This window comes from Opisthocomus hoazin, chromosome 3 (genome assembly GCF_030867145.1).
Source record: "Opisthocomus hoazin isolate bOpiHoa1 chromosome 3, bOpiHoa1.hap1, whole genome shotgun sequence".
Classification (NCBI taxonomy): domain Eukaryota; kingdom Metazoa; phylum Chordata; class Aves; order Opisthocomiformes; family Opisthocomidae; genus Opisthocomus; species Opisthocomus hoazin.
Genome location: NC_134416.1, coordinates 50007128 through 50295485, shown reverse-complemented (window position 1 = coordinate 50295485; position 288358 = coordinate 50007128). Strand labels below are relative to the sequence as shown.

General features: G+C 41.2%; 2 protein-coding genes across 8 annotated transcripts in view; one reads left to right on the top strand and one right to left on the bottom strand.

Annotated features, from left to right (window-relative positions):
• The window catches only part of ASXL3 (ASXL transcriptional regulator 3), a 126866-nt gene extending 90806 nt beyond the window's left edge, over positions 1-36060 (top strand). For 4 of the 5 annotated variants that reach the window (XM_075416231.1, XM_009934244.2, XM_075416228.1 and 1 more), the window contains 4 exons: positions 16952-17048; positions 17522-17627; positions 22689-24642; positions 27347-36060. In XM_075416231.1, coding sequence (XP_075272346.1) covers positions 16952-17048; positions 17522-17627; positions 22689-24642; positions 27347-31015 — 5826 coding nt within the window. In that variant the 3' untranslated portion in view covers positions 31016-36060. Of the gene's footprint in view, positions 1-16951; positions 17049-17507; positions 17628-22688; positions 24643-27346 lie in introns of those variants that run through there. The other variant, XM_075416230.1, reaches the window with a different exon arrangement.
• Positions 36061-81248: 45188 nt separating this feature from the next.
• NOL4 (nucleolar protein 4) lies at positions 81249-280165 on the bottom strand. Of its 3 annotated transcripts, XM_075416225.1 has the most exons (12): positions 278322-280165; positions 244486-244635; positions 232396-232507; positions 231773-231885; positions 227887-228019; positions 163829-164112; positions 129073-129252; positions 128137-128328; positions 115936-116049; positions 93007-93187; positions 89358-89438; positions 81249-83159 (listed from the first exon to the last, which is right to left on the bottom strand). In XM_075416225.1, exons 1-12 carry the CDS (start codon positions 278586-278588, stop codon positions 82966-82968), a joined length of 2001 nt encoding a protein of 666 aa, XP_075272340.1. In that variant the 5' UTR covers positions 278589-280165; the 3' UTR covers positions 81249-82965. The 3 variants fall into 3 exon arrangements, with proteins under 3 accessions (XP_075272340.1, XP_075272341.1, XP_075272342.1); XM_075416226.1 differs by lacking the exon at positions 128137-128328; XM_075416227.1 differs by lacking the exons at positions 227887-228019; positions 231773-231885; positions 232396-232507; positions 244486-244635; positions 278322-280165 and adding an exon at positions 183455-183551.
• Between the last annotated feature and the right edge of the window lie 8193 nt (positions 280166-288358).

Genomic DNA, 288358 nt, shown 5'->3' with positions numbered 1-288358 from the left:
ACCGTTACGAACAGGTTTTGCAGAGGTGTTAGCAGAATTATTGCAATTGCTTTTGTCTGTAGCAAGGTTCAACTCAGAACATCTGGTAGGACACAGCCGTGGTGCTGTGCCCGCTGAAAGCTGAAAATACAAGAGCCACAACTGTCTCTGCAGCGTCTTTTTCCAAAAGTTCTTCTGGTCTGTGAGGGCTCCCGTGCTCATGGTTGTTCTCCTGGTGCAAGCTAATGAAGCTTTTGTTCCCATCTCCTGCCCTCAAACAAATTTTATGAAGTACAGTTCCCAGCTGTTAGTACTTAAAAAAAACCAGGACCTTGTATGCAATACCAGTTCTGTCTACATTTGACAGAATTATTAGTACTTTAAAAACAGAAAAGAATTTATAAAACACCTCCTTTGCAGTGGGAAAGTACTTGCACAAGTGCCTTTTTATAAGAGTTTGTGCTAGGAGCTGTGTTATGAGAGTATAACACATATGTGGACATAAATGGTAACATATACGGACACAAGGGACTGGCATGCTTCAAACTATGTGGTTATTAAGGGTGCATTTCCACTGCTGCAGTGTGTAGTGTTTCAACTGTCCTTCTTGCAAAGTGCTAACAATGAAGTGATATGAGGTGGTCTGCAGTGCATCCAGTGTTGCCATTGTAGGGCTGCACTGGAATTAAAAGAACAGAACATCTTTACAGTTCTGAATCTGAAGAAAGCCAAGGACTTGAAAGAGGATGTTGGCTTCAGGTGCAGTGAAAAGAAGGGCAAGCAGAAGTGATCCATCCATGCTTCTGATGCAATCTCTCTCCCTCTCTTCATCCTTTCTTTCTCTCACTCTTCCTCTCTCTCTCCCCCGTCTCCTCTCTTTCTTCTCCCTTTCTCCCCCTCTCTCACCCCACCTTCTTTTCAGTATATTTGTTTTGGTTAAATAAACAAGGGAAAAAGAAGTTGAGGGGAGTTTTCCCTCATTATTTCAGAACATTGCTATTCTTTGTCTTTGAATTATTTAAACTCAAATTTCCTTTAGCTTGTTCCCTCTTGTGCTAAGGACATACAGCCATATTTTTGCATAGGAAGGCAATGTTTTCTATTGCCTAGAGAAAAGGCATTAGATGCAAGGTTTTCATTTATGACACTCGTCAAAAATAGCTGACTAATTTTATATGTTTATGTGTAACATCCCATCACCTTCTGCTTATCGGAGTCAAAGGCATGTGTCTTTTATTTTTACCCAAAGCTAGATGAATAGACCCTGGCTGTTTGCAGCTCTTTTTCTGCGCATTCCACAACATATGAGCATTGTTGGATAATTTAATAATGTTCTACTTTCTCAGAGTCTCCAAGCATCTTTTTTTAAACAAGTTTCGTACATGCTTGCCTTGATCACAATCTATGTATGTTTTTCTAGTTTACCTTTTTTTTTCCAGGCTTATGTGCCTCTTCTAGTACCTTTATAAATACTTGACGTTAGTTGCATGTTCTGACATGCTTGGGATTGGTACTTGTATGATGGATGTAATCAAAAAACAGGTTTTAATTGTAATTTCTATACTTTGAATGCAGTTAAAAGGTACTGTTTGCTGCATATTCTGGTTTTCATTATATTTTACTTGTTTTTTGCTTCATTTTAAAATATGCTTTATCTTTTCATTTTGCCAGATTTATTATTCTTCTTAAATTCTTCATTTAATTTCTTGCATCTGAGCTCAACCGGATTGGATTCTATTGTCTTTTTTGACACTACAGTGTATTGGAAGGAATATAGCTATCCCACTTGTCTTCTTGATTTAGACAAGGTCTAAATTAACAAGTCACATTTCATTTTGAAAACATATGTTTGCAATTCTTCAGTCTTACTCGGCATATTTCCCACTTCAGTGAAGATGGAAAAGGTCTTTGTTTCTTTCTTTAAAAAACTCTTCTTCCTTTTCTCCTCTTGTCTTAAGCAATTATTCCTATAGTAGTAGATACTTTCTTTTTCATCCTTTGATATTTTACTTCTAAGTTTAGGCTGGTTATTTTTTAAAGGACTGAAGTAATAGTTAGAATTACTTTCACCATCTGTCTTCAGAATCTGTCACTTCATTTTGTATTTGAGGACAAACTGTTTATGTTATATCGATGATCAATTGAGAATGACAACAGTTTTCCTTATAAGGACTGATAACTTCATAATCAGGACTAAATAAAATTTAGCTGTATTCTGGGTCAGGTTATACTCTGCTTTAAGGTGAGACCCATGGAAGAGAAATTATACAGAGTGAACGTTAGCACTCAAGTTGTATTACATCAGCATTGCTGCGAGAGACATAGCATAAGCTGGTATCTTTCCGTGTCACCTACCTAAAACATGAAGTTGGGGTGGCAGAGTTTGTTGTTCTGGGAGCAGCTCTTAAGTCAGATCCATGTATTGCTGTCTGCTGTATTCCGCTGTGTTGAATGTATCTGCCTTATCATTCATGTACTTCTCAGCTTTACTATAACTGTTTTGTGGTCACAACAGTAAAAAGGTAGTGATAGTTGCATCTTGTCAGAAACAATTTTCTTATACTCCTGTTTTAAACTCAGAACCTTTTCCATTGTTGGCTTTAAATACATAGAAACTGTTTTCTGTATAAATGTGTGCATGTATTTTTGTGTTTGACATGAGCCTCTAAGTGTTATCGTTATCTTCAGGCAAAGAAACAGTTGCTATCCTTTTGTCTCTGTGTTTTTTTGGCAAGCCTTCTCTGTTTTTTTAAATGTTCTGTAGCTTCCAACTGCATTACTTCTTCCACATTCCTACCATCTGTGTCCTTAAGACCTGAAATCATCAATGTTTTGTATTAAACTTGGTAATTACCAACTCCTTTACTATTCATTCCCCTCCCATTTTTTGCTCCTCTCAGATATTATACTGTGCCTTTCTCTGCATGTTTCTCTTTCCATTTTTTCTGTATATTAAAACGATTAATGAAAATTTGCTTCTCTTGAGAAAAGACAGGCAGAGAAGACAAGGGGAGTGGTGGCCCTCAAGGGGAGCAGCATATGTGTATGGAGTTCTATAGGGTGGGTTACAGTCTGGTTCAGATCTTGGGGATCAGGGTCAGAAGAGTGGCATGGGCGTCACTGGGATGGGAGTTTAATAGACGACCTGATCTAACTCCACACTGGTAAGGCCACACCTAGAGTGTTTTGTCCAGTTTGGGCTCCTCAGGAGAGAGAGATGGAGCTACTGGAGACTACAGTCAAGGGCCACTGAGAGGATTAAGAGACTGGAGCTTCTTTCATATGAGGAAAGGCCTTTGAGAGCTGGGATTTAGCCTAGAGAAGAGAAGGATCAGGGGGAGTCTTACCAATGTGTATAAATACCTGACAGGTGTGACAGGACCAGAGGCAGTGGGCACAAACCAAAAGACAGGAGTTCCACATGAATGTAAGGTGAAACTACTTTTGGTGAGGGCACAGGTTGCCTATGGAGGTTGTGGATTCTCCATCCTTGGAGATATTCAAAAGCCATCTGGACATGGTCTTGGGCATCTGGCTCTGTGTGACTGCTTGAGCAGGGGGCTTGGACAAGATGACCATCTCCAGCGGTCCCTTCTAACCACAACTGTTTTTTGATAGAGTGAGGAAGTGGGTAAACTCTTCTTTAAATAACTTGAGGAAGTCTGTGTAACAGACCTGGTTCCTGTGGGGACTTCAGCCTCCCTGTTCGCAAGAAGGGCAACACAATGTAATGCAGACGGGAGATTCTGGAGAGTGCCAGGGATACTTCTTGACTCTGGTGATAGAGTGGGCAACTGGGGGTGATGCACAGGTGGATCTGATGTTCAATAGCATAGAATAGCTGGTTGGGGGTGTAATAATAGTAATAATAAATGGCCACGCTAGCCATAGCAGTAGTGACTGTGAGGTGGAGTTCAAAATCCTGAGGGGAGCAAAGAGTAAGTCGTAGTAGAGTGAACAAAGAAAATTTGGGACTGTTGCGCGATGGGGTGTGTGATTTAAAGACTGTGAACACATATACAGCTGACATAATGCCTTCTTTGCCTCCATTTTCACCAGCAAGATCACTCAGGCCTCTGAGCTTTGTAAAAGCGTTCAAAGAGGAGAACTGCCAGATGTAGGTAAGGACCAAGTCAAGATTCATTGCAAGGACTTGACCCATAAAAATCCATAGGACACAACAGACTGCGTCCAAGGGTGCTGAAAGAGCTGGGTAAAGTCTTTGCAAGGACACCCTCTATCATCTTTGAAAGGTGCTGGACATCAGGGAAGGTCCCCAATGACTCAAAAAAGTAAATATTGCACCCATCTTCAAAAAAGGCCAAAAGAACCCTGGATCTTTGTATGCACAAAGTTAAGAAAGAGCCAGCATTGCACCCTGGCAGTAAAGGAGGCTGGCAGTATGCTGGGCTGAATGAGCAGAGCACAGCCAGTAGGTCAAGAGAAGTGATCACTGATAACCTTTCTTTCAAGAAAGACAGTGACATACTGAAGCAAGTCCAGTGGAGGGCTACCAAGATGGTTAAGGGGCTTTAGCACAGGAGAGGTGAATTTGTTCACACAGGAGAAGAGGAGGCTGCGAGGGGATCTCATGGCACTTCACAGCTAGCTAATGGGAGGTTGTAGAGAAGACAGAGCCCTGCTTGGAGGCACACAGTGGTAGTATTAGAGGCAATGGAAACAAGGTGAAACCTGGGAAATTCTAATTTGATTATCAGGAAAAATATTTTCACAGCAAGAGTGATTCAGCACTGGAAGAGGTTGTCCAGAGAGGCTGTGGAAGGTCTCTTCTTGGAGATACTCTGAACTCAAGTGTGCAAGGCCCTAAATAAGCGGCTTTAAGTGGAATGGCTTTGAAAACTGCATGACCTCTGGAGGTCATGGACAACCCACATGATTCTATGTATGATTCTGTAGGGGATGTCTACTGCTTTTTCCTCAGACCTATCAGTGAAAGCATTTAGATTCATGATACGATTTTTTCTTGAGAGCTCCATACTGGTTGGTGCTCGTTTCTTTGTTATCTTCTGGGTTCTTTGCTACATTATTTTCCATTTTTTTTCCAGGATTTGATATCTACTTTCTGTATGTGTGAAAACTTGGAGAAGTACAAACACAGCAAGTTAGCTGTTCAGTAATGGGCCAGCTCTTTAATGTGATTTAAGATTATTTGTTAGTGTTGTTTTCCTTTGTTAGTGTGTCTTGGTTTTTTGCCTGGCCTCTGATTTTTATCCGCAGCTGAAGTGTATTATCATAGTTTAATAACACAGCCAGCTTAGTACTTTCAGTACGGTTCTTTCTCGTCTTGGAGATTAATGAAAAGCTTGTTCTTCAAGCTGATAGGTTTCCGTCTCTCTCTTTTTTTTTTTCCCTACGCTGATGTAATTTGCACAGGTGTACTCTGCCGTAGCATCATTTGTGTAAAGAATTTACAGAATTCTTAATTTCTTGAATCAACCTTGTGCAGCTACTAATCTAATAATTTGTTGAAGTCCAGTGCTTTTATTTTGCTCTTCCTTGTGTGGCAGCTTACGTTCAAGATGGTTTTGTTTTTCTGTTCTCAACTTTCCTGTGGGGGCCCCTCACACAACTTTTTTCAGGGCCTGGTGGTGCCACTGGTTTACCCCCATATAGTTCTTTTTTCTGGATCTCCAAATTCTGCTTCCCTGCCAATTCTGAGGGAAAGAAGGATTATCTGTCGTACCTACGGGTACTTCCTGTGGACTTCTGAGCTCTGCGTTTTTGTGGCCATTTCCCTTATCGTGAGGTTTACCCAAAAGTTCAGAGGTAATCCAGTGCTGAGGAATTATATAGTAAGGCAGTCTAAGCCAGACATTGAAGCTTAATGGTGGCAGTGGGACTTCAGTGTAGGAAAGCGTACACCGTTTTGCACTGGGAGTAATGATGTGGGTTATTCCATTGCTAGTTTCTAAATCAGATTTGAGAAGAAGATATGGTCATGATTATGGACAGCTCAGCAGAAACATCTGTTCAGTCAACCTTTAAGCAACAACAGGGAGGCTGCACTAAAGATAACACCCTTTCATTAAATAAATAGTATTAAGTCATCATCTTGAATATTAAGCGTGACCAGTTCGCTTCAAAAGCTGTTGATAGAACCCAGAGAAGGGCACCAAAATTTACATAAGCCATAATAAAAAAAATGCAAAGAAAAATTACTGGATATGATGGGCTTTTTAATCTACCAGAACCAAAACATGAAGAATGACAGCTTTAATAACAATCAAGTGCTGTATTTCATACAATAAACAACTAACCTGTGGAAGTATTTTGCATACTAAAAGTTAGCATTGATTGCTGGCAGAGTTTGACTGATATAAATAGAAGACGGTAGATGCATATATATGAGTAGTAGCCACAGTTATATCAAATGGACTGAAATATTTATGGAAAATAAAAATCTCCTTTTTCAGTCTTATGACAGCAAAGCTAAATAGAAATAGAAATCTTGTGTTTGACAGCTTTCATAGTAATTGCCTAGTACATGATCTTTCACAAGCTTTATCTACATGATCCGTTTCTTGCAATTATCAATCACCTGTGATTTTATCTGATATTGTTACCATATGGTGCCACTCACATATTACTGACTGCTGAAAAATGTATCTTTGCTTAACATTGGGTTAACAGAAACACTATCCTCTGAAATGGAGCTATTTTTTAACAGAACTTACAGATTTTTTTGTACCAACTACAGCTGCTTTTCCTTTTCTCGCCCAAGTGCATTCACACTCATTCTCTGTTACAGACTTGCCAACTGTTAGAGCATCCTTTTAGTTTGGTCCCATTTATCACAGTCTCTTTGGATAGTAGTTGTGTAAGTGGAAAAATGACTTTTAGTTAGGTAATGGCATACTTGAACAGTCAGCAGTATTCTGTAGGAAATGGAGAAACTTCCTCAATGATTTTCATACTAGAAATACATTCAAGTTCACTTAAAAGTATTTTTCAGATGGCTAAAAGTTAAGTTTTATAATTGCCAACTATTACTTGACAAGGAGGGCTCTAGCTGTGGAGAACTCCTTAACATAACTAGTTCCTGGATCATTAGCCAAAGTAATGAACAGGATAATCATTGGTTTGCGTTGTTATATAGAATTTAGGCTTCTATAAGTGCAAGCAGATCTTGTTAGAGTTTCTGCAGAATGTGTCAGTCAGAAATTAAACAGTTCAGAGACTGACAAGAGCACATATAATAAAGTCTGTTCCCCTTTTTAGTGCCTTGTCCATTTTGCGATGGTAACATTTTTTTCTAGAAAACATTGGTATGGACAGAGCATATGGCTTTATAATGCTACTCTCTGCAGCCATTCTGTGTTTCCCAATGACAATTTTTGGATCTTGGGCTTAATGAGAAGTCTGTTCTACAGGGATGCCACACAGCCTCAGAAAGAATCGAACTTAGGAGTTCTTGATGAGTGAGTAGGGCTCCTTCCAGCCATCGTGAAGCATAACTGTGGTGGCTGATACGATGGGTTTGTGTTTGAGAGAGATGGCTCCAAACACAAGGAGTGTGTCCTCAATACAAGCAGAGCCAGAATACAGTGTGCAAGGACTGGCTTAAGCACCTTTCTTTCAAAAAAGGAGGTTAGCAGTTGGTCAGAGAAATGCGTTCCAGAGGGCTTTTAGTTTCCTTTTCAATGATGAAGTAGTAGAGGACAATTTGATATACCGTCCTTTAGCTTTGTAAACTGTGAAAAACTCTGTTACTAATTTATTTTTAAACTTCTTCAGCATCTTTTATATCTTGACACAGAAAATATGCAGAGAGGACAGTTTATCTCGTCTTCTCTACACTAATGCAGAATCAAAAATGTCTGTTTTTCTTGATAGTTATTGTCTAAAAGGATTTTTTTGCCTGTTCTGTGATGGAGAATTCACAGCCTCTCTGAATATGTCTGAGTAAGTCTAGTGCTTCATTGTTTTCAGTGTTAGAAAGTTTCCTCCTCAGTGTCTACTCTAAGTCTCTCTCGCTTCAATTCTATTATTCTTTGTTCAGTTTGGCATCTGTGTGGAGACCATGGAGTTTACTATGTTCATTTTGCAATAGCCATCAAACATGAAGGCAGTAACCCATTCCCCACCTCCAGCTCAAGTGATAAGTAACACCAAGGAGAGTAGAACTGATTTCTGTGTTTTTACACAGTACTGCAATTTATAACTTCCAGCGTTGTGCTCACCGTCTTTGCAATTTTATAGCAGGGTTGATTTATACTCAGTTTGTGATCAGCCCATGTGCTTATAAGCTGCAAATACTTTTCTACAGAAACATTGCCTAGCCACTTAGTTTCTTCATTTTGTATTTCTCTAGTTACGTTTGCTACCAGAGTCTGAAACTTTGCTTTTGCCACTATTGCAATGCCCTACTTATCCCTATTGTTTCCAAAAGAATTCTCAAATCCATCAAGAGAATTCTGAATTCCAGTTGTAGATTTCAGTGTACTCAGTCCCTCTCTCTCCTTTCTTTTTTTATCATATCCCTGAAATACAGCCTCCCAGATGGTAATAAATAAACAATAGTTCCCGAAGTAGAATTTTGAGTAGTTCTGTGGCCACCTAATTACAATTTATATATCCTAGCTTTGCTTAAGAAAATGTCATGTGACACAGCATTGTTAAAATCAATGTATAAAAGCTGTGCTGTTTCTCTTCTAGCACAAGGCCTTTTATGCTGTCAGAAAGAAAGTAGACTGACTTGACGTGACCTATTCTTGACAAATCTGTGTTGGCTGTTGCTCAACTCCTTGTTAACTTCCAGGCAGTTATGTATAGTGTGATATCTTGTGCTTTAATCATTGCACGTATTCTCCACAGCTTGAAGACAGGGGGAGTAAGATATTAAACGTAGGATTCTTGTGTCAACTGAGATGTGCTGCGGTATGTAGTCTAGTACCCAGCTTCTCCTTCAGAAGGTTATGGGTTCCCTACGGGTTCTGGGCTGTGTCTGCCCAGGATGTGTCCATATGAATATCTTCGGACGCCCTAGGGCATCTCAAAAAAGAATCAGTTGTCTGTGAGTAGGCCACAGAGTTCTTCCAAAGCTGCCTTGGTCTAGAAGTCCTTAGCTGTGCTTATCCCCTTTTTTAGATACAGGTGATACATATGTGCTGTATATGTATAGCTGGCATGTATAATTTTTCCTCTTCACTGCTCTGAAATCTGTCTTTTAACAGTCCTGAAATAGATTCATAGCCCAGATGACACGAATGCATTTAAATAATATTTATTCAGCTCCATGCTTATTCAAGGATGAGATCTTACATTTTTGCCTTTTGTTGCTGGTATTAATTGTATTAAACACCTCAATGCAGTAGACTTGTGGTGAAGATGGATGCAAAAAAGGCAATAGGAACATTAGCTTTGTCTCCATATCCCTCTAGTTTTTCCCATGTTGCACAGTGGACTAACTTCTTCTTTCATCATATTCTTGCTCCTAATGTACTTACAGAATTATTTCTTCCGGAGTTTGATGTGTCCCTTACCAACTGTGTCTAATTTTGGCCCATTATACCATGTTCTGCTGTGGTATTCTTGCTTAGTAAGTTGACCTCGTTTCCGTTCCCTGCATGCTGTGAGATCAGCAGTGAGGTCCTAACTAAGACAATGTGGTCTCATTGTACAGTCCCCATTATTCCTTTGCAGGAGGCTTTGCACTCCGTGTGGTCAGTGTTTATTTAAAGATCTGTGAGGTTTCTTTAACTCCTTTTTCACTAGCATCATGTTCTTGTGGATTCTCCCAAAAAATTCTGCGTTTATGAAAGTAAGCCTACTTGAAACACGTTTTTTTTATTCTGTTGTCTTTTCTTCTTCCTTTTTTTCCCCAACAAGCTTCAGTCTTTTAAATTACTGTCATTCATATGAATTATCAGATCTCCATTTTGCCAATTAAGTCAAAATGTTGATTGTCAACTAAATCTTCCAAGTCCTCCTACGTACCACTTGTAGTTCTGGCATTAGTGTTCAGCCATCAAAGACTGAGATAAATGTACCACTGTCATCACATTGGCCCCTGCTTTAATCCCTCCTTTTATAAATAAACTTGTTTTGGCAGTGGTCCACAGAACAGTATTTTATTCGTTTTGATTTACTCATATTATTGGGCCGCATATATAAATAAAGCATTCAAATTTTGGAGAAATTAGCAAATCTGTCTTTACAGCATGTTCCTTTCCTCTGTGAGGGCTGTTTTTCATCTTTGCTTACCTATTGCCGTATCTGTAAACTTTCTTGGGGCATCGCCCCATGCGTGAAGATGCCAAAGCCATTCTGCCTATAGCACCTATTAAACCATTACTTCATTACTGCTATATGTCTGTGACTGCTGATAAAAACATCGACAGATCCCTAGGTTCCATGGTGAGTCCTACAGCCTCCTTGTCATTTCTTACTGCTTATACCTGGAACATTTTGTCCAAATGTATCCACAGAGCTTGTATCTAGTTTTGATCTGTGTGACAAAAGGTGTCTTTTTGAAGTTCTCAGTAGTTAATGACAAGGTAGTTGGCCTTTAGAAATGCATTGCCTTGTCTTTTATGTTGTGCTTTATAAGCATTAACAGGAATTAGTTTAGTCAGTGCTTGTCGTGTTACACATTGCTGTTATTGCGGAGTGTTACCAGTTCGTAGCTTTCCTGTACCCAGTGTCTGAGCTGTTTGACCCACAGAGGTCCCTTCCAACCCCTACTCTTCTGTGATTCCGTGATTCTGTGATTCAGATACAGGATAGGCTTCACCTCCAAATGAAGACATCTAAATTTGTATGTCTGCAAATGTGCTAAGTGTCTAAATTTCCATCACAGATGATGCAGATTGAGTCAATACATGAACAAAGAGCCTGAAGAGCTGTTTGTCTCACTGTAAAGTAGATGCTGACTTGCTGGTCAGCTGAATAGTCCCCTAGATTGACTGCATCGGCTAGACCTCCACTGACTGTAATAGGTGATTGGTCTTCTCTTCTCCAGGCTGAACAGCCCCAACTCTGTCAGCCTTTCCTCATAGGAGAGGTGCTCCATCCCTCTGATCATTTTGGTAGCCCTCCTCTGGACCCCCTCCAACAGGCCCATGTCTTTCCTGTGCTTCCTTTGCTGTTAGTGGAGACAGAGAAGCTCTTCCAGAGTGATGATGCAGAGTACCCAAGGGTAGTGTTTATTTCTGTGAACTTGGACTCAAACAGTTCTGTTTCTTGGAGAACGTTCCCCTTAGTATTAGAGATTTGGGGGTGAAAACACAGATAATGGTCTTCCCTGTCACCTGTGAACTTCTGCTCTATGATCATCAAGAATAAAATGAGCCAGGCCCAGCATGTTGTCTGGCCAGCTCTCCAAAGTGTTTGCCTTCAGAAAGTCAGTCACTAAGGTTGTCGCATCTTCAGATGCTACATTTGCACTGTACATTCATCACAGGTCGGTTTGATGCTGGTGCGCAGTACTGCAGAATATAGTTTGTTCCGTGTTACAAAACAGCAGTGGTGTCTCTCCACATACATAAATAAAATGTATTTTTTCCTGTGTGTGATATAAATGCTGATAAATTTTTCATTTTTAATATGTTGGAGGCTTTAATACAAAAATGTCAAAATGTATTTTCTCATACCTTTCATCTTTTGCACATAATTCCTTTTGCATACCTTTAGGAAAGTCTGTGAATTATAGGACTGTTCTTCCCCCAAGATAAAGTATAAAAACACAAAAGAGGATTAGTTGCAGTTTGTAGAAAGTGTATAGTTACTTGAGTGGTACTGAACACTTCATTTGGATTAATCTTCAGTTCTCTTGCTGTTTTTTGGTTTGGTTTGGTATTGTGAGGTATTATGGTCAAATGGTACGATGTTCACACATAAGCTTTCATGTAAGAAGTATGTTACACTACACGGGAGCTATATACAGTGGATCATTAGTAGTTTTATAAACACATTGGGAGAATTTTCAGTCATTCGAAAGAGAGATAGAAATAATAGATTCGCTAATTCCTTGTCTTCAAACATTCTAACCAAGACCAGATAACTTACGAGTACACACCTATGCAGTACTTGCTGTGTCCCTACTAAACCACCAGTGTGCATCTTCGGGTTGAGCTACAAAAATAATCCCTGCCTTATTGGCAGAGGAGAATTTTCAGTGGAACTTGGAGGAAAATAATTGAAGTAGTTGTTCATAGAAAGATTACTCAGTTCCTTTTGATAAGAGTGTTTGACATTTCCTTTGTAATGCAAATAGATGTTGGGTTTTACCAGATATGTTTTGGGGCTGGGTGTTTTTTTGTTCACTTTCAATAAAAAGAGGAATTTCTCCAAGCCATTGTGAATTCTGCATAGTATAGAGGTATTAATTAGAAAACATAATTCTACCATTGTGCTTAATCAGAAAAAAAGAAATGTAAAGCTCAACAGAATGAAACATAAACTTTCCAAGAAATGTTTGTTGTTCCAGCTCATTAACACACTGTCTCTGTTGGACAGCATCCATAAAAATTAATAGTGTATTTAAGAACTGCTTTTTTGGCGTGTTTCTTCAAATTCTAGTTTAGACCTAGTGGTTAATTGTGCTGTCTCTGTCATCAGAGCATAGAGAAGGAGATAAACCCTTTGGCTTCAAAATTTTCAATTTCCACTTTAACTGTTTGACTTAGGTGAAAATGCATTTTCTTCGTGAGGTAAGAAAAGATTTCGAGTAGAGGTTGTTAGCTAATATTGTAGGAGGAAGACCTCTTAGTCCTTCCAAGTTTAACAGAGCAAAAAAGAAATGTCAGCCTGGTTTCACGTGACTAGAGTGTTGGGAAAAGGACTAAAACATCTTTATTAGTGTTGTTTCTGATAGACTTTTTCAAAAGAACTAGATGTAAAATTGCTCGGTTTGTGTCTGTTCTAACTTGTTCAAACATTTTTTTTCTATGTAGAAATCTTTACATGAATCAAGAACAGCTAAACAATTGAACAACTTCTTAGTTTAGGTTATTTTCTTCATTTGGTAGTGGATCTGCTTTCTTAGATCTGATTTTCTTAGTACTTTTTTCTTCTTACAACATTTTGAAAATTTCCGTCTCATTCACTTCAGCTTTTTGGCCATTATAAGTTCCTTTAGCTTTTTTGTCTTCATCCTTTTCTCTTTGAGCTTTAACTGGCTGAATAAACTCTTCGTGTTCCAAGCACAGGTTTTCTTTGATCTCAAATTTCTAAGCAAGTTTGTCAAAGTCACTGGCGCAGCCAACTCTTTTATTCCTGCATTTTTTTTCACTAGTATTTCTTACCCTAAATTGTGTGTACCAAGTCTAGATAATGATGACTACTTTCATGCATCCCTCCATAGTGTTTTAGCTTGAAATGATTCTTTCATATCATGTTAAAATAGATAACTGGAAGCTTCTCCTCTATTTAGTTAGTGTATTTCCACCTTCTGTATCTTTATATGCTCTTCTGTCTAGATATTGGCTGCTACTTATATCTTCCATGAGTTTTGTGTTTCCATGAACACAGGTCTTAGGAAAGGTCCTCCTCTGCGAGTTCATCAAAGACAATGACTACCATGAAGTCAGCAGTGATTTCTTCTTGAGTTTGTTCTTCTTACTTTTCTACATGTAAGCGTCTTTAACATCATATTTTCCATCTTATGAACATAGTCCATAATACTTGTAAGCTGTTACAGCTAATATCTGAAGTGATCAGTGCAGCGTGCATCTGTTTTCCAATGCAGTCCACAAATGATCTGTTGTTCCATTGCTACTCCACCTATACTAATTTTTCTTCTTAGGTAACCCACTGCAATCTTCTCATTCTACATTTCTGCTACTCTTCTGTTCCCCGCGCCCCCTGTTTTCTTCCACAGGTGCCGAGTTTCAGCATCCATGCAGGGACAGGAACAACTCTCACACATTGATGCAATGCACTGTCAGTTCACTTTATTGCTCCACTTGCGTGGTTATATACTTTTTTCATATCTGTACACGCGATCACGCTTATTCCGATAGGCTACAGACAGAAATCACGCGCTGTTCACGCGCCCCATATTCCCTTATGATTGGTAACCATGCACTAACGCCAATAGCAACAGGCCGCCTCCACGTCCTTGAACACATCTTGTTTTTGCTAACCCACATCATGTGCACTATCAGAACTTTCTCAATGGCTATTCTTAGCTGTCCTTTCCAGCGGCCTGTTCAGTTATGCTAACTGTTTTGCTTAAGCGGCCTAGTCATGCTAACTCTCAAGCTACATCAACCCCAACACACAGGTACTTGCTACTTGGCATTTTTTTCTGGTCCACAAGAACTAATGAACTTTACCTATGACCTTGCTAACATTTGCTCTCTCTTCTGAAGTTCCAGCCTATGCTTTTCTCTCAGGTGGACTGGTTAACATATGAATTTGGTTGAACCTCTTTCCAGCATTTAGCTTGGGGTCTGCGGTTTGTTTTTCACACCTTATATGAAATTGTGCACCCAAAAACTTGGCGCTTTTTCTCCAAATATGTTAGCCAATAACATAAAAGGTGCAGTAACTCTTCCTACAAAGCTTGCTTTTCTCGTGTCCTTACAACAACAGGGTTACAATGAAGCTAAGACCGTTCTTCTTGTATTGACATGGTAATATAACTTAGCAGTCTTCATAATGCTCTTGATTTGTGCAGCCTTGTGAAATAGCTCAATCACACTTGGCTACAGTTTCATATTATCTTTAATGCAATCTGAAAGTGGATTGCTGCTGAAAAGTGGCATTCTCTTTCCACCTTTGGCGGTACATTCCAACTTCGCATGAGATCTAATGATCATATGACCTTTGTATAAGTTGGATCATCTTGCTGATTTAAAAGAAAATTATTGTCCACAAATTATTACTTTGCTATGGGATTTGTTGATCTGGAAAGTGATGTGGCTACACTGTTTGCCATCAACTGAGCAATGGAGTTTCAGGAGGACCATGCCTTTCAGAGATAGCCTGCAGTTAAATGAGGTTAAATATGATAATAACAATTTCATGTCTGTATTACTCTTCCCTGCAAAACACTGTCAGGCTTAGAGTGAACAAAGAATAAATAAACAAATAATATTTATATATGTAGAGAGAATATATTAATAAATAATTTAATTTATATATTTATATATTAATATATAATAAATAAACAATGAATTGTTTATTTAGTAACTTATGATTCTTTTCTTTATAACTTCCCATGTTAGCTTTTTAGGAAATTGTGTAAGTGCTGGTTTTGACCATATACTGGTTTGTTTGTTCGGGTGTAAGAGGCACTGGTATCTAAAAATCTCACTTTATTATATTAATTTTGTAATTTAAATATTTCTAGAAAGTTCATTTGTGCAGAAAGAAGATAATGTGTCATACGTTTGATTTATACTTTATGACCTTTCTCTTGTCTCATTGATTTTGTTTTCTTGCTGCTTCTGCTGCATGTTTCACTGTTTCTTTCCAGTTTCAGCATTAGTCATAGACTCTCTGTAATTAATATGCCTGTGTTCCACAACCCACATCATGAGAAGCATAGAGGCATTATATATCCACCCAATTTCTATGCAAATCCTATGACTTGTTGGCAAAACAGTGCCATAGAGCAGGAAATCACAGGCAGCAGTACGTTAGGTTCATATCCTGCTGAGGGACCTTGGTCCCATGCACATGCTGTTTTCTTGCTGTGACCAAATGCCTTCAGCATTGCCTGGATTTCAGAGTCCATGCTTATCACTCTGTTTCTCTTTTTACTACTTCACATCTTTCTGGTTTACTCCTGTGAGATTATTGTGGGACAGGATGTAAGTTAGGCAATGAGTGAATTAGCAAAGACTGTTTGGAAAGTCAGGCCAGTATTATCAGTGAAATACAGAGCTCGGCAGGGGATATACGGCTAAATACCATTTAATGTTTCTGACACATCTGCTTCTTTCTGGCTCCAGTTTGAAACAAGCACTGAGAATTAGGGGATATTATGTAGCTAAAATGTGTGTTAAGGTGCTGGAAACTGTGCTGGTTCTTACTGTTAGATCACAAATGGTCTTATCAAACATTTATCTCTTAGTTACCTTAAAGGATGTAAAATATTGAGAGTGTTTGTTCTAGCAATGTTACCTCTTCTGCTGTTGCCTTTCTTTCTCTCTTTATTTGCTAGTGTTTTTTTTATTGTCTGTTTATTTATTATGCTAGAGGTGATACCCGCTGCTAATTTTTTTAATATAATCACTTTTTTCAGTTACTAGAATTCCTTCAATAGTCAGACATATCCTCACAACCTGAAAATAACCATTAAGTTTTATGGTAAAAGAAAGCTCAATAGTTGGATTGCTTTTAGAAGTTATTGTAGAAAATATTGTGATTAAGACTTTTAATGGTGTTTGATCTCTGAATGTTTGACAGATGTAGAAAGTAAAAATAATTAGAATGTTCTTCCACTTTTTTCACTGTTGATGCCTATAAAATTATGTGTACAGCTGTTTTTAGTTTTACTGCTGAGTTTTCACCAGTTATTTTGTTAGGGTTACCTGTCATCCAGTCTTCTGCCGGTACAGCATATTAGCTAATACGAGTGTTAGGTTTATTTAGAAAAAGCGAAGTTACTGTCTTCATTATATTTAATTAATTTGTTTTGTACCGTATTCAGGGCAGATGCACAAGTACGATAATTATCTTGATTTTTGGTTGCATACAATAGTTCTAGACATAGGCTCAAGAGAGAGGGCTGTGATTAAAACACATCAATCAGTTGTAAACTGAGTTATCATCACTAATACTGATGACTGAAGATAGCACAATGATGCTGGATTAACCCACTTGAATTTACAGTAATGACTATAACCAAAATGCTGGTTTAGTGGTAGTAGTAGGTAATTTTCTTTTGTTTTTCCCACTCCCTATCCCTCCCCATTTCCCTTAATTGGAACTCTGTTTTTATGTAGTCTTAGCTGACGCTATTTCTGACACTATCTTCTGCTACCATCGGCTTATTTTCTAGATGGGAAGTGATGGAGTTTTGCGCCTCAGTAGTTCTGCTCTAAATAATGAATTCTTTGCATATGCAGCACAAGGGTGGAAACAGCGATTGGCAGAAGGTAACTCTACTTGTTCTCAGATTTGCCAAAGGTTAATTGTTTTTATGAAGAATGTCCCTGTTTCTACCTTTGAGAAGTACTTTTAGAATAGGAAATATAATACACCAGTAATTCAGCAAAATTAAAGTTGCTGATTCTATTTTAAACTTAGTGTAAATTTTTACAGCTTGCTGTGGCAGCTTATTTTGACAGTTTAAAGAAACCCCAAGCATTGACATCACTGCCAGCCTTCGAAACATAAATGCATGTAACTATATCCCACCAATATACTTCTGAAATACTGATGTTATACAGTAAATTAAATCTTTCTGTGTCACACTCACTTCTGTTTTTCATTATTTTCAATTGGAATTGTTGGATGACCGTAACAGAAATCACTACATGTCATCTTTGCATCTGTAATTTATAATTACCCGTATTAAGCTAATAATCCTTGACAACTTTTATTCAATATGTTAGTATTTGTTTTTTAGGAGAATTTACGCCAGAAATGCAGTTGCGCATCAGACAAGAGATTGAAAAGGAAAAGAAAACAGAACCTTGGAAAGAAAAATTCTTTGAAAGGTTTTATGGTGAAAAGTAAGTATTGAAGCAAATAAAAGCATTCTTTAATTTTCTTTTAGAAGGAAATGAAAATATAATTCTCTGCTTCACATAGCACGGTCATATGCTGTAAAACTTAATAAAGCAGTTATCAAAGGCAGTCATTCCCCAGTATTAGGAGCTATGGGCAGAATTATAGTGGTGTGTCTGCACTTGGATTACAATTGCATATTTAAAGGTTCGTAACTCACCCATAAAAATTCATTCCAAAGAGAGCTTAAGACACAAGGCCCAAGTATGTGGGTATTCTCTAATTATCTTTTAAAAGATAGCATTAGGGCAGTTCATCCCTCCTGCAAAATATAAATACAGTTTCTGCAGACTAAAAGACCAGCAGAGATAATTCTGTAGTATGTTGTGGGGTTTTTTTTTCGAAGCTAGTTGCAAAGTTTCGTAGGTCAAATAGTGTTTTGTATTGTTTGACTGAGCTGGCCCTTTGCTAGAGGCTACAGGCAAACGAAAGCGACAATGACTAGTCTAAATTTAGAAGTGAGATGCAAAGAATAAATAAATACCCTTAACGAACTGAAATTAATTAGAAAGTGTCACTCCAGGTGCACAACTGGGGTGAGTCAGCACAATTTCATTGATGATGATACAGACATGGCATTCTGTAGCAACTGAAGATTCAGTTCTTATATTCAGGTTTTTTAAAAATCAAAAGTTAAGGAGATTTACATCTTTCTAAAATTCAAGGATCTTCCTTTTAAAAATTGCTTTAAAAAGTTAATCTGTCAATACTTAGAATTACATCTCTGTTTTAAAAAATATGAAGTATTAAAAATATTAATTATTATAAAATACAAACTAATTCTTTAAAGGTTACTCTTTTTTTGTTTTCAGATGTGTTTTAATGGCATTTATGTGTAATACTTAGTAGACAAAAATGTGCCATGAGAACCATCATCTCATGAGATGTCTTAGTTTTGTTGTTAGATGTTTTTTACTTAGGAAATCTAGGGCACAGGGAACCCTTCGTATAAGTGCTGAAGTTAAAGATTAAGGCATTAGCTGAAGTGTTTCTGCAGTAACAATGCTGCTTCTCACAATCCACTGCCTTGGACCACTGGGAAATGTAGTGAAGACAAGGCTGCAAATGGACAGAGCCATTTTAATATTTTATTTTGCACATCCTTGCTAGGTGGTTTCCCCCAGTGTGAATGCTATTTCTACACCACTTTACATACAGAAATTCTAGGGTCTTAATATGGCAGGCTTTCTTATTGTCAAGTGCTTAATTTCTTACTTAACGCCTTTGAGATCTCAGTGTAGTCCAGGTGTTGATCCCTTTATTATCAAAAAAATATTAATTATGTTTTTAGATAAGGAACATAATGGCTTTTCATTATGCATGTCAAGAGAAGAATTGGTTACTAACCTTTCAGAAGGAAAGGGCTATGTAAGGTATTCGCATAGGGTCTTCCACAAGAAGCTTAGTATCAGCAAAGCGTGAGCACCTCACTCTACCTGAAGCCTGTTCTTCAGACAAAAATGACTGTCACATGCACAGAGAACGATACTCAGAATTTTACAGAGCCACCAGTCCTGCCGTGCTAGCTGAATGCTGGACACTGTAATGGTTGTCAGATAATTACTCAGTCTGCAGTGATGATACATGTCATTTGGGTTGATAGGTTCCTGACATCAACATTGTTATGCAAAATGTCGTATTGCACATAATTTCCATTTTGACTACAGTATTGAATCTGGTCCCCCCCTGCCCTTTCCCCAACTGCGTTGTTTCACTTGCATTCTGCTTCATGGCTGTTCTGTAGGTAGATTCTACTTCTTTGCTGCTTGGCCAGATTTAAATACTTTTTCTCGTTATTTACTTATTGAGTGGTAGCTTTTGGTATAGTTTCCACCTTGTGTAAGTTCTCTCACCTTTTTTCACTTTGGTTTTTGAACTTGCTTTGAGTATGACTGGACTTTGTCTCTTTTCAGCTATGTTGATTCAACTGAAGTAACAGATTTTGAAAGCTTCCTGAGCTATTTCTCACATGCACTGTCTGCAAAATGGATCTCTCTTGCAGTCAGTGTGGTATTTTTGCTCTGATTCCAGCTATTTTGATCTTTTAGTATTCCATAAGTAAATTCAAGTTTCACCTAATATTTAGAGAAGGACCATTAACAGATGCAGAATCTTTGTAAATATTTTTATACACTCCCCAGTTCATGGCATTCAAAGGCTTTAGAGTCCTTCTTCCATGCTGGCTCTACACATTATGTTTCTTGTGTTTGCTCTTATCTGCACCCACGCTGTTTATCATAGGGCTGTTGGTTGTAGTTTACTTCCATCCATTTATGTTCTCTTTCTACTTCCTCATCATTGTTCATTTTTCCTCTCTCTGACTTTCTTTTAAAAAAAAAAAAATCATTTTGCAGTTATTTATCTAGGATCAGCTGATGCATGTTGCCAGAAATCCACATTCTTCTGACTTGTTGCCCCTCAATTGCAGGGGTTATACGCTATTGTCTCAATATATTATTTCTTTTCCCACTCTTGAGAGAGTTACGTGTCAGAATAGTACTGCCAGCTCACTAAATCACAGCTTTAATTTTGGGTAGACCTCCTCTAAATTTTATTGCTGATTTAATCTTTCTTTTTTTTTTTTATTTTTCCCCATTATGACTTATCACAGCACTAGAATGTCAGCATCGGTATATCCTTGATTAGCCGTTTGAGTTTTTTTCATCTGATGACTGACTGCCCTCAGTTTTTCAGTTGAATCTTGTCCTTAGCACTTCCGCTGTTTTCATGGTTTTGTGCCCTTTTCCAAACTTTGGGTGTCTTTTTCCGTAAGGAAGAAGACAGATCATCTGTTTATCTTGCAATCTGAGATTGCCTTAAACATGCTGATCTTGAGCTTTCTCCCTTTGAAAGCCTTTTTCTTCAGTGCTGTATCTTCTTCAAGATAGTTGTATTTCCAATACTGAAAAAAACCGATTAAGATTCAGTACGCATTCTGCTGGCCCTAATCCTGCATTATCTGTTTGTTTTTTTTGTTTTTTTTTTTTACACTTCTTCCTCTTCAGTATGTTACTAGAATGTGCATATTTGTGTAGGGTCCCTATGACAGTTGCATTCACCTTTATCCTGTCCTTCATTCCTTTGCTGATTTTGGTTCCATAAAGATAATTATCAGGCAATATCTTTTCATTATGTAAGCCACCTAGAGAAAAGAGAGCACTGATTCAGTTTTCGGTAATGTGATAGATTTCTTTCCCCTCCTCATTTTCCTGAGATAACTTTTGCTCGTTTACACAAGGAATTCTAGAGAAAGGAAGTCACTCACGTAAACGTATCTAAACTAAACTTTACTCACCTAAATCTATAACTAAACTTAGACTATATAGGGAAACTATGGTCTATGTAAGAGAAAGACACATCGTCTGAAATGCATTAAATGTGGGAGTTGTAAATTTGCTATTCTGAATTGTTCTCTAGAGGATCCTTCGTCAGCGTATTGATGGCATAGGGAGACTTTGTGCATATTAAGTTACTAGGAGTAGGCAATATTAATAATTACCATGAAAGTGCTTTTTGGGGTACCAATTTCAAGATTTTTGTGTGTGTTTGTGTTTACAGCTATCACTGTAATGCATCTGTTCAGTATTTTTGAAATGCACAACCACAGATGTTTTTTTTTCAAGTGTTTATTCTGTACTTCCATATACATAGGCCTTTGTGATGTCTGTATCCTCTGGCTGCACATTGACAAGTTATCTTCTTTCCGTAATTTCTGAGTATCTTTTGTGCTCGCTTATTTCTGTATTATTCTTTGTTTTCTGATCAATATGAGAACAGAGTTCAAACTTCTGTTAATTAGATTAGAAGATCCTTAAGACCATGAAATTTCTTTTAAGCTTTCCAACAAAGCTTTTGTGTATTTTTTACTTTTATGGAACTGCTGAGGTACAAAGTCTGCTTGGAAATTATTACTGAAGATGCTGAACACCTGTACTCCCACTGTCCTTAGAAGGAACTGAGGATGTCAGAGCACATACATTTTGTAAAATAACATTTTTTTTCAGCCTTTGGCTTTTGTTTTGTTTTGGTTTGTTGTGGGGTTTTTTACATTCTGCTGAAGTAATAAAATTTTTTATAACTAATATTTTGAGGACCAAAGCTAAGAAAACCTTCAGAAGAGAAGTAAATGTATGAATGTTTCCTTTGCACTTCATCTCAAGAATGAATGCATAGATTATAAATATATGTCTATTTACCTCGTTAAGCATGTTAAACTTCTTTTTAATTATAGTGAAATTGAATGAATAGTATATACATATATCTGTTTATTTAGAAATATTTTTTAGCTTAAATGAAGTATTTAGTTTGCTGAAAGAATGGAACAAAAACACACAAACTGTCAACAGAGACCTTTATAATTGACTCTTGAGTTGTAAAATGAGGCTGAAGTGGAATTATTTTGATTTGCATCATAAATTTGAAATGACTGTCAAATTACAAAACTGAAATGCATCCTTTGGTGTATTAGTTTTAGGTGCAGCTTTGTCTTTAAAGTGCAGCATTTAAGCCATACTGCGGACTGTGTTGACCCTAAGTGCACTTGGTGGAGGAAAAAAGGATTTCCTACAGAACTGTTCATGATGGAAGAAGATAGAGTTGTGCATTTCCTCTGCAATGCAAGCTATATTAGTATTGCAGTGTTTAGCTGGTATTTAAAAAAAAAACCAACACCACACAGATATTTAAACAGAGTATGAGTAGTGGTGAATTCGTGTAGCTTGCTTTTTTGTTTCATTGAAGTACCAAATAGCTAAATCATGAATAACAGATTACTTATTTTAAAAATATTTAAGTTTTTTAACACTGATAAGAAGATCTGGGCAGTCAGGTTTCCAAAATGTATAAAACCATATTTTAATTAGTCAGCCACCACTTAATCAAACCACTGTTTTAAACTAGAAAGTATGTCTATTTTGTAAATAAAAGATGTGGGCGAGAAAGACAGTCCTGTTCCTTTATTGTGTCTGTGATGAGAAGTCCTTTTTAATTTCTGTGTTTTCATTTAGATTGGGAATGTCAAGAGGGGAATCAATGAAACTCACTGCAGTGCAGAACAATGATGAAGATGAAAGCAATTCTTTGTGTGGATCTTCTGGCACACCTGGTCCTTCTAAACAAGCAACCTATGAGGACCAAGAACAGAAAGGTGCTAAAACTCCACCTTTACCAGAGAGAGATTATTGTCCATCTCTTTGTAGTATGGAACAGGTTCCTGTCAAAGAGCTAACAGCAGACTCAGAGGATATACTGATACCTGAAGAATCAGTCATTCAGGAGGAGATTGCTGAAGAGGTTGAGACAAGTATTTGTGAATGCCAAGAGGAGAACCATAAAACAGAACATGAGTTTTCTGAGGAGTCAGTAAGTCCAGCTGGCACAAATGAAGAAACAGAGGCAGTACAGCTTGCAGACAGCACCGAGTCCTGTGTCATGATGAATGATGTAACTGATACTGTATCTCACATTGAAATTAAAGCGGAGTTGAAGTCAGAATGCCCTCAGGAGGAGATGTCAGTTGCGATAGATCATCTGGAGGATTGCGTATCACCAGCACAATCAGTTTCATCCACAAACTCTGTCGTTGATACAGCGGAGAAGGAGTCTGAGTCTGCTAAAGAGCTAATTGCACCACAAATGCAAAATGCTGCTCTGGAAGGCTCCTTGTTCACTGGTGGAGGCATTGCGGTGGATATGGAGCTTCAAAGTGACCCCGAGGAACAGTTGTCTGAGAATGCCTGTATTTCTGAAACTTCCTTTTCCTCTGGAAGTCCAGAAGGACCATGTGTTTGTATTGCCTCTCCTGGACAAGACACCCAGTCAACTTCAGAGGAACCCTGTACTCCAGCATCTCTTGAAACAGCTTGCTCATCTGAAGTGTCCAGTACTGAAAACATTGAAGGTGATATTCAGCAAAAGGCCAGTGATGAAAACTCGCACACACCTCTAATGTCAGAAATCTCTCCAATGTCCACCTCGCCTGTAACCTCAGAAGCATCTCTGATGTCAAACTTACCTTTAACGTCAGAGGCATCACCAGCTTCCAATTTACCTTTAACATCAGAAACATCCCCGATGTCTGATTTGCCTTTAACATCAGAGACATCTTCAGTGTCTTCTGTTCTGCTAACTTCTGAAACATCTGTGGCAAATAGTTTGCCTCTTCCGTCTGAGACATCTCCAGTTTCTAATTCCCCAAGCAATGAAAGACTTACTCTGCAACAAAGGAAATCACCATGTATGTTGGAAGAATCCCTTCCCACTTTGAAAGAAGAAAGCTCTGCCATTCCTAAGGTGGTTCAAGAAGAGAATCTTGTTGTTCAGCCAAAGCAACTTCAGAGTGCCCCTGAAAATATGAAAGTTGGTCCACTAACAGTTATACCTGATACTTCAGTATTGGAAGAGCCCCAAAGCAAAAACCTCAGTCATCAACCATGTAAGTCACATTCTGAAATTGAGAAATCCTACATTGCATCCATCCCAGAACACTCACCTCCAGAGGTGATCAAAATTAAAAATCACAGTGTTCAGCAAAGAGGTGACAAGAAAGGTACACTCTTGCCATCAGAGGTAGCTGTCTTATCAGAAGGATCAGTTGGAAAAAATATCGAATTGCTTCCATCAAAGCCACATGATAAACTGTATACCTCATCTGTAGAGAAAGCTACATTCTCTGAAGTGTGCAGAAGTAAATCTCACAAGCTAACAGGCAGCACCCAAAGCCGTCTAGAGAGTTCACATTCTTCTAAGTCATTAGAACCCACAAAATCACCTGACTTGAGGAATGAAAGTAGAGACACAGAGATCCCAAAGAGGAAAACAGCGGAACAGCACAGTTTTGGAATCTGCAAAGAGAAGAGAGCTAGAATAGATGATGATCAACCTAACCGTAATGCTTCATCAACAAGTCCATCTGATAAAGATCAACCACCCAGAGAAGAACCCCGAGTTCCACCCCTTAAGGTAAAGTAATGAACAAACAGGCTGGCATGGAAATTAAAGGTTTCTTATCTACCTCCTACTGACTGCATGTAGACACAGCACATGGTGTATTTTTCGTGGAGGTGTGAGGGGTGTTAGTACTGATGGTTTCCCTTTGCTATTAGATTCCTACCATGCCAAATTACTTCTGATATAAATATACCTACAGTTGTTCAGTCAGGGTCTTTGCTAAAAAATTGCTTTTGTGTGAGGGAAGGTTTTTCAGGATCTATGGCTTAATCTAATTCAAGAGCTTCCTCATCATTTACACAGTGCTGCTTCTTTTCTAATTGCCCAGCTGTATTATCCACTTGTTCTCCTGCAGATGACTTGTCCAGCAAGCATGAATAATAAGTGTCACCGTAATGAATACTAAGAAGAACAACTAGTGCCTTATTCCAGTAAGAGAAACCTAGAGTCAGAATAGCTGGAGATTCCTTTGCAAGCCCAGGGCTTGGGGTAGGCTGAAGTATAAGATTTCCTTGTAGAATTAATTGGAAAAGGAGATCTGGCTATCAGGGGGAAGTGTCTACTTGCTATATGTATAGATATCTTTGTTAGTGGCAAAGCTAAAGGTAAAAAAGATACACCGACTAAGCAAACACTTCTATGTGTATCATTCTGCCATGTAAGAAAGTAAATTCCATTTGAAAATTTTTTTTTTCCTAACAGAGGGATTAGTTATATATACGCTCAGTGTTTTGACCCTTTTAATTTTGTACATGATGACATCAGCCAAGTTTTAGATCCAATTTGCTGAACTTAAGCAATTGACTTTGCAATACTAGTTCCTGATTATTCAGAAATGCCCTTTTCTGCATGTATTTTTAACTGCTGCAATCACTGAACATTGTTAATATGGCCAGGAGGGCAAATAGGCTAACTGTTTTAATCACTGGTTCAGCAGCATATTTCAACTGATTTATTTTTATGAGCAGTGATGCAATTGGAAGTTGGGCTATTCTGGGTTTAGTGATATTCTTTCATATTTGGAAGGTCTCTATCTAGCCTAATAAATTCTCTTCACTCTCTAAGCACAAAGGAAAATAGATCGCTAGGGAATAAAAAAAGATCATGACTAGAATAATAATAAAAATAATCAAGCACTTAGATCTTTAGCAGTTCTGGTGATGTAAAGTGGAAACTGAAAAAGAATTTGCTACAGAAACAGAAAGCAAAATGTTTTGAAGTAATTGCAAGTTTGTGATACTCTTTAAAATAGGTTCATGTAAGTATTACAGCCTCACAATATTAGGCATGAGTGTTTATTTATAAGCCAAAAATCTAACTGCTAGGAAAAGTGACATATTCCAGCCCTCCAGACCAGCATAGAGTTGTATGGTTATATAAATGGTTATATACTGCAATACCATCTTAACATTGATTTCCACTGATCTCTTATGGCAGATCAGATGCTGTCAGTCTTGTGCAGTCGTAAGAATTGGATCTCCCTGAAGCTTCCACACAGTGAATGAGAATGCTGAAAAATTGTCAAGCATTTCAAACATTAATTTTGGACAATCAGTTCTAGGATGTTTTTCGTGTAACAAATATTTGGCTCTTGGGTCATCTCACCAACAAACACATGCTTTGTAATTAAAAGAGGGAAAAAGAACCCCACTTCTCCTAAACCATTCTCTTCTATGGCTTTCACTTCCCATCATACCTTATGATTACTTTTCTACAAATACTACCTAGTTTTCTTCTCAGTTCTTTTCAGAAGAGAGGTCACAGTATTAACCACTAAGTCCTATTACTGTGGACAGCCGGTAAACATATGTCCCTTTTAAGAAATTGAAATGTTTTTTTGCCAAGCTTTGGTTATTCTGAGAGAGTGTATGAGTTATAAAGTGGTCCCAGGACTCTTAATCTCTAATCCTGAAAACAGATGTGTCTAATTGGAAACATACTAATAATCCCAGTGATTTTACAGGTTATTATTTTGCTTAAAGTTTTAGGTATTTATAACTTTAATATTTGCATTTTTAATTTTTAATATTTATAGGTTTGAGGATTTCATGTTTGAAATGCAGCAGTGTAGGAGGTATCCCAGGGAGGTACTAAAGCAAGTCTCTTAAAATTGGAAGTGAGGAAGGGAAAGGCTTATCCTTTGGCGATTCACTTCTTTTATACCACTACTCTGAAGTGCTTTGTGGTGTAACATGAAAAAGAGGCTCAGAGGAGACACTGCTACGTCTTATCTAAAGGCAAGGTTTGTTGTCTGGTATGTAAGCAAAAGACAGGCTGTTCCTAATGTCTTAGTCATTGGAGACCGAGGAGCAAAAGCACTACATGATTGTTATTTTTTCGCACATTTGCAGCAAGTGCTTAGTCGTAGGCTCTTTTCCAGTATCACTACACTAGGCTTGTTGATCTTCCCAGTTAGATGCACTGCATATGAAACAGGTCTGACAAATTGTATCACATAAGCATCACATTGTCATCTAGTTCAATCTTTCTTTGTGTCAGGATGCTCAACGTGAGTAGGCTAATACAGGTGTCAGTTATTCATGCTGGAGGATGATAAAATACTGGAGCGTAAATATCATTAATTTTTAACATTTTTCTATCCAGCTGCACTGAACAGTAATTCCCTTCGTTACCTTTCTCTGCCCTTTAGGAGACAGCTGGTGATTTTAGTGAGTCGATGATCTCATTAAAATTATTGGTTTTTTTCTTCCTTTAGATTCAGCTTTCAAAAATTGGACCACCTTTTATCATCAAGAGCCAGCCTGTTTCTAAACCAGAACCTCGAGTTTCCCCAAGTACATCGGTCAGCAGTGGGAGAAACACTGGGGCTAGAACTCTTGCAGATATCAAAGCAAGAGCTCAGCAAGCACGAGCCCAAAGAGAAGCTGCAGCTGCAGCAGCCGTGGCAGCAGCTGCGAGCATAGTCTCTGGAGCAATGGGGACCCCGTGCGAAGGTGGGAAGACAAGAACACTGGCACACATCAAGGAGCAAACAAAGGCCAAGCTATTTGCAAAGCATCAAGCCAGAGCTCATTTACTCCAGACTAATAAAGAATCAAAGTCGCAGTTCAGCTCAAAGGAAAGTACCTCATCTCTGGAGATACCAACTTCAACTGACACAAAGATTGAAGGTTCTACCGGTGTCATTATAGTTAATCCTAACTGCAGGTCCCCTAGCAACAAGTCTGCTCATCACCGTGAGACTGCCTCTTTATTGCAGCAGTCACTTAACCCAGCTACATTACCAGAAACTGCTACTGAGATATCTGTGCACAGTTCTGATGAAAATATACCTGTGCCACAATTGTGTGAGAAAATTATTTCATCTACCTCTAATGAAAGTAACAGTGTGCCAGTGCTTTATAATAAAAGTTCAGTCTCTGTGTCTGTTTGCAGCACTGCTATGTCTGGAGCAATTAAAGAACTTTCTTTCGCAAGTTCTGTTGATAAATCCTCTGTTTTAATGTCTGTTGACAGTGCAAACACAGCAGTTTCAGCTTGTAATATAAATATGCTGAAAACCATCCAAGGGGCTGATACTCCGTGCATAACCGTTGGACCAAAATGTATTGATAACAGTAAAGTACCAGTCTCCATAGACAATACGGTCTTATCGAATGCCATCGATGACAAAAGGTTGCCGATACCAAGTAGCAGTGTGAATAATGCAGTCTCCAGTCATTATGCCACTGTGCCAGCTTCATCTATTGCAAACAATTTGCCAAATCATCTCTCTGGTAGTTCTGTACTGATTCCCCCAGTGGGGACTACCAGCAGATTTTCTGCTGATAAGATAGCCATAACTGGGTGTAACGAGCAAAGCACGATCTCCGTTCACACTACCGTTAGGTCAGCTTTAAGTTGCAGCGAGGCCCTTGCAGGAGCAGATTCTGTTGCAAGGCAGCCCATTTCAATGTTTACTGGTAACATGGTGACAATAAGCTCTTACGATAATGCTACTAAATTAAATACCGATCTCTTAGAAAAAAGCTCTGGAGCACGAAACCGAATGGATCTCTCTGGCAAATCTCAGCCAGTGAGCTTTACACAAACTGCCATGAATAGGTCTATACCTTGCAAAGTCATTGTTGACCACACTACAAATCTGAATTCCAGTCTGTCACTTTCTTCTTCTATTGAAAATTCAGAGAACAGCATTGAACTGCAGAGCAGACCTGTAAGGACGGAAGCTGCCTTACAAAGTATAGCCTGTCCTCAGGTGTCTGTCATAAGCAGGCCTGAAGTGGTCTCTAATGAAAGCGTTGAGCACAGTTCCAACTTTGTCACCATTACAGCAAAGCAAGACAGCAAGAACTTGCAGGCAGGTTGTTCAAGCCTTCGAGAAGTGCCTCTTGCTCCTCAAGATAAATTAATTGAGGTGGTTACTCCCAGCCAAGGTTTTGCTGAGCAATTAAGAGGTCCTTCAACATTTAAAAATGAAGCAGATGCTGCGTGTGCCAATCAGTATAACACTAACAATAGAATTTGTTGGCACGATGAAGAGGCAATGAGTACAGACCAGCCAGTGGTGAGCCATCTCAACTCTGGTAAGCATAAGGAATACGCAGAACAAAACTGCTTAAAAAATGTCAAAACCGAACCTTCCAGTTACACGCAAATGTCAGAACTGCAATCCAGGAGTCTTTTGACGAGCATTACTGTTCCTGTTAAATCGGAAACTAATGAGTCTGACAAGTGCTTCAGGATGGACACCGAGGATTTTACAGGACCTGAAATGCCTGCCCAGACTGCAGAAATAGCCACGAGCGCACAGCCGCCGCAGACCTCCAAGACGTCCATTGCGGACTCCATGGAAGACTCCCTGTCCCTGACAACAGAAACCCTGAAGAGAGTTACCAGTGCCGGGGGCTCTAGCTGTCGCTTGTCGTCAGTGGAGGCCAACAATCCTTTAGTGACACAATTACTGCAAGGCAATCTGCCTTTAGAGAAAGTGCTGCCGCAGCCCAGATCAGGAGCCAAACTAGAAATTAACAGGCTTCCCTTGCCTTTGCAAACTACCTCAGTATGTAAAACAGCAGTGTCGGAGAGAAACATTGTTGAACATCCTTCCAACTCTCCTAATCCAGATGGTAAAGGATTTACAGCAGGCAGCATAGCCCCGCTACAAATCAGAAAGCGTGAAAACCATCCGAAAAAGAGGATGGCCAGGACTGTAGGGGAACATGCTCAAATTAAATGTGAGCCTGGGAAGGTGTCAATGGACACAGATGTTAAAGTGGCTCCTTGTGTAATTAGTTCCAGCATGAATCAGCTAGGGCATGGTCAGCCGTTTAAGCAGGAGTGGCTGAACAAACATGCCATTCAGAGCCGAATCGCTCACAGCCCAGAGATCAAGCAGCCGAAGAGGCCGTTGCCTTCGTGCAGTTTCCAGCAGAGCTTATTTCACATTGATAAAAACGGCAGCTTTCATGCAGAAGCTAGTACCTCACATAGACAGCATTTTTACCAAATGTCCATGGCTGCGAGAGGCCCCGTTCCTACGGCAGCTTTGTTGCAAACTACTTCAAAAGGCCCACCTGGCTGCAACGCGTTTGCTTTTACCAGACACCTGGAACAGAAGGGCTTGGGAGATATGAGTATTTCTACAGCAGCTCACCAGCTGAGGCTAGGAAGTGTGTTTTCCCCTAATATCCAAATTAAGGAAGGTGATGACATTGCCAGTGCCTCTCAAACTCTGCAGAGTAAAACGTTAGTGCATCCCCCTCCTCCCCCTCCACCCCTGCCACCTCCTCCCCCTCCTCACCCAAATGCAGAAGTCCCCTCTGATCAAAAACAAGCGGCAGTTACTATGGAAACCACTAAAAGACTTAGTTGGCCTCAGCCAGCAAGCATCTGTAGCAATATAAAATCTGAACCTATTTCTTTTGAGGAAGGTTTAAGCAGCAGCTGCGAACTGGGCATGAAGCAAGCTTCCTATGATCAGAACGAAGTGAAAGAACAGTTAAAAGCGTTTGCATTAAAAAATGCAGATTTCTCTTCCTATTTACTTTCTGAGCCACCGAAGCCTTTTACCCAACTTGCTGCTCAGAAAATACAGACGCAGCACCCACAGCAGCAGCAGCAGCTCTGTGGAAATTACCCAACCATACACTTTGGCAGCACAAGCTTCAAAAGGGCAGCGTCTGCGATCGAGAAGTCGATGGGGATTTTAGGAAGTGGCTCGAACGCTGCCACGGGCCTGCCTAACCAGAACGCGCAGCTCCCAGTTCAGAAATTTGCTGACAGTAGCAATGCCGACGAACTGGAACTGAAATGCTCTTGCCGGCTGAAAGCCATGATCGTGTGCAAAGGCTGCGGAGCCTTCTGTCATGATGACTGCATAGGGCCTTCCAAACTGTGTGTAGCTTGTCTGGTTGTACGGTAGGAACTGAATCAAAGATGCAGTATCCCTTATCGGCGCGGGAGAGCAGGACAAAGGAACGGAGAAGTTGGAACAGTTTAGACCGCTAATGGTTTCCGATTAGTTGATTGATTTTTTTTTCAGTTGTTTTTTTTTTCTTCCACATGGTGCTTTCAGAATTTAGTTATTCCTGCCGGAGTGCCATTTTCTGGGAAGAAGAGGAAACCTGTAGAAGTAGTTTAAAAAAAAAGATAGCCTTGTTACTGAAGCTTCTATGATCTCTCTTGCTGTGCTAAAAAAAAAAAAATAATTAATGCATGTCATTTGTAGCTTCTATTTATTTGCACAAAGTGCAGCACGTTTTTTCTCCACTTTTTGATAGTTGATACAAGGTGCAGGTTCAAGACCAATGGAAGAATAACTCTGCAAGAAGTGGAGTAACTATGCAGAATGAATAACACAGCAGCGACCATTTTGAGTGGGGTAGTGGCAAGGTGCAGGTTGTCAGCCATCGTAGCTTCTAAGTCGGTTGGCAGTTTGTCTGCTGATAGGATTGTTTTCTTCAACTGACTTTCACTATCTAGGGCTAAAATATAGTCACTTGACTTAGCAAAAAAGAAGAAGAGGAATTCAGATTGTTAGAGGAGTTTCCTTACATCCCTGCCAGGGACTACGGAACTCAAATCTTAATCATCATCTCTTCTTGTTGATTCCTTGAGAAAGATTTGTGTATGCAATGGGTTAGTGGGACCAACACTGGAATCACATTGGCTTCAGTAGAGACCAGAGAAAGTAACTGCTCTACTGCGGATCAGAAACCTGTTTTCTCTCATTTCACACTCAAATATTCTTTATTTGTATTTTTCTCTCTAATCTGTCCACTTGGTTTGTCAGTCCCAAGTATCAGACTTATGTAATAGGTTCTGGTTGTTTTAGCCTTTTTGTGGCCTAAAATCAATGTGTTCTTATGGTGAATGAGTAAGGAAAGATTCTGATTGTGTTTGGATGAATATTAGATTATCAGTTATTTTTCCTTTTATGCAAGTTGCTCTATTTAAATAGCATTTCAGAGTTTTGCCATTAAAAGTAATTCTTAGAATTACTTACAACACTGTCTTTTTTTTTTTCTTGAAGGAATTCAGACCCCCCTACTCTACCTTTTAGAAATTTGGAAGCAAAAAGACATTTTTAAAAGGGATACTGCATCTTTAAAGTAACCTTCAGTATTTATCCAGTACTGTATTTACATTTAGGACTATAGCTGCGTTCCAGATGCATTAGCCACCATAACAGCAGAGAAGAAAAACAGTAATTTTGGGGCCCTATTCACCTGGAAGGAAAATATTATAAAGGGATAAAGCACATGCAGTTGCTGGGGAGATGAAAATACCTTGGGTTTTTTTACTCCCACTTCAAGAATACAGAATGTGGAGTGCAAGTCATCCATCTGCCAGTATGTGGTTGGGTCTACCCAAATGTCAGCATCAGAGGGATATGCTGTTTTTACCATTACAGTAGAACCTCGCTAATCCAAAGACCTGACGGTCTGCTCAAGAAAACTGATTTTCATTCCACAATTTTCAGAGGACAATGTAGGAAGAATGTGTGAGATACAATACTGCTTGGATTTCATGATGCATTTACTGTTGCATTCTGAAATACTAACGTGAATGATAGAACTACATTTAGAAAATAAAAAGCATATTACATTTTACACTATACTTTTTTATATTATCTTTGTTTGCATACTTATTCATAGGCTGTAACCGGTCTCCCTGACTTGGGTGCATGTTTGTGAGGTTCTACTGAATGGAGGAACCATGTTTATTTTCTTGTGGGACCATTTTCACAAACATGATAAATGCCATTTATTGTCTTAAAAGTGAGCTGAAATTTATCTACAACATACATTCCTGTCACAGGATGCTCTGTGGTGCACCTTGATGTTCTCTTTTATTGTAATTAGGAACATATCAATATTATTTTTGACACTGTGTGGTACAAAGGCCGTTTATAATTACACTAGCAAATTTGTTTCTGATACAATGATATTTTTTTCTATACAAAAGTGCTCCTTAATATGACGTGTGAGTTGAGAAACAGCTGCTCAGCGCTTTCAGGTCTTCTGGCAGGAAAATAAGCCAGCCAAGCAGAAACTTAAAAGTAACCACATGAAAATTAGCATCCAGTGCTACGCCAGCTGCTGGCAAAACAGTGACAGAAAAATACTCATGAGTATAAGTGTGAATGTAGTCTTATAATGCATATCAAATTCATATTTGAGGAGCCTTTGTATCAGAATTGTATTGCGTTGTATTTATACTTGGCAGAGGTAGAAAACTTCTATTTAAAATAAAGAGAGCAACCAGTTTTAGACTTCTGATAACCTATGTTTATAGAAGCCTGATGGAATCCTTATTTCTAGCTCAGGTTTTCCTGTCCACAGCACATAAGTCAATATTTGTTTGTATTTGCATCTTGAAATAATTCTTGTATTGACTGACATAATGCAGAAATTAATTCTGGCCTCAAAGTAGTTTTACTTTGTTCAAAAGATGAGAGTGTGACTAATGTGGTAGGTAACTCATTCTTGTCATATGCTCATTTTTGTATCAGGATTGCAACTTGCATGTATGAGGTCGCAATAGTGTTATCTAAAATGGCATTAAGCTGGATGGTGCTATGTTATATTACACAACTGAACAAACTCTTCCATAGCGCAGTTCCACTCCATTCATTCTTGAGTCATTGAAGTTGCACCAGGCATAAATTTGACCAATTACTTAGCAACAGTCGTGAAGTGTCGTTATAGAGTATAGTTTTAGGGTGTTAAAATACTCAAAAGCAACTGCGGTGATATAGGAGCCTGACTGAATCCTAGTGTGACTGAAAACCTAATTTCAATTCTGGTGTCACACAGATGCTTGGGGGAGAGTGACCCTTGGTCTTGAACACAATCATGTTTAGAGGTTAATTTAGAATTATTTCTTTTTTTGTTTAATTGTCCAGGTTTCAGGCCCAATGTCATTGTGTTTTCTAATGACCATGCCGTTTGCACCGTGGGGTGTTAAATAGTTTATGCACTGAAAAGTGGTGAAAGAGTTGCTTAAGAACACACTGCTCTGTGTTTGCGTGTGCGTCCATATGTGTCCCAATGTCCAGCATGTATAATTTACCTTTTTTTTTTTTTTTTTAATCACCAAAATTGTTCCCCCACTCCTACCCCTGGAGCAGCACTTTTGGGTGAGAGGGAGAAGCATTCTCTTTTTTCTTTCCTCCCTCTTTATTGTTTTAATTGCATACCTGTGTGATATGCAGATAACATTAGGGCATTTGCAGTGTGTGTGTTTGTGTGTTTCTGTTCTGAACTAATTTTCCAAGCAGAAACTCCCTTTGAAATAATGTTTTAAAAAAATAATTAAGAAATGGTGAACTGGATGCTCCCTGTTTGCATTTTATTTATCTGCTGAGGTCTAGTACATGAAATAGCATTTAAAAGACAAAAATAAAGGTTGAGCCATAAAGCAAGAGTTATATTCTCTGTACTATAGACTTTCTTTCTGAGGGTGGTGCGTGTTGTCAGGGTAAGCTACAGAATGTGCAGATGGTTTTTTCAGGACCCTGCAATTCTTTGCACAGTTTTGAAGCTGGTGCATATGGTGCTTTATAATGCAATTTCTGAAGTAAAATTACCTTATGCTGCACCCCCTTCCCCTTATAAACACACGCACAATTTCAGAATCGTTATTGTAGCCTCTGGTTTAGCAGTTTCTCCAAGGTGTGGTGAAGTACCAGGATAAAGACTCAAGATGAGCTGAGAAGCATCACCAAAAGGGATCATTTTAGCTGACACACATGAACGGCCCTGCTCTGAACACTGAATGACTTCTGCAGTCTCCTGGCAGCAGCGCAGCGGTTCGTCTTCTGTGGCTCTGCAGAACACTGGGGGGGGGAGCAACAGAATATTCAGTGGATTTATCATGGACCTGTGTAGCTAAATGTTTCTGAATCTATGAAATCCTGTTGTCTTCGGTCATCATGCTTTGTCACTGTAAAACCAACGGAAAGAAAAAAAGCATTTTTTAGTCTAATTTAAGGAGCTGCTTCTTTTATAGCACATAATATTTCGCTTTGTACTATATTTGATAGTTAAAGAATAATTTAGTCCGTAGAATAAATTTGTTGTATTTGTACTGTTCATGAATGTTACAAGAAAAGTGCTTTACTTTGTTGCCATAATTCTCTTGTACTGCTGTAAAATATTTTTTCTGCTTTATGGAAACTTAACTCGATTCACATTTTCAGTACAGGGTTTTTTGTGTGTATGTATTTTTTTTTTTTGTCAGTATTCTGAATGTTTACATCTGTTCGACATTAGCCATTCTATGCCTGTATAGGGCAGTATTACCCCTGCAGTGTAACAGCAATGTGAAATCCACTCATACCTAACGTGCATGAGAAATACAGATTTATTGGGGAGATCCCTAACGTGCATAGATATTTTTTCTGTCCACATTCAGTGAAGTAAATACCCTCCTTCAGTCCTCTACCAAAGAAAATATTATTCCCACAGGACAAGCTCAGAACGTGTTTCTCTGAATTTTCAGAAGGAGGTGTGGTTGGTATCAGCGGGATTGCTACAGTTTAATGCTGTTATGCTTCGCTTTGTTACCCCACCAGACATGACTGGGTGAAACAATCATTTTAGTAATTTTTTTGTTTCAAGACAGTGTTTTGTTTAGAATTCAGGGATCATGCTTTCTTTAATGGTGCTGTTTGTTTTATTTTTTTTAAGAAAACAACATTTTGTTGCCTACAGAAATGACCATTCACAAAACCATAAATTAAATAAAATAATTTGTCTGCATAACTACTCTCTTCTCCCTTTCCTTTTCCCCTTCCCTATCCCTTGAAAATAACAACTTGGGCTTCAATATTAAAATATCCTGAAAAAAAAATAAAGAGATAAAATAATATTTGTCATTTGTTTATTTATTTTATGTTCAGTGCCTTAGGCAGGAGATCCTGCTTGTGCACATCCATTGTATGATCAGGTTGGTGAAATAGAAATGTGAGAGAAAAATTGGTCCTTTGTAAAGGATTTTTAAATGATGACGATATAAGACATAGTCTGGATGAATTCTGATACTCAAGTATTAATCATCTTATACTAGTAAAATAAAACTAGGTGTTGTGTATTAAATTTTTGTAAATAGAATAATTTGTGGATGAAAATGATTATGTTGCTTTGGGTAGTTAATGGCGGATGTGTTTTAGTACTTTGCCTCTGTCGGTAACCCTGTCCAGAATGCACATAATCACTCCACATTCAGGCATACACCTCCGTCACTTCCATCCCCACCACAGAAGAAATCAAAGGTCTGTAGTACATGAAAGGCTACCACGTTCCATTCCTCAAACCAGTTATCCTTTGAAGTCTGGAAGGTCTTCCTGAAATCCAAATTCAGTAGTCATTATATTAAAAATAAATTTAAAAAAAGTTTTCAGCATTTTGCCCTGCAAAGAGAGTTTTGAGTACTGGTGGTTGGGGTGAAAGTGTTAGAGGGTGGGTGACAAATAGCTTTTTCGTGGGCCTGCTCATAAATATGTGGACAGTGTTGCTTAAACACCACCTTTTGTCCAGCCTCCCATCATTATTAATACAGTTGTGGTACCATCTGAGGGTCTTGTTAGCAGCAAATGGCAGCCCCTTCTGCCAAAATCTGTCCAAATCCAGAAAGCAGACAGTGCCACCCTATGTAGTTTGTAATGCAATGATCTTTTTTGCGTATCCAGTACCCACCTGGCAAACTCCTTCAGCTAGTACTGCCGTGCGCATTATTTAACTTGTTAAGCTCTGCTTAGGTATTTGTCTTTGCACAGGTCTGTACAAAATCAGGGACCTGCTCTGCTTCTGACAGCAACAGCTTTTCAAGCTAATTTCTGTTCACAAGTTTTCGTCGAAGCAATGCAATGAAAATCAGTTTCTTATATCTGTGCTGGCTAAATATTCACTTTTGTCCTTTCCTTCGTTTTCCTTGCCTAAACCTGTAAAATATTTCTGCACATTTTTATTCAATCTTAAAAAATAAATACTTGGGTTTTCTGTGGTGTTTGCTAGGCACCTTGTAAGTATTAGTAAGTTAAGCCTTGCCATTTCTCCGGAGTCCCTCAGTGAGCCCAGACCTGCCGTATGAGTCCAGCCAGCAGACAGCATTGGGGAAAAACCTGTGGCTGCTGGGGGGAGTTCCTCACATGGCGAAAACGAGCCGCGAAAACACCAGGTTTCGGGGTTTGGCTGTCTGCAGTGTGGAGCATCCGCTGTAGCGAAAATGAGCCCACCTTCAGGCTCGTTCCGGTCCTGCAACTCAGCTTTCAGTAGAAATGATGCCCCGAAGCTCACATCATCCCTTCCTGCACTTGGCACTCGCCAAGTTTTGCAGTCTGTGGAAGTGAAGTATTGATACACTGGAAAAAATTCTTCCCCAGGCCAGAGCCAGGGCATTTTTTTTTTTCCCCTGCTGTTTCCTTTCCCACTCGTAGATGAAGAAAGACAGTGACACAGCTCTTTGTATGGAGGTGCTTCACAAATAAATGTGAAGGTATTATCACTGCTTGGTGTGCGGAGGGTGTGCTGTTATCAAGCCTGGTCTTTGCTGGATGCCATGGCTTGCAGCTGAAGGACCAACCACGTAGCAATACCTTTGTGTCCCGCCACCTTGGAGAGAGCTTTCCATGATAAGGAAGGTCAGTGGAGTCACAGGCTCTGACACCTGCTGGTACCTGCTTGTGGAGACAGACTGCGTTATTAATACGGCTGGTTTTTATTGAAGCTGAGCTAGACATAAATATAAAGCAGCATTTGCTGAGATGATTCAGACTCTTGAACACTGGTACTCTGCAAATACAAAACAGACACTGATGAGAGGAGTTTGTTACATCTCAGTTGAGTGACAACCAAGTACTGAAAATTCATGCTCCATGTCCGGGAGGTGCCTACTGACTCACCAAGAGTGATGAAGTCAACAGTTGTTTCACATATCCATTGGGGAAAAACACCTGGATGGTACTTTCTGGAAGCTGTTGACACCGTGGGTAAATGTGAATTTCTGTGTACAGGTTCCAAAGCCCTGCTGTTCTGTGTCCTTTGTCCTGGTCTCGCAGAGCTTAGTTCAGCCTTCAGAGTCTTATCTCCTTATCTTTCCAACAAACAGCTAAGAGCTTTCCTCCACTATCTCTGAGGATCTTCATGCATCTACCAGTGGGGCAAAGGACAGTTTAAGATCCCAGATAGAAAAAGCACATCTGAAAATAAGCTGATTATATCGGATGATTGAATTCTATTAATAGGAAATCTTGTTGAGTAAATAAATGACTGTTGATATTAATATAAAGGAGGAGATACTTTTTTTTTCATATTGGGCCTTGCTGTAAAGCGTCTTGTTTGCTTCTGATTCTTTCCCAACTGTTCAGATCCATCCTGCAAATCACTTTTTCAAGCCCCCTGACTGTCAACTCTCAGCCCAACATCCATTGTGCAGAATCTTCAGCACTGATTTATGCATTTCTGGCTTTTAAAGGAGCAGATCTGGGCGATGGTGGAGAGACTTGTAGGCAGTGCCTCATCCTTCATTCATTAACTTATGCATTGTGCAGCATGGTATGGAGTCTTTAGCAAAAAGAATAAAATTAGGTGTGAAATTACAATAATCCTAACATACATTCCTTGACTTCCTTTAGGTTATCGAGTGGAAAATTCCAAGCCTCAGATTTTTTAATGAGCGTGAGCAGGAGCTTACCCATGGCAGCCAGAATAGACCATAGTCCTGGGTTCCGTCCAGAAGCGAGCATTTACAGTTCAACAAGTCCAAATAAATGATCTCAGAGTATTAGGAAAACACAGCCAACACAGATTGTCACTGAAAAGAAGCATGGACAAGGAAAGAGTCAACATAAGACTAGAGAAAAAGAAGTTTAGTTATGTTTTTGGAGTGACTGTGCCATTTTTTTTTAAATTTCAGTATCTGTATAGAATTGCAAATATTAAGAACATCTTTTGTAGCTCTATATTGGTAAAGAAATTCAAATATTTAAGGAAAAACAGATGCACAGCTAGTTGGTAATATAAAATTACAAAACTTGATAGCTAGGTTCTTAAAAATGGCTGATGAAGGTATTTTACAATATTTCTGGTTAGGAGATTTTAAAGTAAGTGTATGCTCAGCATTTTTCAAATTAAACATCTTTATTTTGGTTTCCTAAAATAGGAATTCCCGAGCCTTACTTTAGCTTCCTTATTCTAAAAGGAATTCTATTTCTTGCATTGCCAGGCAAGTCTGATTTATGTTCTTCGCTGTGCAGGACAGTTCAAAAAGTAATCTAGAGATACAGTCAGTGTCACCTATTTCTGTTAAGTAAGTCACGCTGCCTAGAACAGGATTAATTTGGATGGGGAAAATCTGTATTTGTCTCTTCAGTTCCTTTAAAATAAAATGAAAGGGCAGAGAAAATAGCCAAGCAATTCAAGAAACTTTGTAGAGTATTACTGGCCTTCAGGAACATATTTTCTCCATTCTGAATCTTCGAAATTTTCAGAGAAATAATATCAACATCTTTATGAAGAGTGTCAGTGACAGTAAAGAGCAATGATATGTACAGCTCTGCCAATGGTACTTGATTATTTAATAAAAAAGGATTTATAGACACTTTTGCAGAAAATGAAATTACACTTGGGAGGAATAGAAAGAAATACATGCGAGGTGTCCGTCACAAGGGGTTCTTCTCTCTGACATCCGATGATTGTGATATGGTTAAAAAAAAGACTATACTTATGAACTACCGAAGGAGAGGAAGGCATTAGGAAAACAGGCCATGAAGTTTGTTTAAATTGGGATTAAATATTGGGGTATTTCTGGTGCTGCAAAAAAACCGCTGATTTCATTGATGGAGAATCTGAAAAACAGGATTGCCAGAAATCTGAAGGCCAGCTTGTGCCTACTGTCCCCCAGCAAGCTGAGGCTGGTGCCGGGAATGGTGTGCCTCACCCCCTCGGCTGGCCTCCCCTCCCGGGCATGGCTTGTTGCGGTGCTGCACTGCTCGTACAATTAGAAAGCTTATCCTAATGTTTAACCCAAATCTTCCTTGCTGCTGTTTAAGCCCGTTCAGTCTTATCTGCACTTCACAGACACTGAAAATAACTTTTTCCTTTCCTCTTTCCAGCAGTCTATTAGATAGTTAGGCTGTTAATTTGTCTCTCTTAGTTTTCCATTGTTTAAGCTAAACAATCCTAATATTCAGCCTTTATTTAAAGGTCATGTTTTCCAACCTCTTATCATTTTCGTTGACCTTCTCTGGACTCTCTCCAGTTAGTTCAAACCATTTTTGCTGTTCAGTTCCCGACAGTGACTACGTTATCTCAGCTGAGGCCGACCAGAGAGGTAGGACTGGTGTGCATACCTTAGAAGCTAAAATTCTGCTCCTGTGTCCCAGAAGAGTGGTTGGTTTGTCCATGGCCTGTTTGACTCAGGCTCAGGCTGGTCCCAGTAATCCCTGCATCCTTCCCAGTAAAACTGCTTCCAGCTGCTTCTTCCCCATTCTGTATTTGAATACTTCATTATTTCGAAGTGTAGAATATTCTATGTATCAGCGCTTAGTGCTATCCTAAGCTTTTAAATCATAACTTCAGCTTGTAAAGATCATCTTAAATCCCAGCCTTCTCCACCAACAAGCTAACAGTATTTCCCAGGCAAGTATCATCTGCAAATTCAGAAAAACAGGACCACAGTAGCATAGGATGATACCTGTTGGAAGAGCACTCGGTACGTCCTTGAGCCCAGCCTCCCACTCAGAACTCGCTGTCCCATCATGCCAGTCATTAGCTAAAATGCTGGAAGGCCCTGGAGCCATGCCAGGACTGGCTCTGCCACGGTTGTCGCTATGGCTGTGTGAGAAAGGTTTTCCATCCACGTTTGACTTAAATGAGTAACAGTTTTGTCTAGACCGTGTTTTTCCAGTTTACTTATGGAAATGTGGTGGAAGTAGTGCTAAAAGCTTTACTGAAATTGAGATGTGACATCTACTGCTCCTCAGTCCGTGGTGCCTGTTACTCTGTCATGGAAGGAAGTTAGACTGGGCTGATCCAGCTTCTTCTAGCCAAGTTCATGTTGAACATAGCTGGTTTACTTTTTGTTTCTGAGGGTGCTTATAAACCATTAACTTGTGCTAGCATTCTTCCAGAGCGAGAAATAAAGCTGATGATACTAATTCCCTCCACTCCTCCTTTTCCCTCTTTTCAAATACAGGTGCTTATGATGTTTGTCCTCCCCCAGTCTTCCATGCATCACCCGTTTTCACGAGTTGTGAGAGGTCACTGCTGACGGCCCTGCGGCTCAGTCAGCTACCCCTTCCAAGTGCCTTCCAATGATGTCCATTGTGCCCACGCCATTTTAAAACAAATAGCGCATACAAGTGTTCTCTGACCTATTCAAAGTTGAGATAGTACCCTTTTGCCTCTGGTACCAATTGTGTTAATTATCTGATTATTGTAGACACTTTTAGGGAAGGCTTTCTCTTTCCATTTAGTGGCTGACCAGCTGCCACCTTGGTGTTCCTCTTACGGCTGATGTATTTCAAGAGTGACTTTTTTGTTGTTTTTAATGTCCTTTGCTGGTTGAATCTTATTTTGTGCTTGGCCTTTCTGATTTTACCCTTGCATGCTTGTGCTACAGGTTGCCATTTTCTGTGTACTACCTTTCCTTGAGGAAAGAAGCGCTTGTGAAGAGAAAGTGTTATTAAAAGTTGTCCTCTGGCTATAGATATCCCTTCTCTGCAGTAGAATTGACTTGCTTCTTCAAAACATTGGTTGAACTGAAAAAGAAAAACACAATCCATAAGGTAATTTTAAACTAAGTACAAAAATACCTATCAACTATTATTAAAAAGTTCTAAAAATTAAAAGATCAAATGGATTTCAGGATGTTCAAGATCAATAACATACGGTATACAAGAGACGAGCTATGGCATTAAGATCATAAGGACACATTATGAAGAAAACAGTACTTTGACACAGCATGCTTTTATCAAGCTACAGCTAGTGCAGAAACAAAGTGAGGGCTGTGTATTGAATATTAGAGAAAGAGCTGAATAACTACAGTAAACCAATGAAGGGAGTAATAATGAGCATAATATCTGTATAATTTAAAAATTAAGAACCTAATAGATTTGATCAATTTTATACAGTTCACAAAATACAAATTTCAAAGGATTACTTCACGTGTCATAAATAGTGTATTAATGTTAGCTTTACTTTGTTACCTTGCTACACATTTCTCAGAATTTAGTATTTTTTTCCTGGTTTTCTGTGGCTATACAGCTTGTAGTTATTTGCCCCAGTGTGAGAAAGTGTAAATGGATGCTGGTTCACAATTACAGTTTTTTACATCAATTTTGTGTTACTTTTACCTGCATAAAGATCTATGTCACTTGTCAAGGAGCAAGAAACTATTTCCTCTAACATTCATACACGATTTTGAGCCACCTCATGCAATAGCATTACAAGTGCACAAAGTACAACCTCTTGCTTGGGACACAGTTGTATTCAAAGCACATACACAGAAAAGAAACAAACCCAATGGCGTTATTTATGTTTTGATTTTTTTGCTTAGAATAGATGGAGATTTGTTTGGAACTGGCATGCATAGGCAGGAGGACCCGAAATCTGAACCTCCAACCAAAGTGCAGCAAAACCCCCACTGTGGCTGCTGCTATCAGCCCGGTGCAGTAATGCCCCCTGTCACTTCGCCAAGAAGCAGCTGTTGTGGAAAATAAAGAAATTTTCTATCGTTCTACCAAGCAGGACAGGTCTCAGCTTTGGCAGATGCAGAAGTGTAGAGGAAATAAATGCTAATCAGACATTTAGAAAAGTAAACACTCCTTGTCTGTGCCTCAGAAATAATCCTTCTGCTCGTTGATAAAAAATGTTATTGAAGAGTATGGGCTTATAAACATGGATTGTCTAATGCTGAAGATCTATGACATAGAGAAGTAGATTTATTATTGCTTAAATAATAGGCGTTTATTAACAATATACTTGGGTTTACATAATAAACTTTTCTTATATTTTTAAATTATTAATATTTAGTTGTCTGCCTGCTTACACCCTCAAAGTTATTAACATAGTTTATACTCATCCTTCCACCAAGACGTGCATGAATTCACAGTATTCACACTGAAGTAGTTGGGAATGCAGCTGCATTATACAGCACAAACACATAAACTGTCCCAAAGTACGTGGGTGCTGTTAATTACCATTACTTCTTAAATACATATGTATTTGGGTAAGTTATGCATATAATTTGCATCCCAGTTACAGAGCATATCTGCCAGACAAAGTCCTGTTTCTCTGCTGGAAAGTAGTACACTAGTAGATAGGAGGACCTTACCCAGAACTTCTCTCTCTCCAGCAGGTCAGACTGGCTCTGTGTGAGCTGCGGAGCTCCCTGCGCCTGGGAATGCTTGTGAGCTCTGGGGCCAGCTGGCAGAGCCATCCTCCGGGCTTTCCTGGGATGGTTCTTCTTGGCACAGGCCAGAACCTCAGCAGAGGATATTCCTACGGTGTGTTAGTAGGTATGATCATGTTTAAATGCTGGCAAAGGTCCTGGACACTTCTTAATTTACATAGATGCAGCCAAGGTGTCCGTCAAGATGTACAGGATTTATTTCCTGTATGTCATTTATGCAGATGATGTGTGAAGGCACAAGCATACAAGGAGTCTGAGATGCACGACTTCTACTGGCAGATCTCGGTCATCAGCAAAGTTTGGTGGATTCTGGGCATATCAGACTCGCTGCATATGCACTACAGACACACTTCTAGCCTGAAAACCTCAGGCAGTAGGATGGTAACCCTAAGAGTAGGGCTGAGTCTGTGCAAATAGTTTTTTTAGCTTTTCGATCTTAAGGATGTACGCTTCCATCGTTTGCTATTGTGCTTTGTTGAAAAGCTGTTAAGACTAACATAGTTGCAGATTTTGCTCGTGATCTCCTTATTGTTGTGTTTCTCAGTAGTTTTTCTCATTCAGCAGCTTAATACGCTTATGTTCTCAAGAGCAAAATACAGATGTGGCTTGCTTATACTGTTGGCCTCAGCATTACACATCTACTGCCTGAACTTTATTCCAGTACGATTTGGCTCTTTTCTTCTCTCTAAACATGCCGTGTTCGTCGACTGTACTTCTGAAAGCCAGAATTTACTTCACAGAAGGGAGAAAGAAAAACAGAGAACTCTAATATTCCTTTCTCCAGCATTTATGAAACATTTTGAAATTTTCATTGTCTTCTGCAAAATCTCAGTATCGGATTTTTCCCCAGGTAAGAACATTCATAGTGTAAACACTCTCACTTTTTCACATTTGTCATTCCTCTGCCTCACAAATGTAACCTTTCTCCAGTTCTTCTTCTAACCCTCTGATTGTGTCTCTTCCATATCTGCTTTCCTTCTCATTTTACTGCTCTGACTTGTCTGGTAGTGCTGTGGCTCTTCTATCTGCTGCCTTTGCTCTAATTCTTTTGGTGTTTTGCGGTGTAATTGCTGAACTCTTGTTGGCTGCTGACATATTGAGGGAGCCAGGGGTGTTTGGTCTTTGGGGCAAGTCCTAATTTCCTGATGATGTTCATCTCCAAAGGATAATGTAGACCCAGTTTGATGTGCTTAGGATGAAGGGTGATTCTTTTATACATCCAGAAGTCCAAGGATCTGTTTGGGAGGATCCCATGGGATACAGTCTTGGAGAAAAGAAGGATCCAGGAGAGCTGGTTGATTTTCAAGGATGACTTATTCTGAGCTCAAAAATGGTTCATTCCTACGAATAGGAAACCAAGCAAAGCCAGCAAGTGGTTGCATGGAGAACAAGGAGCTCCTGTGACTATGAATAGGAACAGGGTCTTATCCTTTTTTTTCTTGTTCCGTTTTGCTAATGGAAGGACTGTCCTTTCTCTTATGTTTGTTTTGGACTTTTCACTGTATGCTGGTCTCTGAACAGGACTCCTCAGTATACGACAGTATCTAAAAACCACATGCCAGTTTTGCTTCATTTCTGTTTCTGCAATTTTGTGTCCTCAGAGCTGTCAGATGGAAAAATACATAGAAAAATTGGGGGGATAAAATTTCCTTCTAACACTAAACTAAAACTTTATTACGGTAAAGAAAATAGTATTATTCCTGTAGTTATTAGCTATTAGTTATTAATTATTATTATTTAAAAGTAGTAATAGTACTAGTTATTAATTATTGTTCTCTTCTTCTCCTTCTGTTTTTCACTACTTAGCTTCTGAATGTCCTTCTGCTGTTTGCTTCTCAGTTACAAACTGGGAAAAAGCCCAAAACTGTTGATGCATTCTCACAAGTCCCAACATAACACTTCTTATTCTTGGCTTATATGTGAGCTGTGTGAAAGCATGGTCTCACCACTTTCTGCTGAAAGAACATTCAGTAAAGAACAAAAGAGGAAGCTTCCATACTGTCTCTGGCTTTCCTCAGGACTCTGTTATTCAGCAGAGCAATGGAGTTGCTGCCCTGGGTATTAACTGATCTGTCAGTCTCAGTGACCAAGATTTGCGTCTAAGTTACTGGTTCCAGTGCTGCTGAATGCATACCCTGTCCACATCTCGGTTCTGTACTAGAGTCATGCATTAGCCTCACCAGATTTTTTTCATTGAAAGGAAATCTTGGCTTGCAAAAGAGTTGAAACTACCATTTTGCCCTCCGAAAACACCTGATGAGGACATTTGATGAGCAGGATTCCAAGGTGTGCTTGGTATGCTTAAGAGGTAACTATGGGTAGAGCCCAGGTGACGTTTCTGGTAAAAATCCCCAGTTTGAACATAGTTTAGACTATATCCAAGAGAAGTTAGCCTGAATAATGCTTGTTAAAAATGTGCTTGCATAGGATTTAACTGGTAAAAGTGAAAATCAATCCATAGTTCAGAGATCCATAAATTCCAATAAAACTTGCTCTAAAGTAACAAAAAGGCACAGAACTTTAAGACTGAATTAATTTAACTTAAAATTCCTTTAGCCATGTAGCTGTAATTGCTCATAAATCTAGATCTGCCTCTCCTGAAACACCGTGCTGAGTAAGGCAAGCACTCTCACTAATTTCTTCCTCATTTTGATGCCTTGTCATTGCTTTGGGAGGGGTAACTGGGCTCAAGGAAGTTATTTAAGTGGAGGTGCAGATATGTAAAGCAACTTGATCACCTGTTTTTCCCTAGTCTATGCTGAGGAATCTAACTTAGGCTTCTCAAACCTATGAAGACATTTGGAATTAGGATTTCAGGATAAAAATAAATTCTTGAAATCAGAAGTTATCCTGATGGGGTCCTGATCTTGTCAAGAAATATCCAAAAGGTGAAAGAGATTCTGTTAGATATTATTAATCCTTTTTCATAATACTAATGATCTATACATACTTAATATAGCTAGTTTAGTAGAAAAAGGTGTTGTTCTAGGAAGAAAATGCTAGTTCTTTACATTTTGTGTGAAACCTTTGCCTGGCTACATTTCCCCATTACTTAACTTGTAATGCATATTGCACTTTGATACATAATTATTCCTATTTTTAATTTATCCTTTCTGAGAATCATACTGAACTTCCAAAATTATAACTTGACTTTCAGGAAATTATGTTTTCACTACTATTTGTGTACCTGCACTGTCTATGAAAAGAAATTGATATTTTCTCCATGAAAGCTGAGTAACAGCACATCAAATTAACACAGCAAATATTGGTCCAAGGTCAAATTCGCAAACACAACAGCTGAGTTAAAAATTTATTGCCTTTCCATGTGTAATCATCAAATTTAATAGACCAAGTTTAACAAATTAGTGTATCTTTTGTTGGCAATAGACAATCCTGTTTAAATTTAGATTGGAATGTAGAGATTGTGTTGCCTCTTTCTTTGGCTTTTGTGCATCTGCTACTAAAACTCACCAATTCAGATGTCCGTAGCTAATGAATAACATGGAAAACTTAGTAAGAAATAGCCAAATAGCTGTAAAATGATTTAAAAACTAGAAAATATGAAGATAAAAGCCTCTGAAGGTTCGTAGCATCTAAATACTGAAAGTAGTTAAAGAAATGACTTGAAAATGGAGTATTAATAGCTCACTCTGTTGAAGGTGTAACAAAATCTATTGGTTGGTAGTTAAACTGGGCGATTTAAAATACACATTTTTAACAATGACAAGAAACTGATAAATGGTAAAGAGGTTCTGAAGTGTCAAGAGTTGTGGCAGATTCTCCATCATCCATTGTAAATTTATGTCAAGCTTGACAGGACATTTCGCTAGATATTTTCTGTTTCAACAACTACAGCTGAAAAGACACAGGTGTCATGGGCAAAGCAGTCTCAGCTGGGGGAATTTTTACCTGATTTGATTTACTGCCAATGAGCACCATCTTCTGATTCAGGTACTGAGGGGAGGGACATAAATGAACAAACTAACACTTAAGTGTTTGTTTCCTTCCTCTTTCCCAGGCTCATCTTACTCCCTCTCCTTCTCCCTCTCTCTCTGGTGTCGTCTTGCCTTGTTTTTGCTGTGGATTGTGGTGAGTCCCTCATTAATTCTGTGAGCCCACAGGCAGGTCCTGTGATAATGTTTCATTCTGCTGCTCCTTGCTCCTTTCCCCCTGCTCCAGCGAGGGCCACCCGTGGCCACAGTCCCTCAGGGCTGCACCTCCCCTGGCGTGGGTCACCCCAGGCTGCAGTCCCTTGAGGTTGTCCGCACTCTGACATGGGTCACCTCTGTGCCCCAGAATGACTCCTTCCCTGTGGCTCCTCCATGCATCCACCCAAGAGCTTCTCCCCATGTGTCCCTTGCTCTTTGCGGCTGCTGCTTTTTCTGAAATGCATTTGAGCAGAGGCACCACGGGCTCCTTCGATGCTGAAGCTTTGGCAGGCCATGAGTTGCTTGCATCGGTTTCAGAGCTGGCTGGACATAGCTGTTATGTGCTTAGGGCAACTCATGTCCTTCTCCCACGCAGCCCCTAGCCACCCAAATGCTGCCAGTTATGCTGAGTATAACAGGTATTAGACTAGCTTTTATTTTTTGTGTGTCAGCGTAGCTCAGGACCACAGGCTTTGTAAGCAAACTTGTCCTACCTGTGCCTAAAGGGAGGCAGAGCAGATGCCATTTTCAGGTTCCCAAACAGCCTGTGTTATGCGACTTATTCTGCCAGATGTTTGCTGGTACCACAGAATAAAGTCCTGTTTGGAAGCACCGTGTTCTTCTGATCTTACAAGAATTATTTTCTGCTACTTTGTCAGCTTGTTCCATAATGACAAGAAAACATATCCCATTATGTCAAAAATAAAAGGATGTAAAAATGTGTGTTTTCTCTGAAGCTAAAGGCTACCTTTCCATTTGACTTCAATCATTCCCTATTTGGCCTGATCTCAGTAGTTCAGAAACTCTTTGCTCAGTCTTTAAATCTTCACTATTAAAGTCACCTGCCTAAAAAAGGTGCCATTTCAGCAAGGCAGTTATGCCACTATATAACTACAAACACATGTATTTAAGTTGATCCTTTTTTATCAGAAAGACCCTTTAAAATGCTTAAATATAAAGTAGAAACTATATTTTCTAAGGTTCTGCAATAAGCTCTTTTTAAAACTCAGATGCTGCTACCCTTTTGCAATCAACACTCCTGTGGAGTACCATTAGGTGTCAAGACTTGGCCTTAAAACATTGTCTTTATTGGATGTTAACAAACAGAACTATGAGAGTAGTCTGAATATGGGAAAATGAAACCTACCAGTGACATTTGTTACTGATGATGTGGAGACCTGACAGATGATTTAATTTCAGAGTGCAAATTCAATTTCTGACCCACATGTCACTACACAGAAGGTTTATGTAATTATCATTAGTGTGTTGTTATTTATCCATGTGTAGATCCTGCTGACTTTTTATTACTCGCTGCTAATGTTGTCATTAAAAATGCATACCAATTAGCATAATTTTTAAAGGAGACATGAAAAAATACCTAATTTTGCTTTAAATTTCAGTTATTTCCCTGATTTATTTTTCTTTCTTTTCAGCATTTGCAAAATAGCAGTCTGGGTAGTCAATGGATAGGAAAATAGTAGCTATGTCAAATAGTTCTCTTACCTCTACAGGTAAAGGTGGCAAGCTTCTCATTCTGTGCTAGGCAAATAGTGCTGTCACCACTCTTTGGCCAGTCAGTTCTTTTTATTTAAAAAAAACCCAAACCCTAGCACAGATGGCATATCTTGCTGCAGCATTACAGTTTTAGGCCCTTCATGAATCACTTGAGTAGGTAAAACAGCATCTGTCAGTTTTATTATATTGGATTTATTGAAACCAGGAAATCAGTAGCATGTAAGTACGTATTAGTCTCTACTTGGCACTTTATTGCAGTACTCAGTTATCCAAGATGGCAAATTCAGAAGTGTTTACTAAAACCTTTAGATATATATTTTTTTTCCTGCTTCACTTGACTGAGGAGGCTTAACCATCACAATTTTATGAGCCTCTGTTTCTCATGACAGTAAAAGCCTTGACATTTCTTTCTAGATCATCTTTTCAGAGCCTGATACAGAGCACAGGTTTCATGTAAGCTGCAAGGTGAAAATGGGAAGTGGGGAGAGATCTTAGCAGGGAGCGATCTTAGCAGGGAGCTGACTGCCACCAATTTTAGCACTAGAAAATGCTCGCTCTCCCCAGGAGAAGCATGTTCCCTGGAACCACTGCCATCTCTCCTGTTCTACCGGGAGGGCTCAGTCCCAAGGGGCTCCCAGATGTCGGAGAGAGTTAAGGACCACACGTCAGAAATGTTGGAATGAATCCGTGGCTGGTGACTGGGTCCCTCAGGCAAGACGGTAGGTTGCTGAAGTTGGAAGTTTCTTGCTGAAGGAACATATCTATACACAGCTCGTTCAGTAATAATGTTCATAGCACTTTTTGTTAATGCTATCTTCTATTTTTTACCTTCGTTTTTGAGCAGATGGGAAATCAGACCAAGCAAGATTGCGGGTTTTATTTCCAAAATGCACACTCTTGTTTCATTAACAAGAATATAAATTAAATTTAACAGTAAACATTTTGATACTCTTTTGTTTGATTCTTTTGATTATTTGTGTACTTACAAACAATCAGTTTCTTGTAAGTTTGCAATTATTGATTTGAACAAACAGTGAACTCTTCTAATGCTGAGATGTGCACCTTGTAAAGGTACTCGGTCCGATCCAGCAAACAGCACTCCACCAAAACCTGATCTTTTATCTGGCCAGTGAGATCTTGTAAAGGTTATTTCTGACATTGCCATCTGGTGAAATACAAGTTGCGTTACAGTTTTGATTGCTGTGCCATTTCTCTGGTAGCTAAACCACATTGTCTACTGTAAATGAAGAGACTTGGAAGTTGGATTTTTCATTCATAAACTCTTCAGTCTTTTGTCTTTTACTTCTTTTAAGGGTCCCTACTAGCAGTCACATCTGAAGAACCTTCCAGCATTTCCGTTTTCTTCCCTTATTTCAATAGTGAAGCTGTCCCAGAACTGAAGCCGTAGCAATCTCTGCACTGATGGGGAGCAAGATCCTGAAACATAACCTCAGCCACGTGGAGCAGAAGTGAGACATGGTATTGATGGAGGTCGTTTGAGCAATGGGGAGAAGAAAATGCTGCCACAGTGAATACTTTTTGTTGGTTTGTATGCATGCTAAGCTCTTGAATGACTTTATAAGGACGATTTGTCATGTATTTCAGTGCAAAAAAAGACATGCAGTGTTGGAAATTGGCTTTTACAAACGTCACTGGAAAAGGAACATTCTGCTCATTAAGGGGATTCGTAACGAGTTTCTCTTCTAAGTGGAAGCTCCTGTACTGTTCTGTTTTCCTGCTTTCTCCCTTTCTCCCTCTCCTTTTTTTTTCCTTTTCTTTCAGTATGTATTCTGCTGTCAGGACTTAGTAGCAGATCAAATGATGTTTATTGTGCTAGACACATAATGTTTGCTGAAGCACAGTTACATTAGTCAAAGGTGTATAATACACTGTAGTACACTATCTGATACTAGAAGTTTCATTTCTTTTGATACCAGCACGCTGAGGGCCTTGAATCATTATTATCCTCAGTACAAAGAAGGCTAAGACAAAGTTGGTGATGGATGGAAAATTCTCCATTATTGTGGTAGCAGAATACCAGAAGATGGTGGTGTGTGGCTGGGGCATTCAGGCATTTCATTCAATCATTTAGAACATTCCTTTTATATTATTTCTGATTATGGGGACCAAATGACTTTAAAAAATATTGATTCAAATTTAATTGGGCATATTTATCTTGGAATGCAAAGCATTTATCAGAAGTGGAACAATGTATATATTGTGATCAATCAAATGCTCATTATAACTGTGGTAGCTTCCTATTTCAGAGGTCAAATACTAGATAAAAACTCTATAGCTTGTATGAAATACATTCACTGATAGAGAAATCTGGGAGTTTTAGTTGTTCATCTTGTGCTTTTTTTTTAATTCACAGCTTTAAATAAAGATCAGATGCAGCAGCTTTGGAAGAGAGCTGTATGGGAGTAGGTTTATGTGTTAATTTATGAAATTATCCATGAATAATTTAGAACGAACATTAGATTTAGAGAAGTGGAGCTTTATCTTCTACTAATAAAATTAAAGAAAAATTAAGAAACAGGTAAGTTTATTTCTTGAACCAGCGAAGCAATTTGTGTCTGATGGATTAGTCCTATTTAATCAGAACAGTGAGCAGCTGGATAAATCCTAGCTGGAAGAATATTAGGTCATTTGTTAGCCCTTCAGCCAATTACAGCTGCAGCTGCTCTATGGTATCTTTTTCTTCTCATCATCAAGCTTCATTTTTTTTCCTTGAAAACACTAAATGATGAGCCCTCACTAGATGAAAATGTAGGGCACAGAGATCTTACAGCATCAGAGTATTGCTGGGTGAAATATGGTCCCTCTCATCACTAGCAGATAGTGTCTGTGAAACTTGTATGTGGAGCTGGAGAGCTGCAGGACCAGGGTCTGGTCCTGACTTGACAAGAAGAGAGCTGAAGTGCCTTTTTCTTCTGCCGAAGGAACTCCTTTTTCTTTTTTTCTTTTTTTTCTTTTTGGTAAAACAAACTATTTAGTTCTTTGTTTTTTTTTTTTTAATTGCTTTCATTCAGGCTGTCATTTTAATAGCAATGTAGGTAGTGTTTGTGCTGAGCAGTTTGCTTTTTTTTTTTTATGGATTTTTTTTTTTCAGAAAATAGCTAGAAAATCTTGTCAGGGGTTTTGTGGCGGTATCGAAGAGAGGCAGAAAATTCTAGAGAAGTTTGTGAATACTGTCTTGTATTTTTAATTATTTGTTGTTGTTGTTGCCCAGGTCTAGGAAAAAAGCTATTCTTCCTACAGCTCTTGGTGAGTGTCTGGTGATTCACAATGTGTTTCACCACCAAATAGGTTTCAGTGACCCCCTGTAGAAAAGATTTAATTTTATCGATGTTATTATCTCCAGAGCTTGAGATTTTTGCCCCCTCCTTCCCCTCCCCACAGTTAATTCATAGTAGCTTAGTTAAAAGAGAATTATGTTGGATCTTTTTACCTCTACATATAACTAAACATTGGCTGTTTGTTCTGCACATCCCGCCTTGGGCCTCTTTGTGAATGGCGGTTGGGGAGCTCAGTGCCAGGGCAGCAGAGAAAGGATGAGGCAATGCAGAGGCCAGGACAGCTGACTCCAGGCTGCCAGTGTAACAGGAGAGGACATAAGCTGGGGGAACAACATCTTTTTTGGGGTGTTTGGGGGTGTGTGTATAGGGGGGTGGGTGTGAGAACTGGAACCTGGTACTTGCCCAAACTGAGAGGCAATCCTCTGGACTGTGCGCGCAAAAACCAGCAAGTGCAGCGCGAGAAGCCAGTTATAACATAAAGTTGAACAAATATTTAGACATGTCATGTGAGCTAACTTTTTCGTTCTAATCAGTTGTGCAAGGTGGGTGGGAACCTATTTCTTCGGTGTGATGTAGAGCAAAGTACGAGAGAGATATTTTGGTACCCAGGAGCACCCCTTCATCCCAGGCACTGTCCCTTCTCAAACTGCTTCTAACTGCAGCTACCGCTCCCCTTCCCGGGCAGCCCTGGCCTGGTTAGTTGTGTCTCACACCCTCTCACTGCCCCTCCTGCAACTTAGCAGTGCTAGCACCAGAGCGGACTATTGCGACGGCTTTGTAACCAGCAGCAGTTGGGGTCTGTGGGATATTTAGGCAGCAGATTATACCTCACGTTTTATGGGCTAGTTCTGTCTAGTACACCAGCTTTGTGCTGTGGTGCGTCCCCCAGGTTACTCCACGTGGTTGTAATAACAGCATGTGCTCTATCCCGTACGCGTTAATTTTAAATTATGTTTACACAGCGCATGAATGTGAATCACTTGAAGCTTGACATTGCTATTACAGGGTAGAAATAGCTAGTCAATATGAGCTGATAGTATTGATTGGGCTGTTTGCATCTCTGTTATGCAAACCGTACAGGTAATGAATATCAACATACAAGAGTCTGCTCAAATGTTTTATAGTCAAAAGCACGGAGAGTTCGCTGAACATGGAAGGCAGTCTCCCATGTTGGAAAGCAGCTGCCAATATTTTGGTACAATAGAGTCATCTGTAATCTGAAGTATATATAAAAAACGAAATGTGAAATACTCTGTTTTACAGGGAAAACATGACCATATGTTTCACAGTACACTTCTGACATGTGCTGTCTCACACTCCAGAGTGACTTTTTTTTTTTAACATCGGATGCAGAGCTGGTGTTACAGCTATGGAGTTTCCAGGCAGAAGCAGAGGCACGGTGGAGTCTCTTTTCTAGCTGTACTCTGCTGCCTGGCACTGCTACCTCCTCCAGCTTCGGGGGACCTTCTCCTGCCCTCTCCTCAGTGGTCTGAGATCCCAAGTGGTTGCGCTGGTTCTTGCCCTGTTCTAATCAGGTACATGTTCCAAGGAGACAACTAGGATTGAATAGCAATTAGGAATGGATAATATGTCATTATTGTAAATCAGGATTACTAAGCATTCACATCACCTTAATTACAATATTTGTAAAAGAAGAGACCAAATCTATGGCTGGTAGGGGAAAACGAAGACTAAATGAGCAGACCGGGGATGGAGCTGTGGCTCCGGAAGCTGTCAGATGGCTCCATGTGCCCCGAGACGTGACGTGGAAGGATTAGTTGGTGCTTCCTTACCAACAGCAGATTGACAGTGCTGACCAGCATGCTGGGGCTGACTGCAGCACAGGCACCAAGTCTGCTGTGCGTGATCAATAAAACCTCTGGTTTGCTTCTCTATTCCCCCAGCCTGTGAATATGTTTATGCATGCCCTGAGCAGACATGAGCTTACCTCACTGATGCCATGGCCGCACTGGAAGCTACATAGCCATGTTAATGTGTTGCCCATGGAAAGCAACAAAAAAAGTTTGGTTCTCAGCAAGGCTCATTAGCTTGGGCCCAGCTTTATGCAAGCATGGCTGTCTAGCTTTCATTCAGAGTGTGCTTGCTTCTAGATGACTCCAAGTGTGGGCAGAATAAGATAATGACAGTACTGAAAATGCCATGTAGACGTAACTAATGAGTTCCTCATGGTTTTTAAAAATGTGATGTTTTTTTAACACTGTAATTTGACAGTGAGTGATTTAAGTTAAAAGGAAGCAAACTGATGAATCAACAACTCTCCCTGTTTAGAATGGGATTTCTCCTAGAAAAGCTGCTTGGTTTATGTTTTAGCATTCCTCATATGAAATCAGTCATCCACATGCTGTCTTTTTTTTCTGAATCTAAGGTGACATTTTATGTTCTTGAGATGAACTTCCCATTGCCTGCAAATACAGAGGCTAATACGGTTCCAGGCACAGGGTACCAGGAGACTGATTTTTTTGTCTTGGTGGCAATATGGAAAGAATTATAACAAAATGTTATATACACACTAAGTTACATAGTGGCTGTAGTTCTGTTTACACTGAAAATAAGAAATAACTGCTTGGGAATAAAAAGCTTTTGCCTGCATCCACAAGGGAAAGATACCTTGCCTCTGCGAAGCATAGCTGTGGATGCTGATGTACAGGCTACCAGCCTTTATTTTTGTCTCTCCTTAAATAAATGAAGTTAGAAATGCAGAATGGTGGTGTGAATATCTAAATTCATGGACACCAACACTAATATCATTCCATGTTGCCTGTCTTGGTTATTAATCCTTTCTGGAGGATTAAGGAACAGACATTTTGATTTTTATTCGATGTGCTATGATGAACCTGAAGAGTACTGAAGAAATATTGAAATCTTCCCTGGCACTACTTCATCTAACTGAATCCCAGTGATTTTATATCTAAAATCTGAACTCCACTTTCTTTTCTACTTTCAACCTGACTCATGAATGCAGTTCATTTGACCTACACTATGACTTTCTAGAAAGATTGTATTGTACTGTTATTAAATATAAATACCATTGCCTTATCAGGCTTATCAACATATTGGAGGGGGAGTTTTTGATCTTTCTTGAAGAAAAAGGAATTGCTTCTTTTAAAGTTGGATAATTTTCTCAAGTTTAGGGGTGAGTTTATTGTTATCAGAGTGAGGTGGTATTCCACTTAGTGGCAGACTGTTACAGTGAGTAGTTACCCTATACCAAATGCATTCCTTTGTTTACCACAACCAAACTCTTTATCTGCATGTAAAAACAATTTAATCTGAAGTGGCTTCACTTGAAAGGCATTGACTGCTTCAAAAAAATACTTCCTATGGGCTAGATGTTGATGGTCCATATTACCTTTAGGATCATCTCATTAGACAGCCCACAGTGATTACAGTAGTCTGGGGTATTTTCTCTTTCCACGAGGTGGCCCTCTGAATACTTCAGGTGACATTTCACTAGAAAAATGGTGTCAAGTTTTGAGCCACGATTTCCTTAAAGCACCAAAATGATAACAAAGTTGCTAGTAACATTTTTCTAACACTTCTTTCTCCCTCTTCTCCTTCTCCTTCTCTTTCTCTTTTTGTGACCTGAGTTTGCAGGTGACAATTTGGAAGACTATTTTTTGTGTATTCTGCATTTATCATGGAGTGTGATGTTACCCAGTAATCTAAGAAGACAGAAAACAAGGTGGCTGATGGCCTTTGGTGTAAAAAAAGATTTCAGTTAGTAGGTTAAATTCAGTCTGCTATGCATCTGTTCCTTCACTGGACAAACAGAAAGGAATATTCAACAAAGCACATAAACTAACTTGGGTGGCAGTCTCTTTGGAAAAGGGATCATAATAAGTCATGTGATCTTACTATGTATACATCCACAGTTATGAGGAGCCTCTTATTTTTGGTTATTTGGCTAAAAAAGAGGTATACCAATGTATACCAGTTAGTGTTCCTATACTTTTCAGGAGATTTGGAGTTGCAGTTATAGCATGAGTAGATTAGAGGAGAGGAAATCTGTACTTACACTAGTCCTGCTGCTTGGATATTCAAGGAAGATGAGCTACGTTCTTCAAGCTGGCAATTTCCCAAGAGTCGTTCTGAATAGAAGAAAGTCTTGAATTTTGCATGGTGTATTCATGTGTTTAACTCATCTCTGACATGTTTATCTCATGCAGATTGTGTTGGAGGCATTTGCTGCTCACGCATGCGTCGCTCTTTTTCCTCATTATGTATGCAATGTGTGCATGAGCAGACTTTTGGAGAACAGGTGGGAATGACACAGCCATGTGTTGCAAGTATATTCATAGATTATGGAGCCAAGAGGGAGGACTGCAACAGTCTAATCTGACTTCTTATATAATGCTGTTCTGTACGTGCGTAAAATAGTTTGAGGGGAAACATCCTGTTTCAATTCAAACATTTATTTCCTTAGATATGTTAATCAGTAGTCCTCCATACCAAGTACCTTATTTCTTCTGTGATAAGAAACTGCAGGAGGGTAGTGGTGGACTGTTGAATTTTAAAAAATGCCCACCCTATCAAAGACTGGATTCTGCTCCAGGCCCATGCATCTGTCCTTGACCACTTCCTCCTTGTAGTCTGTGCAAATGAAAGTCTTTCCTTCAAATTTATTGCCATTTTGTTTTAACTTTCTTCACCTCTCTTGTAACAGGCCCCTTACATTTTACTTACTGTCACATTTTCTTTCACCCTCTGAGCTGACAATCAAGTCTTTGTTCGTCCAGTGATTTGGCTTCTGCTTCTAATTTTCAGCTGTAATTCTGTTTCTTCTCCCTCTCTTCTTTGTGTCCAACCTCTGCTTCCAACTTCCCTCCCACCTTAGTTTTGTACATCAAAGGAGGAAAAAATAGTCTTCCATACCTGTGTCTCTTTAAATGGTCAACAGCTTTGACCATTTTCATGGCTCCTTCTTTCAGTGATGTGGCTTAGTCACTGTTTTCTTGCAGTCATTTCTAATTCCTCTTCTTGTAATGACTTTTCTTGCATTTGCAGAGAAGCATTTTAGGATCCAGCCCTGCAGATGATCCTGAAGGTAATATGGACCACCAACATCAAGCCCATAGTAAGCATTTTGTTGAAGAAGCCAACACTTTTCAAATGCAGCCGTTTCAGACGAAATTGTTTTTACATGCGGATAAAAAGAGCTTTGGTTAACTGCCTCGCTAGTGAATTCTTCCTCTAGCAAATCTGGGAGGGCAGACTGCTCCATCTGGCTTTGTCATCTCTCTTTCTCTCCTGCTTTCCGTATTCCTGAATCTACTGACTTAAATATTTTCCCAACCCGTTTATGCTTTCCAGCAGTACCTGAGAGTACTCTGAGTTCCCAGAGTCCAGTAAGCAAACCTCATCGCAGAGCTCTCCTTCAGCTCCAGTTCTCATGGGTGTTGTGCAGTCAGTATTTTGAAAGAAATTACTTCACTTTTCTTGATTTTTTAAACTTCCTTTATTTCTCTGTGCTCATGCAGGAGAGACAGGCCTGTTCAGCACCAGGAGTTAATAAACTTCCATTGCTTTGGCTTGCTGCAAGTTGTGGAGAGCTTAAAACTTATTCAGAATTTCTCCTAGAAGACACTCAAAACAAACAGCAATATGTCACAAGAAAGGGGACTTTTCTTGTGACTGTTCTTTCTTGCCTCCTAATCAATACAGTCTTGTTGGACGGTTGTTTCTGCCCTAGAAGGAACTAAGAAAATACCCTGCACCTTGAATATATTTGTGGAAGAGTATCCTGAAACCTTTCTGGTAGGAGGGAGCTGGGGCCAGCCACTAGAAGGCAACGTGATCCCACAAACAGCCAAAGGTAATATTCCCTCAGAGCTACAGAAGCTGAAACCTGCACTGCTGCTCAATAAAATCACTTCTGTCACTCGAATGTGTAATTAGTAGGGGATATACTAAAAATATAGCATTTTACCTGGGCAGTGATTGCAGCACCATGGTGTTTGAAAGGCAGAGCAGAAGAAGAGGTGGTGGTCACTGGCGTGCAGGGATTTCAGTCTTGTGCTTTAACAGCATTTACTGTATTTATCAGCTATATTTGCAAAGCAGGCTGATGGCAATTTATTGGGAAATAGTTAAATGTACATAATAGTCTTTTGATAATGATTACTGTTTTCTTAACTGTGTATGACTGTGTGAAGGGGATTTGCTGTCCCAGTTTGCTTTTGTGGACTATTAGTAGTAAATAACTTGTCCCTGTCAGAAATTTAATGCTGCCAAAGCATAGTTAATATATCCCTATGTCTGGGTGGATACACAACTACAAAATAGATGCAGTGTTCCCATTTCACCTTTTCCCTTTCATGTCTCTTGTAGCTGCGAGACCCAACAGATGGTCCTTTCTTTTTCTGTGTGTTGAACTGTAGTGTTGAGAGCTGCCACGGAGTATTTTCTGTCTTAATTTTCAAGAAAACATGTAAATGGAGGAAATCCTACTCTACGGATCAAAAGAACAGAGCCCAAGTAGCATGGCGCTCTGCTCTCAGTGCTGCCCAGAAATCAGTCCCATCCAGCTTTTAAATGGACCATCTTGATCTTTTGTCATTTGTTTTTTGGGGAGGTTATTTTGCTTGCTTTTTTTCTTAGCATTCACCTGGAATTCCACTCTCTCTGCTGTAATCACTTTGTCTTTTACAGTGGCTTTTGCCTCACACGTGAATAACAACGACCTTTGCATTTGTTGCTTTTTACTTACTTGTGCTTTACATGCAGCCTCTTCAGGCTCCTGCCACTGGCTGGAGGCTGGAAGAGATGCCGTGATGTCACTCAGAGCACGTCTTGTTCAACAGCATGAAGGGGAGGGAAAATGGGAAACCAGAGGGGAAGTATCCTGGCAGCAGATAAGTGACTCCTCCTCCACCTATTCCTCCTGATGTGGTAAGTTTGTGGATCCAGGCAAATGTATTTACTGTAGAATCCAATAAGATGCCAAGATTTAATTAAACCTGATAGAAAGGGGAATGATAGTAATTTATGGCTTGGAGAGTCCAAGCTCTCTTGTTACAAGTCAGGATACACAGTTAGCTTGTCTTTGCTGGCTATACCTAACAAAAAAATCTGGCATTTTGCACAGCTTCACTCCCTGCAGAATAAAAATGTCCTGTACCAAGCCTTTGGGTCTTCAGAAACAACTCAGAATTGTTCTGTACTGTATCAAAGTGCTCTACAAGGGACAGGCACCTGGCTATCTTACCACAGTGATTTTTTCTCATGACCATTGTGTCTGTATGTCTGTGTGTGTGTATGTGTGTGTGTGTGACAAGAATCATACATAAAACAGAAATGTAATTAGGGAGATTTTCACATTTCCCAGCTCAGTAAAATACTCCTGAGAGAAGGGCAGGGCAACCCTCCGCGCCTGAGGGACAAATCAATGCTGATTGACTCGCACCGACCCCCGCGGCCGCTGTGCAGGGGGACGGCAGGGCTGGCTGGGAGCTGGGTCGGGATTTTGCTCAGGCAGGTGCAGAACCTGTTGTTTGTTTAACAAGGCTGGCGGCAGCTGCTGCTACGGCTTCGGAGCAATTAAAGAATGTGTTGTTCGGTAGGAGGTTTCCAGGTGCTGGCTGTCCCTATATGCTATGACACGCAGGGCAAAATTTCATGTAAACACCTGCCAGCATCCCAGGCAAACCTGTACTAACGGACTATTATGTACCTGCCATTAGAGCCATTTGTGGGTTTAGCTGACAGCAACATGTGCACACCAGCTATCAGGGCCAGGGCTTGAAGAGATAAGATATGCCAGTGTTCCCTTACCTCCAACAGATGCGAGGCCAGGATGTTTGAGAAACACCAACAACCGCTTCAGACTTTACCCTTGCAAACACAAAGGGCCCAGTCTGTAAGTGGGGTGAACTGGTGCTGCGCTGCTGAGAGCAGCAGAAAGGTACGATGTCTGTGGTGGAGCTCCAGCATCGACCAGGCTTCCAACCACAGCCTAATTTTTCAGCACGGGGTTGTTTTTCCCTGAGAACCTGGGGTTTAGGTGGGCTTTGTTGCCTTCACACACATGGCAGGCAGGCTGATAGGTTAGCCACGTAACTGATTTGCAAGCATGCATATGATCTCTGCTCTGTTAACTGAGATATTGGTACAATTATTGTAATTAGTCACAAACTTCCCTCTGAAAAGAACAGATGCTACTACTGGAAAAATCAGATCTTTGAAATGTTTAAAAACAACCTTACAGTGATTAATACACTTCTGAGAATGTATATGATGAATAGTGCTTCTGTTACTTTGGTGTAGGAGACACCCAGATATTCTGCTGCAGTCATCCTCTGAGAGCATGACTCAGGGAAAGAGTTATTTGCTGTTGCTTCCTTGAGGTCACTCCACCAGAGATCAGTAGTTGTCTCTCAGAGCTCCTTTACATGATGTCCGTGGCTAATACTCCTCAGGGGACCATCGACCAGCCATCCATGGCTGCATCACAGCAGCGATGTGCTCCTGCCCTCCCACCCTCAGTGCAGGAGCAATGCTGGAGGAGCAGGCGGGAGGGCTGAGGGGAAGGTCCTGCCGCTTACAGAAATGCAACATGTAATAGTGATCATAACTTTAGGAGGGGGAACCAATATGTAGAAGGCTTTTCAATTCATTGTTGTACATCAAACTGTAAGAGTTTATTTTTCCTGTGTGCTTAAGCACCTAAATGGGCGGTCTGCTTTATGAAGTTGAGGACAGTCATGGGACCGGTGTTCTGAGTTGTGTTTTGTTTGAAAAGAAAAGCAAAAAACTTCCTTAGATATGTGGTTGTGGCAACAGTTGCTTAAATCCCTGGCCTTACTGGATTAACGAGTGCAACACCAGTGGCAGCGCTGCAGCACAGCAACCTACCCCCTTCCTGCAGACCCCACCCAGCCACTTCTGTCTGCAGCGCTGTGTACACTCTGAGGCCGCTTCTCGTGTTTAGGCAGACGGACTGTGTGCGCACGCCTGTTAGTACGGGTAATTGTGCGTTTTGGACTGTTCAACTGAATGATAGAAATTCAGAAATTTAAAAGATAAAGTTAGAGATTCCTTTTGTTTTGCAACGAGACAATGCCAATACTATTACTAGATGAGTATCCCAGGAGTAACTTCGCCGCGCTCCTTCATAGGGAAGGGAATGACTTTTACCTGGACTCCTCCTTTTCTGTGTACTGTGTATGTTTGCAGCAGCAATTATTATATACGCATTTTTCTTCCTTATTGAAAGGAAAACCTGCAGTCTCTTGCCCCCTGCAGTTTTTAGTGAATACTGTACATAAATGATTCATTTCTTTCTTTACAGAGGGCTTTGCTCTGCACAGCATCTGTCATCTTGGGATTTCCTCCTCCTTCTCTTGCAGAAATGTAGCTGGAAGCTGTTTGAGTCAATCTGAGCATAATTCAAAGTTGGTTGTATTCATTCCATCAAGCTCCGTCTACTCTTTAACATTCTCTTTCATCTGATGAGGACCTTCATTAATATGCACCATTTGTGATTAAGGTAGCACTTACAGGACTATCACAGGATAATGTGCAGATTACTATACTTCAGAAATGCTGTTCTGTCATTCATCCATAAAATTTAGATTTCTAGACTTTAAAAGAAATAATAAAAAAGACTTTTTGAATGACTTTTAAAATTTTTAATCAAGGAAAGTCATGCTAATGATTGCCCTCCAACACGTGATCTCTTCATTTGTTGTGGCAGGGAGATGGGCAATGAGACAAGATTTCAACTGAAAGACAGGGCAACACATAAATTAAGATGGATCAGAAGAGGTAATCTGTAAAAAGTCAGTAACTCGGTGGGATTCTGGCGTCCACTGCTGATAGCTCTTCTTAAGGGGAGAAAGAACTGTGTTACACTAGGTACCACATAGCAGTTACTATCAGCAAATTCTGTGGATTGTGACTTTTATTTTAATTTTTTTAACAAAGTTCAAAGTAGCATTCTGAAATAGAGCCATCAGATGAACTTCTGTGTGATGGCCAAGGACATGCAGTTTCTGTCATGTAATAAAAGACAAGAATAAAATGGGTAACAGGACAGAGAAACTTTGGAAGTAGGTGATGTATCAAAGCAAAGAATAATAGCGGTTGATGAGGAAGAACATTAAAGTAGAATGGGAAAAGTAATCAGAGGAGGTCTCGAGTGAAAGCTGTTGGGAGGGTAAACTACATGTTGCCAAGAAGGAAGTCTTTTCATCATTAAGTACACCTAGTGTAGCCATCCCTTTTCCAATGGTCAAAACTGCTCCCACGAAGCGAGCACAAAGATTTCGACAGATACAAAACCGAGCCTACAAAGAGCTTCAGCAGCACCACCACTGGAAATGGCAAGTGTCGCCTGCTGGGGCTTTGCTGATCACAAAGAAGAGCTGGAAGACTGTTACAAACCCAAAGCCCATGCAGCTCAGCCGTGCATGTCTCCTGGGACCCCCCTGTTTTCAGGCATGCCATTTCCAGAGGACGCGGACCCACCCACAGGCGGCTGGGACTGCACTGGGGAGGTGAGGAGGTGCATAGGGCAGCTCAACGCACGCGTACAAAATGCTTTGGGGTGTGACATGGCTGGGTGTCTTGCAGAGAGAGTCATCAAAAAGAATGGGAAGATAGGAGGCGTGTCAGCACATCAAAGTGGAAGGTGCTGCTAATATAACTGCACGGAGGTTGAAGGCACGGTCGCTTGTTTACTGAGCAGAATACAGAGAACCTAACTTTATTTCAGCCTAAAGTAATAATACTTATTTCAGTTATTTAGCAATACAGCTCTATGCCATGTGGAGGCCAGAGCATAGGATCAGGGCTGGGATGTGGGAACACATTTGTGAGAATAGAGTTTTCAGGAATGTGATGGTATGAATTGCAGTTGAACCAAGAAACCAAGGAAGAAGGAGCTTCATATGAGGAAGTGCTTCTCCTCAATATCCCTTGTACACCGGATATTTTTTTTATGCCCACTGTGCCTATAAAAGGATCACCCTGGCTTTATAGAATGGCCCATCCTTTCTGCTGGAGGGTGGATGGCTGCAAGGGCAGAAGGAAGTGGTAGCTCGGAACTCCCAAGAAAGTTGAGACCTAGGCCTTTACCTGTTCAGCAGGAGTGTTAAAACCTGTTGGGTGGATGGACTATTTTTTCAAAGCAGCAATATTGGCAAATGCTTGCAGGATATATAGAAACAGTAGAAGGCGTCAGGAAAAATTTTCAGAGTGAAAACTAGGTACTGATTTTAGGGTCTTCAATAAGAGCATGTTGGCAGTGGATAATGGTTGGTGTTGAGGAAGAGGAGAATTGCTGTGACACCGTTAGGCCTTCTGCTTCAGAAGCTACTGGCTGGGGGCAGTGAGGGAGCAGAGAAGGAAGCATGTTTAAGGAATTCCTTTCTACAGGAAAAGGGAGCTTCAGTCTTGAAGAGGAACCAGGGAGTGGAGTAGGGTAATGAAGACTTCTTTCTGTTTATGAGGATGATGGCAAGCCCGAAGAGGGGAAATGAATACGCTGTCACAGATCTCTGTGTGGGGAGCGAGTGCACCGCTGGCCTGAGGGGTGGAAGGGCCTCCAAGGAGCTCTAGACAGTAGGTGGAACTCGATCAAGAGTGTGCATTCTTGATGGTAGAATAATTGTATTTCGTGAATTTATTCAAAATGATGTTTGTTTGAATCTTGCAATACTGCTGAGACCAATATCCACTCTTGGGGTTGCTCTCTGCCTCAGAACAGAGAGCAGGTTGCTGAACAGAAGAAACATGGTTATCTCAGGTGGGACTGAGCAGCTCCTCCATGAATCACGCCGTTTCCCACTTGGAACTGGGGCACATGATATAGAAGGATGCTCTGATGAAACATACCTTCATTTTTTTACTACTTCTCCTCTCGTCAACCTCCCCCTCCCCTGTCTTCTTTGCCAGTTATTCTCTCATCCATTTTACCCCCTCTATTGTCCCTGTCTCAGGTCTCACACACGAAGCCTGAGCTGCTTCAGTATAGTAAGAGGGGATTGGAGTAACAAGGGCTTTGAAGAAGCGAAATACAAGCCAGAGAAAAAAATCTTCAATTGAAGAAGGAATGCCATATTGGTTGTCTTGTGTAGTGTTCTTGTTCAATGGAATTCACTGTACAATCCCATAATTAATTCCTTTTTCATGCAGTTACATCAATTAGCATATAACACAGATAAAGCAAAGAGGCCGTGGTTGGTATTTTGCTTTCAGTAGCCAGCAGTGCAAGATGTTAAGCCATCAAATTGTCTATGTACTGCAGATCATTTCTCCTTGTGAAAAAAGGAGCCCACCATTAAGGCACTAGCACAGAGAAATGAGCTAGAAGTTTAAGGCAAAGGGGCAGTGCTTCAAATGTACATTTTATGCTGCTAAAGAGATCCACAGTACTGTGACCAAAATCCCATTAAATGGAACACTTTCTATTTAAATCTTCCCGTGACATGTTTCTGGTATTACTGTACCAGGGAGGCACATAACTGTCAGGCTTAAAGGCTGCTCTTCTTTCCTCCCTTGAATGGCTCTGCGGACTTAGGCTGTCGCTTCCACCTCAGGGTCGCAGGCCAAGGGCTGGAACCCTGGGCTGAGCAACGCCTTACCCCTGGCTGCCGCTGAACCCCTTAGCTCGTGTGCCTTACCCAGCCAGATGTTCACAACTTAGTGCTCAGGCTAGAAAACCCAAGACATCCCAAGGGAAACTGCAGTGCCGTTACCCCCTCCCCAAGCCTCCGTGGGCCACCAGCTCTGCTGTGTCCCTCACAGGGTGAGCTCTGGCGCGATGTTACCGGTGAGTGCCTTGCCCGTTCTTCTCCGCGGGCAGAAAGGCCTCTGCACTGTTAACTGAACCAGCACTGAGTGGTGAGCAACAACTCAGAGGAGAAGTTTTTGGTTGCTCCTTTTGCAATCCCCCTTTGGGTGTTTGTGGCTTCCGACCTGCACAGAGAAGGGTTTCGCACCACGCAGGGCAGCAAAACGCAGTGAGTTACAGTTGAAGTCTGTGTTCACCGCCTACTAGCATCTGACATTATCTAAAATACCACACTTTGCTTTCTTTCAAGGGCTGATCCCAGCATCTTGGATACACTTAATGCTGCCTTGCATTAAACGCTCATTGTTAAATGCTTTTGATAATCCCAAGTGCAGTGTATACAGAGTGGAACGCAGGAGTTGGTTCAGAGGAGCAGAAAAACAGATGCTTAACAGAATCTTAGTAGATTGTCATCCCAAGCTCCCTGAATATTGATGATGTTAGAAAAAATAGTGTAAGAGAAAGAAGGAAAGTGAATGATAAACTGAAGTCTAGGAGTCTTACTTTGTCCACTGACTGGCTAAAATATTGCTCCCTTTTTTCCATTCTTTTGAGGAAGGGCAGCCTTTTTTGGTCCCAGTTCAAGTGCTTTGGTGCAATCATAATTTCTACAATGTAGACAGCTAGAGCACTATTTTCATGCTTACGTAGTTTGTAAAATATGTAGAAAACTCATCAGATTTGGGATTCCTCCTAGAAATGACTAGCAGTAGCCAGTAGATCAACCAGAGTTGTTGTTTTCATTGAGAATGGTTTTCATTTTTGCATGTGGGCTTTGGTTTTTCGTGTCTTGTGCTTCGATATTGAACATTTTTGGGCATAGCTTAATGAGTTGTCTTAGCCTTGGTTTTCTTGCTTTATCCCAGCACATTAGCAACGTGGAAAAAGCGACTAACTCTCAGGTAACTATTCAATGTCTATCTATCTAAAGTGATTTTATTCCCTTCTTGCGGTTTACAGTGGACATCACAGTTACTTGGCAACACTGCTAAGCTCCCTGAAGGTCTCAGAAAGGACACAAGGACTTGGAATCATCAGGTAAGTACTAGCTCCAAGGCATCTGATTTCCCATGTCAGTCCGTGGTCACACTGGGCAATGCAGAAGTCTGAATTAATGTTCATCTCTTCTGTGGGTGATCAGGACTCTAGTGTCCTTCCTAGTGCTTGGTATGTGAGAAGTAAACTCAGCTAAACCCCCCCAAAACCCACAATCCCTAACAGACTGAGAGAAATAACATATTTAAAGGGAAGGGCAGGTTAAAATATGGTATCTGTCAGGTAACTGAGCCCATACTTTGTTGCAAATATTTTTAAATAGCTTTCCTGGCCAATATTACTATTTATCAAAGCTCTTTTTTGTTTAAGCAAGGGCTTGCTGTTTCACACCCAGTCTGCTTGGTCCTGCAGTGCAGCCATTACGCTGAACTTACGACACAACAGTAATTATTCTGCCAGACCCAACCAGCTGCTGTTTAGAAAGGAAATCCCCCAAAATCCAAGAAACAAAACCACTGGATTGTGTCTAACAATGCAGAATTAGATTGTAGAGGACGGGGAAGATTTATTCACCCGCTAATGTTCACCAAACTAGCAGGGACCCTGGGAATGAATGGCAGAGTAAGTAGCACGTTGAATAAACGTCTCCTCCAAGTTTGCTCCTTTGTAAGGGCCCTTCTCAATGCACAGTGTTGCAGCAGTATAAGGCACACGGAGAGCCAAATGCTCACTTAGAGTGAACAAAAGCCTGTCTCCCGCTGTTGCTTAATGCCGTAACTTTTATTAGCAGCAAGTGACAGCAGTTTGGCCTCCCTTCCTTTTTCTAGATGATTACATTCTTAAGCCGATTGACTATGTTGACTAAAGGCAGCTGTTGATCCACACTCTTTCCTCTTACACACACAATGGCACACGAAGAAAAGAAACGCCAGATTTTGTGTGTTCAGGATAAGCTTCAGATTTTGATTGCCTGAACAGAGGTGAAAAATTGGTTGCTGTGTCAGGAGCCTGGGATCCCTAAGGGCACAGTTTCCACATGCATGGCAAAAACAGGTGGGGCTGCTCTGATTTTGGGAGCCCAGAGCTGAGCCTCCCTCCTAACGTCCCTTTCCCTTCCCTTTCACCCCAGACATGGGGGAGAGGATGGGGAAGGGAAGAACAGTAATAGTACGTATTTGGTTGGATTTGGGCCACTAAGCCACTAACCTTATAAAGGGAAAACCATACCAAGAAGCAGGATGATTAGTGAATCAAATACAAATGCATCCTGCACTCTTTACAGAGTTAAATGCAGATGAGTAAATGAAATTTTTCTTTTTTTTGTGTGTGCAGTGGTTGTTAATACCTGGAAGTTTCCGCTACAAGGTCCAGGCAGGTGCTTTGCTCCACGCTCAGAGGACCCTCCAGACATCCAAAGTGGCAGCTGCCTTCTTTGCTAAGGCTTAGGGATGCAATGCCAGTGCATGGGGATGGTCTTGCAAGTTCATGCAAGCCATCCTTTGAGCTTGTAAATAGCACTACTGTAGGGGATGGCATTGGGAAATTATTCCTCATAGCCTCAAAACAGCTGAAACACTGGTTCTTGGAGAGGTATTCCCTTGAAGTAACTTGTCTGTGTGAATTGGCACAAAATTTTACCTGGGAAGGAAGATGACAGTGGAAGTGGTATTGCGGCTATAATTACCCAGTTAAGCTTTTTTCAAGGAAAAACATGTCTTAGATATCACCTTATCTGGTGTAAATTAATGGGAAAAACCAGTCCTCTTTCTGCAAGGATTTAGGAGACAAGTCTCCTGGCTCAGCCTCTGTTGGCTGCAATGCATAGTAAATATGTCACTTAAAGGTCTCGGGAGAGGTTTGCCTAACACGGAGGCTCCTGCCACTGACTTTATCTGAGGTGAGAGGCAATTGGCTGTTGAAAAGAACATCCAAGAGCAAGTCCTCATTTGCAAAAAGAAAATACAAATGAAGAAAGTGGGTTTTTTTCTCGTGCACAAACAAGTGAGGCAATGTGGCTGCAGTAAAAAGGGATCTGACCATTAAATTCAGATCTGCTCTTTCCTCCCTGACAGAAGTGTGGGGTATCTGCTTAGGACCCTCTCTAGCTAATACAAAAACACACACTGAAAAATTGTTCCAGGTGAAATCCAGCTGAATGCAGCCAAACTACAATCGCAGCTTTTGAAGGGATGGTCATGTAGGAAAAAATATTTTGACATCTCAAACTGGAGTTTTCAGAAATGGTTAAAGCAAAAGGTAATTTTCTGACTAGGAAACTGTGTCATCTGTTTTGCTGCTTTGGAAGCTGCAATAGGAAAAAGTTCCTTTTGTTGTGCTCATTCTTCCTAGAAGGAAAGACAAAACAACAAATGAGAAATGTTGACATCCTTACTATCTTTTGCTCCTCTCTCTCTACATTCGCCTAAGCTCCCATTCATATTTGTGTGACATAAGATGATTTATGCAGCTGGAGTATTGGCCAGACATACCGCTTGTAAACTGCTGGAAAAGCTGCTTGATTCTGCCTTGTGCAGTGCGAAAATGGATTTCTGCACAGTGGAAGAACTTAACACGGATGACAATTTGATAACTGACACTGTTACAGTAATTTAATAAGAGGAGAAAACCTAGAGTAGATCTCAAAAGCTAAAGTAGACATAGATAATAGCTCACTGGTAAACCATATCCTGAGGAATGAAAGTGCTGCCAGTGTGCTGTCAGATAGGGAAATTCTACTCAGTAATGAAACAAGATGCATTAGGAAAGCAGATGGCTTTCAAGGTGGTAACAGAAATATGAGTGTGGGTCTGAGTTGGAATAAAACGGTTGAAAGGGACAGAGTCCAATGGAGTCAACACGGACAAATTGAAAGATGCTTTACTTTTGTGAACATGCCAATAAATTGCTTGGTTAAAAACATTTTTTGGAAAATTCTGCACCCATTGATGGAGTGGTATGGTAAAATATGATATTTTAATTTCAACCCACCAGTGCCTGATTGTAGTTCATACAGATCTATTTTCTGTTTGTTCATAGGGATATTTGTGCCCCAACAAAGGACAGATAAGGTATGTAAGTCAAAAAAACTCCCAACAATGGCAACCAAACAAAAGGGTTTAAAGCTCAATTCTACTGCTTCTCTTCATAGCACCTTCAATCCATCCCTAGTGTCTTCAGAATAGTCCATCAACTGGTACATTATCTCAATTAAAAGAAATTCAAGCTTACCTAGAGCAGCCTGTGTAGAATACGTCTGGTAAAGCTGCGTCTCAGTGAAGAGCTATTGCTTTCCAAAGACCAAGACTAAACCAGCAGCTATACTTTTCAGATAGGGATGGTGCCTTTTACATGATCATTCTGTTCTCTTAACTAGGACAAAACAAAAATTAATTATAGCTTCAACTGAAGATAAAGCCCAAAATAAAGTGGCTTATCTGTACAATGATATAGACGGTGGGATTGAGTACACCCTCAGCAAGTTTGCAGATGACACCAAGCTGAGTGGTGCAGTCAACACGCCAGGAGGACAGGATGCCATCCAGAGGGACCTGGACAAGCTGGAGAAGTGGGCCCATGTGAACCTCATGAGGTTCAACAAGGCCAAGTGCAAGGTCCTGCACCTGGGTCAGGGCAAGCCCCGGTATCAATACAGGCTGGGGAAGAAGGGATTGAGAGCAGGCCTGCCGAGAAGGACTTGGGGGTACTGGTGGATGAAAAGCTTGACATGAGCCAGCAATGTGTGCTCGCAGCCCAGAGGGCCAACCGTATCCTGGGCTGCATCAAGAGAAGCGTGGCCAGCAGGTCGAGAGAGGAGATTCTGCCCCTCTGCTCTGCTCTAGTGAGCCCTCACCTGAGTCCTGCGTCCAGCTCTGGAGCCCCCAGCACAGGAGAGACAAGGAGCTGTTGGAGCAGGTCCAGAAGAGAAGCACAAAAATATCAGAGGACTGGAGCACCTCTCCTATGAGGACAGGCTGAGAGAGTTGGGGCTGTTCAGCCTGAAGAAGAGAAGGCTATGGGGAGACCTTATTGCGGCCTTCCAGTATTTAAAGAGGGCTTATAAGAAAGATGGGGATAGGCTTTTTAGCAGGGCCTGTTGTGACAGGACAAGGGGTAATGGTTTTAAACTAAAAGAGGGCAGCTTTAGGTTAGGTATAAAGAAGAAATTTTTTACACTGAGGATGGTGAAACACTAGAACAGGTTGCCCAGAGAGGTGGTGGATGCCCCATCCTTGGAAACATTCATGGTCAGATTGGACAGTGCTCAGAGCAACCTGATCAGGCTGAAGATGTCCCTGCTCATTGCAAGGGGATTGGAACTAGATGACCTGCAAGGTCCATTCCAACCCAAACCATTCTATGATTCTATGACTATACGACTCCAGGGCACCAGAGCTGCGTATGCAATACTTGCCTAGGCCACACCAATCTGGGGTGCACCTGCCCCTTGCAGACACTGTTGTGTTTGAACACACCACCTCCCTTTCCTCCTCACCCCTTTCCAACCTGTAGTGACTGCACTGCCCGTGTGAATGCACATACATCATCACTTTAATGTGAACCGAAAAGCTCAATTTAGACAGAAACATCTATTTGATCGTGCAGAAAGAGCTGCATCTATTTATTTTGGTTATCTCTACCAGTAGGTGTCATGATACAGCAACCTGTGAAAATTCTTAGTGTAGAAGGAGATAAAGTGGTTAAATAAACACTAATAATTATGGAATTTTATTTAAATTATTGGACGTCAGTGGTTAAAAGGGTGGTTGATTTTGCTAGGTGCTGCCACCCACACGTTAGACTCCTTGTTTTGGGTGCACTGCAAATAAAAACCTCTGTCACTATCCAAATTATTTTTTTTTTTATGCCTGTGTAATATATGTTTCCCTTGTTCCAGGAAGGGAACCTGCCCTTCAGTGGGACACATGAATAATGGGGTGGGTAAGTAACTGAGGAGTGACATCTGCTGAAGAAATTAATGGTAACCTCTCCTTTGAAGAAAGAGATTCAAAACTAATGCTACACATATTTGCTACATCTAAGCCATCCGCTTAGCTGGTTTTGTCACACATCAAAGCACAGTCATAGCCATGTCCGTTTTTGTGATTATCCTGATTTCATCCTTCTGGGGGGGGGGGGGAAAGAAAAAGCTGTCTGGTGTGAGAAATCAATTAAAAGTAATCGTAATATGTCAGCTGGCTGGGCTAGCTAGGATCATCCCTGCTCAGTGATGTTGTTGTGCCCCAATGAAGTTGCAGTTAAAAATGTAAAAACATCACAGCAAAGTATGACTACAGCTGCATGTCACACTTCTTCCCTGCTCTTCCCTCCTGCTAGGAGGATGATGAAACATAAAAATACTTTAAATAAGCATGAAAGAATGTTGTGTTAATATCCACATTATGGAGTGGAGTAAATGACCAGAAAGTAGGGGAAATCTTTTGGCACGGGCACACCTGTATTCACGGGCATGAGCTGCCGCAGATGCTGGGGTGGGACGTGCTTCCTGCCGCCTCCCCTGTACCAAGCCTGCAGAGCAGCAGGCTCTCATGGACATCCCTGCAAGCCAAGGGTACAAATGCCAGACAGCGTGTTTAGTTTCCAGGCCTTTGCCTGTAAAGACATGGTGCAATTCAAGAAGAATAAAGCAGCAGTGGTGTTAAGTTTGATCTGATTGCTGGCCTGATGGCTTCTCCTGAATAAGTCTCCTGCTCCCATTGAAAGCACCTGTTAAAATGTTTTTGAGTTTGTTTGGGGTTTTTTTTGTCCTTATATTAGTCCTTAAAGATTGTGGTTGCAAAAAACCCCCCACCGCGTTACATGAAAGGGCCTGTTACTGTTCAGTGAGGGAAGTAAAACTAGAGCACAACTTCTTGTTAGAAATGTAGAAACCCTCCTTCGTCTATGCTTGCTTCATGTTCTCAGCAAAGTTCTTGCTCTGAACTCCAGGGATTGTGTAAATCCATTCCAGGTATTTTTAATGATTTTTGCAATGCATATTTTGAAGATACTGATGTGTTTTTAAGGCATTTGTGTTTACAAATGAATTTTTAGATTCTTAGAGAGTTAACATGAGAAAATAGACAGAGTCTTATTAAATGGGTTCCTCAGGACAGATGGAAGCAAAAATATTTCAGAATACACATTACCTTGTAGTGAAAAATCCCAACCCTACCAATTCAGTAAAGGAGCCAAACAAGAGTGAGAACAAGTGCGGCATGAGGTTAAGAAGGCACCATGGAAGTGTACAGGGTTAATCCTGAGGAGCCCATAGCTGACTTCCAGTCAGGCAAGATTTGACTGGGCTCTTCTAGCTCAAACTCACCAGCTACCCAGACAGAAACCCTGCTGTGCCTCTGACTTGGAGGGGCTGATCACCCGTGTCTTACCTGAGTGCTGGATGTAACACAACGCTGCAATACGCACTGCCATCTGCAGAACAGAATGGAAACTGCTCAATTGTTAATAAAGCTTCTTTAGCTTGACAAGTGAGGGTTTTACACAGCACATCTCCACCGTGTCATATTGTCATTCTTGAAGGAAATGAGACAAGATCACTACATTATTTTGGTATCTCAAAATGCTACTCAAAATATTACTTTGGGGGAAGTCCAGTCTCTGCTGAATTCCTGCCATAAATACACTTACTTTAAATGCACCTTGGGAAAAGAGAAGGCAGTGACACAGGAGCCAGTATTGGAAATACTTATCTTAAATCCTGCTCCTCCTTACCCAAGTGTTTCTCAAGCATAGAGAAAAGCAGCTGTCCTCTGCTGGGGACCTTTCTGGGGACTAATTTTTCAAAACTGCTGCTGCTTAGCAGCTTGCAAAAATGCAGGTCTGGTTGGCTGGTGCCAAACTGGGACAGGTTTTACCTTATCTCTACTTTGGCCTCTGTTTCAAAGCCATATCCTCACATAAAGCAGAAGTGAAATATTCATAAGGAGAAGCTACCAAAGCGTACCTGCTTGTCACAAATAATAACCTCCTCTGTCCGGTTTACCATTTATTACTGTTCGCGTAGAGTCTATTACTTGGGAACTAAGTTTTACAAGTGAACATTAGCAAATTAGCTAGCAGGTTTCAGTGGATGAACATAGGGTCTCTGGCACCTAAACCAAATTCTGACTCTTTTTTGAATTGGACAGTCAGTTATGAAAGAGCTTTTCACCTTCATCTTAGAGCTGTCAGCTTTCTAGGAAGCACCATATGGTCGGAGTATTTGGTATTGGCCTCCCAGCTGTGATCGCTGGAAGAACTATTCTAATCAGAGATGTGCAGTCAGCTCATCCAGGTAGATGATGTGATTGGCTTAACTGTATAGCTTGCTTACTGTTTTAGTTGCAGTTACGACCGAACTTCCACCTCGTCGTAAGGGCATCCTGTTCATGAGGTTTGCCAAAGCCTGAACTGGGTAAAGCTATGGCTTAGGTTGATGCTTCTCATTTTCATAAAGATTTTCTAAGCTCTTTTAGCCTGAGAGCTGCTCTCTGTTCAACAAGTTCTGTTTCTTTTCCCTTTCAAGAGAGGCCCCAATAGCTGTTATTCACAGCCTGGGACAGGACCTGCAACGTTTGAACTGTAGGTAAGTCTTTCTAATAGTTCGCTAATATAAATTTAGTGAACAAAGTGCTGAGAAGTAAACAGTGCCCACTCAAAATGTGTTGAGTCTTGACTCAAGTAACTGAAGATAAACAGATCTGGATCTTTCGGGGCTTGGTGCATCTCAGGTCACCTAATGCCTACTGCTTCCTTTCACTGTATTGTGTCATTCACACTGTATTACCGTAACAATGACATCCTCTTGTTGGTGGGGAGCAATAGAAGGCTAATGAAAAATCAGCATCCCTCTTCGTATTCTCTTTCTCCCCTACAGAGGAAAAGAAGAAAGTCACCTTTTATAGTGTTTAGGATGGGCAGATAGCCCTTTTTAAGCAAAGAAGATTAATTTTCACTTTTTTTACATCATAAAAATGTACCATCTAGCATGACGTACAGAGCGACAGCTAATAACCACATTTCTCGCTCAATTTCTTGACAATGGAATTCTTTCAAGTCCAAAAATATCAGGATGAAGTTCCAGTGGCAGTGATACAGGAAACTGTGCCACAGGAAGGTTTTCTGAAATACTGCTGAAACACCCCCAAACTGCCCACAATACCTGAGCTACAGCATTTCACAGAGATTTTTCACAAACTCTTCAGCCCAAAAATACTGAGAATACAATGACCAGGAAAAGGCCATTGGGGATGAGAGCTTTTCTATAGCATCATACAGTAATCATAACAGCATACACCTACTCATACTGTAGTAATGGATCAAGACATTGATACCTCTGGGATGCCATCCAGAGAGACTGTGACAGGCTGGAGAAGTGGGCGATGTGAACCTCATGAAGTTCAACAAAGCCAAGGGCAGGGTCCTGCACCTGGGTCAGGGCAACCCACAGTATCAGTACAGACTGGGGAATGAAGGGATTGAGCGCATAGAAGGACTTGGGGGTACTGGTGGATGAAAAACTGGACGTGAGCCAGCAATGTGCACTCGCAGCCCAGAAAGCCAACCGTATCTGGGGCTGCATCAAAAGCAGCATGGCCAGCAGGTTGAGGGAGGTGATTCTGCCCTTCTTCTCTGCTCTGATGAGACCCCACCTGGAGTCCTGTGTCCAACTCTGGAGCCCCCAGCACACGAGAGACAAGGACATGTTGGAGCGGGACCAGAGGAGAGTGACAAAAATTATCAGAGGGATGGAACACCTCTTCTATGAGGAAGGGCTGAGAAAGTTGGGGCTGTTGAGCCTGGAGAAGAGAAGGCTCCAGGGAGACCTTAATGCAGACTTGCAATACATAAGAAAGACAGAAAAAGACTTTTTACCAAGGCCTGTAGTGACAGGACAAGGGGCAAGGTTTCAAACTGAAAGAACGTAGATTCAGATTGGATATAAGGAAGATGTTTTTTATGATGAGAGTGGTGAGACACTGGAACAGGTTGCCCCAAGAAGTTGTGGATTCTCCATCACTGGAAGTGTTCAAGGTCAGGTTGGACGGGGCTCTGAGCAACCTGATCTAGTGATAGATGTCCCTGCCCCCGGCAGGGGGGTTGGACTAGATGATCTTTAAAGGTCCCTTCCAGCCCAAACTATCCTATGGGTCTACCAGGATCTATATGATTCGGTGTTTACACCACTAAACTTTAGTCAATAACCATGTGGTAGTTTTTAATTAAGCAGGATTTCAAGCCCTTCATCAGCAATGTTTGTAAGGTAACAGAGTGACAAAGACCTTGGCAAGGAGAACAGGCAAGGGTGTGCCACCTTCTTTGACACCCTGGTCCAAAGAAGAGGGTGGATTTCCACTGTAGGTATTTCCCCATATAGTAGAAGAAATCTGGACTCCACATACTGTAAACAAACACTATTAATAATAATTTTTTTAAAAAGGAGCGATCATATGTTTTTGTACTTTAGCACTGAGACTATTACAGTCTTCCAAATGTGAACCTCAACTGTATGCTGAATATTAAAGATTTATATAGAATCTATAATTTTCTTTTCTGTTTTTCTTTATAGTTTAATGTCTGCATTGAAAAGAAAAAAATAAGATTGGAAAAACACATTAAAAAATTGCCTGTGCCTCTAATTATTAGAGAACAGATCTTCAAGTGAAGCATGCCTTGTAGCTTGTAATTTTCAAATATCAGGGGCAGCAATGAATGCCAATAAGGCTGCCTGCCTGCTAGGGCAGTAAGAGCTTTTCTCAGCTAGAAGCCATTCCTGCACGTGGCAAATCCTTCCCTCCCTGCTACGGAATATGAGAGGAAATAAATAGGTCAAGCTTGTGGTGCTAAAGCACTCTGCAACCACAAATCAAATTAATTTAAAACAGTTAAATAGAGACATGTTTGAAAAATTAATAATACTCATCCTTTCTATTTTTCCAGTTGTCCCTGCAAGGAGTGCTTCGTTGTGTTGTGACTGAGTGTAAAAAAGAAACCAGCACCAAGAACTGATTAGCACCCCTAGAATAACAAAGCAGCAGCCTTGCAAGGGAAAAGGGGAAAATTATCTGATTTAAGTTTCCAGGGGAGCATTAGTAAAATTAAATTATTTTCTAAAAACCTTGAAAATTCAGCCAATACTGTGTCTATTTAGTTACCTACTGTGATCCACCCCCCTGCTAAGTCAAGGTTTGCCTCGATTCTCAGGGAAAACGAGGACAAGCAATTGGTCTATGTGCAATTGGTAGACTGGATCCTTCTCCCAACTCTCCTTACACCATAATTTTATAGTTGGCTTCCCATAGCAAAGGCGTACTTACAAAACAAATTATATATGTATATAGTCACAATAATTAGAGCTCTTTTCCATTGTGTTTCCAGACGTTCTTAGAAAACAGAAGAAAAAACTTTGCATAAAATATCTTTCTCCACACTCAGAGAAATTAACTGAATTAGGTGGCATACAGTAAAGTTTCTATTCATAAAGCAGCCATTAATTTTACAGCCTTTCCAGCTCCTTTCTGCTCCCTTTTTTCAGTGGAGAAAAAGAGATTTAAGAAGGTTATTTGAGTTAGAGCAAAAACCTATTTCTGCACCCTCTTCCCCAACATTTATTCCAGTCCTGAGGACAGCTGAGCAGAAAAAGACAATCTGATTTTTGGGCTTTATGGAGGGCACTTGGCACATCTGGAGTGCAGCTCACTGGGACAGGACATTGGAAAGGAGTCAGCAGGCTTGGCTCAGGCATTCGCAGATGGCACGGCCTCAAGCAACTCATTTACCTTTTGTGACCGATACATTTTTTCTGATATACCATACCATACGACATCACTCTCAGCAATAAAGCATGGATTGGGCTTGCGTGGGTGTGTGTCCACAGTAACCATTGCTCGGGGACCAGCTGGACATCCGTCTGCTGGTGGGAGGTGGTGAGTCATTGCCTTTGCATCACTTTTTTTATTCTTCTGTTGTTACACTTGACCCACTTTTTTTCCTTGCTTCAGCTCTTCTGATTGTCCCCCTGTACTGCTGTGGGGAGTGACTGAGCGACAGGGACAACCCACCGCAGCCTCAAACTGTTGTAGGCCACGGACATGCGGTTAGAAAGCATTGCTACGTGCTTGCTCTATTTTTCTGGTCTGCTGTATCAGCTGCAAGTTTACCTGTTTTATTTGTTACCAGAGCCAGAATCCAGACTGCGTGAACAACGGGTTCATTTTGTATTCTTACATACTTACTCCAGTCACCACCTCTGTCGCATTGTCTCATTTCTGCCATTGTTTCACAATTCATTTTCATGTGCTGGTGACTATTTTTCAATAGTGGTTGGAGTCAGGGCTAGATCCTGACTCCAGCATCTACTGAGATCAACTTTTCTTTATATAGAAAAACACATGTCTTCCTTATGAATGCCCCACAAGCTGCTCAAAGCCAAATTCAAAGGAGTTTTAAGAAATTTATGGCAAGTTTTTAGCAATGTTCTAGGAATTTGAGAGAAATGAAATTGCTTCTTGTTTCAATGGAGTTTCACCAACAAAACTTACCTCCTCTGAAACTGTAGTTGGCAGGGACTCAGGTCTTTGAAGCAAAAATACCCAATTCCTTCAATATAAATCTGTTTTCCAGTTAGTTTACAGCTACGGTCACATACATGTTCATCCGCTTTTCCTCATTCTTAAAACTCATTCTCTATATGGGAAAGGCAGCTTTTGAACTGTCAGATACTTGCTTACCTATGCACTGGTTTTCTGTAGCTTTTGATACTCATCATGGCCCAATAAGGTGGTGTTCTCCTTCAAAGACAGGCAGCAAGGTGCAGAAGAAACCTGGAAGAAAATATTTGACCCCACGTCTCTTTCCATGTATTCTGACTCTGGTTTCCCAGCTGACATCGAAAGCAGTAAACAAATCTGGTTAAGATGGTCAGATTGTCCACTCCCACCACCGAAGGCTGCATCTAAAGCTGCTACCCACAGTTGCTTCCCCTATCGATGAAAACCACACCCAAACCAGGGAGAGAAGAGAGAAGAATGAATAAATGACTTGTCTTCCCAATGCAGATGTAAGCCTAAAGAGACAATCCGCTGAGACCGTGGCCAAGTTTCATACTTAAATCTGGATAGGAATTTAGGGACATTAGAGGACATTCTAGCTGTAGCTAGTGGTGTTCCCCAGGGGTCAGTACTTGGCCCAGTCTTGTTCAATTTACTCATCAATGACCTGGGTGAGGGGACAGAGTGTACCCTCAGCAAGTTTGCTGATGACACAAAACTGGGAGGAGTGGTGGATACACCAGAAGGCTGTGCTGCCATTCTGCGAAACCTGGACAGGCTGAAGAGTTGTGCGCAGAGGAACCTGGTGAAGTTCAACAAGGGCAAGTGAAGGGTCCTGCACCTGGGGAGGAACAACCCCATGCACCAGTACAGGCTTGGGGCTGACCTGCTGGAGAGCAGCTCTGTGGAGAGGGACCTGGGAGTGCTGGGGGATGACAAGTTGACCATGAGCCAGCAGTGCGCCCTGGTTGCCAAGAAGGCCAGTGGGATCCTGGGGTGCATTAAGAAGAGTGTGACCAGCAGGTCGAGGGAGGTTCTCCTCCCCCTCTACTCTGCCCTAGTGAGGCCACAGCTGGAGTACTGTGTCCAGTTCTGGGCTCTCCAGTTCAAGAAAGATGAGGAGCCACTGGAGAGAGTCCAGCGGAGGGCTATGAGGATGATGAGGGGACTGGCGCATCTCTCCTATGAGGAAAGGCTGAGGGAGCTGGTCTTGTTTAGCCTGAAGAAGAGAAGGCTGAGAGGGGACCTTAGAAATGCTGATAAATATCTGAAGGGTGGGTGTCAGGAGGATGGGGCCAGACTCTTTTCAGTGGTGCCCAGCAACAGGACAAGGGGCAATGGGCACAAACTGAAGCAGAGGAAGTTCCATCTGAACATGAGGAAGAACTTCTTCCCTCTGGGGGTGACGGAGCACTGGAACAGGCTTCCCAGAGAGGTTGTGGAGTCTCCTTCTCTGGAGATATTCAAGACCTGCCTGGATGTGGTCCTGTGCAATCTGCTCTAGGTTACCCTGCTTTGGCAGGGGGGTTGGACTAGATGACCCACAGAAGTCCCTTCCAACCCCTACCATTCTGTGATTCTCCCACCATCTCTCCCTTTCCAGCAACCCCCCGAAGACTGAAGGTCTTACAGGACCACTCCCAAAGAAACACCAGCATAGCTGGGAAGATGTGAGGCTGTCTCAGGGATGACCAGCACCTGCCAGTCTACACTGACAAGGTTCTGTAGAAAGACATCCATCTACTAGGAGCACTGGTATAATAACAATACTGGATATAAGGATAATGCTTTTCTGAAGGCAGGCTTAAGCGGGCATACTCAGGGGACATGCCCATGCTGGAAGGGACTGGCCTTATCCTAATAGCAGTATTTAGCCTGAGGTGATCAGGCATTGATTACAGAAGATGTGGATAAGAGAAAGAAATAACTCTGAAGTTATTTCTGGATACCTGACTCAGTCTACAGCTGGAGCAAGATCTTCTCCATCTATGCCTTTAATTCCTTAGGAGGTTCAAAGCAGGCAGAGAATAGGTGGCTCTGAGACCTATACTGGATCCAAGAGGGCAAATTTAGTTGCGATGCTTGCATCTAGATTCACACACACAAAAGTGGACTGAGATTTACGGTTCCCCTTCACAGGATGGGTCTGAATTTCACTACCCTCTTAGAATAAAAGGAAATTAAAATGACAGTTGAATCTATGATTGTTCCAAAGATGAGATGAATAAACCCCATACTTAGAGGTGGAAACAGCTATAGAGGAAAAACTACACAAGTGTGTTGGAGTTCAGCACAGATAAATCACTTTTGAAGAATGAAAGCTAAGTATCTGTAGGAGCCTTTAGAGAAGGACATAAATTGCTCCTGTAATTGAATGCGGCCTTATAAATTTCAGAGAAGGCAGCCAGAAGAAGAAGATTTGTGCACTGTAGAAGATGTACCTGCACAACTATCAAAGTAGGCTGGGGACAGAGCAGGAAAAAGGGGAGACTAGGCAGAGGCCTTGAAGGTCATATGGTGACCTCCAACCTTCCTTCTTCTCCCTCAAGAGGAGTAACTAGGGGAGAAGAAAGAGGAGTGAGAGGGTAGAACACTGAAGAAAATTGCTCAGCTGAGAAGCATTCCTGGCTGGCAAACAGCCTCTTAGACAAACTCCTGGTGGCTGCTTAGTTGGCCGTTTGAGGCACACTGCCCTGCAAAACAGGACTGAGGAAACTTTGAAGTCTAGGCATAGTTGTCACTTTTCTCTACAGAAGATGTATGCCAGAGCTTTTCTTTGGATGAGGCCAAGTGACCTGGCACAAGGCACCTTTTTCCTCCCCTTCTGGCGTGCAAGAGACAGAAGAAGCTGTAGATACTTGAAAGTGGAAGAGAGGAAAAAGGCACTTGGCTCCTAACAGGCTTCTGAATGCCTGGTGAGACAAAAGCTGAGGCAACCACGCACCTATGGTAGAGACAAGCTATAGGCTTTCACAAGCACAGTGAGAAGATGTTAGAAGCAAACGCATCTCTCCAGCGATGAGTAGCAACTAGTAAGAATTTGCAACAATATTCTCATATCCAAGAATAAGTGCCTTTAAAAAGACATCCAACAGATTTCTAAGAATAACTGTAGGGTGGCAAAATGGTGTTGCCTCCAGCCAACTTAAAATTATAAAATGCCAGTGACTCGGATCTCATGATTTATGGACCAGCCGCTTCTGCTCTTATTGAGGAAATTCTCCATTAATACAAAGCTCCAGCTAGATCAGCCTACTGGATTTACTCAATAATTTTGAGAAATGAGGTTCGGGTGTCTGCATGAATGGGACTAGAAGGCCCTTTCTCCTGTTTAAAGACAGTAAGATTTATGGCTTAAAATGCCACGTCAATTTAAATGCTATAATGTTTCACAATCATGTATTTAAACACAGAAATCTGTTTATTTACCCAAACAAAACAGAGGAAATTATTCCAGCCCTCAGGTTTTGAATTCTCATTTAAATATGTGAACATCAGTCCACAACTTAGAGATGTTTGTGTATCTATGTACCTCCAAAATACTCATATTTCATAGGCTTTTTCACATTAATATTCACCAACAGTATCACAAAAGTTCTTTTTCTTTTACATAACTGTAAGCAACAGTAATTCTAGAAACACTAGAGAAAAAAAATCATAGCAATGTCCACAGTTACAAGAAAAAGTGCACATTACTTGGTCACAATCACAGTCATTACTTGGAAAACTATATGTAACAAGTAGATATAAAATATCACTGATGCCTTAAACTCATTGTCAAAAACGGAATTACATAAAATTTTGTACATGAAATAAGGCAAATTTAGGAATGCACAAGAAACTTGTTATTCAACAAAAGCTAAACAACAGAACAGATAGTACAGTAAGCATAAACTAAAGTACTTTTTTCTATATGCTTAAAAATAAGCCTGCCGTAGTGCACAAAGAAAACACCATTAATGTGTAATCAATATTATAAAATAAGAAATAGAGGGGTTGGGAAGAGTGGGGGAGGGGAAAGAAGAGTTTTATTACAGTTGCAGCTGCATCCATTTACAGTTTTGTACAGGTTTTAGCTAGGCCTGGGAATTCTACAAATCATACCAGAAGCGTCAATGACCTTCCTCAGTAAGAATTTTGTTTAAATTAAGGAAAACAAAATAAATACACACAAGAGTGCAAATTTTCAGATTGTCACTTGCAACCTCTTAACATTCATCACCTACATCCAATCACAACTAGAGGGACTTGTATAGGACAGCAGCAGTGATCATGGAGTTAGATGAGCTCACCGTAAGAAATCAATTTATCTTTTCTTTTGTCTCAGTGATATGTCTTTTTTAAAAAACCCTCAACTCTATTAATAAAGCTGCAATATATTACAGAATGGGCTTGACAATGGTATGAATGCAGGAAATGCATGCTTCCTTTGGAAGGTATTCCATAGATGACAATTTACAGTACACGGGGGAAGAATTATCCAGCATCAAGAGTTACTCGTTGTAGAAATATGAAGTTGGGGAGAAGGGCACAGTCAGGGGTTCAAGAGAGGAAGGGGGGACTTACAATAGTTCCTCAAAACATTTTCAGGACCAGTGAAAAAGTTTACCAAAGTAAGAATGAAAAATCTTGAATGAAAACAAAAATCTTTTGTTTTGTTTTTTATAAAAATTACATTTTTTAAAATACAAGATCCTTTTAATTGCAATTGTGCCCTGTAGCAACAGGACATTTGGCAATGTTTTGCCATATACTGCAGCTTTAAGTCCAATGAGTCAGTATCACATTCCACTAATATTGCACTTGGATCTTGAACCTTTCTTTTAAAAACCATCACAGCATCTTCTGTTTCCTCCACTTGTTAGAACGAGTTAATTTCTAGCCACTTTTTCGATATTTATGCTGAGACACTAAAAGAAAAGCAATAGGCTGGACACAGTAAAGTACCTCGGAAATACCAGAGGTCGAAGTTCACTTGAAGCACCTTAACACATCACTTTATGGATCAAGAACAGTGTGGCATTACGGTAATTAACTCTCCTAAAAGACTGTGCAGTAACTGAAGTATGTGCTCTGGGAAATCAAAATGTCATTAGTGGAAACTCTGAGATAAGACCAGGCCAGTGTGAAGGTCACGTGACTCAGTTCTGCTGCAAAATAAGGTTTTCCAGTTCATCTGCAGAACGCAGTAAAAAGGCGGCTGATTCTCGGTACCCTGCCACGAGCTGCCTCACTGCATTTATTTCAGTCGGACTCAGCTGGGGTCTGGAGCTTGAACTACTGGAGGATCCAGAGCTGGTTGCTAACTGCCTCTTCATACTGAGATCTGTTGGACCTGCAGATAACAAAGGAAAAGAAGCCTCAGTTCCGCTGCCAGAGACGTTTCACAGGTTTGTAGCTACAAATGCAGAGTAGCAAAATCTGCTCTCAGCTGAGAGCCAGTGAGAAGCAGCAGAAACAAGCAGTAACTGTTCAGTGACCCGCTGCCTTGGCAGGAACCACAGCGATTTATATTTATATATGACAGACACCCTTTAAGTTCAACGTACGTAACACAAGGGGCAAGTCCACCGCCAGCAGAAATTACCTTCCGGGGGGTATCCCAGCGGTGTAAGCCCCTTGCAGCCCAACGCTGCCCTGGGATCTGACGCTGGTGAGCAGGCAGAAGGTTCATCTCCTGTGCCTCCCCCAACCCCAGCTGCCATCGTAGCCTTCGTGGCAGTCTGCACACTTGCAGTTTTTATCACAGAATATCCAGCTGATCTTCTCTAAGTATCTATTTTCACATTTTCTGCTTCAATCTGCATGCGGCCAGCTTGTGAATCCCTTACAGACGTAGATAAATGGGCATTCACTTGACTAGCCCTGACGCCATGTGATCGCTTGCACAAATAGCTGGTCATGAATGAGATTAGGCTGGTGACAGTCTGGCTGCCGCAGTGAGGAGCACACTGTCATCTGAGGGGGCTGCATACAGCTGGCAATGTATTGCAAGGATCTTGTGAGCCCTGAGCACTGACAAGAGGATCTGCAGCAATCACCATGTTGCACTGGCAGCTCATACCAACAGGTTTAGCACTGTTCGTCAAAGAATATTCTCACAGCCACGTACGCTGCCTGCAGAAGACAGCACTCCTGAGGGCACTCTGCAGGTTACAACGATCGGCAAAACCGCCTGCCATCACCACATTCAGCTTCGTGTGGAATTTCGCTTGGTGTTTGAACATGCTTATTAATCAGCTAGGATGTATGGTGCTTTGATGAGCTGTTTGTGTTTTCCATTTGACACAATACGTTTTTTCTTCCTGGAGTGTAAATTTGGACAGGTAGAGATGGACTGAGGACTTTTTTAAACATAGAAGGATACAGATGGCAAGTATACCTAGCAAGCAGTTTGTTATGAGCCAATCTGGAAAAATACTGTTTATTCATTTTGATAGTGTAGCAAATCTATATTTCTGGCAGGCAGAAGATCAGCCTAGCCTGATCTTAATCTTAATACTCCCCTGGAAATTGGGATCAAGTTATGCAAAGCAATGCTTTCCAATGAGAAAAATGTCACTGTTCACTTTCATCTGGACAACATATGTCGATGCCAAGTCTTCCTCAGCATTGGCTCACTGGATGGAACTTGCTTCCTGGAAAGACTGGAATAATTTTAAAATTTAGCATATTCAACTACAGAATACGGAACTTGCCAATTCATACTCTAGAGGTTCTCCTAAATAATCCCACCAGAATCACAGAATTCAAAACCACACTCACTATCTTAAGCACTAATGGAAAGAGATTTACTGATTTCCGGAAACTGAAGATCTGGTCATAAACCTTACTTACTTTTCTTTCTTTTATGTTTATGCAGAGACATGGCTGAGATCACAAAGAGTGTGGACATCGTCATGTTCCCACACTCCCTGAAGTTAATGAAAATCTCTCCTTGAGTGACTGAAAGCAAAGCTGGGACTATGAAAAGAAACTACTCAGACAGAAAGGGTCCTATTAGATGTTATTTCCCACTACACAACTAGCATGAACAGCACTTAGCCTTACAACTGTATTATCCAGTTTTACACCGGCATAAATGAACTGGGTTTTAAATGACTTCCAGTTTACAAAGGATAAATAAAAGGACAATTATTAGGTCAGTGAATTTGTTTCAGTCTGACCGCACGCTGCAGGGAAACGATCACAGTGTGAAGAAGCTCAGAGGATATTTCTAAGTAAAATCTTAACCCAGCACAGAGAAGAAGGGTATACAAATCATAAAGCCAGCTGGACTGAATGGCTGTAAGAAGCCATTAAAGACTTCTATATTTATTGAGGCGGTAGTGAAAAAGCTGCCACTGACATATTGAGGGCATTGTGCTCCATATGAACCTACTTTAACTTTTATGATCTTTCCTTGACTCTCCTTCACGTCACAGCCAAAACCACACAATTTATGGCAGAACAGAGCTTCTGTGGCAGAGCACACCTTTTTCTGAAATGAAATTGAAGGGCTTTTCTCATCGGTAATCCAGAGTTTTAAGTGATTGAACAGGAGATGATGAAGTTTATTTCACTCTTAAGTAGAAAATATACAGAAATGTGTTTGCTTGTATCTCTGAGGTTTTCCTTACAAAAACTGATGACACAAAGTAAAAGCACCACTCTGAAAGGAAAGCTAGGAGAAGACCAGATGTCCAGCATGCATAAATCAGTCTCACAAGTCTACAGATTCACAGTGATTTAGACAAACTGAAGATCTGGCCCTGTATTCCTAGAAGTCCAGAATAACTATCACGAGGAAAATTTTTTAACTCTTCAGAATGTATATCCTTGAATTCCTGAAGGTACTGGAAATCAGGTTGTGTGCAAGTGCAAATCTGCAGTCTGCATACACAAGGAACCATCAGGACCCAGAACTCCTCTTGGTCTGGAAGACTTCTGTTGTATACAGAGTTCTTGTATACAAAGGAAACAAGAAATCTTGGATTCTAACTTACCCCAGGTACTTCAAACTATCTGATTTATTTTTTTTTTTAATTTCTACATATGAGCAAAATAGGATTTTACTTCACTTCCCAACTCCTGCCTTGTACTTAACAAGTTACAGTGCTGTCCTCCTTCCCCTCAAAGAAAAGCCCCCTGAGCAAAAAAACCCAAAGAAATACATGCACAGAGAAAAGCATTCCTGGCTATGGTTTCAGGGCAGGGAATACACCCATACCTTTTCTGGAAGGGAAGCTGCATGTGCTGGAGAGAGCTGAATAGGAAGAGAACACGCCATGCTTGATGTGGGGATAAGGACTTTAGTTCTTCTTTTAATTATATTATGTGACCCCTATATCTCACCTCTAAAGCTTGCCAATGACAGCCCAAGCTTTATATCTGGGAGAAAACCTCACTGAGAGACTAGCCCCTGGATGTATTATACTGGTCTCAGCTTTTAATAGCAATGATAGACACTCACTGGCAGTATTACTGATTCTTAAAGGTTGTCCAGGCTGTTACACACTAAAAATTCTATAACTTATCTGTAGCTTCATCAGTCATACCTGGTTGTTCAGAAAATAAGGGATAAGTGCATCTTATTCTTATAGTGTACATTTTTTCTGTGTAATTTTATGCAAATCAGCTATTGAAACACAGGAACCTAAATCTTACTCATAAATATCCACCACATTTCTTTAACCAGACAAATAAATCACAGATATACTGAAGCGTTAAAATAGATGGTTAAGGTAGACGCCTCATGTACCTCTGTCTCCGGAAGCCATCACTACAGATGACTAAAGCTGGAGAAAACTGAACAGTTTCACTGTCATTTCTTTTAATAGCTATCCTTACTTTAAATAGAACTATTTCCTTAGTGTACTTAACTTCTACTACACTGCCAGTCTTCACAGGAAGAAGGAAGTGTATCCTTATACAGAGAGAAATCTGAATATTTTGGCAATGAATTTTGCAGTGTCGGGTTCCTCCAAGGTGATACTGCACATTTTAGCATACTGCTTCCTATCCTGGAATATTTCAGGACAATTTAAAGTCTTGATTGCAAACATTATAAGGTTCTACAATGTCTGTGTGTGCTAGCGAAGATTAAGCATATATTGCAGAGTTGAACACAGGATACTTCTTTTTGTTTACCTATTTCTCTTAGTGCATACTATTATAACTCATTATTGTCACCTCCCATGTTTTTATAACAGTATAACATTCTCTTAAGCAGTGGGTTAAACAAATTGCTGAGACAGATCCTGTCTTTTATACCCTATCAGAAGACTGAGGTATTGCTCCTCCGCCTTTTGCCAAGGCCACCTGATTGACACTTTAACACAGGAATATTTTTGATTTATCACCTCAGTCCAGTCACAGAGACCTAATTTCCCATGAGGTAAAATTGTTCTTGTTGGAACCACATCAAGCTGAATATGAGAACTCTGAAAACCCACTCTTCATGTGCTAGACAATCATTTATCAAATTAGCTGCTAGGAATATCTGCCATTAAATACACTGCAGGACAAATGGCTTTTCTGTAAATTGCAAGACTTAAATGGAACTAGTTATTGCCTCATGCACTACTCATTAGCAACATGATTTATATCAGATGTAGATGTGCTGTTACTGATTGCTTAGACACTATCAACTGTCTCAGCAAAAATCCCTTAAGAATTGTATGCTGTTACTGGGTAGCTACCAATCTTTTAATTAACAACTACTGAAAGAATAATAAATGCGTCAATGACTCTCAAAATGGTTATCACTATTGCAGATAATATTTTAGAATAACAAAAATAATTTTAAAAAGCTATATGTGCTTAAGCATCTACACTTCTACATTTTCATTAATAGTTAAACAACCTTTTTCATCAGTGAAGATGTAAAAAGCAGTGGCACTTATTTACAGAAAAACACATGTGCCCATGCTTTGAAATCTCTTGTGTATCTTTCCTATTGCACCTATCGTCCTCTCCCCCTCTTTTCCCCATTAGTGGCTTTAGAACTATGTATTAAATTTTCATATACTCCAATAAAACTAAACAGAAGCAACTATCAAAGTATGCTACTGTTATGCATCTGTCAATATTTCTTTTCCTCTTGCCTTCAAACAGAGAGCAGATGTGCCTAAAACTATTGTTTCAAGTGCCAGGAGCTCTCAGATCAAGGAAACAGGGGCTAATGAATGGGACCTCTAAGGTTCTTTCTCCCTTCTACACCTTTCCCCCTGGAAAACATACCTTCGGCTAGTTTAGATAGCAGAAAAACTGCTGAGTTGCCTGAGGAAAGAGATGTGAAAACACAGAAATGCCCACAGCCACTGAACGTCATGCATTTTCAACAATCAGCAAACACTCTGGCTTGCAATGAAATGATTACGTGAGGTCCTTAGTTACGTGGCATACACTTGTTGGGCCTTAATGGCTGTCTCCTGAGCTTTCTGCAAATGTAGAGAAGTAGGATACTGCCCAATATATCCACAGACATTCCATCTCCATTCCGATGGTGGGAGCAGACTAATACTTGCATATGCCGTGTGTCTGATAATTTGAAGAGGAGGAGGAAGGGGGAAGAGGAATGTGCGGGGTGATCTTAACATAGAATTCAGCCAGCATTTCCCAGTGAGAAATTTCCACCTTTGCCACAACATAGGTCAAACCATTTAACTTCTCCCAACTCCACATTCTGCCTTTTTTAAACAGGACTAAACACACTCTCCCAGGTTCCTAACTCTATCACTCTTGTTCTGCGTCTCTTCGTGCCCCAGGCTCCAGCTGTGTTAGAGACAAGCTGTTTTGTCTTTCCTCTCTCTCTCCACTTTGATGCCATCCGGGTAGCACTGAGAACAAAGAAGACTGTGCAGGAGTAGAGGTATAAAGAAGAGCTGGAGAAAGCAACTAAAGCAGAAATCCCATTCAACCCCTACATTATGGCCATGCTGCGGGTAACCCAGTCAGCACTTTAAGAATTAGCTACATACGGGATATTCTCAGCTGGACTTCTGTTTTTCCTAGTTTATTGCCCAGAAGCCTCTACTGATCATGCAAATGACAAGATTTTACAGAAGGTTACATTTTCACCAAATTTGAGGGTGCTGAAGTGAGGCACCCTCCCTACTCCCACATGCAAAATCAGACAAGCGTGCTCAGCCCTCCTCTCCGTGCCCCAGAGCGGCACAGCCATGCTGATGGCTGAGGCTCAGCAGCACCAGCTCCGGGACCTTCCCCCAGCTACCCTGTCATCTTCAGCGGGGCTGCACCGCCTGAAGGACCCAGAGGCAGAAGGACCATGATAGATGATATGCACATGGGTAAGAGGCCTGGCCACAGCAGGGAACAGCCGTGAGAGTGCAGCCCTTCTGGGTCTCTGGAAAGGGATCATCAGGGAGAGGTGAGCAGTGTGGTGGGAGTCTGCCAGCTACTGGCTGGACTACGGGACCATTGGTCATGGTCTGCAGGCCTGTCTGTGGGAGAGGAGGCTGAAGGAGAAGCCTGCCAGCACCCAGGGTTCACTTGTGGCATGAATGTATTCAGATTTGGCAGGAGGACTCACCTGAGCTGGAAGGGGACTGGACGCTTGTGGTGCCTGGGATGCAGTGCTGAGTCGTGGCTGTGGTAGAGGTAGGCTGAAGATCTGTGTAGAGAAACAGGGACACAACAGTTGCTTTGTCTTACCATGATACGAGGGCATGTCCTGCACGGCCAGTCTGCCATCGAGTCTGAAACACTCTCTCTTTCTACACATGCAGAGGCAGTTTCTGCCTAGAAAATCAGGTAATGATGCAGAAGAAACAGCCACAAATCACCCCCAGAAAACTGACAGTCATCAGGATAGGGCAGACAGCGACCCCCTGGACAGACACCCGTGGGGAGACGGGGAGATCCCATTGTGCCAGGAGAGGCTCAGGCAGCATGCAGGCTCTTTGACAGCTTCTGGCAGTGGCAAGAGATTTCGCTCCCAACAGAGCAGCCTGTCTGCTGTCCTCACCCTCCTGCTCTCAGGCTGGGCATCCCTCCAAGCTCCATCCAGGTGTGATGGAGCAGGGCCAGCTGAAGCTTTTGTGGCCGGCTGGGGGCTGGCAAGCAAATTTTGTTCACACCCACTGGGCTACCCCACCGTGGAGCTCCTCCATTCAGTTCTGTTGTACGAACTGCATTAGCCTTAAAAAAAGAGTCGTGGAAATCCACCCTTCTCAAAGAGCAGCTCTCCTTTAACACCTCCAAGAATCAACGACAACGTGCCCAAAGGCTTCTCCCCAGCCCACGCACAGGCTGACAGAGGCTCTTTCAAGCCACAGATTACTTGGTGACAGGGCGAAGCTTTCCAGCCAAACTGGCTTGGCCTGAAGAGTTTAAAACCAGGGGAGAAGAGACCTTGATGCTGTAAGCCCAAGCCTATATATATTGAATACCAATAGGTATTCAAGCAGTGAGTTTTAGCTACCTTTTGAAACTTTTCCTGTCTTCTATTTTAACAGATACACACAAAACCAGACTGTATTTGTTTATACACACATCCTGACTGAGGTGTATATTTATTTTTACACTGGGAGAACATTTGTAAACCTGACTAAAACATTTGATGGGTTACTACATTGAGAAGGAAATGCATTCTTAAATTACTTCTCAGGTCCTCAAAACAATTCACAAACAAATATCCTTTTCTCCAGAGAGGGAACTCATTAACCATCATAACAGCCTTGCATATGTTTGGAACAAGAGTCCTTGAAACAGAGTAACGATTGCAAACAACTGTCCTGTGAGCTCTGTCAGGAGGGCAATAGTTACCCCTCTCAACTGCAACTCCATCCTCTTCTCTTAGTCTACAAATGAGAAGGCAAATATCCATGGACATTTCAGAGAGGACTGACAGACCCCAAAGAACTGGCCTCCAAGTCCTTGCATTTCTCCTGTAGGGAAACCATCTAATAGGGCCACAGCACTTCACCCTCAATAGCCAAGAAATAATTAGTTTGGCTACTGATTGCTTTTGTGTCAATGAAACTAAGAAATTGATGGAGTTGCCTTTCCACAGCTTTCCTAATGATCTTCCTGAAATGGCAGGTGGGTCACAAATCAGTGGCCAGCTAGATTGTTAGCACCAACAACTGATTTCCAGCCGCTGGCATGCAGACTTCTTGTTCATGGAGCTCATGTGCTTTGGATCCTGTGAGATCCCTGAGGAGAAGATGTACACCTTTGCACAACACTCCAACTATGCACAACCATCTGAAAGAGGTGCAATGGTTTATGAGTCTTCCAAAGTAAGGAGACATACAGACAAAATTTTCTAGTGCAAGTAGGGAAAGGCAAGGAAGAAGAAATGTTTAGGCATATGTCAGTACGCAAATCGTAAGCATCCACCAGTGCCTTCACCCCAGTGTTGCTACACAGGGAAATGCAGTGCACTGCAGAGTTCCCTGGCTGCATTAGCTACACAGCATCTGGAAGTTCCCAAATAACCACTCTCCGTCCTGCAAAACACATCTTGAGCTTTAATTGTGAAAAAGCACTGGAGTCCTCCACATTAAAGGTACACAGAAAATGTTGCTTCTAATCAGAAAGCAACACTAATTTATGATGTTGAATTTGCACATTATTTTTTAAAATTGCATGCTGAAGTGATATAGAATACTTTTGCCTAATTCCCACAATTCACTGGAAAAATGGGAGTTATGAAAATGTATCCCATTACAAGAGGTTTGAAGAGAAGAACAAGTACACAAAACAGTTGTGATTCCTCACAGTTTAGCATTATGTAAAACAGGACAATTCTTATGGCTTCTGCTGACAAATAACACATGGGGAGTTTAATCCGACTCTTAGTTTGGTGCAAGAACAAATGTCAACTGTTTTCAGTGGGAACTGGCTCAGACCTTCTCTGGCCATAATATAGAAGACAATTTTACCGTTCTTGTGTATTTTCTCAAGAAACCAAATTTCCATGGCCTGTCTTTCTCTTAGGAAAATATTTGATCAGAGGTCATATTCAGTACCTCAGATGTGTTTTTCCTGCATATGGAAACAATTGTAATCATCATTCACTCTCTTTAAGTCAAAGACTTTTGACAACTAAAATATTATCTTTTTAAAGCCTTTTGAAAACTTAATGCAAATCATTCACAGACCTTCCAGAATGGGGGGGGGGTGGGTGGGGTGTGAGGAAGCAGAAATGGCTGAAGGTTGCCAGGACACCACATACCAATAAATCTTTGTAGATTGCAACCCTGACAGCATTTTGAAATTGCTTAGCATGTAGAAAATAGCTGAACGACTACTGTCTTGCCTAAGTCAGCCCAGGTACCTGAAGCAGCACTCTCCTCAGCCAGAGAGGGATCAGCCAGTACAAAAACCCAGGGATTTCTCTGTCCTCTGAAACATTTTTTAAATACCATTCTTGGAGGCAAGAGACCCTCAGGCTTCCAGAGTAATCTCTTTTTTCTGACAGACAGACAATACCCTCGTTACGAGCATGGGCAAACCGTTTCCTTTCCTCTACATTTGCGTGAAGTCAATATGGGGGCCTGTTTCAAACAAATCATGCAATTCGCTTACACTTGTTTGTTGCAGATGCTTGCTGATGTAAGAAGAAAGGAATGCTGTCTAAGCAAATGACAACACTGTTTTTTTCAGAGACATACAATCTCATGGTGACACATAATTACCTGCATCATTTTTAGCTTAAGGGATAGATAGATGTGCTGTTTTCTCATGTAACTCTTGTTATGCCAGATCCTTATCTGCAGTAAATTAAAGTAGCTAGAGAGACCGTGTGAGAAATCTGAGTCAATTCATTTCTGTTATAAAATGTGGAGTTCAGTGTTTTCAAACTCCAGCCACAAAAGATACTAAAGGCCTCATTTTGTGATCAGTATAGGACAGGACAATAATGACAGGGTAGGTCCTCATAAAGTCATGCAAATCGACTGAAGATCTAACCCAGCATTTTTCAACTCAGCTTTGTTAGAGACTTCAGGTTCAGTCTTGTCCTATTGTGAATTAGTCCCCTGAAACTGCAAGGAAACTAGCGTGCAGTGAGCAAGTATTTTGCGCAGCAGTAGCTGTTTGCAGGATTGTGTTCCTGCCCATTGTCTGATAATAGCCTATGGATATTGAACCCCTTGGACTAGCTTTCTGTACAGCAGGGGGAAATGTACACACGAGCACATATACACACAGGCACATTTTGTAAGGAAACTCACCACTGCTAGAAGCATCGTTGAGATTTAGCAGCCCACCTCCGAGCCCTCTGTAACTATGGTAACTGTAGGTCCCATTTCCATTGATGTACAACACCTCCTGTGTGCTGGAAACAGCTGAAGTTGAGTAAGTGACCTGGGCTGGCTCCTGTTTGTACTGTTTGTCAGCTGGAGCAGCCTCATCCTGCAAAAACAAAGAAAGGTTTTGAATTACGGTTACATTTTACCTTGCATGAGAGGGTCTTTTCCATCGTTAAGACTTTTTATCTACTGCTTTCAGAAAAGCATAATACATGTTGAACAAACATAGAGTTGTTTCTGACTGACCAAATATCAGCTGGAAAGAAACAATGGGAATAAACAAGAATACAGGTTTCCCACAAATCTGAGAATATTTATTTATTTGTCTTCCACAAGCCAACCACACTGTTTCTTAAAGGGGAAGATGCATCCTCTCACCCTGAAGAGCTCAGTCTTCTGCAAAACCCAACTCTGCCCAGAAATAGCATGGGAAAGCACAGAAAAAAGGCATGACTTTCTGAGTACATGAGTGACTCTTCCAAGTCAGAGAATCATATCTTTCTTGATATGATAAACCAGTACAGAATGCACCAACTACTTCTTTTGATGTATCAGCCTCAGAAATGATGGAAGGAACAGAGGAATGGAATAAAACATTTCCTATGTTTGCAGAGGGCTGAGTGACCATCCATGCAGTGTCCAAGAGGTAAGGATGCCTCTACATATGTGACTTGAAAGCATTTGTTATCTGTGTATGAGCAGCAACTGTTTGTATACCATAAATTCCCCTCACGCTCCCTCTTTGCCTCTTAGATGCTCACATAATATTGAACAAGATTTAGCACAATAGCCCTCCAACTTTCCCCTAAAGCAGAACACGTTTCAGCTGCAAGTATGTTCTTCCCCATCTGCACTTATGATAGCTACTGCTTAGAGCACCTCACCTCCACTCATGATCACAGAATGCCCCTGTGGCAACTTTCATAATGACACAGGTGAAAAAAAGAAAAGCATTAAGAGAAGATTTAATGTGTCTTCGTAGTCGGAAACAAGGAAAACTATCAGTGTGTGACTGCTTAGCCCACCACAGGGACCCAAGTGCCAAAATTTCTGATTTAGCCTGCAAATGTATTTGAAGTTTTCCTTTGTTTCTTTTTAACTTGCGGATTTTTTTTTTTTTATGGGTCAGATTTTATATTCTTATCTTATGAAAATATATTTCAGTAATTTCAAATAAAATGGATCTGTGGAAGATCAGTATTTAAAAAAATTGAGGTGAGAATGTTTGCAGACCTTTTCGGCTAGTTAACTGAAAAACAATCTGTTGGAATTATCTTCCCTTTGTGCAAGATTCTGTCCATTTTATGCCTCTCTCTTCTGCACAACCTTTTATGGTTGCTAAATATGCCAAACTTATTAAGAATGTAATAAAATACCTCAAACCTTTTTTACAGTGTTTACTTAAGGAATGCATACACCAGCACAGAGGGATCAAGTATTGCAAAGAGTGTCCAGTCTCTATGTAGAAGCAAAAAAGGTTCTGAAGCAGCTTTTCTGTTTGCATTAGTAGCAGTTGTCAGTTCCACCTCTCAAATAAGACACTATCAACATTTCTGAGATTAGGATATCCCTGTCTTGTAGGCATTTATTGATTAAAGAGACTTGGGCACAACTGAGATGACTCAGAAGGAATATATATTATTAACAGAAATTTTAATATTTAATACAGAACACTGAACCATCAGATAATTAATTCTATAAACAATCAGAATGAGGCCTCTTGGGCACTAATATGAGCTGAGGCAAAGCTTCACATTTTTAAGAGAGTTGGCCAAACTAGTTTGCTATGCATTTTCTTAAGTAATAATAGACTTAAACAAAGGGCTAAAATTGCAATGTATTTTTGTCAGGAATTCAAATTCAGTATCATTTACCTTTTATCTCCAAAGGTCACTCCTGTCTCTTATAAGAGAAAATGTATTCTTTTCTATGAGAAAATATTTATAAGCTTTACAGTTAAGTTCTGTCTTGGCAACAAAGCTCAATTCATGGTCCAAAGCTTTAACACTCTCAAGGCTGAGATGTTCTGTACCCTTATGGTTAAAACTAGATGATATGTCCTGCCATGGGTTCACTCAGAGCCTCATTTTATTCTCAGGAAGATCAGTAAGGGATCTTCTGCAAATTTTTCACAGACTGGACTGTGTTCAAGAGGGGCAGTGCAAAGGGGATTAACTCCTATAGCTGAGCAGAGTATCTCAGGGCCAGCCTGCCTCCTCATCCTGACTGCCTGGGACCCACAAGTTTGCTGTCCCTGAATTTACATGTCCTCCAGAGCCCCTCTATTCAGTGCACTGACAACCCAGCAGTGAATTTACTGCAGAGCTGATGCCCTGAACTTCTAGCAGAGCACAGCAAGCACAGCCTGGCTGGAGGGCACAGCAACCTTGGTGAGTACCAGCCCGCCTGTTAGAACACGTGGCCAAGAAACTGGAGACCCAATTTCTGGCTCCTTGTTACAACACACAGTGAAGAGGCGGAAAACTTGGGATGCCAGGTCTTTGCTAGCTGTGGTGAGGAGGGGACCTGGACTCAGAGCTGCCATCTCCTAGCAACCGGGCTCAAAGCAAAACGGTGGTGGGAGTCATAGCTGAAGCTGTGCCACTGTGGGGAAAGTGCACAATTCATAGACAGCAAACAGAAAGGCAGCATGACTCAGTTCCCTTTCAGAGAAGGGCTGTCCTGGGAGGCTTCCAGCCCTGCTCGCTTCCAGCTACGCCCCAACACAAAATTCAGAAGCTGCTCTGAGGTTGGGAATTCGAGCTGGGGCTGCGCTGCTGAAGGGGGATCTTTGTACTGAAATAATCACAGCCCTGTGGGACACCGTGGCGTGGCATGGGCTGGGGCTTGGGGGTGTAGCCAAGGCGTCCTGGTGGGGACGGCACTCCTGGGAGGGCTCAAAGGGGCTGAGGGGGGTGCTGAGCCCAGGACTCCTGGTTCTCAGTGTGAGGTCTAATCTCTTGGCCACTATACAAAAGGTGGTTTCTCTAAATATTGCATGTATTTTCACAAAGCAGACCAATCACCTGTACCTCAGTGATGAATAAGTTGCCACACATTTCAGAGGCGAAATCTGGGCCTCACCTAAGCGCTTTGCTCAGTGCTTCAGGATGACTAAATGCAGAAGGGCAGGATTTTTGGCAAGCATTTTCTGAGCAGGCTCAGGTGTCAGCCCTACTGGTAGGATTACGAACCATTAGCCTGGTCCCAGGGGGTTAAGTGTTGCGTCTCACACACTCCCTTGGGATTTAAGTATTTTTCAAAAATGTTTTGTACTTCAAAAGGTAAAACTCTGTTCCTTTTCCTTGCAGCCATGCCAAGCACAAAGAAGCCAGGCTCTCTTTTTCTTGGGGAGAGAGAACATGAACATCATATTCACTTTTGTATACCTGAGATTTATTCTGCACAGATTTATTCTCTTCTTTCTTTTCATCTTAATTGCCTTTGCTTTTAAACTACTGTAGAAATCAAACAAACATAGGGTTGTTACAGAACTGACATTTTTTTAATATTCTGTTAGTCATTCAGCACTTCTTGTTTCCCCTTATATTATACTTCTACTGGAAAGGTTTAATAATTTATTAAAAATATTATTCAAAATTATTTTAATTTCATAATAATCAGTAACAATTAACTAATCATTTATTAATACATTTAACCTAACTACCTGGAACACACACTGTTGTAATTCATAACAGATCTATAAAACCTGTGAAGTATTAACTGGTTTTAAACTATTTATAATCATGAACAAGATGCATATAAAACGTTTGTCCATCTAGAATATGACTTACACCATCTTCATTTTGTTTATGGCAACGGAAATAAGTCATCCTTCTAACAATATTTCTCTTATGAATTTATTTTGAAGGAGAAATAATTTGTCCTGAGTATATCATCTGGAAAACAATGTAAATCACAGAAATGCAAACATACTATGCTAAAATACAATGTAATCTGTTCACTTGAAAAAGTGGAAGCATGAAGTAATACTGCGATCCTCAGCTTGGCATACATCAGAGATATCTAAGTCTCAGTTTTATGTCCAGATCTGTACTACGAGAACACAATTTTTTCCTTAAAAAAGCAGACAAATGCAATCTATTTTATTTTTAATTATAGAAACAACTAAATAACCCTCTAAGGACAATACAAAGATTTCATGAACTATTGCACAACCTGTATATTGAAGAAACCCTGCTCTGCTCTGACTGATATTCTGAGCAGCTAAGGAATAGTTTAAAAGGAAATACCATCCACAGCAACACAGATGCGAGTGCAGAATGTCACGACTGTGGTGAAGAGAGTGAGATTCACCAGCAGTGTCCCAGTCTCCTATTCCCCATGCCAGTGGAGGCACAGCATACACATTTCTTTTTGAAAAGTCTGTCCTTTGTGGAAGCAACTCTAATAATGCCATTGCTCCTTTTTGTTCCCCATCTCCTTCACCACCACCAAGATACTACAAAAAAGTAACATCTTGTTAAAATAAAAAACCCTGGCAAATCTGTGCTACACTCAGTTTTGATCCCATATATACACAGGTGTCAGAAATTCTGTGTATTCCCATTAAGAGAGAGCAGTGCTATTGTCTTGGCTCCACTGCTAGCAATAGGCATTGCTAACACGTAAATGTAAAGCCCAGACGGGAGTGTCTATGCAGATCAACTCACATGGACAACGCTAGCTGAGCGTAAAACTTCTGCAACAAGAATATATTGGTAATGTTCCAAAAATGGCAAAAATGGTGACACACATTTAACTACTGCTTTCATGAAATGTAGTGTCCACCTGACTGACAAATTAACAACTTTGAGAATGACAGCTTTTAACTGCCCCTATGTCAAGGTGATTTTTTCCCACTCAATTAGAAAAAGAGACAAAAAGGCAAACACATTTTTGCCTCATGTTTTTTGGTACTTTCTTTTTTAATACGTTAAACTGAAAAATGTGGATTTGTTCTTGTCAATAAACACTTCTTTTAGAATACCGCTTTGAGCTTAGGAAAACTCCAGTGCAGATTAGTCTTCAAACATATATGCAAGCCAGGACCCAATATTTCCATGTAGTCTTCTATTTTTTCAGCATGGGAAAAAAATTCATTCACATGAAAAAACAAAGCATTCTTTCATGTGTTTTAATTTTTTCTTTAGCCTCAATAGCTTGTAGTATGGCTTTAGAAGAAAGGAGATAATGTTTCATATATTTTTCCCATTTGGAACCAGCCAATTTAATTCTATGATTTTTGAATCAAAAGTAAAATAAATAGAAACACATGATAAAACCATGTAGCACTTTTCAAAGCATACCCAATTAATGCCCATAATACTCTTGTTAGATGGGACTTTTATCACTGCTTTTCAGATGGTGAGATTCTGGCAACAAACGCAACCTTAAGCTAGCATTACCTAATGTGTAAAGCGCTTGAGTTCTGCAACCATAACAAAATAACGGGCTTGTCTTTGTGTAACTTAACTTTTAAAATAATGAGAAGAGACTCAGAAGTTCCACCACAGGGCACCCCGCTGAATCCACAGGGGGCTGTGGAGCTGGGAGCCCTCAGCCAGGGAAAGTAGATCCCAGGGTAAGTGGCCACCATTGTTCACATGGAGCAAGCCATTTAAAGGAGGAGAAGACACAGGATTCCTGGCTCCTACTGCAGGGTCCAGAAGGTGGCCATGCTTAGACATCCAGAGATCACTGCCGTCTCCCTGCTCATGACCTGATAATATTGTATACCTTCTGCTCTGTCTCTTCAAATTTTTTCGTACTGTCTCTTCAAAATCCCTGACTCTTCATCCCATCCTCCTTGATTCTCCATTTCATCTTCTACCCTCCATCTCAGATTTAGTCTTTGCCTATCAAATCCTAATCTCTCCTTTCCAAATAAGTCTCTTGCTCCCTGATATCCAAACAGCCTCAGCAACTCAAGTCCTTTCATTTCATAATTTGCAGTTAATCAGTGTCACATCCACTGATCTTCCCATCTGAGCTTTTCTCTCCCTCCTCAGACTCCTGTCAACCTCCTAACCCCTAAAATCCTCTCCTGGAAGGAGTAAAGACAGGTTCCACAATCAGCCAGGGCAGCTCCTCTTTTCAGCCCACATTATTTTTCATTAGTCATGTCTGATTCACTTTCACCACTAGTTCTTTAATTCTTCTGACCAGTTTCCTTCGCACCATCAGCCTCAGCTACTCTCTTCCTCATCCAATCTCATAATCTCACTTTTCATTCATCCCTTCTCATCTCTGCTTCCACCATGGGTCATAGTCCCAACACTCTTACCCCAGTTTCAGCACTAAGATCATATTCCTCATCATACCTACTGAGATTCAAATAATCTGGGAATTCAGCACCTAAAATGTTTTGACTGTGTAAGCATGTGCATTCAGTGTCACATCCTTGGCATAAATGACACCACTATATTGTCAAGACCAAACAGAGAGTCTTTTTTTTTTAAGGAATGGTAAATACATTTAAGGATCAAACTACCCATAGAGGACAAACCTTTCCTCATTCTTGAAAATGGATGAAGTTTTCTCTGAAAGAGTTCAACAGATGGAAGATGTACAGAATGGTAAATGTAATCTCTGGAGGGTAAAGGTCACGAAGTTATTACCAAACTGCATACCTAGTATTATAATGGGAAGTTTCAGGTAATCTTAATAAGTGATGATACTACAAACTGCTTGGATGACACGCATTGTTCTGACAGAACACTGGATCTTTTATTAGCCTTAATTACATTAAATTAATTCTCTAGTGTTTGACCCAGCTTTTAATTTTATGACCAATACCCTGGAAGCCTAGACAGCTAAATATTATTTTGGCACATCACTGTAGGCTAAATTTTCCTTTAATACTGCAAGGCTGTTGACTCAGTGTACTTAGCAATGATGGAAACGGTATTTCTGCAAATGATGGATGTGAGTTTTCACTTCAGTTTTGGTTTCCATTGCACATTCTTTCTCCCCTCTGCAGTTGCTACGGTTTGTGTTGGGATTACTACCCACTAAATAAAACCTGTTCAAGACTAGGGAGGCCTGAACAAAATGAAATAGACCTACATAATTCACTGAGTCTGAAATCCAAATGAACCTTCACAGTAGTCCTTTGCATTGGCTGACCTTCATATTTAAAGTATGGAATATTTATAGCCCTTTAAAAGGACAACATCTTTTAATATTGTAGGAGGCGCTTTTACAGCTGTGGTCTACGCATGGAGGCAAGGTAAGACTTGCAGAAAAAGGTAACACATTTTCCTAGACTGAGAGAAGGACTTCTGTACCCAAAAGCTGATCTAACAAATGATACTACCTTCCCAGAAAGCCTTATTTCTCTAACAACACAATAAGCAAAAGCCAGATTTTCAACTGAAAACTGTTTCAGTTCAAAACTATTTTGAATAAAGTTCTACAAAATTTCCAGTCCCCATATTGAGGGATTATTAATCCAAAATTAACATCTACCTGAGATCTCAAATCATCACACCAGACCCATAGCTGAAACCTGCAAATTGAATTACTAGAATCTTTACAGTCTGTTTAGGAAAATATTTAAAACATGTCAGAGATATATTTTATCTGAGGAGCAAAGTTATTCTCTGATAGCTTTCCAAGACAGATATCTATATATACATATATTTATACACACATCTATACTTGGGTATTTCTCCACCTCTCGGATTAGTCACAGTATTGCTTCAAATGATGCATCCACTGACAGTCCCATAACCTGTCGTTCAAAATCATCAGGACAGATAGATTCCATAAATGATTGCACCTCTGGACAGACTCCTTTCCCTTTAATTTTAGTTGTCCTTCATAAACAACATTCCAGGTTTTCATCAGAGGATAAGGCACTAGAATTACCATAGAATCATAGAACGCTTTGGGTTGGAAGGGATCTTTAGAGGTCATCTAGCCCAACCCCATGGATGGGGGTCCACCCCTTCTGGATGAGGTCTACGCACAACCAGAAAAAAAACCCTGAGGTTTTCCCCAGAAGTACTAAGTAAATTTGAGCAAACTGGCTAAAATAAAACATGAAGTCAAGTTCAAATAATATCATGGAACTCATGCCAGATATTCTTTAGCTTGGGAAGTGTTTTAATAATTCAGGGGTGGACTTACCAGTGAAATCAAGAGGGCTGTAATCACTGTCCTCAGGCATGCACAGTATTTCTCCTCTTGTAAGGAACAGCTGGGGGACTGCACAGTTTTCTGTTTCCCACCCTCTGTATTCAGGTCCAGACCGTGTTTTTCTCTGCTACTTTCTCTGCACTATTTTCTTCACTTTTACTTAAACCAAGCATGTGAAAAAATGAGAAAGTCTGTTCTTGTGTGACGTACAACTCAATTTGTAGCTCAGTTGGAGCTGGGTATTCCAGCTAAGCTGAACATTCATGCCTTAGCTGTGAGTCTATCATCTCATCATTACATGGAGAGACATCAGTCTCAGCTTAGAGTTTTCTGGCTCCAGCACAGTGAAGAAGATCCCAGGGTAAGCAGCCATCATCACATCTGCACAGAGCAGGGCGTTTAAAGGAATTTGAGCCATGGGATTCTTGGTTCCCACTGCAGAGTCAGGAAAGTGTCCGCTTCTTAAACACCCAGAGATTGCTGCCTTGTCCTTGCCTGTGACCCAGTAGTGCATACCCTGTATCCCACTCTCCTTGCTTCTGTCTATCATCTCGTCATCACACGGAGAACACATCAGTCTCAGCATAGAATTTTCTGGTGTAGATGTAACATTATATGAAAAAGTTCTCCTACCATGTAGATGCAACTGTAACGAATGTGTTACTGCCAGAAGTCTAGGTATTCACGACGATTTTGCTGTGAAGTCCAGTATCAAAATGGGTTTCATATTTTAGATAAAAAATGATAAATACAATTTTTTAGATAGTGAGGAAATATTAATATAGTCTAATTTAGCTAAATCAGGTGTAATACAGAGTCCAGTCAGGCATCTAAACTCCCTTTAATGCCAATGGTGATGTAGGAACTTGAAGAGTGTCTGTGAAAATGTTAAGGTAGCTGCCAAAAGTTCCAAATTGTCGTCCTGGCACAGGGTATAGAGCCAAGAAAATAAAGCACCACGCTTCAGTTTCTGATTATAAGGGCAGCAAGTTCCTTATGCTTTCAGGTTATTAACACTGAAATGAACTACCAGCATCAATGCTGTCACCAGGCATCAAAAATTACTCCAGCCAGTGTTCAACAGGAAATGAAAGCATGAGTCTGACACGGAAAAAGAAGACCAAAATAAAAAGGTGCTATTGTGTAGAAGAGAGAAAAATGAACCTCAGACTTCTGCATTTCTGATAGAATGACACATTATTTACAGACTGGAATGGGTATGTTAACCTTAAATAAAAGGTTAGTATTTTCACATTACAGTCTTTGAGTCTTGTTTTTTCGTCACTGCCACTTCACCTGCAGAACAGAAAACTTTTCTGGAAGAGGTACTCGGATGGCTGTTGCAAGTTGTTGGAGAATCACTTGTGTTGGAGCAATAACAAAGCAGAGGGATCATTTTTCATAGCCTGTCTGTTTTAGCCAGTTTATTATCCACTGTTACAGCAGAAGAGCAACCTGGGCTTTCAGAAGTCACCAGTCTGCTTGTTGACCGTGGACACATGGATGAGCTATTCATCATGGAGACATGGATGAGCTGTTCCTACAGTGTAGGTAACTGTGATGCAAAATCACTGGAGAAACTGGGTTCTTCTAAAGGACCGTATCTTTCTCTGTCCAAGTGGAAAAGGATAGTTTTTATCTTTTTTCTGTGGTGCTTGAGATAAATTTACGGTTCTTTAGTGAAGTTCTGGATAGTTGATTTTTTAATGTGCTTTGCCTGGTGTGCTTTTTTCCATCAGGGACAAAGGGATGTAAAAAAGTGTAACTCCATCACAACTCACAATCACATTTGAGGTGGACTAATGACAGAAAGCGTCCTGCAAGTTAATTTTATAGCTCTTGGTGTTCTTGTCTTATGTTGCAGTTATTGCTCTTCATAAGGTCTTTCGTAAGTTATATTGGACATGGTCATGCTCCTTATTTTTCTAGAGAATTTTAATGTATGAACAAAATTTAGTTAGCTAATGGTTTCACCTCTATTAATTGAAAGCTGTCTCAACATACAAGACAGGTGTATAGTGCAAGACTGCAGTGTGCACTGCAGTGTATGCACAGCAATGACTTCCTCAGTGCAATTTTAAATAATATGTCCAACGACAGCCAGCATCAGATTACAAACAGCTACAGGCATGTAAGAGGCAGAACTGGGCCTGGTCTGAATACATGAACTGTGCCAATGCCTTTGAGTCTTGGCAAAACTCCTACGTGCTCGCGGTATATTTCACAAAATACACGTGACATTTCCCATGGAGAAAGTGGTCCAAATTCAAAGGGTCAAAGGCGCCATGCAAAGAGCAGAAGAATCTTTTGGACCACCAATTTCTGCTTTGCAGAAGAACACCAGAGGAGAGGGGGCGGGTGGAACTTCTGCTCCTCCCTGCTGTACCAGCAGAGAGGACACTTGTTAGGGCCCAGCCCTCATACAGCATTTCTTCCTCTCAGAATAGGCAGAAAACAAAAGCAGATTTTAACTCTGACCTAAAGAACAGCACAGCATGGCCCTTGCCTTAGGCCTTATGATAAGATCCTGATTTAGGCCTTGCTTCAGCAGTCAACCTTAAGAATCCCCACCTCCTCTATTTGCACCTCCCCACCCACTCTCAGCCAACACTTTCCTTCAAAGGAAAGCCAAGTTTCCCTTGGGAGACCACATCACCGACTCCTTCAGCCTGACACGGAGGATGGGACCAGAGAGAATATGAAAGGATCCTTTCCTTCCCTATGCCACCTCCATAGATCTGTCAGCCTAAGACAGCTCAAGGCACAGGACCATGGCAGCAGACTTGCTAAGCCTGCCCCTAAAGTGAAACACTGCATAAGGAACTCCAGGGCCTAGCATGCCTCTGCTGAAACGAGATTAGCAGAAAATCTGAAGAAAATACAGGTAAAACTCCAGTGGAAATGAAGTATGGGTTATGTTATGTTTACTTTTATGTTGCTGCATATCCCCTCTAGTCCTTTCAAAGCCAATTTCTTTGCAGTGGCCAGCACCTTGCAGAAGAACATGGCTACTGATAATTTTTGCTGCTTCCTCACTCACAGGCAGTACAAATGGAGGAGTCTGAATATCTGACCTTTCTTCCAAACAGAAACAACATAAACAGCAAGAAAACAATGTCATCTTTTCCCATCCCAAGAGCAGTTTTGCCTGCAGGTAATGGTGCTGAATGAATCAATGTGTTGCTGAAACTGATGCATGATGACAAAGGCACAGCCATGCTTACTGCTGAACCAGGATGCAAAGTGAGGGAAATTCCTTCTTCACGGCGTGTTCCTCTCATTCAGAACAAGCTTTGCTATGCTTCGGGCAGCTCCACTTTTACGATCACAGTCAAGCAGTTTTCTCTGCATTTTTCATACTTATGTGTAGTGTCCTCATGAAATTGCCTCCGTGAGGCTCTCCTGTAGGGAGAGATGTTTCTGTTTCCCGTTGCCAACGTGCCATTTTATAGTGAATATGATGGGCAACACCTTCAGCCGGGATGGATCAGCATTGCTCCATTCAGTGCAGGAGGACGTTGGCACCAGAGCCGCAACAGACGAAATTTTTAAACTCGTGAATCAAATGTTTAGGGAGCATTCAGGGGAAAGTGGGTGGGAGTACTGGAGCAATGCTTGTGCCAGCTCTGCAGATTTATTACTACAATATCATCACGGTCAACATAATTAAACCTCCCACTATAGGTGTCTTCGTCTACTGCATTACATCTGATATCACTCCCACCACAGACAGCATATTTTCTTGACACAAAACAGCTTTCCATACACCTGCTTGATCTGGGGTATGGAGACGCAACTACTGAAAAAGGCTTTATTGGAAAACTACGGGATATGATTTTGACTTTGCAGTGCTTTTTCCTACTTTACTTCTGCCCAGCACTTTCTTTTAATATTACATATATTGCACTCTGTGACGGGGGGAATGGACCACTTCATATTAGATTAGTCTAAATGAAATTATTCTTCATTTAGAAACAGAAGATGACAGCCTAGACATGAAGCATTTGAGGTCAATGCTGAATTAACTTCCTCAGTTTCAACTAATTAAAAATGTCTGTGTGCTCTGCTTTGAAAAGGAAAAAAAATAATTTGCTGGAGATTCTAGCATATTGCCATATTTACAGTATAGTGTCTCTTCCATAGGTGAATTCTAGTGGGATTTATAGACAGCTGTCTTCAAAAAAAAAAAAAAAAAAAAGCAGTTTTCTTCTCTGTTAGAGTGTGAGCAGTTACTTTTTTGCATGCACTTCATGACTGGTTCTTGTTTCCAACAGTACATTCAGCTATTTTAAAGATATTTTACACTGCTTGATACATTGGATTGCTAATTATTTAATTTGAAATCTGCCTTAAAACTTGAACTACATGTTTGTGAAAACCAAAATTCTTTCTATGAATGTAGGATGTCTGGTTTTGAAGACAGCCTCAGGTACAACTTGACTTTCACAGTTAAAAAAAAAAATCTTTAGAAAATAAAAGCTGTTTAAAAAAACCCTGACCTCACCGCCCTGTCTCAAACTATTTAGTAGAAAGAAAATGTTTTGCTACCGAAGAAGGCCTGCTCTAAATTTTTGACAGGATTTCGTGCACATCCTTTAACTTCAGTACTGTGAGAGTTCTGTATTTTAAAAGATTCAGTAGATAAGAAGTGATGCTTTGGGGTCCGGCCTTTTGATTCCACAATCATGAAACCAGAGCGCCATAAACCATTGGAAGAAACAAAGAAATGAACTTTGACTGGCCTTTGGAGGATGCACTTTCTGATTTGCTTCATTAAAGGAGATAGTAAAACTGAAACTTAATATGAAATACCATGAGTAATAAGCATGAAATTTGTCCACTGCAGTACAAATCTGTTCCCCAGATATTCTCATTTCAGAGGAGGATTCTTCTGGCATGATGCCTGGGCTGCTGGCCACAGCCTGCTTGGTTGCCATGCCCTGTGCCTAGCCTCTTTAGCAGCTGGTGCTGCTCCCAGGCAATGCACTCAGCTCCTGCTCCCGCAGCTTATCATATTTTTTTTTTCTTAGAAAAATATGTTTCTAAATTTAGTTGAGGGACATCAAGCCAGTTGTTGAATCACAAACATGTTCTTGCTACCAAACATAAGCAGTCTGTGCATACATTTCTACATACATTTTCTGTGTGGAGAACTGCACTGTTCTAACCGAGGAGTACATCTGAATGCATTGTGCAACTGATGCTTTGAATTTAGGAGTAATTTATGATTGTTTAAAGTCTTCTAAATCTACTACTTCATTAACCAAAATGTGTCACTCCTGAAAAATACGAGTTTACACATGCACACTGGGTTTGCATTGATTTCATTACACTGGCCCAAACTCTGCATGGTAACAGGGATTTACTCACCAGAAATATTATTCCCTGCCTGTGCTGTAGGCAGGAGGGTTTGTGCAATGAAGTCATTAGCTAAACACACGAAAGACAAAATCACATTAAATATGTTAAATACTTGTCTCTATGCTAGAGACACCTGACAGGAAGAAAATACTTCACATCTAATATTTTCTTGCCATCTGAAAGAGAGGGACAAGTAAAAAGCTCTCTGTTCCTGGCTTTCAACACAGGAACAGGAAGAACAAAAGCCCTGACTCCAAAACCTCCATCTCTGGGTATGAGGAGAGAACTTTCATATCTATGTTTTCACCAGCCTTTCCTCTTCTGCCTCCTTGACAGGAGATGGATATTAAAGACACAGGGAAGAAAGCTGTTCTGCTCTGTGTTCATTTTCATTCCACCTATGGTAGGAAGGGGAATAAGGTTGTTTAAAAGTTCCTGTCAAAAAACCAAACATTCCATTTCTGAGCCTTCAGCTTTGTTAACCTCCAGAATAGCAAACTTACACTGGCATCAGTTTTACTTCACATTCAAGAACTTATGGCAGCTTGGGGTGTTGAAAGTGTTCCCTGAAATCAGCACCCTGAAATTAAACCATATACACTCAGCATGAAGAGCCTGGAAAAAATAAGGCATTTTCTAATGTAATGATCTCTGTGTTGAGGTGAAAAATTAGCTGCTCACCTTAGCGCCTCACTGTAAATCCAAGGCATGAAATTATCTGCAATTTCATGTCTTGCACATTATTCCTTTCCAATGCATATAGCAAATTTAATGTAGGTTGGGCTGAAGCATGGTGGGAGGGGGGTTGCGCTGTGACACTCAGCAGTCCCTTCCAGCTGCATCTGCTAATAACAGAACCCTACCCAGCACCGCTGAAATCAGAAATTTGCCACTGACTTGAAAGGCAGCAGGATTTAAAATTACAATGCATACCGCTTATTTTCTTCCCCTTGACAATATGGCCAGTGCTTTCTGGGTAGGAAGCTATGTTTCCCAATACTAGCACATAATTTGATCTCTTGACAATAACCCACATGCAGCTAAATGGTGCCTGCATAACATTTTGTGCCTCAGTGGTTAAAGCATATCATTTGGAACCACAAAAGCAAACCAAAGACCAACTCAGAAGTAAAATAATCATTAGGTGGGGAAACTACGGAAGTGAACAAGGCCTGAAATGCAAACTAGTGTGTGGGTATCCAAGAAAGCTACAGTCATCTTAGTGATCATTTTGAACACAGATAAAAAAGGATAAAGTACTGAAGTACAGAAATTACTCTGATCCCTATTAAATAAAAAAATCACAGAGATGTCTGAATACAAAAAGCTATTATTAATAAATCTTCTGTAGTGTAGGAGACATTGAGCTCTTTGCACATTAAAATGACTTATACCTCTTGCGGTTTTTTGGATTCTACTTTTTATTTGTTTTCTTTATGTTAAGTGAACTATCTGCTTCCCTTTGCTCTTTTCTATTATCTAAGACTCCGCAAGCCTCCCATTCTGAAGCAAAAACCACTTGGAGCTGGAATTTTTCAGGTCTTATGTAAATATACGGCAGAGATTTGACACAGCTCCATCCCTCCGCACTGCTGCTACTTGCAGTTGGCATGGACGCCTTTTCTTTCACATCTTCTAGAACAAATTGGGCTCTGTGAAACCCAAGAGGGAGGGAACTCCTGATTCTCTCTCCTCCACCTCTAACAAGGGTGTATAGCTGATGTGCTATTACTGTGTACTGAATAGCTGTGGCAAGGACTCCATCTCCCTGACACAAAACCGCTCTCCGTGCTCCCTCTAAATTTTCAGCTTTCTGCCACAGAAGCACTGACTCAGCAGTGCACTCTCCAGAGTCCACTGGGAGATATTTTTGCATAACTCCAATATTGTCCAAATTTGCCCTTGATAGAAAACCAGACAATATAAATAACAGAATAAAGAGAGCATTTAGGAACCTTAAAATTTGTTTCTTCCATCCTACTGGGAGCTGCAGTACACATTGATCAGGAAAGAGAACAACATGCACACGTGGACACAAATATAGATCCTTCTTGCTTCTTTCCTGCTGTATGCAGGGTAATACAGGAAATAACTGCTCAGTGCCAAGATTTAGAAGCTGTGCATTAGCGGCACAGCTGAAACAAATTCTCTGTCCTCAGATATGAAGGGTTTAAGGTCTCTTCCCCCCTCACTGCTGAAAGCCAGATACAGTGATCCTGAAATGGTGGTCCATGCCCTCAGTGCAATTCAGATTTTTAATTAGTTTCTTCCAAAAGAGTTTTACAATTATCTGTAATTTTTTCCACCAGTAATTTCCTTCTTTCTTAACAGAGACAAACTGCTCCTGGTCTGCAACAGTCAGACATCTTTTTTTAAATAAAACTGTGCTTGAAGAGTCTTTCTTCAGGTCAACCCCCTTGTTACATGCAGAGAAACGGCACCAGAAATTGTATGGAGGCAGATCATTAACGTCTCCTTACAAACCTCGATTTCTTTCAAAACGAACATTTAGGAATTAAACACAAATGGAAGGAAACACAGTAGTGGTGATTTCCAAGTGGCAGTACATGTGCACTTTTATTAATATTCAGATGTATGGCAAGCACAGAACCAGTATCCAGTCTGCAACCGGCACTTGTATCAAGCTGCTCTATTCAGGTTGCTGCTATGACAACTATCCAGAGGCAAATGTCAGGTCAGCTCCCAGCATATGTGTCTGGGCCATAATTGCTTTGTCAGAAACCTAATAGCCACCTACTCCTACTCCTCTAGCAGCTAAAAGCAATATTGATAAAATTATTAAATGTTGCAATATTCTTAACACCCTACTCTTATGCTACTGAAGCACAGAAAACCTTAGATTTGCCTTCCTTTTATCCCCTAAACTAGAACAGGGGTGAAGAATGTATTTAAAGTGCCTATTTGCAAATTCATGTTCATTTATATTTCAGTGTAAACCTGGGATCATTAAACTTTCTCTTCCTTAGGGGTTAGATATTATCTTTCACTCCACCACGACGATTACTGATATTTAATTTGCCTGGTTACAAATCACAGCATGGAAAAAAATTATAGCTGTCATCTTGGTGTGAGGTTTCTTAAAAAATGTTTTCAGCGTTTATTATAAAGAACTGCTTCATAGCATCATAGTGCATGATAGTCTGCACATAGTGCGTAGACTTGCTCTTATCATCTTGAAAAGCTCAGATAATCAAAGTTTAGCTTTTATAATTAAACTGGTGGCTTCCACAAGACTCAGAAATATAACCTCCATGTTTATTCTAATCTTATTTACCCTAATCTTACATCATATCTTTTAGCCTTATGATAAAAAAAGAAAAGACATTTAATGTTTATGTTGAGGGAACTTTTTTGAGATGGCTAGCAGAGACTGAACGAATTGAAGCAGAGACAGGGATGAAGTAAGTAATACTCTTGCAACTGCAAAGTTGTGTTGCAGCCATCTACAAATATAATCTCACGTGAAGAATTAAAGTTGGTCTGCATATAACTGATTTGTTCAGTGAAAGGGAAATTGTCTTCCACGCACACACGGAGACATACTCATATCCAAATAGCTTCATTGTATTGCCTCCCATTTGCCTTGTAGACAGTGATAAAAAATAGTTGAATTAAATCGAATTAAGCAAATGACAAATTTTACAAGAAAAGTATTATTCTGATGTCTGTGCAGTGAAGGTATGAGGACAACACCTCTGTCAGGTTATACAGTTGTCTTGCTATTTTCAGCTAATCTCTGGAATGAAAAGAAACTCTACCCTTTAAAATCACATTTTAAAAAATGAAAATGCAGAAAACCTTTTTCTTATCATGTATATTCTATAAAATATTGACTGGCAAGCACTCTGAAAAGCCTACCAGTTTAAAAAACACCAGCTCTGGCTGAGACACACCTTTATTGGGATGGGAGATACATAAGATAACTTTAATTTTCCTCTGAGCTGAAGCTCTCTTTGGGCTCATCTTGTCATTTGCTGTGTAACTACAAAAGAATCATATGTTGCATGTCCGATTGCTTGGGGTATAAGGATGAAAGAAGTGTATGTAGTTCACTCCTTTGGCTACCCAAAAAACTCTGCATGCTATGGTAGCCTTTCAATGGCACTACTCACTGAAATAGAGGTCAAATTGATAAAATAACATGAACTGAGTCTAGGAGACAATCCAGTCCACCAGCTTTGTAGTCATATGTGACCACTACTCTCCTATCTACAATATAATAATGAATTCTCAAAGGTCCAGATTCCTAACTAGTACAAAACAACATGGTGCCAATGAAGGTACATCAATTTTCTAAATGGTCTGGCTAACTATACATGACACTTCCATAACAAGGTTCATACACTTCTACAGAAACAGTATGCTGTGATTCAGTTCTTGTCCTGCTTTTCCATATTTATCCTCCCTCCTCACTCCCAGGTTCTCACATTTTGCCTCATTCATCAAAAACATCTTAATTCCAAATAAGGGTGAAGGCAATTTTTTCCTAGTATCATTGTTACTTGCTTTTCCAAAGGAAGATATAATCTTTTCATCTTCCTTAGTAAAAATAAAGGGGCAGCTTGTCCTGCATATTGGTATATATAAACTACTACTTCCTCTTAGGTCTTCCATTGAAGAATTATTATTGATCTTTTTGATTTCAGACAGGACAGTAACAAGACTAGTCCACCTCCACTTTCCACAGGATACATAGCCCAACACTGCTCCAGGCTGTTTTCCGATGAGATTTTACAAAAACTACACCACACAGATATCTGCTCAGAAGAAGCAGAGACTGACAACGGTTAAGCTCTTAAAATGAAACTTCCATTTCTGTGGCTGGCAACAAGCAGAGTTGCAGAGCCTCTGCAGCAGCAGCCCACAAAACAAGCATCCCAACCTCTGTTCACTGCCCAGGACAGTAATGACAGGACAACTTTTTCCAGATTTTTCTACTTATTTAACCCTTTGTCTTTTGCCCAACCAAGACATAATTTGGTTTGCAAAGTGAAGGATACAACAAAAGAAGTCATCCTGTCCACCATATGTAATGGATGCATGTAAAAAGGGCTGTATTTTAGCTCTACTTAATTTGATTCATGACTTGCTTCTTGATAGAAGTCCAGAACCTACACTGCAGTGCAACTGCTTTACACTGAATATTGCTAGAGATGTAATAACGATCTTGAAGGATTATCTCTGGAGAGCATCCCAAGACAGCACTCAGAAGCACAGGAAATCTGAAGGATTCAGATCATGCCTCTTCTAACTCAGACTGAAGAAAGTCATAGAAGGTCGATCCAATTATTGTTTCTACATTTTTTATCAACTGAGATGAAAAAAGTCCTCAAAATTCAAGACTAGAGTTACGCTTTTGCAGTATCCAGACTTAGCAGAGACAATGTGGAGAACAACACAGAAGCTTTGCACTGCCTCTGTACCCACTGCCTGATCTGGACTGTGGAAAGATCAACCAAATCCAGCTCAGTGCCACCAGCATTTCACCATTTGGCAGTAGTATCAGTAAACCTATACAATTTCAATATATAAATCTACAAAATTTGTGAAAGGGAATAAATTATTTTTAATATCAGGCAGAATGAAAAAGTGGAAGTGACAGAACTCTTCAGTCAGGTAACAGGTATCAAATATGCAACTTCTCGGGACTTAAGCTACAGGCCAACCAACAGAGCTTGATCACAAGATAATGAAAATGCACTGAAGCTAAAGAGACACTTCAGTAACATCTAACACGGTCAGACAGCCAAAGAATTACAGTCCAAGCTACCATGACCTAGTAAACACATTTATATTCCTTACAGAGAAGTCTCAGAAACTGACAATGCTTTTAGTGTTACTGTTTCAAAAACTATGGGAAGGTACTTGTTTCCTGACATAAAAGATTACATTGAGATTCCCAATATGAAATAAATAATTGCCATGAAAAAAAATTATTTTGAAAATAATTAATTGATACCAGTGAGACCAGTTTTCATTAACTCATTTTTAAAACTGAGTTAACAAATACAAAGATCATGTGAGTAGAATTTGAGGCATAGAGGTAAAATGATGGCTTTGTCCTGCTTCAGACTGAAATTTAGCATACTTAACGATACCACTAGATCAGGGCTATATTAAGCACTGCAGCTATCAAATACTTCTAGAAAATCATTCATAAGATGTCATATTTGAATGCACACAGACACACACAAAATTAGAGATGTTTCTTCTGAAGAAATAATGAATCTGTGCACAGGATTAGAAATATACAAAGCCAAACCTTCACATTTAATACTTGTGAAAGAAACAGCTAACAGTCGTGAGCATGGCCAATACTTTATCTGTTCAAATGAAAAAATGAGCTCCTAGAAGTTTCCATAGTTTTGATTTTTAAGCTGGTTCTTTTTGCTGAGCAATAATGGAGCTGGTTTTTCATCAAACCACTCTTAAAATTAACATTGTAGCCAAAAACATATTTAGTTTGGAAATTCATATTATTTTATGGAAGTACAGACTTCTATTATGCACGTACATGCAACATGCTCAGAACTCACTGCTCAGGGATCGTGTTGTGCCAGGGAGAGGAGAAGAAGTGGAGAAGAGGAGGAAAGAGCATACACAAGACAAGAAAAGGAGTTAAGGTAGCTGCTGAAGTTTTGTCATAGCTTCAGGATTGGACATAACACTATGTTCTTAATACATTCACATTTTATGGGCAATATTCTGAAAAAGGTGGTGGCGGGGATGCAAATTACATCTCACTTTGAGGCAGACCACCCCTCTGGAGAATAAAAGGCAGACCTTCACTGTGCTGTGTGCAAGAATAAAGCAGCTTTAATGCAATGCTTCTGTTCAGCTCTAAGGGGAAGTGCCGAATGAGTGCTCTTACCAGATCCTCTTAATCTGCTTTCCAGGACTATCTAATGCTGGTCCTCCACTAGCAGATCTCTTGATAGAGTTTATGCTGTGGTAATTTTCATTATCAGAATCTCATTTCCCCTTTCCTCCTCCCAAATTTCCACTGAAGGGTCCTCCAAGCCTGAGTCCACCCACTGGTATAATGCCCAATTTTGGAAATTTATGTTTGAAAAGAAAAAAGCTATGGAACAGTAAAAACAACATGGTGAACAGAACTTCTTCAACCTTACTCTGTTTAAGAAAAAAAAAAAAACAGTGAAAATATTTCATTTTGGACATATGTAAGAAAAGTTAAGGAAATTTAGAAGTAAGTAAAAGGAAAAAATAGGAAGAGGAGAATGATAGAACCCTGTTACTTAGAAGGCACTCTCCCTGGACGTGAGCATACAGGTCCACTTCCCTTCTCAGCATAAGAACCAAGCACACTACTGTGTGTTAAATACTCCACCCAGAAATATTCTGGAATGCTTTGCTCTCAGTCTACTTGGTTAATGTCACATACTTGGAATAAATAATTCAATTTCAATGAAACTGGGGCTAGAACCAAGGTTTTCTACTTCTCTAATGACTTAATTATTCTACCCTGCAGGGTAAATTTCTCACTCTGAGTTTTATGAAGCTACCTAACACATATTCCCATAATTTTTTCCAGCCAAAACTATTCAGTTTATCTATCTTGAATTCACAAATAGTTTTACAAGCACCAAAAATACATCAACCAAGCTAATTTACTGCTTGCTGAATCAAATGACTGGTACTATTTGCAACTGTCTCCACAGTGTTCCCAGAACTCACTGCCAAAAAGAGGGCAGAGCTGAAGGATGCAGAACCCAACACCTGTTCTTCGTAGGCAGCTTTGCTACCTTAAGATCATAAATATAATTAAGGTGATCAGTTTGGAGCAATTCTGCCTACAGATTATGACTTCTGTAATGAAAAGTAAAGAAATAGCTCTCCCTTCAGTGATAACTGTTACCAAATCCTTTTGTGATAGTACTACCACAAACAAACAAACAAAAAACCCTATTAATATGCTTTTTGAGTTCTATCTACAGTTTTAAAATTGGGTGTGTTTTGTTTTTTTTTTTCCCCAACAGCTCTCTGGATCCTTGGAGACTATTAAGAGATTCTCATCTTAATCACTCGAAAACTCTGCCTCACCCTGGCTGGACCAAGGAATTGAGCCACTAGTTTTGTGCAGTGAAAGTAACTGATGCATGCACAAGTCTCTTGTAGTTCTCCTTGGGGTAAGCACATCGACTTTGTAGCTTTTTTTTTTTAAATTGCTACTGAAAAATCCGAGAAAAAATGAGAGAATATAAAACCTGTACAATCTGAATGAGCACTATTTAACATTACACTACTTTGACATCCCATGTGATTTGTAAATTTAAGGCAACTGTACCGCAAGAACGAAAATACTAGCAAAAACTGTAACAGTAAAAAAGAAATAGCAATATCCACTTTCAGATCCTAAACTATCAATGTTCTAGGGCTACTAGTAGGAATTCTTTACTGAGTTAGGGCATGACCTGAAAGAACTCCATGGACTATGTATAAAAGGAAAACTTTGCTTTAAAAAAATGTTCTTTTCCACAAAAAAGGTCATCTACCATGACAGAAGCATATTTTGGAACAACTGAGATACTACTAAGATTTGACTTTGTGATAATCATGAAGAGAAATAAAACATAACAGTCTTTGTAATAAGAATGTTAGACATTCACTGTATCTGTGGAGCAACTAAATAATCAAAGCCTGGAATGAGCTACCAGTTTGATTTTAAAAAATCAAAAGAAAACATGCTATTCTCAGCAAATTAAAAATAATGAAATCCTAACATGCACTTTAATAAGTGAATAATCATATAAGAAAAAAAAAGTATTGCTATGAGCTTTAAAAACTCACTAATAAGTTAATTCACAACATTTTGCTATTATATCACAATAACGTTTCTGTTTCAGGCAAATAAGTATTTTCAGAAACCTAGACTATTTCCCTTTACATTTACAAATGCATACATATTTTGAAAGAGAATATGTGCACAGATAAACACTCTGACTCATGGATACATGCACCATTTCTGTTATTTATGTAAATTATACATAGTGTATGTTCCGTTCCTTTTAATTTTAGTGTGCAGATTACACACTATGCACTCAAAACCTACAACCATTAAAAAGAAAATATATAGCTTTATCCAGTTGGACATTGTAAACATACTAGACACCCTCACAGAGTTTATGTAAATATAGACAAAGACATGATTGTGTATTCATTTAAAGAACTACAGCTTTTGTGTTTTAATTATTCTTGCTAGCAAGAAATGTGTAAGGGATTGCACCACCCTTCTGCACGGCATCCTATGTAAATGAGTCCAGTGAATTTATAAATATGGATGTGGTAGACCCCCAAACAACACAGTACCTGCTGTCTATCCAAGCGCATCCTTTTTGCAGCATTTCTGCTTTCACTCTCACAGGCGGAAGCCAGGATACTCTCTGCAACTGCTGAAGTAAGGTGTGAGGGAATAGGTCGTGACTAAGAGAGAAAAAAGAAACACAGAAAATATTTCTAGCATAATCCACGATGTCCTTTCTCAAAGCACAAAATACCGTCACCTAGGCAGGAAAGTCCGCTCATTGAAATGTAGTTTATACCAACAAAACAGGGAAATGGAACTTGTAAGATGAAAAATGAAACTAGTTAGATGTTAAAGCTGCAGCTGATCCACAGATCCACGAGAAGCCCTTTCCCCCCCCAGCTCTATTGTCCGGTGTGTTTAGTCTGGCTCATTAAGCTGTACTTTGACCAGACAGTGGCATATTCTCTGCGTTCCAGCAGCACCCTGGCCGTCTGATTCTTGTTAAGAAAACTGAAAGCCTTTTTATCCTGTACAGCATGTGACACAGATGAGTAGTGGTTTTTTTATAGTCATAAAAAAACAAAACAAAAAACCCCAAGTGATAGGGTTGAAACATCACTCAAAACATAACAGATTGTCAGAACATTTCAGAGCAGTCTCAATCTGTAGTATATGAATATTTACATTCCTTGCTGCTGATGTGATTAAAATGACTTTGAAAAAAAAATAAAATCTGTTTTTCTTTTGATAATGCCAGCCTTCCAACAACATAGATATTTCATGGTTCAACTAGATATGGTTCATTTTTTCCAATTCAAAACCTCTCATTACTAATTTCATAACATTTTTAATGTTTTAGGTTAAAGGTGCAAAGAATCGCAAAAAAACAAGGGAATGCTGAAGTCCATTGTTGGTTATGAACTCCAATATGATCTTCCCTACCAGTTCATTAAGAAGAATAATTACACACCATTTTTTCCTAATTACATGAAAAACAATCTTTCTGAAAGATGAAGCTCACAATAAAACCAATCTTCTTCATTAATATACAAAGATATATCTGAACTATCAAGAAAATAAAGAAAGTGGAGATAAAAATACCGATATTGATACACATATAAGCCCATTCCAGAGACTGCAATTCATTGAACCAGGTTCTGAACTTCCATGGACTTTCAAAGATTCACTGAACTCAAAAGTATTATGTAAATTTATACCTATGGAGGAACTGGCCGTGTGTGGGATTTCTGGGGGTGTTTTTTTGTTTGTTGTTGTTTTTGGGATTTTGGCTGGGGTTTTTTTAAAGAGTTTTACCTTCTTACCTTCAAAAGCAGATATATGAACCTGCTATGAAATGTCACTGCATTTTGGAAGCAAGTATTCCCATTCAGTTCTTAGACAGCCTTAGCACAGATTCATTATACTGGCTCAACTGACTTAACAGTTTTCATAACATTCCAGAAACTAAGGAGCTAACCATTACTAATACTACATTTTTACCTTTAAAAATTAAAGTCCATTTATTGACTCTGGATGTACTCTGCAGAATCCCAGTTTTTAATCTGACATTGTACTTTCTCCAATGCATGGGACCACAGTCTGTCTGGGACCAGAAGCTAAATCAGCTTTTAGAAATAGACAGGGATTTCTGGGTCGCCCTCACTGGTGTAATAGGCTCATTTCTCCACTCTCATACAAGAACAAGCTCTGAGGCATCAGCGTAACAAGCTGTGTGAGAAAGACAATCAGAGACTCCAATGGTACAATAAAATATACTTGAATTGATTTGACAGAACAAACTATTGTACCTGTTTCCAGTTTTGAAAATAAATCAGTCTAAGATGAGGGACGCTGATGTTAAATCCTGGTGTGATTACAGAAATTAACAGTAGAGTACCAGCAGACAGCTTCCTCAGAGCTCCAGAGGAGGGAGTATGGCTTTGCAGAAGGTTTTCACCGACAAAGCACTATATTTATTATTGTGCCTCCCTGGAATGGCAATGTTACTCTGAATTCATTATTGCATCTCTTAGCCAAACTAGCTCCCTCCCTGTATTTGGTGGGGAAGTATCATGGTACATGCCACTCTTTTACATATGTTCAAGATACACTGACTATGGTGGCTACATGGAAGCCTCAGTGTGGTTCTTTGCAGTGGCTGCACAATGATGTTCTTGAAAAACGGTGAGTAAACACCACATTAATTCCTCCAGCTCAGGTCTTTAATTAGAGCTATAGACATACCTGTACATCAATGGATTTTTTACAAGGTGACATATGAGCTAAAAAAATAATGTTCTGACCAAAAAGTAAAATGAATCCAAGTTCTTCTAGTTTATTTGCTTACAGAAGAGAACACGTTTATTGAAATGTTTTATAAAATAAAAAATAAAGACTTACCATAAAAACCAAGCAGTCACATGCTTTTCTCTGAAAAGGAGTGCAGTGGTTATGTGTTCACTGTTGAAATACTGAACTCAAAGCTAGTACCCACAAAAAATGAGGAAAACTCCAGGTAATGGAGTATCTTCCTCTTGAAATATGTGTTAACTCATAATTTCTCTCACTTGTTACTGCAGCTGCCTGTTGATACGTTAACGTCAAGAACTATCTAGAGTGAACCTTAGGGAGAATGTAATGAATGCACGGTTGAGTCACGTGGGGAGTAAAATACAATAACAAAAGCACAGGAGAAAAATCATCTGATTAAGTTTTGGGTTCTGTCAACATAACTCAGGCAGAGCGTTAGCCTGGCATTGACTGTTGCTAAAAGCAGAGCTGTTAAAAAGAGGATTTTCTGTTCCATGAAATGCCATATCTGTGAAATGTCAAAAAGATCAATTTTGAAAAGCCTTGTCTAAGAGGAAAAAAATACTTTGAAATAACCACTTTTAAAAAAATGTTTTTAAATAAACTCATTTAAAAGTCCCACCTTCTAAGCTTAGAGGCCCCCTCTGGCTTAGCTAAACTTCCTTAACTTCTATACTCCTGATTATTCATGATCTCTGTCATGACTACCAGCTATAAACCCACTTCTGTAAGAAGCTCAAGCATCCCAGTCCTTGTGGGGTTCTGAACATTTCTCAGCTTCCCATCTGAGGGTGAGAAACATAGGCCTTGGGACATTTGGCAAAAGTAACATCATTCAATTCTGCAGAAGGGACCCTGCAGATCTCAGCCAAACCAGCATTTTCTGCATCCCCAGGCTCCCCTCTGCAGAGCTGAGAGCTGAGTGCTGGTTCCTGCACACTTGAGACTACAGCAGGAAATGTGGGAACTGAGGAGTCCTTATTTCCAAGGGCTCCCAGGCTCCCCTCCCAGTCCCTGGATCCACAGCCTGCCCACTGGACTAGCAGGAAACCAGGTTTCATTTTACTGGAGTATGTCAAAACAGAAAACCTTTGACAAACTAACATGTTTTTTTTTTTTGGGGGGGGGGGGGGGCATTATCAAAAATTATTGTCTTTCAGACTAGATAAAAGGAAGAAATTCTTTACTCTGAGGGTTGCGAGGCACTGGCACAGGTTGCCCAGAGAAGCTGTGGCTGCCCCCTCCCTGGCAGTGTTCAAGGCCAGGTTGGATGGGACTTTGAGCACCCTGGTCTGGTGGAAGGTGTCCCTGCCCATGGCAGGGCAGGTGGAACTCAATAATCTTTAAGGTCCCTTCCAACCCAAACCATTCTATGATTCCATGAAAGAGTTCCAGTGTTGTTTGACACTGAACATTCACAGCCTCAGTCTGGCATTTCTTTCACTTCACAGTGATGTAAAGCAGAAAGTAACTATACTGGAACTACCCCTGTGTAAAACAACAGAAAAGAAGCAAGCCTCTAATCTAGAAAAAGAAGTGATTCACATGTCAAAAATTACAAGGCAGGATCACATTTTTGTCATTTTGAACCAATGAGAGATAGAAAAGAGGCATGTGAAAATTTTATAGTAACTTTCAGGTGAAGAGATGAATAAAACTTAGAGAGAATGAGGTAAACCACTTAATACAGACCTTCTGAGAAGACTATATGCCCCTTTCCATTATAAAACAGCAGTATACAAAATTCCTTCATATTTACTTGAAAACACAATACTGCTTATGACTGCACTAAAACAGCTGCCACATTTTGAACTCACATCATTCTTTATTTTGTATATCTCTTCAGCTGACATACAACTAATGTTCAGCCTCTAACATGATGCAGGTGAAGAGCATTTTGATAAAAGATGTAAGGGAAACCTGCTAGATTTCACGTACATGTGGATGCCCCTGTTTTCAACATCTTTGAAGCCACTGACATTCAGGAAGAGGTTGAAATTCCCTCAGTAGCCCAAGGGAGGTCACCAGCCACCCCCAGTCCTCTCATATTTGAAACTGCAGTTCAAGGCAATTTAAACCTGATTCTTGAGACCACCACAGAGCCTGTAGATTATGATGACAACAAAGGGGCAAGCACAGTTAACCACCATATTGGACAGGAACTTTTGCATGGTTTTAAGATAAATCATTTTTCTGCAAATTGATATGAAGACTTTATACGCTCATCCCCTTATCTCTTTCTGAAGAGTGTACAAATTATTGACAGATATATTTTTGCAGGTTTTTTAGTGAAACATCAAATCAGCTGATATTTCTTTGTAGTCAAATAACTGTTGGTCTGCTTTAAAGAACATTAAAGCTAATGAAGATCGTTCCATGGCTTTGGTGGTCTTTAGGTCCAGCTCTCTACAATCAAAGCATCTTACAATAAGCCCTTCTGGAGTTACGGAGTAGTACTGCAAGGTTGCTGATTTTTTAGTAGTTGAAATCAGAAACCCTTGGTCCAGATTCTCTAGAATTTAGCTCTATTAGTATAATCTCTGATTCCTTAACATAAAAGAGACTAGCACTTTCAATATGCTGTAAAATATCCTTTTGCACTACACCAACTATATACGATACCATCAGGTCTTCTGTTTAAAGTGAGGTACCTTTGCAGCATCTTCATGGGAAACCTATTCACACAATTCCGGTATTTCTATACAGAATCTAAAAACCTGCTATGTTCTAATTTCAAATGTACATTTTTGGTATAAATCTACCAATTATTGATATAACAGATGGGTTAAATTTCAGTCTAAACCACTAGGAGCAGTATGTTCACCAAGAAAAGTTTGCAATCTGCTGTACACGCTGTCCTCCTGTGCTTAAAGATCTGTTGTCTCTAAAATTACTACCTTGGCATTTTTTGTGAGATCCAGTATATATTTATAAATAAAAGCCGAAGTTGTCATACAAAAGCTTGGTCTAGATACTCTTACACATATTACACAGCTGTATTTTTTCAGAACTGAGTCAGATATCTACCATGTCAGATAATGGGCATGCATGCACACCTGCCAAAATGCCAAATTTTATAACCTGAAACTCATTCATAAATATTACCTTCTAGTTTAGGCCAATTAACACAGCAAAGGAGATCTTTCAGTAGAAGACAGTTGCAAGCACAAAACCACAGAAGTTACTTCATTTTGTTCATAAAGACTCTAACAAATGTATGAACTCTAATGTACATGTGTGAATGAGAAAATAATTTAACTGTTACTCAAACTTGAAAAAAAAAAGTTCCAAATTTTCCAGAGTGACTGGGCATCTGAAGGTGAAGATAAATGCCTAAGATGTCTCACTGGCAGTAACCGATTTTTTCCAGAGGTATCACTAAGCATTTCTTTGCATGTTGGGCTCCTAACAACGTGATACTCCCTAGTGCTGCATGTCAGCTTTTTCCCCAGGTATTGTAAGACCAATTCACTTCCAAAATGAAATATTGCAAATATGCCACAACTCTTCCATAATAACTTATTAAGATCTAACACAATGTGTTAAAATCCCCAACATATTTATAACAGTATGCAATACCTAAATAGCTTTTTTCATAGAAAACATCCAACATACTTTACAAGACAGGATACGCATTATCTTCAAATCAGACTTTTTACTCAGTGTAATGCAGTGAAATGCATGACACAGAACTGTCTTACACTGCACAGCTACAAAGGATTCAGAAACATTTCCACCGAGCATTTTTAAATTTACAGACTGAAGTGCAGTACTGCACTCTATTGGATATCCTTTTATAATTGTTTGTTAGTACAGATTAGTGAAATATGAACAAGCAGACTGGTATCTTAATGCTTGTAGCACTGTGTTTCAGACTGGGTTTTGATATATTTTGCTCTATCTTGCAGTCTTGTTACAATTGAGTATTTGTAACATCTACTAAGGAATTCAAAGAAATAACTAGAAAAGTTTTCTTAAATGGCAGAAGAGGCTTTTTAAAATGTTCAATGATGTTCTCTTTTTTTTGTTAAGTTTTCAGCTTTAAAGTACACTTCATTGAAACATTGTGTGTTGCGCCTTGACTATGACAGCACCTAAATATAACCTAAATATAACGCCTGGACAAGGTCCTCTACAACCTACTGTAGGTGGCCCTGCTTCGGCAGGAGGGTTGGACTAGATGACCCACAGAGGTCCCTTCCAACCCCTACCATTCTGTGATTCTGTGATTCTGTGATATATATCTTAACATACCCATATTAATGTCTAAATGTTAAGCAAGAGACACATTCCAATCAACCACCATTCTGCTGCTATGCCTACATACAGGGCTAACTCCTCCTTCACTTACTCAAGAGAGCAGTTTCAGTGGGGCTAGTGGAAATTTTAAACTACTTATGTGAACAACAGAAAGAAGATCCATCTGCATTTATCCACCTAAAACTCAAGGATTTTGTCTAAAATAGTCATCTAGGCTTCTTTTTTGTTTCATTCAGACAAGTATCTCGGGAAGTTGACCCGTGAGACAGTTGGGAATGAATCATCACTCTAGATTGGTTCATCCAAGCACTTCACTGATGGTTGAGGGAGCCGAAGTCACCTAATTTCTCTAGCAAACTTAAGTACGATTATCTCTCTATCCCACACTTCTTTGGTATTTCAGAGTGACAGAGAACCTCAGGAATCATCATGTTGAACTAATTCCTTCTATGTTATGTGGGAATTGGATTGGACACTTCAATAGCTAACTGTTTACTAGCAAAATTCCATACGACTAGGAAAAACTGAGTCTGATTTAACATCCTTTCCTTCTTCCCCTAAAAAAAACCCCACACTAAACTGGCTCCTCTACTCTTAAGCTACTGGCACAAACCAGCTATTCAAGTAACATTGCAGAAGATGTCTTAATTTAAGTCAAAATCACAAGATAAGAAAAACTGACATATTTACTACTTTTTTTTTTTCTGATTTCAAGCTTATATGTAATCAGGGTAAACATCCTTTTATCCCAGATTTTTTTGTTTTCCATAAAACAGGGTTCTTTTCTATATCAGAACTTATTGCCATTTTGGAGGGGTTTGGTTTTCTTCTACATTCAATAAAAATATGAAACAATTGTCAAAATTGCATTCCTGTCTTTTCCTCTCTCACACAATGTAGAAGAATAATTACTATGAGGTTGATAGGTATTTTTCAGTTTTCATTCTTTTTCCAAATATTATGCCTTCTTCAAAGCTAACTTCTTCACATTTTTCCAGGTTACTGGAAAAAATGTAACTTTCCCCACACACTTGTCCAAAATTGCCTGTACTTGCAGAAGTTATTGAAAAGCAAAAGGTATCTGAGACGGATTTATAAGGCAGTTCTGAAAAATCACCTCAGCATTCACTTAAATATTTTTTCCCTTGCAGAACAGTTAAGTGCCTTAGGGAAACTGTTTCTAGATAATTTTTTTTGAGGATATGTGAGACCTAATGCAAAAAGTCAAAGCTTGTCAGAGAGTAGCTTTGCCCTTTTTCAGTCAGGTTGCCCATCAGGCTTAGATAAGCTAACCACTGTCAAAAATGGGTGAGATGCTCAGAAAGGAAAGTGACCATTCAATGGAGTTTGGGGCATAGTACAAAGCAACAATTCTATTACTAATTACAGATTTCCATGTAACTGATCTTGTGATAATATTGTTAATGCTTCCCAGATTATTAACTAGGATTATGCATGCATCCATGGACCCACAGACCCTCATCTTCCTGAAAATGCTTGTGACCTTTCCAGCCATAAAAGGCCTGGACAGCTGAAAAGTCATGTGACTGCGAGGACAGCTGGAATATACAACACTAAACCCAGTAAATAATGAAAGCTTCCTCTCTCTAAAGCTAAAACTTAAAAACAGAGGCTAGATATCTATCCTGAGAAATCTCAATGAGGCAGATTTCAGAAAACATACCCCCTTCTAAAAACCAGTCCCCACCGAAGTTGCTCAATCATAAAACAGAAGCACTCCAAGCCACTAGACACACTTAAAACACCTCGATCAACATGTGCGCAGTTGCAAATCATTAAAACACCTCTTACAGTGAATTGGTACAAGCAAATGACAGAAGCAGTGAAAGATACGGAGCTTGGTTATTTGTTGTGGAGGCTGGCAATACGACAAAAGGAACTGGGATGAACAACACTGGAATGTAACATAGGAACTGTCTTAAGGTATAGTGTGACTCTTCTCTGACACATCTGAACCTGTCTTCAGACAACGAAAAGCATTTATGACTAGCCTTTTCTCTCCAATACATAGTACATGTTGCTCTTTGATACGATTGCTTTGTATGACAGCAGTGCCTAGGAAGGAGGGTTTCCTTTTGCTTAAACAAAAGGAAGAATCTCTCCATGAATGTGAGTTTAAGACTTCACTCTTCCTGTGGGATGCACATAGAAAAAATGGCATAACTGTGAAAAGATACTGTAAGGTGCAGTTTCAAACTGAATGCAGTTAGACTGATGACAGGAGATCATGAAGACAGGAGGAAGCAGATAGTAAGAAAATGTAATTATTATGTTAATTCAACCCCGTTTGATTATTTCTAACATCTAAAATTTTTCTGGACTGTAACTAAATAAGTAGATACCATATATCCTCAGCAGCTGCCTACCATCTTTTTTTAACTGGCAGTTTTCTACAGATACAGAGGCTAGGACAAGTCTAAAGGACAGATCTTAAATATTAGTGAAACAGGTCACTTGATCATTTCAGGGAGAAAATTCCTGTTGTATAGCATGTATAGGTCACAAAACACTGACTGCACATAAAGTAATTCTCATTAATATCAGTCCTTGATACAGATGCAGTAACAGAAATTTTTCTTTTGCATATGGGCTAATGAAGAGAAAGAAATAATTTCTTTTAGAACATCAAGAAGTTCACAAAATGCTACAGCATAGTACAGGTGGAAGCACAACCTAGAGATCCCATCCAAAAGCCAGTGATTTCAGGACTTCACAAACTTCCCTCCAAATGAAAGATTCTGAGCAAGATCATAGAATTTAGGGAGAGAACACTCTCAACAGTCCATAAGCAAGAGACAAAGGGAGGAGAAAAACAATCTTCCAATTCATGAGAAAAACTTTGACAATGCCTTGCTAAGGGATATGCTTGTGCCAGAATGAAAATAAAAGTGGCACAATTATAAGCTGAACAGTCAAATGAGGAAAGCATTTCCAGTGTAGAAAGGGAACTCCTCAAAGGAATGTTTGTAACAAGAAGCTATGCAAGCTGCCTTGGAGTCCACCAACAACTATCTGTCACAAGTAGAAGCAAAATAACTATAAGCAATCTCTTAAAAATATTAATACTAAGAAACACATTAATTAACCATATGAACACTCATGAGACTGAGCCTTTCCCATTGCCTCAGAGCTAGAACTGGCCTGTTATGCAGCAAGAACTGTCATTTGGATTACAGATGGAAAATAACTGACAGAAGCAAGCTTCAGGCATGCTTTTTCATCTTCACCATGTAATCTTACACTAATTTGACTTAGTGTTTACATTTTCTCTTCATTTTACAATATGACGGTGTAGATAGCTGCACCATTCCACACACAGTCTGAACTGCCATATGCCATCTATGAGATTATTCTCTTTTTTTCTTGCAACTAGATGCTCAAAATGTAGCAATCTGAATCTGAACAAAATGAAAAACTTGATCTTAATATGTCTATAGCAAAAGGCATCTCCTGTGGAGATTATTATCTGACATCCTATTTAATATAACGACGATAGCACTATCGCTCCTGAGCAGATCATTATCCTGTTTTGCTATATTTGAGGGTAGCACCTGATTCAAATCAACACTGACATGTGCTTTCATGATTGTTTTGAACAAATGTTATTATCCAGAGAAAGTGATTCTTTTCCACTGTCAAAACAGTGAGTACACGTCAAGTGATCACACAGTCAAGTGCCTCTGTCCCTGGTAGGAGTTTTAAAAACAGCTTCTAACTAGCCGATACAGTAATTTAGAAATCAGAAAATAATTAAAAAAACTAAATTGATACATATTACCTTTCAGAATTATTAAAGACATAGACATAAAACACCACTTGTTCTCTTAGGAAGCTAATGGGAGCTCCTCCAAAGACTTTGGATAGTCTTTGGCTCCTTTTCCTACCTGCGAATGGGGGGGAAGCAGGACAGATTTCCCTTCAGGCCCAAGAGAGCTGAAATCTTTGGCACAAGCTCCAGTGCCTGGTCACTTCCATTCACTGGCAGCAAATTCAATATTATGGAGGGGAATTTGTTTAAAAATAAGTAAAGCTCATCATAAACTGTCATGGAACATTATAAAAAAAAGGGAATATTTCTAAACTATAAAGATTGTCTATTTGGATCATGTTCGTGGTAATCTCTGCTCCCTTTCCCCTCTCAGGAATAAATTTGATCCTGCAACCTTTATTCATACGAAAGTAACATTTGCAAATGTGCACTGAAGTCAGGCCAGCCTAGCTCTTATGGGTCACACCAAGTCCCTTATTCATACTGCAAAACAGTTGTGCAAGTCTTTCAGATGACAAAAAATGAGTCAGTTTACATAACTGCTCATCAGTATGAATAGTGACAGTAATGAGGTGATAAATTGGAACAGTAAGGAGACTTGCTAGCATCGACTAATTTTGTAAGTATTTTCAATTTAAGTACAGCAAAATAAAAATATTTGGCACTTTGAAAGCTGAACTTCATGTTGCTGGATTATTTTCAGCCAGAGTGAGTAGACACAATTTGCTGCTACTCAGTGTATCATAGAAAATATTTACTTTCTGGTTTTCCTTCTTTTATTTTGGAAGGCTATACAATCTGACACTTACACTACCAGTCAATCTTTGGCACTTTTTTCTGTACAGATGTCCTTTATTCTACCTGTCTCCTTCATCTGTGTTTCCATTGTTCAGAAACAGTGTTATCCCAATGTTTCAAATAATAAAACCATGCAGTTGATTAGAATCATAAACACATACAAAAATTTAGTTTCTGTCTTTGCTTTTTATGTTATCCAATAGTGGTCTTATCCTATAAATAAACCTGATACTTTGTTCATAAAACTGTTAGCTAACATCTTAAACAACATATGAAAATCATAAGTATTCTGCGGAGACTGCAGGGAAGAGAAAGACAGTGAGAAAGAGAGAAACAGTAAAATTCAATCATCTCCAGTAATTTTTTAATGTAATCAATGGGTTTGCAGATGATTAATTTTAAAAAAAATGATATGTTTAATCACTAAATGATATCTATTTGTAATGATAAGGTGATTCTGTTGTTGTCTAAAGGCCAGAGAGATAGCTAAAACACATCAAACATAAGGTGTGTAGCTACCCAGTGTCTTCCGACTTTCCTGGGTTTTGGAAATATGAAAGATTTTTAGAGATAGTGAAGCTGCCAATTGGTGAGAAGACCTATTATTTACCCATTCTTGTGCTACTGAGTAATATTAAAACATTAATGTCTGAAAACACTGACAGTTGTATACCATCATAGTTTTCATGTTCTAATTTTTACAGAGCTTACAAAAATCCAGTTAGCAGAGGCATTTTAAAGAAAAATCCATCTCACTGCAAGACTTTTCCAGGCAAAAATCTCTAACTGTAACCTACAATAGGAAATAAGTCACTATATATGCCATTATTTGGTTTCCCTCCTTCTGCTTTGCTTTGTTCTTCTTTTCCTACATATCCATACTAGTTCATCTTGTGAATTCTAGTGTCTCAAAGCATTTTTAAACCAGTGAACAAAGGGAATAAATTCAGGAAGAATGAAGGAGGGAAAAAGAAATATCTGACCTGGTATTACCAAAAAAATAAACAAACAAAAAAAAGACACTAAGATGAAAACAAAATAGTGCCATGGATTTACATATGGGGTTTTGATGGAAACTAGGGCTGGGTTTTAAATCAAAACTCACCATCTCAAAACCACTTCTTTTCATCCGCCTGCAGGACTTGAGGTAAGTACGTATGCGTTTTCTGGCACGCTCTTGATACTCAGGGAATTGTCGCCTGCATGAGTCAATGATAGCCTGGATCTTTTCTTTGGGCTGCTTAGAGATTGGGACCATTCGGTCCAAGTTTTCATCTACAAACAGCCTGACAAACATCTGTTGGCAAGAGGGAGACAGAGGAGATGGGTTTGGAGGGCGGCTTTCTTCTCTTTCTAGCTTCCTGTCTTGATTACTGATAGGAAGACATTTTTTCTATCCACTGAAGAGCTTTGTAATGGGAAGCCAGAAATGTTAAGCAAACAGTTCTTTAAAGGGTTATTTTGGGGGGGCTGATTAAAAAAAAAGACAAGAAGAGAATAGTCTATAGGATACAGAACTTGTGAGATAAACCAGAACAGACTGTGAAAATAGGCACTACTTAAGTTTCGTTATTAACAATAAACTGTGATTGCTAATCATTTTATTGAACTGAATCTCACTTTTGCTTTGTTTGAACAATTGCTTGTGTTTTCATGCATAATTATATACATTGGGAAAGCAATAGAAAACAGCTGACCACAAGAATGGTCTTCTGATAGACTAGCTACAGCCCCTTTCCATTCAATGGGTGAACGTGCACATACACACATCCACATCCACACACATTGCCACACATGCACACATAAAAAACAAAGCTTTGTTTTCCTCACTGGTAAGATGGCACTCTGCCTTATAATTCTAAATAAAACACAGTAAATCTGTCATCTGTTGGCAAGAGTTTAATGTGCATTAAGATAATAATTGAAATAAGTCCTGCAAATTAAATTAATGTGCCTTTAATATTGTCGAACTTACCCATAAATAACAATGTGAAAGGAAAGTAGTAGAGATAAAAAAGGCAACAAATGCAAGAGGACTTACATTAAAAGCTTTCAGTCGCTCAGCTTCTACCCCATCTGATTCATTAACCTTCTCAGGATCTTCCTGCTCATCATGATCATCCTCATCCTCATCTCCTCGATTCAGAGACAGATCTTCAGCACCTCTTCCTACACTCTCATTCTTGCCAGAGTCATAGCTTGAATAGCTATGTGCAGGGGACTGAAAATAGAGAAAAAGAGTATGTTACTAAAAATTCATCACAGAAATAAGGTCTACCCATCAAACATACTTTATAAATAACTAACGAATTCCATGATTTCTTTTTATTCTTTGTTCAACATAAAGTGCTCATAACCCTGCAAGAGTAAACAATTCACTAATATTAATTTCAGTACTTTAAAAAAATATGACCAGATGCAAATTCAGTAAATCAATTAACAAATGAATTACCTACAATAATTACAGTTGATGAGACATTTGCCATACAGCCTTGTTTAAGTACTACCTACAGAAGTTTCTTACAAATACTGACGTCTTCATATTAGTCAAGATCTAAACAAACGGCAGTCAGTTTGCACAAAAGGATTAAAAATTACATTTGTTAAAGTGAAAAGAATTTAAGTAGGAAGCATTGATATTCATGCAATCAATACAAAATATAATCAAGAGCTGCAATAAGTTATTCAAAACGTGGAGATAATTATGTTCTAGTTTCACTTGCAAAACCCCAAAATGAATTAGAGATATGTAGGTTTGTTAACATGTTGAATGTTCTTCTGAGAATCACACAGTAAAACCATTTTCTGTTCTCATATCAGTGTTCAGAACGTTCCCCTGAGCAGAACATTCAGCTTGCTGGATAAATCAGATGACCATCTCATTAAAGTCCTCATCACTTGTAGGACCAAAAAGTTTTCAGTTACCAAGAGTCAATATTGTGCATTTTTCCTTGCAAAATCAAGACTTCAGTTACCCATTTCCTCTGCATACACTTCAAACCGCAGATCACCAGAAGACATCAGTAATAAAGTCTTCTACAACTTAACACTTTATGACCAAAGATCCACCCCAGTCACACAAAAATTTTACAGAGTATCTTCACCTGTGCCAACAGATTTAGATTTAGGTAATTCACAGCACAATTTTACTTCTACAATATTTTAATCCTGTAATATTTCAATATTTTACTCTCTTGCTTCAAAGCATACTGTAGTCTATTAACTTCAGAGTCCTGTATCAGGTGCTACACAATGAACTTCACATACACGCTTTTTTTTATGTGCCTTCTGCCTAAATGTCACAAAAAATCAGGAGCATTATGCCTTAATCAAAAATACGTTTCAAATACTTCAAATCACATGCCTTGATCTACACTTTGAGCCTGCTAAAATTGCCTTTATTTCCAGGGTGTTTTCACCAATCACAGAACGTATCTGGGCAGTGAGGTAGGAGGGAAAGGCCAACAAACCCATTCATCTTTAAGGTATACTTTTTTGCTTTCCAGTCTTACTCCAACTTCGTTTTTTCTTTCCCTGTTTTCATTTCCATTGTATGTTGGTCCTCTGTGCACGACCAGTTTTGAAGTCACTCCCATTCATTTTCTTGCCTTAACAGCACTCATAACACTAAGCCGTCCTTTTTTTAATCTATCCTCCCCAGACTATGCTCTCACAGTACAAACCCCCTGAAGCTCCACTTATTAATCCCTAATGATCCTAACACCAGATCTTGCAGCTTCTCTCATCCCCTTCCTTGAGTTCTTCACTCTAGACTACTCTCCATTCCCTAGACCCTTGTAGGAGATACAGGAAGAATGAGAAAACCTTGAAAGAAAACAGAAGATCCAGCCTCTGGATACAGACACCTTCAAAAGTAGCAAACTCCGCATCACCTCTTCTCTTCTTATGGCCTATGACTGCACAGCTACAGGGCAAACAATTAGCCAGTGTTCAGGATGGCAGACATGAGACAGCATGCGAAGGTAACACTTAGCAGAGAAGCAGAACAACTCTGTTCCTTTTTTTGACACATGATATTTTGTTCTGGGAAGATGACGAATATCTACATGGCTGTCCATTCAGATAACTCTTCCTTGCAGGAGGTGTTGAATCCATTGAATTATGAGGCCCCAGAAGAATATGGTTCCATCTGATAGGAGATGATGGCTATAATTTATCAGAGTCTAGCATATATAAGCAACAGTATTTAACCTGGCCATTGGCTACCAGAAGGCCAACATCTGCAGCCTGGTAGCCTGTTATGAAGGAATAAGAGTGATTTTCCTTGATCCTGAAGAGATTCCCAGAAGAATTTTTTTAAAGAAGTTACAATTAATTAATTGTTACAATTATTGTAATTATGTCCAAGTGCTATGCAGTAGAAGACCTGACTTAGGCTGCAAGACTTGTTTTTTGTACTTCATTTCACCTCATACTACAGCTATACAGCATGCAGATGGCTTCTACGTAATCAAAAAGCCATTTAATGTGCTAGACGCTATATAGAGCTGTAGTAAGCTGCAGCTACTGCCCTGAAGAACCCTACTGTCTGAAATCCTTGTTCTGCAAACACTTGATTTCGCAGGAGTCATTTCATCAGACTAAATCCAATTAGACTACTCATGTGCATAAAGTTAAACAGATGCAAAATCGATTTCAGTATGTACATATGTTTGGGCTGGATGCCAAGAACATAAATTATATACCAGGACTGAGATTTGCTTTTGTGAAGGAAAGAAATCCAGGCCAAAATGGATTACCTATGTCTCAAAAATGCAATGCTACTATTTTTTTTTTCAAGAAATCATTGCATAGAGAGCTTTGTCCAATGTCTTCTCCAAAATATTTATTTCAAGAACAACTTCAGCATCCTAAATGAACTGTGAAGAATAACATCTCTGAGAAATACGCATGGCAGGAATCCATATTTATTCATCGTGGATTCAAAGACTGTGTACAGTAGCAGGAAAAACTGGTGGTTTTTTTTCCTAGCTGTTGTGTTTGCAAAGTAAGAGAAGAGGTTACAAAAGCCCAGAATAAAATTTCTACCTTTTTGTATTTCTACACAGATGAACATTGAGTCAGAGAAAGAACAGACTGTTCTGCTCACTTGTGTTGACTCTGCAGTTGTGCAAAAGCTTTTTGTACTCTACTAAGCAGCTGCAGTGCTAAACAAACATGGAGTAGGACAGCAGAGGACACATTTTCCTTAGTACATGTTCCCCAATTTTAGATCTTGCACTGTCCTTTCAAAAGGCTGCTCCCACCTTTGTCAGACACAAACCTGCTCATTCACATTCCTGTACACCCTGTGACATATACATTTTTATGGTCCTGCAGTGAACTAGACTGGAGAAGTGATCCTGGTTAAAGTGTTTTATTTTCTTTTGCCAGTTTCTTTAAGATCAGGATCAGTTCTTGGCTCCAGCTCACCACCTGAAAGCACAAAGCATTGGGATGGCAGGGGAGTGTGAACATGGAAGGGACAGAGGGAGCATACACATCTCTGATGACAGCAATGCAAGATCAAAGCAACCATGGAGTGGAAGCATTAGTAGATACAAGATGTTCCACAAGTGAAATTTTTTTTCTTAACAAATGTGGGTTGGAAAAGAAAGTGACAGCAATATAAGAAGAGAAATCATTCAAGGAGAACAAATGAGGCCAAGGCTAAGGTCAAGAATATTGCCTCCCTCAAACATTTGGATGATTATAAGGTTGTCTTAAAAATACTGAGATGTTGATAGGTATATTCTGACCACTTCGTCCTTGTCCTTTTCTGAAGGTTCCAAGTTCATTATTTTAATCTCTTCCTTGCAATAAGAAGTATTAGAGACTTCTACTTTATAACAACAAAAGTAAAGGTTCTTGCCTGACACCCTGCTTTCAGAAGCCTGTAAAATGAAATATCAACATCTTTCCAATACATTACAAGTCAGCAATGAAAGTCACCTGAAGTAAGGTGTCAGATCGTACAACAAAAGACGTGGAAAGACATCAGTGTCATCTAGTGCATTTTGCCGCCACAGAACAAGATCGGAAGGTCATTCCTGACCACTATTTGTCTGGTTCTCTTAAGAATACTAGTAACAGAGATGCCATGCATCTCTCAGACAATCTACATCAGTGTTTCATTGTCTTCAGAACTATTAAGATATTCTTACAACCTACCTCGGAATTTCATAAATGGTACCAGGCCTGTTTCTTTTTCACCTAGCTACCGTATATGGAGGACAACAGAGGTCAGGTGTACCTGGAGAAAAGAGCATTCTATTCCCTCTTTACATGAAACTTTCAGAGATTTGAAGACTGTTATCACATCCTCTCCCTTCAATTTTCTCTTCCCAATAAACGCATTCATCCTATGAAACTTGTGTTTTGCAGATTCATGATCACTCTTACTGGCTGCTTTGGATGTTCTTTATTTGGTCTGAAACTTTACTACAGAGCAACCCCCAAAATTCCAAAGTGTATTCCATTTCAGGCCTTTCTACAGAAAATAGATCCATTTATTGCTTGACAAATTTCTAATATGCTTATAGCAGCAGTTGATCACTGTATTTGCAAGACAGAAGAGTACCCCATATATGCAAAAGACAGTAATGCAGAAACTCCACAGCTGCCAACAGAAGTCATGTTGTTATTTTGTCAGAAATAAAGCAGAAGGAATCCAGAACATTAATAAAAATAATGTCTACCATAGAGATCCAATGCCTGGTAGGCTCAGACACTGCTGTATGAACATCAGACATGGTTTGGAGGATGATGCCACATCAACTCATTGTAGGAAGCTTCTTCCAGCAACTGACAGCAAAAGATACTTGGCTATCTCGGTGAGTGTACATAGGTGGCTGTTACTGGACCAAAAGTTATTCAGTGCCAGAAAGTTAATTACTGAGGTTGGTTATTTGCAATGACCAAAAACTGGAAAAATCATGGCTTTGTGAGTATTTAAAAATGCCAAAAGGGAACAAAAGACCCTACCTTTTCAGGAAAAAAAGTCTCTCAAGGAAGCCTAGCGTGATTTTTCTTTTTTCTTCTTTTTTTAAATGAAGCTTTATTTTAAACATTTAAATTACATTTTACCTTTAGTTGGATAGTTTTACATTTAGTTTGATAATGTATAATTCTTTCAGTTTTTACATTAGACACTCATAAACCACAGCACTCCTGTGAGCTGAAGAGATTTGGAGAGTTGGAGAGTTGAAGAGTTGGCAAGACAGTAGCACGGGTTTTCTTACTGCATGGAGAGGAAAGGAGTTGTGAGGCAGGCAGAGGTGAAAACGCAGTACTGGCTATACGTGATTGTCTTCTAGAAATCTACCTCCACATCTGTAAGAGCTACTCAATAAAAATTTTTAATGAGTAAATAAAGCCATAATCTAAAGCTGACAGAGTTCTGCTCGTCCCTTCAGTTGTACCTCCACCCCTTCCTTCCTTCTCTTTCTAGATCTCAGTCTTTCCCCCCCCACCACTGAATGTACAACAGTCTACAATTTCAGCAATTACTTTTGCAAATTAGGTGTGCTTCTCTGCATATTTTCCCATGTGCTATTCTGTATACCTATTTTTATAGAAACCATTCCTGTGATACAGAAAGGGATTAGAATATTCTGATGACATCAGGTTTGATTGCTTTGAAGACTTTTTTTCCTTAGAACTGTCAATTAAATTAGAACTTGATTTTAATTTTTTATTTAATATTTACATTTTTAACTGAATCTACATATGAAAAGGTTTTTGAAAAAAAGTGTAACACCACACAAGTTTTTGGTGAACTGACTGTAAGAAGCATGCATTTTATTTGACATATAAACAAAATTAAAGGTTAAACTTGTAAGGTTAAAGGAAAATTTATGTCTTATATCTTCCCCTTAAAATTATATCTGAAATGAATATTGGATTCTTAGAGTTCCACTCTCTTCTGCACAAAGTGTGAGTTTTCCACATAGCATGGGACTTGCCTACAGGAGGTAGTGGGGGGTATTTTACATTAAAACTATAACACATGTAATAGAAATAACACATTAGAAAACATAAAATACATTTGGCACATATGTGTCCTTTTTGGTATTAAAAGAGATGAAACTATGAATTCAAACGTTTCTATCTTTTTCTGCTCAATTCAAACAACAAAGCAGGAGGCACAACCGAAAAACCAAGTTTCAGCTATTATCCTAATCAATCCTCGTTCAGTTTTCATAAAGTCCAGCTTTCTTGTTTTTCATTAACAAGCCATTTTTTTCCACAATCCCTCTTAAGTCCTGAGCCTTTCTCTTTCCAGCCTTTACTGTTACTATCCTTTTTACATAGCCCTCTTCATACTGTCATGTGTGTGGAACTTTACTGCTTATCATTTTTTTCTCATTACAGAAAAGACTGTGAACTCTGAAATACAATTCCAGCATCTCATCATTTATTTCAAGATCCAATTAACCTCATTTTTATAAACTTGTCACACATTTGCTCATCTTACCCGTATCTCTGCATCAGCCTATGACCAGTTTGCTCCCCTCGTTACACCGCAATTGGCCTTCCCAGCTCCTTCATAAAATTTCACCCTTGATAATGGGAAGGAACCACTGTATATAATTCTGCTATTTGGAGCATGAGAATAACAGCATTTTTACTGGAAGAATGGAGAGCTGAAATCTAGGGTTTCACAGGTCTGACTCTATAAAAACTGTTATTCAGCATGGAAAGTGTCATGGAGTAGATTGCACAAGACATATTTACACAAAACTTGTATTACACTGAAATACTAAAAGATCTTTTCTTTTTGTTCTGTGTTAACAATATGAGCTCCAGAAATACCACTGTTCAGTTATTTACAATAGGAAGTAAGTAATAAAAAGATTTATCTCCTGAATTATCTTTGACATGGTCTTTTCTCCAGAGTCACTGTTTTTACAGTAGTCACTGAAAGAATACCGACTCTTCCTAAGACTACCTACTTGTTCTTTCTCACTAATTAGACAGTCTATATCATATTACTGTTTGCTTGTAATATTCCTTTTTCTGGATAGATAGAAGTTTGGATAATCAAAAGATAAGAAATAATTGAAAGAACCCTGAAAGAGATTTTCCTGTGGTATATTTTCTCCTTTTAAATAAAATATAATCAACCCTAGGTCTATTCTCTCTGGTATTGATCAACAATATTGAACCACATCACTCTGCCCTAATAGAAGCAACCTCAGAAATCAAGTGGACAGCAAAAATAGAGAAGCAACTGAGAATTCTCAGTCAAGTAGAAGAATGAAGTACATTTAAAGGTGATAGTTTAAGGAGCTTCTTTCTAATTTGTCTACAACCAATCTCTTACCTGATTCAGCACCCTCAGGAAGTCTCCTGCTCCTTCCCCAGCCATTCTGGAGGGGGATAATTCTTGGAGGATCAGAATAAGTGTGTCCAAAACTCCCTAGTCCACCAGTGTTGAGAATACCAGGGCAGAGCAGATTTAACCGAGCAGGAGACATGTCTACTTCTCACAATTTTTATTTTACAAAGTTGTTTTATTAATGACTCCTAGAACTCCTGTCATTGATGTAGGAAGACAGGTATTTTCAACCAAATACTTAAGACCCCTAGTTATATAACCCACAGTAACAGGTCATATCACAAAATGTGGCTGCTGTGTTTTTGGCAAAAACACAATGTCCTTTGTGGGAGTTGAAGCTAAATGGTGACAGACTCAAGTAAAAGCCTAAATCATTTTTGGCGTAATACACCGCTATTTTGAAGCTTTAAAAGGATCTGACAGAGCTTCTGTGTATTTGAGAAACAGAGGCTGCCACATAGTAAAGCTCCATCACAAGCTTCTGGAGTTCTACAAATGCAAGCCAGCAGAGGATTTAAACATTTCACATAGTACACTCAAAATCAAAACAGAAGATCTGAATGAAGATGTTATATGCTCGTAATAGCCCACCATACTAAATAAAAAGAAAACCTACCTTATTATCAAAGGTAACAAAACTTCATGAGTGGTCTCCTAAGGTCAGCATTAGCATATTTCACAGGTACTACCAGAGCCCTGTGAAGCCAAGAGACAGGGAGCGCACCACATAGTTCTTGCACTTTCGTCAAAATGCATCAATCAAAAAATTTCTATTAAAAAATTACCATTTATAATTTTTGGTGAAATTTTGACCTTTTGCCAAGAACCTTTACAATTTCCACCCAGATTCCACAGCCTTCTGTTTGTCAGGTTATTGGGGTTTTTTTGTGTGGGTTGGTTTGTTTTTTCATGAAATAGCAACAGTTTATATGTGGATTAGGGAACATTTTTCTTATGATATATACTTCAGTGACTACTGAGGTTCACATTACAGGCAGGTAGTGAGCATTTTTGACCACCAGTTCTTTGGTCAATTGTTAGACAACTGGCTGGTGAGAGCTACAAATTATTTTGCAAAAACACTGGGCTATTAATTTCTTCTCTTTCTATTTGAGAATACAACCTCTTATGTAGACAACACATTTACGAAATACCTAAGATGGAGAAGACCTATATAAATCTGAATATCACAAGGAATATCACAGTGCCTTGAGACTCTTACTCCTCTCTTTGCAACCTGTCCTCATCTAAGTAACAGAAGATCAAGACATAACTTAGAACGTCAGCAGGGGTACAACAAACATTTGAGTTTCACAGGACCTCTCCTGCAAGGAAACAGTAGAATTCTCAACAAAACTCAATCTATCCTTCAAAGAGTCCACTTACTGGCCAACCATGCTAGCCTTGTTGTTAGAAAAAATCCCAAACTGCTGCTAGCACTCAAAACAGAAATAGTTGCTGAATACTACAACTGCAGTCATAGCCTCTGAAGTCTGATTTAGGTATGAAGCTATTGTCAGCAAAAGCAGGAACTGAGATACAGGAGCGAAATAATATTTTTAATGTCCTAAGCTTAGTGTTTTATTTCTAGGATTTTAATTTCTTAGGGGTATCTGTATGCAGGGCAATAATGTTATCGTAAATACAGAAAAGCAAGGTTTCTTGTCAACATGACCTCATTGGATGCTCTATTTTAATCTTCAGCATACCGCTGCTGGAAAACCTAAGTAGGAGAATACTGTTGCTCACTTTAGCAGGGAGGAATACAAAACACATGCCATTCACTGATTTAGTCATGGGCCCCTTGTCAAACATCTACAGTGAATGAGAAAAATGCCACAATCTGTCCTTTTTTTTTTTTTCACTCCTTCGCTACTCCTTCTGTTCATGCCCCTTGGTTCAGTTTAAACCATTTTTTCCCAAGCTGCTTTCTCCTAAAATCCTTCACTCTTTTCCTTCTCTTTGAAATCATTACACCTTTAGTTCTTACAGCTTCATTCTCCTCTCATGTTGGTCTCTTGACTTTCATACTATTTCCTTCACATCTTCCTCCCTAAATTTCTCTCTGCTCCCTCTTGCCATAAATTTAAGCTATGACACCAAAAGGGTTCAAAAACCTATTTTCTTCTTCAATTACAGAATCACAGAATCATAGGAGTTGGAAGGGACCTCTGGAAATCAGAGTCCAATGTCCCCTGCCAAAGCAGGGTCACCTAAAGCGGGTTGCACAGGACCACATCCAGGTGGGTCTTGAATATCTCCAGAGAAGGAGACTCCACAACCTCCCTGGGCAGCCTGTTCCAGTGCTCCATCACCCTCAGAGTGAAGAAGTTCTTCCTCATGTTCAGATGGAACTTCCTGTGCCTCAGTTTGTGCCCGTTGCTCCTTGTCCTGTTGTTGGGCACCACTGAAAAGAGTCTGGCTCCTGACATCCACCCTTAAGATATTTGTAGGCATTCAGAAGGTCCACTCTCAGCCTTCTCTTCTTCAGGCTAAACAAGACCAGCTCCCTCAGCCTTTCCTCATAGGAGAGATGTTCCAGTCTCCTCATCATCCTCGTAGCCCTCTGCTGGACACTCTCCAGTAGCTCCTCATCTTTCTTGAACTGGGGAGCCCAGAACTCGACACAGTACTCCAGATGGGGCCTCACTAGGGCAGTGTAGAGGGGAAGGAGAACCTCCCTCGACCTGCTGGTCACACTCCTCCTAATGAATCCCAGGATCCCATTGGCCTTCTTGGCAACCAGGGCACACTACTGGCTCATGGTTAACCTGTCACCCACCAGGACACCCAGGTCCTTCCCCACAGAGCTGCTTCCCAGGAGGTCCGCCCCAAGCCTGTATTGGTGCATGGGGTCGTTCCTCCCCAGGTGCAGGACCCTGCACTTGCCCTTGTTGAACTTCATCAGGTTCCTCTGCGCCCAACTCTCCAGCCTGTCCAGGTCTCGCTGAATGGCAACACAGCCTTCCAGTGTATCAGCCATTCCTCCCAGTTTTGTGTCATCAGCAAACTTGCTGAGGGTACACTCTGTCCCCTCACCCAGGTCACTGATGAAGAAGTTAAACAAGACTGGGCCAAGTACAGACCCCTGGGGGACACCACTAGTTACAGGTCTCCAGATAGACTCTGCACCACTGATGACAACCCCTGAGCTTCACCATCCAGCCAGTTCTCAATCCACCTCATTGTCCACTTATCTAGCCCACACTTCCTGAGCTTCCCTATGAGGATGTTACAGAAGACAGTGTCAAACGCCTTGCTGAAGTCAAGGCAGGTTAACATCCACAGTTCTGCCCTCATCTACCCAGGCAGTCATGCCATCATAGAAAGCTATCAGAATGGTCAAGCATAATTTCCCCTTGGTAAATCCATGCTGACTACTCCTGATAACCTTCTTTTCCTCCACTTATAAACATGAAACATAAGGCTATTTATATATATATTTATACATAGTCCCAAAATGAATCTACACTGGGAAGTTATGTGCTTATCTGTGAACAACACTCCTTGAATCTACGACTGTCAGCTACAGGTGAAGCCCTTACTAAGGGAACTACAGCTACAGAGAATCTAAAGACTTTGTACTTGCCTCTTTATTCCACTGCCCTTTTCTTCCTCTCACTCTTTACCACGACAGTTTTCTATTCTGCCATATCAGCTCAGGTATATGCAAGCTTTTTCTGCCTGCAGAGCAATGTTCCCAAGGAGCAAACACATTTGCAGGCAAAAGGGTTCAAGTTACATCAGGAAGTCAGGAGATAAGAAATTTTTTTTTTTTTGATACTTGCTTTCAGCTTGCTCTTGTCTCTGTGTATCCCAGGAAAACTGGAGGTGGAAGCTATGTAAGAGGCTCCCAGGTTGTACAATGTTTCAAAAGAAGCTTCTGGAGAGTAACAGCAGACACAGATGTAGGGATATTAATAAATCAGCACTGCAGGGTTTGTGTGTCACAAGAGCAGCAGCAACAAAGGAAAGGAGCCTTTGTTTTCACTAGGTAAAGAGAAAGAAAGCAACAAAGACAAAGGATGCCTCTGTCCCATTCTTGCCAGGACTTTGGCAAAAGAGTGCTATCTGAGGTCCAGGAACTCAACAACTCCCTGTAAAGTTTGCCTAAGGCTACACAGCAGCTGGACTTATTAAACACATAGTTATATGCTGAGCTGTGGACCTGTATTTTCTAATAAGGAAGGAGGAGCAGCATTTTTCATCCTATCTCATATGAGTAAGAAGAACACAGTGCACAGAACAAAACTGAGAAATAACGAGGAACTAAAAATGATGATCGGGACAAGAGAGGAAAATGGTTTAACAATGGGCCTTTCTTCGTGTGCTCTTTCTGAATCTATCGTTAAGTTCTTCCCTGTGCTGATTTATTCTTCCTACTTCATTCCTACGCAATGGTATTGCAGGGCTTCTCCCACCTTTCTCCTTTCCAGCTTAAGCATGGCAGAAGTGCAAAGGTTGGAGAAGAAGATTAAAAAACAACTTGTGGAAGCAGTGGAGGAGGGAACTCTAACTCACCTGTCTCCATCGTTTGAGACAAATTTAGATGCTCCCTCCTTCAGTTTGTGTTGCTCAGTCACTATAGTCTTAAGCCAGAATAGGTGAGAGAAGATAGTCCTGTCACTCCTCTTCAATCATGAGAGTCTGACCAATCATTTACATCTTCAGAAGTATAGATTAGAGGAAAAAAGACACTATTGATAACATACTGAGAGACAGACTCATGCAAAAAAAAACAAAGCCAATTGATACACACATATAACCCAAAACAATCTGTTCAGTACTGAACAGCCACTTACAACCGATCCCAATAATAAGATAATATACTAAAGATTGATTTCTTTGGTGTAAGGCTATGAATGCAATCATCTGTTGCACATACAAAAGAAGAGCATATTGCTTACAGAGAAGTATAGGGCACAACTGGAGAATGAAGGAATAGCTTGTTTTGCTTTTCCTTTTGTCTTTATTTGCTTATAGCAGCAACCATTTTTCTTTGCTGAGCTTTATAAAATGTCTCTGGAGGTAAATCAGCAGGATTGTGTTAGCAACTAGCTCTGGGAGGCAGAGGCTAATTGCCTTAATTATTGCTTAAGGGCCAGGTGGGGACATTTAGAACTTGAAACCTATCAAGAGGCAACAGACGAAGACAGGGCTCCTGAACTGGGGAGCTGTTCCTGGTTTGCAATAGTTTGAGTGAGAGTGGAGCAGCTGAGACGTCTGTAGCTGAAGCTGATGGAATAGATTACTGCTGAGTTCCCTACTTATCTACCACAAATAGATCTTTAGACTGATTTATAAGAAATGCTTCTAGTTTGACCCTCCTTATTTATGGAAGGAGAAATAAAGCATTTATCATACAAGCAAGCCAGATGTCTTGCTTGAGGTTAGCACATGACAGCAACTATAAGAATATTGCAGGATAATTCCTCATAAAGGCAATCTCTAATCATTAGTCTTTCAGACCAATGCATCCTTAGTATTGATACTAAAAGAGCACTAAGAAACAGAAACAACAAAAGAAGCTTTCAGTCCTAAAGCCATGCTGGCTGTGCTCCTGCTAAAGACACATTCTGACATTTTGGGAGTGGGGGTGAAGAACAATACTATAAAAAGCATTTAAGGTGACTCCCAAAAAAAAAGGCAATTCCTGATCAAACTATTCAGGGAACCAATTCTAGCAAACAACACAGTTGTGTTGAAGAGCAAATGCTTTTCCCCAGAAGAATCAGAGAGATCACAGAAGCCTCCTAAATCCCTACCAATATAATTCAGTATCTCTGTTGAATCACAGCTTTCATAGTACCATCCTGAAGAAATCAGAAACTCTCATCATAATCCCTAAGTCTGCATGCTCGAAATGGTACAGCACTCTCTAACTTGTACAAGCATTAGTATATATTTGATACAAAAGCAAGCTAGAACTTTTCGGAGGCCTGGCTATAAATGATCCTTGGGATTTTATATGCAGCCTGTTAAACTCCCAGACTTGTGAAAAAGAGAATTATCCTGCTTCCTCCAGGATAGCATGGCATAGTGTAAGCTCAATTGAACAGCTGCTGTTTGGAAAGGAAATTGCACTTCTGAACTTGACTCTACACTCCAGTACTCTCTGTGATTTCTTGCAGTTGCATAATCTTTGTTTACTGCAAAATGTTTCTGTCATATTAGTACTCAAAGCTCAGTGGGAACCATGCAGCCATCAAGCAGCATGGAAGTTTCCAAGATGATATAATAGATCTGATCTGTAAAAGCTCAAACTCATTTACAACAAACAGTATCTTTATCTTATATTAGGAGAGATATTTTCAGTTGTAAATTCTAGGGATTGCTTTGTTACATACATTCACTGTAGCTTACTAAATCAGTGCACGAGGCTCAACTCTTATCACCATCCAGCAATGGAGAATTCCCCTAGCAGACTAGAAAATCCTATTTGGCAAAACTCCACTTCCTCCAAAAAACACATTCAGTCCACATTGTTGTAGAGAAAGATTTCTGGGAGGAAAACCCGCTAGAAGTGTACCAGAACAATGGAATAAATCGGAGCAGGCAGTGCGTTTTCTCATATTGATACCACAACTCAGTGCCTGACTATGGAGCAGTGAACAGCTATAAAATCTGCTTTGTGTCTTGATCCAACCCAAACGATTTAATCCTCCCCCCCATTCAGGGAAAAGGGATTTGATCCTATATTAAGTCAACTTACCATGTGAAGAGAAGTAGCTGAAAAGTTCAAATCCAGATCTGAACTGGACTAAAGCTTTAGAAGTTTGTGTCCCTTTCTATTTGCTTTCTTATGTTATACCACTACTACTTTAGCCTTATCTTCCATAGATGAAATTGAAAGAACAAAGCAGAAAACAAAATAGAATGTATTTTGAAAAATAAAAATAACTCATTTGTACGTCTAGTTTAAGAAGGTGGCCCCTCTCTCATGGTGCAACTGCCTACACTGTGTGCTCGCCCATTCTCCTCTTTCACAGAGCTCTGCCTGAGTTCAAGACATGCAGTGCTGTGACCTACGGCCTAAGAGATCCTTCTGGAGTACCAGTGGGTCACATGACCCTGATTTGCTGCATTTCACTAAACCAAAATACAAGACTCACTGGATGTGAGGGACGGAAGAGTGTTCTATGAACATCCCCCCGTCATTGTCCATGGAAGTGGCATTGACTCTGCTCTGCTCTGTGGCCAGGCCACAGATCAGGAAACCAGTAAGTGGGAATTAATTTTAAATACTGAAAGGCACGGATAACTCTAGTAAAGGTCTCCTTCCCTAGTGAGTAACCAGATTTAATGAACCTAAGTAGAATGATCTCTTTTGCACATGTGCTGTCTGTGCAGTCTTTCCCTTAGTGTGCCAGAGCTGCTGCACGCATCCAGCATCATCAGCTGGCACTGGCATCCCTGCAGCTCTCTGAACTTCCCTGCATGAAACTTGCTTTCTGCCTAGTGAGCTGCATCAGGGACAGCTCAGAGCTGATTACACAGAGCAGAGGTCATGTGCAGTCGAAAAAGCACTCATATACCTGAAGCTGATTTAGCTGCCAGGATTTGCACTGTGATCTATGTACGAAAAAAACATCAAGAGTTTTTATCCCAAGATCTTTACTGGTTCCTTATGATTAAGTCAACAGTGTGTATGCTAAGGTTATGGTACAGTCTAAATTCTGTGGATTTAAAGACAGCTGCACAAAACAGAAAACAAACTCATCTACTCTTCTTGTCTCACTGATTTTTTGCACGTAAGAGTTTTTGAGATCGGCTGATGTGCATCTAGAAAGCATCTCAGCTGGTTATCTAGATAGCCACTGGACATTCGGAGCCATGAGTCTCTAAATGTAAGCTATATCAATGAAACTGTGATTAAACTCACCGGAAGGAATTTTTAGGGGGATTGAAAAGGCTACAGTGTATTTATTTTGTAACTAAGGGATTACAGGCAGATTTTCTGAAATCCAGACAAAAACTTTATGACTAAGAAAATGGTCCTCAGACATAAGGTTTCCTGAAACACATATGTACCAGTGCAATTTTTAAAGGTATAGACATCATCAAGCTTTGCAATGCCAGAATTTATAAACCAGCAATGTTTACTTGTCTGTAAGGCAACTTCTGTAATATTACTTTGTATATTTTACTTTCCATTCCAACTCACTAAACTACCTGTCCATCTTCTAGTCAACAGGGTAAATACAACTGGATTTCTTTTTGCATACTATGGGCCTACACTCCCCATACTAGAGCTCTATTTGAACACAAGAATCTGTTCACATGGCATAAGCCACTAATAGCTTTGTTCTCCATTATTAAAAAAGTAACACCATGCATAGAAAATATGACCTCTTCAGTCTCGTCAAGAAATTTTACAACTCCAGTAATACTGTTTTTAAATGAATGTGATGATACGGATTCAAGCTATCAAATTTTTCTATGCAGCACGGGCTTTGAACAGTGCCACAAGCAGCAAACAAAATACAGGGAAGTGAATCACTCTGACAGTCATAGCTCATCTCTACAAGTCCTGTGAAGGAGGAGCTTTAATACCTGCTCAGTGATTCCTATACAGAAATATCCAGTGTGTTACAATTAAACAGGTTAATCTTCAAACAGTAGAAATGAAGAAACCTGACATCCTGTTGACTTATGTCCTAGATCCCCAAGTGCTCACCTCCTCCATTTCACCCCACATCTCTCCCACTTCTTAAAGGGAAAGAGTTTGCGGCTTGTTGAGGGCTGTGAGGGCACTCCTTGCCCAAGCAGCTTCTGCCTCTCAAAATAAAAGGCCCTCATGAAGGCAGCAACCTGAGTCTTTCTACATGAGACAAATGCAGATTTTCACAGAACTTGTAGCAGCTCAACACTGCCAAGATTCCTACCTTATCAAATTAGACTGAAATTGGTCAACAGTTTCAAAGGTTAGGCAGGGACAGACAAACTAACACAGCACAAAACACTTCCTTAGGAAACAAAATCAAGACAATGATCAGCAGCACCACAACCATCTTTTCGCTTTGATAGAATAAACTGCACCATGTAGATGGCAAACCGGTATTTTTTCTGGATAAAATTTTCCTTATAAACCAGATTTTAAAAAAAACATTTCTTACCTGGGACATGAGTAAAACAGGAACAGTCAGGCATAAAATCTCTAAATAGCACTTCGCACTAACACTTTAACAAACCGGTGAGAGGTTAACCAACATATGAAGCAATATGTCTGCGCACATCCACATTCCTTTCAATGCACTGCCTTCCAAGGCCCTGTTCTTAAGACATTATGTGTGACAAACAGACCATCCAGTAGTTTTTAATTGCTAATAAATTCTGCATGATATGCTGAATCAAAGTTTCAAATGAGTTTTAGGACAACCCTAGCTTTCTCTAAAACGACAAAACCCCAAGTATATAAGCTAAAAACAAAAATTTCTACCATTTGCCATTCAGTCTTTCAAAAATCAGGGAAAAAGATACACAAACTAACTCTCCTTAATAGTGTTATCAGTACGAGAAAACTAGAGAAGACCTTACAATCTTTTTTGGCAGACCACTCCCTTTTTACTACCTCAGACTTCTTGATTTGCAAAAGAATTCCTTGCAAGCCATCCCTCAGACAAACTCTGTAGGCAGGATGAAGGAAGCTATTTTTTCTTCAACATTCCTTCCTCTTCATGATGCTTTGCCAAAGGTGAGATTACAAAAAATATCACTGGAGTCTGGCAGGTCTACTCTCACCTTGCAAAGAAGATAGCACAAAATCATGCATCTGCAAGACTTTAATTACCCGGAGAAGCTTCTGTTTTGATCCCTCACTACTCCTTTCCAAAGGTTTCTCACTGAAAAGGAACCACAAGGAATTATTTCCCCTACCTCCACTTCCAAAATATTTTCTAATGTGTTCATGCTAATATCTTAAATAAGCAAGCATTCCTCATTTATCATCTTGTTAAAATTAAGAAGCAAATATAATGTAATTGCACACACACCAGGACAGATTTTGAAGTTTTCGAGGACTCTCTTCTCAAGAGGAAACACTGCATCACTTGGCTTTGCTTTGTGGACAACAGTCACTACTTCCAAGGCCAGTATTTCAGTAGCTGTTTTATAAAAGGCCTTGAAATAAACCTGAGGTCTATTTATCTTCTCTTTTTTCTTTATTCTTTGTGTGAAAATAAATCAGCCTCCAACCTGACACTTCAAGTAATGTTTCTACAATGTGTTTTCATTTTTTTTAATAATTTTTTGATCCTCAAAAAAAGGAGCACTGGTCAGTCCAAACGACCACAGGCAAACCCACCATTTGGCACATCTCTGAAGATCTACACCTGACAGGAGGATCATGGGATCTTAAGGCTTTGCTGCCTTATGTTTTGCAGAGCTCGTGTTTAATAGGCTTTAAATAACTGTGGCTATGGAAACACTCCTCGTGTCTTAACTTTGCACACCAAAAATGGTTTACCTTGGTTAGTGCTTCACTTGATCACTGAAAACTGCACTGCTCTCAATTAACTAATTCAAGGTAAGAACATTTTTTTTTCCTGGAAGGATGAAAGGCTTTAGGGTAGGATTAATGAGGCCCATTAATTTCTGAAATTAAATGCCGTCCTTTTGCTTTCCCATATCTTAGATTCTGCATTTTCATCAAAGACAGAAGTAAACATCTCTACTATGTAAGACAGCTGGCTGTAGCCTGAGCACACCCCAAGGAAACTTGCCCTTGCAGACCTAATACAAGTCCCCCATATGAGATAGGAATGGGCTCTGAAGCTAACATTTCATTTTTTACCACTGCCACTTAAAATCCTCTTAAATTTTCTGTCATTAATCCATATCCTCTTCAGGACCCTGAGTGCACCACTGGGCCTTATTTTTTCTGGCCACCTCTCCTGGGACCTCCACCTCTGTGCCCTGTCCCAGGAGCCTTCCCAGGGGCCTCGCTGAAGCTGAGCTATGCTGTGGTCAAGTGGGGGCCAGTGGTGTCCCAGGCTGCTCTGAGCTTGCTGACTGCCCCTCCTGCACTGAGCTGGCACTTGCCCACCCTGTCTTGCCAGCCTGCTGGTCACTGGGCTGTTGGTGGGACCTGTCATTGCCAGGAGTCCTGCCTCGTTGATGTGGAGTGCTGTGGGGCTACACCTGCGCCAGAGAGGACACTGCCCTTGGGTCACAGCCACCCTCAGCTTCTGACTGCCTTCCCTTATGGAGGAGCCTCGCTCTTGCTACTCTCCGACAACGCTGATGATCAAATCTGCTCTAATTACTGACATGCCACTTGCAGAAATAGTTCCCTTCAGTGCTCTGCTGCCAGTCTTGCTTTTGAACTGCTGCACACGGGATCATTTCCTTCCTTGTTCTCTACTTAGAAAAACTTTTGGAATAGCTTCTTCAAAAATACCTTATAAAAATATTACTTTATCCCATCTAGTCCCATATTCAACAAAATCTGCAGCAAATCTGCTCTGTGAAAATATGACTAATTTCATTTTGCATGCTATTTGCTAAAATAAAGTGACCATAACATTATGCTCGTTTCTCCACAGTTTCAGGATTTTTCCTCCTTTTGATACTTTCTCACAGGTAAAGCAATGACTTGAAATGAGTGCTCCCAAGATCAGAAACGGAATGTCTTCTATTCTTGCCAATCTCACCACTTGTTCTAGTCAATAAATTGTGTTTCTGAGCCTTTTTTGCTGAAATGAACAATACCAAGAGGTCACCGAACTAAGGCAGTGGTAATGTAAAACTCAGACTGTGAACTTGGTTTTGAATGGGCAGCTTTTCTGGCTCCTCTCTTGGCTTCTGCCTTCATACACTGAAGCAGAGGCAACGGGGGAAACTTCCGCTTCCGGCACAAGTGTAAGAAGAGATATTGAAAGGCATGAAATCATCTGTTGTGATAATTCTGTACGAAGGGAAGGTCACCAAACAGAGCGGATGCACTTTTTGAGCTGAATTCTCTCAGTAAGTAGCAGACCACAACACAGTTGACTTGGATTACTTTGTAAGGCTGATTAAGGAAGAGTTCCCAACAACACAGGAGACAGGAGGTAATAATGGTAATAATACAAAAAGTAATTTATGACAATTAGGATAAATGGGCAGATTAAGTGAGAGCCTAAAATGGCTGCACAACACTGGAAATTTCACGTCCTGGTGACAAAGCCATTTTAAAGAAGAAGGAAGGAATAGAGAGGCTGTTCACATCCAGCCTATGACCTGTAGCAGGACTTTGCAGAGCACTGCAAGAGATGGAGCACTAGCAGATGTTCATTTTTGCCGTCAACTCTGGATATTCCTTGCTATTTAAAGTAAAAAAGCTCTTAAATTTTAATATTTTTATGTCTTCTGTGTTACATGTTTCAGTTAACACTTGCCAAAAAAACCAGTGAATTGTAAACATAGTGCCCAGCTGCTGTAGCACCAATAAGTGCTATGTGTAAGCTACTGCAGGATCTGTTGGTGTTCACACTAGCTATATGGCTTAGCTGGCTGAAGTATATAACTTTTAGAAAATGGACTGCTGGAAAAAGAATCTGTAATTTAAAGGTGCATATAAAGGCACACTGTTGAAAGCACTTGCCAGAAACACATGTGAAGTACATAGGCCTATTAAGCAGGACATAAATTTAGAAATCAGGAGAGCACTCAGCCAAGCAATATATATACCAGCACTGTGAAATAAGGATTGAATGGTAAGAAGTAATATTTAAGGAGGAAGTCAAACAGCTTGCTTGATATAGGTATACAGATGCATACGCACACTTATATTTTGTACATAACCTGAACACCTAGATTTAAAGTCCAATGCTTCAGTGATTTGAACTATTATTTTAATTTTGACTTTTGTCATAACAAAGAAGTAATCATACTGCTATACAGCTTCAGACAATTATTCTGACACTTTGTAATTACAGTCTCAACATCCTTCAGTTTTCTCAGTTTTGGCTATCTACTCATTACTTAGTTCAGTCAATAATCCAATCAGCAAATTAATGGCTGCATCCTTTCCAACTCCACAAGGCCAGGGTCACGTTTTGAGACACATTTAAAGAAGTTCAGAGGCCAAATGATGGTCTCCTATCCTCAGAAACACAAAAAAAAGACTATGGAGTCATTGTAAGTGGAATTAACTGCAGTTTGTACCAACTCAACTGTCAAGAGACAAGCCTATACGGATGGGAAAGACAGTCTGAAATGGAACCAGATGACTAGGTGAAAGGCAACTGAGCCCCATTGCTATAGGATGGAACAGGAGCACTGTACAGTGCTGGCAAATATGACACAAGGCCAGTGAGTGGCACATTCATCCAGAGAGATGTATGCTGGGTACAGGTTACCCTGGGGTCCCCACAAGGGTAGCAAATACCCATCTCTATGCAACTGAATCCCATTCTGCAATCTAAAACTGGGACGAACTCCCACAGCTGCTAACTTCTGTGTTATGTAAATACACTATACACAGAATCTTATGACTAAATTTAAGGTAAGCATCTAACTTTTAGGCAACTAAGGTTTATTCCCACAAGTGTTAACAATGTAGTCCATAGGTTCTCTTGTGTATACATATATATGATTTCATGACAAGGGCTGGATAGATTTATCAAGAGAATCAGTGAAATTGTCAACCTCATGGTTCTAGTAAAGCAGAAACTAAAACAAACCTTTTTTAAAACTGCTTCAAATTTTAGCTATGCTAATAAAACCAGAGGAAACTTTCCAATTGCTATTCAGTTGAAGTTGACTCTGCCTCTTTACCCTGACTGAACAGTAATGTCTGGAGATAAGCATTTGTACTGTGATCAATGTTCAGGTATAGCACGCAGGAATCAAATGACTTCTCCAGCTTTCCTACAGTTTGTTTGCCTTTGGAAAGTCAACGAATTATGTTATGCCTGTGTTTACTAATCAGTAGATGGTGATGGAATATGCTTGCCTTATGGAACCGATCCAATGTTAAGCTTATTAATTTTTATTGATGTTTTCAGAATCCGAAACACACTATGTACATCTAAAGAATTCGGAACCTCGGGCAATTAACATCTTGGTGAAAGTATAAATATCTTATTTGTGTTGTATAAAGTTATTCTGCACAGAGTTATCTCATTAGAAACAGCATATCCTAAAACTTAAATTAACCATATGAATTATAGATGTTAAATGACAATGTAAAAAGTAACACTGCAGCATCATATACAGTTAAAGGACATAACTCTTGACTAGGAAAAGATAATAAATGATGGAGCAAAAGTTTTGAAGATCCTGCCACCAGTGACACTGCCTACCTTACATGGGCAGAACCATTCAGGTAGAGAAAACTGAGTGTCTCACATTTCACCTGTACATTGACAGAACCTAAATTATTTTTTTTAATTTGCTATTTAGCATATATAGTCCTAGATAGAAGTCCTTGGTACTGTAAACACCATTATAAAGTGAGCATTAAATACAAAAAAAGCAATCAAAATCTAAACAGAAGAACAGAAACAGAGTGAAAGCAAAGCAGCACACTTCCTGCCAATTTCCTATACAAAAAATGGAAAACTAAGGAAGAGAAAAGGGGATGTCAACCGAGTTTAGAGATAGTCTTAAAAACCACTTACCTCTTCTACTAATAAGAATGATTTTGAATTGGCACAGCTAGTGCAGTAACAATAAGTATCCTGTCCTGAGTTTTATACCCCAAACCAGATGTATGCAGGGCTAAATACTAAAGACTATGAAATATAGACACCCAGACAAGGTTTTTCAAAAGCTTATGCCAGGGAACTGGCAGTCTGAGAGGCTAAAAGCCTTTTTGACTCTTCAAACATTCAAGACGCTTCTACAGATTCATAGCTGTTAAGCTCAGAAGAAAATGCCAGCACTGCAGAACATCACCTGGTAACCCTTGAACAGGAGGGAATAGTTGTCACTGTTTTCCTTAATAATAGTATCATGCCAAATAACTTGCAGATTAATTATAACAACTATTTGTAAAAAGGACAACTACTTAATGTGGAAATTTTTGTGTAATGATTAACTACTTTCATATGAATGGTTGGTGACAATCACTGTAAACATGTTTTCTCTCAATTCCAACCTAACTAAAAAAAAAAAAATTAAGTTTCATCTGCTGAGTCTTTCAACAATTTTCTCTTCTGAAATAAAAGACAATCCATTAATTGGTGAGAACCAGTGAGATCTGTGATGAAGTCACCACTGCCTTCTCTCTAACAAGGTAATTGCCTCTTTGTGTAGCAAGTTTTTCAGCTCCTCAGTGTTTTGTCACTTACTCAAATCTACTATGGCTTCCAATATCTTTTTCAACATTATATAAACCTGTTTATTATGTGTTTCCTGAAGGCAGAGTGGACACTACATTGCATGACTATGTACAGAGGCGGATTTTAAAAAGAATTTAATGAACCACACAGAAGCATCAACCTTGCCAGACAGCCATCTTTAAGGCACAATTGACACAGGAAGCATATTCCAAAAGATGCCTGTATCTCATCCCTCCATCCATCCATCCATCTCCGGCTGAGCCAAGAGGGTAGGAGGTGGCACACATCGCCCAGAGTCATCTGACTTCTTTTCTGCTAAACACAGCTATTCCCTCTAAGCAACACACTGGGGGAAACAGGAATTTTTAAAACCTTTATTTTAGTCATTTAATACAGTCTTTGATACAGGTCCAGTCCCACGGGGTTCCATCTGCAAAAGATTTTTTAAGAGCATATGACTAACTGTACAAAGTGAAACAAAGATACATGCATTCAGAGGGGGTCTAAAAAAATTATGTATCACTGATTCACTACAAAAGGCCCAAAGAATATCCATGTGTCTTTTCTGAGCGCTGATATAGAGCTCATAGTATAATGTTGTGGACTGAGGACAGGCCATGTTGGGGCCATTCATGCTAACCCCTAAAGAAATAAACTCACCTTTCCCCGTTTTTCATGCAGATTCTTTTATCCATCCTGAGACCGCACAGCCCAGGAACTCAACGGCAGAAGATACAGGGCAGAAATTCTGAATAGTTCTGCAAGAGATCTTGCTGGTGGAGTCAGACAATTCCCAAATGCCATGGGAAACACAAGAGGAGGAAACACATTACTTCATGACGTCAACCCAAATATAAAATGGAGTCAGAAGCAACATACAAAATATCATCCTGATATTAATTAAAATGTATATGAAAGACAATCACACACTCTTGCCTACTGAAGCACCTGTACAAAAAGGTTGGGTGCATGCCATTGCAGGTCCCTCAACAACAAGAGATATGAGCTCTTCATATGCTCCTCATTTATCTGTATGATCCCATCAGCTTTGGGTCATGGCCATTGGATGTGACTGTTCTCATCAGACAAAGGGAAAAAAAGAACATACAAATAAATAAATGAATATACATATAAATAAAAGTGTGTGTATGAAGCAAACAGCATGTATTGTTACCCATCAGATCAAGAGTAGCTCATGGCATATTCATGAGAGAAGAGTTAAGAAAACGCAGACTGAACAGGTGTGAAGGGACACTGAGAATGACAGTCTGTGACCAAAGCAGCTGATGAGAAGAAGCATCTATATGGGAAGCATCTATATGGGCATTGTACCATGCCAAGATCCAAGCAACAGCTGCAGTATTTCATAGAAACACTGTGGGCTCCACGAAGCAGCAGCTTAGTAGCAACTCTACAGATGCATATGGAATTCACCCAGTATTAAAATGTTTCATATGCCACACTTGCATGGGTGGAATGAAAACTCACACCAGTTACAGATCCCTAACTCTGGCTGCATATTTTCATACTTGCTCATGTTTTCGTACGCTTTCATCAGTGCCCAGTGAAAAGTAAATGTTGACTGTTTACACAGTTCTCAAATACCAGTTTCCAGAGTCTTTTGCAGATTGCGCAAGAATACTGTTCCATAATATTTGTAACAGTCAGTGGCTTACTTGTTACCATGCATTTTGCAAAATTATTTCATCGCTGACTTTTCACTGTGTTTAATAAACATAGCATACATTTCACAGCTTTCAATGTTTACCTATATCACCATCTCCTCCCTGCCTCAATAACTAACGTAGATGCTGCTTTTTAAATTGTTTCTTTGAAGTATTCAAAATCAGTCACTGCTACAGGTGAAATATAAGGCAGGATGTTTTGATGAAACATATGGCAGACAAAACCTCAAACATACTGACAGGGATTATTGGAGGTTGTTCTTTTTTACTCCCTCTTCTGCAGGGAATAAGATACTGCTAGAGACCATCTGGGGAATTCACCTAGCAAATCCCTTGTTGCAGTAATCTGGGACATCAGCGATGATTCCAGTACCTCACTTTTCTCCTGTGGCATATTACAGCCGCACCATTATGGTTTCCTATAAGGCTGAAGGTTATTAATCACAATTTCATGGACATTGCGACGTTTAGTGAGCTGAACTGCTGCAGATCCTCTTGGAGTAAATGTCTGTTACCTAGGTTGCCATTTCCAGAGGACTGGACTCTGTAATTCAGGTGACTCCTTACAGTTCTCTTTTCTGGTAATTGATACTATTATCTAAAACTACTACTTCATTCCTAAAAACAAAATTTCAGTTAGGTCTTCCTAGGAGTCTTCTGAAGCAAATGGAGGAGAACAGATGAGAACTAATAGAAAAAGCTGAAGCAGCAAAAGGAGGGTTAAAAGGAACAAAACGAAAGATGAAAGAGAAGAAAACAGTTAAACAGTTTTAAAGTTGAATTCTACTTCTCCTTCTTTCCACTATTAAAAAATTGACCTATTCACTTCTCTCACATCACCCTGCAAATCCAGTTATGTGAATAAGTAAGCATCCGAAAAAAACAATCAGTGTTCTAGTGTACCTAATTATTCCCAGCAATTGCTACAGAGGGAAAATGGAGAGCACACAAAAGCACAGTTTGAAGGTGTATCAAGTATTCAGCAAGACATTTGACTACTGGCATTCACTCAACAAAAAACAAAATTAGAAAGGGAGACGCCTGTAAGACAACTAATAAAAAATATATTTATTTTAAAACCTCAGCAATATGTTGTTATAAAAGTCATTAAAGAAAAATAAAATCTTAGACTTCTTTCCTCCATTTATTCAGCAGCTGACTTGGTATATAGAAAAGAATTCAATACCAGAAGAAAAAATCAGGGGTAACATTTCAGGGTTATCAACTTCTTGAATAACAATATAGTTTCGGAGGAATGTAACATGTGTCGAAAGCTGCCAGTCATGAAGCCATTCATCACAGATTAGTTTTGAGGATCAGCTCTTCAACCTCTGCATCTGAAAAATAAAAAAAGGACAGTTCATTAACTATAAATAATATTAAGACTAAATACAATTGCAGTAGGTAGAAATTATTGCTGCCCCATTTTATCTTGCTCAATTTACCATCAAATAGTGTTTAATTTTCCAAGAGCAAGATTTGCTCTCAGTCTTTTTCTAGTTGGTAGGGGAGCTGCATATGTGATAACAGAAGGAGAAGAAAAAGCTGCAGTGAACCATTTGACCTGGTAGGACTCCAACACAAATTCTACTTCCTTCCTAAGAAAAAACCAAAACAAAACACAAAAGCAAGAGTTATGGATTGAAGATATTCATTGTATACAAGTCCCAGCCTTGAATGTATCTGTCAGGAACAAACCCTGGTTGAGGTCAACCGGAATTTGCCTGAAAGGTACAGACTTGTGTTCCCATGCTGTTGAGCTATAAAAAGCTCCTGGCTGTAAACAGGGAGGGAAGTAGTAATTTCATACACCTTACCTCTCTGATTGCAGATGCACTTGATAGCTTTCTCTGTTGTCTGAACAGGCGTCCAGCCCCTAAAACCAAGTTGGACAAAGTCCTGCATCCCCTTCAAGTACAACTGCTTCTGTTTCAGTATGAGGGAGCGATGACTCCAAAGGTGAGTGTGAATGAGGACAGGCAGCTGGATCTGTGAGTAATACACATGCAATCTGGAATCAACAGCACCACTGTCTGATACTTGACCAATGTGCACTTGCTCCTTTAAAAAAAAACTTCTGAGAATATTTGTAAAAGGTCACATTAAAAGTTATTTGCTTCTATGCCAGTTTTACATTAGCTGGGATTTCAGACGCATACAGAGCCAGATTGTATTCTCCATTACAGATATGTAAATCTGGAGTAGCATCATCAACTTCAGTTTAATTGTTCTAGATTTACATCATTGTAATGAATGCCCTGCAGGAAACCAATTTAACTTTCAAGAGCTTTCACTGAACATGAAAACCTGCTACTAAATGTGCTTTCAATGGGAGGAATTACATATTGAACTTGTGTTATCACAGACAAAGGACTTTGATGAACACGACTGTTAGAGAATGTTAGAGCATTCATATTTTCTGACAAACACTGCACTGATATTTTTTGTGCACCTGTAGTTGTCTGTCTTCATAACAATGTTTTATTTAGCCATTTACAATGGGTAACGCCCAAAATTAGAAGATTCAAGCTGGAAAAAACAGTGCTTTAAAAATCCAACTTCTTTTTCAAGGAAGAGGCTTATTAAAACCATTAAAGTAACATCAAAATTTTGGTACCAAAAAGCTTCTCAGTGGCCTATAACAATTCCCCTGTCATAGAGCAGCAAAAAAGAAGAGTCTTTTGTCCTTGTAGAACTATACTGCTTTCTCCAAACAACCAACAAACTGACTTTTGGAGCTAGAAAATGGTGATTTTTCTCAGCTTTCTCATTTACTAAAAGCAGGGGAAAGTAAAGCCAAGGTGTTTGACAAAATGTTAAAGCAAAATATAAAGGACTCAGTCTTTACGATAAGATCAACGTATAAAAACTCTATGTATGAAGTAGGAATTAACAGAGAAAAAGAAAACAGGCTAGTTTGTTTCATTGGTGTGTAGGTGAGTGGGTATGAAAAAATGAGATCACAAAACTCCTTGCATACACTTTTTTTTCGCCTTTCATCAATGTTCTACATGCATAGAAGGAGAGAAAGGGCCTATCTCCTTCCACTGTAGTGTATCTATCTCCCACGAAGATATACCTGAGTATAGCAGAGAAAGAAAAAGATGCATACTTAACAGAACCTTTGAGCCTGCCTTCACACACCAAAGGTGTGAGATGCAAGCCAAAAGATGTCATAGCCTTGTATCACCTACACATGGTGGCGGCAGGGGTGGATTTCACATTCAGTTCACTTCTTTTGTCATTTTTACTTTTGAATCTCAGCACAAACTATCTCCAAGGATTTAGTGAAAGGCAGCAATGATGGAATCCATCGGGTAACAAGGCATGGTTGGAAGAAGTCGTTATCCTTTCCTTGGTGCCAGGGTTGGAACAGTGGAAGCAGGCACGACCCTCGTGGAGCTGCTGGCCCAGTCTGTGCTGATGTCCTGCTGCTCCGCAGGGTGTCTATCACTCTTGGCTTTTCATTCTGCCCCACGCTTAGGTTGTTTGCTCAAAATGTAATATGCCACTAAATGTTGTAACATGTCCTGCCTATACCTTTCACCAGTCTTTGCTTTCCTCCTCACAGGTTTTTCATCACAGCAGCAAACAGAATTTCATGCTAAGCCTCTTTCTATTCTTAACAATTAAGTCCTAAAATAAGGCTGTCAAATCCCTGTACTGCAGACTCATAAGATACTTGCATTAACAAAACAGGAGTCAATAAAATATGGCATTGCTTTAACACTTTCTATCTGACTACGGAAATGAAACAGAATATAACATAACAAAGGAAAAAAAGTCTAGCTTTCTCTTGTGCCATACGTAGGTAGCAAGGTCCAACTTCAAGCAAGAGAGATGAGCGAGAACTTCTGCAGAGAGTGTGAGTTGGAGTCAAAAACTCCTTTCTGAAAGGCTTAACTAACCCTAATCCAAATTCATTATCTGTAACTTGGGGGCTTGGCAGCATAAACTAGAAGGGCAAAAGGGCTTTTCTTTGTACCGAAAGAGCCAATCTGCAGAGTTGAGTGTGCCCTCAAAAGAGGAGGAGGACACCTCTTACCGTTTCTAGCTTTCCTTCCTGCTTAGAGCTGAGGTAACCAAATCATATAAGCACCATATAATAATGCTCCAATTCAGCTAAAACCTATCTAAGCCCCTTGATTATAAATAATCAATGACAATGAAAGAAAAAAGGAAATAAGAAATGTTTTAGTTACAAAGTAAAAAAAAAAAAAGAAGAAAAAATTAGTAATGTCTCCAACACTGTTCTTCAACAAGCCAGATTCCCACTGTCTGCATTTTACCTCTCGCTTCAAGTAGATGCACAGAAGTTTCACATTTCATTAAGGAAACTTTTTAATAAATTCCTTCCTAAACAACTCAATAAGCTACTATCGGTCTATATAAAAGCCCACTGTAACTCCTGAGTAACTCCTAACTCCTAACTGTAACACTTGCTTCGGAAAGAGCTATATGCTCCCTTATATTCTGAGCATTTCCACAAGCAAACCTCTAAATAAAAATACAGGCAGAGGGGAACTAGACAGCCAGTGACTTCACATGCCTCAGAGACACAATGTCAGATGTGATGATGTTCACTAGATATCGATATTTTACTAAGATACAATCATAACTTAAAAAGGAGAGAGAGTGAGAAAGAAGCATATTGAACCTCTACTCCTCAGAGATGGTGTCTATCTGTGGCTAAATTCATGCGCATTTTTGGAAGCCAGCTGGATTCGTGATGCACCATCAGACTACAACAGGTTTATCTGTATATTTGTTTATTCAGGTCAGGCTGCTCGGACAGTTGCGCCCAGTTTCCTTCAGTAATGATGAGCTCCAGCAAAGCAGATGTTACATGATTTTACAGCTGGACTAACCACCGAAGATGACTGAAGTTTTCACTAGAGGAGCATGCAGGAACTTCAGATGACTCTTCCCCCAGGATCTCACATATGCTCTGGCTTTCAGATCCCATGCAAGGTTACAGTCTTTAAATACCTTCTTAGAGCGGGACCTGTCTTAAAAGTGGACAGCCTGCCAGGCTAACCTGCCGTAGTGTAAATGCATCCATTACAGCACCAGTTTGAAGGTGCAACAGTTGGGAGCAAACAGCCCCTGGCAGTGGCCCATGACATTAACACTGTTCTCTTGCATCAGGTTGAAGAAACAAGCTTGAGAAACACTTCAAAAGCCCAGCATTAAAGGAATGACAGAAACTACATGAAAGCTCTGCCTTGTTGTGAACTGCTGTAACTATAATAACATGCACATTAGAATGCAGTATTATAATTAAAGATCGCTGTATGCAGCAATCATTATTTACTGTTCTCTCCTTTAAAACTGCTTGTTTCCAGACTTAGAGAAAAATTACTTATCTTGTGGACTTCTCCATGCAGCCAATTACACACTCAGGCTAAACATAATGCATATTAACTTAGCCTACCATACATCCAGAGGGACTGGAGGTGTTCCATTTTTCTATCAGAAATTTTGTCTGGTAGAAAGAAAGAAGACATTAACCAACTGTCTGCAACTAGTAGGTATATATCTGGACAAAACGGACACATGGCGTGTGTCCTCCTTGTTACCTTACTTTAATGCATCTCCTAGGCATTCATGATCAGTAGTATGTGTTTCTATCCCGGAAATCCCAAAGAGAAGTTTGGCACATTAGGAATGCCTTTTGCAATACAGACACAATGAACTATTTATTTATCCAGGTAAAATACAAGGCACAATATAACTATGGCTGGTTAGCTCAAAAACCTGCTTTCCCATACTGTGTCACGATAACCTTGTTATCCAAATGCAGAAGAAACAAAATAATTTAACATGAGTGGGCTTGTTATATTTCATGAAATAAATGATGTGGAAGAGATAAAGCTATATAATGAGTTTTCAAAATAAAATATATGGTCTAGGAAAAAGCCATAACACAAGAATCAGAAATCAAAAACCTCAGTGCTGCAGAGACTTCACCATGGTCCTACAGAAACCCAGCAGTCTCACATGTAAGTATATAACGATCCAAAAAAATTTATGTGTGCACTTCACTATCTGAATGCGTAGAACTGCATTTTCAGAGCATTTATAGATGAGTATTTTCTAAATCATCTGTAGTACAAAGACCCAGCCCCGTTAAGGTAAATTTATGTATATATTTTTGCAGCTACACAAAATGTCACTGACTTCATTTGAGACCTAAATGGTTGTAGAAAGGTCTACTGCCATGAACATCTGAGTCTTACTGGAGGATCAGTTCCCTAATATCAGTTTAATAAAAGCATACATATAAAGCATCTTTATACACACATATACATATATACATACATACTTACTTGTATATTTTTAAGACTATGAAAACCCATTTCTTCCTTGCATAACATTTTCTCAGTGAACGGTAAAACATTTTGGACCTGATTTTAAGGTTATGCTACAATTTGGCAACTCCCTCCACCACACTCAGCATGTGATCTTTTACACAGAGAAGAGGTTGCCACACATACTCACTGCCTGAAACTGAGGATTCAGTGTAAAGTTACACTGTCCACTGAAACATCATTCTTGTTTAAAGAGTGTTATCATCAACATCAGTTTTAAAAGTCATATTCTGAAGTGACTGAACACAGCACTCTTTAAATAATATACCCTAGTATTTTGAAAAGTTAAATAAAAATTTCTCCACAGGGTTATCTAATCTCCATTTTTTCATCATTTTCTTCAGACAAGAAAACTTGATTTATTATTCCCAAAAAACTACTTTTCTTAGAAATCACTAATGACTTCCTCTGCGTACATTAGAGAGGTCTGATTTTAGGAAAAAGTTAAATATTCCTGTTTCGACATCCAAGACTCTTTCACAGAACAAGGCTGCTATCTAGCAAACTTTCCATACAGCATAAGCATATAATTGCTTCAAATAGTCCTTGAGAAGATGACTATTCTAAAAATTGAACTTCCATCATGAAGTAACCATTTTCAAAAAACATTTGCCTGTTAGCTGTCAGATTTACAAAGAAAATATGATGGAAAAACTATCATTTTTATCCCAATTGATTCTTCTGATCACATTTCTGCAGCACGAATAAAATTAGCAATCAATCAAAACTGCATTGTCAAATGGTGGAGCCCATCACTACACACATGAAGGAAGTATCATTCTTGTAAACAGTGTTGTACAGGCAAATATAGTTTAACAAAACTGCTTGTTTCCATAAAAAATAAACTCCCTTAAAAAACAGTGCTTTTGTGGAGGAGGTACAATATGCTAATAATTTTCACCCGAACAAAAGTAATCTTTTGGCTTTTTGTGACTAGATTCAGCTCTGATGTGTTACCTTTAAACCTAGCGACAGGTCAGAATGGATGCAAGTTGATGAGAGAAACTGTGGCTTCAAATTTAATAGAACATATATGATGCAGTATCCAAAAAGGAGACTCAGATAGAGCAGGTAGGGAACACATCAGCCAACAGATCTTCTCAGCTCCAGCCCTTTGCCTGTGAGTTTCACAGAATCCTGGCCATTTTAAATAAGTAACATCTTCTGCAGGCTGAATGGGCCACTGTAGAAGCTGGAGGAACCATAATGTATTACTTCCTGCAATGCTAGCCCAAGGATTAAAATATATTTCCCTTTATTTAGAAACCAGATATTTTCTTCACTAACTTCCATATCACTTTTTTCAGTTCTTTGCCACATAAAGATACCATAAGAATATTACACTATAAGAAGTGGCATATCAATTTGATATTTGCTGAACACTGCAGATGATTTTTCTCACAAAAACATGATTAAAGGTTGCACTAGACACATTCGCTTACCCATCACTACCAATGATGCCATTATTCAGGTCTAATCATGTCTGATAACTGTATAACTGTGAATGGCCAGAGGTGAGATGCTGTGAGAGCACTGGGAGAATTCCTAGATGACTTCAAGAAAGCATCCACGTACTTGGTGTATTCTGTGTAAAAAGGATACATGAGATGTGGCTCCTAGTAAACAACAGAACTCTGTAACCTTACTTGTTCTTTATTTTGTTTCCTTTTTGGCAGAGAGTAAGAGTTCTCGCTAGTTCCTTGTGACACCCTTGCCCAAGTGCATCCAGTGAGTACTGCAAACAACTAGAAGTTCCATCTCCTGCATTGTTCAAAATTAATCAGCTCAGTAATGGCCAGAACACTCTTCTGGAGGAGCCCAGTAACCTGAATCACTAGAAGGCGGTAAGAGGACCTCCTTGATCAGATCTAGGGCTTGTAACACATTCTCTGACTCTTTAACATGTAAGATACCGCTTAAGGTAAAAAAGTAGTAATGATTTATATGAGTGTATATGTATGCATATGAAACACTGAGACGCTGTACAGTCCCCCTCTATTCTAACACATGGATGGTTTTTGTTCCTTCTAAAAATATTCTATCACTTTTTTTTTTAAATTGAAAAAGTAAGAGTAGAATTCACCTGTAAAATATGAAATTGGCCACAAAAACATTCTTCTGCTGTACACTCAGCTACAAAATCTCCGACAAATTTTTGTTTATCCCAGGAGTGTGTTCTTCCTCAAGTCTTCATTCCATATCTAATAATCTTTACTGCACACCTAATAAATCATATACTTAAATGAAGTGTAAACATCAATACAAGTTTCACTAGGACAAAAGGGGAGACAAATCTGCATACTTCTGGCAGTATAGAGTAGGCAGGATGACAGTGAGTGATGAAAGAATATATCAATGTGGGGGATGATTCAAGCCTCTTAAAATTTGTGGAATAACAAAGAATGAGACGGCTTTAATTGTCATATAAATTCATTAGAAACACATTTTTAACACTTTTTTTGATACCTTTTTTTTGCATCTGAGTTGGAACTGATTAAAATTGGAAATGTAACACCAGGCTATGTTCTTGTCTTAGCTATAAATGAGTTCCATATCAAGACTCCTCCCTTTCTTCACCAAGCTTATTTGTGTATTTGCAAGAGTAATGGCAGACCAGCGATGTACCTCAGGCAAAAGAGCCTGTGTGTCTATCAATATTTGGGTGACTAGCTTATAAAGTGTTCACTGGAACAATATGCCCTGAAGCTAATGAAGATACCATTCATATTAGTCAATTTGGGACTCACTGTGCAACAAAGTACTGAGTAAATCCAGCACTACAGTGTATACACACTCTGAGACAGAGTATTTTCAACAAAATTAAAATTTTTGGAAACAAAAAAATTCCATGCAGATAAACAGTTTTGCATAAACATTTTATGGAGAAGGTTTTGGAATACATGATTTGCTAAACTGGAGTGGCCAAGAAAAAGAAAGACTAACAGTCTCCCATTTGGTCTCCCTTTCTTCTACCCACGAAAACCAAATGCCGGAGTTAAAAAAACATTTTAAGTTTTTATTCTTACTCCACAGGCAATGAAGACAGGAGTTAAAACTTCAGTCTAAATGAATGTTGCTCTCTAGACATCGGTCATGTACAATCCCTTTATGGATACACCTAGAAAAAGTGGATTTCCATATGGCTCCTATTTCAAAGCCCTGCAAAAAATGTGACTATTCAAAGTATAGCTATGTTGTCAGGTTATTTTGTAGTGTGCTACCAAAAGCCAGCGACTAGCATTGACAGCATTTGGATCCAGTACTAACATCCTACTACTGCTGCTGTAAAAGTGGTAATCCAGCTGGGAGTTACCAGTTAAAAAACAGGAACTTGCCACCAATACGATCAATGGATAAATTCTATGATCCAGGCCACTTCTTCACCCTCCCTACAGTATGCCCTCGCAACAAACACCTTCCTAGAAAGCTAGCTACCTAATCTGTAGGATCTGTTCTTTATCTACAGTATAACCACCCTCGCTTCTCCTTACACACATAACGCAAACTACAGAGAAAAGCCCTCAGGGAATTACAGCTTCTTACAGCAAACTTGTCAGTTTTAATTCAGGTTAGGTGCCTGCATAACACAAACAATCAGGAAGGAACCAAATCAGTTCCTTTCAGATAATTCACATGTAGTAATTTGCTTGGGCATACACACTTCACATTCCCATGGATTCATTCTACAGATGCGCAATACATGTAATGAGATGGTCATCTATAAATATACCTAGATATATGTATCTCATTACATATACATATAAATATGTATCACATTATATACATATTTTAATACATATATTTCAAATGAGTAATGTAGACACTTCTCAATAAATGGACTGATAAAATTCACGCCTGATGGAGAACTGCATTGGTTTTTGTCAGTGTGTCAGCACAATATATATGCCTATATATGTATTCACTCATGCACATCCACATAAACTTAATGTACATAGGCATCATATAGGTGTAACAGAGCATACAAATCTATGTATAGCATTTGAGTAATGATGTGACAAACATTAGACACATTGCATTAAGTGCTTAGCTGGGAATAACCTTTGGTTTGGCCTCACAAATGTTTTCCTTTTCTAAGCTACACACTTCATATCTGGAGCACGTGGAAGCATCTTACCTTGCTTCCATTTTCTCTTGCCTCCCGTTCCATCTTGAGATCAGAAATTAGGAGAGTCTTGTATTTGTTCTTTCCATTACTGCTGTGATCATCTAGTCTGTATTCTGAAGTCAGCTGAGCAGAAAGGGGACTGTCACTCAGGTTCAGAGGCTGCTCATCCTGCTCCAGATTTGTTTTGCCATTACTGTTGGTTTCTGCCATCTCCCTGCAGTGTGTTCCCCCTGAAGCATTGGAACTGTGTCCCACGGTCTCATTGCCATTAAAACTCTCTGCGGCTGAATCATCTATTAAAAAATATATATTTTCAGTCACATGCCACAATTTATACCTTCACAATGTTTTTCAAAATAGAATGAAAACGGTTTATATTACTAGCACCAGTACATGTCTGCAAAATGTGCACACACACTCCTCCACGTTTTCAAGTAAAAACTTTATGTAAATCCACAAAACATTACTAAGTTAAGGGAAATGATCTGGGCTGACACCTTAGTGTCACTGTGTACACAAAAGATAAGTATCACAAAGGATTTTTAGGGAAAAAGTGACAAAATCTGCCTTAATCCATCTGTTTATCCATATGTCTACGGATTTATTTTCGTTCTTCTACCATGCTCATTACTGCAGTATAGCCTATTTCTGAAATCAACAGAGATGCACATGGTACCTAGAGAGAATCTAGATCTCAGGCTTAAGGGTGTAAAGCAGCATATGTCATATCCATAAACATCTTCTTGCACAGATACAATGTAAATACATCTGATGTATTCACTGCTGGCAGTAGAGATAATACTGGAAAAGCTGACTCTGGAAACAAAGCTCCTCTCTTCGTTTTGTTCCGGTGTTCACTCGCTTTGCTCATTCCTTGTGTGTCACGATATATTTAAAAATACTGCTCACTAAAGAATTAAATTATCAACCTAAAAGCTGCATCTGAAAACTCCGGATGTGTTGTTGTTACATCTAAGAATTTACAGCTGAAAGGTATGATTAACATGGGTCTTCACATGCTTATGGGTTTGTGCATCCTGTGTTTGTCAGCATTGGAATTTGCCACTTGTGCTACTACTCTGCCCATCTCTACTTCTAAACAATCTTCTTGCCAACAGGCTGTCTAGTAAAACAATTCATCCTTCTATGGATTAAATGGCAGCAGAATGTGGCCCTCAATTTGCTTACTTCTTGTTCTCTAAAGCACCTCTTTTTTGGCAACTTACATGGTTTAGCTAATGGTGAAAACACCTGCCCAGGGCTCTACAATCCTATGCTTATTGCAGACAGTGAAGCTGGAAACAAAACTGGGGGGTTAGCAGCCAGAAATGTATACAGATTGAAACTGGAGATACAGGATGCGATGGACCTTAACATATTAGTACCTTAATATACCATCTGCTTTTGGGCCTTTCTAAGCAAATTCCGTGGAAAAGAAACAAACACATTTATATACACATGGAATTTAAAAAAAACATCAGGACACATTCTTTAAAGGATGGCCTCAGAAATACTCATGCTTGAAACTACATGATTAATCAAATTGTTGACTCTCCATCATTAATACAGTAAAAAATCCAACTATTCACCGCCCTCAGATCAGAATTCAAAAAGTGAAGAAAATACTGTATAAATGGGTAATGAACTAATTCCATTAAGTACTTAAAAGTGCTATAGACAAGCCATCATACATCAGTAGCTTGGTTGCTGTACTCATTCAACACTTTTATGTCATAAAGTATACAGGACTGGGCACACATTCTGAACATGTTTTTTTTAATTTATTTGTTCTGTAAACCTGTAAAAAAAATCTGGTTTCATGTAAATACATAATAAAAAACATAATTTAAATGCTTCTATTTAAGGAACATCTTTTGGTTTTACAAAATGCTTTATAATTAATGGCTGCAATAAAAAATAAAGCTATATTTCAGTATGTACCACTTTTACATTACCTCTTACAAATACAAATGTATGTACAACAAAAGACATAACTTTCCTATAATAAGACTTTTACATGTGCACACCAACCCAACTTGCCACAGAGCAACAGAAATATTCTGGTTTAAAAACCTGGGGCTGCCTGAGGATTTCAGCTAAATGAACCAATAAGGTGAGCAGGATTTATCCTTAACAAACTTTCTATCATGCCCTGAGACTTCTGTCTTACAGGGCATAACACATTGAAAAGGTTAAAATTCTAAACGCATTTTCAGAAATAAATGTGCCATTTTATTATTCAGAACTAGAAAATGGCATTCTAATGCAGGGTCTTTCCTTTTTTTAAAGAAAATAGCCATATTTACAACTCATTTTAAAAGCACTGAGATATCAGAAAGAAAATCAGGTTTCTTTATTTAAAAGAGTAACACTTTGGTTACCGCTGATTCATATTTAGGACTGTTAACAGATAATTGGCTTCTTGATTATCAGTTTAACAAGTGACAGTTAGTTTCAGATTAATTAAATCAATTACTGGATCAGTCACCGAGTGAGGGATGCCCCTCCCTTTGAAGGGTTCAGAAAATTCCCTGCTGTTGGGAGCAAAGAGAGAAACAAGTGAGTAAGCAGAGGATGCAAAGAGCTACCTAGAAGCTGGGGCACTGCTTACTCTGCAGTATGCGAGTCTGATCCCTAGGAACTTCTATGTGCTGGCACCCAAGTGTCCTGGGTCATGCAGTGCAGAGGAGCCACTACCAGGACAGAAAGGGCTAAATGGGAATGATGGACCAGGAAAGGAGCTGTGCCTAGAGCCAGATACAGGAACAAGCAAGTCCAAAGCAAGACTGGTAGTTTTGGCTTGTAATCATAAGCAACAATGCTTTTATTTTACTTTTTTTCCCCCCTGCATGATGAATGGATGACAACTGAAACTCAGACGTGTGTATGTTACAATGCAAAAGAAAAATCCCACCAAATATTTTATATTTGTTCTAAAACACAACCACTGAAAAAATTCCTATGCTGAGTAAATGTAATCAAGTATTATAATACTTTAAAACAATAATACAGCATATACATTATTTTGGCTTTTCTTAGCAAAAGCTTAGTTACTTGACAGTAAATCTCAGTTTCTACTATAAAGTCAAATACCTGCTTTTACAGTCATTTCACCTTGCTTGTTAGAAACGGGAACTATCGTCTGTCAGGATAATGCTCAGAATGTCTACAATGGCTATAAATCACACTTTTGCCAAGTAAATATAAATATGTATTGTCATAAAAGAGATCAAGAAAAAAACAGTGGTTTAGCACTAGCAGTTCCTTACAGGTGTTACCAAGGTAACTAAATTACAAGGTTTAGTACATTTCTCATCCCTGGGCAGTCGGTCTATTTTTGCCAAGAATAAGGCTACTCTAAGGCAAGAGTTTCTGAGATATCAGAAACACAGACCACATCAGGAACAACTGGTTTGGGAGAGAAAGGCAGGAGGGTCTGGCCCAGGAGAGGAAAGGCAAGTTCACCCTTGGACATGGACAGCCATGGCCCCACCACCTCCCGGCCCCGCTCACGGCCGCTGGGCCGAGCCGCCCGGCTCCTGTGCCCACAGGGACTGCAAGCACGCACAGCCACCGCACAGCTGCCCAGGAGCAAGGCCGGTTTCATGGAGACCTGTCCCTCGGACCACCCTGCCCGGCGGGGACGGCCCCTCCCGGGGGCAGGAGGTCAGATCTCGCCTCCTCACTGTGTTAGGCGCAGTTTACGAGCAGAGGCCGCATCTAAGCCACGGCCTCGGTAGGGACAGGCAGTTTGCTTGCACAGTTTTCTCCCCTTTATTTATCACACCTCAGCAACAATAAACTGCTAACGCTGAAAGCGTTATCTTACTATCTTACTAAATATTTTTTCCCTCCGTCTCGCAGATGCAGAGCTGTGTCGGCTCGGGGCGAGCTGTGCGCAGGCCCAGGGGAGCCGAGGCTTTGCCCAGCCATGGCCGCCAGCAAGTGTTTCTCGGGGGCAGCTTGCCCCCAGCTTCTCTCTCAGGACAAGGGCACCACTAACAGCAGGCACCGAGGGGCAGAGGTCAGGGACCCCCTGGGACCCGCTGACATCATGGTGGCAGTTGGGGGCCACCTGGGCCCAGCCCCTGCCCCTTGCCGGGGACCCTGCGGAGGCCAGGTCCACACCAGCCTGGTGTCCGTGGGGCAGCAGCCATTGCCCCACCGCTGGGCTGCCCTCCTGCAGGAGGCTGAGTGAACCGCAGCGGCCGTCCCCGGGTTCACCGCGGCACCAGCACCCGTCGGCGGTCACTCCAGGCTCCCTCCCCACGGCTGGCTGATGAGGGGGAAAATAAAACTCTGTCGCAGTCAGCCTGTATCTGGGTAGTACTTGGTACCGATGGCAGCACTGATGCAAGGATGGCGCCTTTTCAAAACGTGTCTCTCGTCTGAACCGCCGTCCCAGGGCAGGTTTTATGGGCAGACCCGCAGGGAAGCACGCCACAGGTGCTAGGAGCAGAGAGGGGAGGGAGCAGAGGGCTTCCTGGCCTCGTGCTGGGTGTCGGGGCGGCCACAAAAGCGGCTGTGGGATGAGCTCATGCCTTCATCACCTCCCAGAGCCGCTGCTACCTACAGGCGTCAGCCATGACAGTGAATGATGGCCTGAACAAACGCTGCTGCTTGCTCAGGGCAGGCCACAGGCACAGGAACTGTAGAGTTTTCAAAACCCTTACCCCAGCATGCTGGAAGACTGGAAGCACATCTGCAACTGTTCTTGTTACTTAAGCCTGAAAAGGAAGAGTCTGACTGCAAAAGATGTGTGTGTTGCACTTCTCAAAAACAGCCAGCTGGTGCCTCACCTACGCAGAGATCCTCCTCCAGGGACTAAAGAGCATCACCTCTCAGAGAAAGACTCCCAAGAGCGGAGGGAAGGTACCTTTGGATCAGGCAGCAGCTGTCTTCTTGCTGAAGCAAGGAGCACTGTCCAGGCTTAGGCATGGACTTCTTACTCTTGGACCGATATTTCTTAAACCTCCTGATGCCAAGACCTCCTTCTCCTGCCTTGCACAGAGCTCCACGCTGATACTCTGCTCTGGCCAACACCCCTTGGGAACCTTCAGTCCAAGTACTCTCCATGTTAGGGCAAATTCTCAAAACAAGAACTGCAGCAATTTTCCTACTTCAAGTTAGTTTCTTATTATTCGTCACATTGCATTAGAGCTTCCAGGTCATCCTTCTAGATGACCTTGAGACCAGCTAGGCACAAGTGACACCTGCTTTCTTTTTGCACACCTGAGAAGTCCAGGCTTTTGCCTAAGAACTTTCCAGGCTCATTGCAGTCACCACCGTGTTAGCTTCTCCCCCTGCTTTTGAAGGAAACTTGGAAATGGTGGAAAGACAGACAGCCAAAAAGAGCCCAAGCAAACAGATGCTCTGAATATAAGCTTTGATTCTCAGAACTGTTGCACCCTTCACTTCAATTATCTTCCACAGACATTCGCATTATCATGCCCTAAACTTCTGCCAAAACCCAGATTCTCTGTCTTTAACACCACAAATTCTGCAAGGCGATTTCCATGACAGTTGATAGTTTAAGAGCACTTCGATTTAGAGCAGAAAACCAGGTCTCAACTTATAGGATTATGTTCTTCTGCCAAACAAGGTCTAGATTTATGAATGGGCAAACAACATATATTGCTAAAATTAGATATTCTTCTGTTGCAGGTTAAAATACAGTTCTTCCACCCAGAGAGAACTGTCTTCAGACCAAATATGTCAAATGCTCAACATCATCCTCAGTAAGAGTGCTTTCTTAAAGGAAAGCAAGTTAAAGTGTGCACCAAATCTGGCTGGAATAACAAGTCTCTCAAATACCAGCTCTTTGAGAGCACAAATCTAAGATCTGAACTCAAATATAAGCATCATTGAAGCACTGTGAATCTTAAACCATGGTATGTATATGCAACTCTCACTTGCCTCCTTGAGAGAAAAATCTCCAGGTGTTTTAAAAGATCTCTTGCATTAGTTTTAGCAACCAATTTCATACTATAAACCACCCAGACTTTTCATATTCTTTGCAGGTAAGTCAGGAAGGAGTCCACAAGCCATTCTACATACAGACAGATCTCTGAATAAATCCTCTCCCTCTCTCAAATTAATTCTTCGGCTAGAATTCAATTAATATTTAGAGTATGCTTAAAAAGTTTATACAGCTGAGATTTCAGCTACCTGAAACTTACTGCATATTTTACTAGTCAGTAATCCACAGTGCTGGCCTTCAGCTTTAACAGCAGTGGTGTGGTGCAGTCCTACAACCATACAGGCACACGGAAGCTTGTATCTACTGAAAGGACAGACATGGTGATGGGTCAGGGTGCTAAGGAACCCTCTCATTAACACTAAGAATGAAGCAAAAGCCCCATGATACCAAAGCAACTCTAACATAGCTCCTTTTTTCGCCATGAAGAAAGGCAGATAGCATACATAGGAAGTAGACAAAAAAAAAGGGAAAGGCAATTAACCTTACAGCACCTTTGGCTCTTTTGAGACACTCTGAATTCATGAGGGTGCCCCACAAGCCAAAACCATTCCTGGTGATAATGAGTCCAATTAATTACATCAAATGAATGACGCGTTTGTTTGGGCCACTTTGTTCATCCTGCTCTAAGAAGCTCAGATGGGAGAGAGGCAGATATGCAGCCCAAACAGACACGGATGCCTGCAGACCCCAAGGTAGCACGTACACAGGTTAAACAAACACTTTGAGTGGGTTGCCTGTCGACAGAGCATCCCTGGGAGCTGCAGTTACTGTAAGATGGATAACTGTTCTTTCTAAAAAGAGGCGGTTGGATGTGAATAAGCTGGGTGGGATGAGTGAGACTGAAGCTGCTGGCTGTGCAAGTGCAGGTTCTCATAAAACCCACTCTTAAAGATTGTCTACCAAAGTCCTGTATGGTGAAAGTTGCTTTAATCTCTTTGGCCCAAATACCACCAGCCCAGGTCTTGCTAAACACCACCTCACACCCTCTGTGATCTGATTCATTTCAGCAGGGTCACTTGCAAGAGATGGTATTGCAGAACCAAGAGTGACCAACTCCAGACCAGTTCTGAGTCACTATGCTGTTTTCTTTAACCTTTGGCTTCAATATTGCACATGCTTTATATTTCCTATGTTAAAATGAAACTTAAATGAAAATAATATGATACAAAAGCAAACATTTAAAACTATATTAGCTTAATCCCTTTTGTAATTCCACAAACCCAAGGCATGCTTGCAAACCTTCCTAACAGGAGCTACTGAAAAAAATGCTCTACTGGTGGCAACTGACAGCAGGCAGCTTTGGGAGGCAAACACCATGAATCAGAGAAAAGGTGGTGTAGAGTGCTGACTCATGGAAACTTGTGTAGTATTAAATAATTATAGAGACTTTTCTAAAAGAACTGATAAAAAGGCGGGGTCACATTTCACTCCCACCACTTTTCACAATGACCATTTAATACCAATTTGTCACAGATATTTGTCCCGTTATGCTTCATTTACATCACAAGTCATGTTTCAAGCACAAGTTCAATACATAACTTAAAAGCCAATCAAAATCAACTGTATCTATTCATCTTCTGCATTCTCTTTCATATTAGGATAAAGAACAGTGGTTGACTTAATGGAGGTACAAAGGTGATTTCAGACCCTCTATTATTCCTTATTTCATAAAGCAAAAGAATGGGCATAGTTGGTCAGATCAAAAATCCATTTAGTCCAATATACTACCTCCAGCAGTGGCTATTAGGAGATGTTTATGGAAGACAATAAGGCAGGCATATACAATTCTTCTTCCTATGGCTTGCTAAGCCCTTAATAATTTTCAGCTCAAGGTCCTTCTGAGCTGGATGTGGTTTCTAGCAACATACTGACACTCAACAGATTTCTTTTCCATGGAAATATCCAGTCTCTCTTTGAATCTGCGCAAACCTCAAGCACCTTTCTCTTATCCTCCAAAAAGCTACCACCACTATTTCTGTTTGCACTGAAATGTCATTACTGCGTCAAGGAAACTAGGAACAGGAATTAAGAGGTGGGCAAGAGTCTTTCCAGAAGACAGGAGTGGGACGATGTGCACAGAGCTCAGTCCCTTCATTCGCAGTGACACTGTATTTGCTCCACTACAAGAATACGTATTAATTGTCATCTTCAGCTAACCTCACTAATGTTAACAATTTTTCTTCTCTCTTTGATACATTGTACAACCACCCTGATGTGGTTGGCTTCTGTGAATTCAGCTATGGAACTCGCTGCATTGAAATTTGAACCTGGAATGTCCGCCAGTTTCAGTGCGATGCCAATCAATGAATCCCTCACTGTTGTTTGGAGTTGCAGAGGAATTGGTCAGGAGCTACTTCATATGATCACTCACTGCATGTGCTTATGAAAACAATAAGGAACAAAGCAAACTACAAAATCAATCCTTAGCATTGTCAACAAGAGTACAGTAGATTTTCTAGGTTTGATATACACATGTACATACACAGTGGAATCAGCATTAACCAGACTGTAAATCTTATTTCGTTATTAAACAAACCCCTCACTAATCCACACTTTTTCCATGGATAAATGTCTCTTCTTGTTGGAGGCACAAAACAGACGGGTATTTTATTTAGTTATAACATTAAATAACAGAATAGTGAACACTCCATGACATCAGCAACTATCAGAAAAATAATACTGCCCTGTCAGTCACAGTATTATAGAAGGTCTCACTTATAAAACTTTTTGAGTGACTGCATGCTTACTTTGCCTGTAAAGCTACTGTCCCTGGATACAGACAACAAGGAGATGAAGCAGAATGGCTATTAGGAGGGCACTGCACATGTAAATAACCAATAGGCTCACTGGGTGCACAGTAGTCTCATTATTACTATGCATCTAGTTTGTACTTTGCTTTGGCATTTCCACTTCAAAAGACATATCCTTCACTGTCTCTGGGGAGAAAAATCTCTGGTTTTCTCTTTACTCTGGAGAAATCTCTAGGGTACTTTTTGTGGCAAAGGCTCTATCAAGCAGATCTTAATATAGAAAACCTGCAATTCTTCTAAAAGTTTTTATGCTGCGTATGGGATCATATTTGAATGTCTAAATGTCACCTGGCATTGAAAACTGTGGCTTCGAGCTCCATCTCTGGACCAGCATTGCAGGAACAAGTCCTCAGACGGATAACACATGAATGATGCCAGAGGTATTGCCTTACATTCGTCCCAAACAATAGTCCAGACTTCAGGGCGGTTTATTGATACAAACCTAGGAACTAAGGAAGACTGGGAGACAGGCAAGCAAGCAGGGCTCAGGACAGACTAACTGCAACTTTTGAGAACCACTGAAATTCCAACCATGTACAGCGCACAGCAGCAACAAAGACATTTGAGACAGCAACATGTTAAGAAGAAGAAATGTGAAACATTTCCCTCAAAGTAAAAAGAGGTAATCTAAGAGATCTTGCCCGCTTCTCTTTCTTCCCCATCCAGGAAGAGGCTTATGCTGCTGTAGCTGAAGGCTGCCGTCAGCAACAGCAGCTGCCACCATTCCTGGCAGTAAGAAGAATCTGGTGCTGTGCCAGCAACAGACAAAAGAGTAACATAAGGTACATGTTTGGTGCCTAAATCTCAACCCAAATGGGGCTGAAAGGAATTATGTTAAACTTATCTGCCACTCAGACCTAGTGCATGTGTGTGATGTAGTATTTTACTTCATCAGGATCTGCCAGAAGACAAAATCAAAGAGGAAGGATCAAGCTGGAGTCAGTAGAAGAAATTCTCTGCAGACTGGACACCCCAAATACTGGCATTTTTAATAAAGGCCTTTAAAGTCTAAAATTTAGCCCACCAGCTTTGGGGCGTTGAGTGGGTTCACACAGTGATATCAGTCTGTACTTCCTTCTGGAAGGGTGAAGCCCTGAGCACAACCAAGACAGAAGACTGCTTAACAGCTCTGCGTGCCCTCAGCAACCCACTGCCCGCTTCTCTATAAAGGCAATGAAACTACAGATGAGGATGACCTCAGCCTCATCACACCCCCTCCATCAGTAAAGCTGGGAGAGAAAGAGAGGAGAAGCCTTAAGAGCAGAAAGAAATGGGTGCTTTGAGCTTCATACACCCTTAGCAACATTTAACCCAAACGGGTCCCCCAAACTCAATCTGCAAACTCAAAGCACAAATGGCTGGATTTGCCTGTCTGCTGTATTCCTAGCAGAAAACTGACTCAGCAGAGAGTAAAATAAGTGCCTCTAATATTCACATACTGAAATTCAGCTTAAAAATAGGTAATAAGCATCTAATTGGGAAGAACTAGAAGAAAAGTATGTGGAATGTGAAGTAGGAACTTACAGCCTTTGTACTTCATTGGAGTTCCAGCATTATCAACAGCGAACTAAAGCTTCCTTGATACATTAGGAAACTGGATGTTAGTGAATCTGAGAAGTCAGAACACTAAATATCCAAGTTTAGGACTCCATTTGGGTTGCTGCTTCCTTATGTAATGACTGTGAAGTAATTAATGTTTTTGCTGAGACAGAGTTTCAGTGAGTCATGTAGGATTCTGTTACAGGTAGACTGTAAGTTTAGAAATTCAATGAAGAATTCCAGAGCTTGGAAAGCTGCTATTGGAAACTTGAGTAAATAAGCATGTTTGAGGGATTTAAATTATATATCCCTTTTCAATTCAGTTAGTTTTTCACTCTGTCACTTTAAAATATTTAACGATGTCATGTACAGCATGTACATTACTGTTTCCTGATTTGAACATGCCTTGGATAACTACAGCAAGTGGTCTCCTCACCGCTTGAGTGAAAAGAGCATTCTGGTCACACAGGGCAACACTTGATAACAGACTTGATGGCCTTTCTCCATCTGGTAAGCAATATTTTTTTAATGTTACATCCATTATGCTGTCCCAATTTTATTTTTCACTGTATCAAGTGAAAGTTAAAAATATTCAGCATCTACAAAGGCTAAGCACCAGCCCAAACACCAGCAGAAGAATGCAACAGGTGACAACAGTCGTCAATGCTAGAGAAGCTTTACCCGAACATAGAAATGTTGCCACCAAGGTAAAAAACGTAAGCATATCGGGACTCTCCCTAGCATGTTGATTACAATTAAAAGCATAAAACAAAAGGAAGAAAAATAAACAGCACTGATGATTGGCCTCCCTTTGATCAGTCTGAAAAATCTCTCTCACATAGTGAATGGCAAAACTGCCACGAGAGATATACAGGCTTTATCATACGCAAGGCATTAGAACCAGTTTGGAAGTTTACAACAGTTAACATTTTTTCCTACTACAAAAATTGCATGGCCCAAGAAAGAAGAATCCTGAATCATGTAGTATAACTTTGTTTGAAAACCAGCAGATTTGAAAACTCTGTCCACAAACATCCATGATTTGAGGTCTTTGCCACCAATTTGGGTGATACCAGGCAGCAGATAGCAGACTTCCCATGAGGTATTAACACTACAGCAGGGTCTCTCCTGCCTTCGTTAAACTCACCACTTTCAAATCCCAGCTGCCTCACAACATTACAGATACAAATGCTGACTTCCAGTCTGACTTGCAAAATTGAAATATGCTCTTTTCTTATCAGAAATTACTTTCAGCACAGACACTGAAGTCAATAAATTTTTCACAATTCCCAAAATATAGCTGAACATTTGTTCACACATCGTCTAAATATGGACTTGAATAAGATGTATCTGAAGACAATAATTATTTTGTTAGATGATCTGTCAGCACAAGATCTCTGGCAAAACAAGTAACTATGATTCAATACCCAGAAACTTCACAAAGCCCAAAGTGTGTGATAGATAGTTCCAGCATATCCACTGCTATTCCTCACCAGCACTGTGGACTTGAAATTTTCACTGTCAAACCACCTGACTAAGCAATGCATCTCTTTTTGAACTTTCCTTCTCACTGCAATGCAGTGGATTACGCTTAGGTGGGCAAAAGAGCAAGTATGAGAGGGTGCAGTGAACAAAAGTGTAAATGAAAAACGGAAAAACTTGCAAACTATTTACACCTGAAAACTTTTGCATGAAGACGATCATTTTGCAGTTCCTTTCTGAGAAGCTAACGCCAACGGAAACACTACAAGTTTTTGGACATAATACTATTTTAGTAACTTTCAAAAATTTTCTTCTCATTAAAGTCAGTCAGTTTGCCCTTGCATCACTGAGAGCTTTTCTCAAAACCAGCTTACTCAACCAGGCCAGAATGTAGCGCAAACAGAATACCAGCCTTCCATGAGAATCCATGAACTGTTCTGCAGTTCTTTGCAGCCTGGAGAGATTTCTTAAGAAATAAAATCACTGGTCCATGTTTGTAGTTCACTTAAAGGCTTCTGGCAGTCCAGCAGGATTCAGCAGTGGGACAGTCCACCCACAAGAGTATGGGCAGCACATGCTTTTCCTGTGCTTTACGGTATTGATGAGGTACCATTACCAACAAAATTCACAAATGTTTTAATCACAGTGAATCAGTCTTATTCTCACTAAAATTCCAAGAACTATTTATGTACAGATTGTTATTAAAGGTCAGAGCACTAGAAACGGAAAGAATCAAACCAAACCAAAGAGTCCAACTGTAAAAGCTATTTGGCCTCCTTATAATATGGGATTGGCTAACAGAGAAGAGCAGCACAAAACAATGAGACATGACCCTTTTCTGAGCTGGCCCAACAGATCTGTGCGTGGAAACCAGCAGGGTGCTCCTGGTAAGCGAAGCATCCTCCCCACAGATGATATTCTTTGTTGTAAAGCTACCTCGGTGAGGAAGGGGGAGCTTAGGGCAAGACCACTCACAGAAATGCTTGCTGTTACCTTAAATAACAAAGTAAAGGACAATGATATTGCAAAATCCGCTACATAATTTGTTTTCCTTTTAAAATCTGTAAACAAGATCATTTGACCCATGACACACTTTGCATTTTGAAGGGATCATCACTGTATAGCTACTTCAGTCTAACTGAAATGTGCATTTTGGAACAGAAACAGCTATATGACAAACAGTATGGCAAACATGTTCCAAATCTTCCAGAGAAGTTAGAAAACACAGTGTGTTCGAAAACAACAATGCAGAGAACAAGCAACACTTGCTGATGGTCTTTCTCCTGCTTAAATAAACTGTAAACGCCCATCAAAACAACAGAACACTGGGAAGTTCTTTCAAATCTCAGGTCATTGCTTTGTAATTCTTATCTTCACCTTCATAAACTGATCACCTTCCTTCCTAAATAACAGGAAGGAACTGTGTTTTCCAGAAGTTTAGGTAAAAAATTTTAGAAGTTGAACACAGATCTGAAGCTTGGTTTGAGAATAGGGTAAGCTTATTGCTTCTGGGTGGAAAGATGCTACCATTGGATCAAGTAAAAAAGTTATGCATGCTGCAAAGTGAAACTTGTGGTATCAATCTTGATCATGAATAGAATGTTATTTACAGTAACTATTACAATCTTGGTGGGCTGTTATCATGTATATCCAGTGCAAAAGCAAACAATCATACTGATACCCAACAGCGTGAAATGCCCAGTGTGCCCTCTTTCACAAAAAAGCAGCAGATTTGTCTTTTTCTGCAAATGCAAATAACAGCCTTCAGAAGAAATAATACAACCAATGCAACAAGAAAAAAAAAAACAAAAACAAAAACAAAGGGAAAGCTGGCTATGGTAAATGCACTGCAATCAAATCTATTAATTGCACTTCAAACACAAATTTGGGTGGAAAAGGTGGTTGCTGATGGCACCTAGAGGTGCTCCAGGTATGACAGCTTCTGAGACTGTTCATTATTCTGCCTATAGGAATCAACAGAAAACTTCAGAGCCAGGTATTGAATTGGTCCAAAAATTAGAAAACGATCTGGAGAAAGCATAATTTTACTACCCCTGATTAAGTGAGGGTGACAGGGTCCAACATACAGAAAAATATTGACACAAACTGACTGATCATACTATATCTGTCAGTTCAGGTACTTAAAGAAAATTAAGCTGTCTAAGCAAATAAATGGTTACCATCTTTGATTCTCCGACACATGAACAAAAACATTTTGGAGGACTCAAAGGACAGTCTTTCTCAAAGAAAGACCCACTCTTTATTACCCCGTATCAAACATAGCAGCTCCAACAGAGAAGCATTTCGAAGGCAGTCTAAGGATATTGGCTTCCTCTTTAGAAAAGTTTGTAATGCCTCAAAGATATTCTTGGCATTGCCCTTTATGCAAACAGATAAATACAGTTTTTCCAGTTCCTGATCCTGTCTCCCCAGTACTAGCTGAAGTCCCAGAACAGCGGGATACAGAGTCCGTGTCTGTCTCCTGTTGTACACACATTATCAACAGAGCAAAGAAGAGAAAAACACATATAGATGGAGATGGAGCAGTTACCAATGATGCAGAAAATACCTAAATTCAACTCACTGCACTACTTGATTCAGATCAGAGGTTTGAACCTGCATCTCTCAACCCTAGGAAAAATGTTCTGCTAGCCTTTCGGATTTTTGGTCCAAAGTCTTTCAGGCTGAACCTGAGAAGCCTTTGAAGATTAACATTTCGTCAGAGCTGCTTCAGTGTCAACTTTATCTGCTTCTGCTGAAGAACACCTGACACAGCTCTAATCTGAAATATCTCTAACAAATGGCAAAAATCACTCAGCAAGCATGGTGAAAGTCACTGGTGTGGAGCCACTTTCATGTAGATGTTATCACCTGATTCTCAAGTTGTCTGTTCTCCCAAAATGCATTTCTTTTTCATTTGAGCACTAAAATCTGCAGCTTCTGGAGTTTCCTACACTACAAGTCCCTGCCAAACTCCACACCACAGCTGCTGCTGCAGGAAATTAAGATGAAATACAGGGAGTAAAGGCTGAGTTTTGTATCGGAAATGGACTTTTGCTGACAGCACATCTGCAGACCGTAGAAGGACTGGTACTGTTGATGTAATTTCTACATCGTGTGGTAACCACAATATGAGCCATTAAAAACATGCTTCAGTAGTTTATATAGTAACAAAGAGCAGAATGGAAGGACATTAGTGAATATTACGGTCCTCTTGCACTTGGACTTGACTAGCCAAAACATAGTTTTGATCAGATTCTATTTGTTTTGCTGCTGGCTGGAAGCATTCTCAAATCACAGATGCTCTCAGCATTGCTGCTGTTGGTGCCATCAAGCCACACATACAGTAGTCATCTTCTCCTCAGCATGTTTCAGAAAACAATTTCAACCACAATGACTAGAGAAATTACAAACTCAAAATGACTGATTATCCACCTGAAGACAGACCATTAAAGGGATCCACACCAGGATGCAATAACTAATCTATTGTCAAGAATAAATTTGCAATGAGAAATGAAAATGCACTACATGTGAAAAGATTGTTCATTCTCCTATCCCCTGTAAAACTCCACGTGGACTCTTCTGGCAAAAGAATGACAGAAACCCTGGATTTCCACTGTAGAACTTTCTACTACAATTGCAATTTTGATGTTATTGATATTAATGTTTGATATTTTGATATCTGAAATTGAAAATAAACCTGAGCTTTGCCCTAGAGGGTGCAGGTACACCTCTCGTGCTCCTTGTAGACATCTGCTGCCACGGCCTTACAAATGACATCTGGAGAAGACTAAAAAAATCAGTTTGCTATGTCTAACAGCCTACAAAACTTGAATAATGGAGCCGCCACAAGAACAATCCCAGTCCTTTCAGTATTTGGGCTGGCAGCCAGACAGCACGTAGTATCTCAACTACCACTAGAAACAGAGAATTTGCCCAGGAAATCTTGGTTTCTCTTGCTTTGCAGTTGGCCCTGCTGAAAAATAACATTGCTGTTTTGCTTAGCTCTTCAGCTAGGAGAGAGAACTTCAGACACAGAAAGCCACGAAGCCAGCAGCACAGCACTGAGAAACAACTTTTTAATTAACTACTACAAAGCTGGCCAGAACACTATACACAGGGCTGAAATCTGCCTTTGCATGCATACGATCTTGATGTCACTAGAGTCATCAGGAGTCAATGTGTGCTGTCTGGGAAATAATTTAGTCCATTAAATTTATGCAATTTACATACAATTAGTGGCTTCAGACTTTTACTTTTGAGCAGAAAAGGAAGATAAAGGAGGTTTAAAATAATCAGGATATACCCATGTGGCTGACTATTACTGTTTCAAATTAGGCCAAACTGTCAACTCAAAAGGTATTTTTTTAAATCTTTGCAGATATGTTTAAACAAAGAAAAATATACATATTAATCAAAATATTTGAGCTTATGTTCAAAGACAAAATCTCAATAGATTCAAACTTCCTGTTTCAAGTGAAACGTTGAGGGCCACTTTAGCTACCTTCACACTGGCCATTTATAGCATCTTTGGAAACACAACATATATATGTACATTTCAAAGGAATTAAAGAGGCAGAGATGCCTCGGGAAACAAAATGCCTTGCAGCCAAGGAAAAATATAATGATTATTACTGTTTTCTTACTAAACTGTGAAGGATAAATCTGTGACATGGAGAGACACATACTTTGTAAAGTTGGCATATAGTATAAATTTGTGATTTCTGTTATTGATGTAATGAGAATACCAGCAGCAAGATCCTTGCTGGGACAGAATAGAGTTTGTGATTTTATCGTATTTGTGAGTGTTAACAGACGGCCAGGTTCTGTGAGGTGCAGCGCACCACGCGGGAAGTGCAGAACATCTTACCTATTTTTCCCTGAATATCTTAATAAAAGAGAGACAAATTGTTACCCATGAATTCCAGCTGGAGGAAGATCTCAGGCTGCAGGCAGAAGCTGTGCTTTACAAGTTGGGGGAGGGGGGGCAGGGGTTGGGTGTTGCAATAGTGAGAAGGAAATTCAAGGAAAGAGAGCGATACACTATTAACAATATTTTTCTTATTGGTGTCTTAATTCAAAAGCTTGATCTGGTGAACCAGTGCATACATTAAATCACGCTACTTGTGTGCGTGGAGGAGACAGACTGGAGAGCATCATGTTAGACAGTTCAACATCCAGCCAGCAGACAGCCTGAGCAGCAGGACACCGGGCACAGGGCGAAGGCAGCTCAGGAAGAGGGCAAAACCCACAGGGAGCAGAAACTCTGGGCAAAAATGGGATGAAAAGAAAGGGCTGGGCAGAGGAGTAACCCACTGCCGTGGGGAAGCCAACAAGATAGTGCCATAGAGAAGCGCTGGCAGAACAGGCTACGTCTATTATTTTCAGGTCTTTAAGAACCCTGGCTTTTTTTTATACGGTAGAGTCACCTCTGCTTTTTCCTTTCTGGTAACAAGGAAAGGAATTATCTTCAATCAAAACACAGAGTTTATACGGGAATTCCCTTGGGTTTGGAGGCCTGGACTCCTGAGCGTGAGAGGTCTCTGCCAACTGTACCTGCCCCGCTGTAATACAGTCCCACTGCTACACGGAGGGTTCACATCCTTTTCTCGGAAGAGAACACAACACAGGTTATGGGTTTGGGTGCATGCTTTGAACCTCACTGCACTTCCTCACATGCAGTTAGTCCTGTTTACAGCTGATGCTTAAAGTTGTCTAGAAATGCAGATAAGGACTTCCAGTCCCTTCGTGAAACCTCAGTCCTAATAAGACTTGGATCAACTTCCCAAAATCACACATTTGGCAGAAGGCAGGAAAAGTTGAGACAATGTTTGACCAGCCAACATTATCCCACACACAGGTTAAATGCTGGAGAATAAAAAGAGAAACAAATCATGACCTTGAGATAAAAAAATCCAACATCTTGGTTAATTTAATTTAATAAAAGGACATGCAAGGTAGAAGCTTTGTGCAGTTAACCATCTAAAATTTTTAAAAGGTGTAAACAGCTATGTAAAAAGATGTCACTCTAAAACACAACCTCATGGAGGTGGTGAAAATACACAATGAACTCTCCAATAAATGCTTGCTTGTGTCATTTTATCACAGAAGGGGCTTTTTAATCAGTAACTTAATTTGACAATAATTTCTTAGTGCTCTTTCTGGTGAAAAACATTTATTTGATGAATTTTCTCTTACCACAATCCCCGCTTTGTTTGGCACTTGTGTGGATTCCTTGTCACCCATATGTCTACCACTGATTCAAGGGCCAGCCTGAATAATGGCTTAAAGCTTCCATACCTTTTGTGTTTATTTCTATACTCTATCATATAATAGGTGTATGACTGACTACTGAGTTTTTTAACAAAGAAGACAGACATTGTCTTTGATCATCAGTGCTCTTAATATTTGGTAAACTGGTCAAAAAAAGGAAGTTTTCAGGAAGGGTGCTCTTATACTAACAAATCTGGAGCTTATGCGTGACTTTCTGAGCAGCCCTGGGAGGGAGCAGAAAAAATCAAATGTCCCTTCACTACCTATTCCATGGACCCAGGTCTCTGGAAAGGCATCGCAGGGCTCTTTTATCGTATCAGTCACGACACTTTCCCTTTTTACTCATAAACACACACAGAAATACAACATATGCTGTTTCTTAAAGCGGACTGAGTGTGTTTACTAGGTTTTTGCAACAATAATCATTTTAGATACAAGAAAAATACCTACCCTTCAAGGTGAAAACAGGATTTTATTTCCTTGATATTATATTGTCATGAATCACTAACGGGCCTCATTAAAACAAAGACCCCATTTGTCTGCATATGTATATACACGTATGTATTGCAGAAACACATGCACACATACATTTTATACATGTAAAACACATATATGCATAAATAGATCTAAGTTAGAGAATACTGCTATATATAACTATTAAATAATGATAAATTTATTTTTTATTTAAAACTCAACAGAAAAGGCATGCATACTGAAAATGTAAAAATACATAGGCTGAACATATAAACCCTGTTGAAAAAAAACAAGTTTAGGAATAGCTGACAGTAATAAAAAGCAGACAGTTAAAATCCTACTGCAAACAGTCTAGTTTAAAACTGGGAGTCTTGAGCATCTATTAAAGTGAAATACAGGACCATATCAAAGAAAGCCAGAGCATTAAAATAACCAGAAATGGAATAGCTAGAATACCCCTCTGTTTAACTCTACCACCAAGAACACAAACACAGATTTCACACGCTGCATCATGTCACACACCACCTTAATTTAGTTACATTAAAATGCGTTTTCCTCAAAGAAAAGCTTGTATTATGACTATACCTTTAAATAGCTCATGTTTTCTCTGTTTGGGTTTTAATATAAAGAAAAAACAAGGTCGAATCAGTAGTTGTAAATTTTCTCGCTTAATTTGATAGTTCAGCACTTTTGCAGTTGAGTTTGCAGCACACACAGATCGGTTTCCTCACGCTTTCCCGCTTATTTTTAAGCACACAGGAATTCTTAAGCACGCCGCACAGTGCATACACAATTTGTAAGGCATGCTCATCATCACTTGTTCAGCTTTATGCACCAAATGAGACATGCTTCAGGTTTCTAGGTGCACATCTCACGATGATGTTTTAAAATTTTATCACCTAGTTTCCAGGGAACTGAGGCTTTGAATCTATATTTGAAATACCACCTGAACGGGTGAAACATATTGGTATTCCACACACAGCCTCCTGCTGTCATTCCACTGTTGGCATGGGACAGTCTTCACCAAGACTTAGAAAACCTCATTCAATATTCCTCTCTGGAGGATCTGACACTTACTGTGAATTCTGCTCTTCCACTTAAATACCAGTGTCTGTGGCAGGCCAATTCTATCATTGCAGATACAGCATCCCTCAGGCGAGGTCCAACCTTTCTCTCGCAGTGCACCCAGGGATTAGCTTGACTTCCCCTAAATTCTCTCCAGTGCACAGTACGAGCTAATCTTTCCTGTAGGAAGCAGGAGATGGGGTTGCCATGACAACAGAGCACATTCTAGCAGTGGGACCACTGAGATGAGCTGAAAAGACGACAGTGAAACATGCACTCAGCCTTCCTCTGGGGCTACGGGCTTCTTCCTCCAGGATTTAATTCCCTTGCTAGTTTACTGACAGGCTAGGAGGTTGATTAGCTATGTATTTTGCTAAGGGGAGATTACTAGTTAAGAATATGGTTGAGAGATCATAGCATTATTTAATGAAACTGCCATTGCTGCTTACGTTAAATGGCTGATTTAATAAGCAGCGTAGCTGCCTTTAAACCACTGCTTGTTCATAGACATCAGTCCTACACTTAGTCCACACTAACATCTCACTGTAATAAAGTCACAAGCCAAGCTCTGCGCTTCAGCTTTGGTTTTCCAGCGTGTTAGCCACGTGGTCTTTCTTTAATGGTTTTACACTCATAGGCATACATGCACACAAAGAGCACAGTGTAACATCTGTGTTTGAAGCTCAAAGGTTTCTGCTGAGGGGGGAGGGGATACCGAGAAAAGCAAAGCACAGCAGCCGCATGTCTTGTATAAATGACAAAACAGCCACAATAAGCTTTGGAAGCCCTGTTCATCAGGCAAAAGAAAATTGAGTAATCCATATTGTACGTATCAGCTATTTACTGCTATTTACAGAATAATGTCTGGATCCTATGCTTTAAATATTTTTGTCAACAAGAAAAATAGAAAGCTTTTATAGCATTTACATTTCAATTATTCACACAATTTAATTACTCAATCAAATTTTAATGCAAAGGGGTTTTCTTTGTGTTTTAATTTCTCTTACAAAACCACACAACGTATTATTGTGGTAAATTCCTGGAGGCTGGAGCATGACAGTGTCTTCTGCTGTTATTTCAGACACAAGCGTCTCTCAGTGAGCTTTCACACTAAAGCAGCAGCAACTGAGAATGTAAAGCCAGTCTCTAATCATGTTTTTCACCACCCATTTACACAGAACAGATTCCTTCCTCCTTTGTGCCTTTGCTCTCGAGCATGTAATGTGTGGGGCTACACACATGACACCCCATCAGCAGGTAAGATACACCAGTCCCCTCAGTACCAGTAATGGCTTGCTGAACACCAAAAGAGCTGTAGATGAGTCAAATCTGCACCATCTGAGTCCACTTCCCTCTCTAGAAAAATTAAAAGAAAAGAACATCCATGATAGTCTCTGACTGACACATGAGAGAGAGAGAGACCAGAGGCTACATGTAGCCAGAACTCCTTGGGGTAGGGGAGGAGGTGGGCAGGCAAACAGTGGGCAGGTGTGTAACAGCTTTCCCTGTACAGCCAGTTACACAGGATAGCTGGCAGTTAGTCCCAACTCAGTCTCGGTAAGCCCCATACGGCTGGGAATAAGGCTTTGGCTGGAGAGGGAAGGTGCCTTCTCAGGGAGGCACCTCGCTGCCTGGGGTAGGTAAGGAAAATCCTGGGAAGTCTGTGGGGATGGGGGCATAGGAAAGCCCAGGTCAGGATCTCCAAATTATCATCAAGTCACTGTTGTTTTCCTGGTGCTACATTAATTCCACTTATAGTGAGAAGCCCCCAGACAAAACCCAGCCAAGTAAAAAGCATACAGCTTATTTTCCATGGATAGGCAATATTGCATTTCTGTAACCTTGAAAAGTATCTCAGTGTTACACAACCCTCTCAGTTTTACCTTAATTTGGATCTTAGCATGTGTCAGGAACATACATGTGCAAAACAGTATCCCTCCAAATCTGCTGGCTCTGACTCATCCCACAGCTTGTTATGAAGATGAATTACACCACATAGTACAGCACCTGTATTTATTATCATCTAATTAGTGTGAGGTTTTTCTCTTTTTTTCCACTTTTCCACTCATGTTTTTGCAGCTGGAGAAATGCCAAACCATGTAAGCGACATATGCTTTTGCTTTTGAAATCATCCAGCCAGAATTCCCAAATACTGAAAAATCTTTGGCTAAATAATTTTCAGCTCGAGAGACAATATTTTACACCTTCAATTCCACTGGGAAACACTGATATTTGTAGGCATGCAAATTGGTTTTGAGGGAAAAGGGCATATAATCAGATGTTGAATGATGTTACAGATTTTTCCTGTCATATGCTGTCTCCTCACAAAGTGAAAAGAACAGTTAACAGCATGATTAACGCTGTGAAAATAGCTAAACTACTATTATGGCTAATGAAAGCAAAGTTCTGTTTCTTTTTTGTTTCACAAGCTATGATTGTAGAAATCAGTAAATATTGCCCTTAGAATGCACACATTCATTCCTCAGTGCTCACGTGCATAACTTCCATTTAATAATACTGAATCTTGTGTTCCTGGAAATTCAGTCTTTCAACCAAACACAACATATAGATACTATATTTCTTTAGTCTTTGGACAGGGGATGGATTCCCCTAAACAAGCAGCACCCAGTTACTAAAATGGCTTCAAATTAACCCTGACCATCTTCTTCCCACTTCTGGCTGAAACCTCTTGGGTTTTATTTCAGATGAATACCCAAATCACTCCCTCAGTGGCAACACACCCTCACACACACGTGGAGAAACAGAAGCACTTGAAATGTGCTAAGTTCAGAGATCTCCTGCAACATGCAAGAGCTCACAGGTACCCATACTGCATACGCATATCCCTGGGCATACCCAGGGAAAGGCAACTGTTTTAGTGAACCCAGGTGGAGCTTGCCAGAACAAGGAATAAGATAAAATGAACGGTGATGACACATATGTAAGCAATCTCCTCTAACTAGGGAACAACATGTACCTGTAACACACTAGGAGCAGAGAAGAACGCTTCTAAGGCTCCAGCAGAGTAACCAGCTCTAGTTTCCTAGCAGAAACAAGCTGCTCCCACTGCTCTCATACAGGTGCCTGCTTTACCTTTTTTGAAGGTCGAGTCTACCTTTATCAAGGGTGGAGTCTGAATTTTGCCCTCTGTCTACCTTCTTGTTTGGGAGGGGGGTGAGAGGTGAATACGCAACAGCCACTCTTCCTCTCAACAGGACACCCACAGTTTGAAGACAAGACGTGGGAGATCAGAAGACAGATCCTGTCCTACGTTTCTGCATGAATTCACAGCTTTGGCCACAAATGTGGAGTCTGAGGATTTCATGTTGAAAATAAACAAACAGGAAAGAAGACAGGAAAATAAAACTATATATAGGTCCAACGTGAAAAGTTGACAGGAGAAAGTGAAGGTTTCTGTTTTGATTTCCTGTCTTTTTCTTTACTATGCTTAGCTGTGAAATCACCATTGAATCCCATTTTTATTATAAGGTTTCTGTACACAGCCGTTCACAGAGTCCTTTGAAAACTGTGAATGAAAGGAAACATCAATCTTCATTTTAAGAACTATTCATTTGAGATTAAACAATTCTAAATGTGGAGCCCTGAACAAAAGGTTTAAGGATGTGTAAGTCTTGCTGAAACAGAGCAATAGTGCCTAGTACTTTGCAGGATCAAACCTGTGGTTCCGGGTTTTAAAACCGCTAATTCCCTATCCTTTCCATTCTCTCTTTAAATATGTCTTGGTAACTCAGATCCTACTTTTGTCAGATGAATTCCTGATATGAAACACCAAGTGACCTTCAGTCCTTGTGCAGTGATAAATCAAGAACAAGAAGCCTACACCAGTGCAAGCTGTACCACCACCTTCTGACAGCAAACACTCAGTTTTCATATTCTAAGCACGGAACTAATGGTGCAGAGCTAATAATCAGAATACACCTAAACATGAAAATGAAAAATAAAATTTTTGCTTTTTCACTTCAAGAGTGTAACAAAACTGCTCTTAAAAACAATCCTATTTCATTTGTTGGAAATGTAACGTATAACTAAGCATTTTCCTCCTGTAATTTTATCCACTGGATCATATAGGCAATCAGGACCTATTTCTGGTACCTCTTAGACTGTTTTTCTCCACCTCTGGTTCTTCTCAATTCACTGACTTTACTCAAGGTTTACAAATAGGAGTAGATATTAGCATTATCAGTGTTCAGGAATTTTGAATCAAACTGTTTTGTAAGTAATGACACATTTCAGGAGATATGATTTGTTAATATGCAAAATGATAAAAATTACTATGATTTCTTTCTAATAGCTGAAGTAATTTATACAGAAAAACTAAAACAGCCTATACTTGTAAAACTGTAATATCACTTTGCCTTCTTAAGGAAATCCTTTGCATTTTGGGAATGTAGTGCCAAATGTAATGTAGAAGTACTTACTGAACGGATAAGCTAACCCTTTGTGAGATGCGGTGAACATTAAAGAAAATTATTTCTACACTTTTTTCTGGATCTGTAAGATTAGTTTATCAGACTGGGAGTGGTGGAGAGGCAAGGCGAAGATAGAAACACTCTTTCAAATGTCTGTTGCTTATGCACCTTGTAAAAACTGAGTTTCATAACTTTCTTAAACAAGGCAATGGGGTTGGCTTGAACAATTTCAGAGGTCCCTTCCAAATTCAGCTATTCTTTGATTCTTTGACTTACACAGGCTACTTTGTGTCAGTACAGTCTCTGGGGAGAGATACCAACAACAAAAGATTACACCATACTTACGTCTGGTATACATTCTTATTCAAAAAGATGATACAGAGAAAATAACCATGACTTTGAAATACACAATGTTATTTCCAGCAATGATCCCTTACCACTTTCCTGAGAGAGGCTAAGAAGAGATACACTCTCCTGACCCTGACACCAGGCAACAACCAGAGGCATGACCAAGAACAGAGCGAGCATGTTTCCCTGGCTTACCCTCCCACCACCCAGCTACCTTTAGGTCAGACGCTTCCTAAACCTGACCTTATGTATCTTGGCTACGTGGTCAGCTTTGTGGACCACGCTAGGAAGCAGGTTCCGGCCTTTGGACCAACTAGAGCAGTCTGACTTGTGTCCATGCTGCTCAGGGCAGGACTAGCTTTGTCCACGCTGCGTAACACTTAACCTGTCTCAACTGCATGGTAACCCCCAAGTAACCAAATAGGACAGACATAGCACAGTCCTCCACAGCAGTGGTTGTAAAAGGACAACAATGACATCACATTGCGATGCCCAAGTCCTTGGAGGGACGTGGTTGTCATGTTCCCAAGAGCAACCTGAATGTGAACTGTGCAGACATTGTGTGTATGACCTGGGGGTCAGACTTGGGTCTGAAAAATGCAAAAAGCCAATGAATAGCTTAAAAGCTCATTCTTGCCTTTTAAAGCTCTTCAAGGATTTTCCCTCCATTATTTTTTCTGTTTTTTTCCTTTGAGCCTATTTAAACATTTGGCATCTACAACATCCTTTCGTGATGCACAAAAAAAATCTTCTTTTACTTATTCTGGTCATGATGTCTGTTAATTCCATCTGATGGCCCACACATTTTATATTACGACAGACAACAAATAATTTGTACTCCTTCATGTTCTCCATACCATTCACGACTTTACAAATATCAGTCATGTCCTCTTAAATTATCCTTTTTCCAGATTAAAGAGTCATAGTTGATGTAGTTCTTTCTCTCATGGAGACAATTTTGTATGCTTGATCTTCCTTATCACTTTCTCCCATACCTCTTTTTCTATATACTTTTTGGAAAAGGGAGGGCAGAATGGCACTGTAAGTACATAAATTTAGACAGGGATGTGACAGGAATATAAGAATTGCTACAGTGGGTCAGAGAAAGTCCATTTAGCCTAATATCCTGTCTTTGACGGTGGTGAAAAAGGAGATGCTGCTGTTCACTATTTTGCTGTCTAATGCTTTCCTAGTGAATCCAGTTGTTGTTCATCTATATTAAGCTCTGAAGTGTCCTCCTTCTATCCACAACCTCACCAAGGTTTGTGTGTGTCGTGGTTTCAGCTGGCAGTCAGCAACCAAGCACTAGACAGCCGCTCACTCACCCCTCCCCTTCCTCCCCAGTGGGACGAGGAGGAGAAACGGACAAAAGGAGAAACTCGTGGGTTGAGATAAATACAGGTTAATAAGACAGCAAAAGAAATACTACTAATAATAATAATAATTAATATTTATGCAAAACAAACTTTATACAATACAATTTTCTCACCACCTGATGACCGATTCACAGCCAGTTACCGAGCAGCAATCACGGAACCCAGAACACAAGGATTTTGTGAATTTCACTGAACTCCCGAAAAAAAATTGAACTCATAGAAAAGTTCAAACTCCTGGACAAGAAAGGATTCAAATCCATGGAAAAAAGAGGATCATTCCTGCCTCCTGACCAACCCCCATTAATAAACTGATCATGACATCTACAGCATGGAATATTTCTGTTGGCCAGTCTCGGCTGGCTGCCCGGCTGTGCTCCCCCTCAGCTCCTGCATACCTGCTTGTTAGCTGAACATGGGACACCAGAAAAAGTCCTTGACTTCTTCACAATGATTAAAAACATCAGCGCCATCAACATTTTTCTCATACTGAATCCAAAACACAGCAGCTACTGGGAGGAAAACTAACTCTAGCCGAGCCGAAACCAGGACAGCGCACCAAAAGGATTCTCCACTTATTCCCACTGCACTAGCTGATTTAACATCAGTCTACAAATCCCATTTAACCCATATCTTCAGCACTGCTTCTACCAATTCATAACACTATTTTTTCCACTATTTTGCATGAGCTGATCTAACATCTGTCTACAAATCTTGTTTAACCTGTATCTTCAGTGCTACTTCAAACAATTCTTAACACTCAATCTGTCAACCATTACTAAGCGCCAGGCTGATGTTTTCCTAGATCTATTTACTATACTCCCAAGACTTTTTTCCAAGGTGGTAATAGCCATTCATAGCCCCTTTAGACTTCCATAAATTGAGGACTGAGTTTCTTCATTACCTTACATTCACCACAGCTTAATTCCTTATGTCATTTTATCAGCCAGTACCATGAGATTCTTCTGCATCTCTTTACAATCAGGATTTGTTTTATGATCCTGAGTAACTTAGTCTTGTCAACAACACGTGTCACCTTGCTCTCCAGCCTTCTTCCAGCTATTTACAAATATTTTGAACGGTAAGCGTCCTACTGAAAATCCGTTTAGACTCCACTCTCTCCACTGAGAAAACAATGTATTGATATTCTCCATTTCTGATATTTCAGCCACTTAGATACTACAATCTTTATGAGGGGCCTTCTTAAAAGCCTTTGGGAAATCCCAATGGATTACATTTTCATCCCCCTTGCCAAGGGCTACCCTTCTTTACAACAGATTTTCACTGGAACAAGCAAGCTGAAATGGCCCATCACAGATATTGGAGAGAGCTAATGATCAGACTGCATGAATGTTTGGGTGTTCCAGAACTCCACCTTCCAGACCCTGATCCTTGTCTGAGTAGCACATAGATGTGCAACCTGGTCTCCTGAGCAACCTGATCTAGTTGAAGATGTCCCTGCTCACTGCAGAGGCGTTGGGCTAGATGACCTCTAAAGGTCCCTTCCAACCCAAAGCATTCTGTGATTCTGTGTATCCTGCACCAGCCACAAGCTCAGCAACTGTTTCACACACTAATAATTTTGACTCTTACCAGGTTTACGCTCTCTACTCTTCCTCAGTACATTGCATTTCTACACTGTATTATTATGCTCTTGCATAGAAACCCTGTTCTTCAGGGCAGTTTCTACCGATGTGACCAGTGAAGACCTCTGATTTTTTCATTTGCGGTTCCCTGGATACCAGCTGCAACACTGAAAGACTCACATTTGCTATCTTCCATTTCAATGCAAGATGCTTTGAAGGTCAGATCATTCATATCTACCTATGTGTGAGTATTAAACTATATGTTCCCAAATAGGAAATTCAAGGCACAGGCACTTAAATATTTAAATTAAATATAATCCAGGTACAATCACAAAGCAGTTGCACTTAGCACAATGTAATTTTAGTCAAACTACAATGCCCAGTAATGTAAAACCTATTCGCACTCTGAGATAAAAAAGCTCATTTCCAAATTTATGTTTTCCAAGTTCAGTGTTATTCCTGTTACACAGTCTTAATGTATATCCGCTTAATTTATTCCCCTCTGTATCTGTTACTTCTAATATTTACATTTAGTTGTAGTAAAGAACCTCACTGGTCTCTGTTTAGCTTTATTCATGTGAATTTTACTCTACAACCTTGTGTATTTGTGCATAATCTACTCAAGTGGGGCAGGCTAGCATCAGGTAGGGTTTGATAGACAAAAACAAAAAAATTAAGATGACCAGTGTATTTATTGCTTTCTTCTTTTAGTGTTCACAATATCAGTCAGAAAGCAGCATCTCTATGTTAAAGTGTACACACTACTGATTCTGGCATTTTCAGCTAATTCTAAAAATCCAGGAAATCCAAGAGTTTATTGTTCAAGCTTTGTCAAAATTCAAATACTACCTTTACTTTAGAAAAAAACACAATCTAAATTAGCTTTATAGAAGTAATTTCTTCTTCCTTGCTGATATTTATGATATTATGGGATATTGATTAATTTTAAGGATTACCTGTGAATACCCTAGGGCTTATTTCTCTCATCCCACTCTTCTGTGCATATTTCCCACCTGTTTATCTCCTATCCAGGAGCAGAAATAGCTTTACTGGAACATGTATTCTAAATGCATAAATTATTTTCCAGTACCTCAAAAAAAAAAAATAAAATCCCACAGCATAATGTAATTGCAATAGATATTATCAGTATGATAAATGCTTTTTATAGTGCTCATGGTTTCAAATGAAATAATTAATTTCAGTAGCTGCATCAAATTTCCTTCCTATTACTCCAATTCATGTCACTACAGCACTTTGGATAACCTACTGTGCATTTCTATGTCCAAATGAGTTTAGGACTGTTTTCAATATAACATGAAGTCTGATTTTCCCTGTTACAATATTTGGTCTTTTTAGAATTTTACAGCTTCTTTTTCTATGTATCAGTTTAAGTTACTGTTAAGGAAAAAGATACTGATATTAAAAAAAAGCAAGAAATAGGATGCAACAACATACAGTGAGATAACTGAAAGTTCTGTAAACAAACAGCTTTGAAAGACCAAAAATGCCTATTTCCCAGTCATGCCAGGCAGGGAGTCCTATTTAAGGCTCCCTGAATAGGTTTATGAATTCAGAGCAGGAGAAAGTATTTTAACTAATTTCTATCTTAAAGATCACAGAAAATAGCGAAGTTTACATAAACCATATTGGCTGAAGATCTTTCTCCAGGAGCTGCTTATTTATGACAGATACACAGAGAAATCAAGATGAGGGAACAAGAAAATGATACCATGTTAAAGGCCCAGCAAAGTGACAAAAAAGCATCTCAGCTATCTATCTCTTAAAATCTCTGGATGAACATTTGGTATAAGACCATGAGTACCAAAATCAAAAGTGAAGCAGTTCTTTTTCTTTGCATAACTATAAAAAGAGGCAAGAAAGATATGCTAGCCAGCTCTGGCTTGACAAAGCATCATAATCAAGGAACATACAATATGGGAAAAGAGTTGAATACTCAAATTTTTGTCTTGGTTCAGTGTATCTCAGTATATTTGTAAGAAATCTATTCATATTATCCCATGGCTGCTAGAATGAAAGCTTGTGAAGAGAGTAAGGTGGAGCTAAAGAAAGTGCAAGCTTTAAAGCAGATGTGTTTCAAACACCCAGTCAGGCAAGTAGACCTAAAACCTTTTAAGCACAGCTGATCTGTACCAGAACACCTACGTCAGTCCTTTGCTTTGCTACAAGGTGCATCTCCAGAAGACTTGTATGAGATGCTGGAAGGCTCCAGGCCAGAGTGAGCGATTCTCACAAACATCCGTCTTGAGGAACCAAGACAGAGACGTGCGAATTAAGCAAACTCCCAAATCAGGCACTGTGCTTTGGGAACTTCCTCACCGTGACAAGGGAGTGTGGCAGAGCAGCAGAACCCTGCGGAGGCAGGGCATGGGGCTGCGAAGCCCATCTCTCTCCCTCTGAGATGTCACATAGGCAAGGAAGTTCAGTGCTTGCGCAAGACAGTGACCAGCCTTGCAAGGGAGGGTGTGAGACCACTGACATCCCCACACACATGCCCACCGACTCATTTTGAGGACTGTTGGGAAGCCAAAGTATTGAAGATTAATTGTTGCTGAACAGCAGCCAGTGTTCCCAATAAGGAGGACCTCATGGCTGCAGCCCTGTTTAACCGAGGACACTGAATCACTCACTCCCTGTCAGAAGGACAAACACTTGGTATCTTTAACCAAGGACACGCTGGAGCCACTGGACCTCAAGAAGGACGGTTAATTAGGGTGTTTTATGTATGTTGCAAACTTGGCAGGAGAACTGGGAATTCACATATCCTTAGCTGAACTACCCTCATTATAATACTAAAAATCACACCCCCTGCGCTGGAGACCCCGGCCATGCAAAGACCCTTCCTCACCGAGCATGCCTAGTGAATTTTAGGAGCACTGTGTCTTTAAACCAACATGAGAAGAGAACTAACGAAACCTAGTTAGAAGGGTATGGCTAATAGGCGGTATTTTTAACTGTATAAATACACGATGTGATTGTAGGCAGGTGTGCAGCCACCACCGGAAGACCTTGACCACCAGCAAAGACCATCACTGGATCCAAGGGTGATGATATATTTTCTCTTGTCTTTCTTTCTCTGTCTCTGAATTTCTAGGCACATAAGGTTAATGTTGTTGTAAATTTGTGAGTCTGCTATATTTTATAGTTTCATAAAATCAGACATTATGATGTAGTAAGTTTTGCCAAGCCAATATCTGTTCTAACCCCACTGTGCTGAAAGTAATGCCATGAAGCTGCAAAGTTACCATCTTTTGTAATCTCACTGAATCCCAAGTAAAGCTTTGTTTTTAATCAAGCCTCTTCAGCCGTTGTCGCGACTGCTGGGTACTGCGCAGAGAATCAGAAAAGATCACCTCCCCCTACCCACCAAGTGGGACAGGACTGATGCTGAAGCAATGGCACGTGAAGAGGACACGAGGAAGAGAATGAAGAAAACTTTACTTCCTCTTGCTGTTTCCACCTAGTTCCAAAGTTCTGTTAAGTTTCAGTAGCAGTTATATAAAGAGTAATTCTTCGCCCCTGGTAGGAGCAACAGCTAAACTCAGTTTCCAGAGGGGAATTACTAAATTGTCATTTAAATTGTTATCTTACCTTCTCACCAGAAGAAACAACAGTTGACTGATTCAATATCTCAGCTGGCATTAGACTCAAGGAATTATATGAAGAAAATATGCCAAGGACACCTACTCCGCAGTAAAGCATTTATGTATTGCAGGTAAGAAAAACAAATAAACAAAAGCTGAGACACGAGAGCATTACCTGGGTCATAACCTTGGCTGCTTAGTTCATCTGCTAGCTAATTCTCACAGACAGACATTAAAATTACGGAACATCTAATAGCAACAGAACGGAGATGGCACCGTAAAACTGATCAAACAGTATTCACTGCAGAGGATGAAAGTGGGGGGAAAGGGGTATCACATCCGCAGGGTATTCTCACGCTAAAAGCAAAGCATTCTTCATGTGAATAGTAAGGTAGCAGAAAAAAACTATCATGTCAAGACAACGATTGAGATCTTACTCCCTTTCCTGCTTTGAGAAAAACAAACATTTACTCAGTGAATTTGTGAAAATCAAATAGGCTGCACAAAAGGGAGAATAGCACTACCTGGATGAACTTCTATGGACTGCCTACCCTAAGACATCAAATAAAAAATTAAATAGTCTTTAAGTCTCAGATGAAGTGAAAACTTTCCCTATTGCTTCTTCCCAATGTTGGCACACAACTGGTCTGCAGTACGCTACCAGTTTAAGCACTACTTTTACAATAAGGAAAAATCCCACAGCAAAGTCCCTTTAACTCTGTGGGAATTACTGCAGTGATTTCAGCCATCTTTGGATACGGTACATCTTGCAACATGGGCGCTTTAACGGGTAACAGTTTGCTTGCTGTGAAAGGCAAAGACATGCTTTTAATTGTGTTCTCTAGTCATGACAACATAAATAATTTCTGTGTATGTGAACTCCAGATCCCTTGATTAACCTTGCTTACTGAAGATCTGGTCCACTGCTCACTGAGGTCATGAAGATTTGCATCAGGGTCCAAGTGCTTCAGATACCGAGTGGGGGATGATTTGTCATTCACTATGAAGGATAGCTGGACTGAGATTTACAAACTGTGCTGGGACATTTGGACAAACAACCATAAAAGAATTGCTCAAAGCCTAACCAAGAGGTGACAAAACCATTCGAGGGTGCCATAGTGCACAATTGATTTTGGTGAGAAGTGCATGGCCAGGATGAGGGGCTGGAATTCCAGTCACGCACAGCAGCTCACGGGAATCCTGCATAATTTATCCGTCTCCAATGGGTGACTTTAATGGTACTGCAACCTTCCAATTTAAGAAATGAAAAACATGCAAAGTTATACTAAATGCATGGAGGGGGGGTTGTAACCAAATCTTGCAGAATTCAAGTTCCACTTCTTTCCCAATTCTCCATGCCATGGCTGGTGCCTCTAAACCAGAAATGCTAACAATTCTAATGTCCTCTTATGTGAGTCAAAATTGGTGAGGTTAAAATTGATGGCTAGTCTTGGTACCAGCATAGCCCCAACCATGCAGCACAGCAGTGAAATGTGTGGGGTATTATTGTTAATTCCCACCAATGCATCAGTTCTGAAACTCCACCAGTAAACATGATTCAGGAAGACTGTTCCCCACCAACGCTCAGGTTACGTAAAGGCTTTGAGTACATCAAAATGAGAATAGTAACATTTTCCCTCTACGTCTCAGGCTTAAAGATTTTCACTGAAAGAAAAATCTCCCTTTTATTTTATTTTTAAATTTTTGTTCACATTTCCCAACACCAAATCACTAAAAGGTCACGGACGCACAGAGCATCACTTCCTAGCACCGGAGTCCTGGGGTGCTGGTCCCCCAGTGAGAAGGATGGATGCGTGCTTCCAGTTTGTTTTTGCGAAGCGGGTACACTGGTTTGACGCTGCCAGTAGGCAGGTCTCGAAGGGCTGCCTGCACCACCTGCGTCTCCACCGAGCTCTGCCTCCAAGGCGTGTACGAGCGTCTCTCTCCTTGCACAGAAGAGGAAGATGAGGGTGGCACAAGCAGCCAAGCTGGCAGGTCCAGCTGTGACACAGAGCAACCATTAAGGAGCACACCTAAGCATCGCGTCCAAGCGCATGCTTGGAGGAGGTGGGCACATGCAGTTCAAGCAGTGATTCCCTCACAGTTTACTTTTTTCTTTTGAAGAACACCATCAGACAGAGTCAGGTTTTGTTTGAGAGAAACTATTCTTGCCATTGGAGAAAGGTGAAGGAAAAGAAAGGGAGAGAGTGTCAACAGAGTACAAGAGGAAAAGCAGAGAGAAAAACGGGCAGAAGTGAAGGGCCAGGGACTTGCCTATTCTTTGTCCTCAAGTAGTTTTTCTTTTAGTTGGTTGGTTAGTTTGGTTTTTTAAGTATTTCTGCTTAATGTACATACACATCTAAGTGCATTAGTACTTACATGCCCTGACTTTTATCAGGTCACCGTTATGCCAGGCATTGTGCCTATACATAGTGACAAACTCCATAGCCTAAAAGCTTACTGCAATCAAGCAAGCCAGAAAAAAGATTAATTTAAAGCAACATTATCACCTCCACTCTCCAGACAGTAAACAAGACAAAGGGAAATCAAGAGACTTGACCAGGGCAGAGGTAACTCAGAAGGAAATGCAAACCCACTGAATCTCAGTTCCGCATCCCCTTCTCTCGTGATAAGAGCAGAGCTTGCACACTGGTCCCTTCCATAGAGATCTTTCTGCTGCCTAGCCAATTATTTCTACCATCCCATAGAGATTATTTTTTTCACACAAATTCAAGCATAGGAAGTTCCGTCTGAACATGAGGAAGAACTTCTTCCCTCTGAGGGTGACGGAGCACTGGAACAGGCTGCCCAGGGAGGTTGTGGAGTCTCCTTCTCTGGAGATATTCAAGACCCGCCTGGACAAGGTCCTCTGCAGCCTGCTGTAGGTGACCCTGCTTCTGCAGGGGGGTTGGACTAGATGACCCACAGAGGTCCCTTCTAACCTCTACCATTCTGTGATTCTGTGATTCTGTGATTCAGAGGTACTTTATTTTTGTCTCACCTATTCATTTCTTCGTGTAACCACTTGTCCATCTAATAACATATTCTGCTGGTTGAACTTAGCACGTTTCTACAAAACAATTAGGTACTTTTCAGTGAAGACTTCTACTTCAATTGGTGGCAAAAAGTATATTAGGCAACGGGGGGAGGCTAGACAGAGATTTAGGTTACGGTTAGTGGTTATGTTGGTTCATTATGGTAATTAGCACAATGTAGAGTGAAAATCAAACAGCAGGCTTTCAGTGCAGCATGCAACTGCACACTGCCTCTTCTTCCTGTGACACTACAGATCGCCTCTCTGGTGCTCTGTCAGGCAAAGGGAATCACCTCACTGCGTTTATCTGAGGGACTCTGTTTCCTTGCTGCTATGAGGTGTATACTATCAAATATTTGACATACAGATATGATGCCTGGAAATCTAAAACCAAGCACAAACAATCACACTGGGTCAAGCAAAGATTCACCTTGCCAAGTATCGTAATTCTAAGCAGATGTTGAGCAAAAGACCATATAAAGAGTAACATATGATGATCCTTCTCCTAATACACCCTTGCAGCTTCCAGCAATCAATACTTCATGATCTTTTCTGAGTAAAGATTTTAAAAACTGCATTGAATAGCCATCAATTGATCTATGCTTCGGAACTGTGTTCACTCCGCTTTTGAACTGTTCATTTTTTCAGCTTTTGCAGCATTCTGTGACAACAATACTACAATTTAATGATGTTCTGTGTGCAAAAAATGTTTTTTGATTCTTATGATCTCACTGCCTGATCATTTTATTAAGTGTTCCAATTTTCTACGGTATGAGAAACAGTGTAGAATAATACCATGTTTACCGCTATACACCACTTACAACTGTATAGACCCCTGTCATACCCCTCCCTTGGACGTCTTTTTTTTTTTTCAAATTGAGGAGTCCAAGAGTTTATTTAATGTTTCTCCATTCCTATTACTTTCTATTCTTGTCTTTCTCCATTGTGTCTTTTCTAAGCCGGGAGAAGCCTGTGCTAGTATGTTTTATAACGCCAGTTTTCAAGGTGCAATAATGCAAAAAAGTTCAAGGAAGCACACAGAACAGAGCATGATAATGAACCACATTCTGTACATAATTTTTTTGTGGCGTTTAAACACAGTCTGATGAAGAACCAAAGATTTTTAGTTAACGTTTCTCCTTAAGTGTACAACGATGAGATCAATTTATAGATAAAAGATTTCGGAGCTGTAGATTGGGAAGTTCAAATCTGCTATTCTTTCATATAAAGCTATCAAACACACGGGGTTTCTATGAAGATTCTTCTGCAGAAGAACATACAAGCTGTTTGTAAAGCTCATGTCAGTGGGTCTAATGGGCTGGACTCACACTACAGACTTCTAGTATACACATACATATTTCCAGCTAAGAAATCCCACTCAGGAATACAGCAGTATGCCTTAAATTCTCCGCTCCCCTGTTTAGCACACACCTGTAAGAAATATCGGAGAACACATCACAGATAACCTCAGCTTATGTATGGTAAATAAGCAGAACAGAAGTCCCTAAGGAAGCTTAGTCCCAAACCGTAGGAAGTGTGTACAACTGAAGTTACACACAGAAACAGGTGGGAAGCCAATGCTGTTCAGTCAGTAAATGATGCAGCATCAAAAAGGGGATGCATCTTAGCTGTGCCTTCATATTATAAATGCTATAGTTCAGGCTTTATATTTTCACAGTATGAAAAGATACTGGCGGTCATACAATGGTTACTATTCTAGAAGATGCTCAGGAGTCGGTATTTATTTAGGTAGAAAACCGCTGCTGAGGATAGCCTCATGGGAGATTTAGTACATCTCTTCCCGATCTTCCCAAGGGGATAGCAGTCAACCCCACTTGGGCATCCTTCAGTACAACACAAACAACATAATGCGGGACATTCACTCAGGACAAGCAGACAGATACTGTCAGTGTCTCATTAGGCTGTCATGGGAAGTAAAGGCTTCAGATACAGAGATATTAGTATTCCAGCCACTGAATCTATGGTACACATAAAAGCCAACTTTCCTCTGCACAGATTTACATGTATATTACTGCATACCAGACGGAAACCCTTCCCAATGCTTGCTTTCTCCCAGCTTGCAGTACACAAACCCAGGTCCTGTCTCTAAGCCACAGGCCTGAGGCCATTCTATTTATAGACACCCTAGCCTTCAGTAAAATACACTGTATGTCGATTCCGTTAATAAAACCAGCATCATATCTGGCTTTCTGCAGCGTATTATCCATATGCAGTTCACTGAGTCTCTGCTATTTAATTAATGCATTTAATATGAACACAGTATCTAAACAAAGTTGTCGAGGTTTCTGATCTCACACAAAGTGAAAAGAACTCCAGAAACTGAGTTCTTTATCCATAAGCTTCACTTTCGTGCTATCAAGTGCCCCATATTATAAGCCCCAAATTCTCAAAATCATTAGAGAAATCATACATATATATGTAGGTATAGATATATCCTGAAATCTGTATTTTGTTAAGCAAAATGGGGTTTTTTTCATTTCATTTAGGTATTTCTTTGGGTCTTGCTTGCATAAGCATTTCTGCTTACAGCTCTCCTAAAATCAACCACATTTTCTGGAGAACCAAAACAAAAAATGAAACAAAAAAAAGGTTTTATGAACCTAAGGATGCTTTCATTGTGAATTCAGTCAAATCTGTTGGCTATATCTGCGAGCCTGAGAAAGGGTTGGGAATCTTGCAGTGAACAATATTCCTCTCATTTCCTCCTAATGCCTGAATCATGTTTCTGGCTGAGGTCCCAGCCTGAGAGAGTGGTGAGCATAGCTGGTGCTAATAAACTGTCAATTGACTTCTCATCCTCTCCTTGCAGGGAAAGGAAGGCAGAGGATGGAAATCTGCCACATTCTGCCTAAGGGAAAAAGGAAATGAGGTGCCTTTTCCAAGTCCAGATATTCCTTTTTTCCTCAAACCTACTACTTTCAGAAACAAAAAAGAAGTTGTGAAGGTGTTTACATACTGCTGACATAGACACAGGGAATCAAGCTTTGAAGAGGTGAATCACCAGTTCTGGGGCAAGGACAACTAGGAATTCAAACACCTGGAAAAAATGCCGTGCTGGCTCCACCCCTTCTGCCATATAATTCCATTTAAACACTGTATTTTAGAGCTAAAAAGAAAAATGTTTCCATTGGTTTTGCTACACTGAGACTCCGTAAGTAATGCCCCATTAGCCTCACACATCTTACATCTGCTTTTACTTAAATATGAAAAACATAATAACCCATGCTCATGATATATCTTGTATCTTTTCTGTTCCTCACACTAATAATTTTCAGCATTCATTCCTCTCCAGCATGGGATGTTAAAGCCAGACAGTCCCAGTATTTTCCCTGTTGCCCAGCGCTTTAAGAACAATCCAGCGTCATACAGAAGCTACAGTCATCACGAAGTCTGTATTGGGGACCTACCACCAGAACAGCTTCTGGGGACTAGTAAGAGAGAGATTATGATAATAATAGTAACACTAATAACACCAATAACAATAACAATAATAATGTATAGCTTCTTTTCAACCAAGTCTCTCAACACTAGATGAAAACTGATAAAATAACTCTTCATTCAGGAGCTGAGATATGAGGTGGTGAATGGACGCTAATGTTTGGGATAGACAAATGGCTGGAGAATGCACCCTTTGTCCTCACTTTTCCCAGCTACTCTGGCTATATCTGTTTTGCTCTATCCAGCTTCACTGGCAAGACCTCTTTGGAGCCCTGACAGCAATTTAAAATCACCCTTCCCCTGAAGCCCCAGGGAGGGCAGAGCAGCTCCACCACCTGCTCTCCCCGGAGGGGAATCTCCACTGTGATGCTGGATCCAGACCCGCTCAGGGAGATGCGGTTACACCTCCCAGCCCTGCCTTGACTGAGTCTGCTCTTTTGCCTTTTGCACAAAGGACCTGAGTGATTCTCCAACTGTTCAATGAAGAAAGCAAGGATATTCTTAAAAGAGATAATTTCATGGGTCTTTCTTAAGGAAAGCATTGCCCTCTTCATGTGGCATTTCCTCTTTAAGAAGAAGAAAAATTAAATATTTCCATAAAGAGGAATAAGTGAGAACTATCTTGGGCATGCCTTATGTACACAGTGGCCATTTATACATGGGTTTACCAAATCCCTCAGTATAATGATTTACCCTGAGTTGTTCTGCTATCATACTAATGATTTCCCCTCTTATTGAAGTGGTGTACTCAAACCAAGCACTCTGATCAGTAAGAGCCATGTCTAGATACCTTCACAAATATTAAGGTTGACAGATGTGGCCATCAGAATTTTTTCGTTTATAATAAAGTCTGCCTTTTTTCAGACCATTCATAGATTTTCCTTCTCTTTAGCTGCCAGCCATCAGCTACTGACTTCACACACACAACCAACTGAAGTCACCACACTATCACAGCCCTCATCCCTCAGTGAGTGAAGAAAACTACGCCCAAGGTAACAGCTAGCACTAGGCTAAGAACAGGGGGGGTACAGCAGTCACAATACAGTCAGTACACAGACAATATTTCATTACAAGGCCCAATGCAGTACACAATACACAACCAATATTTCGACTGAGATTCATCCCAGTTCAGCAAAGCACCCAATTCAGCTAAGTATGCATCAGGAAAATTTTGCGAGTGTGCTGAACTGGGACTTGTTTGTATTCGTAGCATAGCAGCTGTTTGCAGCGACACATCCTGTGACACCATCTTCTTCAAAAAAAAGCAAAGAAAAAGTATCCCCAGTTGTCAGACACCAAACAGGAAGCACCATCAGATGAAATCTGAGGAGTCTGACACTTCTTATGAGACCTACAGGCTACTGTTTTGTGACTCGTTGGGCCATGACAAAAAGGATGTAAAACCATTTTGCTGAGCAGGAACAGATAAAGCATGTTTAACTCTCACCATCAGACAGGTCTCAAATGTATCATCCCATGCCCCAGCCTGATTCTCTAAAAACTCCAGGTAAGGAGCTCCTGAATCACAGCACAACTGTGACTTACCCGTTTTGGTTGGTTGGTTTGTTTTGTGTTTGTTTTGACCGAGAAGCAATATTTGTCACCTGACTGCAGACAAGCCTCTGGAAAAAAGTCATTCGTGTAACATGTCCCCACTTTTGTCCCAACTAATACATTCCTGTTCTTGTGATGAATAACTAGGCCTACAGGAAATACAGTAATCTAATTCCCACTTGTTGTTAGAAACTTAAAAAGCATCATACTAAGGTCATTTAAAAGAGGGTTTGAATATTGTTTTATTTTTTGAGAAATAAACATAATCCTCAAAGGCAGATGGAATTCAATAATACCATAAGAAGCCATTAATTGTAGAACAATTTCATTAAAACACTGTTTGCTGCAAGGCTAAGCAGTAAGAAATATATTCTATCCAGTGAATTACATTATAATATACTTACTTGTGAATATAGTTGGCAATTTTTTAAATCACTTTTTTTTTTCAGTTGCAAGTTTCGCATTGCAACTCTTGCCTACTTCAGTTTAAATACTACTTAATTAAAAACAACACTAAGGTTAAAAATTCAGAGAAATAAAATGATACACCTCACAAAGCAAACGATCAATGTTTAATAAGAAGTACTTTCTTTTGGAAGAAACATTTTTAATACTTGCAGAAATAATTGATGTTGGCAGAATTTTGATATCAGTAGACCTCTAGTGGCTATTACAGTAATTGATGATTACATTACTCTTTGTTTTCAAATATTCTCTTTAGAAAACAAAACAGGGAAAAAAATCATGGGAGCAAAACTACAGCAAAATGTTGTCAGAGTACAAAAATGATAACGAATGTCTTATTTCACAACTGCTATCCAACAAGTATTTAGAGGCCTGGTTCTCATCAGTTTTAGTAAAATTACACAGCTAAATACCTTTACAAATCTAGTCACCAAACCCCAAATCTGAGTCAGCAGTGGATGCTTCAAAATTTCCTGAGATTAGCTCAAAAATATTTGCCAAACACTCTGCGGGACCTATTTACAGGTTGAGTCCTAAAACGGCCAGGAAAGCTCTTCCTCGCCCCACAGCTGGGCCACGTGCCCTCGCCCTGCCCATGCACTGTCCCTCCTCGCTCAGACCTGCAAGCCAGAAGCGGTCTGTAGAAGGCTCGGGACAGTCCCCAGTCTGGATGGGGAGCTGTGGGACAGGAGAACATTGTCAACTAGTGTAGCTAGCCATGACTCTAAGGTCGCCATTCCTAGAGTCAGCCACTGTCGGTATTTAGTAAAATATCCATTTCAATGATTCTTCATTCATTTTGGTTAAACTGTCACATTTCAGTGCCTATCAGCAGGTGTAAAATGGACAGGATTCCCTGCAATGATTTAGTAAAGGAACCAGTAAAGGGCAGGCCTTGATGACCTTTGAAAATTCAGGCTACATTAGCTTAATGCAATATCAAAGACATGGATTTGATGCCTGAATATGGGACACTCAACCCTAAAAGTTTAAGCCTTTGCTCATTTAGTTTGCTTAAATATTTAGAGTTTTTTGTCACGACATGACATCTCCCTACATTATCTGAAATGCACTTCAGGGGCCTGGGTACTGATTTAAAATTTTCTCTTTCCCACACTTCTCAAAATGAAAGGGTCGGACTTCCAACAAAATGCAGAAAGAGGACAATCTATACAAACATACCTGAATATTGGCCGTCTTACTCTTGCCACATGACTAGTTAAAAGGTTTTGGTGACATTTAGGCCTAAGAAACATTTAATGTCTTTTTCAGATGGTATTAATTGTCTTTTTCTCTCAGGGAATCCAAGGGGAATTGAGCGGTTTTCTCTCCTAAGGAGATACACTTGTAATCACACAGTATTAGTAAGAAAGCAGTACGAAAATTAAATTCTCATTGTCCAAGGGCCTCCCATTTGTTCATTTAAGAGGCTCCATTTTAGTTGGTTTGCACATACTGTTTCTTTCAGATATATTTTAGATGCAGAGTAGCTATCATTTTGTCTGCCTCCCAGAGTGTTGCACCTTCACAAAACTACTAAATCAAAAGAACTCTGCTAAGTCAAAATTGTTCAACAGAGTTTTGGTGTGACCTCCTTCATATGCTGGTGAAAAAATGATTAATCATATGTACAATCAGAAAAGTCAATTCTTATTTAAAGGAGAATCATGTGCACCCATGCACGAAATCTACTGCCTTCTGATGGACCTTTGTGCCAAGGTGACTTTCACAACCTAAAATGGTCACAAAAATGTAATTCTGCACCACCTGACTAGGTTTAGAGTGCAAAGAGTATCTAGAAAATATCTTCTATACATAACCTTGCACATATTTGAGTACACAAAGAGAAAACGCAACACTCTCAAAAGGTCAAACCTTCACCGTGCCACAGGATTTTTCAAAAGAATTGAAGGCCTACACAATCAAAGACACAGCACCTGAACGACAGAAACACTGTGGCAATGAGTCCAAAGAGATCTGAGCACACACACAGAAATGCAGTGATGTAAAATGTGTGTCCCAGAACATACATCTCTCCCTTGAGGAAGAACTTCCAGTACACACTCATCGAAGCTATTCTTGACTGATTATCCTAGGCTGAGCAATTCAGAAAGAAAGAGCTTAAAACATTTGCAGCTAGGCATTCATACTTTCAGTGAGTTCAGCAGATGATCTCTTGGCAGTCTATGTCCAATAGCTGTCTATCCATATAGGATGAAGGCTGCTCGTTATCAGATCATCTCTTTGCCTAAGGGTGTTGCCAAACTTGTTAATGATTAGTTTGATTGAGCAACCTGGGTAACACTGGAAGCAATATTACTCTGCAGAAACTTTCTGCTGTGTGCCAGCAGAGATAACCTGCCATTGCAAGGTTCGATAAGCAATCCAAAGAAAACTAATATGTATTTTTTTTTAAATACAAAAAGAGTCCTGGGTGATTTGGTTAATTTACTTATGAGGATTCTTTGCATTGCTGAGCAAACAGATACAAACTGGAAACTAGAAAGTATGCTAGTTTCCAGTATTTAACACTTCTCAAGATCTGAATATACCATGGAAGTGTACTGTTTATTATTCTTCAATCTCTATTAAAACAGTATTTTCCTTTCTCCTCCAAACCCAGGAAGTATACTGTGCGTAAATGCGATGAGCTTCCAGCTCAGACAATTCTTGACACATCCTGCCAAGACAAACGTTCATCCAAAGAGCTAAAATTCCTGTTCCTTACCCTGCTCCTCCGAAGCTTCCTCAGGGCCAGAAGCTGGGGAGAGCCAGCCCTTTGGACAACCTTCGGCTCTTTCTGTACATTCCTGGTTATGGTCTCTTTGGAAACAGAGCAGTGGGAAGCTGCACAACAGGGAACAGTTTCATTTAACTGAGGTTCTCTCATTGCAACTAAGCACATGAGTGCCTCTGCCTTAGTGTGAAGTCAATATGGAGTGACAAACTCAATGGAAATGGAGTAAGTTTGGACTCCCTTCCATACGTGTTTGAGTTTGTCCTGAAATGGAACAAGAAGGGTCAGAGTGTCAGCAGGTCCCATCTGAGAGCTAATAATGAAGAGCTGTGTGTTCAAGGCATTTTCTGGACTCAGCTGACACTGGGGGGGACCCCAGCCCAAGGCAGACCCTGCAGCAAACTGAAGATCTGGAATAAGATTAACCAGTGAAATACCAAAATCTTCTGTGTGTTGCAGGGTTCATTGGTACTTTTCAACTACATAAAACTCCTTTGGGCTAAAGATGTGCGTGTCCAATCCTTGAGACTCCAACACTAGCTAATAAAGACCTGGAACCTGGGTTCAAACTTACACATCATAAGCACGGATTTTTTTAAACGAGGACTTTAAAAGGTTCACTGATGACCATGTTTAAAGCAAAGAGCAAAGGAACTCACTGGTGTTTTAAGTTTTTGCCAAAGCTTGCCTGCACAGGATTTATATAGGTATAAGGAGAAATATCTCATGATCCAAAATCCAAAAGCAAGGCCTCAGCCCTACCTTGAAAACATTAGCATCTCACAGCTTCCTTACAGCTTTCTATGTAATCATGCCATTCAGCCAGCAGAGCTCTTACCAGAGAGAAAGCTTCTGGTCTGTCTTCACAGCTATCCTCTCCTGTTCTGCATGAACCTGTCACTAAAAGTGCCTGTCACACTTCAGGCTGAGCTGAGCTGTGGCACGCAGAAAGGAAAGGCTCCCTCTTCAGATACCTTTGGCCAATCCATATGTTCTACTCATTCTCATATCTGGCATGTTTAGAGAATCTAATATAGAGTAGTAAAGACTATCTCACAAGAGGTAGGTGGGTCTTAAAATACCCTCCAGATTTCTGGCTTAGTGTAAAAGCTGCTCCTCTTTAATATCAAAGGAGTGGATTTGTTGAAATAAAAAAAAATCTATATATAGTCAGTGCTGAATCAGTGTGAACATCCAGGAAAAAAACAAATATAAATCATTTTCAGTGTTCAGGGCCAAAAAATATCCTTTCCTTCCAAAAGCTGGTCACATTTCATTAAAAAGTAGTGCAGATTTAACTTAAGGTGGAATTTTTTCCACTAACTCTACAGCTACTTCCCATTAGAGCATGTAGTTGCCAAAAACCTCCATCATCTCTGTTTACTCTCATGGGAGGAATATGACAGTAATGTCCTCCCTCTTCTTTACCCATTCACCAGAGTTCCTGGACACATCACTTACAGCCATCAATAAACTCCAGCACCACCAAACTGGTAACTCCATTTATTAAACAGTATCTTTTGAACTATTTTATTTTCTTTATTTCACAGTCTGGAAGCTATGTTCTGGCCTTCAGTCATATTGCTGACAATTTCTGATATCTACAGCTTCTCAATAATATATATTGTGACTCAAGGTGATGGACATTCTTTTTGTGTCAAAGACCCACCCTTGACTCATTTCCCCAGCTTCACTGGCCTTCTGATTTAACCAGGGAGATGGGAGAGTAACCTTTCTGAGCTTTGCTATCCCTGCTAATAGCTCTAAGGATTCTGGATTAATGATGCTCTGAGTCATTGGAAACGGCTGTCACTCTTGTTGTATGGACGGGTGCATTTAACAACGATGGTAATATTCCCCCAAAGGCTCCCAATTGAATGTGCTTCCTTTAGTATTACTACTTAGAACAATAAAACTACTGAATCAGGCCTTCCATTTAAATGCACAGGCAAACACCCTCAGATCGCTTTGAAAAGATGCTCCACATGCAGAGGGTGGGTGGAAGAGGTGACAGTGTCTCTTCTGGCATGTAGACAACATCATACGGCAAGCCACTTTTGCCGTGTTACTGACTGGCTGGTATTCCAAAACAGGTTCTGTTGTATTGAAACCAGGCAGGGGTTTACCACAAACATCTATGTGGTTACTTCACCATCTGAAGATGAGAATGGACAGTGGGTGGACATGAGCAGGTTTTCTTTATTACCACTGCGCTTTGGACTTATAAATTGTGCCTAACAATTAACGAAGTTGAGATCATATTTTTCATACTTACAGGGATGCACTGACAACTATCACAGAAGTCAATACTGCAGACAGAAAATAATAGCTGTTTTTAAACAAGGTCAGGACCTAATTTGCTACAAACCAGTGTAGGCCTGCTGAGAATATGATGCAAGGCATCTAAATTTGCCTGCAATTACATTTTCCTTTCATATACTGGCAAGTAATACTCTTTTAAACAGCTTCTTTGTGGAGTGACTAGAAGAGAACTTGGAAACCTTTACCAAGAACAGCACGTTCAAAGGCACAAATCGCAGAAGACTGCTTGCTCTCCTGCTACCTCTCTGCAGGAGTTAGAGGTCTAACTACCACTCCTGCCTCTGCCCAGCCCCTCACGACCACCTCGCTTCCTGTGTGCCAGACAACCCTCTGGAAAACTGTTTTCCTTGCTCCTAAAACTGATTTTCTCTCCTCATACTCAGAATCTAAGCCAGAAATCAGCATGAAGATAGCTTACCTTTATATTTGCTCTACTCCAGTCCATTCTTATGAAAGTACATCCCTTTCAACCACCAGCACCTCTTCCTTTACTACCATTCTCATCTGATATGTCCTAGATTCAGCTGGCAAATAGCCAGACATGAAGTATTGAGGAGAAATATTTCAGACTTTCTTAGACTGAGAACTAAGGTCTATTATGACAACTGTTTATCTCCTGTCAAAGCCCACACCTTAGAGACAAAAAAAGCCACAGCGTTCTTCCCCAGTAACTACATGAACCTGTGGAAAAAACTGTTCCTTATCACCTTGACACCAATGCACAAAGATTTTCACTCCACAATCCATCTCTTTCTCCAGCTGCCTTGACGTTTAGATGATAGCAGAAAAAAAAAAGCCTTTTAACAATGAAGGCGGACAAATGAAAGGTGGTAGGAGGAAGGAAGTGTCTCCTGATCATCTTCCAGCAACAAGAACATCCAGCTTTAAATTATTCAGCCCACAAATTTTGGGACCTTTCAAGATGCAACATTATTGGCTAGCCAGACATCCATTCCAGCAAACATAAATAATCTTCCACCTGTAATGACCTAGAGATCTACTTTCTTTTTTGACACAGGCTTTCTAAGATGGAGTGTATGAGTTCTCACCTTGGTTACTGCAATCACAGAATCATAGGATGGCTTGGGTTGGAAGAGACCTTTAAGGATCACCTAGTCCAACCCCCCTGCCATGGGCAGGGACAGCTTTCACTAGATCATGTTGCTCAAAGTCCCCTCCAACATGGCACCGAACACTTCCAGTCCTGGCCTTGAACATGTCCAGTGATGGGACATCCACAGCTTCTCTGGGCAACCTGTTCCAGTATCTCACCACTCTTGTCATAAAAAAGAGTCTTCCTTATATCCAGTCTAAATCTTTCAGTTTAAAAACACCACCCCTTGTCCTGTCACTACAGGCCTTGCTAAATAGTATCTCTCCACCTTTCTTATAAGCCCCTTTTAAGGACTGAAAGGATGCAATAAAGTCTCCCTAGAGCCATCTCTTCTCCAGGCTGAACAACCCCAACTCCCTCAGTCTTTCTTCATAGGAGAGGTGTTTCATCCCTCTGACCATTCTTGTGGCCCTCCTCTGGACCCGCTCCAACAGGTCCATGTCTTTCTTGTACTGGGGACCCCAGAGCTGGATGCAGTACTTCAGGTAGGTTGTCAAAAGAGCAAAGTAAAGAGGAAGAATCCCCTCCCTCTATATGCCAGGCATGCTTCTTTTTACACAGCCCAGGATACGATTGGCTTTCTGGGCTGCCATCACGTATTGTGCCAGGCAAATGAGGATGCGGGTGAAGGTCCATCCAGGGGCTTGCCTAGGATGAGTCGGTCAGCCCCACATACTATGACTGCCCTGGCTAAGAAAAAAAGGAGGGTAACTGTCATAGGCGATCCCCTTCTGAAGGGAACAGAGGGCCCGATATGTGAACCAGACCCATCCCACAGGGAAGTCTGCTGCCTCCCTGGGGCCCGGGTTAGGGATGTTGCTAGGAAGCTCCCTGGTCTGGTGCGGCCCTCTGATTATTATCCGGTGTTGGTAATGCAGGTTGGCGGGGACGAGATTGCGGAGAGAAGTCCCAAGGCCATCGAAAGCTACTTCAGGGCACTAGGGCGACTGGTTGAGGGATCAAGGGCACAGGTGGTGTTTTCCTCAATCCCATCAGTGGCAGTGAAGAGCACTGAAAGGGACAGGAAAACTCACCTGATTGACAGGTGGCTCAGAGACTGGTGCCGTCAAAGGAATTTGGGTTTCTTTGATCATGGGGAGGTTTACATAGCACTGGGCCTGCTGGTGACAGGTGGAGTCCAGCTGTCTCAAAGGGGAAAAAGGATTCTTGCCCATGAGCTGGCGGGGCTCATTGAGAGGGCTTTAAACTAGGTTTGAAGGGGGAAGGGGTCATAACCTGGCTCACCAGAGATGAGCCCAGGCATGGCATGCTGGGGTTGGCGGTGAGATGGACAGCCCAGCTCCGGTGCATCTACACCAATGCACGTAGCATAGGCAATGAAGAGGAGGAGCTGGAAGCCACTGTACAGCAGGACAGCTATGACTTGGTCGCCATCACAGAAATGTGGTAGGATGACTCTCATGACTGGAGTGCTGCAATGAATGTCTATAAGCTCTTCAGAAGGGATAGGCGAGGAAAGAGAGGCAGTGGGGTGGCACTGTATGTTAGGGACTGCTTCGACTATACAGAGCTCGATGATTGTGATGACAAGGTTGAATGCTTATGAGTAAAGATGAGGGGGAAAGCCAACAAGGCAGACATCCTGCTGGGGGTCTGTTATAGACCACCCAACCAGGATGAAGAGGTAGATGAAGATTTCTACAAGAGGCTGGCAGAAGTCTCACAATCGCTAGCCCTTGTTCTTGTGGGGGACTTTAACTTACTGGACATCTGCTGGAAACACAACAAAGCAGAGAGGAAACAGTCTAGGAGGTTCCTGGAGAGTGTGGAAGATGATAACTTCCTGACGCAGCTGGTAAGTGAGCCTACCAGGGGAGGTGCCTCGCTAGACCTGCTGTTTACTAACAGAGAAGGACTGATGGGAGATGTGGTGGTCGGAGGCCAGCTTGGGCTTAGCAACCATGAAATGAGAGAGTTCTCAGTTCGAGGTGAAGTTAAGAGGGGGTCCAGCAAAACCACCATCATGGACATTCAGAGGGCAGACTTTGGCCTGTTCAGGACACTGGTTGAGAGGGTCCCTTGGGACAAAGTCCTGAAGGGCAAAGGGGTCCAGGCAGGCTGGACATTCTTCAGGGAGGAAGTCTTACAGGCACAGGAGCAGGCTGTCCCCATGTGCCGCAAGACGAGCCTGCAAGGAAGACGACCGGCCTGGCTGAACAGGGAGCTCTTGATGGGACTCAGGAAAAAAAAGGAGGGTCTACCACCTATGGAATAAGGGTCAGGTGACTCAAGAGAAGTACAGGGGTCTCGTTAGGTCATGCAGAGAGGAAATTAGAAAGGGAAAAGCCCAGCTAGAACTCAGGCTGGCCACTGTTGTAAGGGACAACAAAAAATGGTTTTACAACTACATCAGCAACAAAAAGAGGGCCAAGGAGAGTCTCCATCACTTATTGGATACAAGGGGGAATATTGCCAACAAGGACGAGGAAAAGGCTGAGGTACTTAATGCCTTCTTTGCCTCAGTCTTTTATAGTCAGACTGGTCATTCCCAGGTGGTCAGCCCCCTGTGCTGGAAGATAGGGAAGGAAAGCAGAATAAACTTCCCATAATCCAGGAGGAAGCAGTTAACAACCTGCTATGTCACCTGGACACTTACAAGTCTATGGGGCTGGACGGGATCCACCCAAGAGTGCTGAGGGAACTGGCAGAGGAGCTGGCCAAGCCACTCTCCATCATCTATCAGCAGTCCTGGCTAACAGGGGAGGTCCCAGATGACTGGAATATCACCAGTGTAACACACATCTACAAGAAGGGCCAGAAGGAGGATCCCAGGAACTACAGGCCTGTCAGCCTGACCTTGGTGCCAGGGAAGATTTTGGAGCAGTTCATCCTGAGTGCGCTCACTGGATATGTGAAGGACAGCCAGGGGATCAGGCCCAGCCAGCATGAGTTCATGAAAGGCAGGTCCTGCTTGACCAACCTGATCTCTTTCTGTGACCAGGTGACCTGCTTAGTGGATGAGGGAAAGGCTGTGGACATCATCTACCTGGACTTTAGTAAGGCCTTTGACTCTGTTCCCCACAACATCCTCCTGGAGAAACTGGCTGCCCATGATTTGGATGGGAGTACTCTTCACTGGATAAAGAACTGGCTGAATGGCCGAGTGCAGAGAGTGGTGGTGAATGGAGTTAAATCCAGCTGGTGACTGGTCACAAGTGGTGTTCCCCAGGGCTCAGTTTTGGGTCCGGTCTTGTTTAGCATCTTTATCAATGATCTGGATGAGGGGACTGAGTGCTCCCTCAGTAAGTTTGCAGATGACACCAAGTTGGGTGGGAGTGTCGATCTGCTTGAGGGTAGGAAGGCTCTGCAGAGGGATCTGGACAGGCTGGATTGATGGGCCGAGGCCAACTGTATGAGGTTCAACAAGGCCAAATGCCGGGTCCTGCACTTGGGTCACAACAACCCCATGCAACACTACAGGCTTGGGGAGGAGTGGCTGGAAAGCTGCCCAGCGGAAAAGGACCTTGGGGTGCTGGTCAACAGCCGGATGAACATGAGCCAGCCAAGAAGGCCAACGGCATCCTAGCTTGTATCAGGAATAGTGTGGCCAGCAGCAGTAGGGAGGTGATCGTGTCCCTGTACTCGGCACTGGTGAGGCTGCACCTCGAGCACCGTGTTCACTTTTGGGCCCCTCACTACAAGAAAGACACGGAGGTGCTGGAGCGTGTCCAGAGAAGGGCAATCAGGTTGGTGAGGGGTCTAGAGAACAAGTCTTACACGGAGCAGCTGAGGGAGCTGGGACTGTTTAGTCTGGAGAAGAGGAGGTTGAGGGGGGACCTTATTGCTTTCTACAACTACCTGAAAGGAGGTTGTAGTGAGGCAGGTGTTGGTCTCTTCTCCCAGGTAACTAACAATAGGATGAGAGGCAATGGCCTCAAGTTGTGTCAGGGAAGGTTTAGATTGGATATTAGGAAAAATTTATTTACTGAAAGAGCGGTCAGGCATTGGAACAGGCTGCCAGGGAGGTGGTTGAGTTGCCATCACTGGAGGTGTTCAAAAAATGTGTAGATGTGGCACTTAGGGATATGGTTTAGCTGGCATGGTGGTGTTGGGTGGATGATTGGACTTGATGATCTTAGAGGTCTTTTCCAACCTATGATTCTATGATTTCCAGCTCATGTCCAATTTTTCTTTCACCAGTATCCCCAAGTCCTTCTCCAGTCTCAATTCGTTCACTCCCCAGCCTGTATTCATGTTGGGAATTGTCCCGACCCAGGTGCAGGACCGTGCACTTGACTATTTTGAAGTTTATGAGGCTTCCACGGGCACACTTCTCCAGCCTGGATGGCATCCTTTTCCTCTAGCAAATCAACTCACCACTCAGCTTGATATTAAATAGTATTGGTCCCAGTATGGACCTTCAAGGGACACCACTTGTTACTGGTTTCCACTTGGACATTGAGCCATTGATTGTAACTCTTTGGACACGGCCAATCATTGTATTTAAGAACGAAACCATCTAAACAAGAGCCCTCAGGAGACCATTTACTCACCAATACCAATTGTCAGGTCCACACCAGTCTTCTGTTCTCTGCTCAGTATTTGACCTGCCCTGCAAAGCACCACTAGAAAGGGCTCTGAGAGGAAGCCTCTAAGACTGGCACTGTCCTGTACCAGGAAAACACTTTGAAGTACGAAAAGAGCTTCACTGTGGTTTCATATATATATATCTCTACATACATATATACAGATATATATGGAATCTACTTCTGCAAGAGACAGCCATCGAAATTTATTTCTTATGTTGCTTTCCTGGAAGAAGAACGTGCTGCTAAGCTGTTGTAGCTACTGCTGCCCCTCAGTCATAACCTGTAACATTCTGATAGGACCTACAGACACTGACATCTGCTGTTTCTTGCTGTTGCTCCTGTTGAACAGGAAAACACAAGGTGGCTCGGATGGCACACACCTTGTGATTTGTTTGAAACACATTCAACCAAAGCCTTTTTCACCCACACCAAAACAGCAAGAACGTAAGAGATGCAAACTCTTTTTTTTTGCCTTGGAGTATTGGAATGTATACTGCACTGGTTGGATTTAGCCTTCACAGAATTGCGTCTTCAGATATTCAGGCCCACGGTATTTCTGAACTCTCTGAGATGGTCTCTAATTAGAGCACAGGAAAATGTATAAACTGCTTAATAACAGATTCCCATGCCATAAAGCTCTACCCCTCTTCAGCAAGCAGTTCACTTTACTTACTTAGAAATAGATGATTATGGAAAGAGATATATGTGTGATAAGCTAAAAATAGATTTATAAATATGGTTATAAAACCCACAAATAAAAAATCTATACATAGTAATAGATACTTCTGTGTAGACTTGAATTAGCTTTGTGCTTGTTCCATAACGTTTAATGAAATATACAACAGAGCCAATATACAACTCAATGCTAACTTTATTTTTAATAAATGCTGCTGGAAAAATAACCTTGGCAAGCTGGCAAGCTCAATCTCTGCTACTCCCTAAGCAGCCTTCCTAACCCTCTACTCTCTGGATTTTTCCTCAGAACTGATGTCTGTTCACATCTGTGTGTACAGCCAGGGAGAAACAAATGGTAAGGCATCCACCACATACTCACATAGGAAAGCAAAAGAAGTAAAATTTTCCTGCCTTGGAGGGTGCTGAAGGGGGACAGTTTTCACCCTAAGCTGGAATAATGGAGGAGTCAGGAGAGTGGTTTTCTCCTCATTTTTTCATTCAGGTTCAAAGTGTAGCTAATTGCAGTATTCCCAAGAGGTAGTCGGACAGCATGGGAAACTAGATTTCTTCCTGATCCACAAGGCAGCAATATCTTTAACGAAACTCATTATTATTCAGAGAAATTCATTCTGCAAGGCAGGAATAGTTCAAAAACCAAATAGTTATTTCCCTTCTATCTGTATAAAAATTAAAAGCCTGGATATTGGTACTGCTAACATCTGCTCTCTCCATCATACACGTGTACGTGGTGATCAGTTAGGCTCGGGCCTTACCAGCCAGTCTGTGCCCAGGAGTTAGCAGATCATATGTAACATAAGGTCCTACAACCTGCTTCAGCTAAGCAGCAATGGGCTATTGTTCTATTACAGTATGTGAGTTTGGTGGGCCACGTGCCTGATTTGGGACACCCCTGTTGTCTTCCTTCCTCAAGCCATATTGCAGCATCCTCTTCTACTCACAGGGGCTCATACCAAGCACCTACAAAAAAACAGCAGATGCCCTAGAAGACATCAAAGGCATCCTAAAAAAAGAGCCATAGATTGAACAGAACTGCCCCACAGACTACCAGCTGGACCACTCAAAATCAGGCAGTACACTGGAAGGGGGGCCAAGAAACAGAAAAGACTAACAGGCTGCCACTACCCTCCAAGGTAAATACTCTGTGCGGTAGAAGGTCTTCTGGAAAGAACCTGTTCGTCTGCATGGTCATGGCAGTGTCAGAGCTGCCTGTAAAAGGCTGGAAGGGTAGGAGTGTACGTGGTTTCCTAGGTGGTGAAGAACTCTTTCTCAGAAAAAGAACAGTTTTACCACATCCACCCTCTCCTTTGCAAAACTGCACTTAAGTAAGCTTCTATTGAAACCAACACTTTACAATGCCAACAGAGAGAACTGAGTTCAAGAATCACCACGGAACCCTCCTTCTTAAATTACTGTGGAAAACTTGGTCAGGCTGTCACATTACTCTTTGAAATCTACCTGTGCCACATGCCTTTTAATGCTGTCACTGCCATTTCCCCATCTCCTTGAGCAAGCAATCATTTTAGGCCCTTTTTTCCCAGAGAGTGAATGGAAGTGTGCTGCCGAGTAGCTGATTCACAGCACAGAAAAATGGTTGTCCTTGCTAACAGGCTTTACAACATCCATGCTTTTAATTACAATAGGGCATATTTGCAGAAGAGATAACAATATGTGCAACTGCAAGTCTGTGACTACAGATGTACAGGAATAACCAGGGATTGTAGTCTGCTCCAGGAATCTAAGATGCACAGTTCCTAGAGAGAACATGTAACCAGTACAGAATCGCAGAAATGTAGCAGAAAATACAAAGGGAGACAAAGGAACACTGACAGAGCTTGTCTAACTCACTAAATTAAAGCTTATAATCTCTGCATAAACTGCACTGATGTTTTACTTAAAGAACCAGTAGCAATCTCAGCACCCACATTAACTACTTCAGGATCCGTTCAACTGCCAAGAACCTATTACGAAAACATGAAGGATGAAACCTTGTCTCCACTGGCTTTTGCAGAAACTCTTATCATTGATTTTTGTATAGATTTTAACTGCACCCACATATTTTGGACATGATCATGCTGTATACAATTTCTAAAAATCAAGTCACTAAAAGTCAAAGTTCCCTCAAACTTTTGATAAAAATATGGTCCTTGGACAGTTAACTCAAGGACATTTTTTAAAAGTTACCAATTGCTTTTAGACAGATGTATGCAGACCTGTAAACTATTCAAAGATTATTTATAGATTCGTTATACACATACAGGGAGTCCTTCTTAACAGAAATTTGACAGCACTGTTTGCTTCCATTTATTTTCCGCCTCTCTAGACCACCTGGCTGCTCTCACTATTTGTACCACCTCCTTTCAAAGAGCACCTATTCCTCCCATTGCAGGTAATTCACATTAAGAGTTCTCACATCTTGCAGTTCTGTCTCTTCACCCTCTCTTCGACAGGCTGCAGCATCAGCTCCCCTCAGAATAACCACCTGAGACACTTCAACAGTGTGACATAACAAACTCGCTGCATGACTTTCCCAATTAAGTCATTAAAATTTTAGTACACTTCATATTTTGGCTCTTCTTGGAACAGTAACTTTGTGTTACTGAAATGTCATCTCTCTAGTTTGTTTTTGCAGAGAAATAAAACTTATTCCCTGTCTGTATCTTCTAATTTCTTTTCCCACCAAACCAGTAATAGCAATATCGCTCCTAAGAATTTAGACTAGTCTGTTGATACCAAGGTTTTATCACAGTGTTTCTCAAGGCACAAAATCAAATTTTTTAGTCAATTACTGCCCCAAAGTACCTATTACTGTTGCCTTATTTAAAAGCTGCTAGTGAACCACCTGCATTATTCTGGTTTATGGTCTCATTTGAATCTCCTTGCCAATGTCTATGCTTACATGAAAACCAAGTTTCAGAGTATGAAAAGCTAAACACAACGGTTTGAAGTCCACCTTCAAATCAGAAGTAATTATTCATTTTACACAAGTTTAACAGTTTGTTTATAGCAGAGATCTAGGACGGTTATTAACTGGGATCACTCTATCTTCTGCTTTGGGAACAACTCTACCCAGTAAAGCACATGGAACATCAGGACTGCTAGAAGTTTGGTAGAAGCAGTCACTAGCTTTCTTAGAGATGCATTAAGCTGATTCCTTGATTCATTTCACAAGAAAGCAGGCTTGTAAAAACTCTGAAATCAAACCGAAGCACTAAGGAAGGACTTCAGATACAAAGATGTAACTATCCCCATAACGAGGAACTTCTGCAGTAGAGACTGGTCTCAGGGCAATATTTCTCCTGGAAAACCACATTCCAGCTGCAAGACTAGCACACTAATGAGTTGTTTTCTGATGGAAACGGAGAAAAGATTCTTGGAGCTGACCTACAGCATCAATTTCTCTTCATTTCTGTGCACCCAAGCCTGAAAATTGTGTATTATATAAATTTGGATTCTTCCTTTATGTTAAATTTATCTGCATTTATTCTAAAGGTGATGCCAACCCGTCACAACTGAGGTTCTGGATTGGTTTCTCAGCATCACACACAGTACAGCCCACAAAGGCAACTAAATAGGGTGCACTCCTCCACATCTTTTCCCAGAGTGGGTTTGAGTAGCTACTAAAGTCTGTCTGTCTGTCTGCCTGTCTGGAAGCATGCTCCTTCAGTGACCAGGCGTCCACCTGGCACGCAGTAGTGGAGAGACTGCTTGAGCCTCACACGTCTCCCAGCAAGCTGTTAACCAGTCACCCAGTGCTAAATTAACTTGTAAAAGAGCCGGGCTGTATTTAAATCTGTGCTGATGCTAAATGTAATCATCCTTGTATCTTTCTGTCTCCAGTCAACCCGTACACCATCACTTCTATCTTTCTCACAATGACCAGGCTATCAGCACTCACAAATACTTGGAGGACACCACTGGAGTTCAGCCTATCCTGAAACTTTCAGAATGATTATATGATTTCTTCCATCCTGTTATTAAGAAGTGCCAGAGATAACATGTCCCTCTGCCTCAGAATGACAAATACTGTTACTATTTGGCAACATTAAATCAATTACTTGAAAACACTGCTTCACAGATCTCAGGAAAATATATACAACTACTTCCTATATGTTAAATATTACAAAACTCTATAGTGCTGAAAAAGTACTGCTCTCTTTCTGTACTCAAAGCATTTGCATTTGATTAAAAATTGACTACTAATTTTATACAATCAGCATTACAAATATTTTATCAAACAAGAAACACTTTAAAGAAATTTCCATTAAAAAAATATCTTTCACAAGACAGCGTAATCTCTCCAAGGAATTTCCTGTTCAGAAAAAAATAAATTAATAGCTTCCTCAGTTAAAACATAACACAGTGAAGAAATAATAGCTAAATTTAATTTTCTTTAAAGCACATGGCTTTACACTTTAAAGTTTTACATTCCTTTTACTGAAATAAAAATGCTCTATTATATTATACTATATTAAACATAACAGGAAAAAAAGAGGAGTTAATGCCTAGCATGCATTTTAACAGTAGTAATGAAAAAAACTCTACCTATACTGTAAGGAAGCAGATCAAATCAAATCAAGCAATCTGTGCACACAGGCCCTAAAGGCAACTGGTACATACGAAAGGATAAACTGGGTAAAGTGTCTGTACTGGACAGCAAAACTAAATCCTTAAACCAGAATGCCCCTCCTTAACTTTGATGTTACAGAGAAATGGGAGGGAAAAGCCTGAGAGATGCTGAGGTAAGGGAAAAGAACAAAGAAAATCAACCAAACCTAAACCAACACTTTCAGAAATCCTGCTCAGCTTAGTCACAAGGGCTTTCATACTGAAATCAAAAGCAAACTGGCTCCCTTCAGTACCTGCATAAGGAATAGATAGCTTAGTTGGTTATTATTATAGTCAAAGTGAAATATCTTTTGACAGAGGACCTGTACAACACTGACGCAACCCGCAGACCTGTTTTGAAGGTGCAAAAGGACACAGGCTTGCAGCTAGCCTTCTACCCAGGGGTAGGCTTCACTTGCCACTAGATTGCTGATGTAAGAAAAGAATGGCTGTGAATAGAGTGAATGGTCTGCAAGCATTTTAGCATCACTTGTGAAAAGATAATTCTAATTTCTCAGCTATTATTGGTTGCAAATATTCCCTGATGTAATTATGGAGTAATAGCTGAGAACTTGATTGTAACCAACAGTTAGTAGTTTGTTGCTAACAAGGCAAACATGACAAACAATTTTGAGGCAATTATTGTCATTACAAGCCACACTCAATTGTTCAAGGCAAGCGTAATAGAAAGTGACAGTTGTGCAGCTGGGAGGGTGGTGCGGGAAACGGGATTGTTCTCTGGTTGCAACAGACCAGTCAGGCTCTAGCAGAGACTCTGCTCAATGCATAATTCATGTTTAATAATATTGTAGTCTCTAAAGCAAATTACAGTATAAGATAAAATACAAACAAAGACGTCAAAAAAACCCCCACAAGTTATTAAAAGATGAGAGAAGACACACAGAAGTAAAATGGAGCAAGGGGGAGATACTCAGCACAGCCAACCCACAAGATGCTCACAACTAACAAATGAAAATACAGTAACTCCACATACTGAAATAGTCAGTTGTCAAAGTAATCCATTTGCTACACTTCAGTGAGAGGGGTGCTCACATCTAAGTCCTGGTTTGAGACCCTTGTCTGATGAGGCAGGTCCACTGAGTTCGTGAAGTTCTGGAAGTTCCTTCCATTAACCTGGAGGTAGGAAGGAGTGCTCTCCACGGAGAGACACTGACGCTTAATTCTTACCAAATTTGAGTTGCACAGAGAGTCAAAGGAAGATTTTCATCTATTGTACAATACAAGTGCCTCATATACCAGCCTAGTATTCTGATGGCAATGCACATACCAGCTGCCTTGTCAGCAGCCAGTACATTAAAACACTTAATTTGCTGAAAAGTCCACCCAGCTCTCCTTAATGACGTTAGGGACTGAAAGTTTCTAATGCAGCTGCACCAACATTTCAAGTTCTCGCCCAGGCTCAGTAAAATGTGTTATCGCTGACACCGTAACACAGCTCAGGTGTCATTACAGTGTCACTCGTAGTGCCTTTTGCACTGATAGGGTATCAACTCTAAAGAAGCCATTAAAATGCCACTGAAAATAGATTTCCACAGCTCTCTGGCTTTCTGTTCTTGTTTCACCATTTTCTTCCTCTTTCTTAAATCTATTGGTTTATGCAAATAATGTTACATCAAAGCAAATCTGATGGGCCAAATCACCCCAGGTGTAGCTTCACTGAAGCGAAATAATACTAGTACTATATGCCAGGTTCTTAGGTCCACTTTAACTCTGCTTACCTGAAGACGATACTAATTTTCTCAGACAGAGCAGTATATTATAACTAACCTCCTGTCTAAAGAAACCTTTGTGATTCTGACACGTGTAAGATAACACCTCAGTGCAGTCCACAGACTTACTCAGAAACACGCATACTTGACTGTGCTGTCTTTTGCTTGACTCAGTAACGAAGCCAGGGCTTGCAAAAGGTGGCAGATGACAGCTGCAGAGACCAGAGAGCTCTGCTCATCCTCAGAACAGATTGGCGGGCAGCCGAAGCAGAGACCTTCCTCACTCTCCCTTGCCAGCTTGTCTCAGCCCTCATCTTTGGACTCAGTTGTTGCCCTCATTCAGCCCCTGGTGCCTCTGCTCTACCTCCCAGAACAGGGGAAAAGTAAAACCTGTTCACGCAGGCGGCTTTCCTCTTCAGGGAAATCAGAGCAGGATCACGACAGACTATGCATAAGGTGCTGTATTGCTAGCACTGCCTGGATATTACTGTACTCCTCTCTTCTTGTTCACTGCCACGAGACAGGCAGGGGTCTTAGATCTCTTTCAGAAGAAAATTATTTATTGTCTCACCCTTAGTCATAAGAAGTGATATTATTGTCCCAAATGTTGCAAGTTTCACTGGCTCGAGCAAGACTGGAAGGTCTGAATGTATTACAAAACTCAGTCAGCTCTCCTGGCCCTAGTTCAGATGAGATTTTAAATGGTCTTCCATATCACCAGAAAAAAAAAACAAACAAGTAAAGTACCAATTATTTTTCTGTACTCCTTATAAGGTAACAGTGCTACCTCCTTCATTCCTAATCAGCCCAAACCCTCACTATTAAGCAAAAATTACCTTTTTCTTTAAAGTAGAATTCTTATTAACTTTGCATGTCTAACATCTTGTGGAATGTGTAAGCATAATAAGCAACTTTTATAGCATTATAGCTGTGCTAGGATGGCTCTACAAATTGCAAATAAAACCAGTCAACCAACAGAAAATCCTGAAAATGAAAAAGCTTTCTAAATGTGCATGTAGGAAAACTGGCAGGCTGCTTTTTATTTTTAATATTGTTATTGAAGCTTTATGACTTCACGTGGTTATTTCACTCCATCCCATACACAACAGAAATGTCAGGTGCTTTGTTTTGAAGCCTAAAGAAGTCAAGCTTTTAATTAAAACACACCCAAACTCTGCAAACATTTCAGCTAATCTTTGATGGGCCTTTACTGAAGTCAAGTGGACTTAGACCTCATACAAAACAAGCACATTTGTAAAACTTTTCAGTGCTTCACAGAAATTAAAGGCACAATACTTATTAATGTAAATTAATTTTGTAAATTAATATAAAATAACATTACCACTGAAAATTCTTAATTAGCAGCAAAAAGGTCACCATGGGTTTAGTGCTGGGAATCGTCTGCTCTCCTGTTGTCTTTGTTACCGCTCGCTTTACTCCACACCAAGAGCAGGGCCAAAACACTGGCAACAGCAGAGAGGATTTACTCCAATATGCTCCTTCACCAACCTGTCTTCACTTTGGCCTGCAGTTGCTATTTGAACTCGTATATCTCACTTAAATGACTTTGTGAAAGAAGAAAAGTCCATGTTTTCAGAGAGGGAGTCCAAGTTTTAGTGGAATAAAGACAAAAGCAGAAAGAAGTGCGACAGTACAACTGGTTGAGAAGGGGAAGCTGGATTAAACACTTGGCTCAGACTCAGTTCAGAGAGAGCAAACCAGCAGCAAGCACGGGCACAGCAAACTCTGCACCCTTGCACAGGCACACAGTTTTGACAACTTAATCATCTAATGTTACTTTGTTTCAGGTGAAGCTGCCCAGTAAAGATCATACTGTCTGTGGAGAAAACAAGTATTTAGATAACTGACTCCAACACTTGTATATACCACAAACACCAAATGAGTGAAGGCAATAGTTAATGTGAACAACCACATCTCCTACATCGATGTAGTAGAAAGCCTGCCAACTAGAACACGCCAGGGAAAGAGAATTGCCACCGTCCAAATGACTGCAAACTACTTGAAGGCATAATCCTCCATTGCATTGCAGTGTTATTGCTCAATTTTTTATGAATTGAAAAAAATGCAACTAGGAAAAGCTTATTAGTAATCTCCACATGTAAGATGATAGCACAACTCCTGTCAAAACTTGAATCGTGTCATATTTTGTCACAGCTAGCTGCTGTAAGCACAGTCTCCATACAGTGCCTGTGAGAGGGAGTTCTATATAAATCTGTATAAACACATAACCCTAATTTTCTGAAAACTAGATTGAAGAGAACATAGTCCCTTCACCCAAATCCAGACAAAGCATTGACAGGTTTTGGTGTACCTCAGAACAGTGAGAAATACTGAAAAGAAACGAATTCTGCATCTTGTACTGAGTTACAGTCAAATGGTCTCATCCCTGATTTTTATTTGATAGCTCACATAGTGAAAACCAAAAAAAATTCAACGTAAAATTCACACCTAACTCCTGTTACCTCTAGAGTTGTACATGTTCTTTACTGCCTCTAATCAAAGCATTCCCCTACACCTCTCTCATGCCTTGGTAACTAATGAACCACCACAGCAAGCACTCAGCTGTTCTGCACAGGGCTCCAGCTAACAGGCAAGGGCAACAAGAGCCCCATTTTCCCTCAGGGCTGAAGCTCTTGTTGCCCCTCTGACCAATCTATCTAGAGGTCAGCTTTCACTACAAAAATCCTTTTTGTACAGGTTGAAGCACTAATTAAAAAAAAAGACAAGCTCCTTTATTTCCAACTCAGTTTGCAAGCCTTGCCAGCTGTGTGTGGTCGGAGACAAGGGCAAAAGGGTTTGATCCAGCAACATCAGAGTCCCTAGAGCGTTATTAGGAGAAAGGAGAATTAAAGACAGCTCTCGAGTTGGAGCTTTGACCACAGATGAGTGGTATGCAGGGCTCACTCCTGTGAACCAGCTTAGGACAAGGGAGCTGTAGCACGTACACAGAAGCAAGAAAACAGGGGCAAGCAAGGGGAGAGGGTGCAAAAGGGAAAGGAACACACCAACAATTTGCAGCCTTATTATCCAGCTGGCTGCCAGGGAAAGCAGCTCAGAGGCACTGGTAACATGACAGTCCTACCCCATTCCCAGCTGGCGAACGAACCGATGGCAAATCAGAGCTGCTTCCCTTTTTCCCTCTTCTCACTCCCCAGGGAAGAGCAGCAGCTCTTCTCCAACTCCTCCCCCACGGTTGCAGCAGCCCTGCAGGTGCTCAGGATGCTATTTTCAGCCATTCACCAGCAGATGTGACTTAAGGCCAGGTTATTTAAAAGCATGCAAAGGCTAATTTAAAGTGGGAACTGTCCTTCCTAGCACTGTGGCAACTTCAGTGCTACGGATACAATTCACCAACTCTCCCCGCTTCCCATTTTTTCCTCCATTCCCTATTCACTTTCAACCTAATATGCTTTATACAAGGAATCTTCGGAAGCCTCAGTACGTCTGCAGAGCCCAGGACTTTTGTGCAGTACCAGCACCCGCCTACTGCAAGCAAGCTCACACTTCCCCTCTCTGTGCCGTCCTTCCCAGAATTTTTTCCTACCTACCATGCCATTTGTGGGTGAAGAAGTCAATGGCTTTCAGCTGATACTGTGGATTGCTCTCATATTTTGCCTTTATTCTGTTTAGGTTCAAACAACTTAACTGTGAGAAACAGAACACAAAGCACTAGACTCGAAGACATTGAGAAACCTCAGGTGAGATTTTCTAGCGCAAGCTCTGCAATGGAGTCCCAGAGCCAAACGACTGTCTGAATACGATGCAGGTATAGCCCCAAGGGAAGAGGGTATGATAGCATCTTACTCCTTTTACAAACATAGTGTCAGCATTCCACTACGCTCTGACAAACTGAACTGGAAGCGACGTTTCCATCCATCCCTCAGTGACATGACCAAGCTCACTATTACATTCCTCTAGGGTACACAGACTCTGTTTATATCCTAGTACCAAATCAGTTCAAATCCATAGAAAAACTTGACAGATGCCCCAAAATATTCTCACGTCTCCTTATATGCAAAACCAGATAAGCACACTGATGCAACACATTACCTCTAGGTACACTGGAGCTGTCACTAGTCCACCCTAGGTAGAAGTTTTCCTAATGATTCCCATTAGTAAAACGACTCTCCCAACGAGGGCATGCTTGGGGCAGCATCAGAACTGGGCTGTGCCATTTCACCACAGACACCATTCCCAACCCGTGTGCACAGGCCATCTTACACAGCAGAAAGTTTTCACCTGCCAGAATGGAGCAAATACACTTCAGATGAGCCAAATGCCAGACGTCTTTATCTGTAGATCGAATGTGGTAGTTGACATAAACTCTTGTGGACATATCAAATAGTCTGAGGGAAGGGGGCAGGAATCACTTTACACACACATATTCATGCTTAGGTGATATTTTTGTGGTATGCGTGTGCATGTGTTACAATTAAGTATTAAATTCATAAAATTTTACAATGAAGGCTGTGATGGCAAAAGGGATTATATCACTAATTTCACTTAAGTTCCCTTTTATCTTCCCTCCTTCCTGCTCACTCCCACTTTCATCCCTCTGTCCCTGTGTTCACTATTTTCTTCCAGTCTTCTTTTTCTCTGCTCTCTCCCTATCACTCTTCTTTCCTGCCCCTTCTCTGCTGACTTTCAGTTCCTCCTTCAGCCCCTTCTCCCACATCTGAAAAAGCAATGTTGCTATAACTAGCCACCCTCAGGTTTGCTACCTGACAACAGCTAGCACAGGAAAACCATGAAGCTGGAAGAGCTGCTATTTCCAATCTCTCTGTCAGCAGATGCTTTAGCCAGGAGACGAAGCAAAAAACAGGACTGCCTTCGGAAGGTGAGCAAGTACTGCCTGGGATGAAGGGAAGTAAAGCTCAGAGATTTAAAGCAGTTCTGTAAGATCACACTACCTGCAGTTCAGAGACCATGATGTATTTTCTTCCCGTACATTTTAAATAGCAAGTGACAGATTTCCAGCACTTTATAATTCGCACTTATGTTCTAATATGATTACATGTGGCACATGAATCTGGCTGTGGCACTTATTAAGACATATATGACGAGCATTTCTTCACAGGTTACTGTACTGAGCTATAATTTTTATTTCAGACATATACATGCACACAATTACTATTAAGAAACACTCTGTATATATGAAACACATTGAGTACATAGGTAAGCAAAAACCTCTAAAGCACAGTTGTGCACTGAAAGCCAGATACATAAAAATTGCACCTTTCAAAGTATCCCTGAAGACTCTAACTTTGCAGTATTATGATAATATATTAGCCCTGAAAAGTCAAACTTCAACAGGAAAGTCCCTGGCTTTCCCTACATCTTGGCCATCAGAACTGCTCCTTGAGTGAACATAGAACAGAATAGAATGTTTCCGGGATGGGGGCTCCACCACCTCTCCGGGCAATCTGTTCCAGTGTTTCACCACCCTCATGGTGAAATATTTCTCCCTTATATCCAGTCTAAATCTACCCTCTCTTAGTTTAAAGCCATTGCTCCTTGTCCTATCGGAACAAGCCCTGCTGAAAATATTTTCCCCATCTTTCCTATAGGCCCCCTTCAGGTACTGGCAGGCTGCTATCAGGTCTCCCCGCAGCCTTCTCTTCTCCAGCCTGAACCACCCCAAATCTCTCAGCCTTTCCTCAGAAGAGAGGTACATGCGTAGACAGAAATTAAGTCAGAAGTTGCACAAATTTTGTGATCACTTGAGGACACTCAGACAAAAGGCAGCTGTGGTTAGACTCTGGCCTACAAAATTATCACAGACATCCTCCTCCTTTATTTGTCTGGAGAGCAAGACAGCAGAAGGTCCTACCCATTACCAGATCCTATCAGCCACTGTGCAGCACATCCATTCTCTCCCAAATAGCTTACCAGCTAGCAATTGACAATGATGCATAAAGTGGAAAGAATCCAGCTTAACTGTCAAATTCCACATATTTAGTGTATAGGAGAAATATAAGAAGCAGTGCTGAATTGGTACACATGATCAGAAAAATACAGAGTAACAAATGCAGAATACCATTATGCTGTTTCTAACAGTGATAGAATAGGGCTGTACTTTGGATGTTGTGCATTCATGTACCACCCACGAACCACTGTCGCAATCTGTAGTGGACAGGCTCTGTGTGAGCTCCACAGCCAAGGTGAAAGTTCACTCCAAACCAGGTCCATCTAATTCATCCTGTAACAAGGGCTGAAATCAAAGAATACACATCTATTCATCTTCTATGCAAAGTAAAGCTTCCACTTCTTTCACCAACCAGTTGGCCTTGTGTTGTAACTGACCTAGAAATACTTAACATTGAGATTTACAAAGCTGCTCATCTTGCTTTCTCTTCTTTTACCTCTGTTTCCCTATTGGAGCTTGTCTTTTTCACCCTCTCTTCTGCATATCACATCCCAGTTCCTAGCTCTCAAACAACGATGCTTCTGTCATACCCCTCTCCCTCATTTCAACCAGTAAAAACAACTTTCTCCGCCTTTTGGGTTGCCTCAGAAAGGTTTGAGTTCCATTTCCTTTTATGCTTGTGTATGGTCACACTACATATATAAAGATAGTAAAATAATAACACTTAACATACAGTGGTCTAAGCATTCACCTGTTGCCTAAGCAACAAATAAATTAACCTGTAAAAAACCCAACTTCATCCTCTTTCATGCTGAGACATAGGGAACTTATATTTCAAATTACCTAATGAAACACACTATGAAGAAAAGGACACAACAGGTACTAAGTGAAGGCACAGAATGGGAAAACGACAAGGCGATACCGCATTTTCTATATGAAACGAGAGCCTTACCATCCTGCTGGCCCTGGAGGTTCTGAGGACTTTGCATTCTCTCTTCTAGATTTGAGCTGAGGTCGGAGTTCACAGCTGACATCCTAGTCGAGTCACTCATATCAAACTCATCACTTTCTATAGAGCTTTCATCCTGCAAATTCAGAATTTCAGAGACATGTCAGAAAACATCATACGCTGTTCACATTATACGTGCTGTTCACTCCTTCCCGTTCCTTTGAGTCACACCTGGTGTGGAGCATAATCATGCTGAATCTTTGTGTTTATAAGCAAACAAGCAGAGCACATAAGGAAGAGCAAGGAAAACACAGCATTTTTGTGATACAATAATCTGACAAATGCAATTTGTTCAACTATGAGGATACTCCATTACCACACTCATAACTGCTTCCATAGTATCTTGCAAGAGGGCTAGTGACTAGAGACCCCATATCAAGTCCTTGTTACCCAAATTTGGTTGAGGAGAGCTCTACACATTCCCTGCCTGAATTCTCTACCGTTCCCAAGTGAGGTCGGTAACCCCATGACAACCACTCACAGTAAGACTTCCAAATGGCAACTTGACCTCATAAGACTCCCTTGACATGATGTCACCCTTACACTGCTACTGTGTTTAAAGAAGCATCTATTAAAATGATAAAGCTCATGAAACTTCCGAGCATGCTCAAATGACAGTCAATAGCAAAGCAAAGTAATATAGTCATACGAGAACCACTTCAAATTTATTCTAATACATACATCTTTAATATGATTTATCAATCGAGTTTAATTACAGAGTCTCTACTAGGGATGATAGCAGAGGGCAAAAAGAAAAAGTTGTGATGAAATATTTTGTTCCCAGTTACAAAAGCAGAACAATTTTGGACCTAGTCCAGTAAATGTTCACATACATGTCTACTCTATTCTGTCCCACTAAAGTTCATGCATGGACTCGTAGATTAAAAATTAAGCATCCACACATCTTGCTCTGTAAGCTGCTGAAGCAACACACAAACCTATGGTGTTCTATTTTCAGAAACAACTTTTCTGAGATAATTACTCCTGTTATGAAGAAAAGCCATTTAAAGAACATGCAGAAAAATAAGCCAGATAACTTTGTATCCCCTAAAGATTATCTTAAAATACTTTTCCAATTTTTTTTTTTATTTTTTTTAAATAACAACAGAACTTTAGCTAAGAGGATTCTGACTATTTTTTCTGGGTTGCTCACCAGAAGTGGCTTAGAAAAACAGCAATCTTTAGAATATTATTTACAGAGTATTTGTTGTGACCTGATTTCTACCGATGCTAATACAGCTGCTTTCATTCTTCTGAGCAGTTGGCCCTTAAATCAATTCTTCCCATGAGTCTCACTGGTGCTTCCAGCTCGCATGGGTGTTTCTCTCATTTTCCGAAGGGAAGTTCCCTGTAGTCACAACTCTTGTTGAACAGGGAGGAAGTACTGGCAAATGCCATTCAGGAGTGAGAGTGGGACAACAGGCAAGGCGACGCTGTTCTGCACCGTCACACCAGGACAATGACAAGTAACAAAAGAAACCTACCTTCTTTTCAAAGTTTTGTAGGAAATGAAATGGAGGGGGCACCTGTCTACCCTGCCCACATCAGGTGGGAGCACCCCCCGAACACTGCCCTCGCACCAGAACCGTGGGACGTGGTGCCCACTAAGCCTCCTGGCCCAGACAGATGCGGCCAACGCACACGCCAAGCTGGTTCTGAGGTTTTGGGAAAACGCACACTGCTTTCTCAGAGAGCAAGATCAGAACACAGACTCCCCACATGCCTGTGTTTGCCTATGGCACTCTGCAGAACATCTCCACCTCCTTCTCCGAACTGTGTAACCATTTATCTGGATCTGTGGACATGCAGGCATGGGAAGAGGAGCTGGGAGCCACTGGCATCTTTGTACCAGTCGCAGCACAGCTGTAAATTCCCACACAGTGATGAGTTCTCCTGTTCTTCCCTTTCATCGACGACCTCAGCTTAAAAATGATGAATTGAGGATGAGAGAATTAGGAGGCTTCCAGTCACTGTGCTAGCTAGTTGTGGGATCCAAGTTTACTCCTGTCTCAATTCCACCCCCTCCACAAGAATACAGATATGACTGATGAAACCTTGGAAACAGAGCTTTCCTACAAAGCCAAGCATGTTTTTAAATGCATGAAATGGTTTGAGTGTATGCACCAGAAATCTTCCTGCTTTGTACTACAACATTTTCACTGTCATTTTGTTCTCACTGCAACAAATGTACAGCCCAGAGAAGAAAGAAATTCTTAGCAAAACCCTGCTTTGAGAAAAGACTTAATGATTAGCTTGAGAACTTCCCTTGTGCCCACCCTGCCCTGGAAAACACGTTGTTACTAAAACATATCAAAAATTACTTTTCTTAAATCCAGTGCTGCAAATATTTCACACGCAGTAACATTAGAGCTGCAAAACCGAGCTGGGAAGGGCAATACCAAGCAATGCTGCTTCCTGCTGCCACCGTATCGTTGCTACTGGTCCATTTAGATGAAAAATTGGTTTAGCAACAATTTCAGTCATCAGATCAGAAAGACTACACCAAAACATTCAGGCTGTAACAGCACTGCGGCAGGTGGCCCTGATCCAGCACGAGTGCTTGACCCTGTTGTGGGAAGAGTAATTCTCAAAGGGAAGAATTGGGAAAACCAGAGAGTCCTTTAACTCCTAAGGCTACTGCAGGGATAAAGCCTCTTCTGATGCTTGAAACCCTGCTGCCAGATTCCTGAAAAGTAGCAGCACACAGAGGGGAGACTCAATAGGAGGGAAAGACAACCAGTCTGTATCTGTGTGTGAAAAACACAGAGTGGGGGATCTCTCCCTACACCCTCAACAATTAAAAAAATGGCAAAAGAGAAACAAGGATCCTGATATTTCTCAAAGAGTGGTGAAATCCCCATTCTATGTGTTGTTGAATAATTCATAAAATCTCCACCAATAGCTCATATCTACTTATTATGAAACCAAATCTGGACGATTCCACAGAAGTCAGGAGTCAGTCAGGGTCTTTGATATCATCCAGCTACTGAGGTTGTTTTTGAGGGGGTTTCTTTATTAAACAAAACACTTGTAGTCAGGCAGAAGGACACAGCATGCAGGACTGCTTTTTGGCTGGCACATAGCCGGGCTTCTAAATATTTGGCAGCTCAAATGGTAAATGAACATATTACTAGCAAAACGAGTTTATTACAAATAATTTGGTAGACACCAGCCAATTGATGAAGCACTTCTTAAGATCTGGAAAGCTTGAATAAATAACAGAAAAAATAATTTTTGATAAGAAGTAAATGCAATTCAACTCAATTTCCCTCTGAAGAAGCTTGATTCTCAGCCTACTTCTCTTCCTTTCTTTCCTGTCTTTTTGTTCCTTTTCAAAAGCAACCCCTACTCTTATTTATCAGGCTTTTTGCCTTTAAAATTTCAACTGATGTTGCCAGAGTTTACCTCTATCTCACTATAACGTGTTGCATCCTGGCTGCTAACCTTGAGAAGACCATGGCATTCATTTCAGCTGCTGATGCTATTGCTTTCTAGAAGTAGACAATGCAAGCCATTGCTGAGCACAGCACTAAGTCTCAGGTGAACTTGCTGCCCCCCCTAACCTCTCCGCTGGTCCGGACAGTAAAGGGACACCTTCAGGTAATTTGAAGCAGTATAGTGTATTAACCCCAGCCATGGAAGGGTGGTAAGTCATGACATTTTCTCTCAACCTGACTACTTGTGCACAGCCTTGGTTTGGTTTCAGACTCACTATTTTAGCAATGAAATTATAAAGATGGGATCAAGATTCATCTTCCGTTCAGTTTCCTGGGTACTGCAAAGACAGACACCTAAGAACACAGGAGAACAGAAAAACAAAAGGTTTTACCTCGTCTTGCTGTGAATTTAATAGCTGCAGCTTCATGTGTTTCATATAGGCCATAGTAATTGGCATGTTGTAATCAATCATACTCGTCACCAAAGTTGGAGGTTTCCCATTATCTGCAATAAAAGTATTTATTATGCATTATATGTTAATTGTGGAGGCTACTTCAGCCTGCTCGGCAGTCTAAGTCAGAGAGTTATGTCATTTAGTTCTAACTTTGGCATTTTCAATTGCTTGTGGGCTTTACAGATGGAAGTCTCCTGAAGACAAATGAACATCAAGTTCAAACCCTGAAAAGTGATGAGTTCCTCTATCCTAAATTATTACAGCATACACATCCTATCCATTCCTTATGTTTAAGCCCCCATATAAACATTTCCATAGCAAAATAAATTATTTCCTCCAGATAAAATGATCTTGCTATTGAGGGTGCATATGGTATTACACTCCATCCTTAAGCAAAAGCAGAAGATTCACTACCTTGCAGTTTAAGTAAATGAGATGGTGTGACTTATTGAACTGTTCCAGTCTACCAAACTTTAAGAACCTTCACTTAAGCTAGGAAAATATAAATGGGTATTACGAATAAAATGACTTTACACCCCACTATCTGACAGTAAAACTACCTTTATGATCCGCTCCATCTGGGTTTAAATGCATTCTTTTCTGGCACTCTGAGCAGCTCATTAGAAATCGTGTCACCGCTTCTCTCGGTAGGAAGGCATAGGTCTCTGAAATCTGAAATGAATAACAAAATATAGGTATTATTATATAAGCTGATTGAACATGATTTAACAGAACTGATCACTGTATTCCCAAATAAGGCATATTATCTTGTAATGCCAGGAAGCACAATGAAAGCATGTTCTCCATACTACGTAGGATTTCAAGAAATACCTATCCAATCTGCCTGCTTATCATCTAATGGCTAATAACAGTAGATACTAAACAAAACTTCACTTACCTCAAAAGGGGTTTTGTTTTTTTGTTTACAGGTTTTTCAAATTTCCTTTCAGCAATAAGATCCATACATAACAGGCATCCCACTGAGGGATGTTTTTAGAAAACATTGAAAAGCGACCTTTTTCTTATAACCAATACACAGAATCACAGAATCATAGAATGGTCAGGGTTGGAAGGGACCTCTGGGGATCACCTAGTCCAAACCCCCAGCCAAAGCAGGGTCACCTACAGCAGGCTGCACAGGACCACATCCAGGTGGGTCTTGAATATCTCCAGAGAAGGAGACTCCACAACCTCCCTGGGCAGCCTGTTCCAGTGCTCCGTCACCCTCAGAGTGAAATTCTTCCTCATGTTCAGATGGAACTTCCTATGCTTCAGTTTGTGCCCATTGCCCCTTGTCCTGTTGCTGGGCACCACTGAAAAGAGTCTGGCCCCATCCTCCTGACACCCACCCTTCAGATATTTATAAGCATTTATAAGGTCCCCTCTCAGCCTTCTCTTCTTCAGGCTAAACAAGACCAGCTCTCTCAGCCTTTCCTCATAGAACAGATGCTCCAGTCCCCTCACCATCCTCGTAGCCCTCCCCTGGACTCTCTCCAGTAGCTCCTCATCTTTCTTGAACTGGGGATCCCAGAACTGGACACAGTACTCCAGATGAGGCCTCACTAGGGTAGAGTAGAGGGGGAGGAGCACCTCCCTTGACCTGCTGGCCACACTCTTCCTAATGCACCCCAGGATCCCATTGGCCTTCTTGGCAGCCAGGGCACACTGCTAGCTCATGGTCAACCTGTCATCCACCAGCACTCCCAGGTCCCTTTCCATACAGCTGCTCTCCAGTAGGCCATGCCCAAGCCTGTACTGGTACATGGGGTTGTTCCTCCCCAGGTGCAGGACCCCACACTTGCCCTTGTTGAACCTCATCAGGTTCTTCTGCACCCAACTCTCCAGCCTGTCCACGTCTTGCCGAATGGCAGGACAGCCTTCCAGTGCATCCGCCATTCCTCCCAGTTTTGTGTCATCAGCAAACTTGCTGAGGGTACATTCTAACTCTACACAAAAAGAAAGTGTTTGGCTTATATGCTCTATTTATTTTTATTGTAACAATACATAGACAGATACAGGACTCAGCGCATTAACAGCGATGACAGTCTCCTTGCTATTTTAACTTTGCATTCGAATGTTTTGTGAAAATACTCTTGGAAAGCTTGTGATTTAATACTGTAGGGTAAATATGTTATTTTTACTACCAGCTACAGAATTTAGGAGTCGCTTGATTTTAGAGACTCTGCTTTACCTGGAGATACCTTGAAACAACAGATTATGGTGGTTTCCTTCTTTCAACATTATCATTCTTCCCAGCCACATATTCACCAGGAAGTGTCAGTGGGATTTGTTTTCTTTTTTGAAAGGAGAGAGCAGGGAGCAGTTATTGCTATTTTTAAAGACTGCATTTCCCCTGCCTTCGCCAAGGATGCTACTATCTTTATAGACATTTTTGCCTTGCTGAAAAGGACCTGGAGGTGACTGTTGGTGCCAAGCTGAAAATGAGCCAACAGCATACTGCTGACATCTGATCAACAGATAAAGCAAATCTCATACTGGCTACATTAAGTGTAGGTCCAGCAGACCAAGAAGAGTTATTATCCCTCTCTACCCAGTGCTGGTAAGACAGCAGCTGGAATAATGTGCCTGACTTTCCCCTCCACAGTTCAAGCAGGGTGCCAAGAAGCAGGAGAAGGCTTGTGGCAGACCACCATGGCAGCTGGAGCCTAAAGCAGGTGACTTGAAGGAGCGGTTAAGGGACCTGGATTTGTTTCATGTGACGAAGAGTAGGTTACAAGTCAGGGAGAGATCTAACTGCAGCCTGGCACTGCCTGAAGGGGAGTTACAAAAACCGTGGAGAGAAACTCTTCAGAGGGTGCAACCAGGGACAACAGCCACCAACTGCAGGTTGGGATGTTCAAACCAGACATCAGGAAAATCTCCTCTAGGAGGCCAGAGCACTGGAGCAGATTTACTGGACAAGTGGAAGAATCTCCATACTTGGATGTCGTCAAGACATTACCAGGCGAAGCCATGGCTTTTCTGTGATTCATTATACAAGTTTATGCACATACACTGAACAGTGCAAGCACTGCAAGGGATCTCTCACCCTTCTTTTCCCAACCAAGGTGGTTGCAGTGGAGATAATCCCCAAGGCTGGACAAAGTCCCAGCAAGAGAGACTAAAAGAAGAGTCAGCTGATATCTGCTTGTATTCCCTTATTGTAAAACCTACAGCAGGATTTGATTTCCTATCAAGCGTTACTGCACGTCTCTGTAGGAAGTGCAGAAAGATGGAGGTGGGGTGTATGAAAGCGTGGATAAAGAAAGGACAAGATACCTTTATTTAGCTGGATGTAAATAGGATTAAATACTGTGCAAATCACTCGTGCTCCTCACAAGGATGCTAAGAGGAGGAGGAATGCCCTCTTATAAATCTCTTAGGCTCTTCTCCTTGGCTTGTCACCCACCTACCCTGTGTAGAAATTTACGTTTCCTAAAACTCCATGGACCAAATTTATCAGTGACAGTTTTCTGGAAAATAGGTGGAGTTTAAGTTCGTGTTTGTTGATGTGACATGAGTCATGGAAATACACAGGAAATGATGCATTGTAAAATAACAACACAAATTATATCATCCTGTTTATGGTATTGTTGTTTAGGCTTTTTATTGTTGTTGTTCTCTTATATAACAGAAATCTTATTTGGGGGGGAAGGGGATTAGTATAAAAGCAAAATTTGTTCTGTCATGAAAATTGGCAGAGATTTTCTCTGGGCCTGAAACAATTTATCTGAAAATTAAGGCACTAAATGAAGTCACTTTTGAATGGGAGATCCTACCAAAAAAAATATTTTCAGATTATTTTTCCTGGGTTTTATAACACAGAACAGATGCTTATTTACCTTTCTAAATACGAAAACATTGGTTATGCTTATGTTTCATGGAATCTACAAAAAAGAACTTAAATTCACCTAGAATTTAGCAGTAAGAAAATTGGTAAGTGCACTTAGGCAGCAACCTCTCTCATAACTTTTAACACATTCAGCACTGTATTGAAATTAGTGGAGCTTATCCATCAATTCATTAGTTGCCTGCATGTGATAAGAATGCTCCATTTATTCTAATCAAGCATCTCTGTCAAAAATCCAGTTCTGATCAAACAAGATGAAAATCCTCCACGGAAAGCAAGTGAGCTAGGTCCCAGATTTGAGAGATATGCTCCACTGACTATAAGTGAACTGGGTTTTATACCTAAATTTGTCCACATAGCAGATGCTTGTGTCTCCAGCCTCCCACTGCAACACAGTTTTAAGGATGTCCTTCCCCAAATAACACCAGTTTCCACCAACTTCCTTCCCTGTTTACTTTGTAATTTGACTCAATCACTTACAGTCCAAGACTTCAGCCTGTATAAATCGGCATAAGACAACAGGTATCATGTTAAAAGAGATATGTAGAGGACATGACTCACAGCTTTCCTTATTCTTGCTCCCTGAATATACACAAAAAGCTCTTTCTAATTTTCAGTGCCAGAAAGCTTACAAAAAAAACCCCCCCAAACCTCATGCCCCCAACAGTGCAGGCTCCTGTTTGCCTTTCTCATTAAAGAGGGACACATTGACTTTGTAAGATGCAAGTAGCCACTTGCTCACTCTGGCCACACTCTAAACGCGCTGGCTTAGCATCAACTGTAGCTGGGAAGCTCGCTAACCAAATTAGCACAAGGTTGAACACAATATCCTACATTTCACTGCTCAGCAGAGCTTACCAGCTTGCGTGCAGGGCTGGGCTGATGTAGTACATGGAGCTCGCTTGCATGTGAGTATTGCAGAGCACAACCTGGAGGCCTATGACACTTTCTAAGTGACTATACAGAAATAACCTTAAGCAATGGTCTGACCTCATCAGGAAAATTTGTTTCTGTGCTCTGTTCTATCCGAAAGAAAGCAATAATGACTCAGTCCTCACTGACGCTGTATATTCTCACTGCCTTCAGCAGCCTTGCTCCTAACTCTCTTCTCAAGGCTGTGAGCTAACAAAAAATATAGCCAGACCATCTCATTCAGTGATGTACTGCAATAAAAGAATATTGTTTTATTGTAATTCCACACAAAAAAACCAAACCCACAAACTTCTACATTTTAAGAAAAAATAAAGCCAGAAAAGTGAAGTGGGGAATACTGCATTATTTACATCCGCACACTGACAATGCAGATTGGTATAATTTGGCATGACTTACAAGAAACTGCTCATGCACATGCTTATACCAATCAAAGAACAATCACTGCTGATTTACCATATTGACAAAATTACTTGGATTGCCTTAAAAATTTTGTAAGTTTACTTTGTTTCAAACATGATGCTTCAGAAGTATCCTTATGTGATTCCTTATTCTTACTAGTGGTTTTATTGCACATTAATCTAATCATAGAATCATGGAATGGTTTGGGTTGGAAGGGACCTTAAAGATCATCTAGTTCCAACCCCCCTGCCATGGGCAGGGACACCTTCCACTAGAGCAGGGTGCTCAAAGCTCCATCCAATCTGGCCTTGAACACTGCCAGGAAGAGGGCATCCACAGCTTCTTTGGGCAACCTGTCCCAGTGCCTCACCACCCTCACGGTGAAGAATTTCTTCCATTAGTGTATCTTCATATATTTCTTCATTAGTGTATCTTCTGTTGCTTGTAGGAATGTGTTACCTTGTATCTGGATGTATCATGGACAATCGCAAAACAACTAGATTCTAGCAGATTGGTGTTTAGGTATTGTGTACTAGGTATAGCTCTTACACCTGAATGCTTTTTACGTTGTAAAGGGAAAAAAATTTTATGAAGAAGAAACCAGACATCTGGACCACTAAGCAAAGAGTACCAAAATCATACAGAGCTTGTTTCAGCCCCAGAAGTCACAGGATAAGAAGCAGAACATTTCCTAACAATACAGTCCACGTGCACCTACACATATCTCATGTAAACTCTGAACTCAGAGAAAAATAAAAACAGAGTTGACTTCAGTGGCTACAGAGTCAAAACTTTTATGATTTTATTTCACCTTTCACAAAAAGTCTACGATATAATAGAATTTGACATATATCAACACATCCAAAACTACCCAACAACAAAGGCCTTCTAGATGTATACTTAACCTACATGCTGTTTACTGGATCCCATGAAGAGCACAACTGTTACAAGGCAAGGAATCCAGTAGCTGAGCATGCAACCTGATTTACACTGGAGCTAAGTGATGCGTGCCCTAATTGTCTATGAGAAGCGTATTGCATTCTTATTGCATCACGGCAGGCAGAGAAAACAGGCAAAGTCTCCTTTATGTTCTCCAGCATTCAGATGATTTAAGTGCAGGCTGTTGTGATGATGTAGCTTTCAGAGCTACATTTTTATCTGGAAAATTAACAAGCTCTAAACTGAAAGGCAGATTTTAGGACACATATGGCAGAGCAGGAAAGACAAGTGTGAGGAGAGGGAGTGAAATTTTGCAAGTGAACCTATTAACCCCTAAAGCATTAACATGGAGAATGTATGTGTAGTCTGGAAGATACGATGTGTCAGAATAGAGATATTTTTTTGTTGTGTGCATACATTTTTTAAATTAAGGAGGTAAGGTTGGGGGAAGATGATCCAAAGAAGACTTCCAAGGGGAGAGAGAGAGAAACAGGGAGAGAGTGAAGATGTAATCTGTCCTGGGCCCACAGCCATCTAGCCAGGTGGCAGAAATTGGTTTCTTGATGACAGGAGGGCAAACCAGCCAGGGAAAGTCCGCTCCTTTCCTCAGCAAGAGGTCAGAATAGAAGGCTGACATAGGAAAGCAGATATATTACTGCCAGGAGTTTTATCAAGAGCTCGCTACCCTGCTATACTGGGGAAAATGCTGTTCCCTCTGTGCTAAACTTGCACTTCACGGCTCCCCTCCCTCGCCTCCCCTCCCATGTAGCAGAAGCAGCTTCCGGCAAGGGAAGCGATGGGGAGCACCTGCCAGCGGGACCAGTGCCAGGACACTCGATGCTCGCCCTTCGCAGGAAAGCAAGAACAAGTCCCCAGAGTAAAAGCACACGGGGCTTGGCTGTTGCGCCGTGCACACAGGAACACCGTGGATGCCTGGATTTAAGCACATTAAGGCCCTACGCAGAACTTGTATTCTTCTGCTTCTCCAAGGACCGAGGTCTGCCCTGAATGGCAACCAGCCAGGCCACAAACCTGCTTTACCCCTGTTCGATCAGAGAAGTTATACTGCAAGGAGACGATGTTATTGCACGGTGTGTCCTGTCAAAAAAATTCTTCCCCGAGGAAAATACATTCCCTGTGGTGCTCAGAGGGGACTGGCAAGCATATTCTTGTTTTGGGAGGGGAAAAACACCACGCCACGTTCCACAGTCTGAGGAAAGAGTCTCTTAAGGTGACAGGAAAGAGGGAGGCAATTCAATAGCCTGATCCCAAACCAAGAAACATTTATTAGTGCAACATGTGGATGAAGCACAGGACCCCAGATACTGCCCCATGGCTCACAGATTCCTGTTATGCCTCAGATATCATGTATTTATGTACTACCCATCTTGAGTCTTGCCTCAAGCTAGTTTCCCTTGGCACATCAATATCTCCCCCACGTTTTACAAGCCTGCTTCTCTTCCAGCTCATCAGCCCAGTGCTCTTTTTTCATTCATGAGTCAGGAATTTTAGTAACTGACCAATTTCTCCTGCTCAGATACCGCAGCCCTCACTCACAACTCAAGTTCACCGCTGTAACATTTCAAGGCTTTGCATGGCGGCTATGCAGGCTCAACAGGCAGATATCAGATCATCCTTCACATGTAAAAATATTCAAGTAGAACATGCACATAGAATTTAAAGGTGTTTAAGATGGCTACAAGTCTTACACAAACAGTTCTCAGATAGATGATTCTCTTAGTTACAGGCAACTTTGTCCAGATGTAACATGCAAAAGTGAGGCACTTACTCTTCATAGTCTATTGTTTAAACAATTGAAAATATAACAACTTTTTAAAGAGCATTAAAGGAAAATAAAATCCGTTCTGAAATGTATCAGTGATACATTGATCACTAAATCTGGCCTACCTGTACCCATAGCTGGGCCTCAGAGGAGACAGAGATGTCTTCCATCTTCAGTCTCATCACAGACCATCTGAGTTTCTTGAAAAATGTAATAAGGCTACTTTTTTTTCCTGGTTTGTGCTGAATCACAAAGAGTTGTCCTAACAGCTTGAGCCTGTTGCATTATGCTGCAACTTTTCCCAGTTACTCCCACCTCCAATATACCCCTCAGCACTTGAATTTAAATTCTAGACACAGCTGAACAGTTTAAATCAAGAAATGCAGCTCTGCAAAAGCACAGAAAGCCAGCTATGCACTTGTTGAATGCCCTTCCGAATACACCAGATGGATTCTTCTCCTGAACAGCTCTCTCCTACCCGTTCCCATCTCCACTTTGACATCGCCGTGCTCCTTTCAGGGTGGGATGCCTATACAAAAACAAGTCCTTTGGGACAGACAGTGGAAAGTACCATCCCAAAGCAGCGCAGTCCCTCTAGCACACCGAGCTGCAGCAGTGAGTGCTAGCAGTGTCACCCCTACGTGGATCCTCGGTACTTTCTCCCGATCGCTTAAGCAACTCCTTGCATCGGCACATTTCACCTCACCTCCTGTGGAGCCCAGCAGGGGATGCGGGGGAATGCAGGACATGCACAGACCTGCTCGGGCACCGCTGCTTTCCTTGGCACCAAGGAACACGCTCTTTCAGCCTTTCGCACCTTCCCAGTCACCTGTGCCCCTGCTGAGCAGCCGGGCTGTGTGTCGCACATCCTGCTTTTGTGAGGGAATTATCTCCCAGACCAAGGCCCTCGATGTTATCCCTGTTTGTAAACTTCCCTGGGAACTGGGGAACGAGCTGAAATTATAAACGTTGTATTAAGTACTGCTTCAGTCTGGCATACTGTGAGTATGATTTAAAGTTCTTGATTTCATTTTATATATATATAAGCCAGGTCTTTTTTTGTTGGTGTAGATCTACCTACAGTTATGCTGGCAAGGAACACAGCCCATCAATCTTATACTGTATACACGTCAGGCACTTGAAATGAGCACAAAACCTGACAGTTAAATGAGAAGCTCACTCTTTTTTGCATATTTTCAAGGTTACTCTCCCACATCATCTACACAGAGTTTGTACAATTCCCTTCTCATTTGTTAGTGTGCAGAAAAGAAGAGAATGGGACCTTATGCTAAACTTAAATATTGAAGAACAGATGCTTTGTTACTTAATCTATAGAGTTTGTGCCAAGAAATCATAAAGTTTGAGTTTGGTATGTTGCTGCACCAGTTAAAATATAGAGGCTCCCTTCCAATATGCTGCTCTTTTAGAGGTACCAAGCACCACATCCTATTTATCTTCCTGTGCAGCACCGCTGCAGGAAGTCCCGCAGAAATCAGTTGTAAAAATGCCATTCATTTCCATACAGTTAGCATAAACAAGCCAGTGCAGATTACAGATTCACTGAGTTTCTAAACTGTTCTGAACATGCTTTCAGGGAGACATACTGATGTATTTTAGCACTCCAGCATCTGGAGTGACTCTACAAAAAATTAAAAAGACCCTACCTGTTCCCAGTTTGTTACTCCATATAAATGCAAACAGTAGTTAATTGAGTCCCCTTTGACAATTTCACTACCCTTCTAATCATGCTTGACTGCTATTCAAAATTTTGAGTGGAGCAGGTTCTCTACTGAAAATAGAGACTCACGCATATATAATCAAATTAATAACTTGAAATCAGTATGTTGCAATTCTCGGGGCTGTGCCATTCATTTTTTAGTAATACTCAGGTACCAAACATCCATCACAATATTTATGCACTTCAGAAGTTTAGCAATTTTGTACCAAAAATGTGCTGGCCTTCTCCCCACCATTTTTCTGTTAAAATGTTTCAGTTATCCAGTCAGAGAGCAGAAGCAGGGTGAGCATCACATGCCAGGAATTATGAATAACAAACAGCATACAGTTTGTGAACCATCCTTCCTGTAAAAACTATTCACTCCAACTATTTGGTGAATACTTATGCATGATAAATACATTCACAGATCTCAAGGATGATTCACTTCTGACACGTCAATAAAGAAACAAGACTAAATTAATCTCGTTCCCAATTAATGAAATTAAATCCCGCCAAAGAACTTCAGTTTGATTTACAATGCTCTGAGGTATAATGTTGTGTGAGACAGTTACCCGAGACACTACCTCTTCCCTCCCGCATCATCACAGGAGGAGATACCGCGTGGCTTGCTGGAACAGATCGACACTACAGTTCATCATCTTTAGTGAACGCACTTTCAGGGACAGTTCCAGTAAAGGAGCTTGCATTTCCCTGTTAGCCTGGTAGAGTTTGAGGCCTGTTTATTTAACATAATTCTCATGCTGGGATAGAGAGCAAGAGTTGATATTACTTTGTTATGAGATGATTAGTTTGTTTCCTTTTTTTAATTTACGGAAATCTTTAAAAATTATATACACGAGTCCTGTCCTTTGCAAACATGACTCAATGCCCTTAATAAATGAAATGAAGGCAGAAATAATGCAGACTCACATAATGACACAAACTTACATTTGGGTATCTTTATCCTCTCCTTGTAATGACGTAATAAGCTCAGGTCTCATTACAGGACAAGTTAACATCAAACGAAACTACTGTGTAGGCTACTGAATCTGCACAACCGGGTCTCCTCACAGAACATACACTAGTTGTCTTTCATGCTGTTCACAATAAACAAATTTCTTATCTGACCTGGAATCACAGGATCCTTACAGAAGTAAATATTATACTTGGCAAGTATTTGAAGGATGATGACTTGAAGCATTGTACTTCTAGCTGGCAGCATTCCTTATACCTGTATATTATTCTACAAAGTTTGTGACCTATAACTTTGAACAGCTTACTGAAGTAAAACAAAATAGAAAGAGAAAGGTCAATGAAAATATTACTTTTCTAATGCTTTCTAAAAGAGAAGACCAAGTATCAAAATGGCCAAGGTGACAGATTAAAATAAATTTAGACAGTCTGTGTTTGCTCACCCTGAAATACCACTCTAAGCCTTCCAAATCACACCCAGATGACTGGTGTCTTCCTTCATACATCTATCTTAAGGTCAATACTGCCGGGAACAAATTATAAGAAATCTTGTCAAGAGCCTATCCCACCACAAACCATCTGAAATAGCCTATAAATAAAATATCTGTGCAGGGATTCCCAGATACATAGTAAAGTTTTTTATATACCTGAAAAAAACAGTAATGGAAAAATAGCTATTTCTTAGAGCTAAAATTGAAGACGTGGGTATCAGAAACCTGGAGATCCCACACCTTTTGGTGACCTCTGATGAAAAATGGCTGACATCACTGTGGGTTGTTTTTAACGTGAAGCACACTGTGTTCAGGGTGATAGGTCACCCCAGGGCCCTGTGTGCAACCCCTGATGGCCCTGTCTCGCCAAGGCCATGGGGAGAGCTCCGTCTGAACATGAGGAAGAACTTCTTCCCTCTGAGGGTGACGGAGCACTGGAAAAGGCTGCCCAGGGAGGTTGTGGAGTCTCCTTCTCTGGAGATATTCAAGACCTGCCTGGACAAGGTCCTCTGCAGCCTGCTGTAGGTGACCCTGCTTCGGCAGGAGGGTTGGACTAGATGACACACAGAGGTCCCTTCCAACCCCTACCATTCTGTGATTCTGTGTGATTCTGTGAGAGGTGCCCTGGACGCCCCGTACCCTGGTCAGGGTAGTGGGATGAGCCCTGGCTGGGAGCCCCTGCCCTGCCGCCCTGGTGGAGCCTCCGGTGCTCCAGCAGCTGGAAACAGCTGGGTACGTGGATCAGGATCAACCACTGAGCGAGCCCAGCAATGTCACAGCCCTGCACATGGAAGTTTGGCCATCCAAACCCAGGCAAGCACACACATTTTAAGCACCTTGGGAAAGTGCAGTAAATGTTTCATTAGCTCTTCAAAAGAAAAGAAAGTGTTATACCTGTGCTACTAACCACAAAAGCTATTTACAGCTATTTTAAGGCAGTGGCTGAACTGGTTAAGTCAAGCAACAACATGCAATTAAAAATCTTAGAAATAATAATAATTTCTCTCTACTCAGCCAGTTTATGCAGGTGTGAGAGCTTCCCTCTCAACACCTCCCTCATTGTACCTAGTAGCTTTCTGGCATTTTGAATTTAGGATATACAAGTTTTCATACCATTAAATCATTAAGTATACTTAGTCTGCAGTGACAAACTATAAGGCAAGTTCATTTACATGCTGAAGTACAGCACCTCATTTAGCAAAGTTGTGGCAATACTTTCCAAGCCTTCTTTAAGACTTCATCCATTTAATAACAAACAATTAATATAGAGTTATTTGAGAAATACTCAAACCACTATAGAAAGAATAAATTCGCTGCTTGTACCAATGCGAAAATCTCTATTGAAGTCAATGGATCTGGTCCTTATCACAGAGAAAATGTTATTTTTAAACTGTATGTTTTCATGCAGTATTGAAAGATCTCTGAAATAAATTTGAGGGTGAGGACTGCAGTACTAATCCAGCTGGAAAAAACACAAATCGCATGCCACATGCCTAAGCCCAAATAATTCATGCTTTTAGAGACTGACGTTCACTTTTAGTTGGTTGATTGGGTTTCTTTACTTACTGCTTTATACGTTCTCTTTTGTCCAGCATGTTTTCTGATTTGTTCTCCATTAGGCCCAGTTTCAACATGCATGGAATAGATAATGTCAAAGAAATCTTCTACCACGGCTACCCGTCGTAAAGACAGCTTCTCATCTACACCTACTCCATCCTGAAAAGAAAATAAGAGAAAAGAAAAAGTAAGGAGGACAAGATGAATAGATAAATGATGATAATCATGGGACGCGTTCTCCTTTTTCAGCAGGGAGTTAAAGATCCTTCGACTGAGATCTGAAGATCACCCACCCTGTGAATGACAGAAACAGTATTGTAGAAAAGCTGTATGATCAGACAGATTGCATGGACCCTTGCCAGCAGCCCATTTTCCCAAGCCAGGACATTTGGTCTCTTGATAGAAAGTGATACTTTCACTCTAGTATTTAAAAAAAGCAAAACAAAAAGTATCTGTGCTTCTTTCTTCAAATGCACAAACAAGATTCAAAAGGCAGAGGCAGTCCCAAACATGTGGCACAGCAATGCATTATGTAGCTGTTAATAAGAAAGCAACAGCTCTTTTATCCTCTCATTCCCCTCCCAGTAAATCTGTACCTAGCATTTCATAAAGGTATTTAACAAAAGGTTTTAATTCACAGGTGAAAGAGCTGACCGTAATTATGAATACGAAGGAAGTTGTTACAAACAATTTACCCCTGCAAAATAAGCTTGGAAATATACTCCATGAAGGCATGTTACAATATGAGGAAAAGAAAGGGATATTTTTAAAACTTGTGATTTTTGCACAGAGAGGTCCAGCTGGACCAAGTGACAGAAAAGTGTGGACACCTACCATCTGATTATCAAAAGTGATAGTGCCATGGTAGCTAAAGACTTCGAAAGAGAGACAGTCTCCAATGCCTCTGAAATCAATCAGTGCAGTTCAGTTCCTGCCTTTTAAATAGGACCATCCACAGGAGTTCTTGTTTATCAGCTGCCTATGGACTCGGTTTTAATGAAGGGGCAGAAACTGGGACTTCTGTTTTTCCAGAACAGGCATCTATCAAGCAGGCTATGTTTTGTAATACAACATAAGTATATGAAGAATAAAATAAGAATGGCCAATTCCCTTGTACTCCAACAGAGCATTTGATTTAGACGTCTAGAGGCAACAGTGTCACCTAACCTTCAACGTGTATTTTAAACAATAAATGCATTCCAAACTTTACATGTTTGATAATATCATTACTGCTGTAATTCATGACCCAACAAAATTGATTTACATTGACTCTTTTGTGACAAAATATGCAGTTATTGCTGCAGTGACCAAATGAAGGCCAAAGATGAGAAACAAAAAGGAAATAGTTACGCATAACTCCCAGCCGCCATCCCCCTGCTCATAACTTCTCACTAGCCCATTCCAGTAAGTTTGCTGGATGTGGACAAACACGATTTATTTTTCTCACTGCCCCTATTTTTATTTCAGCCCACTTACTTTTATTTTTCATAGAGTTCATGGAAAGAACCCAAATTATCCCAAAGGCTCCAAAGAACCCCCCAGGGTGACACAAGAGGAGCTCTGACACATTCCCAGCAGTGACAGAGAAAATGTCAGTGCCTCTCTAGCGTAACTTTCTAAATGCATATGACTTCAGATTATACTGGGTTAGGAGCTGTTGATACGCTACCAGCCATACAAGCTTTGTCCTCTCCCGCTCCATTATGCCCCTGCCTCTCCCCACACTTCTTCAAAGAGGTCCCTGCCCAAAGCTACATTGTCCCTTCCATCTGCACAGCAGGTTGTGCTCTTTATCCCCACGAGACAGCTGAACCAGAGCAGAACTCCCTCACATGCATGATGAGAGGATTGCCATAGTCCTGATGGAAATGAGGTGACGGTGTTGAGGATTCAGTGGAGGACGATGAGGAATTTGCAGTGCAGTCTCCACCACAGGTTAAAGTCTCAGAGAGACCAGCTGGGAACGGGTGCTCTGAGAAGGCAGAGAGGCTCCCATTCCATGAACAGTCCCTAAACTTTCGCTAACCTCAAAAATTTTGTGGCATCATGACAGGTTCTGGTATCAGCATCATTAAGAATTTGCTTGGTATTGCTTAACACTATTGCTCACTATTTACAAAAAAATGCTTTAGAGTTGGGGCCAACATAAAATCCAGATCTTTGCAGCTTTAATCTTTAGGGGAATTCACATGTGAGCTCTGTAAGGGGGCTCATCTTCAATCATTATTTTCTCACCACCCAAACGGCACGGTGGGATCCCTAATGATTTCACTCTTCTTATGACGACAGTGTTATCTCATGCCAGTCTCTGAACACTCAGAAGTTTATAGTGTTGATTAACTGATAAACATTTAATCTGTTTATTACTAATGAGTTTTGTTTTAGGAAATTTCCTACAGGGGAGTTCTCTTTTTTAATTAAAGAGAAATGCATTACAACGATATTAATTTAAAACCTGAGATGCCACCTCAGCAGAGCTGACACTTCCAAACATTAAAAATACATTCCAAGCAGAAATTCAACAAGGAAACCCACTCTGCTGCTTTTGGAGGTCATAGTGTGCGATGCTCTTTTTTGATGGTCCTCTTATCCCCCTCCCCGGACCTGATACCCAAAGGTAGGTAGGCATGATGTGGGTACGCTCCTGAAGCTGCGTTTCTCCATCCACTTGAATAAACCAGTAAGCACTGCTACTACTTCTAAAAATACAAGGAAGTAACATCTGTACAAACTTTCTGTCATGCCACATAACCCAAGTGGCAGAAAATGAATACAAACTTTCCAAATCTTGTCAGTCAATAAGGGCAGGAAAAAAGTGGTTCACACTGAGTGGAAGCTGCTTCAGGGGAAGACAGTACTATTCCTTAACATGTATACTTTTAACTTCATCGTAACTGTTTGTGGGCCTGGACATGACTAGGTCAGGCTTCGTTCTGCTTGGTGTTGTGTAAGGCAAAAAGGCAGACCTTGCTTCAGAAAGCCTGCAGTGTTGCAGAAGTTGCTGAGTTGCTGCAAGTAAGCTGTTCCATCCATCTGGCAGCATGCAACACAGTGCAGAGATGTGAGCCTTAGCTGCAGAAGCAATACACCAGATGAGTAACTTGAATGAGAATAAGGTAGCTACTTCCTAAGAATTTTGATATCCCAATATGGACATCCCAGCAAGTAAAAATCTGGGCAAGTGATACAACCCCAAATTTCCATTTAAACCATAAAGTCTCTGAAGTGGACACAGTTGTATCGGGCTTTCCTGCCATATGCCATTACACTACACTTTTATCCTTAAATTGCTATTTGATAAAGGCATTAACAAAGCAGCTCTACTTTATAAGCTGGCTTTAGGTAAAAATGTTCACGGTGCCTAAGGGGACATTTTTTTAGGCTCAGCTAAGGCTACAAAGAGACGAATGAGGGAATATGTGATAATGTTATTCAGATGTCTGAAAGGCTATGAAACGTCCACAAGGGACAGGACACCAAATAGGCTTAAACCACAACACGGGAGATTCACATTAGACATGAGGAAAAACTTACTATTGATGTGGATAGTCAAGTACAGTAATAGTTTGCCTGAGGAGGCTGTTGGCATCTCCGCCACAGAAGGATTTTGAGACCAAGTCAGACAAATATCTGTCAGGGATAGTTTGAGTAAATCCTGTCTTAGTTAGACTAGATATTAATTGAGTTCCTTCTTGATAACTCTATGACTGAGAAGCTTAAATGCCACTTTCAAAGTCACTTGGGTACTAACAGCACTGGAATAGCAAGGAGGATATTTATAAATCAGTGAGTTATTTTTAGGACTTTCATTTGTCATGGCAAGAGTCCAAGTCCCACTTTCTAAAAAGACTTAGGAATGGAAGCCTCACCAAATGTTTCTCTTCAAGAACTGGGACTTAGACTCTTAAATCTTTTAGGCTGAGTTTCATCCCCCTTGTTCCAGTAAGCACAGAGGTATGCCCTTACTCTAAACCAGCTGTCTCAGATTCCTCTCCGGACAACAGCGTGACAGGCACTGCCAAAACACAACTTGTGCTTACAGCTGCTGGAATAGTTTCAATCTCTATCCGTGTTACGCAATTTTACTCTTTCCATTGCAGGGTTTCCTGTTTATTCTTGTTTTTATGTTTATTCAGTGATTTTCCTTTGTTCTTAGGATACAAATAGATAGATGTTCCTGTTAATTTTCAGCCCTACAAAATCCATTTGCACTCTGAGATTAACGGCGTTTGTTTGTTTGCTTTTAGATGTCCACACAAAGAATAAATTCCTGGACAGAAGTGACTTTTACAGAGAGCTGTGCACCTCTCGGAAAGTGCTAGGGATCCCTTTGAACAACGGTGCTTGAGGAGACAGTCAATCTCTTTTACTGAGGTGGAACCTACAGGGCTAGTGGAAGTAAACAAGGGAGAAAAGTTTGCCAATGAAGCAAACAGATAGTCAACATAGCAAAAAGATCTATTAAATGAAAGGCTGTCATTTCTATAGATACTTTGCAGAGGAGAAAAAAATTTAACACAAGCCTCTAAAATTAAAGCCACTGAAACAAAAGTGCTTGCAATTCCTTGCTTGAGAATATCTGCACCATCTCATGCTGAAATTTCTTGGGGGAAATAGGTCTCATAAAACACCCTCTTGATTCGTGAATTAATATAACTATCAGCATCTCTACAGTATTTGAAAAATATCCCTATAAACACGATAGACTGAAATAGAAAATAGAAGTAGAGGCTTGGTTGGTGGTTTCATAGAAAATATTCAGGCCTATAAAAACCTCTGTTTGTAAAAGCATCAAAGTCAGAAGCATCTACAAAGCATTAGTGGGAGCTGGAAATAGCAATCAACTTAAATATTTCATTACATAACATAAATCACATACAACTGTAAGACTGCTTTGAATGCAGAAACATGATGTGTACCATTTTTCTGATATACACCAGTTCAGATGACAGCCGCGCTAAAGCACATTTGTGTCACCGCACCTCTGCTGACTAGCATTGCCTTTTGCCATCTTGAAGATGCATTTCCCCTGGACAGGAAGCAAAGTCTTTTGCTGACTGAAACGTTGTGCTCTCAATGAACTATATCCTCACAAAAAGTTTTGCACGTAAACCCTGCCTTGCTAGTTTATATGTAATGAGCTCCTGACGTAACTGTATGTAGGTTTTTTCCTCCCTTTGGGTTCAACACTGGAAAATTTTGTACCATAATCATTAGGAGGATCCAACAGTAGATCCAACAGTAGCCTATGTATAAGATGAGCCTTCTACACCTGTCTGCAGAAATAAGTCAAAACATATATTCAGATTGAAAATCCCATTATACATTATTTCTTTTATCTGCTTGCTCAGTAACTGTATAAATACTAACATTTAAAAAGAGGGATGACCATTTTAGAATGTGTCTTACTGCCACAGAAATGAACAAATCTAGTTTCATCAGCACACTGATTTGAATTCCCAGGTAATTAGTAAATTCATTTGAATATCTAACTCGTTCCTGTCAGTGCAGTATAAATCCACAACAGATCAAAAGTTGTTGGTATTTGATAGCTGTTATTAAGTGGCCTAAAAATAAATAAATAGATCATTTCTATCCAGTTCCTAATGGGAAGTGTCTATAGCAGTGAAAGGTATATCTATTATTTGAAATGTATACTTTCTGTTACTCATTATATGATCTGTCTGAACAGCAAATCTCATCTTTTACCAGCAGATGGAGACAGGAAAAATCAGAGTTATATTAAGGCAGATAAACACCAGAAGCATTTCCAGCTGACAAGTCCTCCCTCTGGAACCTTCAGAGCAACAAACCCTACAAGGACTAAACCAATAAGCTAGGATATGGCAGCAACAAGTCAAACTAATTGTGGAAATAGATCATGAAAATAAAGAGAATAAAGTGAAGTAAAATGGCAAATTAATATGCCATTTGAGATGAGAGACTAAGACTAAACAACAGACACAAAGTTTTGGGATCTTATGAAAGCTGTAGGTGAGAAAAAGTCCTCCAACTGTCTTAACAGTGCAGTCCAAGAGACCCAGTAAACAGCAAGAGAGACCAAATCAACACTGAGCAGAAGGCCCTTTCTCCTTCATCTCATGAACCAGGCCAGATGAAAAGCACCAAAGCCAGATCTCTGTCCATACACAGTAAGAGACGAATGTTGAGTGCCATATAAGCCTAAAAGATCCCACCCAATAGGACTATCCTACCGAGTCCTTATTGAGTGAAGCCATCATCTGCTGTGAATCACGAGCTCTATTAAACTAAGTTCTAGCAATTAGAGGTAATGGGTTGTGAAATTCAACTTGCCAAACTTCAAAGGGAAGGCCTGTCACCTTTGTTTCCTTGAAGTGCAGTAAATTGGGCCTAGATGTTGTTTCACGATAGACAAGGTACCTTCAAAGGTATCTTCAGAGGCCCCTTTGGTGCACACAGGATAATAAGGCAGCCAGTGGTCTCTGAGACAAATATTTCAAGCTCTTTCCATATTGGAGCAGGGCAGAAACTTTTCTTTTTCGTCTTTCTTCAGAAGTGTGGATGGATAGGCAGATCTACCATCATCAGCGTTAGTGCAGGGGAAGAGCTTTGAAATGAAGCACGGAATGTGTCTACTGACTCTCGTGTCTCCGACAGAAAATAAGCATGGACATGGACACACGAGGCAACTTCAAAAAGCCACCTCAAGATCTAACGCACTCAGAGCCCTATAGGCATGGCAGAGCAGACCCCAGTGAGGAATACAGGACAGGCAGAGCCCTGGCTGCAGCTTACTCTTCATATGTAAGAGTTGATTCTTAACTGAGGTCTGAATACTCTTTTCCCTCAGCGCGCTAACACCTGATTATTTTTTCTGTAGGTGTCTAAACCTTTACCCAACCATTCTGAACAAAAACAGGTCATGAGGCAGGCCACGTTTTACTATTTGGGAAGTCTGTTGCTGCAGGCTAACCAAACATCACGAGCGGCATCTCCAGGAGCAAGCGGGGCACCACAGGGGCAGCAGATCTGCAGAGCAAAGCGGTTGATACCAAGGGGCTGATTCCACACCATGCGTATTTCAGGCTAGCTCTGACCTGGTCCCCTGCACTGGTGGACACCCACTTCTGGTTGCAGCCCAGTAGGTGCACACCTAGAAGAAACGCCGGTTGTCTTTCACTGAAAGGAATCTGGTTCATGTACTGAAAAAACACTGCATGTGAAATGAAGCACAGCGAGCGTGGCCACGAGTTTTGTTATAAGGGCATATCTCCTTTTCCAAACTAAAATGCCAGTGCAGATGCAGCCATGGCTTCCCTAGTAAGACAACGAAATGGGATTTTTCACACACACACATTGGGATGAATATTACAATAACAATAAGGAAGAAACTTAAGTGTCCAGCTCAGGGACACACATTGCACTGATGCGACTGGGGAGAACAGAAAGAAGATGAACAAACACCTACTCGGACATGGAAACCTATCTGCCACTTCACTCCCTCTACGTGCCTTCCTCTCCAGCAAATCCCTGCCTGCTTAGCCTGCTAAAATGATAGATGATTCTTCCATCACCAGATGCACAGTCTTGTTACAGCTGGTCATTTTTTTGCTTTTCTTTGTTGTTTTTTTTTTGTCAGAGAAAGAAAATTAATGCTGTATTCTGTCTACAAAATTATGTTGAGTTGGTATATCTAACATAGGAACAATTAACCCAGGCATTAAATGCATCATATTCAGTGAAAAATATGGGACAATTTCAATTCAACCAAAGCAAGCACTAGACAGAGAGACGAGCACATATAAGACCTGCGTGGAGATGGCACTTTGCACGTCAAAGGTGAACAATTTTGGTCAATTTCTGATACTGGAAGAAAAAAATTAATTCGGCAAATTGCATTGTTTTTTTATTAATTTGAACTTCACTATAATTTACCAAAGAATTCTTAATTTTAAAAAATCATCTAAAAATATTTTGTGATCTTAGGCCATTTCTGAATAGTTTGTTCAGAAGTCTGTATTATAAAAGAGAAGCACTACAATTTTTTCTTTTTAGAACCAGATTGTATTATTTCCTGTTCTCTGAAGGATGTTGTCTCTTTTCTAGTGGCCTAGCTTTCTATCAGAAATAATTGAGCAACTTTGTAGTCTTTTTTTTTTAACATACTCACTACAGTTCTGGAAATACTCAGCACACTTCACTTGCCCACTTCAAACTCCCTGTTTGGTAAGCAGCTGAGAACTAACAAAACCTAGCTAGGACATGAAGGATAACAGAGCAGAGGAGGAGTGTAACATAGCCAAATTTAACTAAAGTTTTTAAGCTCATATTCATGACCAAAGTTTTAATGCGTTTATTCCTTCTCAATGACTCATTAGAGGATTCAGCAAGGTACGAGGAACCTCTACCAAAATTTTCTGTAATTGTGAATTCTAAGGAATTGCAATTTTTAAGCTTAAAAAAACACCAAGATTTCAGTTCTGCCATGAAACAGGATGAAAAGGTGTGAAAATTCATCCCATTAAAGTAACTTGTTATTCTTTTACTGAAAGTAAAATTGAACATAGAGGTAAGTATTCAGATAGCTATAAAATAAGACATCTCCCAACTACGAGACACCAAAAAAAGTTCGAAGAAGCAATTCTGAGGCTGGTGGTAATCTTTCTGTGTACAGATTTTTTCAGTTGTTCAAAAAATTGTAAATACACCATCAGGCTAAGCCAAAAAATAGAAGAATAACAACTGAATAAAGCACAAGTGACCACTAAGTGTACAAATAGAGAAATGATAGTCCCTTTAAACACTTTTTCATGTCTTTCTACTCTTCACACATTTTATATGATAATTGTATCTGCCAAGCTGTAAAGAGTTCCTCCAAGACTTTTCCAGAGAAGGCTGCAATGCCAAACTACATGCCTAGCGGGGGAACTGCCTTTTCAATCTCACAGGTAATCTGGCAGGGCCAGCTACTGCTGCTGAGGGTTTTGAAGGGAAGGGACTTCAGCTCCCCACTCTGACAGCTCAGCACACTGTACACTAATTTCCATGAAACTTTGTTTCTAAAAGCTACTAGTGAAGACAATGAATACAAAACTTTGTTTTACTTTTATCTCAAAATAGGCAGTTCTTTGTATCTGTATAGTACTTGGATGAGCATGAAAAGACTTGTCTTTCCCAAATAAGGTTACCAGGATAAAACAACTAATTATCTTCAAATATTTTTGACTGTAGGGGATTTTAAAATGAATGGGTGTGAATTCTAGAGTGGACCTGTTTGGGATGTTTTGAGATTTTTTCTAAATTATAATACCTAGTATTGTCATCATTCCAGCAAAAAGAAACTGGCAAGCTACAAACTAAATGTTAACTCTTAACATTCCTGTCATGTTCCAAAAATGAACAACTACACAATTATATTTTGAAGTGCACTATACTTTACAGGTATTCGAGCACTAGGGGAATGCAACGTAGATCTATAATGCCACCTCTTTTCAGACTGATGAAATGCAACTACTGTACGCCACAAGTAACCTAACACTAAAGTGAAGTTTAAACAATGAGAACTCATTACCCCAAAGTGCTGCCTGCAAGATTAAACGTATATTTTCAAATTACATTCCAAATACTCTTAAGCCTCTGATGTAAGGGTGTTTGCAGAGGGAGCTTTTTTAATAAACAACATGATATGCAAGTGCCAAGAGTTACATACTGCAGTCAGGTGCCAAGAGGATACCACGTCACAGATCAACACAGCTCAGTGACAAAACTTATAAAAAAATTATAAATTGCTTTGAAATCCTATTTAATTGCTAAAATACTTCAAAAAGTCAGGGGAACAGAACGGATCAGAAGGCTGCTAATGGGATACAGTGTCTTTGTGCCTCGATCTCTGTGTCCAACTCCAGCAAGGGCTTTTGTCCCTTGAAGTTGCTTCCACCTTCCGCATGCTGCATCCTGCGTGGAATAGCCCTGGGGTGGCAGGGAGATGAAGTGTGTGACCTAATCTCCTCCATCGACGTTTCTGCAACAGCTGTTTGGTTGCAAAATGAGCTCATGGTCTCCGCACAGTTCCCAGAGGACAGCTGTCTCCATCACCAAAACCACTGCTACAACAGACCATTAGGCGCCATTAATTGGTAACCTCATTAGCAACATCAGTAAGGACACTGGGGATCAGATTTTAAGCTGCACTGGTCCTGTACAGGCAGCTCATGGTAGGGACAGATGAGAAAACATTAGCAGCTTCGCATCACCCGTACAAAACCTTGGTACTGACACAAGCCAGGCACTGGTTCAGCAACCTCGCTTGCAAGGCAAAGCGAAGAGTGATGACAACTGTCCCCAGCTCCGGTGCCAAAGTGGACAGGATTCTCCAGGGCACCCCGTGCTCCACACATGGCCTGCTTCTCTGGCCACACTATCAAAATAATTCCCATGCTGGAAGAAAGGTTTTTGCTACAAGGAGGAAAGAGGTACTTCCAAGACTAAATATTCCTGGAGCATAAACTAACAGCCTGTAATGGAGGTCCCTCTAGATTTCTGCAAGGACAAACGGGCAGGGATTACAAAGGGGCTCGCTGTAATTGCACAGGTAATGTTACCTGACCAGGGACACAGGCCACTGGGGACTCAGCACTCAGATTAGTACAAAGCTGAACGCACGGGTCTGTGCTTGGCACACCGACTTCTGCCTGCGGGCGGTTTCAGCAGTAGTAGTGTTACAGCCCTGATGACCTACGAAGAGAAGCAAAGTAGGAGTCGCAGGGAGAATCAGGGTCTGTTCTCACACAAAGCGACACAGTACCTAGAAAAATCAGGCATAGCACTGGATACACAATCTTTCCATCAGATCTGGAACAGAAGCAGCAAATGTTGTGTTAGACATTGGCAATAAGTTCTCGGTGTAGCCAGCAAATGAAACAAATATGCAACCATGTTCTGCAGAAAAATTCATTCTGAAGGGTGCAAAATTTATCCTTCCAAAAATAGATTAAAAAACACACAAGTTTTTTGATCCTATCTCAGACGTGAGGGAGGACTTGTGCACTCAACAGCATCATCAAACTAAATTAGTTGGCAAATAAGGAATATTGCTTATTTTTGTGTTAGTTTTGTTAATATTCGTGTGTATGTGCACAGATGAGGTTTTACAAAACAGAATGACCTTAGCAGACTTATGTGGGGCTCTTTAACAAGTTGTTTGTTGGCTTTTTCTTTAATTAAATTACATTTCCCTAATTCTGTTTTTTTTCCACTCCTACAACAGCACTTTTCTCTCCTGGGTAACCTAGGCAAGAACAAGGGCCAGATGCAAAAACCAGTGTTTCTGTGAGGAAGCGCTGTTGCAGACAGTCAGATCATTTACACCATTTTTTTCTCCTTTTCTTCTTCCTCCCTTCCTCCACCGTAAACAAAGTCCACAGCATGAAGAGGCCAATCCTTGCCAGCAGAACCAAGTTTTGAAAAACACTGCTCAACCATATGTTCAGTCCTGACCAGCGTGACAGTTAGGAGGCTGACATCTGCAGATGGAGAGTTCATATCACCATTCAGCACAAACATGCTGCTACTGTACACTGAAGTCAATATTAGCCAGACTTTGCTTAGGAGAAATTTTCAACACTGATCTACAGTTTCACCTCATTAAGTTTTGCTACAGTGATGTAAATGAAATACATATCTAAAAAGAATCTAAGAGAAAAATGGCGGCAGTGATTGAAAAAGGGAGCCCTTATGAATCCTTTTGGTAATCTCCTTTAGAAGGAAAATCCTTCTGTGTCAAATATTTCATTGAAGCTGTTCGTGTGACAGAAAGCACTTGCTAATGTTACACATGATGTATCTTCATGAAAGTCAATCAAAATCTAATTGGCCTGTAGGTTTATGCACTAAGAGAATAAAACTATCTAAAACAGTCCCCTGAACTTCTCTGGAGACCTAACAGACTCAGTTTCTCTCTAAATAAACTCTATCAACCTTTCTTTCAATAAGCACTATAAGAACATCAGTCTTACTTGCCTTACTTAGTGCCCTTCTGAAAGCAGTGAGAATACTCTACTTAAATGTCTCTGGGAGTGATATTGGTTCTTCTTAGAGAAGGAGTAAGATAAAATGCATTTTGCCCGCTACTTTTTACTTTTTCTCGCCCTCACTCCTCTCTCAGTCTATCGTCAGCTCCTCATGCAGTCCACACACTTTTTTCGGGGCTTAAACAGATTTATGGTTAGCAATTTCCACAGGGACTGTATGCACGTTCTCTCAGGCATGCTGAGGCACCACCACTCATCTGAGGGCTGCAAATCAAAATCTGTGTCTGGATCTGCCACTGGCAATGAAATCCAGTGGGTTCATGCTTGTCGTGCCCTTCGTTCAGACCTTTACCGCATAGTGGTCCCCTTCTTCGAAAGCCTATACTTACAAAGATGTGCCTCTGTGTGAATTTTCTTTTAAATGTTTTGCAACCTTGTCTAACATGCACATGATTGTAAAACAGGAGAGTGAATGGAAGTATTTTCCTTCATTATCTTGCTTTGAAACTGAAATGGACATAGACGTCTGGACTGTAAATTCCTAGTAGACAGGGACTAGATCTTCAGTTACACAAATTTTACTCAGAACATTTCCTGCATCAAATCTGGAGCATGCCCTAAACAGCAAATAGCTCCAAAAAATGGTAATTACAAATTACAACACTGACTTTGCAAAGGCTGTTTGATTGGGTAAATCTGGCTTCCTAATTTTTACATATATCAGCTTCTTACTTTTTTTATTGAAGATAAGAGGTACACTCCAGTTCTGACCACTAATGATGGCCACCACCTCTTTTCTTAACAGAAGTAAAGAAATAGTCAAATAACAAAGCAAAATGTATTTCCTCAACAGCACTGCAAAAACAGGTGTTTTGAACAAGCAGGTAAACAGATTTACCCATCAGATTTAACATCTGATGCATGATAGAAGACAGAAAATCAGAATATTTGCAAGTTGAAGACTCCCTATTAATTGGATGTTTGCAAGCCTTAATCTAGGCATGGCCATGAGTTTACTACCACACAGCATTGCTTCACATGGTAGTATTAGTGTACATAAAGCACAGTTGATGAAAGAAAAGGAAGAGTGCAGATGAAATAGTCTGCTCTGCATAATTAAAGTTCATGATTATTCTTTTGTATCTGCAACAGTTAATATGCAAACTGTATGAATCTTTGTAATTATTAGTACAATTCTGTTCTCAAAACACAAACCAAGCACTTTATTAACAATTTTTCTTTGAGTACGTACCCTTGCTTGCACTGTCTCTCTTTATATAAAAAGAATAAAGTTTTAAATTTCTCAGCTGTTTACTGGAACAGGGAGATAAGTTGAAACAAAGCACTGGAATTCAATTATGTATTAAATACAGAATAATGACTATATTATTCATCAGGTTCACCAGAATTGGGTGCTCTGTTTCCCAATATCTTAAACTACTGTGTTCAAACTGTAGCAAAACCATAATTCACCAATATGAAGTGACCTGCCCATTTTCTCACTCCTCTGTGTATGCTGGCTTCATTAAGATAATGGGACACAGCACTCGGATGTCTTCAGTAATAATAATGACAATAATGTTTCTCTTCCTCTCATTACGTACACATGCTGTGTACAGTTTGACTGATGTATACAGCCATCCAACCCAGAGCTGGCTGTAATTCATGGTTTAGCTTGCAATGCGCTAGGGGATCTCTTGAGACGAATAGCACTACACAAAATCAGGGACATGACAGGTGAAAGAAGAATCAAACGGCCACTTAGCCCATCCCCTGACAGAAAAGGGACTGTCTTCTGTTGCTCATGATGTACTTCCTTCTGTTCTGTCTTAAAAGACTCTTCTGAGGTAGCTTTCACCACTGCCTCTGAGAGACTGCTTTACAGACTAGCAGAGGTAAAGACAGAATCTTCGGCTGAGCCCATGTCAACTGCCTGCTACAAAAGGTTTGCGGACTGCTGTGCTGCTGTTCCTTAGCTATGTTCACCTGGAAGACAGACACGATACAAACAATCTCCAGGCCTTATTTGGGGAATAGATTTTCTCTGCCATACTAGATCTTGTCTGCTGAGAAAGAGTTAGCAAGGGCCCCTCAGTGGCAATGAGAAATAGGTGATCACCCCCCCAAGGCTTTGCCAGATCTCTGCCTTGTTTCCAGCGTAACTCCCAACTCCTGCTCTGCTCCTGCCAAAAACAGCTTCCCTTGCAAGGGGTCCAGCACATTCTCTCCTCACAAATAATAACATAATTGAAAATCCCATTGAATCACATTGATATCAATAAAGTATGGCTCAACCTTTTTCTAGAATGATGCTCTGCCTGCAAAGGACTAGGGGGACACGATCATCAGTTTTAGCTCCTCAGCAAAGCTAATACAGATACATAGATGAGTTTCACACACGCATTAGGGATGGCTAAGGCTATAAAGCTTCAAATTTATGTCGCAAGGAGAGCCAACATCTATTTTCATCTTGCTGACAATACAAACGACAACATTTTTATTCTGCTGAACAAAACATTAACCAGGACTGAATTTGCAGATGCAGTATTTCATTTCTATCTGCATCAATTCAACATTAAACTGCGTCTTCTGAGATGCTGCTGCTCCTACAGGAAGCTTTGATTTGCTTGTCTCAAACCTTCACCTTTTCCTTACATCAGAGTTGATGCCTCCTGGACTACATTTCCCATGACACACTGCAGAAGGAGATCATGTGTATCGTGAAACATTTAGTAAAAATAAGGATGGCAGTGTAGTAGGAATTCTTGTATCACATCTCTCTCTGTAAATACATTGCACCCACTCATTTGCTTACACTTTATAGCAACCACTATCTCCAAATAACCTAAAAGGCTTTCCAGCACTTGCACCAACAGATGGGAGTCAGCTATGTGGACTAAGTATCTACATCACGTAAGCCTCGTCTGCTCTAAGAGAAATATGCTATTACTTTATTGATGAATCACACCTGCTACCCAAACCACACATAAGGTCAGTTCTCCCTCACAAGGAAAACTCTAAATTCAAAATCCTGTGTCTACAACTGCCAAATCAGCATGGATCACCAACAAGATGTTAAAAAGGCCACAGAGACAAGCCCTCTTCTGCTCTGTGCAAACAGCCTATTACAGTACTATATTTTGAGTGCTATTGTCTGTAAAAGGAAATGACACAGTAATTTCCCATCAAATCAAATCATTTCTAGCCTAACTTCTCATTGGGGGTATTCTGCATGTATCCTGGAATTTGCTTTCTGGGGAGACATCAGACACAGCTGCATGTCTGGTAAATATGTGTGTTTGGTTTTTATGTATGGGTGTGTGTGAAATTAAACTAAATTTGATTCAATAATACTTTCCTGGCATGGCAAGCTGGCTAAACGTTGCCTAAGAAAAATGAACAGACCCTTCAGGTAGCTGTCACCAGCTGGTACAACGCATTTAGGATGGGGTTTCATTCTGTAACTGGGGTTTTATCCCATCTATCTGTTCACAGCTACAGCCCATTTCCCATCCTGCTCAGTCATTTCTAACAGTAACCTGACATCTGAGGATACTTCACAACACAGTGCCGTCATTGCACTCTCCTCCAGGGGTCAGGAACACTTTTCCTTCAGGCTTTTTGAAAAACACATTTTATGATTTCTGACCATACCCAAAAAAATCTTTCTGAAACTCCCTCAGATTTTGGATGTTGAAGCAAAAATGGTTGTTACACTTCGTTTTTTCCTATAAGATTCTCTGCTCAGATCTTTTTTTTTTTGTCTCTTCTTTTGTCTCCTTGTTTCCGCTTGTAGCTTATAGACATTCCATCTCCATTCAGCGTATCTGTTTCAGCTCTGCATGTTTACTGAAAGAAAAAAATCTATGAAGATGACAGAATCCAGTCTAGCATCCTATTGTTTGCATTCATTCTTTCCAGACCTCAGTTATACTGGGTATCATGAGTTACACAGACAGAATCACAGAATCACAGAATGGTTTGGGTTGGAAGGGACCTTTGAAGATCACCTAGTTCCAACCCCCCTGCCATGGGCACCTTCCTCTAGACCAGGGTGCTCAAAGCCCCATCCAACCTGGCCTTGAACACTGACTGGCAGGGGACGGGCACAGCTTCTCTGGGCAACCTGTTCCAGCATCTCACCACCCTCAGTAAAAAAATTCTTCCTTATATCCAGTCTAAATCTACACTCCCTTAGTTTAAAACCATTACTCCTTGTCCTGTCACAACAAGCCCTGCTGAAAAAAATTTCCCCCTGTTTCCTGTAGGCCCCCATTCAGGTACTGAAAGGCTGCTATAAGGTCTCCCCAGATCCTTGTCTTCTCCAGGCTGAACAGCCCCAACTCTCTCAGCCTTTCCTCATAGGAGAGGTGTTCCAGCCCTCGGATCATTTTTGTGGCCTCCTCTGGAGCCGCTCCAACAGGTCCATGTCTTTCCTATGCTGAGGGCTCCAGAGCTGGATGCAGGACTCCAGGTGAGGGCTCACCAGAGCAGAGCAGAGGGGCAGAATCACCTCCCTTGACCTGCTGGCCATGCTGCTTTTTATGGTGGTGACGATCGTAATGGTTTAGAAGGAACCACTATGATCAACTCCACTGAGGCTATGTATAACTCGAGCGATATAAATTCTCTGAATTAATTCTTGCGAGTTATTGATGCCATAGGTATTGTCACAATTTATTTTGCATTTTTGGTCCCACAGAAGTCAACCTATTATGGGGGCAAGAAATAATGGCATTGATGTTGCTTTCACATTTGATCCTCCTGTGCTCCTGTGTTGCAGCAGAAGGGATGACTCCTGATTGTGGTGAGATGGCACCAGGGAAATGCAGTCTTCTGCAAGCCATTTATTAGAAAGCTCTCTTTCTCCAGAGCTTGCCTTATGGTGCAGCATACTCATGCAATTCTTTTCATATTAAGCTTTTACAATCTGATTTGTAAACTTCAGAAACTGAAGCACCTAGAGTCCCCTGTCATGAAGGTGAGCTTTATATAATTTAAGACGTATTCAGTGTTCCTATCTCTGTAATTAAATGTTAGTCTGTTTTTGTTACTTTGAGCACCTTCTGCAATTTTTTTCAAAGAGCTTACTAGGCATTATGTTGAAAGGATTCTGCTGAAATTATATCCTTCATTTTCTTTCTTATTTATGGCCTTTGTTTTAAGAGTAATTATTTAACTGATACTTGAATTAATGAAATAGGGTATGGAAAATCATTAAATTGGTCTAGAAAATATTACAACTTACGAAAAAACACACTTGTTTTGTTTCCCAGTTTCCAAGTCTACAGGGTCCTCTTGGGACATTTGCAGAGTTTAAAGCAAAAGTTCTCAAACAGCAGCCTGCAAGACCATTCATGGTTTACAAATCGTCAGTATCAGTCTCTAGAACCACACTAACCACTAGCATTTTATACATGCATCAGTCAAAAGGCTGATAATGAAATACCCATGGTCCTTGAGAGACCTTCAGAACTGACAGGGAGCTGTTGCTGAGACTGACAATCTCTTCTATACGGCTATGGGGATTACTAAATTATTTTTGTCTGATTTTTTTAACACAAAAGTAGAATTTTCACGAGCATTTGACTGGAGATGGGATTTTTAAGAAAAAATGACATACACCACAGGACTCACAGTGAAATTGTAACAGTTGATAACACTCTATTTTTAAGCTATTTTACCATCTACAAAGAAAGAGGAAGCTTCCTGCTCTTTTCCACATAAACATCTTTAGGATACAGACATGGTTTTGTGGTTAGTTTTTCACAACAGGATTCAGTTTTTATTTTCATGAGTGATGTTATTATTGGCCAGGTATTTTACTATTTTTTGAAGTCTCGGTTGTTCTGTTAAAGACAGTGGGAGTCCTCCAGCTGTAATTGATGACACACAACCCAGCATTTAGTGAAGCTGATAAAAAATAGTTTTCTCATACTACAGCTAAAAGAGAAACCTCTTCTAGCACCTAGGAGTAAGGACATTCCTCCCATCCACTCCCTTTTCCCAAATCCTGGGCTGCCCCATTCGGTTGCTTGGAGGAAAGGACTCACAAGCCCTCTTCAGAGGGACAGACCTGGCTTCAAAACAGATTAATGTTTTTGCACGTCAGGGACCCAAGACCACATTTTCCCATCATAACTATATGCAAATATTTTTATTGCCTGTAATAGCCAGTTTAGTGCCTTGAGGGCCAAAAGTGGAGCAACGCTACTTTTCAGTGACAGCTGTAACCACGTACTGTGCTACGTAGCATATAGCTATGTACACACGGCAAGGGAGCACCAAGGCTGGTGAGCAAGAGGTGCCTCAAGTGCTGGGTTCCGGCAAAAGCAGAGAGCGAGGGTGAACACCAGCAGGGACAGTGGCGCAACGTTTCCGTTCCACTCCCTGCACCTCAAGTCACGCCAACCGCGACATGTCCCTATTTACAGCAAGTATCTGCCGCTGCCGCGCCGCTGGGCAGCCCTGCACCTGCCAGCAGGCTCTCGTGCGGCATCACGTCACGGTACGGTGAATTCACCTCAGAGACTCGGGGCCTGTTTCCAAAGACAAGGCCTTCCCGCGTCAAACCGCTGGCTCCCGCAGGCCTGTGCTGCCCGACGGCTGTACGGCCATGCTGCAAGCGTGCGACAGAACCGGTACCGGCCGTGCCGCCACACAGACACACACCAGCACCCATCCTCTGCCGGGAACCAGGCAGGCGAGCGCGGAAACCCGCCACGGCCACCCGCACGACTGCTCCGGCCAGAGGCGGGTGTCGCCCACCCGTCCCCAGCGCCAGCGTTGCTCTGGGTGCTGCCAGGGCCAGCAGTGACAGCCACGCTGGGCGGCCACGGGGCATTTGCTGCTCTGAAAATGCACCGGAGCCGCTATTTTACCTCACGGTATTACCCGCCCGCACGTTTAACCGCGCCGGCGCTGCCGGACGGCTGCGGGGGGCCGCCGGGCCTGGCCGCACCCCCCTCCGCCCTGCAGCCCGGCTGCTGCGGAGGGAAGCTGGCGGGGAGGCGGCGGGCGAGGGGGCGGTGGCCGGGCGGGAGCCGCTCCGCACCGCCTCGGCCGCACAGGTGCTGCCGCAGCCCGTCGCCATGGGAACCGCGCTGCGCGGCGGGGGGGGGGGGGGCCGGGGGCGCGGTGGCCGTGCCCGGCCGGCTCTCCCCCCCCCCCCCCCCCCCGCGAGTGGGAGTGTGGCGCGGGTGTGCGTGCGTGTGCGTGTGTCCCGGCGGTATCTCGCTGTTGCCATAGGAACCGGCGGGGGGAGGCCGCGGCGGCACAGCCGCGCCCTCTCCCCGCTCCCTCCTCCCCCGTGCCCTCAATGCCAGCCCAGGCCCCGAATCAATTAATGGAGCCGCAGCGGCTGGCGGCGCGGCCCTCGCCCCGGCCCCCGCCTCGCCCCCGCGGGCAGCCCCGCACCCAGCTGGCGCGGCGGCCCGGGCTGCCTCCCGCGGGGCGGCCCCGGCAGATGGCCCCTCGGCAGCCGGCGGCGCTCCGCGCCCGGCGCGCCCGGGGAGAGGCGCTGCGGAGCGCCGGGCAGGTCCCCCGGGAGACGGGGGGGACGGGCCCCATCCCCGCGCGGCGCGGCCGTTGTTTACGGCACCATATGGCTGCGGGGGGGCAGGGGGGAGGGAAATGGCTGCCGAGCCGCCGCGCTCGTTACGGCCCGGGGAGCCGGCACCCGGCCCCGCCCGCCGCTTCAGCCCCCGGGCCCGGCTGGCCCCGGAGCGGAGGGGAGCGGGAGGGCGGCGGGGTTGAGCTCCAGGGAATAAGGCGGCAGCGGTCTGGCTGTCCTGGCGCGGCCGCTGAGGAGAAACTCAGCCCGCCCCCCCCCCCCCCAAGTCTGTCTCTGTCAAACCCGTGGCACCTCCTTTGTGTGAAGGGGAAGGCGCCGGCTATCGCTCCGCATCGCGACACCGCAACGCTGTGAAAATCCCGGGGCTACGGGGGGCTGGTAACGGGCAGCTGCACCGCTATCCCTATTGCCTCGTAAAACTGAAGTATTGATTTTTTTTTTAAAGCGTGGTTTGCTACTTAGCAGACCACTACTATGGTAGTCGGTGGGATTTTGCTATTGACTTCAGTGGGAGCAGGTTTTTGCCATTAAAATGGCCTGTTTCACATCATTATGGTAATGCCATCCAGCAATCCTTAAAACTGTTCTTGGCCTTGGACGTTTTAAAAGCTTAATGTACAAATTAGCTCAACTTGTTCACCTCATTTCTGGTCATGTCATGTCCAAAGTTTTGTTTAGATAAATAAGTTATTGCTCCAGATGGCTGTGGGTGGATTGGATCTAATAGATTCTCTACTTTCACGTTTTCAAGTTTTTTTGGTTTGTGGCTTAGGTTTGTTTTTTTTTTTTTAATTTTACAGAAGCTTACATTTAGAAACCCATTTGTAGATCTCCTCTTGTGTGCAGCTTAGACTGCATTTGGTTGTTCACCAAAATAGCATGCCTTCCAAAGAAAGATTAAAAATATTAAAATGCAGCCAGCACAGTGAGTGGTTCAGTTCAACTGATGCTACACAAGCGGGCTGATCCTACTGCCCATAGATAATATACATTTGAGTCTTGGCACCTGCTGTTGGATTGGAATTCAAAATGAGAAACAGCAGGCCTTGACGTCTGGAAATAAAGGCAACACAAGGAAAACAACAGTCCTCTGCCTATTAGTAAATAATAATCTGCAGCAGTAAAGACAAATGACAAGGATGGAAGAAAACGCGTAGTGCGGCGGACATCAAGTAGATATTGGGGCTATGGCACAATGGAAAATACATTCAAATTCAAATTGCGAGGTGTGTCTATAGTAATTCTTTGCCTATTTGTATAACGACGAGCCTTTTAGTGTCTAGCAACATTCTGCTTATCTACTTTCTGCTATATCATGCTGTGATACTCATTAAATTCAATGTTGACTGATAAACTCCAATTTGAAATAAATGCTGGGGAACATACATAGAATTTGTTCAAAATTTTGCTGAAATCAAATTTCCATGAAAAATGCCCCCCCCAAAAAAATCATGTTTCATCTTCCTCACATTTTCCAGGCAGTTTTAATTGTTAGATAGTTAATATGTTGAGGTTTTTCTGCACTTATATGTCGCCAACAGATATGCTTTGCTGCTTAAATACTGGTTTTGAAGATCAATAGTAGTTTTATTACCCAATTAACAGGAAGCATCAGCCGCCTTTTACCTGGTTTACTTCATTAGCTTTATTATTATTACTGTGAAGTGCGTGATACGTGTTTTCTGGGTTTATTTTACTTTCCCCAGCCCCCACCTTTCCCAAAACTGACTTTCTTGCTTTAGGATGAGCTCTTAGGGAGCTGTTAGGGCAAAGTTTGTTTATACTTGATGGGCTTTGACACTTTACTCCATTTGTTCTGTCATCTCACTTTTCTTCCTTTCTTATTAGAGGTAGGATTTCTCTAACACAGATACAGTTCAAAGGGACAGGGAAAAGGGAAAGAGATCTGAATTCTCCCCATAGCAGATGTCCTAATGCAATATCCATAGAAAAGGGAGAATGCTTAAAAACTAGCAAACAACCAACCTCAACAGTGTAATTGAGGGTAAGTGTATGTGTTGTGTATGTTTAGCTGGGAAAGGGAAAGGATGAGAGATGCACTTTTAATCAACTTAAGTATATGGAGAGCTTAAACGACTAAGATCAAACTTGTTCTCCATTTGGATTTTCCCTCCCTAAACAATCAGAATACAGGGATTTCTACAATGGAGAGCTGTCTGTACGGCGCATTGTGATGAGTGCAACTCTGGCATTGCAGAAGATTATAGCCAAAGAGGTGGGAGCAGGGTGCTCCTGGTATTATTTTACAGCTGAATTTGGTCTTGCTGTAATTGAACCTTTCTAGATATTCTTACACATTTTATAAACATGTCTATACACTTATTAAGCACTGGTCTAGCACGTTGGAATGTCCTGTGGCAAAACCAGATAGCAGCTACAGGTAAGTAACTGTTTACTAACAGAAAAACTTCATCTGAACGTATCCTATTGAGAATTCAGTCATTGCCACCCAGTCAACTGATACCAGCTGAGTGAGGTGTTGAGTACATGTGGCGGATGCTTTGGGGGTGGAGTCCTCGCCTGGGCGCTGGCCGTTCCAAAGCCTAAGCATCGCCCAAGGACTGCATTATGTCTTCAGAACAGGGGCATTATCTTTGTGCCAGAAGAACTATCCACAGACCTTCTGCTGGTCCTATCCCAAGAGGGGATTTCATCCAGCTCAATTTCGGATGACAGAACTGGACCTGCAAAGCCTCACAGATTTCACCAGCTCGACTCCTTCCAACTTCCTACAAGTACAGTTTTTCAGCTCTTTTGTAGGTCTGCTAGTTCACTCTTTGGATATCTTATTAGGCAAATTAACAATCCACTTTACTTTCACAGAACCGTCTATGTTGTACTTCATTTGCTTGCTTTCAAATTACAGTGAGAATGATAATGCAAATTTGTTAAATTTTTTGAAGTCTGTATATGTGAAAATTTTCCTTTTATTAAGAATTAAATTTTTTAAAAAAATCTGGTAATTACCTATAAATTCATTAAAGTTGAATGATAAGTAGCAGAAAAGACATAGTCCATTAGAATTCTCTTAATTAAACTGTTCTACTTACAATTAATAAAATTTGACCTGCTTTTGCCTACTTAAGAATGCTTTGCCCTACTCAGTTTTTGAAAACAGTCCTTTTGGTTCAAGTTGAAAATGTAGGGGTTCAAAGTAGAAATATAGGTAAAACAATCTTTTCAGTTCCACAGTTTCCTCAAAGTCCAATGCATCTTGCCAAAACTGGACTGATTTGAAGAGAATAATATTGGAATTTGCTATGCAGAAGGGCAGTTTAAAAGGAAGAAAGCAGTTTTATTTTAACCAGCTTTACTAAGCTCTAGACCTAGCTTTATTTATACTGCTTCATTATTTGCTTCGGTGCAAATTTAACTCCTTGAAAGCTCACCATATGCCCAATTCAGCTCTCAGTTACACCAAAACAATTATAACCAGGCCCTGTGCGCTAGTAAAACAAAGCCGAGCATTTGTGTTGGTGTTCTAAAAAAGCAGGGTCAAAGTCCAATGAGTTTACAATATATGTCTTTTTGAGAAGTTCAGGTTATTGCTGCTGCATCCATACAGAACTTATTATCCCATCTCCTTGCTAGATCAGCCCAAATTGAGGCAAAAAGGGGTAAACAGATGTGGTCTGTCTGAACTACGGGTTTTAGTGGGTGCCTGGAATTGGACTACAGCACTCATTACAAGAAAGCTGGGCTGTTTGCTCACTGCAAATGAAATGCTTTTGTATTATGGCAACCATGGCCGTGGGGCTTCGCTGAACTGTCAGAATATAAAAAGATTAAGGTTATCAAAAGATGTCATAAAAAAAATATTACTATGTCTAGATTAAGGGAGAAAAGAATGAGTTACATCCTTTATTGTTTTCTGCTGCTGTTTCTTGAGAAATGCAATGGGACAAGTCATCTAATTAGATACATGCCACACTTGCTGTTCAGACAGGTCAAAAGCAGTGTCTTCCAGAAACTGTCATCATTTGAATGAGCTAATTTCCTCTCATATTTTCAATAAATTCTCTAATAATTTTCTTTTCTTCCCACCATAGTAAGAGTTTGGTAACAGCTGCAACAAGCATTGAAAAAAAATAAAATCCTAGCCCACGTAGGCAAAAATACGGAGGTGAAAACAGCACATTACTTCTCATCACAAGTGGAGTAAATTGGAAAACGGAGGTGGTTCACGGCAAGCTTTCTGTGCAAATCACTGTAATCTCATGCACTGGTCCACGCAGGATAGTGCTGGAGCTCAGAAACTTGGTGGTCTCCTTCCTTCCTCCAGACTAGTAACAGCACTACAGCAACGAGCAACTGCTACAGGCAAACTGACCTATGCACATCTAGTCCCAGTCTCTGAGGGAGTCTGCAAAAGACGTTTCAGAGCTCAGTAATCAGTAAATAAACAAATACATCTCTAAACAAAATACGGTGCGTCCAGGTGCATTGTGCAATCACAAACAAATTATTTTGCTCTGCTAGCTTCAGCCAACCTAAGAACACGTACCTAAAACTTAATAATCTATTCACGAAGCAAGAGCATAAAGGCTGAGAACACCAGCAATACCAAAATTCAGAACAAAGGGGAAGGGAAGATGCTGGCATTTCACCATGCTCCCCAAGTCTTTCCTTGTGTCAACCATATGGGCTGGAACGTGACTAACACTGGTGGATGCGCTATGGGGAAACACCCGGGGAGATGCTGCAAGACGCCAGGTCAGAGCAAGGCAGCAGGGAAGAGCCATCACCGATGCCCGCGCTCCCAGGGGGACAGAGCAGGAAGGGCTGGAACGTGACCTTGTCCTCACTTCTGCTCCAGCCAGCAAAGCTGAACTGACGTAAAGAGCACACTACATCCTTACGAGAGGCACAGAGCTATCATTCCCTTGTAAAATCCTTGGAAGAAGTTTTGGCTGAATCAATCAGAGTTTCTCTCGGGGCTGCAACGCAGACTTTCCACTCCCAACACTACAGGTTACAAAACAACGACCTATCTTTGAGTTTACCTTTTGAGATGCTTGTCAAAAGAGTCTTGGAAGATGGAACAGGATTAAAAAGAGTGGCTGCTGAATTTTCCCTCCCTGCTGTTCATCAGTATTTACACCACACCATTTCTCTCAGCTGCCTTCAACATCTTTACATGTCTGTTTTCCACTGTGCGTGGTCTCCTAATGTTCATCCTTCTGGGAGATATAACCATTAAAATCTATTTCTCTTATAAGTAGCCCTTTTCTTTAATTAGCTTAGTTACCTTCCCTGGACCTTTCATCTGTCATGACCTTTTAGAGATGAGGTAAATACGCTAAGCGTGTTATTAAAGGCAAGGACATACCATTTAATTAACGAGAAGAGTAAGTTTTCAATATTATTCTCTATCCTTTTCCTAATGCCGATTTTTGTTATCCCTGCTATGCTTATTGAAGATACACTTATTGATTTGTTTGAAATTATTCCTAAATATATCCCTTGAGATGTTATACTAATTCTGTACATTTTAAATGTGATTGAAAAGCCTGAATTCTTCCTTTCCGTTCAAAAAGCTAATGTCACAGTGGCATAAAATGTAAATTATCTGGCAATGGTCTGTAGGGAATTCTGCCTGACGTGATTTCTATTTTTTTCCTTTGTTGTGATATTTCTGGTTTCCCTCCCAATTCTTCCTTGACTTGCTTAACCAAATTAATTTGCATTTCCATCCACTGCTGAAACTCCTTCATTTGTCTGAGTTTTATGCGTACGTATGTGTACATATATAGTTATGTGTGTGTATATACGCACATTGGACTGCATTTGTATCGCTTTCGAGCGATTCCTATGGCTTCACAACTCTTCGCCAGCTTTAATTTGTCATCATAGCCAAAGTTTCAACCCTGCTTTAGTAAAGTCAGCGTCAGATTGGTTTCATTTCAGAAGGAAGCCAGAACCAATTTTTCACTTGAAAATTATTTGAAAGACTTCTGAGCACAACAGGTTGGAGGAAATTAATTAACCCTTACAAAATCCAAACTAGTTGCACCAACCACGTATAGTTCATATTGACACTTAACAACTCTATTTTTAATGATTTTCATACTGATTTTTTGAAATATGGTTCACTGGTCTGTCATTTCTAGGACCTATCTTTACTACCTTTTTTTGTCTTTCTAGTCTATTTTTGGCTGTCCTCCAATATCACTGCCACACACAGTGGCAAATGATATATTTTAATTATATTTTAGTTACTTCATTCTCAACTTCTTTAGTGTTCTTGGATTTGTATTAGTCCTGGTGATGCACTGCAATTTAGTATCTTGATTTGCCATCACCTCTTTTTTTATTCCTCTATTTCTGACCATTCTTCAGTTCCATTACCTGTAAAATGTAAACCCAGGACAGGTATTTCCTCATTGCCAACAACAGAAAAGACACATGCTGAAAAATGAAGTTCTGTGAAACCTTTTTATACTCCTTGTCTTTTCCTGTCTGCTGAAACCTCTGGCCCTACCTTAGCTGTTCTTCTCTTACTGTATCTAAATACTCGTGTAACTACTTGCTTGTTACTTCTCTTCTGTCAGCTCAGGGCAGTGAGCATTCGTCCATTCACAAGTCTGATTTCCCACATGCCAACACAACGCTGCTTTACCCTACAGACAGGTCATCCTTTAGTGGCAGCTACTGCAGCTGTGGATCTGCCTTGAACAGAAGTTTTCTACAAAATCCACCTGGCAGTAGTGGTAGCGGTATGCGTAAGTCCAGAGGCAATGAAGAGAGCAATCACAAGATGTACACATTTAAAAATTGTACAGTGAGTTAGAATTATAAATCATTTAAGTGCAAGTGATCTCACCCCCTAAATTTTCTTAAATACAGGCAAAATGTTATCACATCCATCTCTTGTTGTATTAAAAACTTCAGGGTAACAAAATTTACAAAACTTTTAGACATGCAGATCTTACTGGAAATATAATATATACGACTTCTCATTTCGAAGAGGAGCTTAATTACAGGCTCGCCAGTGAAAAAGGTTGAATGAGTTTCATCCTAGGCTCAAGTAGGTCATTTAATAAAAATTGTCCTACCAAGTCTATACAGAATATTTATATCTAAAAATAGTCTTTACTTGAGGTTAACTCTAGCATAGATGAGATTTATTAAGTAAAACGTTCGCTATAGATAGACCCTGAAGTTGAAAAGCATCCACATACACAACTAAATGGTTCAAACCCTACACTTCAATTTCTACAACTAGCTTTAATCTCTGTAGATGTACATAATAACTGTCAGGTTTTGCAGCTTGTAGAGATATTGAATAATCAATTAGAAGCCTGTACAACTGTCTGTGATAAAGTTGATCATCGCCAAGAAAATCCATTTGCATCCAGAAGAATGCTCAATGCCATAACTTGTAACAAGTCTTCCTGGATATTGGCAATGCCTACCTGGATAGTTTATGTTTATAAAACATCAAAAAAATACTTTGCTAGAGGAAATGCAAGGTTTTGAGGCTCATCTATTTAAGTAGAACAAAAAGGTAATGTAAGAAAGCTACCGAATCACTTTCAGTGCTGATGTAGGACAATGCAAACAACTCTCATGCACCAGCTACTGTCTCCTCAGATTTCTAAAGTCAGAGAAAGTCAGAGAGGCTTCTGGCAGGTTTAAAACAACGTATACAAGATCAGAACATCATTTATGTCCTGGAAAGCTCTGCTCATTTTGGAAGCTATGTTGATCAGGGTCAACCTACCCAAGAAGGAACAAGAGATTGCTGTGATGCTCTGTGGTGCACGGGAGGCTGCGGAATCTGGTAGGGTCCTCCTGGAGAGTGTTTCCTGCCACACTGTCTCATGGTCTTTCTCCACATCTACCTCATTTATATCTCTCTTCAACATTTGCCCTGCTTGTTTTGTTCCTCTTTTACCAGCAAACTCTAAACAGGTGTATCCTGCCTACGGGGAAAGATCAGGACCCAAACAGCTTCCTTCAGACCAAACCTGGCAGCTGCCGGTTGCCTTCTTTCAACAGGAGACCAAAACTCATGGTTCAATGTCAGCTAATTTTGATTTATTTCTGTAGTGTAAAATGAATTTATTATTTATATATATTTTAATGAATCATTAACTCCCACATTTGTCCAGCACTAGCACTGGCCACCTTCTCATAGGGGCCTGTGTTCATGATAAGCCCTTTCTACATGGAGTCTTTCTGTGTATGGATGTGTGTAATCTCTCTGGACTGTCTCCTTTCTGTCTAGAATATTGAACAAGAACAATGGTGATCACTCCAAAAGTTACTGAAAGAAAAAAATCTGTGTCTGTAAAAAGATCGGAAAAAGGCCCATTACGCTGCACTGATGCCTATCAGCCCATTTTAGCACCAACCCGCTGGCAAATACCTCATTATTTTTCACTGATTGCATACTTACGTAGCCACAGAAATGACACGCAGCACCTCTGAAGAAAATCAGGGCTGAAGTGTCTGAGCTGGAGTGCCCTACCAGGCTGCACCACAACCGAATCCAGCGCAGCGTCACTGACAAGATGCTCAGGGTAAGACACCGAAGAACCAAGTTCACGAGCGCCTGAGTCTTCTCGGCAAAGGTTCACAGCAGCATCAGAATGAAACTGGGTGGTCTTATTTTGGATCACTGGAAAGATCTTGGCTTTCGAGCTACAAGCCTGGCCTTTACCTGGGGAGAGCACTGAATCTGTCATTCTGTCTCGTTGCACGCATGGGATGGATATATCAGTACTAGGTTTTGTTACGTATTGCTACAGCCTATTTAACCTTTCTAAAGTCATGTTAACAGTTTCTGGTTTTACTGCAGCAGCACTTTAAAATGCTCCCTCCTTAAAAATTTGCTCTCTTTGGGTCATGTTTCTTTGGAAAATTCTAGCTCAACATTGTCCCCAAGAAATCTCAGATCCTCATCTCCCTTTGCCTCTCTCCCGCACACACACGTGTGGAGATGGCATCTTACATACGGCCGCTTTAACATTTTTAAATTTCAGGACAGAGTTATTCTCTTTATTCATGAACACTTCGCTGAATGCCTGCATTAAGAGTTGCCAACTAAACCGGTTTTGTTCCATCTGCTATGACCATTTTCCAGCACTGCCTGTCTGATTCACCAGCATCCCTCCTCGCCGAGTCCATCGGGAGGTCTGCGAACGGCAGGGCAGGGGCTGTGGGTAACCAGAGCAGATGAAACTCTGCAGACCTGAACAAGGGTTAAGGAAAATGTGGTGGGCAGTTAAAACGCGACGAATAGGGCAGAGCTCAAATACCGCTTCTGAGCCTGGAAGGTGCATTTAACGGGACTGTAAACTACCACAGAATTGTACCTTGGGATAAATTATTGCTCACCCTCAGCATCACCTTTCTGATACTTACTGCCATTATGTGTTGGCAGTTCAGTAGGCTACAGAGCTACCAATATGTATTTGAGAAACACTTTTATTAGTTTTTTATACTGATGGCTACCAAAACGGGGAAAAACGCAATGAAGCAAAGCTGCATATTTTTAGATTGCTATAAAATGCCCTAAAATAATGAACAATTTAAAACATAAAATAATTTAAAGCACCATATTCTGACATATAAGCTATTGATACTGTGATCTGTTTCTTCTGTTGTTAATAAACAAAGTCATTTATACAAAGTCAAATGAACTATAAACTCATATGTCCATCTACTATTCCTCACCGCTAACAGAACAAGAGGTGGGCTGGGATACGGCCTGTTCCATAGAGCTGACTGGCCTGTAATTTTAAGCCCTAAATCCTGTAATCAGGTTCAGTAGTACAGCCTTGCACCTGCAGAGAGCCGCACTGGTCTGCCAGCGGCAATCCAAGAGGGACCGGATCCTCCTGCAGGATCTAAAGATTTAACTAAACTGAACAAAATTTGGTTTCTGAGTGAAAGTTCATTCTATGCTTATAATTGGAAAATATAAAAGACGACACAGGAAAATTCATACATTTGGCTTGTGATTTCATTAAAGTCAGCGGAGTCATTCCAAATTAATAATGGCGTAAAAGCAACCCAGACTTGGTCTTTAATGTTATATTCTATTAGTTTGCTAATACCGCATAAATTCTATATTTGAGACGTATCCTGCAATCATCTTGGCCCTTCTTTTTTAAAGGAAAGTTCTGCTTAGAATCCGCTGATACAACTTGAGCCACTGTTTTGTAACTCATTTTTAAATCAAGACTGATTCTAGGACCCATATTTGTGTCTATGGACGACATCGAGCCGAGAGTAAATAAAGTGGTGGAAAGAAATTTGTTTTCCAGTTGCCAATCAATAAATAGTTCCTGTTAAAGAACTATGCAGAAAATACACATGAAAAATTCCACCACAAAAATTGTATATATGGTTGGAAAGGATATTATACCAGAAATGTTAGTTCCACGTACACTGACGGATTGTGAGTACCAACCATTAAAAGTCAATACTGTCAGCCATTTGGCATATTTGTTGGCCTAACCACAGTGTGTCTAGGCTAGGCACAATTTCACTGCTTTCATAAAGTTCAGCTTGGGCTTAATGAAAGAAAACCTAGGATGATAACAGTGGCAATCTGAACAGCTGCAGAAGTGAGATACTCGCTGAGTGGCATGTAGGAATAGCTTACAACATGTTGTCCCACTCTGGACCCAAAATGCCTTTTTTGCAGGGGATGTTGTTGCCTGGTGACCAAAAGTGCATCTCCTAGGCCGCAGAGGGATGTGAACATTCAGAAATTGATTTGTTCCTGTTGCTCTTGAGGAGACCATACCCGTAAAATAGACTAAGCCAGCACATAATCATCTATACGTTCTCCTTGCTGGCATGTTTAAACTTCATACTCAAGATAGGCCTGTGATTGTGAGCTACTTACCAACCAGGCAAGGGAAAAACAGGGTAACACCTCGTGCGCTACTGCCCACAGAATATGAAAGCAGACCAAGCCTCAGCTACTGCGAGACTGCAAGACACCCTTGCTTCAATTAAGTCTGTGTTGTACATCTAGCCTGTTCCGGTGCAACCTCCCAGTTGCTATCAGGCTCTCTTTCTTTCATTAGAATCAAGTAGTTAATTAGCCCCAGCCTGTCCTCTCTCCTTCTCTCTTTCCCTTTAACGCAGCAGTAATGATGTCTAATTACCAGCAGCAGTGGATTACAGCACCATCAGGAGCAAATCTCTCTGGCTGACAGCAAAGCTGAGCAGCAAATCTTAAAGCTTCAAGGAGAGAATAATTCCTAACGAAGTATTTGAATATTTGCTTATTTTTGACCAGCTTGTGACTGTAGAGTCCAGCTTGTAATTTCATCCATCCTGTTACTGCAGAGGGAGCGCTCATGCTGCCAGCTGTGATTAATTTTAAATTGAAATTACTTTTACCTATGGTGAGATCAGGTGATGGACAAGAAGAGGGAGAGGATGAGGGAGAGATTCAGAGTTTGAGGATCTGGTACTGTTCGTGGCTCTCTCCGCAGACTGGATGAGCTCAAATGTATGGGATAACAACGAGAGAGGGAAAAGAAAAAACAACAACAACAAACCCCAACAGTGGGGATGTTTCTAAATGGTCATAAATTAATAAACTCTTAAATAATTAGTAAGAGTTAATGAAATGAGAGAATGGGCTTTTAAGGCCTACCAACAATTGCTGCCTCATGAAAATCCAGTCTTTTCCCCCCATAACTTCTCGTTCCTGGCTGGGTGAAAGCCTAGGCCTTTTGAAGTCAGTAAGAGCTTCACCACCGGCTTTCTCCGGGCCAAGGGCTGCATCCCTGTTCTGTCAAACGAGCTGTTTCAGAGCCTCCAGTGCCTGGCAGGCGCTGCCCCTGCCCTGGCAACAGCTCATACAAACCATTGCCACCCGAGGGGTCTACTGAAATAATCCTCTGCCTTTTGTGATGGGACAGTGACACCAGATGTGTGGGTTTAGGAGGGGGCAGCGTTTGTTTCTGCCACAGTATGAAAGTGCTGAGTATCACCTTTTCTCATTTATGCTGGACAACACATTTATGTTGGCCAGCATGAGGAAATTTCTCCAACATGTAAGACCTTTTCCGTAAGGGTTTATAAGTCATTGTTCAAGTAACATACAGATATTCAGGCGTTGCTTACAGATAGGTCATGCTAACTTTCCATTCTTGATTTTATTAGCAGGCATCCCTATTTTATTAGGACGTCTGCTAGGTTGCTTAAACTATCTAAAGATGGTTACTTCTATATGAATATAAAGATATATACAGGGACATAGAGACATTCACAGTGCAGGATATGATTCCAAATGAATCAATCTAAGACCAGCAAGGCGCTCAACCTCTGACTGAAATCTCTGAAGGAAAAAATAGAATGAGAAAAATTTTGATTATTTGATCTGAAAATAAAATAGAAGAGGGTGTGCAAGGTGGGAGTCCAGGCTCTCATGGGCTAGCAAAGGTGAGAGAAAACAGACAAGCTGCTCATCACAGAGTCGTGTGTTTCACAGGCCCGGGACAGCACCTAATTTTTAAATTCCTTCTTGTAAAATTAAGGTTAGCCTTTTTATTTAGTAGTGTAGTCAATGTAATTTAAAAAAATACTTGATTTGTTTACATTTTTGAACTTGCAGTGAAAAGGATAGTCTTAGGAATAAAATATGGTGCCTACCGGCTCTCCAGAATTATTATTCCAGTAAGCAGAAGAGATATTAAAAAATACTGAGCTAATTGGACACTTCTGCTTTAGATAACGTTTTTGTTATAAATTGTATCTACAGTACCCTCTGGGGTCAGCGATTAGCAGTCGGTCATCTGGCGGCAGAACAAAAATCGGCCAAATAACCTGAATCTATAGGCAGACCTAGAACGCTTCGGTGAACGAAAACCACAGAGAGGGAACAAGCTCTGTCCAGGGCTCCTCTTTCAGTCTTCGCATCTGTAAACTCCTTAAAACGGATTTCCCACCCCTGCCTCCTCGCAGCCATCACGGCGCCGATGACAAGGGGGCAAATACGAGGCGGCCCCGGGGGAATGCCCAGGTTTATGACTTCAGCGAGGCAGATTTCCCCGGCAGCTACGTCACAGCCCAGCCCAGGATGCTTTCCGAGCAGCCCCCTTCGCTGCGCCACCCAGCAACCTTCCCGTTAGGTCAGAATAAGCTGCCACTCCAAAGGGAGAAAATAATAATAATAAAAGAAAACAAAAGGAAAAAAAAAAAAAGAAAAAAAATAAAAAAGAGGGAATATCGCTCACCCAAGCCAAGCCAAATGCCCAGGCAGGAATATTTTTAATTGCCGGGTTTCCTTTCGCGGCTCCCCCTCCCCGCCCGCCCCACGCACAGACAAAAGAAGCTCAACTTGCGCGACCCGGAGCGTAAGAAGTCAGAATAACGCCACATCAAGGGAGTTCAACGGGCAAAACCTACTTGCAGCCGACCCCGCACCTCCCCCACCTCCCCGCACGGGAGGACCCTCCTGCCGCTCCCGCCGCCCCCGAGCCGCGCAGCCACGCCGCGGGCTGCCGCATCGCCGCCCGGCTCCGGGGTGCCCCTCTCCGCATCGCGGCTGCGGGATGGGGGGCGGGGAGGTCGGGCAGCCCCCGAGGGCGGCACGGAACGGCACCTCCGGCCGCGCTGGTGCGGAACCCCGGCTCTCCCTTTGTTGAGCATCCTCTCTCCCCGCCGCCGTTGCCATCGCAGCCGGCCCTTCGCAGCCAGCCGGCTAACGATAACAATGTATATACATATATATAAAAAGGAAAAACCCCCCAGCTGATATCCCGGGGAACCCCCCCCATCACCGACCGTCGCCAGGCCTGGCCCTGCGCCAGGCCGGCTCCCCCCCCCCCCCCCCCCCCCCCCCCAGCGCTGCCATCGATCAGCCCGGCCGAGCGGCGGGGGCCGCTGCCCGGGGCGGCGGGGCCCCGCACAATGGCCGGAGCGGCGGGGGAGGCGGCGGCGAGGGGACAATAGCCCACCCCGACCCCGCCGCGGCGGCCCCGGGGGGGTGCGGGGGACACACACGGGGGGACACACAAACGTTACACGGCGGAGGAGAAGGACGTGCGCGCAATCGCTTTAAACGGAGAGGACCCACAAAGAGCTCGGCGGTGCGCGGTGTGACAGGCAAACGCGACATGGTGATGATGACTCGGGGAGGGGGTGGGGGGGGAGAGGGAGGAAGGAGCCAACTGTGGCTGCCGGCTCCCCCCGCGCCTCTCGCTCCCGGGAGCGGAGCGGGGCTTGCGGCGGCCGACATAGAAGAAGGAAGACAATTCTCTACTAACCGTGGTTTTGACTGGCACGTACAGCACTTGCTTCCCTCCTCCAGCACCACCACTGACCTCGTCCGGGTTGCCGAGCTGGAAGCCTTTAGATTTGACCCAGAATTTGAATTTGGCGTTATCCGTGGAGCTCGACTCGGAGCCGTTGAGGAGCTGGACGATCCGGTCGTATTTTTTACGGGTCACCGTCTTGGTTTTTCCCGAGTCCCCGTAAGTCCTGAGACACCAGTCTTGAAACTGGCGGTACATGTCCCGGTCGCTGCTCTCCATAATCTCCTAGCACACGCACGCACACATGCACACACGCACACACACGGCCGGCCGGCCGGACAGACGCACACGCCGCGGGCCGGGGAGCGGGGCCGGGCCGCCCCACCGCACTTTGCACCTGTTTCACCCGGCGCTCATGAAAAATGCATCCAGCTCCCAGCCGGAGCGAAGGAGGTCCCGGCGCAGGCAGATCCCAGCGGGTTTTTTTTTTGTTGTTGTTGTGGTGGTGGTTGGGGGGGGGGGGGGGTGGCCGGGAGGGGGATGGGTGAGGGGGGGCAGCGATCAATTCAATAGTGTGGCAATGTTCTCCTTCATTATTTTTTTGGTTGTTTTTTTTTGTTTTTTTTTTTTTTCACAGGAGGCAAAACGGGTCTGGTGGAGGCTCCTCTTATCCTTCCACTGTACGTGATCAGTCTCTTTAATAGTCGTGCGAGGCAGGACTATCCCACTGGCTCCAGCAGCGTCTTACCCGGAGAGGGTTCGGGTGGATAAATAATTAAAATCCTATCCCTCGGCTTAGCGAAGAGAAAATACTGTCTCGGATCCTTCTTCTTTCCCGTACATCAGCTGCACCCGGATTCACCCTGGATAGTGCGGGTGAAGGGGGGAAAAAAAAAAAAAAAAAAAAAAAGAGGAAAAAAAGAGGAAAAAGCCCACCCTCCTCCTCCTCCTCCTCCTCCTGCGGCCCGGCAACCCCCGGCTGCCTTCTGGAAAGGCTGTGCCGGTGTCCGGGCGGGCTGCGCCTCTCCTCACAGCCGCCTGGCCGCGCAGAGCGGAGGAGGAGGAAGCGCTGAAGGGCAAACTGGTCTCGTCGCTCCCCCTTTATTCCAGGGCTGGGCGGCTTCGCTTCAGATATCCCCGCTCCGGGCATGAAGGTACCGGAAAGAAAGAAAGTTCTTACCTGCTGTTTTTCTAAGCCTAACACGTCCGATCCGCGGTTTAAGTACGTGTTTTTAATTTAAGAAAAAAAAAAATAATAATAACGGTCTGTGAGCATTTCACTTCCTCGTATCCAGTCCCACTGAAATCTCAGGTTCCCTTCTAGGAATGTTCCGCTATTTATTTACTCAGCAATCCCAGCAGCTAGAGGAAAAAAGGAAAAAGGAAAAAAAAAAAAAAAAGAAAGAGGAAAACCCAGGCAGGTGGGAGAGCGCCTCGGGCGCCGGGCCGGCGGCGGAGAGCGCGGTCGGTCCCGGGAGGAGGCCGGCGGCGGAGCGGAGGCGGCTCCCGGTGGCTCCACCGGCGCGGCCACGGTGCCCGCACGCACCGGCAGCGCTCCTCGGGCGCGGGGCGTCCTCTGGGCGTTCAAGTAAGTTTGCGGGCGGATGCCGAGCAAACCCCCCCCCCCCCCTTTTTTAAAGGGGGAAGAAGAGGAAAAAAGGAAAAAAAGCAATCTTGATTATCTCCGCCCGCCCCCCCTCCGTGCCACAGTTCCAGTTCACGCCGGAGATGTCGGCGCTCTGCCCGGGGTCCCCCGCCGCGCCGAGCAGGACACCCCCTCCGCGGGGGGAAGCCGAGCTGCCTCTCGTCGCCTCTCCGCGGCCGCGCCCGCCCGCGCCTCCGCCATCCAGCGCCGGGCTCCGCGCCCCCGCCCGCAGCCGGCACCTCCGCGGCTGGGGCGCGCGTCCCGCCCGGGACCGGGGGCCGCGCGCCGCCCCGCCCCGCCCTGCCCCGCGCTGCCGCTCCGCTCCCCGCGCGGCGCCGCGCTGCGCTCCGCGGCGGGGCTGGCGGCGGCGGCGGCGCACCGGGCCGGGCCCAGCGCCGCTCCGCGCCCCCCCCCGCGCCCTGATTGGCCGCCGGGACAAAAGTTTCTGTGGCGACGGCGGCGCCGCGCGGTGACGGGCAGCGCTGTCCCGTGCCGGGATGGCGCGCGCGGCGCCCCCGCCTCCGCGGGCGCGCTGGGGGCGCGGGCCCGGCCGCGGGCCGGCGGGGCGGGGGGGAAGGGGGGGGGAGCGTTTCCATGGCGATGGCTCCGGGCGCAGCCACCACCCCCCCCCCACGCGCGCAGACGGAGCGAGCGGATCAGCTGACGCATCATTAGCTTAGGACCTAATTACTGCTTATTGGAGCAAGAAGCGCGCGCAGGGCCGCGGCGGGGGGCTCCCTCACCCCCCGCCCCCCCGCCCCGGTGCCCCCCGGGCGGAGCGGGGGAGGAGCGGGGGAGGAGCGGCGGCACCGCGCGCTTCGCGCCGCACCGGGCCCGGCGGGATCCCTGCGGGGGCACGTGGCCGCCGCCGGGCCGGGCCCCCCCCGCCCTGTCCCCAGCGCTCCCCGCATCTCCGGTCGCCGCGGGGACCCTGCGGGGGGGGGCGCGGAAGGGAGGCCGAGGGCAAGCGGACCCCGGGCCCGCGCCCCATCCCCGGCCGTCGCGCCGACATGGCGGGGGTCGGGGGGGCTCCGGCCCGGCGCCCTCCGCGGGGATCCTGCCCGCGGGTGGGTTTCCAGGCGCTGCGGGCCCTTGCCCGGGCGGCTGCGGGTTTGTCCTGCCCGGGCTTGGGCGGCGGGAAGCACCCTTCGCTCCGCAGGGAAAGGCTGCCCAGGCCGAGCCCGGTCTTCTGGTGCGGGAAGGGAAGGAAGGTGCCAAGAGAGCCGGGAGAAGGCCTTCCCCCGCGTGCCCCGCCAGACCCTGGGCACCGGGCACGCACCGCCACGCTGTTCCTCCCCTCCCCTCTCCTTTCCTTTCCTCTCCTCTCCTCCTCCTCCTCTCATCTCCTCCTCTCCTCTCTCCTCTCCCCTCTCCCCTCTCCTTCTCCTCTCTTCTCTCTCCTCCTCTCTCCTCCCCTCTCCTCCCGTGTCCTCTCTCTGCTTTCTGCCCCGAAGCACCGCCGCAGACGCGGGCGAAGCCGGGAGGAGGCCGCCGTTTGAAAGCAGCGCGCTGAAGGATGTCTGTGTTGCCAGAACCTTCCCTGGCCCCGTGAAACCCGAGAGGACAAGCTGGCACATCGGGTGGAGAAGAGCAGCGCTCAGAGATGACCTGAGGAGGCCGGAGACTTTCTGTTGGCCACGGGGCCCGTGAATGATTTTGGCAGCCCCGTTCCAGCGGTCGAGGCACGCGGGACTCCCGTCCATCCCAGGATCCGGAGGAGAGGCAGTGAGCAAGGAGCCTCTGTGCAGAAGGGGAACGAGGGGAACCTCGCTGGACCCTCACCCAGCAGGCTCTGTGCGGTGGAACATTGCTTGAACGTGCCCTTATGTCTACGATTAGAAAAAGGGTCATAAGGTGGATTGGGCTGCACTGCTAAGGTCAGATGATTGTTCTCAAACCAGGCTCCCACGGAGGGTCTCAGCCACTTCTGCGTCAATAGACAGCGTGCTACGCCTGAGTCCGAGGTGAGCTCGCACAGCGAGGGGGGACAGGAGGGCGCGGCATAGACAGGAGGGGCGAGACAGGCAGTTACAGCAAGGATGAGTGAAATGCTTGAAATAATGTTGCAGGAGCACTTCAGTGTAATATCAGGAAATAATTCCATACCCAGGAGTACCGCTTTGGATCGTGCAAAGAGCCATATGCCTGCTCAGCAGAGACAAATTCCTGAATTCAGTCGAGTTTGGATCGTGCCTTAAAAAACCCCAGAAATACTCATTTTTTCAAACTGTTTAGTGACAGGAGAGAGAATGAACAAAAGCGGATGAGAACCAACTGCGGTGTGTCACGGGGATGGGGAGTAGAAAGTAGCATAATATTTAACTCAACTGGAGTGGTTGCTTTGTTTTACAGCTAGGGTCTTTGATTTGCGTTCGTGAAAGGTGTGGACGTTCTGTTAGCAGTTCTGTTAATTACCTGGGCAGAAGTCCTAGGAGCATCCTGGAACCCCACCATGCCAGGCAGTGGATCAGCACGGGACACAAAAACGATGCTTGCCATAAAGAATTTGTCATCTGAATACAGTCAATTGCATGGTACATGGCTTCACTTTTATATAAATATATATTGCAGGATATATTTGCATAACCTATACTCATGAAATATGTCCACTTGATGGCCTCAAGTTGTGTCAGGGAAGGTTTAGGTTGGACATCAGGAAAAATTTCTTTACTGGAAGAGCGGTCAGGCGTTGGAACAGGCTGCCCAGGGAAGCAGTGGAGTCACCATCCCCAGAGGTGTTCAAAAGACGCGTAGACGTGGCACTTCGGGACATGGTTTAGCCGGCACGGGGGTGTTGGGTGACGGCTGGACTTGATGATCGTAGAGGTCTTTTCCAACCTTAATGGTTCTATGATTTTATGATTATATATATGTCTATAGTAATATCAGCAGAATTTGTACGGTGAGTTTAGAATGCAGATTCTTAATCCCCGTTTTTTAAATCATCTGAGACTCGGAAATTTGAACTATAAGATTATATTTAAATAAGGAAAATTGCATGAGGTTACGTTCGCCGTGCTGGTTTTACGGTATCAGAATTGATGGGGTTGAATAACACAGACCGGGATCTCCTTGCAGTGATCAGGGCTCGCACAGACCCTGCTCCTGTCCCGACTTCTGGTGACACCCCAACACTCAGCTGAACTTGAAGAATCTCCCACAGCGTCCCTGGGGAGAGGGGCTGTGTCAGTCCTCCCATGCCAGGGACTGGGACTCTTCTGCATTCTGCAGCATGCGCTTGACTTTGTCAGAAAAGGAAATTTCTGCCCTGCGGTTTGGAGACAGCCTTCCTCCAGCAGATCTGTGCCTCGCTGGGTTGTCTGCTCTGCAGCCAGCCCGGAACAATGCGGCACCAGCAGATGTGTGAACTTTTCCATTCAGCGTAATGAAGTGTTACTTGCAAAACAGAGGTTTGGCGATTTAAATTGCCTCGTGTGCATCAGGCTGTGAAAGAGGTTTAAAATAAATCATGAATAAGTTATAAATATTGTATTTTGGGAATTATCAGCTCTAACAAGTCCACTGGCAATAGAAAGCGAAAACTTAAGCAGAATAGGGCCTGATGTCTCTCATGAAAGTTAGCAGTGTTTCCAGATAGAATTACAGTGTTCTCGTGACGTAGCACTGAGTCCACAGAAAAAGCTGAGAAGACACTTAAAGTTTTTTAAACTCGCTGAAAAAAAGAGGAGGCTTTTGGCTGAAATCTTATCATTCGACTTCTGCCAGAGAGGAGCGTTTAGAAAACGTGCACCGTATTTCAGCACAATGCTTGATACGGAGTGACTGGGTGGTTAAGGGTAGCATCTGAGGGTAAGAATTTTCTGTCTTGTTTTTTTTGTTCACCAACATAGTTAGAAAAATTATTTTGATGCTTCCAACTTGCCACGTCCATGAGTTCTGATGGAAAGTCTGCGTTCTGTGCAGCCTGAAAGTCTTCCTGGCTGAACTGAGAGAAGATGCGCTGAGGAATAAAGAAGCCGCAACTCCAAATGATTTACTTCAAACTGCGTACCTGCTAGAGCTTCTCCTCTCTTTTGGAAAGGATTGCAGTGGAAGTCCCTTGTTGCACCCTTTACAGCCCGGTGACGGCAGCGACGATGATCACTGTCATCCCGAACGCTTGCGGCAGCAGAAGTCGGTGTCACACGCCGCATGGGCTTGTCTGTGCCATCTTCCTTTGGTCTCGGATGGAGAAGGTCCCCCGAGCAGCCAGACGATCCGTCGCCTCATTACATTTGGGGTGGTAGGACTCTGCTGTGACACGGCTTCTGCAAGGAGGAAATAGTCACCGTTCCACCTACTGACATTTCTGGCAAAGGACCGCTCTAGAAAGTTGTTCTTAATAATGACAACGCCAAGGAGTTTGCTGCTTAGGAGACCGGAAACAAGAGAGGTGGGTACTTGGTGGTACCAATGTATGAAAACTGTGAGTAAATTAATGTCTCCTGGTCTTTGATCGATCTCCTGGGGGAGCTACCATGAAGCAAAGCCTAAACTATTCGTTATTGTGGAATATAAATGTTTCTTACAAATTCTTAACCATTTCCAATTCCAATATTCTTCTCTATTTTTTTCACAGAATCACAGAATCACAGAATGGTAGGGGTTGGAAGGGACCTCTGTGGGTCATCTAGTCCAACCCTCCTGCCGAAGCAGGGTCACCTACAGTAGGCTGTAGAGAACCTTGTCCAGGCGGGTCTTGAATATCTCCAGAGAAGGAGAATCCACAACCTCCCTGGGCAGCCTGTTCCAGTGCTCCGTCACCCTCAGAGGAAAGAAGTTCTTCCTCATGTTCAGACGGAACTTCCTGTGCCTCAGTTTGTGCCCATTGCCCCTTGTCCTGTCGCTGGGCACCACTGAAAAGAGCTTGGCCCCATCCTCCTGACACCCACCCTTCAGATATTTGTAAGTATATGTTAGGTCCCCTCGCAGCCTTCTCTTCTTCAGGCTGAACAAGCCCAGCTCCCTCAGCCTCTCCTCGTAGGAGAGATGTTCCAGTCCCCTCACCATCCTTGTAGCCCTCCTCTGGACTTTCAGTAGGTTTTGGTCAGTTACTGCTGCATTTGGGAAATTAAGAGGGAGTGGATCTAGACAATGACTGGGAGGTGGACTGTAAGGACATCCTGGGTTGCTAAATCTTGAGGGGAAAGAGGCTGTACGTTCCTGGGTTTATAAAGAAATGGGAGAATGGTGCTATAATTGTTGTCAGGATCTTTTTTCATAGAGTGATGTTGATCGTGCTGATGAGAATAATATTGGGATATATTCCATCTTTGCCTGTTAATGATCTTTTTTGGAGACATTTGGAATCTCTTATGGAAAATACACAAACTATCTTTCCGTTACTGCAGTTAGAAAAATTGAGACTCGGCTTCATTCTACAAAGTTGCTTTGCTTTAAGTAGCAGCTCTGCAAAACATAACTTCACATATTTCTTTTACTCTGTGCTTTATTGGTGCAAATATTTGCGTGAAAACTGGGTCTTTGTTTAAATGTTCCTGCTTCTTGTTCATCACAGCTCATTGGGATGGAAGCAATTACGGTACCCTCTACAGAAGGCTCCGATCCCTTCAGAGCAGGAAAATATAAGCAGGAATAGACAAACTTTTAAGAATCTAAGCTCTAGTTTTCAGGCAAATGACCTCATTTCCTTAGTAATAAAGAAAGGAAAAGGGAGCGAATATGTGACATACAGTGGAGAAAAAAAGAATGGTTCAAGAGTGTTAAGGTCTGTATGTGGGCATCAAATGTTCTTTAATGTTATAATGATGCCTTATATTCAACTTTGCTTGCTTTTATCCTAAAGGAGAAGGTGTGCACACAGGATTCGGCTTTTTTTTTTGTGTGTAGGATTTGCTATTCTTTTACAGGTAATGTATCTTTTTCAGCTAGAGCAATACTAATATAAACCAGCTATTGGGATATCACCCATTGTGTTGTCTAGAAACCAAGCCAGGACTAACAAAGCAGTGCTGAAAACGCTAGCAGCCTGTCTGTGTTAGCATTCTCAACTTTATTGCTATGGAGGAAGATGTGATAACTGGAAATTTTGCCAGAAAGTTCCAGATACGGTTCTACAGCCATCGTGTCAGGCACTGCTAGATGAAGCCCACAGTGGAGCGGAGTGTGGTTAACCAGCTGGCACTGTACTCTTTACAACTTTTTCCACCTCTTCACAAGGAGGAAACCGTGGAGGAATAAGAAAGAAGAGAATTACTCAATCTGAAATATTTGGCAAAATACAACATTAATCCCTCCCTGGTATGAAATATCATCCAAATTTTACCTTTGCATCAGTAGCATGGAGTCCTCCTGCCGCTTCACAACATCAGGGATTGCTAGCTAAAGACCGAAACAGAGGAAATGAGCGTCACCTCTCGCAGATGCAACTTCCTTCACTGTTTTATGGGTTTCGGCTCCTTAACCTAACTGATCTTGCTTCACAGGTGACATTTGCTCAAGGTACTTCCCAAATTTTTGCCACTGTAGTTTTACTATAAGCCAGCCATGCTCTTGAAATGGAAATGCCATGCACATTTTGCAGTTATTACGTGTGGGGTTCCAGAATGGTCATTAAAAACGTGCCGTTTCAGAAACTGTCATTCCTGGTAGCTGGCCGTTTCAATGTCCTGAATGAAGTTGCCATGAAAGCACCGAGTCAGTGCCGTTAGCATCAACTTTAAGCAGCAGACAGTATAAATAGTGTCTGCCCTCACGTGCCTTTTCCCCACTCACCAAATGCAGCTCATCTATTGCACAGTCCTTATGCTGGTCTCTCTGTTCCTGTTAAACTGCTGAATAAATTTTACTCAGTATAACCCCATTCTGAACAGTAATAACAAAAGAACGATCATTAATTTAAAGAAGTGAACACAACCAACCAAACTGATTAAAGAATTCTCAGAACAACTGAGGATTTAGAAATAGAAGTGGGCTGCAGACCTCCATTAATTTACAGCAAGTGAAATTGGTTCAGACACAAGAAGTAGTTTTGTTTCGCTTTGGAAGGTTCTCGTGGTTGGTTGGGTTTGTTTCTTTGTTGGTCTGTTACTTTCTGTGTGCTCTGCATGACTGGGCTATTCCTCACCCCTCAGGAGTGAGGAGAGGACCCCTGGCCAGGGATGGTCCCTGCCATCTGTAGGGAAGAGGTACACTGCCACAAAGCAAATTCAGAGAATTTTGAGTCAGCATATGTAGAAAACACCCAGGACAGGGAGCTGGAGATGGTGGTCATGTCCTGCGGATCTCCCAGCCTAGGAATTGTTACGGGTTTGCGTGGCAAGGTTTTGGTAGCCGGGGGGCTATAGGGGTGGCTTCTGTGAGAAGCTGTGAGAAGCTTCCCCCATGTCTGATAAAGCCAGTGCCAGCTGGCTCTAAGACGGACCCACCGCTGGCCAAGGCCAAGCCAATCAGCGATGGTGGTGGTGCCTCTGTGATAACATATTTAAGAAGGGGAAGAAACAAAACTGCGGTCAAAACGCCAGTAAGGAGGGGGGAGTGAGACGGTGTGAAAGAAACAACTCTGCAGACACCAAGGTCAGGGAAGGAGCGGGAGCAGCTGCTTGAGATGCCGGAGCAGAGAGTCTTCCCTTGCAGCTCGTGCTGAAGACCATGGTGAGGCAGGCTGTCCCCCTGCAGCCCATGGAGGTCCACGATGGAGCAGATATCCACCTGTAGCCCGTGGAAGGGACCCCATGCTGGAGCAGGTGGATGCCTGAAGGAGACTGTGACCCCATGGGGGACCCACGCTGGAGCAGGCTTCTGCCAGGACCTGTAGACCCGTGGAGAGAGGAGCCCAGGCTGGAGCAGGTTTGCTGGCAGGGCTTGTGACCCTGTGGGGGAGCCACGCTGGAGCAGCCTGTTCCTGAAGGACTGCACCCTGTGGGAGAGACCCACACTGGGGCAGTTCATGAAGAGCGGCAGCCTGTGGAAAGGACTCACGTTGGAGAAGTTCATGGAGAACTATCTCCTGTGAGAGGGACCTCACGCTGGAGCAGGTGCAGAGTGTGAGGAGTCCTTGCCCTGAGGAGGAAGAAGCAGCAGAGACAGCCTGTGATGAACTGACCGCAACCCCCATTCCCTGTCCCCCTGTGCCACGTGGGGGGGAGGAGGGGGAGAAACGGGAGTGAAGCTGAGCCCAGGAAGAAGGGAGGGGTGGGGGGAAGGGTTTTAAGATCTGGATTTATTTCTCACTGTCCTACTCTGATTTGATTGGTGGTAAGTTAAACTCCCTTTTCTCCCCAAGTTCAGTCTGTTTTGTCCGTGACAGTAATTGGTGAGTGATCTCTCCCTGTGCTTATCCCGACCCTCGAGTCTTTCATCATGTTTCCTCTCCCCTGTCCAGTTGAGGAGGGGGAGTGGTAGAGCGGTTTTGGTGGGCACCTGGCATTTATCCAGGCCAAAC

Coding starts and splice junctions, on each gene's coding strand:
- NOL4 (XM_075416225.1), bottom strand. CDS start 278,588: ATGGAGAGCAGCGACCGGGACATGTACCGCCAGTTTCAAGACTGGTGT. Junction 164,113..227,886: donor CCTCCAGGGCCAGCAGGATG/GTAAGGCTCTCG, acceptor ATTTTTTAATAG/ATGATTCAGCCGCAGAGAGT. Junction 116,050..128,136: donor AAAGAAGTGGTTTTGAGATG/GTGAGTTTTGAT, acceptor TTTCTCTCTTAG/TCACGACCTATTCCCTCACA.